This window comes from Salmo trutta, chromosome 20, assembly GCF_901001165.1.
Source record: "Salmo trutta chromosome 20, fSalTru1.1, whole genome shotgun sequence".
In the NCBI taxonomy this organism is placed as follows: domain Eukaryota; kingdom Metazoa; phylum Chordata; class Actinopteri; order Salmoniformes; family Salmonidae; genus Salmo; species Salmo trutta.
Window position 1 is genome coordinate 54,038,213 of NC_042976.1, and position 254,954 is coordinate 54,293,166.

Consider the following 254,954-nt stretch of genomic DNA (forward strand, 5'->3'; position numbering starts at 1 on the left):
AAATAATAATAATCATAGTAGTTGTCGAGGGTGCAACAAGCACGTCCGGTGAACAGGTCAGGGTTCCGTAGCCGCAGGCAGAACAGTTGAAACTGGAGCAGCAGCATGGCCAGGTGGACTGGGGACAGCAAGGAGTCATCATGCCAGGTAGTCCTGAGGCATGGTCCTAGGGCTCAGGTCCTCCAAGAGAAAGAAAGAAAGAGAGAAAGAGAGAATTAGAGAGAGCATATTTAAATTCACACAGGACACCGGATAAGACAAGAGAATACTCCAGATGTAACAGACTGACCCTAGCCCCCCGACACATAAACTACTGCAGCATAAATACTGGAGGCTGAGACAGGAGGGATCAGAAGACACTGTGGCCCCATCCGATGATACCCCCGGACAGGGCCAAACAGGCAGGCCCCTACTCTACTAGCACATATCTACAACACAGAATCCATGTGTACGCGTGCGTATGTTATTATGTGTTTGTATGCATGTGTCTGTGCCTATGTTTGTGGTGTATTTTATCTGTTTTTTTATCAGATTTTACTGCTTGCATGAGTTACTTGATGTGGAATATCAGTGGGTTTTGTGATGAATGAGCTATCTCATTCAATGAATGATGGAGCGTAATTTGCCTCTTTGCCCATCATTTAAGGCGCTCTAAAGTGTTTTACTATCATTCTTTATGTCATTTATATTTCTTTCATTATCTAGTTTCTTCTTTTTATTCAGTTTAGTCACATGATTTCTCAATTTGCAGTACGTTTGCCAATCGGTTGTACACCCAGACCTATTTGCCATTTGTTTACATCCCTGTTAGTGAGCATTTCTCCTTTGCCAAGATAATCCATCCACCTGACAAGTGTGGCATATCAAGAAGCTGATTAAACAGCATGATAATTACACAGGTGCACCTTGTGCTGGGGACAATAAAAGGCCACTCTAAAATGTGCAGTTGTCTCAAGTTGTCTCAAGTTTTGAGGGAGCATGCAAATGGCATGCTGACTGCAGGAATGTCCACCAGAGCTGTTGCAAGATAATTGAATGTTTATTTCTCTACCATAAGCCGCCTCCATGCTTATTAGTAACTGGGATAAGACATTTCATAAATGTGTCAAGTGCAGCATCTGGTTGCTCCTCATTACACACCACGGACCAACATTTATTCTTTACATCAACAACATGGGAATGAGTACAAAATGCATTGTATGACGTCTTATACCAGCCTTTGGAACTTTGGTTTTCCTAGATATGGCTACTATATTGTGATCAGAACATCCAATGGATTTGGATTCTGCTTTGAAAGAAATTTCTGCAGCATTAGCAAAGATGTGATCAATACATGCTGATGATTTCATTCCTGTGCTGTTTGTAACTACTCTGGTAGGTTGACTGATAACCTGACCAGGTTGCAGGCACTGGTTACAGTTTGAAGCTTTTTCTTGAGTGGGGAAGCTTGATGAAAGCCAGTCAATATTTAAAACACACAGAAAATATACCTCTCAATTGATAACACATACATTATCAAGCATTTCAGATATGTTATCCAGATACTGACTGTTAGCACTTGGTGGTCCATAGCAGCTTCCCCACCAGAATGGGGTTTAGGTAGGCAGATGAACCTGCAGCCATATTATTTCAATAGTACTTAACATGAGATCCTCTCTTAGCTTTACAGGAATGTGGTTCTGAATGTAAACAGCAACACCTCCACCTTTGGCATTTCTGTCTTTTATGTAGATCTTATAACCATGTATTGCTAACATGTATTGCTACCACTGTAGCATCAAAGGTATTATCTACGTGATTTTCAGAGATTGTCAGAATATGAATGTCATCTGTCACTAGCAAATGATTGATTTCATAAACCTTGTTTCTTAAGCTACATAGTATGTTAACATGGGTTATTTGTAACACCTTTCTGGGATGCTTGAATGTTTTTCTTGCTTTACTGGGAAGCTTAGCAGAGGTATACATGCTTGTGTTATATATGTTAGTGGAGGATGAGCTGCACACAGTGGACTAACAATATAACTCTGGTTCATAGGCATATGATTACTGCATACAATAGCTGTTGGATCATCAGAGAAATTCAGGGCAGGAAGAGGGACATAAATTAGGTTACTGACATTGTGTCTTCCAATGCCCCTGGTGTAATGTACATTTGCTGAAGCATTATGACAACTCAGCGACACAATGGTAGGGATTAGATGAGCTGGGCTTGGGTCATTGATAAGTTATTGTCTCAGCACAACCTTATAATGCTGTGAAAGGATCCAGGAACCCAAATGATTTGGGTGCATCCCATCCTCCTTATAATACGAGCTTTGTTTCCAGAAGGTATCAAAATTGTCAATAAATGTTACACCCACAGAGCTGCAATAGTCTCGTAGCCAGGCTAAAAGTCTGCTGAAGCGCACAATGCAGCGATTTCGGGAGGGCATAGGGCCAGTTATTATGGGCCGTTTGTGGTGTCCATTTGTGACCCAATCAGTTCTTTAAAATCCATCTTTAGCTGTTCTAAGCTGCCCTTCATAATGTCATTCGACCCCACATGAACCATGACAGTATTAGCCCCCGGTGACTGACACACAGCCTCAGGAAGCAACCTGGTGATATCCTGTACTTTTGCCTCAGGAAAACACAAAGTCTAGGTACAGACGTATGCCTCACCACTGAACTCCCTATCACAATCACCAGAATGATCTGGCCTCTGCCATCTCTCGAAGCAGATTGCGAGGCCAGAGCCACAGAACTCACCTGAGAAGAGGGCTGCTAAGACGTTGGCTGTGTGCAGGACACAACAGTCAAAGGGACAGAGGTCTGATCCAGAGAGCATGGCCCTGCGGAAGGGGGCCATGGTGGTCCAGGCTGTGCACAGGCAGATGATTGACTAAGACAGGGAGAAGTAGCTTAAGGGACATCCACAGCCATGGTGGAAAATCCCAAGCCCCGGCAGAAGACAGAAGACAGCCTGTACACGGGCTCAAAATGATTTGAAAGTCTTAAGTCCAGGCGCGCCGAGAACGATTCTTCTCCGTCTTTCTGGTTCCAACACGCATCCATTTACGGTAACCTGGAGTCAAACAATGAGCAGACATTTTCTGGTTCAAGCTAGTAGAGGGGTGCAGTGGCGGAAATTGATCATAGTCCAGGAAGGTCCCATTATGATCCTCTTGGATGTTTTGATAGGAAGCATTTAAAGATGCTGATAGTCTCAATGAATCTCTGTTTAGTTCAAGGCGCTTGGAAAAATGTAACATTTCTTTATGAAGAGTAATAATCCTTTCTTTAGCTGCATCAAGTTCAATACATTTTTCACAAATGACGGTATACATTGGACCTTTCCCCGTGACAACTACAAACATGTCGCAGATTATACACTTAATAGCACCCGAGTCCCCAGCAGACTCAAAGGAGTTTCACTGCTGAACAAACAAACATTTCCCGGTGCCGCCGGGGACTTAGATGCTCCCTCCATGGCTGCGGACGCCCCCACCAGTGCCCCACACAATTGTTTGTCTGTCTCTCATTGAATGTGAAGAAGCGCAGGGGGGTGGGTTATGGGTGGGTCGGTTGTCAGTGGCAGGTCGTTCCTTGCTACGCATCGGCTGCGTGTTAGCGTTTGGAGTAACCTCTCAGAGCTGTGTCGGGCGTGTCCCCAGTGTCTGTAGTCGTGGGGGATGCAAAACATACAGTTTCAGCATGTACTAGCCAACAATTGGAGTCACACTCATGCTGGAAATAAGGACTTTCCTTTAGTAGTTTTATAGAGAGCGTTGTATTTGTTTGTCAGGTAGCCAAGTCCCAACTAACAGCACAGCAGCACGACAATGCGGAAGTGTGACGTTTTTCAGGAGAGCGGTGGATGGGGACATACTACCTCGGCTCGAGCTTAGTGATTAGCTTGGAGGGCACTATGGTGTGTCTGAGCCGTAGTCTATGAACAGTATTCTTACCTTTTGTACAGCTGGATAGGGAAGTGTGCAGTGCCATGGTGCTTGTGTCATCCGTGGATCTGTTGGCTATCTCCATTGTCCTGAAGTGTTCACTACTTCACACAAACCTGAAAGTATTGGATTGGTGAAGAAAGGGCTAGTGGGAGTTTGCACCATGTTTTTATTACATTAATTCCTTTAAAATCAGTGAAGGTTAGTGTACAAGTGCACACCTGTGGAATGTTGTCCCACTCCTCTTCAATGGCTGTGCGTGGTCCCGTGTAGCTCAGTTGGTAGAGCATGGTGTTTGCAACGCCCGGGTTGTGGGTTCGATTCCCACGGGGGACCAGTATGGAAATTTTTTTTTAATGAAATGTATGCATTCACTACTGTAAGTCGCTCTGGATAAGAGCGTCTGCTAAATGACTCAAATGTAAATGTAAAATGTCTGTATATTGGTGGGAACTGGAACACGCTGTCAAATACATCGATACAGAGCATCCCAAACATGCTCAATGGGTGACATTCTGGTGAGTATGCAGGCCATTGAAGAACTGGGGCATTTTCATCTTCCAGCAATTGTGTACAGATCCTTGAGACATGGGGCCGTGCATTGTCATGCTGAAACATGAGGTGATGGCGGTGGATGAGTGGCACGACAATTGGTACATTCAAAATGCCATCAATAAAATGCAATTGTGTTCATTGTCCGTACTTATGCCTGCCGATACCATAAGCCCACCGCCACCATGTGCACACGCATGCTAGCACACGCACTCTACACACACATACATTGTAATATTGTTGTATGGTGGTATTATACATTTTGTATTGTAGATATGTAGTGGTGTAATAATGTTATATGATGTACTGTTTATCTTTTGTTTTATGTGTAATCTAAGTGCCTTAATGTGTTTGGACCCCAGGAAGAGTAGCTGCTGCCTTGGCAGCAATAAATTCAATACCATGTGGCACTCTGTTCACAACATTGAAATAAGCTGACCCACACGACGCCATACATGCTGCCTGCCATCTGTATAGTTGAAACCGGGATTCATCTGTGAAGAGCACACTTCTCCAGCGTGCCAGTGGCCACTGAAGTCGGTTACGAAGCCAAACTGCAGTCAGGTCAAGACCATGGTGAGGATGATGAGCACGCAGATGAGCTTCCCTGAGACAGTTTCTGACAAGTTGTGCACAAATTCTTTGTTTGTGCAAATCCATAGTTTCAATTGCTGTCCGGGTGGCTGGTCTCAGCCGAATGTAGAGGTCCTGGGCTGGTGTGGTTACACGTTGGCTGCGGTTGTGAGGCCGGTTGGACGTACTGCTAAATTCTCTGAAACAAGGTTGGAGGCGGCTTTTGGTAGAGAAATAAACATTAAATTCTCTTGCAACAGCTCTGGTGGACATGACTGCAGATTTTAGAGTGGCCTTTTATTGTCCCCAGCATAAGGTGTACCTGTGTAATGATCATGCTGTTTAATCAGCTTCTTAATATGCCACACTTGTCAGGTGGATGGATTATCTTGGCAAAGGAGAAATGCTCACTAACAAGGATGTAAACAAATTTGTCAACAACATTTGAGTTAAATAAGCTTTTTGTGCGTATGGAACATTTCTGGGATCTTTTATTTCAGCTTATGGAACTTGGGACCATAAGTCTACACAACTCTACATGTTGCATTTATATTTTTACCACACCAATTGGTTTGATTATTTATTTACTAGCTAATTAAAATGCGAAAACAGGATAACATACACACATAATACATGAGAAGAAAGGTCCCTAGTGGACTGACAAAATATGGCAGCTTATACACAACAAATGAAGAGGGGTGGGGAAGAGAGAGAGAGAGAGACAAAGGACACTTATCGTCAACACATTGTTGGACTGTCCTCACATTAATCAGATACCTTGCACACGAACCGCCGCCCGTTTGGAATCAGAAATCATGAATGTATTTATGTTAATGCTGTTTGCCGTTTCTCTGTCGGAACAAGCCCTCCTTCGGAAGAATGTTGGTTTGGACTTTCAGTGGCACGGTTGTAAGGCTCTGGTGTCCAAAAGGGGGGGTCCCCCCTTTTCCGTCTTCTTACGTCTTTCACTCTGGACGATGCTCCTAGGGTGATGGTTAGACAGCCATGTCGACGGTCCCCATCGGTGATGAGGAACTAAAGGCACATTTAAAAGTGTTCCATACAATAAGGGGATCTGCTGTACATACAGTGCAAAGTATTCAGACACCTATACTTTTTCCACATTTTGTTACATTACAACCTTATTCTGAAATTGATGAAATATTTTCCTCCTCAATCTACTGTACACACCACACCCTATAATAACAAAGCGAAAACAGGTTTTTAGAAATGAATGAAAATGTATACAAAATGAAAAACATAAATACCATATTTAAATAAGTATTCAGACCCTTTGCTACGAGACTCGAAATTGAGCTCAGTTACATCCTGTTTCCATTGATCATCCTTGAGATGTTTCTACAACTTGATTAGAGTCCACCTGTGGTAAATTCACCTGTCTATATAAGGTCCCACAGTTGACAGTGCATGTCAGAGCAAAAACCAAGCCATGAGGTTCAAGAAATTGTCCTTCGAGCTCTGAGACAGGATTGTGTTATTTTTTTAATCTTTTGTTTTATGTGTAATCTAAGTGCCTTAATGTGTTTGGACCCCAGGAAGAGTAGCTGCTGTAAATTCAGTAACATGTGGCACTCTGTTCACAACATTGAAATAAGCTGACCCACACAACGCCAGAGACGAACGTACTTTGGTGCGAAAAGTGCAAATCAATCCCAGAACAACAGCAAAGGACCTTGTGAAGATGCTCGAGGAAACAGGTACAAAAGTATCTATATCCACAGTAAAACTCTCTCCCTTCTCTGCTCCACCTTTTCTTTTCTGACCGTCCATTTCGCCGTGTGACTTGTCTAAAATGTTATCGGTAGAGAAGCAGGTAGACTGTTGCTATGTGCATCGCGGAGAAACCTGATGTCATTTTTAGCGCGCGCGGGGACACTGCATTGAGAGAGTGAAAGTCGAGCCTGATACGTGGATTGTCCGTCAACCCATTCTTGCTTGCTATATTTTCACTGTTCAAGTTGACTATTCACGGCAGGCCAAAACGACCCTCAGGCCACCGGGAAATGTCCTGGTGCTCCCGACGGCTAGTCCGCCACTGAGAATGAGTGTGAGTTTTTGTCACAACCCGACAAGGTAAAAATCTGTCATTCTACCCCTGAACAAGGCAGTTAACCCACTGTTCCCCAGTAGACTGTGAAAGTAAATAAGAATTTGTTCTTAACTGACTTGCCTAGTCCAATAAAGGTTACATTTAATTAATTATTTTTTAAACAAAGTTTGGACACTACATTTTAACTGTAGTGTCCAAAACGTCTTTCAAGTTGTTAGGCATTCCCTTGGCAGCAAGAGCCTCTTGGTGGATGCTGCAGTGGCGTCGGGGGCAACTGCTTGCACCACTCCCCTATGTCTCCTTGTCATGGCTTTTGCACCATCAGTACAGATACCAACACATCTTGACCACCAATGTCCATTTGATGTCACAAAGCTGTTCAGTACCTTAAAAATATCCTCTCATGTTGTCCTGGTTTCCATTGGTTTGCAGAAGAGGATGTCTTCCTTAATTTACCCCCCCCCCCATAAACGTAATGGACATAACGTCTGTTGACTCATCCAGCTGTAACGCATATAATTCACTGGCTTGTATGCGAAGCAGTAATTGTTTCAAAAGAGCCCAGTTCATGGTGCAGCAGGTCTTCCGGATCCATGGACTTCCTGTCTCCGATCCCGGGCCTCAGTTCTCGTCCCGGTTCTGGAAGGCAATCTGCACCCTCATTTGGTCATTGGCCAGCCTGTCATCCGGTTTTCACCCCCAGTCTAACAGCCAGTCGGAGCGAGCCAATCAGGCCCTGGAGATGGCTCTTCGTTGCCTCGTCTCCGCCAACCCCACCACCTGGAGCCGGCAACTCATGTGGGTGGAATACGCCCGCAACACCCTTCCCTGCTCAGCCACTGGTCTCCTCCGAGCAAGAGGAAGAAGTCAGCATACCGAGCAAGAGGAAGAAGTCAGCAGACGGAAGTACAGAACAGATGGATGGATAGATGGAGGTAGGGGTAGGTAGGAGGGAGGTAGAACGGAGGTAGAACAGAGGGAGGGAGGAATAGAGAGAGTGAGTGAGGGAGGGAATGACAGAGATGGAGGGAGAGAGGAAGACCAGGGTAAAAACACAAAAATTACTGATAAGGCAAAGGAAGTTGACCTGTATTGCCTGCTATCCCCAGAGGAGTCCCAGAGTCTCAGCTTTTCCCTGCTGCAGGAAGTGTCCGCGTGTGGGAATAAGTTAGGAATATCACACAAATGTGGCCCCCTTTTGTGTGTTATAGGCTCTGGCATGACATCCGTCTGTTTGTGGATTAGGCTCTGCGACACTGCATGTGAGACCATCCTATGAAAATAAAGAGTGCTCCATAGAGATCCTTTTATCTTTATTTTTCTCTATAGAGTGGGCAACCGGCGGCCATCTTTGAAACTGGTTAGTTTACCTCACATTGGGTTCCTGTGATGACTCATGACCATGGCCTGGGTTGAGTTCAGTAAAGGCATTGTAGCGAAATGTTTTACAATGGAAATGCAAACCTGTGTACTTATTGGAGACAGCAAGGTAGTACCTCCCCATTTCAGAAACTTTTCTGTCCATGTTGCCAAACCAGTGATCCTCTGATTGGAACCACACATGACCGCCATTTGAGCTATCAACAACATTTTAAGCTAGCTGTGGAGTGAGCTTACGATACGTTCTTAACTCCATCACACTCACCTCTTCTAAACTCGCTACACAGCGAGTGACCCCGGCCCGTGAGGTGCTCAACTATGCATCTGAGTCACTAGGAACCAATATTACTGACATCACGCTGCTTGCTTAGCGAGTACCGCTTCCTCCTGATTCGGCTAACACCGAGGCTAGAACCTTGCTAGAGCGTGACTGACCTGTTTGAGCTATCGAAAAATATATAATTGTGAGCTTACAGTGCATTCTTAACTCTGTGACATAGACAGTTGTGTAGGAGGACGTGGTTTGATTTGAATGAATTGAATCTGTATTTTACATTTCAAATCATATGAGAAACGGTCTTGCTCTTCTTGTGAAAGCACCTACTGTTAATAAGAATGATTGATTGAGCAGGGTTGGTCAGAAATCCATTGAAGCTGATTTTAAGACACCAGCTAACCTAGCCCATTTCCTATAATATCTAACATATACTGAATGTACAAAACATTCGGAACACTTTCCTAATATTAAGTTGCACCCCCGTTTGCCCTCAGAACAGTCTCATGGGGATGCTGGGCCATGTTGACTCCAGTGCTTCCCACAGTTGTGTCAAGTTGGCTGGATGTCCTTTGGGTAGTGGACCATTCTTGAATTCGGGAAACTGTTGAGCGGGAAAAACCCAGCAGCATTGCAGTTGAATGACTACCTCATCTCTGTACACATACAGTACAATTATGTGTCAAGCAGTGAATTTCAAACACCGATTCAATCACAAAGACCAGGGAGGTTTTCCAATGCCTTGCAAAAGAAGGGCACCAATTGGTAGATGGGTAAAACACTTTAAAAAAAGCAGATATTGAATATCCATTTGAGCATGGTGTAGTTATTAATTACACTTTGGATGGTGTATCAATACACCCAGTCACTACAAAAATACAGGCGTCCTTCCTAACTCAGTTGCCGGAGAGGAAGGAAACCGCTCAGGTATTTCACCATGAGGCCAATGGCGACTTAAAACAGTTGCAGAGTTTAATGGCTGTGATTGGAGAAAACTGAGGATGGATCGACAACATTGTAGTTACTCCACAATGCTAACCTTTAGTCAATTTTGAATTCAGGCTGTAACACAACAAAATATGAAATAATTCAAGGGGTATGAATACTTTCTGAAAGCACATTTTGTTGTGTTACAGCCTAAACTCAGAATTGATTGAATATTTTTTTTCTCATCCATCTACACACAATACCCCATAATCAAAAAGTGAAAAAAAATAATAATTTACGTTTTCAAATGTATTAATATCTAATTTACAATAAGTATTCATACCCCTGAGTCAACACATGTTAGAATCACCTTTGGCAGAGATTACAGTTGTGTCTTTATTCTCACCCATTTTTTCTCACCTACCCCTGAGCAATAATACTAGGTAGGGGTCAAAATGATTGACAACTCTAAAGATTCTTATAAAGTTTAGTATTTGGTCCCTTGTTCCTAGAATGCAATGACTACATCAAGCTTGTTGTTTGTTACTACAAACGTGTTGGATGCGTTTGCAGTTCGTTTTGGCTGTGTTCGATTATTTCGTGCCCCCCAAAAAATGTATGGTAAATAATGTATTGTGTCATTTTGGATTCACTTTTAGAATATATTTCTAAACACTTCTAAATTAATGTGGATGCTACCATGATTATGGAGAGTCCTGAATGAATCGTGAATAATGATGAGTGAGATAGGTACATAGGGTCAAAGATCATACCCCCAAGACATGCTAACCTCCCAGCATTACCATTTTAACAGGGGAGATTAACATGTCTTGGGGGTATGCTCTTTGACCCTGTGTAACGTTTTCACTCATCATTACTCAGGATTTATCCAGGGTTATCCCTAATCATGGTCCCGTGGGACTCAGTTGGTAGAGCATGGCACTTGCAAAGACAGGGTTGTGGTTTGATTCCCAAGGGTGACCAGTATGAACATGTATCAATCTGTATGCACTCACTACAGTAAGTCACTCTGGATAAGAGCATAAAAATGTTTTAAATGGTAGCATCCACATTCATGTAAAAGTGTTAATGAACACATTCTATTCTTATTTACAATAAAAGTGACTCCAAAATAACACAATGCATTACTTACCATTAATTTCTATTGGGCACAAAATAATCAAAAATAACTTCAAATGCATCCAACAAGTTTGTAGAGCCACAAGCTTGATGTAGTCATTGCGTGCTAGGAATATGGGACGAAATAATAAACTTTTAAGTCCTTTATTTATAAGAATATTAGATATTTATTTGTTAAACTGTGAAACCAAACTGTCCACTTAGGAAGCAACACTGATTGACAATAAATGTCACATGCTGTTGTGCAAATGGAATAGACAACAGGTGGAAATTATAGGCAATTAGCAAGACACCCCCATTAAAGGAGTGGTTCTGAAGGTGGGGACCACAGACCCATTCTCAGTTCCTATGCTTCCTGGCTGATGTTTTGGTCACTTTTGAATGCTGGCGGTGCTTTCACTCTAGTGGTAGCATGAGACGGAGTCTACAACCCACACAAGTGGCTCAGGTAGTGCAGCTCATCCAGGATGGCACATCAATGCGAGCTGTGGCAAGAAGGTTTGCTGTGTCTGTCAGTGTAGTGTCCAGAGCATGGTGGCGCTACCAGGAGACAGGCCAGTACATCAGGAGACGTGGAGGAGGCCGTAGGAGGGCAACAACCCAGCAGCAGGACCGCTACCTCCGCCTTTGTGCAAGGAGGAGCAGGAGAAGCAATGCCAGAGCCCTGCAAAATGACCTCCAGCAGGCCACAAATGTGCATGTGTCTGCTCAAACGGTCAGAAACAGACTCCATGAGGGTGGTATGAGGGCCCGACGTCCACAGGTGGGGGTTGTGCTTACAGCCCAACACCGTGCAGGAAGTTTGGCATTTGCCAGAGAACACCAAGATTGGCAAATTCACCACTGGCGCCCTGTGCTCTTCACAGATGAAAACAGGTTCACACTGAGCACGTGACAGACGTGACAGAGTCTTGAGACGCCGTGGAGAACGTTCTGCTGCCTGCAACATCCTCCAGCATGACCGGTTTGGCGATGGGTCAGTCATGGTGTGGGGTGGCATTTCTTTGGGGGGCCGCACAGCCCTCCATGTGCTCGCCAGAGGTAGCCTGACTGCCATTAGGTACCGAGATGAGATCCTCAGACCCCTTGTGAGACCATATGCTGGTGCGGTTGGCCCTGGGTTCCTCCTAATGCAAGACAATGCTAGACCTCATGTGGCTGGAGTGTGTCAGCAGTTCCTGCAAGAGGAAGGCATTGATGCTATGGACTGGCCCGCCCGTTCCCCAGACCTGAATCCAATTGAGCACATCTGGGACATCATGTCTCGCTCCATCCACCAACGCCACGTTGCACCACAGACTGTCCAGGAGTTGGCGGATGCTTTAGTCCAGGTCTGGGAGGAGATCCCTCAGGAGACCATCCGCCACCTCATCAGGAGCATGCCCAGGCGTTGTAGGGAGGTCATACAGGCACGTGGAGGCCACACACACTACTGAGCCTCATTTTGACTTGTTTTAAGGACATTACATCAAAGTTGGATCAGCCTGTAGCGTGGTTTTCCACTTTAATTTTGAGTGTGACTCCAAATCCAGACCTCCTTGGGTTGATAAATTGGATTTCCATTGATTATTTTTGTGTGATTTTGTTGTCAGCACATTCAACTATGTAAAGAAAAAAGTATTTAATAAGATTATTTATTTCATTCAGATCTAGGATGTGTTGTTTAAGTGTTCCCTTTATTTTTTTGAGCAATGTATTTATTTGATATGCTCATTATTGCTCATCGTGTAACGGCTGTCGTATAGTGGGGACCAAGGCGCAGCGTGTTGAGTGCTCATAACTATTTTTATTTAACCTGTCTGGGCTAGGGGGCAGTATTTTCACGGCCGGATGAAAAACGTACCCAATTTAAACAGGTTACTACTCTGACCCAGAAACTAGAATATGCATATTATTAGTTTATTTGGATAGAAAACACTCTGACGTTTCTAAAGCTGTTTGAATGGTGTCTGTGAGTATAACAGAACTCATATGGCAGGCAAAAACCTGAGAAAAAGTCAACCAGGAAGTGGAGGATCTGAGAATTGTAGTTCTTCTTTCTAGTCCCTTTCGAAACTACAGTATCTGTGGGGTTACGTTGCACTTCCTAAGGCTTCCATTGGCTGTCAAAAGCCTTCAGAAAGTTGTTTCAGCCTTCCTGTTACTGGGAAGATAATAGGAGCTCAGTTACTGAGTGGACTGCCTTGCAACAAAGGGATTGGATATGCTCAGTCCCGCGAGCGCGCCGTTCCTTATTTTTCTCCTTGAATGAATACGCTATTGTCCGGTTGGAATATTATCGCAATTTTACGTTAAAAATACAATAAAGATTGATTTTAAACAGCGTTTGACATGCTTCTAAATAATGGAACATTTAGACTTTTCGTCTCTGGTACCGCGCTCGCGCGTTATGCCTTTGGATAGTGACCTGAACGCATGAACAAAACTGAGGTATTTGGACATAAATGTGTATTATTTCGAACAAAAACAACATTTCTTGTGGAAGTAGCAGCCCTGGGAGTACATTCTGACGAAGATCAGGAAAGGTAAGAGAATATTTCTAATACTAATTCTGAGTTTAGGTGACCCCGAACTTGGCGGGTGTCTGTATAGCTCGCTGTGATGGCTGAGCTATGCACTCAGAATATTGAAAAATGTGCTTTCTCCGTAAAGCTATTTTAAAATCTGACAAAGCGATTGCATCCAGGAGTAGTCTATCTATAATTCTTTAAATAATTGTTATATATTTTGTCAACGTTTATGATGAGTATTTTTGTAAATTGATATGCACATTCACCGGACGTTTTGGTGGGAATGCATTTTCTGAACATCACGTGCCAATGTAAAATGGGGTTTTTGGATATAAATATAAACTTTATCTAACAAACCATACATGTATTGTGTAACATAATGTCCTAGGAGTGTCATCTGATGAAGATCGTCAAAGGTTAGTGTTTCATTTAGCTGTGTTTTGGGTTTTATTGACACCTGTCCTTGCTTGGAAAATGGCTGTGTGATTATTTTTTCTATGTACTCTCCTAACATAATCTAATGTTTCGCTTTCGCTGTAAAGCCTTTTTGAAATCGGACAATGTGGTTACATCAAGGAAAAGTGTATCTTTAAAATGGTGTAAAATAGTTGTATGTTTGAGAAAGTTGAATTATGACATTTTGTTGTTTTTGAATTTGCCGCCCTGATATTTCCCTGGCTGTCTCCCGCATAGAAGCCAAGTTAACTTCTATGGGCTACGTGGGACGCTAGCGTCCCACCCGTGGTACACACTATCAACAGCCAGTGAAATATCAGGGCGGCAAATTCAAAACAACAAAATCTCATAATTCAAACTTCTCAAACATAGAACTATTTTACTGTAACGCGTGTCGTGTGTGGAGGACCAAGACGCAACAGGGAAGTGTATACTCATCTTTTTTTAATATTGAAGAAGGAGAAACAAATGAAACACGTATACAATTAACGGAAACGACACTAACAGTTCTGTCAGGTGATAAGCACAAAACAGAATACAACTACCCACAATCCACAATACAAACAAACCCCTAATTATAGGACCTTCAATCAGAAGCAACTAGGAGCCGCTGCTTCCAATTAAAGGTCAAGAACAAAACTGCACATAGAAACAGAGTGACTAGAATAAACATAGAAAATGCCCTAACATAGAACATATACCAAAACTCTAGACCACTAATCAAACACCCCTTGTCTATACACATAGACTAACAATCCCCGAAACATATAAACAAAATACCCCCTGCCACGTCCTGACCATACTAAACACTAACAAATAACACCTTTACAGGTCAGAATGTGACATTTACACATTTCTTTTTTTTCTTTTTTTTACACCATTTTAAAGATACACTTCTCCTTAATCCAACCACATTGTCCGATTTCAAAAAGGATTTACGGCGAAAGCATAAAGTTAGATTATGTTAGGAGAGAGCCTAAACAAGAAAAACCACACAGCCATTTTCCAAGCAGGAGAGGCATCACAAAAACCAGAAATACAGCTAAAATTAAACACTAACCTTTGACGATCTTCATCAGATGACACTCCTAGGACTCAATGTTACACAATACATGTATGCTTTGTTCGAAAAAGTTCATATTTATATCCAAAAACCCCATTTTACATTGGCGCGTGATGTTCAGAAAATATTTTGCCTCCAAAACTTCCTGTGAATGAGCACAACAATTTACAAAAATACTCATCATAAACGTCGATAAAATATTAAACTGTTATTGAAAGAATTATAGATAAACATCTCCTTAATGCAACCGCTGTGACAGATTTCAAAAAAGCTTCACGGGGAAAGCACACTTTGCAATAATCTGAGTACAGCGCTCAGAAAACCAAACCAGCAATACAGATACCCGCCATTTTGGAGTCATCTAAAATCATAAATAGCATTGTAAATATTCATGTACCTTTGATGATCTTCATCAGAATGCACTCTCAAGAATCCCAGGTCCACAATAAATTTTGTTTTGTTCGATAATGTCCATAATTTATGTCCAAATACCTCCTTGTTGTTTGCGCGTTCAGTAAGCTACTCCAAATATAGGAAGTGCGACGAAAAGTTAAACGAAAAGTAAAGAAAAGTTATATTTACGTTCGTAGAAACATGTCAAACATTGTATAGCATCAATCTTTAGAGCCTTTTTAACATAAAACTTCAATAATATTCCAACCGAACGATTCGTGAAGGCGAACCACTGAACTCATGTCATTTTCTGAGTCACCAACTTCCCGGCCTTCTTGTTCGCTATCTGTTCACTGTAAAAGCCTGAAACAAGGTTCTAAAGACTGTTGATATCTAGTGGAAGCCTTAGGAAGTGCAAATTGAACCCTAAGTCACTGTGTGTTAGATAGGCAATGACTTGAAGACTACAAGCCTCAGATTTCCCACTTCCTGGTTGGATTTTTCTCAGGTTTTTGCCTGCCATATGAGTTCTGTTATACTCACAGACATCATTCAAACAGTTTTAGAAACTTCAGAGTGTTTTCTATCCAAATCTACTAATAATATGCAAATATTTGACTCTGGGCCCGAGTAGCAGGCAGTTTACTTTGGGCATGCTTTTCATCCAAAAGTGAAAATACTGCCCCCTATACCTTAAAAAGTTAAGCATGTTAATCCTCGCAAGGCTGTGGGCCAAGATGGCATCCCTAGCCGCGTCCTCAGAGCATGCGCAGACCAGCTGGCAGGAGTGTTTACAGACATATTCAATCTCTCCCTATCCCAGTCTGCTGTCCCCACTTGCTTCAAGATGTCCACCATTGTTCCTGTACCCAAGAAAGAAAAGGTAACTGAACTAAATGACTATCGCCCCGTAGCATTCACTTCTGTCATCATGAAGTGCTTTGAGAGGCTAGTTAAGGATCATATCACCCCTACCTTACCTGACTCCCTAAACCCACTTAAATTTGCTTCCTTCCCCAATAGATCCACAGACGATGCAATCGCCATCGCACTCCACACTACCCTATCCCATCTGGACAAGAGGAATACCTATGTAAGAATGCTGTTCATTGACTATAACTCAGCATTTCAACACCATAGTACCCTTCAAGCTCATCATTAAGCTTGGGGCCCTGGGTATGAACCCCGCCCTGTGCAACTGGGTCCTGGACTTCCTGATGGTCCGACCCAGGTCTTGAAGGTAGGAAACAACACCTCCACTTCACTGATCCTCAACACAGGGGCCCCACAAGGGTGCGTGCTCAGCTCCTGTACTCCCTGTTCACCCATGATTGTGTGGACACGCATACCTCCAACTCAATCATCAAGTTTTCAGATGACACAACAGTAGTAGGCCTGATTACCAACAATGACGTGACGGCCTACAGAGATGAGGTGAGGGCCCTGGGAGTACGGTGCCAGAAAAATAACCTCTCACTCAATGTAAACAAAACAAAGGAGCTGATCATGGACTTCATGAAACAGCAGAGGGAGCACGCCCAAACCCACTTCGACGGGACCGCAGTGGAGCAGGTATAAAGCTTCAATTTCCTTGGCGAACACATCACTGACGATCTGAAATGGTCCACCCACACAGACAGTGTGGTGAAGAAGGTGCAAGAGCATTCTTCAACCTCAGGAGGCTGAAAAAAATTGGGCTTGTCACCTAAAGCCCTCACAAATTTTTACAGATGCACAATTGAGAGCATCCTGTCGGGCTGTATCACCGCCTGGTACGGCGACTGCACCGCCCACAACCCAACGCATCACCGGGGGCAAACTACCTGCCCTCCAGGACAGAACCCGATGTCACAGGATGGCCAAAAAGATAATCAAGTACAACAACCACCTGAGCCACTGCCTGTTCACCCCGTTATCATCCAGAAGGTGAGGTCTGTACAGATGCATCAAAGCTGGGACCGAGAGACTGAAAAACAGCTTCTATCTCAAGGGCATCAGACTGTTAAATAGCCATCACTAGGCAGCTTTCACTCGGTTACGTAACCCTGCACCTTCTAGGCTGCTGCCCTCTATACATGGACTTGAAATCACCGGCCACTAAAATAATGGAACACTAGTCACTTTAATTTGGTCATTTCCTCAACCATGTCTGGGTGAAGGCCCATGAAGGTTCTCTCACCCTGATGTTTAGGTGATGTGTAGACCCATGGTGATTTCTTCAACCTGATTTTGGGTAAAGTGTAGACCATTGATTGTTCCATTACTCTGATTGGTTGGAGGCCCATGCAGGTTCTCTTCCCTGATGCTTGAGTGGGTTCTCTTGGTATACTCGCAATTCAGCCAAAGAATAACCTCCTGTCACGGTTGTCCAAAGGAGCAGACCAAAGTGCAGCGTGGTTGAAGTTCCACATTTGATTAAATCCATGAAACTTTTCAATACACAAATAACTGAAAATGACAAAACAACAAACTGTGACGCAGAGAGAAACAAACACTACTCAAAATATAATCACCCACAAAACCCAGGAAGAAAAACCCCTACTTAAATATGATCTCCAATTAGACACAACGAGCACCAGCTGCCTCCAATTGGAGATCATCCCAAACAAGCCAACATAGAAATACAAAAACTAGAACCTAAGAACATAGAAATAGAAAACATAGAAAAACACAAAACACCCCCTGTCACGCCCTGACCTGCTCTACCATAGAAAATAACATCTTACTATGGACAGGACGTGTCACCTCCACTTCCTTATAGAGAAGGACAAAGATCTTAACGCCCTGCTCCTTTAGGGATATATGCATACAGGTATGACCAAACATATAGATATCTTCCTAGACTGTACATTACATTGTCATAAATCTTTCATCCAAGATGGCGTAGCAGTTCAGACGTCCTGTCGTGTCCCGTGTATATATATATATATTTACATATTTTTTCTTCACTTATCTTTTTACATTTTTTTTTAAATTCTAAATACTCAACCTCAAAGCACTCTCCTGCAACCCGCCTCATCAATAAAAAAAAAAAAAGAAAGTATTATTTACCTCATCTGAATTCCACGACAGAAGCTAGCCAGAGGTTAGCCATTTTCACTGGCTAACGTTGAAGTTCAGCTAGCTACGGTTAGCTGTCCTCAGCTATCCATTAGCTCGAAAAGCTATCGCCAGTTTTTGTACAGCGCGACTCAGACCAGAGCATATCGGACCTATTCTCTCTTCTTTCCTCGATTTCTACCGCAGGCTCTGGACATTTACACCTGGATCTTGCAGCTAACTAGCTGCTACCTGAGTGACTATTGGCAACGTCGGTCTCGGAATTAACACACACTATTACGGAGCTAGCTAGCTAGCCAGCTGAAGAATTCCGTCAGCCACTCGTGGGCTATTCCTGAGCTAGCCAGCTGAAGTGTCTCCTGGGCTACAACTCACCTATCCTGACCCGTTTTACTGCCGATGCGGAGCCCCATTGGGTCTTCACGACTGGATCACCGACGTTATCTGCCCGAGGGAGTTGTCCAACTGGCCCCTCCGTCGCGACGTAACCTGATCGCCCATCTGCGGCCAGCTAATCGTTAGCTGTCTTTTCGGCTGCGATCTGAATAGGTCTGTCGGACACTTTTCTTGGGCCACTATAACTAACTATTTTGCCAACTTGGACAGGTCCCCCCTTCCACACGGAACCCCACTAACCCACAGACGGAAACGCACGAGGCGGCTAAAAACAGACCTCCCTCCCATCTTCCACCAGCTTGCTACCTATGGCCCGGCTAGCTCTCTGAATCTCACTGGACCCTCTGATCACTCGGCTAAGCATGCCTCTCCTTAATGTCAATATGCCTTGTCCATTGCTGTTCTGGTTAGTGTTTATTGGCTTATTTCACTGTAGAGCCTCTAGCCCTGCTCATTATACCTTATCCAACCTCTCAGTTCCTCCACCCACACATGCTATGACATCTTCTGGTTTCAATGATGTTTCTAGAGACAATATCTCTCTCATAATCACTAAATGCCTAGGTTTACCTCCTCTGTACTCACATCCCACCATACCTTTGTCTGTACATTATACCTTGAAGCTATTTTATCGCCCCCAGATACCTGCTCCTTTTTCTCTCTATTCTGGACGTCACAGACGACCAATTCTTATAGCTTTTAGCCGTACCCTCATACTTATTCTTCTCTGCTCCGCTGGGGATGTAGAGGTGAATCCAGGCCCTGCCGTGCCTGGCTCCACACCTACTCCCCAGGCGCTCTCTTTTGATGACTTCTGTAACCGTAATAGCCTTGGTTTCATGCATGTTAACATTAGAAGCCTCCTCCCTAAGTTTGTTTTATTCACTGCTTTAGCACACTCTGCCAACCCGGATGTCCTAGCTGTGTCTGAATCTTGGCTTAGGAAGTCCACCAAAAATTGTGAAATCTTCATCCCTAACTACAACGTTTTCAGACAAGATAGAACGACCAAAGGGGGCGGTGTTGCAATCTACTGCAGAGATAGCTTGCAGAGTTCTGTCCTGCTATCCAGGTCTGTACCCAAACAATTTGAACTTCTACTTTTAAAAATCCACCTCTCCAAAAACAAGTCTCTCACCGTTGCCGCCTGCTATAGACCCCCCTCGGCCCCTAGCTGTGCTCTGGACACCATATGTGAACTGATTGCCCCCCATCTATCTTCAGAGCTCGTGCTACTAGGCGACCTAAACTGGGACATGCTTAACACCCCAGCCATTCTACAATCCAAGCTTGATGCCCTCAATCTCACACAAATTATTAATGAACCCACCAGGTACAACCCCAAAGCCGCAAACACTGGCACCCTCATAGATATCATCCTAACCAATGTGCCCTCTAATTACACCTCTGCTGTTTTCAACCAAGATCTCAGCGATCACTGCCTCATTGCCTGCACCCGTAATGGGTCAGCGGTCAAACGACCTCCACTCATCACTGTCAAACGCTCCCTGAAACATTTCAACGAGCAAGCCTTTCTAATCGACCTGGCCCTGGTATCCTGGAAGGATATTGACCTCATCCCGTCAGTAGAGGATGCCTGGTTATTTTTTTTAAATGCCTTCCTCTCCATCTTAAATAAGCATGCCCCTTTCAAGAAATTTAGAACCAGGAACAGATATAGCCCTTGGTTCTCCCCAGACCTGACTGCCCTTAACCAACACAAAAATATCCTGTGGCGTTCTGCACTAGCATCGAACTGCCCCCGCGATATGCAACTTTTTAGGGAAGTTAGAAACCAATACACACAGGCAGTTAGAAACGCCAAGGCTAGCTTTTTCAAACAGAAATTTGCTTTGTGCAACTCCAACTCTAAAAAGTTCTGGGACATTGTAAAGTCCATGGAGAATAAGAACACCTCCTCCCAACTGCCCACTGCACTGAGGATAGGAAACTCTGTCACCACCGATAAGCCCACTATAATTGAGAATTTCAATAAGCATTTTTCTACGGCTGGCCATGCTTTCCACCTAACTACCCCTACTGCATTCAACAGCACTGCACCCCCCACAGCTACTCGCCCAAGCCTCCCCCATTTCTCCTTCTCCCAAATCCATTCAGCTGATGTTCTGAAAGAGCTGCAAAATCTGGACCCCTACAAATCAGCTGGGCTTGACAATCTGGACCCTTTCTTTCTAAAATTATCTGCCGAAATTATTGCAACCCCTATTACTAGCCTGTTCAACCTCTCTTTCGTGTCGTCTGAGATTCCCACAGATTGGAAAGCAGCTGCTGTCATCCCCCTCTTCAAAGGAGGTGACACTCTTGACCCAAATTGCTACAGACCTATATCCATCCTACCCTGCCTTTCTAAGGTCTTCGAAAGCCAAGTCAACAAACAGATTACCGACTATTTTGAATCCCACCGCACCCTCTCCGCTATGCAATCTGGTTTCAGAGCTGGTCATGGGTGCACCTCAGCCACGCTCAAGGTCCTAAACGACATCGTAACCGCCATCGATAAGAAACATTACTGTGCTGCCGTATTCATTGACCTGGCCAAAGCTTTTGACTCTGTTAATCACCACATCCTCATCGGCAGACTTAGTAGCCTTGGTTTCTCAAACGATTGCGTCGCCTGGTTCACCAACTACTTCTCTGACAGAGTTCAGTGTGTCAAATCGGAGGGCCTACTGTCTGGACCTCTGGCAGTCTCTATGGGGGTACCACAGGGTTCAATTCTTGGGCCAACTCTTTTCTCTGTATACATAAATGATGTCGCTCTTGCTGCTGGTGAATCTCTGATCCACCTCTACGCAGACGACACCATTCTGTATACTTCTGGCCCTTCTTTGGACACTGTGTTAACAACCCTCCAGACGAGCTTCAATGCCATTCAACTCTCCTTCCGTGGTCTCCAACTGCTCCTAAACACAAGTAAAACTAAATGCATGCTCTTCAACCGATCGCTGCCTGCACCTGCCCGCCCATCCAGCATAACTTCTCTGGACGGTTCTAACTTAGAATTTCTGGACAACTACAAATACCTAGGTGTCTGGTTAGACTGTAAACTCTCCTTCCAGACTCACATCAATCATCTCCAATCCAAAGTGAAATCTAGAATTGGCTTCCTATTTCGCAACAAAGCATCCTTCACTCATGCTGCCAAACATACCCTCGTAAAACTGACCATCCTACCAATCCTCGACTTCGGCGATGTCATTTACAAAATAGCCTCCAATACCCTACTCAACAAGCTGGATGCAGTCTATCACAGTGCCATCCGTTTTGTCACCAAAGCCCCATATACAACCCACCACTGCGACCTGTATGCTCTCGTTGGCTGGCCTTCACTTCATAATCGTCGCCAAACACATTGGCTCCAGGTCATCTACAAGACCCTGCTAGGTAAAGTCCCCCCTTATCTCCGCTCACTGGTCACCATAGCAGCACCCACCTGTAGCACGCGCTCCAGCAGGTATATCTCTCTGGTCACCCCTAAAGCCAACTCCTCCTTTGGTCGTCTCTCCTTCCAGTTCTCAGCTGCCAATGACTGGAACGAACTACAAAAATCTCTAAAACTGGAAACACTTATCTCCCTCACTAGCTTTAAGCACCAGCTGTCAGAGCAGCTCACAGATCTCTGCACCTGTACATAGCCCATCTTTAATTGAGCCCAATCTACTACCTTTTCCCCTACTGTATTTATTTATTTTATTTATTTTGCTCCTTTGCACCATATTATTTATATTTTAACTTTTAACTTTCTTCAAACTACAAATCTACCATTCCAGTGTTTTTCTTGCCATACTTTATTTACTTTGCCACCATGGCATTTTTTTGCCTTTACCTCCATTATCTCACATCATTTGCTCACATTGTATATAGTCTTATTTTTTTCTACTGCATCATTGATTGTATGTTGTTTTACTCCATGTGTAACTCTGTGTTTTTGTATGTTGTCGAACTGCTTTGCTTTATCTTGGCCAGGTCGCAATTGTAAATGAGAAGTTGTTCTCAACTTGCCTACCTGGTTAAATAAAGGTGAAATAAAAATAAAAATAAATAAATACAGTTGAAGTCGGAAGTTTACATACACTTAGGTTGGACTCATTAAAGCTAATTTTTCAAACACTCCACAAATTTCTTGTTAGCAAACTATAGTTTTGGCAAGTTGGTTTGGACATCTACTTTGTGCATGACACAAGTAATTTTTCCAACAATTGTTTACAGACAGATTATTTCACTTTTAACTCACTGTGTCACAATTCCAGTGGGTCAGAAGTTTACATACACTAAGTTGACTGGGCCTTTAAACAGCTTGGAAAATAACATAAAATGATGTCATGGCTTTAGAAGCTTCTGATAGGCTAATTGACATCATTTGAGTCAATTGGAGGTGTACCTGTGGATGTATTTCAAGGCCTACCTTCAAACTGTGCCTCTTTGCTTGACATCATGGGAAAATCTAAAGAAATCAGCCAAGACCTTAGGAAAAAAATTGTAGACCTCCACAAGTCTGCTTCATCCTTTGGAGCAATTTCCAAACACCTGAAGGTACCACATTCATCTGTACAAACAATAGTACACAAGTATAAACACCATGGGACCACGCAGCCGTCATACCGTTCAGGAAGGAGACGCGTTCTGTCTCCTAGAGATGAATGTACCTTGGTGCGAGAAGTGCAAATCAATCCCAGAACAACAGCAAAGGACCTTGTGAAAATGCTGGAGGAAACAGGTACCAAAGTATCTATATCCACAGTAAAACGAGTCCTATATATCGACATAACCTGAAAGGCCCCTCAGCAAGGAAGAAGCCACTGCTCCAAAACAGCCATAAAAAAGCCAGACTACGGTTTGCAACTGCACATGGGCACAGAGATCGTACTTTTTGGAGAAATGTCCTCTGGTCTGATGAAACAAAAATATAACTGTTTCGCCATCATGACCATCGTTGTGTTTAGAGGGAAAAGGGGGAGGCTTACAAGCCGAAGAACATCATCCCAACTGTGAAGCACGGGGGTGGCAGCATCATGTTGTGTGTATGCTTTGCTGCAGGAGGGACTGGTGCACTTCACAAAATAGATGGCATCATGAGGTAGGAAAATGATGTGGATATATTGAAGCAACATCTCAAGACATCAGTCAGGAAGTTATAGCTTGGTCGCAAATGGGTCTTCCAAATGGACAATGATCCCAAGCATACTTCCAAAGTTGTGGCAAAATGGCTTAAGGACAACAAAGTCAATGTATTGGAGTGGCCATCACAAAGCCCTTACTTCAATCCTATAGAAAACTTCTGGGAAGCTTGTGGAAGACTACCCGAAACGTTTGACCCAAGTTAAACAATTTAAAGGCAATGCTACAAAGTATTAATTGAGTGTATGTAAACTTCTGACCCACTGGGAATGTGATGAAAGAAATAAAAGGTGAAATAAATCATTCTCTCTACTATTATTCTGACATTTCACATTCTTAAAATAAAGTGGTGATCCTAACTGACCTAAAACCATAATTTTTACTAGGATTAAATGTCAGGAATTGTGAAAAACTGAGTTTGAATGTATTTGGCTAAGGTGAATGTAAACTTCCGACTTCAACTGTATTCATTAGTTTACTTAGGTATATAATTTCATGAGAATCAATCGCAATAGAGCTCACCAGCTTGTAGTCCTAATAAAGATGAAATAAATTGCCTCTGGTTCGTTCCCATTCTTATCGGGAAAATTCATGGGGAAAGAATAGGGTTTTGGGAGAAACACTGAAAATAAGGTCTGAGGTTATAAACTGATATCATTCAATTAACAATGCCTTTATGAATTATGAAGCCTTTATGTGCTTTTTTATAGCAAAAATGCCTCAAAATTCAATAAAACTGACGTTAGCTGATGCAGATTATCTCATAGAACAAAATATACTGCTCAAAAAAATAAAGGGAACACTTAAACAACACAATGTAACTCCAAGTCAATCACACTTCTGTGAAATCAAACTGTCCACTTAGGAAGTAACACTGATTGACAATACAATTCACATGCTGTTGTGCAAATTGAATAGACAACAGGTGGAAATTATAGGCAATTAGCAAGACTTCTCAGTTCCTATGCTTCCTGGCTGATGTTTTGGTCACTTTTGAATGCTGGCGGTGCTTTCACTCTAGTGGTAGCATGAGACGGAGTCTACAACCCACACAAGTGGCTCAGGTAGTGCAGCTCATCCAGGATGGCACATCAATGCGAGCTGTGGCAAGAAGGTTTGCTGTGTCTGTCAGCGTAGTGTCCAGAGCATGGAGGCGCTACCAGGAGACAGGCCAGTACATCAGGAGACGTGGAGGAGGCCGTAGGAGGGCAACAACCCAGCAGCAGGACCGCTACCTCCGCCTTTGTGCAAGGATGAGCAGGAGGAGCACTGCCAGAGCCCTGCAAAATGACCTCCAGCAGGCCACAAATGTGCATGTGTCTGCTCAAACGGTCAGAAACAGACTCCATGAGGGTGTTATGAGGCTAGCGTCCCAAGTAGCGCATAGAAGTTAAACTCTGAACACTAAAGAAAATAACAAAGAGAAAACGATCAGCTAACAGTTCTGTCAGGTACTGAAGTCTACACAGAACACAACTAAACAGAATGCAACTGCCCACAAACACACTAGAAAAAAACCCAACATAAATATGATCTCCAATTAGAGACAACGCGAACCAGCTGCCTCTAATTGGAGTTCATCCCCCTAAAAAACAACATAGAAATAGAATACTAGAACAAAACATAGAAATAGAAATCATAGACAAACCAGGGTCAGGACGTGATACATCGTTTTTCAAGACTGTCAGTAATTTGGTTCCCCACTGTATGTATGCATGTACAAAACATTAAGAACACCTGCTCTTTCCATGACAGACTGACCAGCTGAATCCAGGTGGAAGTTATGATCCCTTATTGTCACTTCAATCAGTGTACATGAGGGGAGGAGGAGTTAAAGAAGGATTTTTTTGAGACATGGATTGTGTACTGTATGTGTGCCATTCAGAGGGTGAATGGGCAATACAAAATATTTAAGTCCCTTTGAACGGGCTATGTTAGTAGGTCCCGGTTTGAATGTGTCAAGAACTGCAACGCTGCTGGGGTTTTCACGCTCAGTAGTTTCCCGGGTGTATCAAGAATGGGCCAACACCCAAAGGACATCCAGCCAATTTGACACAACTGTGGGAATCATTGGAGTCAGCATCCCTGTGAAACACTTTCGACACCTTATAGAGTCCATGCCCCAACGAATTCAGGCTGTTCTGAGGGAAAAAGGGGTTGCAACTCAATATTAGGAAAGTGTTCCTAATGTTTTAAACACTGTGTGTGTGTGTGTGTGTGTGTGTGTGTGTGTGTGTGTGTGTGTGTGTGTGTGTGTGTGTGTGTGTGTGTGTGTGTGTGTGTGTGTGTGTGTGTGTGTGTGTGTGTGTGTGTGTGCGTGTGTATATATATATATATATAACAGTTACCCACCTTGCGAGATATTTGCCAACCCATACCCATTTGGCAATGCTTTTCCCATGTCGGAGAGTAGCTCTGTGGACAGTGCTGATTAGAAAATCATTGTTTACTACTCCCCTCCAAAACAAAACCAAACATGGATTCCATGTTGTGGAATCGCTTGGCATGCACAACTGTCTGTGTTTCACACCTGTTTGTCCTAGCTAATCAGATTTGCAAATAGGCCACTGTGCTTATCCAGACAGGAAGTAGGGGGAATGTGTGTGCACACAGCGAGAACAAAACATTGGCATCCATATTAGATTTTGATTTGGGTGGGGTTGTCCAAACTGGATTTAATATTTTTTGTTCAGCGACGGAAATAGTGATTTTCCTATCAGAACCGTCTACCGCTTATGGATGCTGCTTCAGACGCGGGACACATGCTGCTAGCAGGTATAGTATTTAGACCATTAACCTGTTCATTTTATGCAGTCCCTATGGAATGCCCTTAGACCCAGTCTTAATCAAATAATGAATTAGAGGTTTAATATTAGGCTACAGCTAACCAGACTACTGAAAAGCCATGTAAACATGTGCATGAGCTCGGCAAATATGCATGTGTATTTACATCGTGTGCACATGCTTCATGTGATAGAAATCCGAACACACTATCAGGGCTTTGAAAACTTGGTTTAATAAACTTTCCTGTGGATAAATTGTCTCAGATTCCTTCCTACATAAGGACCAACCACACAGACAACCAGAAGTAAGTTCAAATGTAATTTTATTAAGCATTCCGGCTTGTAGAGAACCTAAGAGGACCATTTCCAGAATCAAACACTGAAATGTCCCAGATGGTGAATTTACAAATTCACCCATCTGGTCCCCAGGCAAGTCTTGTCCCTCTCTGGGTGCAACAAGCAACATTCTGGGAAGGGAAACAACTATCTCTAGATCTCAGAGCGGTGGACATCACATACAGTGATGCTCCTTTAAAAACTGCGAATTAACGCTGCAGGATTTAGAGGTAATTTGTGGTTTAGTACGGTACCCTGCGTCACTACTTCATTGCTCCAGAACAGCGCAAGGGGGAGTTAGAGCACTGATTATGCTTTCGGGTCCTACTGTGTCTCTAACTGACGATGAATGGGCGACATAAACCTAAATAGAAACTGATAATTGTGCACGACTTCAGTATTACTTACTAAAACTGTTGTTACACTAAGGTTTTTATTATTTTATTTTGTTAGGATTATTTTGCTCTTACTGTATGCCACTCCCAACCAGTCACATTGTACAGTGCCCGAGTGGTGCAATGGTCTAAGACACTGCGTAGCAATACAAGCTGTGTTATTACAGATGCTGGTTCAATACCCGTGCTGGCTTTGACTGGGAGACCCATGAGATGACTGTAGGTTTTTGGTTTCTCTCCCTCTAAAAACATAAATAAATAATTCTAAATAACAAAGTGGCTTTATTTACAAATTAGTAACAATGTTTCACCCCATGTTCAAGAATGGCCTTTTTCACACTCACTTTAGGTTATTTGAAAACTAAATCATATCCAAAATAAGATTTTTTTTAAATAAAGCGATTATTATTATTAATTTAGCATGATATAAAAGCCCGTTGGATATTCTCACAGATATATTATTAACCCTGGTATTAGCAGGACAATATATATGGGTCATATTGATCATGGCTCCCGAGTGGAGCACAATGGGATTGCCTTGCAGTTCTCCAGCTGTATCCACTGAAAGCGCACAAGGTTCAAGGCACGAAGGCACGAGGGCAGGGGGCCCAGAGGGTTTTTCATTTTTCATGGAATACAAACACCATAATATTAATCAAATGAATTAAGCAAGTACCAGTTAAAGGTTTGGACACACCTACTCATTCCAGGGTTTTTCTTTATTTTTACTATTTTCTACATTGCAGAATAATAGTGAAGTCATCACAACTATGAAATAACACATATGGAATCAGTTAAGAGCCAATTCTTATTTACAAGGACAGCCTACTCCTTCCTCCCCGTCGGGGAATTGAACCCCGGTCTCCCGCGTGTCCGCATTCTCTCTAGTACAGCCATTATTGAAGGCTATCAAATGCTTCTCAAAGCTGCCCTCTAGTGGTCAAACTAGCACTAACTAGCATTAATGGTATCAGTGGTTCACACTTAAATAACGTGCCATAGAATTCTGCAGCACCATGCAAGCTGCGCCGCAGTACGCTGCAACTTTAAAAGGAGGACCCACTGTAGGCTACACTAGGTTCATAGGCCTGGCTAACATGTCCATGACCTGATAGAAATATGTGCCCAAGAAGACTAAGAGTAAGCGCACAGGTGTTGTCTGTGTTACCCACCTTGAGGCAGAGGCAGCTTACCTTATCTAGTTGTTTGCAGTTGGGCGGATAGCCACAAAAGCCTAAATACAATACTCCCACATCCGGTCTTCATGTGTAGGAGCACACACATAATGGGACAATTCGGAGTACAACGCATTTCTCATCCCTGGATTGAGGTACATTTTCTGAGACATATCTCGCGTCGGCTCCTCATTATCTTAATCTACACAGGAAGAATATAACATAATTTACCAATTTTTGGGAGCATACACTATAACGCAGTATTTGAAGTCGTGGCTGAACGACAACACGGATAATATACATTTGGCTGGCTTTTCCGTGCATCGGCAGGACAGAACAGCTATGTCTGGTAAGACCAGGGGTGGGGGTGTGTGTCTATTTGTCAATAACATCTGGTGCGCGATGTCTAATATTAAAGAAGTCTCGAGGTATTGCTTGCCTGAGGTACCTCATGATAAGCTGTAGACCACACTATCTACCAAGAGAGTTTTCATCTATATTTTACCACCACAAACCGATGCTGGCACTAAGACCGCACTCAACGAACTGTAAAAGGCCATAAGCAAACAAGAAAATGCTCATCCAGAAGCAGCGCTCCTAGTGGCTGGGGACTTTAATGTAGGCAAAACTTAAATCTGTTTTACATGATTTCTACCAGCATGTCACATGTATAAACAGAGGGGAAAAACGCTCTCCCTCGCCCTCCATTTGGCAAATCTGACCATAATTCTATCCTCCTGATTCCTGCTTACAAGCAAATCCTAAAGCAGGAAGTACCGGTCACTAGCTCAATTCGGAAGTGGTCAGAAGATGCGGATGCTACACTACAGGACTGTTTTGCTAGCACAGACTGGAATACGTCCCGGGATTCATCCAATGGAATTGAGGAGTATACCACCTCAGTCACCGGCTTCATCAATAAGTGCATCGACGACGTCGTCCCTACACTGACTGTACGTACATATCCCAACTAGATGTCATGGATTACAGGCAACATCCACACTGAGCTAAAGGCTAGAGCTGCCGCTTTAAAGGAGTGGGACACTAATCCGGACACTTATAAAATATTTCTTCAGATGAACCATCAAACAGGCAACGCGTCAATACAGGACTAAGATTGAATCCTACTACACCAGTTCTGATGCTCGTCAAATGTGGTAGGGCTTGCAAACTATTACGGACTACAAAGGGAAACCCAGCCGCGAGCTGCCCGGTGACGCGAGCCTACCAGATGAACTAAATTACTTTTATGCTCGCTTCAAGGCAAGCAACACTGAAGCATGCATGAGAGCACCAGCTGTTCCAGACGACTGCACTCAGAGCATGCATGGACCAACTTGGAAGTGTCTTCACTTACATTTTCAACCTTTCCCTGACCGAGTCTGTAATACCTACGTTTCAAGCAGACCACCATAGTCCCTGTGCAAAAGAAAGCAAAGGTAACCTGCCTCAATGACTACCGCCCCCACGTAGCACTCACGTCGATAGACATGAAGTGCTTTCATGGCTGGTCATGGCTCACATCAACACCATCATCCCGGAAACCCTATACCCATTCCAACTCGCATACCGCCCCAACATATCCACAGATGACGCAATCTCAATCTCACTCAACACTGCCCTGTCCCACCTGGACAAAAGGAACATCTATGTGAGAATGCTGTTCATTGACTACAGCTCAGCGTTCAACACCATAGTGCCCACAAAGCTCATCAATAAGCTAAGGACCATGGGACTAAACACCTCCCTCTACAACTGGATCCAGGACTTCCTGACAGGCCACCCCCAAGTGTTAAGGGTAGGCAACAACACATCTGTCATGCGGATCCTCAACACGGGGGCCCTTCAGGGGTGCGTGCTTAGACCCCTCCTGTACTCCCTGCTCACCCACGACTGCGTGGCCAAGCACAACTCTATAGGGAGGTCAGAGACCTGGCAGTGTGGTGTCAGGACAACAACCTCTCCCTTAACGTGAGCAAGACAAGGAAGCTGATATTGGACTACAGGAAAAGGAGGGCCGAACACGTACCTATTCCAATCGACGGGGCTGTAGTGGAGCGGGTCAGTAGTTTCACGTTTCTTGGTGTCCACATCACCAACAAACTATCATGGTCCAAACACACCAAGACAGTTGTGAAGAGGGCACAACAACACCTTTCCCCCCTCAGGAGACTGAAAAGATTTGGCATGGGTTCCCTGATTCTCAAAAAGTTCTACAGGTGAACCATCGAGAGCATCCTGACCGGTGTCATCACATCCTGGTATGGGCAACTGCTCAGCATCCGACCGTAAGGCGCTACAAAGGGTAGTGTGTACGGCACAGTACATCACTGGGGTCAAGCTTCCTGACATCCAGGGCCTATACACTAGGAGGTGTCAGAGGAAGGCCCAAATTGTCAAAGACTCCAGTCACCCAAGTCATAGACTCTTCTCTCTGCTACCACACGGCAAGCGGTACCGGAGTGCCAAGTCTAGGTCCAAAAGGCTCCTTAACAGCATCTACCCCCAAGCCATAAGACTGCTGAACAATTAATCAAATGGCCACCTAGACTATTTACATTGACCCCCCTCTTTTGTTTTTACACTGCTGCTACTGCTGTTTATTATCTATGCATAGTCACTTTACCCCTACCTACATGTACAAATTACCTCGACTAACCTGTACCCCCGCACATTGACTCGGTACCAGTGCCCCCAGTATATAGCCTCGTTATTGTTATTTTATTGTTACTTTTTATTATTTTTTACTTTATTTAGTAAATATTATTTTTAACTCTATTAAGGGCTCGTAAGTAAGCATTTCACGGTAAGGTCAACACCTGTTGTATTCGGCGCATGTGACAAATAATATTAGATTTGATTAATGCGGATATAATATGGACATTTTCTGAAATTACAATGCAGTTAAAAAAATTATTTACAATTATTTTAAGTGAAAGAAATCACTCGAGACACAGGTGAATAGAAAAAGGCAGTGAAGGTGTGATTTATTGAAGTACACGTGACATTTTTCTTTGTGAGGCCTCATTTCAACAAAAACAGGCAATCGATATTAATTCAACACAATCGGCGTTATTCCATAGTAGTGAATGAACAATGCGATGATGTAGGCTACCTACACAGATGCAACAGTAAGATAATGAACATTGCAAACACTCAAGCCAGCCATTAGGGCTTCCCTTATATCACCCTCAATCACGGTCATAAGCTTATCTCCGATTCAGGGTAGATAAGGAAGACTGCATTCATGCTTTTATTTGGCACTTATGTGTTAACACAAGAACATGACTTTAATCTAGTTCATTCTCTGATGATCATTGATGATTGGCCAGCCTTTATTTCCAATGGAGCATCTTTGTAAGACATGAATCTCTAGATAGCAAAAGGACGGTTGTCTTTGTATGACCCAGAACTAGATCTCTTTTTAGCTTGTTTAACATGAAAACACAGTGTTGAAACACATGAAAACACAGAACATTTTGAAACAATTAAACACTGACAGTGTTGAAAAACAGCGCTGAAATAGTAACAGTGATCATTTGATTAAATAGAAGAAAAGAAACACTTGCATGAATTATAATACACTTCTGGTTACTAACCATTTAGCAACGAAAGCATTAAAACCTCTTTGGTTCCAAAGGCAGTACAGGAGAGAGTACATTAAGGCAAATAACAATGCAACCACAACCAACGCCCACCCTAAGAAAAGCACTGATATCAAAAAGAAATAAGCGTTACATAAGCAATTTCCACAACGACGACGAAGAACCGTCGCATAAGTGAAGCCAGTGTCATACAGATGTAATATCTTAATTTGGCCACTCTGTTGTCGCAAGGATTTTCCTGCACATCAGGAAATGTGAATTGTAATTGTGTTTGAGTTTTAAAAAGGTTTCTTAAATTGATTAGACTTGATTTATCCTAACTAAAAACATATCAATTTATTTACATTTTTTGTGAAATGTGGGATATGCTGCTTAATTTGAAGTAGCTATAGAAAAACATCACCATTCAGTTCTGTGTGTGTTGACTGATTGTGAAAGGGTTGTGGTAAAGCCATCACCTCGATGGTTACAGGCTAGTTGATGACGAGGGATCATGTTGGATAGGCTTCGTCAACCTTAAATGTGTGTGGATCGGCTGCAGTAGCCTAATTCAAAGTAATTCCACATGGAGTGCTGGTCGTATTCGTATCAACTCTGTGAAACATAACTGTTCCTACATTGTGCACACACAATTGACAGATTGACAATCAAAAATAAACATTGTTTCAACATTTCAGAAAGCAAATAATAGAAATCATCCATATTACAAAGACCCAAATATGCTACATGTCCACTTGGTCAACTTTCAGTAATTGTTTTTGGTTCACAATACAAAAAAGTGAACAGTGTAACACTGTTTGCAACAATATTCAACATTCAACTTAGATAAACATTTTTTTTTTCAGCTGCAGGCAGGTCAGCATTTAACAGTCGATGTCAGACTAGAGCTTATTTAATTTTTTTATTATTCTCTTTACTTGTTCTCTCTTTTCAAATCAGAATCATTGGAGAATATGACTCAGATGTGAAGGTGGGATAAAACAGTATGAAGGAAGAGAGAAAGTCCTGAAGACAGTGTGTGTGTGTGTGTGTGTGTGTGTGTGTGTGTGTGTGTGTGTGTGTGTGCGCGTACTGTCCTGGAACATAATGAAAAAGTGTCTGTCCATGATGTCAGCTGTTTGTGGTGTGTGAGCAGTGACATTCAACTCAGTCTGTTCTCCAGTCTAACAGAGACTGTGAACCTTCTTTATACTCTTCTTGTTTCCTGTGTGCGCGCACACAGACACACGCACGCAGGCACACACAGCACATTCAAAACAGACCACATTGCCATACTGTCAGTGTCTGTCTGTCGAAATGGCGACACATCACATAGGAACTACACCACCTGTCTTAAAACAACAACACATATAGACACAATTACAGGGCCTAAACATGTATGGCTAAACAGTTTCACAAATGTAAATAGTCCCAATAAAGTTTAGTTTTCAAATTCAGAAATTCTATCCATCCATCGTCAGAGTCCTTTCTCTATGTCAGTAATATCCATCTACCTGTCCATTCTCCAGAGTCTCTCCCTCACCTTTGCCTTCCACTCTTCCCCCATTAGGGCTTCTTGGCGGTGGGCTTGGCCTTGCCGTTTGGCCCCTGGGCAGGCTTGACCATGTGGGTCATCTCCACGTCAGCCAGGGCATCCGGGGGAAGGCAGGTGCGCATGCGCTCAATAGTCTTCTGGTAGGACTGGCGCTCCTGCTCCAGCGAGCGGATCATGTGCTTCATCTTGGACTCGCGTGACAGGAAGTTCTCCACAGTGGCCTCCAGGCTCTGGATCTTCTGACGTGCCGCCTTGGAGAAAGAAGAGGAGAATGGATGATTTTAGACTAACACATGGGATGGGTGCATAGAGGGTAGTGATGGGGGAATAAATAAATAGTTACATATTGCGATATTACTTTGGATTACATTATATTGATACTTTGGGCTCTATTTTAACAAACCTAACGCAATGGCAAATCTTAGAGCTAGTGCTAGCTGGCGGTAGCACAGCAACTCACTGCCTTCCTGAAGACAAACAACGTATACGCTTCAGTCTGGTTTTAGACCCCATTATAGCAGACTGCACTCGTGAAGGTGGTAAATTACCTTTTAATGGCGTCAGACCAAGGCTCTGCATCTGTCCTCGTGCTCCTAGACCTTAGTGCTGCTTTTGATACCATCGATCACCACATTCTTAAGGAGATTGGAAACCCAAACTGGTCTACACGGACAGGTTCTGGCCTGGTTTAGATCTTATCTGTCGGAAAGATATCAGTTTGTCTCTAAAACCCTGTACATTTCGGTGTTCCTCAAGGTTGCGTTTTAGGACCACTATTGTTTCACTATATATTTTACCTCTTTGTTACGTGTTACGTTTTTCTTGCTCCCCATTTTCCCATGTTAGTGTGTTTGTGTCCTAGGCATTACAGGTGTACCGAGTTGCGGCTGACGATGGTGGGCGGGGCTGTAGCTGATTGAAGAGAGGATATCTGTTTGCCGTGTGAGAAGGGGGGGGGTGAGAGAGAGGACACTTGTTTTGTTTGATGATTTGTGCTAATTTCTTTGTTTGTGTTTCAGCCTGTCCTCCTGAGGTACTCCACCCTACCTAGGTCCTGGAGAGGTGAAAAGGTAGATCTGCCCATGGGTGTACATTCCCACGTAGATAACCCATTGTTTTATACACTAGGTTAGCCGGGTGGGTGTCACCCTTGTATTTTCTTGGAACCAGGTAGGACAGTGGGCTAGGATTTAGAGTATGTTAGGAAGGATTAGGTGTGTAGAAGAGGAGGGACCTTTTGTTTATTTTCATTACTTGGACCCCGATCCCTAACATTCCCTTCTCTTACCTTCCCTGGTTGTGGTTGTTTTTTTTGTTTTCTTACTGATTCTTTATGGGTGTTTTATATTGTTTATTTAATTACTTTACTAAACACCCCCTGAGGGCTAACATTGAGTTCTGGTTGTGGTCTGGTTATTTTTGCTCATTACACCCCACATTTCTTCCCCTTTCATCTGGTTTACCTTGTGTGTTTAGGCCCAGGCATTTACGTCTCCTCCTCAGACGAGCTACACCCGAGGGGAGAACGTAATACTCTTGGTGATGTCATTTGGAAACATAATGTTAACTTTCACTGTTATGCGGACGATACACAGCTGTACCTTTCGATGAAACATGGTGAAGCCCCAAAATTGCCTTCCCTGGAAGCCTGTGTTTCAGACATAAGGAAGTGGATGGTGGCAAATGTTTTACTTTTAAACTTGGGACAAAACCGAGATGCTAGTTCTAGGTCCCAAGAAACAAAGGGATCTTCTGTTGGATCTGACAATTAATCTTGATGGTTGTACAGTCGTCTCAAATAAAACTGTGAAGGACCTCGGCGTTACTCTGGACCCTGATCTCTCTTTTGACGAACACATCAAGACTGTTTCAAGGACAGCTTTTTTCCATCTACGTAACATTGCAAAATTTTTATTTTCTGTACAAAAATGGTGCCAAAAAATTAATACATGCTTTTGTCACTTCTAGATTAGGCTACTGCAATGCTCTACTTTCCGGCTACCCGGATAAAGCACTGAATAAACTTCAGTTAGTGCTAAATACAGCTGCTAGAATCCTGACTAGAACCAAAATATTTGATCATATTACTCCAGTGCTAGCCTCTCTACACTGGCTTCCTGTTAAGGCTAGGGCTGATTTCAAGGTTTTACTGCTAACCTACAAAGCATTACATGTTCTTACCTATCTCTCTGATTTGGTCCTGCCGTACATATCTACACGTACGCTATGGTCACAAGATGCAGGCCTCCTAATTGTCCCTAGAATTTCTAAGCAAACAGCTGGAGGCAGGGCTTCTCCTATAGAGCTCCATTTTTATGGAATGGTCTGCCAATCCATGTGAGAGACGCAGACTCGGTCTCGACCTTTAAGTTTTTTTTGAACACTCATCTCTTCAGTAGGTCCTATGATTGAGTTTTTTTTATTTCACCTTTATTTAAACAGGTAAACAGTTGAGAACAAGTTCTGATTTACAACTGCATCCTGGCCAAGATAAAGCAAAGCAGTGCGACACAACAGAGTTACACATGGAATAAACAAACACACAGCCAATAACACAATGGGGAAAAAAAGTCTATAACAGTATGCAAATGAGGTAAGATAAGGGAGGTAAGGCAATTAATAGGCCATAGTGGCGAAATAATTACAATTTAGCAATTAAACACTGGAGTGATAGATGTGTAAAAAGATGAATGTGCAAGTAGAGATACTGGGTTGCAAAGGAGCAAAAAACAGTATGGGGATGAGGTAGTTGGAGGTGCTATTTACAGATGGGCAATGAACAGGTGCAGTGATCTGTGAGCTGCTCTGACAGCTGGTGCTTAAAGTTAGTGAGGGAGATATGAGTCTCCAACTTCAGTGATTTTTGCAATTCGTTCCAGTCATTGGCAGCAGAGAACTGTAAGGAGAGGCGGCCAAAGGAGGAATTGGCTTTGGGGGTGACCAGTGAAATATACCTACTGGACCGCGTGCTACGGGTGGTTGCTGCTATGGTGACCAGTGAGCTGAGATAAGGCGGGGCTTTACCTAGCAAAGACTTATAGATGACCTGGAGCCAGTGGGTTTGGCAACGAATATGAAGCGAGGGCCAGCCAACGAGAGCATACAGGTCGCAGTGGTGGGTAGTATATGGGGCTTTGGTGACAAAACGGATGGCACTGTGGTAGACTGCATCCAATTTGCTGAGTAGAGTGTTGAAGGCTATTTTGTAAATGACATTGCCAAAGTCAAGGATTGGTAGGATAGTCAGTTTTACGAGGGTATGTTTGGAAGAATGAGTGAAGGATGCTTTGTTGCGAAATAGGAAGCTGATTCAAGATTTAATTTTGGATTGGAGATGCTTAATGTGAGTCTGGAAGGAGAGTTTACAGTCTAACCAGACACCTAGGTGTTTGTAGTTGTCCACATATTCTAAGTCAGAACCGTCCAGAGTAGTGATGCTGGATGGGCGGGCAGGTGCTGGTAGCGATCGGTTGAAGAGCATACATTTAGTTTTACTTGCATTTAAGAGCAGTTGGAGGCCACGGAAGGAGAGTTGTATGGCATTGAAGCTCGTCTGGAGGTTAGTTAACACAGTGTCCAAAGAAGGGCCAGAAGTATACAGAATGGTATCGTCTGCGTAGAGGTGGATCAGAGAATCACCAGCAGAGCGACATCATTGATGTATACAGAGAAAAGAGTCGGCCCGAGAATTGAACCCTGTGGCACCAACATAGAGACTGCCAGAGGTCCGGACAACAGGCCCTCCGAGTTGACACACTGAACTCTGTCTGAGAAGTAGTTGGTGAACCAGGCGAGGCAGTCAATTGAGAAACCAAGGCTGTTCAGTCTGCCGATAAGAATGTGTTGATTGACAGAGTCGAAAGCCTTAGCCAGGTCGATGAATACGGCTGCACAGTATTGTCTCTTATTGATGGAGGTTATGATATCGAGCGTGACTGAGGTGCACCCATGACCAGCTCGGAAACCAGATTGCATAGCTGAGAAGGTACGGTGGGATTCGAAAATGGTTGGTGATCTGTTTGTTAACCTGTTATGGATAGGGGGCAGTATTTTCACGGCCGGATAAAAAACGTACCCGATTTAATCTGATTATTACTCCTGCCCAGAAACTAGAATATGCATATAATTATTAGCTTTGGATAGAAAACACTTCAAAGTTTCTAAAACTGTTTGAATGGTGTCTGAATGGTCATTAATATGGTCAAATCCGGAAACTATCATCTCGAAAACATTATTCTTTCAGTGACATACGGAACCGTTCTGTATTTTATCTAACGGGTGGCATCCATAAGTCTAAATATTCCTGTTACATCGCACAACCTACAATGTAATTTCATAGTTCCGTAAAATTCTGGCAAATTAGTTCGCAACGAGCCAGATTCTGTATACCCTGATTCTGCGTGCAACGAACGCAAGAGAACTGACACAATTTCATCTGGTTAATATTGCCTGCTAACCTGGATTTCTTTTAGCTAAATATGCAGGTTTAAAAATATATACTTCTGTGTATTGATTTTAAGAAAGGCATTGATGTTTATGGTTAGGTACAGTCGTGCAACGATTGTGCTTTTTTTCGCAAATGCGCTTTTGTTAAATCATCCCCGTTTGGCGAAGCTGGCTGTCTTTGTTAGGAAGAAATAGTCTTCACAGTTCGCAACAAGCCAGGCGGCCCAAACTGCTGCATATACCCTGACTCTGTTTGCAAGAGAAGTGACACATTTTCCCTAGTTAAAAGAAATTCATGTTAGCAGGCAATATTAACTAAATATGCAGGTTTAAAAATATATACTTGTGTATTGATTTTAAGAAAGACATTGATGTTTATGGTTAGGTACACGTCGGAGCAAAGACAGTCCTTTTTCGCGAATGCGCACCACATCGATTATATGCAAAGCAGGATAGGCTAGATAAACTAGAAATATCATCAACCATGTGTAGTTAACTAGTGTTTATGATTGATTGATTGTTTTTTTTATAAGATAAGTTTAATGCTAACTAGCAACTTACCTTGGCAACGTAAAGCAGGTGGTTAGAGCGTTGGGCTAGTTAACGTAAGGTTGCATCCCCAAGCTGACAAGGTAAAAATCTGTCGTTCTGCCCCTGAACAAGGCAGTTAACCCACCGTTCCTAGGCCGTCATTGAAAATAAGAACGTGTTCTTTAACTGACTTGCCTAGTTAAATAAAGGTTTGAAAAAAATATATATATTTTTTTTTATCGGCAAATCGGTGGCCAAAAATACTGATTACCGATTGTTATGAAAACTTGAAATCGGCCCTAATTAATCGGCCATTCCGATTAATCGGTCGACCTCTAGTTGCAACAATTTCGGCTGATAATTTTAGAAAGAGAGGGTCCAGATTGTCTAGCCCTGCTGATTTGTAGGGGTCCACATTTTGCAGCTCTTTCAGAACCTCAGCTATCTGGATTTGGGTGAAGGGGAAATGGGGGAGGCTTGGGCAAGTTGCTGTGGGGGGTGCAGGGCTGTTGACCAGGGTAGGGGTGGCCAGGTGGAAAGCATGGCCAGCCGTAGAATAATGCTTATTAAAATGCTCAATTATCTTGGATTTATTGGTGGTGACAGTGTTTCCTAGCCTCAGTGCAGTGGGCAGCTGGGAGGAGGTGCTCAAATTCTCCTTGGACTTCACGTTGTCCCAGAACCTTTTGGAGTTTGTGCTGCAGGATGCAAATTTCTGTTTGAAAACTTTTAAAGAGTAACCAGGCATCTTCTACTGACGGAATAAGGTCAATATCCTTCCAGGTTACCCGGGCCAGGTCGATTAGAAAGGCCTGCTCGCTGAAGTGTTTTAGGGAGAATTTGATAGTGATGAGGGGTGGTCGTTTGACCGCAGACCCATTATGGACGCAAACAATGAGGCAGTGATTGCTGAGATCCTGGTTGAAGACAGCATAGGTGTATTTGGAGGGCAGGTTGGTTAGGATGATATCTATAAGTGTGCCTGTGTTTACGGATATGGGGTTGTACCTGGTAGGTTCATTGATAAATTGTGTGAGATTGAGGGCATCAAGTTTAGATGGTAGGATGGCCGGGCTGTTAAGCATGTCCCAGTTAAGGTCACCTAACAGCACGAGCTCTGAAGATAGATGGGGGGGGGGGCAATCAATTCACATATGGTGTCCAGGGCACTGCTGGGGGCAGAAGGTGATCTATAGCAAGCGGCAACGGTGAGAGACTTGTTTTTGGAAAGGTGGATTTTTAAAAGTAGAAGCTGAAATTGTTTGGGCACAGACCTGGATAGTAAGACAGAACTCTGCAGGCTATCTCTGCAGTAGATTGCAACTCTGCCCCCCTTTGGCAGTTCTATCTTGTCAGAAAATGTTATAGGTAGGGATGGAAATGTCAGGTTTTTTTGGTGGCCTTCCTAAGCCAGGATTCAGACACGGCTAGGACATCCGGGTTGGCAGAGTGTGCTAAAGCAGTGAATAAAACAAACTTAGGGAGGAGGCTTCTAATGTTAACATGCATGAAACCAACAGTTTCAAATGAGAGTCAACAAATGAGAGCGCCTGGGGAATGGGAGTGGAGCAAGGCACTGCAGGGCCTGGATTAACCTCCACATCACCAGAGGAGCAGAGGTGGAGAAGGATAAGGGTACGGCTAAAGGCTATAAGAACTGGTCATCTAGTACTTTTGGATTAGAGAGTAAAAGGAACAGGTTTCTGGGTGCGGTAGAATAGATTCAATGCATAATGTACAGACAAAGGTATGGTAGGATGTGAATACAGTGGAGGTAAACCAAGACATTGAGTGACGATGAGAGCGGTATTGTCTCTAGAGACATCAATCAAACCAGGTGAGGTCACCGCATGTGGGAGGTGGGACAAAAGGGTCAGCTGAGGCATACTGAGCAGGGCTGGAGGCTCTACAGTGAAATAAGACAATAATCACTAACTAAAAGAGCAATGGGCAAGGCATATTGACATTAGGGAGAGGCAAGCGTAGCCGAGTGATCATAGGGTCCAGTGAGTAGCTGGGTGGGCTGGAGACACGGCGATTCAGACAGCTAGCGGGCCGGGGCTAGCAGAAGGGCCTTTGAGGGACGTCGCGACGGAAGAAGTCTGTTGTATCCCCCTTGTGCGGTTACGTCGGCAGACCAGTTGTGATGGATCAGCAGGGGTCCGTGTAGTAAAAGGGTCCAGGCCAATTGGCAAAATAGGTATAGTAGTCCAAGAAATTGGCTGATGGACCTCTTCAGCTAACAGCCTGGTATGCTCTAGACAGCTAGCGGGCCGCGGCTAGCAGGTGGGCATTCAGGGACGTCGCGACGGAGGAGCCTGTTGAAAAAACCCCTCGGGTGGATTACGTCGGTAGTCCAGTCATGATGGATCGGCGGGGATCCTTATCGGCAATAAAAGGGGTCCAGGACAATTGGCAAAATAGGTATTGTAGCCCAAGGAGTGACTGATGGACCTCTTCAGCTAGCCGGGAGATGGGACTAGCATAGGCTAGCTCCAGGCTAATTGGTGCTTGCTTCGGGACAGAGACGTTAGCCAGGAGAAGCCAATCGGATAGCAGCTAGATAGCTGTGATGATCCAGGTGAAGAGGTTCAGAGCTTGCGGTAGGAATCCGGGGATATGGAGAAAAAGAAGTCCAATAAGCTCTGGGTTGAATTGCGCCATGCAGACTGGCAGGAGTTGTCCGTGCTAAAGTGTAGTCTGGCCCAGGGGTGTGATGGTGAACGGAAAGGCATTGGAGCGACAAACTGCCCTTGCTGTCTCTGCCTGGCCAGTTCCCCTCTCTCCATTGGGATTCTCTGCCTCTAACCCTATTACGGGGGCTGCTTCACAGGTGCTCTTTCATGCCGTCCCTAGGAGGGGTGCATCACTTGAGTGGGTTGAGTCACTGATGTGATCTTCCTGTCCGGGTTGGCGCCCCCCTCGGGTTTGTGCCGTTGGGGAGATATTCATGGGCTATACTCGGTCTTGTCTCAGTAAGTTGGTGGTTGAAGATATCCCTCTAGTGGTGTGGGGGCTGTGCTTTGGCAAAGTGGGTGGGGTCATATCCTGGCTGTTTGGCCCTGTCCAGGGATATCGTCGGACGGTGCCACAGTGTCTCCCGACCCCTCCTTTCTCAGCCCCCCAGTATTTATGCTGCAATAGTTTGTGTCAGGGGGCTAGGGTCAGTCTGTTATATCTGGAGTATTTCTCCTGTCTTATCCAGTGTCCTGTGTGAATTTAAGTATGCTCCCTCTAATTCACTCTCTATCTTTTTATCTCTCTCTTTCTCACTTTCTCTCAGAGGACCTGAGCCCTAGGACCATGCCTCAGGACTACCTGGCCTTGATGACTATTTGCTGTCCCCAGTCCACCTGGTCGCAATGCTGGTCCAGTTTCAACTGTTCTGCCTGCGGCTATGAAACCCTGACCTGTTCACTGGATGTGCTACCTTGTCCCGGACCTGCTGTTTTAGACTCTCTCTCTACTGCACCTGCTGTCTCTAACTCTGAATGATCGGCTATGAAAAGCCAACTGACATTACTCCTGAGGTGCTGACCTATTGCACCCTCTACAACCACTATGATTATTATTATCTGACCCTGCTGGTCATCTATGAACATTTGAACATCTTGGCCATGTACAGTTGAAGTCGGAAGTTTACATACACTTCAGCCAAATACATTTAAACTCAGTTTTTCACAATTCCTGACATTTAATCCTAGTAAAAATTGTTTTAGGTCAGTTAGGATCACCACTTTATTTTAAGAACGTGAAATATCAGAATAATAGTAGCGAGAATGATTTATTTCAGCTTTTATTTCTTTCATCACATTCCCAGTGGGTCAGAAGTTTACATACACTGAATTCGTATTTGGTAGCATTGCCTTTAAATTGTTTAACTTGGGTCAAACATTTCGGGTAGACTTCCACAAGCTTCCCACAATAATTTGGGTGAACTTTTGCCCATTCCTCCTGACAGAGCTGGTGTAACTGAGTCAGGTTTGTAGGCCTCCTTGCTCGCACACGCTTTTTCAGTTCTGCCCACAACTTTTCTATAGGACTGAGGTCAGGGCTTTGTGATGGCCACTCCAATACCTTGACTTTGTTGTACTTAAGCCATTTTACCATAACTTTGGAAGTATGCTTGGGGTCATTGTCCATTTGGAAGACCCATTTGTGACCAAGCTTTAACTTCCTGACTGATGTCTTGAGATGTTGCTTCAATATATCCACATAATTTTCCATCCTCATGATGCCATCTATTTTGTGAAGTGCACCATGCCCTCCTGCAGCAAAGCACCCCCACAACATGATGCTGCCACCCCCGTGCCTCACAGTTGGGATGGTGTTCTTCGGCTTGCAAGTCTCCCCCTTTTTCCACCAAACGATGGTCATTATGGCCAAAAAGTTCCATTTTTGTTTCATCAGACCAGAGGATATTTCTCCAAAAAGTACGATATTTTTCCCCATCTGCAGTTGCAAACCGTAATCTGGCTTTGTTATGGCCGTTTTGGAGCAGTGGCTTCTTCCTTGCTGAGCGGCATTTTCAGGTTATGTCAATATAGGACTCGTTTTGTCTGTGGATATAGATACTTTTGTACCCATTTCCTCCAGCATCTTCACAAGGTCCTTTGCTATTGTTCTGGGATTAATTTGCACTTTTCACACCAAAGTACGTTCATCTCTAAGAGACAGAACGTGTCTCCTTCCTGAGCAGTATGACGGCTGCGTGGTCCCATGGTGTTTATACTTGTGTTCTATTGTTTGTACAGATGAACGTGGCACCTTCAGGCGTTTGGAAATTGCCCAAGGATGAACCAGACTTGTGGTGGTCTACTATTTTTTTCTGAGGTTTTGGCTGATTTCTTTTGATTTCCCCATGATGTCAAGCAAAGAGGCACTGAGTTTGAAGGTTGGCCTTGAAATACATCCACAGGTACACCTCCAATTGACTCAAATTTTGTCAATTAGCCTATCAGAAGCTTCTAAAGTCATGACATAATTTTCTGGAATTTTCCAAGCTGTTTAAAGGCAAAGTCAACTTAGTATATGTAAACTTCTGACTCACTGGAATTGTGATACCGTGAATTATAAGTGAAATTATCTGTCTGTAAACAATTGTTGGAAAAATTACTTGTGTCATGCACAAAGAAGTTGTCCTAACCGACTTGCCAAAACGAGAATGAGTTTTAATGACTCCAACCTAAGTGTATGTATATAACATATATAATCGTGAGAATCGCAATACATATCGTTTTGGCACCTAAGTTCCGTGATAATATTGTATTGTGAGGTCCCTGGCAATTCAAAGCCCTAATACAGGAAAACTCGGGTGAAACTCATTGCACGGAGGGCCGAGTTTCTGCATGTTTTCGCTCCTCCCTTGTACTTGATTGATGAATTAAGGTCACTGATTAGTAAGGAACTCTCCTCACCTGGCTGTCTAGGTCTTAATGAAAGTAAAAAACAAAAACCTGTAGACACTCGGCCCTCCGTGGAATGAGTTTGACATCCCTGATCTCGACCATGTTTTCAGAAGAATAACGATATGGGACAAAGTAGTAGGTAAATGATTGACTGAGTGGCTGTGTCGTGTGGGTGTGTGTGCATGCGTGTGTGTGCATCTGGCGTGTGTGTGCCTGTTTAAAAACACAGTAGAAACATTAAGACTAGTATGTTCTCTGCTTCATGTTAACATTTACTAAGGGGTTTCACTCTCCAAATCTGTGTCAAACCTTAATCCCTGCAATTCCTCAGCTGTGATCTCATCTGCAGACAGACAGACAGACTTTTAATGGTCTACAGTATGGATTAAAAAGGGAGCATTCCTTGTACAGAAAATTGAGACTCATTCCTTTTTCTTTCTTATACTGTGTTTAGGGTTGTGCTCTGGTGACATCTACTGGCAGACTGAAGCAGTGCAGCAGAAAAGATCATTGCTGACATTTGAGTGCTCCTCTTTCTTTTTCTGGGATATTCATAATGTAAAGAGTAGAATAGAATCTGGGGTAAGATGGCTTTTTGGACTATATTGTGTCTTATGTACTCCTGGACGGCAAAATGAATTGCCCTGAGGAAACAATAATGTTTGAATTAAATTGAGCCAGTTTCCCACCTGTAGTTTCTCCAGCAGATCCATGTTCTGTTTCTTCAGCTGGTTGTTGGTCTTCTCCAGTTTATCCAGGCGGTCTGAGTTGTTTGACTGGAGCACAGCATCCACCGTCTCGTCCTGCAGCACGTGGTACTCAACCTCATATGCATGTAGCTGCTTCGAGATGTCCATGTCCAACACCTGGCAACCCACATAATTACAAAGAATATATACCTGGCAACCCAGAGTTGAAAAACATCAACTTCTGTGTCAAACACCTGGCAATCCCGAAGAGAAAGTCAAACAGCTGTACAGTCAGGTAATAAGTAAAAAAAAACAAGAAAAAGAAAAATTAAATCAGTGCTGGAGTTTACTCACGACCTTTCAATAAACATTTGAACCCAGATCTGCTACTCATAAGACATAAGCACAGCCTGTGTGTATCCCATTAAAGCAAATCAAGAGCCACAAAAAGGTCTTTACAGTCCACTTGGGCAGGGTGTGTGTCATGTGCTCTGTTAAAATAGAGCAGGCCCTAGTGGCTTGCCTCTTCCACAACCTCTCTCTATATTTATGGCCAAAGTCATATAAAGCGCTTATGTCCACAAGCACTGCACTCATCATGAGCACTCATGGGTTTGAGCTACACAATACACATAGGGCTACATAATCAAATAAAATAGTGCTTTATTGTTCATTGTTGAAACGAAAATGTGTCTCTTTGCTCTGCCCAACCCCGAGACGAGACAACACGCAAACACGCACGCACGCACGCACGCACGCACGCACACACACACACACACACACACACACACACACACACACACACACACACACACACACACACACACACACACACACACACACACACACACACACACACACACACACAATCTATGGAGTTCAGGGTTAAGTGCCTTACTCAAGGGCCCCATATAATGTAAATGTAAGGGCCAGTTTCCCAGACCCAGATTAAACCTAGCGCTTTCAATGGAGAATCTCAATTTTGTGCATCCCAAGACTACACGTGTGCATCCCAAATGGCACCCTATTCACTATATACCACCAACAGTGAATGCTCACTTTTAATGTCTCCCCCCCCATCTGTACCTTTGAGATGGTTTCCTCCATCTGGGTGTGGGTGAGGTTGGGAATTGTAGTTTTCAGGTAGTCCACGATGGTCTCGAAGCTATCACACTCCACTATCTCCCCTTCGTGACTGCTCAGTAGACACAGAGCCACCTTAAAGATCACTTCACTCCCCTGGGCAAATAGGATATCTATGACATAGAACACAGAGACTGAATGGGTGTGTGTGTGTGTGAGAGAGAGAACAGAGAAGGTAGGAAAAACAGCAAACAGTTTTTCTTATTCAATGTAATTCTGATTCAATGTGAGTAAAATAGCGTGAAGATTAGAGGTCGGCTGATTATGATTTTTCGCCGCCGATACCGATAATTGGAGGAGCAAAAAAGCCGATATCGATTGATCGGACGATTATTATTATGATTTCTTTTTTATATGTGTATACACACACACACACACACACACACACACACACACACACACACACACACACACACACACAGCTCTGAAGTGACAACGATACTGAAGAGTCTGCTTAGGAGACAAATACTCTCAACTGTTTGAATAATAAAAATAGAGTTTAAGTTACCTGTGATGAATGCTGAAAACAAAAACTGTAATTTCTAAATGCAGGAAATCCTATTTTAATAATGGGCATGGTAAGAATTGACTACCAAAGTGCGAGTCATAATTCCCATGACACCTTCTAGCAAAATCTGAAAAGCGGTTCCTTCATTTATTCCATAGGATATTTTTAGATTAACTTAAAATAAGGTCTGGTTTAGGCTTACACCACCTTGCCAATTTTATAACTGTGTAGATATCCATAGGATATAACTCTGATCAATATAAGTGAAGATAGATTTTTTTTTTACCTAGTGAGATTTACACGGGTATCAAAACGCCGAGGCGGTTTAAGCACAAAACACAGACCTTATTTGAAGTAGATCAAGACATTCTCTATGGAAGACATGAACGGTAAAATAACGAAGGAACCCCTTTCAAGTTCAGCCGCAAGTTATTACAGGAATTATGACGCGTCAACTATTTCTCTCTAAACCATATACCTTTGACTATTACGAGCCTGCTGCTGCCTACCACCGCTCAGTCAGACTGCTCTATCAAATATCAAATCATAGACTTAACTATAATATAATAAACCTTAGGTCATTAATATGGTCAAATCCGGAAACTATCATCTCGAAAACATTATTCTTTCAGTGACATACGGAACCGTTCCGTATTTTATCTAACGGGTGGCATCCATAAGTCTAAATATTCCTGTTACATCGCACAACCTACAATGTAATTTCATAGTTCCGTAAAATTCTGGCAAATTAGTTCGCAACGAGCCAGATTCTGTATACCCTGATTCTGCGTGCAACGAACGCAAGAGAACTGACACAATTTCATCTGGTTAATATTGCCTGCTAACCTGGATTTCTTTTAGCTAAATATGCAGGTTTAAAAATATATACTTCTGTGTATTGATTTTAAGAAAGGCATTGATGTTTATGGTTAGGTACAGTCGTGCAACGATTGTGCTTTTTTTCGCAAATGCGCTTTTGTTAAATCATCCCCGTTTGGCGAAGTTGGCTGTCTTTGTTAGGAAGAAATAGTCTTCACAGTTCGCAACAAGCCAGGCGGCCCAAACTGCTGCATATACCCTGACTCTGTTTGCAAGAGAAGTGACACATTTTCCCTAGTTAAAAGAAATTCATGTTAGCAGGCAATATTAACTAAATATGCAGGTTTAAAAATATATACTTGTGTATTGATTTTAAGAAAGACATTGATGTTTATGGTTAGGTACACGTCGGAGCAAAGACAGTCCTTTTTCGCGAATGCGCACCACATCGATTATATGCAAAGCAGGACAGGCTAGATAAACTAGTAATATCATCAACCATGTGTAGTTAACTAGTGTTTATGATTGATTGATTGTTTTTTTTATAAGATAAGTTTAATGCTAGCTAGCAACTTACCTTGGCAACGTAAAGCAGGTGGTTAGAGCGTTGGGCTAGTTAACGTAAGGTTGCATCCCCAAGCTGACAAGGTAAAAATCTGTCGTTCTGCCCCTGAACAAGGCAGTTAACCCACCGTTCCTAGGCCGTCATTGAAAATAAGAACGTGTTCTTTAACTGACTTGCCTAGTTAAATAAAGGTTTTAAAAAATATATATATATATATTTTTAAATCGGCAAATCGGTGGCCAAAAATACATATTACCGATTATGAAAACTTGAAATCGGCCCGAATTAATCGGCCATTCCGATTAATCGGTCGACCTCTAGTGAAGATAAGGGTGTGAAATTGACTGTAAGCCACAGGTTTACACACAATTGAGGAAGTACAGTGGCATACCTAGGACTGTGGCGGTCATGAAATTTTGTCAGCCAGTGATTGTCAAGCAAATAACTGCCGGTCTCACGGTAATTGACATAAACACACTTAGCATCTCCTGGCTTCCGCACATTGCCAACAAGCCACTGATGCAGGCCTTTGGAACATCTACATTTTAAAAAGTGTAATAAAGCCATGTAATATAGCCTACAGCATCACAATAAATCCAATATTTATTTTAGACATATCTAAAGAAACATGATATGAAGAAAATGTAGTCCATCTCATAAGAACACAATAGCGTACTCTGAGTTGTCCTCATGTTAGGTCCTGATCTGGCGATACCATATGGCTGTGGGGTACTTAGCAGATTAGATTTGCTTAGAAGTCCGTGGCGTTATTTTATACTATTTTCTAGTATGAAGAATGCAATTGAACAAAGCTGAATAAAATAGAAAGGATATTTTCTCCAAACGATTTGAGGGAGTTCTGTGTTGAGTGGTTAACAAAGAAACAGCCACTCCTATATGCTTAATTTAGAGTTATTTATGCAACTTTAGTTGTGATACAAACGTTGGGCTATATGTTTTGATTTTTTATACATTCTGAGGCTGCATGATTTTAAAAAAGTCGCATGAAAGGCATAAACTCTGCTTTGTTTTTGCACAGGCTGCACACACTTCATCAGTCTCTCATTCACAGTTTGACAAGCATTTGGTAATGCCTCAAATTTCCGGGTGGCATCCCTTTGGTGGTTGTAATGCCCCCTAAAAAAAAGTATGCCTTTTGCGGCCAATGGTCGTTGTGCCCTTGGGCTGATAATATTTATAATTCCCTTCTCCCGGCTGCATGCTCTGAAGCACTTCTCACTCACATGGCTCGCTCAGATATCTCAATTCTTATTAGCCAATGCCCCTCACGTGATCGGGTCCTTCTCACAGGCTACAAGTGAAGACAGACACATCGGGTTGCAACTGTTCGCAACCTTATCGAATTGCGAGGCACATATTGAAGATGTTGGAAGAACTGTCCACATTTACTATTCGTCAGCCAACAAGATGAATAGGCCTAACGAACAGCAGAACCCCATCTGTTTAGCAAAAAATATATATATATATAGAGTACCAGACAAAAGTTTGGACACACCCACTCATTCCAGGGTTTTGTTTATTTTTACTATTTTCTACATTGTATAATAATAGTGAAAACTATGAAATAACACATATGGAATCATGTAGTAACCAAAAAAGTGTTAAAATATATTTTATATTTGAGATTCTTCAAAGTATCCACCCTTTGCTTTGATGACAGCTTTGCATGATTCCATATGTGTTATTTCATAGTTTGTTCTGACTTGATGGTCCACTTGTAGCCTAAAGCCTGTTTTAGAGAAATGTAATCATCGAATATTGTAAGAGCTTTCAATGTCTGCTTATGTGCCCCTTTATTTATCCTATGGTTCTGACTTGGTGTACAGGGAGAATAGTGTAAGAACAGCCCATGTTCTGAATTCTGTCTGAACAAATAGTTATACTGAGTACGCCCATCCTAGCTTGCTCAATGTCTTAATCAAAATTACGGATTGCCTCTCATCCGCTCGTCGTTCTCTTATGCCATAGTTTGTACATCTCAATTGTCAGTAGAAACCACATTTGTTTAAGCAAGTCAGCCATATCAGCTATATTTTTTAAATAAGCTTGAATTAACTGTTTCGCTGCCGGACAAGTCTCCGCTGATAGCCAGGTATAGCGGTGGTAAAGATTCACTCCATGTTGCTGAAAAGAAAGCTCTGCTGTTGGGACATTTTTATGTAGACCCTAACAGTTTGTTTACTGTTATAGCGCAATGAATGTATCGTTTAGTGTTGTGCTATGTAATGGCTTTGCTGGCATGCATCATTAATTCGATTTTTTTTGTTTGCCCCACCAAGATTTACATGATAAAATCACTCCTGTATCCCCCATAGTACAAAAGTTGACCTATTCTATTCTGTGCGAGATAGAAATATTCCAAAAATAATCTGGGACAGTTCTGGGATGCGATAGATCCCAAATTAATACAAACACTACTTTTTTTTTAGCAATGTGACTGACACAACAGATCAGAACGTTTAGCTTAAAATGTTGGTAAACTATTTTTTTCACAATATAAGCCCAGCAATGCGCACACTGCAGTAGGCTATAAGTGCGAATGTTCCAAAATGCAACCAATTAATCAGGAAACCACCCTTCTCGAAAGTGACCACAATTGCGATAATGCCTGTAATGCTGTTATTATAAAGGCATATTATTATGGTGAAAATAATCTTCCACAATCTTAAAACTCACACGCTGCATATGCCAGTTAGGCTCTACACCCCTTGTAAAGTGGATTTATGTGCTTAATTTTAAGAAGTTATTTAAACATTTAGGCTAGGCTACATGAGGTGTGCGACTATAATATGAAGTCCAAAAAAAAAAGGCACACGCTGTTTCTTGCCTTACTAGCTGTGCTTCATTCAGTGACAATATATAATTCACAAGTGACAGGCTAATATTGTCACCCATCAGACTATTCTTGATTTAATCTTGTCTTTACATATACTAAATAATATGTGTGTGAAATTTGTTTTGATTTAGAATGGACCATTATCATGCACCTGTCTAGAAAGTGCATTCGGAAAGTATTCAGACCCCTTGACTTTTTCCACATTTTGTTACGTTATAGCCTTATCAATCTACACACAATACCCTTTAATGACAAAACGAAAACAGGTTTTTAAAAATGTTTGCAAGTTTATTACAAATAAAAAACAGAAATACCTTAGTTATTTGAGTATTCAGACCCTTTGCTATGAGACTCAAAATTTAACTCAGGTGCATCCTGTTTCCATTGATCATCCTTGAGATGTTTGTACAACTTGATTGGAATCCACCTGTGGTAAATTCAATTGATTGGTAAGGCACACACCTGTTTATATAAGGTCCCACAGTTGACAGAGCAACCAAGCCATGAGGTCGAAGGAATTGTCCATAGAGCTTTGAGACAGGATTGTGTCAAGGCACAGATCTGGGGAAGGGTACCAACAAATTTCTGCAGCATTGAAGGTCCCCAAGAACACAGTGGCCTCCATCATTCTTAAATGGAAGAAGTTTGGAACCGCCAAGTCTCTTCCTAGAGCTAGCCGCCCAGCCGAACTGAGCAATTGGGGGAGAAGGGCCTTGGTCAGGAAGGTGTCCAAGAACCAGATAGTCACTTTGACAGAGCTCCAGAGTTCCTCTGTGGAGAAAGACAACCATCTCTGTGGCACTCAACCAATCAGGCCTTTATGGTATGGCCAGACGGAAACCACTCCTCAGTACAAGGCACATTAAGACAGCCCGCTTGAATTTGCCAAAAGGCACCTAAAGGACTCTCAGACCGTGAGAAACAAGATTTTCTGGTTTGATGAAACCATGATTGAACTCTTTGGCCTGAATGCCAAGCGTCACATCTGGAGGAAACCTGGCACCATCCCTACGGTGAAGCATGATGATGGCAGCATCATGCTATGGGGATGTTTTTCAGCTGCAGGGACTGGGAGACTAGTCAGGATTGAGGGAAAGATGAACGGAGCAAACTACAGAGAGATCCTTGATGAAAACCTGCTCCAGAGCGCTCAGACTGGGGCGAAGTTTCACCTTCCAACAGGACAACGACCCTAAGCACACAGCCAAGACAATGCAGGAGTGAATGCATGTCATTGAGTGGCCCAGCCAGAGCCCAGACTTGAACCTGATCCAAAATCTTTGGAGAGACCTGAAAATAGCTGTGCAGCGACGTTCTCCATCCAACCTGACAGAGCTTGAGAGGATCTGCAGAGAAGAATAGGAGAAACCAAGCTTGTAGAGTCATACCCAAGAAGCCTTGAGGCTGTAATCGCTGACAAAGGTGCTTCAACAAAGTACTGAGCAAAGGCTCTGAATACTTATGTAAATTTGATATTTCATAAATTTGCACAAAAAAAACTGTCACTATGGTGTATTGTGTGTAGATTGATGAAAAAAATAAGATTGAATACATTTTAGAATAAGGCTGTAACCTAACAAAATGTGGAAGAAGTCATGGGGTCTGAATACTTTCCGAATGCAATGTAAAGAGCGAATGGAGGACACTTTTCCTGTGATTCATTTTCATGCCAGCCAGGTAGGCTATACTCCTGTTGTAAATATAAGTAACGTTCTTAATATTAGGAAAGTGGAGAAATAAATATAGAAGACCTAGCCTATAGAAAGCTGATGGGATCCTCCAATTTTTAATAGAAGACATCAAAACTCTGTTTTCTCATGCAATTGCATAGCCTATAGAAATGTTGCGCAACATAAGCTCTCATTAAGTGTTTCATTAGATTTTCGAACACATTTGCATTGATGTCAGAGTGATTAGAGGGACAATAGAGTGCTGAGTACCAGGCAGTTAGCACGTTTGGTAGGCTACTAATGACCATCAGCAGCATCAGAGCTTGGAGAAGCCTAATTACCGTGACTAAGCGGTTATGTGGAATTTGAATGCCGTCATGACTCGTGACCGCCGGTGTGGCAGTAATAAGGTTACCGTAACAGCCCAAAGCACACCTGGGATATTAAAAAATATCCACATACAAATGTTCAGTGGCTATATGTGACAAAGTCTGTCGAGAAAAACATCAATGAATCCGCACATACATCCTACTGTATAATCAGTTGCTTACCAAATATCCGTGCGACGAATCCGAGTGGGAACTGGGAAGCAAAGAGTGTGAGGAACCATGGGGCTGCATAGAGGCTGGGGCAGATCTCGTGTTCCTCCAGGTGGCTGTACAGCTCCCTGTGGTAGTCGTGCAGCAGCCTGGACAACTGGTACATCTGAATCTGAAATATACACACACACAGACACACGTGCACACACAGATCAGTACATATCTGTGGTAGACATGCAGCAGATACAGCTGGAAAACAGGTACATCTGGCTATGCAGGGGCCACAATCAGATCAGACTATCAATATTGTCATTCAACCTTGATTTAACATGTAACCAAGAGAGCCAGAGGCTGTGTCCGAAATCTGTCTTGCTTACTACTTACTAAAACTACATACTGTGTACTACCGTAATTTCCGGACTATAAGCCGCAACTTTTTTCCCACGCTTTGAACCTCGCGGCTTAAACAATGACGCGGCTAATATATGGATTTTTCCCGCTTTCAATTTTTTTTTCTCAAGCAAAACACATTCTGTGACGTGCTCAGTTTCTTGGCGGCATGAAGCTTTCATTAGACCAATGAAATTGCCGAACGGGTTAAGGTCAAACAACTGTTTAGATTAAATCGAGCGCTCTCAAACTTCCCATCATTCTGATTACGGTAGTCATTTTGTCACCCTCATCATGGCAAAGACACGGAGAAATGCATATGATGCAGCTTTCAAGTTGAAGGCGATTGATCTGGCTGTTGGAAAAGGAAATAGAGCTGCTGCACGGGAGCTTGGTCTTAATGAGTCGATGATAAGACATTGGAAACAGCAGCGTGAGGAATTGACTGTGCAAAAAGACAACTAAAGCTTACTGCTAATTTTTTATTTTTTGTTACAAGCCGTATTTCGTTAAAGCCTATTTATTTTTGTTACAAGCCGTGTTTCGTTAAAGCCTATTTATTTTTGTTACAAGCCGTGTTTCGTTAAAGCCTGTGTAAAGTTAATTTGTTTCAATGTACCGGTAGGCACCTGCGGCTTATTGACATGTGCGGCTTATTTATGTTGAAAATAATAGTTTTTTTTAAATTCAGTGGGTGCGGCTTATATTCAGGTTCGCTCAATAGTCCGGAAATTACGGTAATCATACTACATACTATTTGGAACACAGAGTGTGTCCGAAATCTGTCTTGCCTACTACTTACTAAAACTACATACTGTGTACTAATCACACTACATACCGTTTAGTAAAAATGAATACAGTAAGCAACAAACATCAACGTACCAGGCTCATCCATACTGAGAAAGCACAATTACATTATTTCCTGCCACTCGTCCATTTTGGTACAGCACATCACCTTATGTGATTATTAGCTGTTGTCAAAACACACATGGGTCTAGAAAAACGATTCTTCTTCAATAGTGTGCAGAAAATACTACTAGATAAAAAGCTGAAATTAGTATGAAATCCTGGCATTTAAAGCCTGCTCAATTTCCAAAATGTCACATACTACACAACTTTATATTTTCGCACACCAAAAATGCCTACTATTTAGAATACGGGTGTTCGTACACGGCCATACTGACCAGGATTACATGCACATCAATATCCTGTTATTATTTGGGATACTCAAATATTCTGTTTGAGTTTGGGAAGAAGGTAGTCTAGCGGTTAGAGTGTTGGGCCAGTAACTGAAAGGTTGCTAGTTTGAATCCTCGTGCCCACTAGGTGAAAAATCTGTTGATAGGCACTTAACCCTAATTGCTCCAGAGTTGCCATCAATAATGGTTGATCCCTGGCTGTGACCCCGTTCTGTCTCAGGGGGAGTGGGATATGCAAAAAAACATTTCCATTTCACACCACACACTTGTGAGAAACAGGACAAATATAAGCACCCCCTATTTGACCTTTGTAAAATTAAACATCTTATCCCGTTTACAATAAGCTCGTATCCTGGTTTTGATAAACCTGAATAAAATGCTTGGGATATGCTGATCTTAGACTAGATAATATGGCACGTTAACATCATATCCCGTTTACTGTTGTTTTTTTGCAGTCTGCACAGGCTCAGATTTGCATAGTATCACCTTTGAAATTCAGATAGAACAGTAAATAGCTGGAATAGTTATTCACTCTGACTGTAGGCCTTACATCTAGCCTATTGTAATATTAACTCCTGCAGAAATAAGTGATTATTGCAGTAAAATGATAGAACAAAGGTACATTTTGTCTCTGGAAGAAGAGTGGAGAAATATGATTTATTTCTTTCATCTTGAGAATATTCATGCATAGTGACCATGTTCTATAGCCTAAACGGGCTTTTTTCCCTCCCACAACATAAAAGCTGACAGTATTTCACTTTCAACCACATAGTATTTCAGTTCATCTTAGATGCATATTCTATCAGAAACATGTTGCATCATTTTCAGAGCTTTTCAACAAAATTATGTACTGTAATTTGGAAATTTTGCACGGAAAATATCCCCGGTCCCTAAACGTCTTTGCTCCATGAGAGAAGCAGAAATGCAAGAGAAAGCTTTACTGATGTCAAGTAGATTGTTGACGATGCGGTGATTCTATTGATTTATGACATTCCGGTGAGCAAGGATTTATTTAGTATGATACAGCATCAAGTAATGACAGAAGAGAAGCTGCATGTACTGTATCTAATTATAGAGAAGTTAAAGCTGCAATAAATACGTTTTTGGGCGACCCGACCAAATTCACATAGAAATGTGAGTTATACAGTAGATCTGTCATTATAATTCAAAGCAAGTCTAAGAAGCGGTAGATCTGTTCTACGTGCGCTAATTTTAGCTTCTTCCCGTTCTTAAGTTACATTTTTGCATCTTTTATGTTTGGTTTTGAATACCAGCTTCAAACAGTTGAAAATACAATATTTTGGGTTATGGAAAAGGTATTTCACAGCGGTTTAGATGGTACATTTATTCTCTACACTGTACTTGCTTGTTTTGCCACATAAAATGACTTTAGGCGAACTATTAGAATTTTAGCAACCAGGAAATGGCAAAGCGATTTCTGCATAGTGCATCTATAACTAACAAATAGCCTACCCAATGTCGAAAATGCTAATTAGAAAAATATCTAAATTATGCTAAAATATATTTCTGCCGCCCATGGGTGAAATAGGAATATTTGGTTTATTCCAAAAATACCAACATACTAGGCTCATCCTTACTGAGAAGGCATCTTCCAATGGGCAATTGTGCTTGTTCCCCGGCATTCGTTCATTTTGCGAATTTGTACGAGATCAAGAACCAAAATGAGTATAACAACCTGGAATTTAAAGCATACTAAACATTTATATTTTCTCATTCCCAATCAGAGTACTATGAACGCAAGTACAGTTATTTGGACATGGCCAGAGTCAGACATCAGCCTTGAAACACACTTACAACACAGCACACACACATGATACACATATAGGATGCATACATGCAGGATCTGGCTAGATATTTTTACATAGTTATTACTCCTGAACATCTGACTGCATAGGCCTATAGCTGATTTGATGTTAGCTTACTCCTACTCCACACAAAACAGTCAGAAAGGGTAGCTAACAAGATAAACAGCTACCAACCACGCCATCTCCTAAAAGTAGACAGACGGTCAGATACCTTACTTTCCTCACCCTGACACGGCTCCTTAGAGAAGAGAATAACAGATGAAGACCGAAAATGACCCTAAAGTGAAGCAAGCATGCTCCAGCCCTGACAGAACAGTCCGATAGTTGAACCTAGCTAGCGCTTAAAAAGAAAAAGAATCACAAATCAAATGTTAACCCACCCAGTTACTAGCAGTGGAAGGTTTGTCAACACTGCTAGCCAATAGTGAACAAATAAAGAAACAATGACGAAAAACATTCTACCTGTGTGAACTTTGGGTTGGCCTTAGTAGAGCCCAATAAGAACACAGTTAAAGGCCTAAGAGGGCAGTGGTTGGCCATAAATCAGCCCTGAGTTGCCAGATAGATTAAACATTACCACGCCTGCTTATGTATTTACCAGTCAGAACAGGCTACATGGCTAAGCTAGTAAAGTTGTATAGCCAAGACTAACAGAACGAACAGTACAGTTGGGAAGGTTTGGATATGGGGTTGGTTATTGTTTGCTGTATGTGATAGTAGAGCGGTGGCCTGAGGGAACACACCTAATGTGCTGGGAGAAGTGTTATGAAATTAAATGTTACGTAATATTTTAAATTGTATTTAATGGCTTTAATGTTGCTGGACCCCAGAAAGAGTGGCTGGGGATCCTTAACAAAAACAAATAAATACATAATCGTCATACTTCACAGGTGAGAACCAATTGTGAGATAGTTTTATTTTCAAGGGGAATGAAACCCTACTCCTACCCACTGTTGCCCTAGCTTCTGTATTTAAAAAAGGAAAAAGAAAACTGAATAGAGCTCGCAAAAGTGGAACGAGCCCTGACATGGAGTGGCCAATGATTCATTGACACAAGCGTCACTATGTACCATTTGTGCCAGGTTGTTATTGTGTTGAATTATTTGTGGTAAAAGTGCTAGCAAGTTGTCATTGTTATCACATACAGGTAACTGCCTATATAAAGGAAACCAATCACTTAATCAAATGTATTTTATAAAGTCCTTTTTACATCAGCATTTGTCACAAAGTGCTTATACAGATACCCAGCCTAAAACCCCAAGAACAAGCAGTGCAGATGTAGAAGCAGTGGCTAGGAAAAACTCCCTAGAAAGACAGGAACCTAGGAAGAAACCTAGATAGGAACCAGGCTCCGAGGGGTGGCCAGTCCTCTTCTGGCTGTGCTGGTAGAGATTACATAGTTCTTGAAGATGTTCAAACGTTAATGGATGACCAGCAGGGTCAAATAATAATATCAGTGGTTATAGAGGGTGCAACAGGTCAGCACCTCAAGAGAAAATGCCAGTTGGCTTTTCATAGCCGAGCATTCAGAGGTCGAGACAGCAGGTACGGAAGAGAGATATAATTTTATGCCTTATTTACTAAAGTGTTTCCATTATGTTGGCAGTTACCTGTAGTTTCTTAGGTAATACCATATAAACACCAGGTGAATACTAGATTAAAGTACCAGATAATTTTTTTTTAACTGGGCTTTTAAATAAAGCATTACCGAAATGTCCTTTTAGAGGTCTAGCAAACATCTCCCTCCCTCCCTCCCTCCCTCCCATCCATTCATCCATCCCCCTACCTGTAGAGAAGTCATGTCAGGCCTGTATTGTCTGCGGAAGCCCAGGTCGTACATCAGGAACTTGAGCATGTCGAAGGCCTGGTCCTCACTCATGTGCAACAGCAGGATACCTGCCACAAAGCTGATGCCCTGGCAGTAGCCCACCTCAGTGTCTAACAGAGAGTAGGCCTTGAGCAGATTGTAGAGGGACAGCTGCCCTGCACCCAGCTGGGCTGAGAAGTACTGGTGGCTGGGGAATGTCCGACCTATTGAATTCATTCAAATAAGAAAGAAATACACCAATCAATCAATTGGTGTGTGTTTGTTTTTGTGTGTGTTTATATGCACCAGAGGAGGCTGGTGGAAGAAGCTATAGGAGGATGGTCTCATTGTAATGGCTTGAATGGAATGGATTCCATATGTTTGATACCCTTCCATTTATTCCATTCCAGCCATTACAATGAGCCTGTCCCCCTATAGCTCCTCCCACCAGCCTCCTCTAGTACATACACAAGCATGCGCACACATGGAGTATTCCTGGGCAGTGTGCTGCTTCAGCAGGTCCTGGTGGCGTGTGTGTGGATGCATGCACGTGCACATACCCAGGTCAACTAGTATGGAGTGCTGCTGGGCCGTGAGCTGCTTCAGCAGGTCTTGGTAGGGGGTGTCTGGGGCGTGGCGGCCGGGGGGCAGACGGTGTCTCAGGCGGTGCTGCTGGGAGAAGAGGAGCCACACCTCCCCACGCCTGCCCTTAGGGACACCTGGGGACAGAGATGAAGATGTTTTAGAGTACAGAGCATTGGATGTGTCGGGAGTATGGAGAAAGTGTAGGATGTGGTAGGAAGATAAACACATTACATTACACATGCAATACACAGATTAGCAAAGACAGGCAACCATACTAATACAGACATACAACGCACACACACACACACACACACACACACACACACACACACACACACACACACACACACACACAGTTTAACCCTTATCTCTCTCTCTCGCTCACCCTTAGAGATTGCATTGTGGACCTCCTCTTTGTCCAGCGGGACGACCTTGGCTCTGCCCGGAATGCTCAGCTTCCTGTCCCAGAAGGCTAGCACGTCTTTAATGCACGTACCCACGTCCTGGTAGTCCAGCTTCATCTTCCGGATGTGCAGCTCGTCTCGACTTGCTAGCGGAGAGAGGTCACACAGAGAGGTCAGAGAGAGATCAAAGCAGTGTTAATTTCGCCAACGAAAATAGTGATGAAAATGTTACATTTTTCAGTGGCAAGTGACGAGATGATAACTGGCTATATAGACCCAGAAAAAACTATATAAAAAAATAAAAAATAATTTCAGTTGACGAAAACGAGACAATTATGTGCAGAAGAGAACCTCCCCAACAGTTTTTTTCTTCTTCTCGTCAAGTAGGGGGGGGATCTAGTTTCAGGTGTTTACTTAACGCCTACTACGCTAGTTAGGTTAGCAGAATTGTAAGGCTTTCTCATTGCAATGTTGCAATGCAGTGTAAAATAAATACCATGCCCAGGTCATTCACGAGTCAACTCTCTGCCCGGCAACTGGTCACCAATTTGGTTGCAACGAATCATTGACGAAAAAGGGGCAACGTTTGGAGCCACTTTACTTAGCATGTTGATTCAAACAAGACCAAACGCAACATTTCCACAGGAGAAGACAGCATTTGCACCAACAAGTTGACAGGGAAAAATACTACAAACCTCAAGAGACATCTGAAAGTGCATCATTCCAATATACACGCTCATGTAATAACAGATTGATAATGCTAGCTAGTTAGGTTGCTTCAACCTATCAGACCACTACTTACGACAGAACTTTAGCTACAGTATGCCAAAGGGCAGGGCTCCAGACTGCTACTACTGTCACATTTTGCGTGTTTTTGTCGCTGGGGCCTGTTTTGCTGAGGCCTGCTGCTGTGGTGAGCGAGCCACATGATGTGGGCTCCGGGAGAAAGAAAAAAGGCTACTGATTGTTTAACATTTCAAAATCTAATTGTGGGAAATACATAGCTTTGGAAGCAACTACTGTTGTTCTCAGCTTTCTGTGGGTCAAATCTCTTAATTACGAGTTCAATAGGAACTATTTTACAACCAAGATATTTGAGATGGCTTTAAGATCTGAAACATGCAATTGCCAGTGCATAGGGTAGCAGGCTATAACTGCAAAAAAAAATTAGGACATTACATTTAATGTTAGATTAATACATGACTACAGTACGTGCAGTGGGCAGTGGTGAGAAAAGTACCCAATATCCATACTTGAGAAAAAGAAAATATACATTAATTGAAAATGACTCAAGAAAAAGTGAAAGTCATCCAGTAAAATACTACTTGAGTAAAAGTAAAAGTATTTGGTTTTAAATATACTTAAGTACAAATAGTTTCTCATTCCTTATATTAAACAAACCAGATGGCATGATTTTTAATTTACGGTTAGCCAGCAGCACACTCCAACACTCAGACATAATTTACAAACGAAGCATTTGTGTTTAGTGAGTCCGCCAGATCAGAGGCAGTCGGGATAACCAGTGATGTTCTCTTGAGAATTGGACCATTTTCCTGTCCTGCTAAGCATTCAAAATGTAACGAGTACTTTTGGGTGTCAGGGAAAATGTATGGAGTAAAAAGTATATTATTTTCTTTAGGAATGTAGTGGAATAAAAGTAAAAGTTGTCAAAAATATAAATCATAAAGTACAGATTCCCCAATAAGCTACTTAAGTAGTACTTTCAAGTATTTTTACTTAAGTAGGTTACACCACTGGCAGTGGGTATTATATTTAGTGTTAGCGATCTAGCTAATGTGTTTGGAGATTTCCACTTCCTCAATTGGTGAATTAGCCCCAAAATAAATGATGCCTTGATATTAGTGCACATAAAGATGTAAACACATATCTCTTTTGAACAACAAAAATTTGAAAATGCTGGAGCCCTATTTTAACAGTAAAATATAACAATAATACCCTATTGTCAACGCACAATTCATGACAATCACTGGATTAGGTTGCCTATCAAAATATCTTGAATCATGCATTCCTGCTTGGACATGTTAGAATCTAAATGAAACAACATACACTGCTCAAAAAAATAAAGGGAACACTTAAACAACACAATGTAACTCCAAGTCAATCACACTTCTGTGAAATCAAACTGTCCACTTAGGAAGCAACACTGATTGACAATACATTTCACATGCTGTTGTGCAAATGGAATAGACAACAGGTGGAAATTATAGGCAATTAGCAAGACACCCCCAATAAAGGAGTGGTTCTGCAGGTGGTGACCACAGACCCCTTCTCAGTTCCTATGCTTCCTGGCTGATGTTTTGGTCACTTTTGAATGCTGGCGGTGCTTTCACTCTAGTGGTAGCATGAGACGGAGTCTACAACCCACACAAGTGGCTCAGGTAGTGCAGCTCATCCAGGATGGCACATCAATGCGAGCTATGGCAAGAAGGTTTGCTGTGTCTGTCAGCGTAGTGTCCAGAGCATGGAGGCGCTACCAGGAGACAGGCCAGTACATCAGGAGACGTGGAGGAGGCCGTAGGAGGGCAACAACCCAGCAGCAGGACCGCTACCTCCGCCTTTGTGCAAGGAGGAGCAGGAGGAGCACTGCCAGAGCCCTGCAAAATGACCTCCAGCAGGCCACAAATGTGCATGTGTCTGCTCAAACGGTCAGAAACAGACTCCATGAGGGTGGTATGAGGGCCCGACGTCCACAGGTGGGGGTTGTGCTTACAGCCCAACACCGTGCAGGACGTTTGGCATTTGCCAGAGAACACCAAGATTTGCAAATTCGCCACTGGCGCCCTGTGCTCTTCACAGATGAAAGCAGGTTCACACTGAGCACATGTGACAGACGTGACAGAGTCTGGAGACGCCGTGGAGAACGTTCTGCTGCCTGCAACATCCTCCAGCATGACCGGTTTGGCGGTGGGTCAGTCATGGTGTGGGGTGGCATTTCTTTGGGGGGCCGCACAGCCCTCCATGTGCTCGTCAGAGGTAGCCTGACTGCCATTAGGTAACGAGATGAGATCCTCAGACCCCTTGTGAGACCATATGCTAGTGCGGTTGGCCCTGGGTCCTCCTAATGCAAGACAATGCTAGACCTCATGTGGCTGGAGTGTGTCAGCAGTTCCTGCAAGAGGAAGGCATTGATGCTATGGACTGGCCCGCCCGTTCCCCAGACCTGAATCCAATTGAGAACATCTGGGACATCATGTCTCGCTCCATCCACCAACGCCACGTTGCACCACAGACTGTCCAGGAGTTGGCGGATGCTTTAATCCAGGTCTGGGAGGAGATCCTTAAGGAGACCATCCGCCACCTCATCAGGAGCATGCCCAGGCATTGTAGGGAGGTCATACAGGCACGTGGAGGCCACACACACTACTGAGCCATTAAACTATGTAAAGCCATTAAACTATGTATGTCAGCACATTAAACTATGTAAAGAAAAAAGTATTTAATAAGATTATTTCATTCATTCAGATCTAGGATGTGTTATTTTAGTGTTTCCTTTATTTTTTTGAGCAGTGTATTTCTTAAATAGTCAACCACCTCAATAGTCGTACACAGTCTAAAGCACTGTAAATGATTTTATAGGGTGATTCGTGTTTTTTTTCTATTGCGTGGAAAAAAATAGGTGCGACCAAATCATGGGCTGGTGCCACCAACTGAAAAAGTTAAGGGGAAAATGTTAGTCTGGAGCCCTCTCAAGGGGTGGGATTTTGTATCTGCTGCCAATTTGGCTGTTGGGAAGAAAATCATGCGGACGGATGTTATGCCGAAAATGATGTTGGTAGGAGAAGGCTACATGTATGTTTGTGCTCATGGAAGTCAGTGATTTATGTTTACTATAGGTTAATAAGGCAATAAAAATGTGATGTGACTAAAATTGCACACTGTTTTAATCATTTTGACAATAACTAAACTAAATCATTTGACAGTTTTATGTGGTAATAGTGAGGTGATTGGTCAAATTTGCAAGCCTCTTGAAATGCAGGACATTGTTGATTTTGCCAAATTTTGGGCGATCGCAGAATCAAAAAATTCTTGAGGGACTGCTTCTAGCACATCAGAAGGTAATTATTTTGGATGTATATGGTATGAAGTGCCTAGGGGCCTAGCGATTGTTTTGTTTCTGGATGGTGTAAAAGTATTAATTCACAGTTAAATGTGTGTATTCTATCCAGACATTCTACAAATAGTTGTAAACAACTTGCAGACTTGTTTACGCTGCTGTGCGTTTTTGTTGCCGATCTTACTTTGCTACCTAACGGTTTTTACTTTTTCATTACCGTATATTTTTACTTTTTACTTTTTTACTTTTTACCCTCACTCAACTTTTTTCATTCAACTTTCTTACTCCGGAGGTTTTATCTGGACATGGTTCGTCAGGACTTCAAACAGCCGAAGCTAAGTAACATTAACATGATGCCTTCTAATTGCAGTCGTTGTACTTATAATATACAGGAGAACGATCGCCTTACGGCAAGGATAGCTGTGCTGCAAGCCCAGCTTCAGACGCAATCGCTAGGCAAGGGTAATTTCAGTGTAGGAAAGGATGAAACAGCGTCTGTGCCACCAGCAAATACAGATAATAACGTTAGTATAAACCCCCTCGCACGGTCCCCGCAGCCGGACAACTTTCTCATGGATTCTGGAGGGAAACGCTGTAGGAATGCTCAACCGGTGTCGCTTATTCAGCCTACAGAAACTTTCAACCGGTTCTCCCCATTAAGTGAGTCGGAGTCGGAGGCCGAGACTTCTCTGGTCTCTACTCCTCCCGCTGTGGGGTCTGAGACGCCGACGGCTCCCACCATTAGCTCTGACAAATTGAAAACCCTAGTCATTGGCGACTCCATTACCCGCAGTATTAGACTTAAAACGAATCATCCAGTGATCATACACTGTTTACCAGGGGGCAGGGCTACCGACGTTAAGGCTAATCTGAAGACGGTGCTGGCTAAAGCTAAAACTGGCGAGTGTAGAGAGTATAGAGATATTGTTATCCACGTCGGCACCAACGATGTTAGGATGAAACAGTCAGAAGTCACCAAGCGCAACATAGCTTCAGCGTGTAAATCAGCTAGAAAGATGTGTCGGCATCGAGTAATTGTCTCTGGCCCCCTCCCAGTTAGGGGGAGTGATGAGCTCTACAGTAGAGTCTCACAACTCAATCGCTGGATGAAAACTGTGTTCTGCCCCTCCCAAAAGATAGAATTTGTAGATAACTGGCCCTCTTTCTGGGACTCACCCACAAACAGGACCAAGCCTGGCCTGTTGAGGAGTGACGGACTCCATCCTAGCTGGAGGGGTGCTCTCATCTTATCTACGAACATAGACAGGGCTCTAACTCCTCTAGCTCCAGAATGAAATAGGGTGCAGGCCAGGCAGCAGGCTGTTAGCCAGCCTGCCAGCTTAGTGGAGTCTGCCATTAGCACAGTCAGCGTAGTCAGCTCAGCTTTCCCCATTGAGACCGTGTCTGTGCCTCGATCTAGGTTGGGCAAAATTAAAAATGGCGGTGTTCGCTTTAGTAATCTCACTAGTATAAAGACCTCCTCCATTCCTGCCATTATTGAAAGAGATTGTGATACTTCACATCTCAAAATTGGGTTACTTAATGTTAGATCCCTCACTTCCAAGGCAGTTATAGTCAATGAACTAATCACTGATCATAATCTTGATGTGATTGGCCTGACTGAAACATGGCTTAAGCCTGATGAATTTACTGTGTTAAATGAGGCCTCACCCCCTGGTTACACTAGTGACCATACCCCCCGTGCATCCGGCAAAGGCGGAGGTGTTGCTAACATCTACGATAGCAAATTTCAATTTACAAAAAAAAAAAAACAATGACGTTTTCGTCTTTTGAGCTTCTAGTCATGAAATCTATGCAGCCTACTCACTCACTTTTTATAGCTACTGTTTACAGGCCTCCTGGGCCATATGCAGTGTTCCTCACTGAGTTCCCTGAATTCCTATCGGATCTTGTAGTCATAGCAGATAATATTCTAATTTTTGGTGACTTTAACATTCATATGGAAAAGTCCACAGACCCACTCCAAAAGGCTTTCGGAGCCATCATCGACTCAGTGGGTTTTGTCCAACATGTCTCTGGACCTACTCACTGCCACAGTCATACTCTGGACCTAGTTTTGTCCCATGGAATAAATGTTGTGGATCTTAATGTTTTTCCTCATAATCCTGGATTATCGGACCACCATTTTATTGCGTTTACAATTGCAACAAATAATCTGCTCAGCCTTCCCTGTAGCTCAGTTGGTAGAGCATGGTGTTTGCAACACCAGGGTTGTGGGTTCGATTCCCACGGGGGGCCAGCACTGAAGAAAAAAAAAAAAAAATGTATGAAATGTATGCATTCACTACTGTAAGTCACTCTGGATAAGAGTGTCTGCTAAATGACTAAAATGTAATGTAAATGCTCAGACCCCAACCAAGGAGCATTAAAAGTCGTGCTATAAATTCTCAGACAACCCAAAGATTCCTTGATGCCCTTTCAGACTCCCTCTGCCTACCCAAGGACGTCAGAGGACAAAAATCAGTTAACCACCTAACCGAGGAACTCAATTTAACCTTGCGCAATACCCTAGATGCAGTTGCACCCCTAAAAATTAAAAACATCTGTCATAAGAAACTAGCTCCCTGGTATACAGAAAATACACGAGCTCTGAAGCAAGCTTCCAGAAAATTGGAACGGAAATGGCGCCACACCAAACTGGAAGTCTTCCGACTAGCTTGGAAAGACAGTACCGTGCAGTATCGAAGAGCCCTCACTGCTGCTCGATCATCCTATTTTTCCAACTTAATTGAGGAAAATAAGAACAATCCAAAATTTATTTTTGATACTGTCGCAAAGCTAACTAAAAAGCAGCATTCGCAAATGGAGGATGGCTTTCACTTCAGCAGTAATACATTTATGAACTTCTTTGAGGAAAAGATCATGATCATTAGAAAGCAAATTACGGACTCCTCTTTAAATCTGGGTATTCCTCCAAAGCTCCATTGTCCTGAGTCTGCACAACTCTGCCAGGACCTTGGCTCAAGGGAGATACTAAAGTGTTTTAGTACTATATCTCTTGACACAATGATGAAAATAATCATGGCCTCCAAACCCTCAAGCTGCATACTGGACCCTATTCCAACTAAACTACTGAAAGAGCTGCTTCCTGTGCTTGGCCCTCCTATGTTGAACATAATAAACGGCTCTCTATCCACCAGATGTGTACCAAGCTCACTAAAAGTGGCAGTAATAAAGCCTCTCTTGAAAAAGCCGAATCTTGACCCAGAAATTATAAAAAACTATCGGCCTATATCGAATCTTCCATTCCTCTCAAAAATTTTAGAAAAAGCTGTTGCACAGCAACTCACTGCCTTCCTGAAGACAAACAATGTATACGAAACGCTTCAGTCTGGTTTTAGACCCCATCATAGCACTGAGACTGCACTTGTGAAGGTGGTAAATGACCTTTTAATGACGTCAGACCGAGGCTCTGCATCTGTCCTCGTGCTCCTAGATCTTAGTGCCGCTTTTGATACCATCGATCACCACATTCTTTTGGAGAGATTGGAAACCCAAATTGGTCTACATGGACAAGTTCTGGCCTGGTTTAGATCTTATCTGTCGGAAAGATATCAGTTTGTCTCTGTGAATGGTTTGTCCTCTGACAAATCAATTGTAAATTTCGGTGTTCCTCAAGGTTCCGTTTTAGGACCACTATTGTTTTCACTATATATTTTACCTCTTGGGGATGTCATTCGAAAACATAATGTTAAATTTCACTGCTATGCGGATGACACACAGCTGTACATTTCAATGAAACATGGTGAAGCTCCAAAATTGCCCTCGCTTGAAGCCTGTGTTTCAGACATAAGGAAGTGGATGGCTGCAAACTTTCTACTTTTAAACTCGGACAAAACAGAGATGCTTGTTCTAGGTCCCAAGAAACAAAGAGATCTTCTGTTCAATCTGACAATTAATCTGGATGGTTGTACAGTCGTCTCAAATAAAACTGTGAAGGACCTCGGTGTTACTCTGGACCCTGATCTCTCTTTTGAAGAACATATCAAGACTGTTTCAAGGACAGCTTTTTTCCACCTACGTAACATTGCAAAAATCAGAAACTTTCTGTCCAAAAATGACGCAGAAAAATTAATCCATGCTTTTGTTACTTCTAGGCTGGACTACTGCAATGCTCTACTTTCTGGCTACCCGGATAAAGCACTAAACAAACTTCAGTTAGTGCTAAATACGGCTGCTAGAATCCTGACTAGAACCAAAAAATTTGATCATATTACTCCAGTGCTAGCCTCCCTACACTGGCTTCCTGTTAAGGCAAGGGCTGATTTCAAGGTTTTACTGCTAACCTACAAAGCATTACATGGGCTTGCTCCTACCTATCTTTCCGATTTGGTCCTGCCGTACATACCTACACGTACGCTACGGTCACAAGACGCAGGCCTCCTAATTGTCCCTAGAATTTCTAAGCAAACGGCTGGAGGTAGGGCTTTCTCCTATAGAGCTCCATTTTTATGGAATAGTCTGCCTACCCATGTGAGAGACGCAGACTCAGTCTCAACCTTTAAGTCTTTACTGAAGACTTATCTCTTCAGTAGGTCCTATGATTAAGTGTAGTCTGGTCCAGGAGTGTGAAGGTGAACGGAAAGGCTGGAGCAACGAACCGCCCTTGCTGTCTCTGCCTTGCCGGTTCCCCTCTTTCCACTGGGATTCTCTGCCTCTAACCCTATTACAGGGGCTGAGTCACTGACTTACTGGTGTTCTTCCATGCCGTCCATGGGAGGGGTGCGTCACTTGAGTGGGTTGAGTCACTGACGTGGTCTTCCTGTCTGGGTTGGCGCCCCCCCTTGGGTTGTGCCATGGCGGAGATTTTTGTGGGCTATACTCGGCCTTGTCTTCGGACGGTAAGTTGGTGGTTGTAGACATCCCTCTAGTGGTGTGGGGGCTGTGCTTTGGCAAAGTGGGTGGGGTTATATCCTGCCTGTTTGGCCGTGTCCGGGGGTATCATCGGATGGGGCCACAGTGTCTTCTGATCCCTCCTGTCTCAGCCCCCAGTATTTATGCTGCAGTAGTTTATGTGCCGGGGGGCTAGGGTCAGTCTGTTTCATCTGGAGTATTCTCTTGTCTTATCCGGTGTCCTGTGTGAATTTAAATATGCTCTCTCTAATTCTCTCTTTCTCTCTTTCTCTCGGAGGACCTGAGCCCTAGGACCATGCCTCGGGACTACCTGGCATGATGACTCCTTGCTGTCCCCAGTCCACCTGGCCATGCTGCTGCTCCAGTTTCAACTGTTCTGCCTGCGGCTACGGAACCCTGACCTGTTCACCGGACGTGCTTGTTGCACCCTCGACAACTACAATGATTATTATTATTTGACCATGCTGGTCATTTATGAACATTTTAACATCTTGACCATGTTCTGTTATAATATCCACCCGGCACAGCCAGAAGAGGACTGGCCACCCCTCATAGCCTGGTTCCTCTCTAGGTTTCTTCCTAGGTTTTTGGCCTTTCTAGGGAGTTTTTCCTAGGGAGTTTTTCCTAGCCACCGTGCCTCTTTCACATGCATTGCTTGCTGTTTGGGGTTTTAGGCTGGGTTTCTGTACAGCACTTTGAGATTTCAGCTGATATACGAAGGGCTATATAAATAAATTTGATTTGATTCCAGAATCACAAACAGAAGTGAGATGCAAGCGAGAGACGCGTGACCCTCCAAAAATGACTGATGTCTTGAGATTTTGCTTCAATATATCCACATAATTTCCCTTCCTCATAATGTCATCTATTTTGTGAAGTGCACCAGACCCTCCTGCAGGAAAGCACCCCCACAACATAATGCTGCCACCCCCGTGCTTCACGGTTGGGATGGTGTTCTACGGCTCGCCAGCGTACCCCTTTTTTCTCCAAACATAACGATGGTCATTATTTTTGAAGATAGAAACAGTTCTATTTTTGTTTCATCAGACCAGAGGACATTTCTACAAAAAGTACAATCTTTGTTGCAAACCATAGTCTGGCTTTTTTATGGCGGTTTTGGAGCAGGGGCTTCTGCCTTGCTGAGCAGCCTTTCAGGTTATGTCAATATAGGACTTGTTTTACTGTGGATATAGACACTTTTGTACTTGTTTCCTCCAGCATCTTCACAAGGTCCTTTGCTGTTGTTCTGGGATTGATTTGCACTTTTCGCACCTTAGTTCGTTCATCTCTAGGAGACAGAACGCGTCTCCTTCCTGAGCGGTATGATGGCTGCGTGGTCCCATGGTGTTTATAGCTGCGTACTATTGTTTGTACAGATGAACGTGGTACCTTCAGGCGTTTGGAAATTGCTCCCAAGGATAAACCAGACTTGTGGAGGTCTACAATTATTTTCCTGAGGTCTTGGCTGATTTCTTTTGATTTTCACATGATGTCAAGCAAAGAGGCTCTGAGTTTCAAGGTAGGCCTTGAAATACATCCACAGGTACACCTCCAATTGACTCGAATGATGTCAATTAGGCTATCAGAAGCTTCTAAAGCCATTACAACATTTTCTGGAATTTTCCAAGCTGTTTAAAGGCACAGTCAACTTAGTGTATGTAAACTTCTGACCCACTGGAATTGTAATACAGTGAATTATAAGTGAAATAATCTGTCTGTAAACAATTGTTGGAAAATGACTTGTGTCATGCACAAAGTAGATGTCCTAACCGACTTGACAAAACTATAGTTTGTTAACAATACATTTGTGGATTGGTTGAATGAGTTTTAATGACTCCAACCTAAGTGTATATAAACTTCCGACTTCAACTGTATTTCCTTTCAGATATCTAATGTAACTCTAGCTATTATCCTCTCAGATATCATACTCTGGCTTACGATAACTATGTTCTCTCATATCTAACTCTGGCTAATGCCAATGCCAACTTTTTTCATGTCCTGAAATTGTTCAAATGCTATTTTATGCTTAAAGATTAGATTTAGGGTTTGGGTTAAGGGTTAGGGAAAATAGGATTTTGAATGGGAATACATGTGTGTGTGTGTGTGTGTGTGTGTGTGTTTGTGTGTGTGTGTGTGTTTGTGACAGGGGGTTGGGTACAGGAGTAAGCTAAGAGACAAGTTTCCTTTGTCTCTGCATAATAGATGACTAAAGCTCCATTCTATTCTCACTCACCCTCCAGTCTCTGGTTCTCCTTCTCCATGCGTAGCAGCAGTATCTGCTGGTGGATCGCCGTCTTCCATAGGGCCCGGTAGTGCGCCGCCGTCCTCTTGGGCCTCTTCCCAGTGAAGGTGTCACCCGAGGTGGGCAGTAGACTGGCCAGGGGGTCCAGACTTGGGTCGAAGGAGCGGGGGGAGAGGGGCAGCAGGTCCATCACATCACAGTGGTCTGAGAGACAACACATCCAAATAACTGAGACTGCAGCCATTTTTAGGGGGTTATAAGTAGGGCTGTGGCAGTCACGAAATGTAATCAGCTGGTGATTGTCAAGCAAATAACTGTCGGTCTCACGGTAATTGACCGTTAATTAACATAAACAAATTTAGCATCTCCTGGCTTCCACACATAGCCTACAAGCCACTGATACAGACCTTTGGAACATCTACATTTTAAAAAGTCTAATAAATCCATGTAATATAGCCACTTTGTGTGGCCGTAGTGCACCATAAAAAATCCATGCCTTTTGCAGCCAGTAGCCGTTGTGCCCTTCTCCCTGAGTGCTGCCTGCTCCAAATCACATCTCAATCACGTGATTGGGTCTTTCTCACAGGCTACAAGTGAAGACAGACACATCTGAGATGCAACTGCACGCGTCCTTATTTCCGAGGTGCATATTGATGATATTGGAAGAACTGTCCACTTTTACTTTTCATCAGCAAACAAGATGAGTAGGCCTAACGAAAAGCAAAAGCACTAGCCTATGACAATCTACTATCCACATTAGTACAAAAGTCAATCTATTCTATTCTCTGCGAGAAATAAATATTCCAAACATAGTCCGGGACAGTTGTGGGATGTGATAGATCCCAAATGTATACGACCACTAGCTTCAAAAACACTTTTTTTTATGCAATGTGGCTGATGCAACAGATCAGAACGTTTAGCTTAAAATGAACTATTAGGCTATTTCTTCACATTAAAAGCACAGCGATGCATACATGGTAGTAGGCTATAAGCACATATGTTCCATTAGCAGGAAAACACTATTATCAAAAGTGACCGCAAATGTGATTATGCATGTAATGGTTTTATTATAAAAGATGCATTTTTATGGTGAAAATTATCTTACGAAATGTGAAACTCACACGCTGCTTATGTATGCCAGTTAGGTTCTACACTCCTTGTAAAGCAGATTAATTAAAGTTATTTGGCCACTTTAGTTGTGATACAAACCTATTCAAAACATATAGGCCTATGGGTTAGGCTACATGAGGTGTGCGACTATGACAAAAAAAAAGTCAGTGTTTCTTATGCTGGGCATCATTCACAAGTGATAATATATAATTCACAGGCTAATATTGTCACCCATCAGACTATTCTTGATTTAATCTTGTCTTTACATATACTAAATAATATATGTGTGAAATTTGTTTGGATTTAGAATGGAGCATTATTATGCACCTGTATTGAAACAGGGGCAAGGGAAAAAATACATGTCATCTATGCACTTAAATGGAGGATGCTTTTCCCGTGGTTCATTTTCATGCCAGCCAGGTATGCTATACTCCTGTTGTAAATATAAGCAATGTGCTTAATATTAGGAAAGTTAGGAAATACATTTAGTAGGCCTAGCCTATAGAAAGCTGATGAGATCCTCCTCTTTTTAATAGTGGCCATCACTGTTTTCTCGCGCAATTTCAAAGCCTATAGAAATGTTGCACAACATGAGCTCATGGGCTCTCATGAAGTGTTTGATTAGATTTTCGAATACATTTGCATTGATGTCAGAGTGATTTGAGTGACAAGCATCAGAGCTTGGAGAATCGCCTAATAACCGTGACTAAATGGTCACGTGGAATTTGACTGCCTTCATGACTCGTGACCACCATAGTGGCGGTAATATGGTCACCGCAACAGCCCTAGTTGTAAGTGGGTCTCTTGCAGGCATGGTGCTTAGTGTTTGAGAGGACACGAGTTCAAGGATATAGATGCTAATCATCACGTTTCATCACAAATTCATTATACATTCCAACTTTGCTGGCTATATTGTAAGCCTATTGTAATTCTGTACTAAAAGTACTGTAAGTGGGAATGCATTGTATTGGGTATTGTAATCTGATTATGCCGTTCTTAATTGCCCGATGGGAAAAATAAAGTTGGACTGAATTGAGTTTAATTGAATTGTACCAGTGTCTTACGGATGGTTTGTAATTACAAACCATCTGTGCTTGAGATGGGGAGCTACACTGGGGCTTCGGGAAAACAGTCTATTTTTACAATACACTTTTGCCAGCGTGAGCTACTTTATTAAGTGTTCTCGGGCGTGAAAATAGAATTTAACAAAGTTTTACACTGAGCAGCGCGAGCCTCTCACAGAGCCGTGCTGCTTGTGCCTAGGTTTCATTGAAATAATATAGCAGCGTCTCACACTGCAAAAATTACTTGTTCAGTGTAGCAGGCCTGTTACACACACACACACCTGGGTGCTGCATGGATGTGGGCTTGTTCAGGGGCGAGGCGACCCGCAGGAAGATCTTCTGTCTCCAGGACACTTTGCGGAGGTTGAGGGGTGCACTCACACTGTCACTGCTGCATCCAGATAGGGTCCTCTTCCTGCCCTCCCCATTACTGATGGGCAAGGGAAACGGATAAAGAGGGAGGGAGGGGGGGTTGAGAGAGAGAGGTGGGGAGAGAGAGAGCAAGAGAGGGAAAAGGAGGGAGAGGGAGCGAGAGAGTGAAAGAGAAGAGGAGTGGGCATGTCACAAATACAAAGGCACGTAAACAAACACCCACACACAGATAGTAGTATACACACGCAGTCTCACACACGCAGTCTCACACACGCAGTCTCACACACGCAGTCACACACACACACACACACACACCTAATCTCAACACTGAGACAGACAGATGCTAATCAACAGGTCTGTACTGCAGAAGGGTGTGTGATTAAACCACCAAGACAAACCAAAAAGGAACACTTCTCACAACAAACAAAACATTGATTGAAGACTGATTCACATATAAATATTGATTAATAAAGTAGAAATTAGTACAGTAGATCCATAATTAGTACATAAAACAAGAGCAAACATCAAGACACAGATGCAGCCACTGTTACATGGATGTTTGGATCATTTCCTTGGGAAAGAAGAAGTTGCGTTTTATGGGAGAGAGGAGAATAGGGAAAGGAAGCTGACTGATCTATTTCAAGACTATGATTCCGTCTGAAATGGCACCTTATTGTGCAAAAGTAGTGCAATATATAGCAAATAGGGTTCTATTTCGGACACACCCTGTTTCTCAATTGTTTCTTAAACCAAAGGTTAAAGCCACACTCTGTAACATGTGCCTACCATCAAAGAGTGGGCCACCGACAAGATAAACTGTCTTTAAATGTCAAAGAAATGTAGACATGACTTGAAAATGTCTGCAGTTAACACTAGACAATACATTTCAAAATATGTAACCTTGCGTAACCCTGGATCAGATGACAACTGATACTCAGATTAACAAGATACTGTCTAGTCATGAGGCGCTTACTTCACTGCTCCAGAGACCCGAGTAGAGAATAACAGGAAGCCACCTCATAGAGCGAGGTCAGGGCTACGGGGACACTGTTGCTGAGACGGTGGCAGTGCCCCGACATCCTATAATAGTGTTGCATAATTTTGGGAGGTGGTTCGATTTGAGATTGTAGTGCAGCTCTGGTTTCCATGTGGTCAGGAAGTGAAAAAACTCCCCATTCCTTAATGATTACAAGCATACCCATAACATGATGCAGCCAACACTATGCTTGGAAATATGAGAGTATGAGAGTGGTACTCAGTAATATGTTGTATTGGATTTGACCCGAACATAACACTTTGTATTCAGGACACATAGTTCATTTCATTGCCACCTTTTTTGCAGTATTACATTAGTGACTTCAAATCAAATTGTATTTGTCACATGTGCCGAATACAACAGGTGTAGACCTTACTGTGAAATGCTTACTTGCAAGCCCTTAACCAACAGTGCAGTTTTGAGAAGAAAAGAATAAATAATGAGTGACAATAAAATAACAATAACGAGGCTATTTACACGGGTTCCCGGTACAGAGTCAATGTGCGAGGGTACAGGTTAGTTGAGGTAATTGAGGTAATATGTACATATAGGTAGGGGTAAAGTCACTATGCATAGATAATAAACAGCGAGTAGCAGCAACGTAAAAAGGGGGTAGGTCAATGCAATTATTCTCGAGTAGCCATTTGATTAGCTGTTCAGGAGTCTTATGGCTTGGGGGTAGAAGCTGTTAAGAAGCTTTTTGGACCGGTACCGCTTTCCATGCGGTAGCAGAGAGAACATTCTATGACTAGGGTGGCTGGAATCTTTGGCAATTTTTAGGGCCTTCCTCTGACACCACCTGGTATAGAGGTCCTGGATGGTAAGAAGATTGGCCCCAGTGAGGTACTGGGTCGTACGCACTACAGGAGGAGTCTGAGCACGCACCCATGATGGGCCCCCGTGTTGAGGATCAGCATGACGGATGTGTTGTTACCTACCCTTACTACCTGGGGGCGGCCCGTCAGGGAGTCCAGGAATCAGTTGCAGAGGGAGGTGTTTAGTCCCAGGATCCTAAGCTTAGTGATGAGCTTTGAGGGCGCTATGGTGTTGAACGCTGAGCTGTAGTCAATAGCATTCTCATGTAGGTCCAGGGATTGCAATAGAGATACGTGGATCTGTTGGGGCGGTATGCAAATTGGAGTGGGTCAAGGGTTTCTGTTATGATGGTGTTGTCAGCCATGACCAGCCTTTCAAAGCATTTCATGGCTGCAGGTGTGAGTGCTACGGGTCGGTAGTTATTTAAGCAGGTTACCTTGGTGTTCTTGGGCACAGTGTCACGCCCTGGCCATAGAGAGGGTTTTGTTCTCTATTTTGGTTAGGCCAGGGTGTGACTGGGGTGGGCGTTCTATGTTCCTTTTTCTATGTTTTTGTATTTCTTTGTTTTGGGCCGAGTAGGGTTCCTAATCAGAGGCAGCTGTCTATCGTTGTCTCTGATTAGGAATCATACTTAGGCAGCCTTTTCCCACCTGTGCTTTGTGGGATCTTGTGTTTGTGTAGCTGCCTGTGAGCAGCCCAGAACGTCACGCTTCGTTTTCATTTGTATTGTTTGGTGAGTTTCATATTTATTAAACATGTGGAACTCTAAGCACGCTGCGCCTTGGTCTACTCCTTTAGACGAGCGTGACAGAAGATCCCACCAAAGAAGGACCAAGCAGCGTGCCCAGGAAGAGCAAGGATCCTGGGCCAGGGAGAGAAAGGACTGGACATGGGAGGACATCCTGGACAGCAAGGGATCCTACACTTGGGAAGAGATCCTGGTCGGAAGGGATCACCTCCCATGGGAACAGGTAGAGACACTCAGAAGAGCGGAGGCAGCAGGAAAGAAGGAACAACGGCAACGGTATGAGGGAACACGGCTGGCAAGGAAGCCCGAGAGGCAGCCCCCAACATTTTTTTGGGGGGCGCACACGGGGAGTGTGGCAGAGTCAGGTTGGAGACCTGAGCCAGCTCCCCGTGCTTACCGGAAGCAGCATGGTACTGGTCAGGCACCGGTGTTATGCTGTGAAGCGCACAGTGTCTCCAGTGCATGCACATAGCCCGGTGCGCTATAGGCCAGCCCCCCGCAAGTGCCATGCTAGAGCGGGCATTGAGCCAGGACGGGTTGTGCAGGCCGTGCGCTCCAGACCTCCAGTGCGTCTCCAGGACTCAATCTATCCTGTGCCTGCGCCCAGAGCCAGGCCTCCTGCATGTCTCCCCAGCCTGGTGAATCCTGTGCCGGCGCCCAGAGCCAGGCCTCCTGCATGTCTCCCCAGCCTGGTGAGTCCTGTGCCTGCGCCCAGAGCAAGGCCTCCTGCATGTCACCCCAGCCTGGTGAATCCTGTGCCTGCGCCCAGAGCCAATCCGGAGCCGCCAGAGCCACCCGCCAACCCGGAGCCGCCAGAGCCGCCCGACAGCCCGGAGCCGCCAGAGCCACCCGCCAGCCCAGAGCCGCCAGAGTCGCCCGCCAGCCCGGAGCCGCCAGAGTCACCCGCCAGTGTCGCTCGCCAGCCCGGAGCCGCCAGAGTAGCTCACCAGCCGGGCGCAGCCAGAGTCGCCCGCCAGCCGGGCGCAGCCAGAGTCGCCCGCCAGTCCGGGGCCCGCTGCGAGGGTCCCCAGTCCGTGGTCAGCGGCAGGAGATCACGCTCTAGGGGAGCCATCTAAGTGGGCCAAGCCGAAGGTGGAGCGGGGTCCACGTCCCGCACCAGAGCCTGTGAGCAGCCCAGAACGTCACGCTTCGTTTTCATTTGTATTGTTTGGTGAGTTTCATATTTATTAAACATGTGGAACTCTAAGCACGCTGCGCCTTGGTCTACTCCTTTAGACGAGTGTGACACACAGGGACTATGGTGTTCTGCTTGAGACATGTAGGGATTACAGATTCGGTTAGAGACAGTTGCCAGTTGGTCAGTGCATGCTTGGAGTACACATCCTGGTAATCCGTCTGAATGTTGACCTGTTTAAAGGTCTTACTCACATCAGCTAAGGAGAGCGTGATCATACAGTCTTCCGGAACAGCTGTTGCTCTCACGCATGCTTCAGATTTTCTTGCATCGAAGCGAGCATAGAAGTAATTTAGCTCTTCTGGTAGGCTCGTGTCACTCGGCAGCTCGCGGCTAGGCTTCCCTTTGGAGTCCGTAATATTTTGTAAGCCCTGCCATATTTGACGAGCGCCGGAGCCGGTGTAGTAGGACTCAATCTTAGTTCTGTATTGACACTTTGCCTGCTTGATGGTTCGTCGGGGCATAGCGGGATTTCTTATAAGCATCAGAGTTCATCCCAAAGGTGTTCGATGGGGTTGAGGTCAGGGCTCTGTGCAGGCCAGTCAAGTTCTTTCACACCGATCTCGACAAACGATTTCTATATGGACCTCGCCTTCCCCAAACTGTTGCCACAAAGTTGGAAGCACAGAATCGTCAAGAATGTCATTTTATGCTGTACCGTTAAGAATTCCCTTCACTGGAACTGAAGGGGCCTAGCCTGAACCATGAAAAACTGCCCCAGACCATTATTCCTCCTTCACCAAACTTTACAGTTGGCAATATGTATTGGGGAAGGTAGCGTTCTCCTGGCATCCGCCAAACCCAGATTCTTCCGTTGGACTGCCAGATGGTGAAGCGTGGCTAATCACTCCAGAGAACGCGTTTCCACTGCTCCAGAGTCCAATGGCGGCAAGCTTTACACCACTCCAACCAACGCTTGGCATGTGTGGCCTACCACTTCGCGGCTGAGCTGTTGTTGCTCCTAGACGTTTCCACTTCACAATAACAGCACCTACAGTTGACCGGGACAGCTCAAGCAGGCAGAAATTTGACTTGTTGGAAAGGCATCCTATGACGGTGCAACGTTGAAAGTCACTGAGCTCTTCAGTACGGGCCAGTACGAGCCATCTACTACCAATGTTTGTCAATGGAGATTGTATGGCTGTGTGCTCGACTTTATACACCTGTCAGCAACGGGTGTGGCTGAAATAGCCAAATCCACTAATTTGAAGGGGTGTCCACATACATTTGGCCATGTAATGTATTTCCAAAATGTTTTTTATCTTATGTCCAAAAATGAAAATGCTAAATAATAATAATAAATACACAGAATCCAAAGAATTATAAATATACACAATAAATGTCTTAAGGCTTAAACATCCTTTAACCTGTCTCCTCCCCCTTCATCTACACTGATTGAACTGGATTTAACAAGAGATAATGCATCATAGCTTTTCACCTGGTCAGTCTGTCATGGAAAGAGCCGGTGTTCTTAATGTTTTGTACACACTGAACAAAAATATAAATGCAACACGCAAAGTGTTGGTTTCATGAGGTGAAATTAAAGATCCCAGACAATTTCCATAAGCACAAAAAGCTTAATTCCCTTAAATTTTGAGCATACATTTGTTTGCATCCCTGTTAGTGAGCATTTCTCCTTTGCCAAGATAATCCATCCAAATGACAGGTGTGGTATATCAAGAAGCTGATTAATTAAACAGCATGATCATTACACAGGTGCACCTTGCGCTAGGGACAACACTCTAAAATGTGCAGTTTTGTCACACAACACAATGAGATAATGGATGGGCTGGACATGCCGAACATTATATTATAGTATCCACTCCTCGTAACCATGTTTGCCAGTGACAGTTTCTTCCCATTCAAATATTTTTGTTCATCAAAAGGTTCAGTAATAGACCCATTTAATTCCAGTTTATATTGCAAGGGCTGTTTCGTTTGGGGAATGCGCTGTCAGTGTGTCGGTATATTGTATGTATAATATAGGACATTCGGAAAGTATTCAGACCCCTTCACTTTTTCCACAATTTGTTACGTTACAGCCTTATTCTTAACTTGATTACATTTCAACCCCCTCTCAATCTACACACAATACCCCACAATGGCAAGGCAAAAACAGGTTTTTAGAAATGTTTTGCATATAAAAAAATAAACGGAAATATCAAATATCAAGTATTCAGACCCTTTACTCAGTACTTTCTTGAAGCACCTTTGGCAGCGATTACAGCCTTGAGAATTCTTAATTATGAAGCTACAAGCATGGCACACCTTTATGTGGGGAGTCTATCCCATTTTTCTCTGCAGATCTTCTCAAGCTCTGCCAGGTTGGATGGGGAGAGTCGCTGCACAGCTATTTTCAAATCTTTCAGAGATGTTTGATCAGGTTCAAGTCCAGGCTCTGGCTGGGCCACTCAAGGACATTCAGAGACTTGTCCCGAAGCCACTGCAGCAAAGTCTTGGCTGTGTGCTTAGGGTCGTTGTCCTGTTGGAAGGTGAACCTTCGCCCCCAGTCTGTGGTTCAAATATCCAGCGCTCTGGAGCAGGTTTTCATCAAGGCTCTCTCTGTACTTTGGTCTGTTTATCTTTCCCTCGATCGTGACTAGTCTCCTAGTCCATGCCGCTGAAAAACATCCCCACAGCATGATGCTGCCACCACCATGCTTCACCGTAGGGATGGTATTGGCCAGGTGATGAGCGGTGCCTGGTTTCCTCCAGACATGACGCTTGCAATTCAGGTCAAAGAGTTCAATCTTGGTTTCATCTGACCACACAATCTTGTTTCTCATAGTCTGAGAGTTCTTTAGGTGCCTTAGCAACTGTCATGTGCCTTTTATTGAGGAGTGGCTTCCGTCTGGCCACTACCATAAAAGCCTGATTGGTAGAGTGCTGCAGAGATGGTTGTATTCTGGAAGGTTCTCCCATCTCCCCAGACAAACTCTAGAGCTCTGTCAGAGTGACCATCGGGTTCTTAGTCACCTCCCTGACCAAGGCCCTTCTCCCCAGATCACTCAGTTTGGCCAGGCGGCCAGTTCTAGGAAGAGTCTTGGTGGTTCCAAACTTCTTCCATTTAAGAATGATGGAGGCAACTGTGTTCTTGCAGACCTTCAATGCTGCAGAAATGTAGTGAAACCCTTTCCTAGATGTTTGCCTCAACACAATCCTGTCTCAAAGCTCTAACGACAATTCCTTCGACCTCATGGCTTGGTTTTTGCTCTGTTTGCACTAAATGTTGGACCTTATATAGACAGGTGGGTGCCTTTCCAAATAATGTCCAATCAATTGAATTTACCACAGGTGGACTACAATCAAGTTGTAGAAACATCTCAAGGATGTCATGATTGTCCTGTGAGGATCAGAATGGATCAGATCAACTTGGCGGTGGATGACAGTAGCCAGGCCCTCTCTCACCCAAAGAGGGGAGGAAGGAGTTGCTGCCGAGTTGACAGCTCACACCTTGTCGTAAATTACAGCAGAACTCTTTTCCCTCCAGTATTAGGAATGACTTTGTTAACAGACAGTCTTCCCACCAAAACTCTAACAGTTTCTAAAGTGAATACTGGAACAATATTTCTAACATAAGAACGTGGGGAATGGTGAGAGATGATCTATAGAAAATGTATGTTTTGTGATCTCATTAAAAGGGGTATAAAGAAAATACAGTAACTTGAAAAATATATCCCTTTTATCTGTCAACCATAGGATAATCTATCTTCTATAAACTGTGCATAATAAGTAGCCACGCCCCAAGTGAGGTCAGAGAGTGTCAGGCTGACGGAACCGTCCCCTTCGGCCAGAGTGCATAAAATGATTGGTAACAGAAATTAACAGACCAGAAAAGCGTGCAGCGTAGCTACACGTTTGAAATGGTTGGAACTTTGAACCTCAACACGAGGTGAAGAAAATAAACTCACCTCCCAGACTAGACCAGAACATCGCCAGGCTGCAGCTGTGCGTGTAAAGTGATTCAAACTCTGACTATCAACACGAGGTGGAGAGAGGAGAAACCTCCCCTCTCGGACAATCACTGGTACGGCTGATTAGCTGTCCTAAGTCAAATATCTAGAAAAGCGAATCTAAGTGGGACCATCCTACTACTCTTCAAATCATCCTACTGTACTACTCCTCTCAAATTACCGTAGTACGCTACTCTCATCACCCAGTGGGAACCATCGACACGGCTGGCTAGCCTATCTTCCGAGGAGCATCTTCCAGAGTGAACAACAGTAGAAGACAGGAAAGGGGAGTTAGCTAGTAAATAAATAATTAAACCAATTTGTGAGGTACTGTATCATAGGTAAGGCTGGGGGTTTTACAGATCCAAGAAGGTTACAACTGTTCAGAATGATGATATGATAAGAGGTAATGATTAATACGTTGACGGTTTTATGAATGTGACAGATAAAGACCTTTAGAGTTTAATTCAGGAGATGGTAACTCTTCAAACAACTGCTCTTGTGGTGCCCGAAATTCCTTACATGATTAATTTAATTGGGTAACAATTAAACATACTTAGTTGATTCGATAAATAACAGTCATCAGATCAATGAATGTCACGACAAGGAAATTCAATGGAAACAGGATGCACCTGAGCTCAATTTCTAGTCTCATAGGAAAGGGTCTGTTTACTCATGTAATTAGGTAGGTATCCGGTTTTCGCTTTGACATTATGGGGTATTGTGTGCAGATAATTCAACACATTTTAGAATAAGGCTGTAACGTAACAAAATGTGGAAAAAGTGAAGGGGTCTGAATACTTTCCCGAATGCACTGTAAAAGTGGATCCTCATGCTTGTATTGTCCTTCCTTTTTAGACCACAAAGGCCTAATAAAATACTTCAAATGGTAGACTAACCGGTGAGTCTGGGTCCATCCCTTTCTCTCTCTCTGTGGTGACTTAAAGAAGAGTAAAGAGCCTTCACTTGGCCAAAGCACTGAAGAGTTTTGCGAACGGTGGTGTGCTATACTTAACAAATGTTCACTGGACCTGATGACTCTGATCATTGAATAACTTAAAAAGGATATTACCTCAGTTGAAAATTCACAGCAAGCTCTATGAGATGAGCTTAATGACCCTATCAAACTGGATGATCTCATTAAGAGTAACGCTGACCTTCAGACCAAGATTACGACCGAACTGAGGGAGAGGAAAATCAAGAAGCATAAATGCAATTTGGAAGAAAAGAACAACGGACTAATATACCTCTGGCGAGATCCTGAGCACAAGAAACCACAAAACCGGAAGAGACAAGCCGATGACAGACGCTGAGTTCCTCCGTCAGACCAACTATCCACAGACAGGCTAACTCTGGCTCCTCTACCAACGGTGAGCATTTCTTCTACAACAGAGGGCGAGGACACGGGGGACAACGTCATGGACAACTCCCCCAGCACGCAAGAGGGTTTGAGGCATACGTCGGGAGAAGAAGAAATTCACTACCACCCCGCGACACCTACCAATTGAGATCCAGGACCGCCCCTAGTCCAACAGGAGCTAAATGTCTTCAACTCATCAAGACAGACCCTGACATCAGCTCACCTTAGTGTTCTCAATAAGGGCTTATCATTTGTACCCACTGCATACGTGAATGACTTTGAAGTCCAGATAGATCTATTCAAGTTTTTCCGTAATCTGAGATTGCGTAAGTTCTTTGATAACAGTGAAACATGACTCCACTTGAAGTGTCATCCTCAGTGAAATGTATACATAGGTCTACCACGCTAATCAATAGACTTCCCTGTCCTACCGTGAGTCAAGGAGGAGATGGACCCATTAACCCAGCTGAGGGAGCTGAGAACTATGAGAGAACCACATTTAGAGCAAAACGTTTATTCGCACCTCCCCCCAAACGCAATGCATCCATAGAAACCTTCTGCAGGATTGTTGAAAATGATGTAGGTGACCTACTGAAAGACAAACAGAAACACAAATTCTACGATAACCTGAGTAGAGACGAGAGAATGACTCTTAAGGACTTACAGTCAGATTATGTTGATTATCATAAACAAATGTGACAAAGGAGGAGGAATTTGTATACAAAACAAATGTGACTATGTGAATGAATGTCACCGACAACTATCTAAAGGTGACTTCTATCGCAAACTGAATCATGACCCTACCTTAGAATTCCAGCATAATATCTCAACCACAGTGGAAAGCTGTTTGGAATCAGGACAAATCACCAAAAAAGAATGTGAATTTCTGTGGTTGAGATACCAACTTTTTATTCAATTGCTAAATTACACAAACAAGTGTCTCCACCCCCAGGTAGACCCATTGTAGCAGCCATTGACTCTGTGACATCCAACATTTTAAAGTTTGTGGATCACCACATTAAACCGATGGTTGAGAATCTCCCATCTTATGTCAAAGACACCAGTCACATGATCTCATTGATAGAGGGCTTATGAAGGATACCAGAGGGCACCCTGCTGGCCAATTTGATGTGGAGAGTTTGTACACTAAAATCCCACACACTGGAGGCTTGCAGGCACTGCAACACCTCCTTCAGCAGAGAGACTCTACCCTTGCTCCATCCAATGATTGCATCTTACAACTTATTATCCAATAACTACTTTGTGTTTGAGTCAGAATTTACACAGACTTATACACAAAGTCCACAATACCCTGCTATGTGCAGATAGTATGCATCCCCTTTCCCTCTAAGAATGGTCTACCATATAGCCAGTTATGCAGGGTTTAACGAATCTGTAGCCACCAGACAGATTTTCACAGCAATGCTAAAAAAAGGACAAATTCAAAACGAGACACTATAAGGACAAAACTCTTGATGCTGCAATAATGAAAATATCTCAAAAACCAAGAGAGGAATTTCTAAAAACTCAACCAAAGAAGAAAAACAATGCAACTGTCTTCTACACCAAGCACAACGTGTTCAGAGAAAATGAAAGCAATCCTGAAAAAGCACTGGCATATTCTGCAATCAGACCAAAAAAATCACACACCTCTTCATGGAACCCCCACTGGTGGTCTATAAGCGTGGTCGCAATATTGGATATATCTTGGTGAGATCTGACCTGCCCCCTGAGCCCACTCAGACACTCTTGTGGCTCATACAGGTCGAAAAATCCCTGATAGGGGTATCATCTCATGCAAGACCAAGGGAGTAATCTCTCTCATCACCTGTTCATGTGGGAAAGCCCACGTAGGACAAACAAAAATACAAATTAAACAACGCATAGCTGAACACCGCAGCTCAATCAGGTGTAAGAATATTGACTATCCAGTAGCAGCTCACTTTGTTGAAGCTAACCATCCTATCTCCTCCCTCCAATACACATGCATTGAGCATGTTGCTCTTCAAGGAGAGGAGGTAACACGGAGATCCTACTACTACAAAGGGAGGCTTACTGGATATCCTATCTAAAAACATTAACCCCTAGTGGTCTGAATATTTACTTTGATCTCAGGCCCTTCTTATGAACAAGTCTTGTAAATGGATTTATTCTTTCTACAGCTTATCAGCGTACACCTAATATATTCCCCGTATGATGATGCTCATTATGCATTATGGTTGAACCAAAAGATTACAAAATTGAATTAAATTTTTTTTTTGAAATATATATGTGAAATTGAATTAAACAATGTATGCTGATGCTAATATTATGTACAATATTCATTATGTTTCCATATGATAACAATAGCCTAATATACTCAATATGCCATAAACTATTGTTTTTTAACAGTTTCACTTAATTCATTCTAATTAACTTAATCATTATGACACACCCCTCACTATTGTCATTGGTTCAAGCGTTTATGACATTACCCTGAGGAAGGCACAGTGATGCCGAAAAGTTGGGGATTTACCCAACACATTTCTGGGAGTTAATATATAGAGTGTGCGACTCTCTTTATTATTTTTATGCCCCACCAAGATTGACATGCTAAAATCGCCACTGGTGGTGGGTCACAAATGATGATCAATAACATCAAAGGCTGCACTGAAATCTAACAATACAGAGTCAGTGCAGTACAAGTTGAGAGCCCTTTCCTATATGCATGCTGAAAGTCAGTAGTTAATAGCATTGCATTTGTTCAAACACACTTTTTCCATCAGTTTACAGGCAGAAAACTGATTGGTCGGCTGTTAGAGCCAGCAAAGGGTTCTTTACTATTTTTAGGTAGTTGAATTACTTTAGCTTCCTTCCACGCCTGTAGAAACACACACTCCTTTAGGCTTTGGTTAAAGACATGGCAATTAGGTTTGGCAATACAGTCTTATGCCATTGTCTATACCTGGTGGTTTATCATTGTTGGTCTCAATGGTGCAGGGGGTGCTGTCCTGTCAGCATGGGATGTTATAGGATGGGGGGTGCTGTCCTGTCAGCATGAGGGGTTGTGAGTGGGGGCGATTGAGTGGGGGCGAATGGATTGTTGGGTTGCAGCTGAGTTCTAGTCTCTCTGGGCAGAAAGCTGGTCTCTCTGGACGGAAAGCTGGGCTCTCTGGGCGGAGTGCCGGGCTCTCTGGGTGGAGAGCTGGGTCGTAGTGCACATTGTCTTGAGAGCTCTTCATTTATTCTAAAATAATATTGACTGGCACATTGCAACGCAGGAGAAAATATGAAATTATAATTCTTGCAGATAAGTATCTCTCTGTAGCCATAACGGCTGCTTCTGCCATAGCTGGGGCTACACATCCTCTCCTGTTCTTTATGTTGTTAGTTCCAGTGTGTATCATTGTCTTCGCTCCTATTAAAGTGTCCTCAAATTATTGTGAGGGCGCTCTGGGTTGTGGAGCACCATATTTTTCCTCACCTTCATGCCAGGTGGTAATTATCTTTCCCATAGATGTTTGCCGTTGGAATCACAGAGAATGACTCCAATCCCAGGTTGTTCTTGGAGCTAAGCTGAGAGTGGTGGTTGAGCTAGCAGAGTAGGGAGGTTATTATTCGTTGGAGAGGGATCTGAGGGAGGAGGGTTGGGGTTGGCTGCTCCATCTCTACATTAGTGCTGGTGGAGAGCTGGTCCAGGACTTGTTCTTTTAACTACACGAGTTGGGAAGGACCATGATGGAATTGGGCTCAGGTGATGTGGGCATTCCTTTGACTGTGTCCTCTCTGTCTTTGTTCATTGGGGTGGAGCTTGCTTGTGATGTTGTAATGTGATCAGGGACTGGTCATTTTTTTCCCTCTGCTTCGCAAAAAGGTGAACAATTACTGTCCAATTCAGGTATATGTTTACTGAGAGATACCAGGGGTGCGTTCAACAAGGGAAGTAGTTTGCAAAAGTTGGCTAACATATTCCATTTGTTTTGTGTTAGCAGTGATTGTTCGCTAACGTTAGCTGTTTCGGGTCTAAACTGACGCAAAAAATAATCAAGTGACCATTTAGACTTTCTACTATATTTAGTAGGAATAGCTAAGTCATTTTGAGTTTCAATATTGTCCCTAAAAAGCCACAGTAATCCTTACAAAAAGTATCCGTTTGATGTTTCAGCTTAACATTTTGGAATGTTCATTCAAATCGTTCAACTAAAATTGTTACTCTGGCAACATGTTTGCCACAAACAGAAGCATTGTTGAACTCGCCACTGATCTAATTCTTTGCTTCTGGTCCTAAAAAAAACAGTTTTTTTGTTGTTGCCAATGGACCCTTTTTGTTATGTATTTGTAGTGTTTACATAGGGCCGAGTGCTATGTTGTTGGGCAATTGGTTAAAATGGGTTAGGGTTAATTAATAAAAATAATTGCTTTGTTTAAAATGTGATGATATTTTGGAGATTTCGTTTTCATTTAACCTAGCATGAGCGAGAAAATGGCAGTTCTTGCACATGGGGTGAGACATTCTCACTAATTTGTATATAAAGCCAGTTATTTAGAATAATTTATTTCTGGAGAAACCTAAGTTGATTATTTAGCAGACATCACTTGCTTATATTCAGTCAACACTTATCTTAAGAATATCATAAAATATTTGAAAATTTTCGTTTCTCCATGCTTGTCTCAGAGCAGCGCGAAACGCTGTTGAAATAGATGGCCACAGCGGAAAGGCTATGTATTCTCTGCCCACTCGTGGTATCTCTCTTTGGTTACACATCCTTGGAATAGCAGAACAGCATAACGGTCCGGGTGGCCCTTGCTGTGCCTGGTGAGCTGTTGGTCAAGTTCTGTTGTCAGAAGAGGAATGGAAATGTCAGGGTGAACCGAAAACCTGACAAACCTGCCACGTACTGTATGTTGACTCTGCCTGTCGGAGGTGGAGTTCCAGAGCTCACAGGTGTGCCTGGCATGGATTGTGACTCCATCTCGTTCCTTTTCAACGGGTGAGTGAGTCAATGACTATTCAAGCCATTGACTCACTGATGAATGAAGATGAGGAGCGATCGGCAAAGGCAATCTGTAATCTGCGGGCATCACGGCTCGGTAAGAAATGTTTACTTTGAGAACAAAACATTTATTTGAAAACAAAACTACAATTTAATTTCGCTATCAATAACCCTCAGTTTTTGGCCATTTTTTGAGTGTCAGTTTGGTTACAACCAGCACTGGGCGTTCTTCCGTCCAATTTCTACATTCAGTGTCGGTTCATAACATTCTACTATATTACATAGATACATACATAACGTATTTGACATTCTACTATACAGTGAGGGAAAAAAAGTATCTGATCCCCTGCTGATTTTGTACGTTTGCTCACTGACAAAGAAATGATCAGTCTATAATTTTAATGGTAGGTTTATTTGAATAGTCAGAGACAGAATAACAAAATTGCATTTTAATGAGGGAAATAAGTATTTGACCCGCTCTCAATCAGAAAGATTTCTGGCTCCCAGGTGTCTTTTATACAGGTAATGAGCTCAGATTAGGAGCACAGTCTTAAAGGGAGTGCTCCTAATCTCAGCTTGTTACCTGTATAAAAGACACCTGTCCACAGAAGCAATCAATCAATCAGATTCCAAACTCTCCACCATGGCCAAGACCAAAGAGCTCTCCAAGGATGTCAGGGACAAGATTGTAGACCTACACAAGGCTGGAATGGGCTACAAGACCATCGCCAAGCATCTTGGTGAGAAGGTGACAACAGTTGGTGCGATTATTCGCATATGGAAGAAACACAAAATAACTGTCAATCTCCCTCGGCCTGGGGCTCCATGCAAGATCTCACCTCGTGGAGTTGCAATGATCATGAGAACGGTGAGGAATCAGCCCAGAACTACACGGGAGGATCTTGTCAATGATCTCAAGGCAGCTGGGACCATAGTCACTAAGAAAACAATTGGTTACACACTACGCCGTGAAGGACTGAAATCCTGCAGCACCCGCAAGGTCCCCCTGCTCAAGAAAGCACATATACATGCCTGTCTGAAGTTTGCCAATGAACATCTGAATGATTCAGAGGACAACTGGGTGAAAGTGTTGTGGTCAGATGAGACCAAAATGGAGCTCTTTGGCATCAACTCAACTCGCCATGTTTGGAGGAGGAGGAATGCTGCCTATGACCCCAAGAACACCATCTCCACCGTCAAACATGGAGGTGGAAACATTATGCTTTGGGGGTGTTTTTCTGCTAAGGGGACAGGACAACTTCACCGCATCAAAGGGACGATGGACGGGGCCATGTACCGTCAAATCTTGGGTGAGAACCTTCCCTCAGCCAGGGCATTGAAAATGGGTCGTGGATGGGTATTCCAGCATGACAATGGCCTAAAACACACGGCCAAGGCAACGAAGGAGTGGCTCAAGAAGAAGCACATTAAGGTCCTGGAGTGGCCTAGCCAGTCTCCAGACCTTAATCCCATAGAAAATCTGTGGAGGGAGCTGAAGGTTTGAGTTGCCAAACGTCAGCCTCAAAACCTTAATGACTTGGAGAAGATCTGCAAAGAGGAGTGGGACAAAATCCCTCCTGAGATGTGTGCAAACCTGGTGGCTAACTACAAGAAACGTCTGACCTCTGTGATTGCCAACAAGGGTTTTGCCACCAAGTACTAAGTCATTTTTTGCAGAGGGGGTCAAATACTTATTTCCCTCATTAAAATGCAAATCAATTTATAACATTTTTGACGATCGTTATTCTGTTTTTTGTTGTTGTTATTCTGTCTCTCACTATTCAAATAAACCTACCATTAAAATTATAGACTGATCATTTCTTTGTCAGTGGGCAAACGTACAAAATCAGCAGGGGATCAAATTCTTTTTCCCTCACTGTATCACGTACAGTTGAAGTCGGAAGTTTACATACACCTTAGCCAAATACATTTAAACTCGGTTTTTCACAATTCCTGACATTTAATCCTAGTAAAAAGTCCCTGTCTTAGGTCAGTTAGGATCACCACTTTATTTTAAGAATGTGAAATGCCAGAATAATAGTAGAGAGAATTATTTATTTCAGCTTTTATTTCTTTCATCACATTCCCAGTGGGTCAGAAGTTTACATACGCTCAATTAGTATTTGGTAGCATTGCCTTTAAATTGTTTAACTTGGGTCAAATGTTTCGGGTAGACTTCCACAAGCTTCCCACAATAAGTTGGGTGAATTTTGACCCATTCCTCCTGACAGAGCTGGTGTAACTGAGTCAGATTTGTAGGCCTCCTTGCTCGCACACGCTTTTTCAGTTCTGACCACACATTTTCAGGGCTTTGTGATGGCCATTCCAGCACCTTGACTTTTTTGTCCATAAGCCATTTTGCCACAACTTTGGAAGTATGCTTGGACTCATTGTCCGTTTGGAAGACCCATTTGCGACCAAGCTTTAACTTCCTGACTGATGTCTTGAGATATTGCTTCAATATATCCACATCATTTTCCATACTCGTGATGCCATCTATTTTGTGAAGTGCACCAGTCCCTCCTGCAGCAAAGCACCCCCACAAAATGATGCTGCCATCCCCATGCTTCACGGTTGGGATGGTGTTCTTCGGCTCGCAAGCCTCCCCCTTTTTCCTCCAAACATATGGATGGTCATTATGGCCATCGTTATGACATCATTTTCTGGAATTTTCCAAGCTGTTTAAAGTCATAGTCAACTTAGTGTATGTAAACTTCTGACCCACTGGAATTGTGATACAGTGAATAATAAATGAAATAATATGTTTGTAAACAGATTATGACTTGTGTCATGCACAAAGTAGATGTCCAAACCGACTTGCCAAAACTATAGTTTGTTAACAATACATTTGTGGAGTGGTTGAAAAACGAGTTTTAATGACCCCAACCTAAGTGTATGTAAACTTCCGACTTCAACTGTAACAATAATATATTACCAAACATAAGCTCTTTAATCCCACCCCTCAGCCACTCTCAACCCATCCCACCTACTGTATCACCATAGACCAACCTCGTTTGCTTTCCATTTGCTATATATCCTTAAATTGTTCTGTGATGTTTTACATATGTTTTGAACGTTGAATATATTTTAGATTTTAGATTCTTCAAAGTATCCACCCTGCCTTGATGACAGCTTTGCATACTCTTGTCATTCTCTCAACCAGCTTCAAGCGGTAGTCTTTAAACAATCTAAATAGAATGAGATAAATATATTTAGATTTGTTAAACACTTTTTTGGTTACTACATGATTACATATGTGTGTTATTTCATAGTTTTGATGTCTTCACTATTATTCTACAATATAGAAAATAGTAAAAATAAAGCAAAACCCTTGAATGAGTAGGAGTGTCAACTTTTGATAGGTACTGTATATGTATCAGAAATGTGATGTGTCCTCAGAAGGGGGGGGGGGGGGATGGGTTAATAAAAATAATACAAAAACACAAAACAAAATGTGGAAAAGTTTAAGGTGTGTGAATACTTTCTGAAGGCACTGTAGATATAGGCAGGGACGAAAAGCCACGTGTTAAAATATTTAGGTGGACGCAACGAATAACTGCTGCTGCCATCCCACCGACAAAACATGCCCCCCAACCAACCCCTCCTCCCATTTTCTCTGCCATCCCTGGCTGGTAATTCAGGTGTGGTCAAAGCAGGGGGGCGAGCATGCTCCCCATCTCACCTCCAGAGGGTCCTGGTGTCGGCCAAAGACCCCATGGACCCGAAGGAGCCCTGGTAAAAGCTTTTCAGGAAAGTGGGAGAGGAGAAGGAGGAGGAGAGACTGAAGTTGGACTCGCTCTCCGACACGCTGCGCGTTCTCGAGTAGGACACGGGGCTGGTGTTCAAAATAAAGAAACCAAGGTTATTGTGGAATAAATGTGGTCTGGATGCAAAATGAATGTTCTTTAAAAAAAAAGAAGAGTCATGCCATGGGCAGGAGCCTCTTAGGTGACATTATGATGTTGACTGTGTTTGTAGGGTCTGTTGGTTGTGTTCTTTTTTGTGTTGTGAGTGTGAAAAATAATGTTCATCAGCAGAAACTAGACCTGATTGACTCGTTTTAAAGGGAATCAAATCAAATCTGTTATGGTGGGAAAGCCATTCACATAATAAGAAATTGAAGAATGTAAAATAGATGACATTGTTGATGTAGAACAGATGATGGGTGCATAAATTATTTGTCAGTTAGTGACATACTCATTAGTGTGGACTTTCCATGACAGCTAGTTTTAGCGTCTTAAAGCTGAAATCCGCATAAGGAGAACAGTACCACTGTTCAACCCAGCACATTTGTTATGGTTTTATAGATGCAATGTAGGAGAGGAGCATCCAGCATCCTGTAAACATATATTTTTTTACAGTAAATACTCTGCTGTTCTATCACGTGTGCAATGAAATCCAAGGAAAAAAACTGTGTTAGTTGTTTAAAGTAACTTCCTTGCTGTTGTAAAATGAATGTGGCAGTTTCACCATTACGAATTCCAGCTTAAAAACAAAACTTTCCATCAATATTTCAATAACAGTAGCTGTCAATGTGTCATTGCTAGCATTGGCCCCTAAAGAACATATTCCACATTCAAGTACAATATGAGGTGCTATTTTATAAAAGGCCCTATGCCAATCTTATTTACATCACAAATAAAGCATGTTTCCTCATCACAAGATGCTGTATACACAACAGTTGACTAGGGCAAATCACCAGGCTAGAATGAGAGAAGCTCCAGAAGTAGATCTGCATCTACACACATAGAAATAGAACAAACAGAATAGTCATTCAATCTACACAGAATACCCCATTATGACAAAGTGAAAACATATATTTTTGGGGGGTGGGGGGGGATTTATTGAAAATGAAATACAGAAATCAGATTTACACAAGTATTCACACCCCTTTGCTGACACTCCAAATGTAGCTTAGGTGCATCCAATGTCCTTTGATCATCCTTGAGATGTCACTAAAACTTGATTTGAGTCCACCTGTGCCAATTCAATTGTTTGGATGATTTAGAAAGAAACACACCTGTCTATATAAGGTCCACAGTTGACAATGCATGTCAGAGCAGAAACTATACCATGAAGTCGGTAGATCTCCGAGATAGAATTGTGATGAGGCATATATCTGGGGAAGGGTATAAAACAATTTCTAGAGTGTTGAAAGTTTCCAAGAGCACAGTGGTCTCCATCATTGGAATATGGAACTATCCAGACTCTGCCTTGAGCTGGCCGTCCGACCAAACTTATCAACCGGGCAAGAAGGACCTTGGTGAGGGAGGTGACCAAGAACCCAACGACCACTCTGACCGAACTACAGAGTTCCTTGGCTGAGATGGGAGAACCTGCCAGAAGGACAACTGTCTCTACAGCACTTCACCAATCTGGGCTTTATGGGACAGCAGCCAGACAGAATCCACTCCTGAGAAAAAGGCACATGGCAGTTCCAACAGGACAATGACCGCAAGCATACAGCCAAAGCAAACCCGGAATGGCTTGAGAACAATGTTAAAGTCCTTGAGTGGCTGAGCCAAAGCCCAGACTTGAATCCCATTGAAAATCTGTGACTTGATGATTTCAGTTCACTGCCGCTCCCCATCTAACTTATCAGAGCTTGAGAAACTCTGCAGGGAAGTATCTAAGAAAATCTCCAATTACAGATGTACAAAGCTGATACAGACATACCGAAAACGAGTCAAAGCTGTAATCGCCGCCAAAGGTGCTTCTACAAAGTATTGACTCAGGGATGGGAATATTTATGTAAATTCGATATGTCATCTTCAATAAATGTGCAAACATTTCTAAAAACCTGTTTTCACTTTGTCATTATGGGGTATTGTGTGTAGATAGAGATGACATTTTTTGGAATCCATTTTGAATTTAGGCTGTAACACAACAAAATGTGGAATAAGTCAAGGGGTAGGAATACTTTCTGAAGGCATTGTAAATGGAACTCCCAATTACTGGAACTAAACAGAACCAAACTATTGGGGCCAGGGTCCATTTGGTCCATCTTTATCTCATTCTAGTCACGTGGGAAGGAAGTGACATAAGGATAACAGGAAGTGAAGTGTGTTGCGTTTTGTGTGTGTGTGTGTGTGGTGGTGTGCTTCGTGTCATGGCCTGTTGGGTCATGTTGTTTCTTTGTTTGTTTACCTGCTCTGCAGTAGTTCGGGGTTGACAGACTGCTGCCTACGGAGCAGGGCCTTGCTGTGGGTACTAGTGCCCCCCTGCTGGACTCCCTGGGTGGGCGCGTCGTTGAACGAGATGCGCTTCTTCACGGGCAGGTGGCTGAAGGTGTGGGCACGCCGCCGGAACTGGAGGGCATCTGGGTCGTCGTCAGGGAAACCAGGGGGCGTGCCTGGTGGGGAGTCACCGGGAGAATCGTCCGCCTGGAGGGGACAGAGTGATGAAGATGAGGATGATGAATTAATACACATCCTGACCCCATACCTTCTGTTGCATTAACCAGGTCTCAGATCTGTTTGTGCTGTATAGCCAACTCCTATTGTCTTTGGCATGCAGGAGTTGGCTATACAGCACAAACAGATCTGAGACCAGAATAGTGTTGCATGAGGTGGACTCTAGACTCTGGAGAATGCATTAAGGTGCACACAAGTTAGACCAAATGACACTCTAGGATAGAAATCAAACACAGCTAGAATACAAAACTTGCTGCTATGATACATAACAAATCCTGCAAAGAATCCAATCTGATTCCGAAAACTAAAATACTTAAGCAATTATTAGCAATACAACTTCCACACTCCATTCCAAAGCCAACAGGTCTGCACTTACCTACTACTAGCAAGTGTCCTCACTCACGCAATACGGTACGACTCCACACACTCCAACTCTCTTAGTCCTATTCCCTGCCGCCTGTGTGCCTCCCCATGCTGCTCGACTCATCTATTGTACTCTAATAAGCTGCACCCTGTGACTCACTGCATTACACTACAGGAGGGAAGGCACTGCACAGCTCCGTTCTAAACCAAACCCTCCATCCCTACCCTTACGCCGTCCCCGACTCCCTCTCACACATCTGACATGTAAGAAAAATGCAGGGCTACCTTGAAAAAGATACCTTGGCCTTAATTGGTCTCCCCTGCCTAAATAAAGGTTAAATCAATGCTGGTACAGTAACTCCACATCGCTTGTAGAGAGGTTGGGGGTGGAATTAATTCCTATGTTCCTCAAACCTAGTCAGTCCATTCAGCGCTGCCACAGACCAACAAGGGCTTTGGGATATGACTCAGAGGTACGTTTGTTTGGTTTGGGACCAGGCCCGTTTCACATTGTGAAGAGGCTAGTATAGGCCCCTCCAGTTCCAGTGTTGGAGGGCCTGTTTACAAGGAAGTGTAGAGGAAGTATTGAGGCATTGCTCAGCAGACACAGAGCTGGACACATCCCGTCTCTGTTTCCTACCCTGGCCTCTGTGTCCGGAGACCGTCCTCAGATCATAGTAGAGGCCTCACTCAGCTCAAAACACAGGTCCCGGGGGCCAGGGGGTAACACACCACACAGAGACATACACAGATAGAGACACAAAGACAGACAAAAACATAGACCCACAAAAACATGCATGTACACACATGTACACACAGACTCCCAGAGACAAACACGCACGAACACACATGCGCAAACAGTCAGCTGTGGGAAAAGGCAACCAAGGTGAATAGAATAACACATCTGACACCTTCCTTGATTTTGGAGAGATGTGCTTGCCCCATGAGCTGAGTAAGAATATTTTATTTAAAAAATTATATGACCGGATAATGAGTGAAAGACTGGTAGATCGGGGGAGGGAGGGGAGGTATTGTTGTTGAGTAATACTATATTTCGATGTTTTGGTTGTTGTGAACTGTGAGCGAAGGTGGTAACTTTGCATACTAGTTGTAGGTGCTTGTGATGTACATCTCGTGATGTTTTTACAGGAGAAAGCAAACCCACTCACACTTCTGGGGCATGTGAGGACTCATATGTTTGTGTGTGTGGTCCGACTATGATTTAAAGCAGAGATCATCAACTCGATTCTTGAGTGGATGGTCAGGGGGCCAGAACATAATTACAAATAATTTGTAGATTGCAAATTGACCGCAAGAAAGCCAAACAGATATAACATTTGACTAAAACATAATAATTTCAAACCTTGCTTAGATTTGTATACGATCACATATATCTCTTAATTATGCGTGGGAATAGTTTGTATCATATTTACAAAATTAAAATCAGCCTTTTAAGTCCGACAATTAAATATTTTTGGGGGGCAAAATAAAATCAGTTGGGGTCAGTTGGGGTACCCTGATTTAAGGTATAACATGTACCCTCCCTGCCTCTCCCCGCCCCTGCCCATCGCCAAAATGTCTGACGGGGGGGGGGAGGGGGGGGGGAGATTGGCCAGCAGAGGGTCGACATCACACCCCCGTCCCACATTTTGGTATAACATGTACCCTCCCTGTCTCTCCCCGCCCCTGCCCATCGCCAAAATGTCTGACGGACGGACGGACGGACGGGGGGGAATTGGCCAGAGGGTCGACATCACACCCCCATCCCACATTTTGCATCGTTGTGACACTAGAGTGAACAACTCCGCCATTAAACAACCGTCCAGGCTACGTTGGAAAATACATTTAGGAACAAACCTGGGAATATTCATGTCAGAAAAGATAATGGACCTATATATTTTTATAATACAATCTTTGAGAACTAACAATCACCAAAATAAAAGCTAGACAGTAAGCGAGAAAAAAAAAAATGAATTTAACAGTATTCACTTTGTTATTATGTTTGAGAAAAACAACACATTGTTAGTTCTCAAAGATTGTATTATAAAAAATATATACAGTGAGGGAAAAAAGTATTTGATCCCCTGCTGATTTTGTACGTTTTCCCACTGACAAAGAAATCATCAGTCTACAATTTTAATGGTACGTTTATTTGAACAGTGAGAGACAGAATAACAACAAAAAATCCAGAAAAACGCATGTCAAAAATGATATAAAATGATTTGCATTTTAATGAGGGAAATAATTATTTGACCCCCTCTCAATCAGAAAGATTTCTGTCTCCCAGGTGTCTTTTATACAGGTAACGAGCTGAGATTAGGAGCACAGGTAACCTGTTGAGGCCACGGGTTAGCAATGAACCCTGAGACGGGATTGCTAGCAAGGCTGGAAATTCAAAACATCAAAAATCTAATAATTTCAATTTCTCAAACAATCAACTATTTTACACCATTTAAAAGATAAACATCTCCTTAATCTAACCACATTGTTCGATTTTCAAAGAGGCTTTACGGCAAAATCATAAAGTTAGATTATGTTAGGACAGTACATAGCCACAAAAGTACAAACATCCATTTTCAATTCAAGGTCAGGCGTCACCAAAAGCAGAAACCAGCTAAAATTATGCACCAACCTTTGACAATCTCCATCAGATGACACTCCTAGGACATTATGTTATACAATACATGCATTTTTTGTTCCATCAAGTTCATATTTATATCCAAAAACCGCATTTTACAGTAGCGGTGAAATTCTGATTTTTTTCTTCTCTGAAATGCTTCCGGTGAACAACGTTACAATTTTCAAAATTACTATTCGAAAACATTGGTAAATTATAATATTGTCATTCAAATAATTATAGTTTAACATTTCGTAAATGATACTGTCTTGCCAGATTTCAAAATAACTTTACTGGGAAATCACAAGTTGCAATAAACCGGGTGCTGTGCTAAGAACAATAAGCTAGCCTAATTAGCTTAGCATCATCTTGTAACCATGTAATATCAATAATACTATTGTCAATAATCCATTACCTTTGATTATCTTCATCCATTGGCAGTTCCAGGAATTCCAGGTCCACAACAAATGTGGTTTCTTTTGACAAAGTTCATAATTGATGTCCAAATAACTCCAAGTTGTTCCATGTTGTTAGCGCTTCGGTGGCTACTAAAAAGTAGCGCGGGGGGGGGTGTGTGAAGTCACGGCAAAAAGTTAAAAAAGTTACAAAAATAATCTATTTATGTTTGTTCAAACATGTCAAACGTTGTTTAGCATCAATCTTTAGAGCCATTTTTAACGTGAAACATCAGTAATGTTTCAACCCGACCTCACCTGTGTCTAGAAAAACGTTTTTTAAAAATGTCTCGTGTCTCATGATTGCGCAGGTGCAGGCCATAATGGAAGTGACGACATCCCAGGGACGTCAACTTCAATGCATTCTAATTTGCTCCCTGTTAATCATAGAAGCTTCAAACAACTTTATAAAGATCGCTGACATCTAGTGGAAGCCGTAGGAGTTGCGAACTGAATCCTTTCTCACTATGGTATCTAATAAACAATGACACTAAATAGTACAGCCACAAAATTCTCATTTTTTTAAATCAATTTTTCTCAGGTTTTTGCCTGCAATATGAGTTTTGTTATACTTACAGACACCATTCAAACTGTTTTAGAAAATTCAGAGTGTTTTCTATCCGAATGTGTTAATAATATGCATATCCTAGCTTCTGAGTTGGTGTAGGAGGCAGTTAAAAATGGGCACATATTTTTTCAAAATTCTCAATACTGCCACCGTGGCCCGTAGAGTGCTCCTAATCTCTGCTTGTTACCTGTATAAAAGACACCTGTCCACAGAAGCAATCAATCAATCAGATTCCAAACTCTCCACCATGGCCAAGACCAAAGAGCTCTCCAAGGATGTCAGGGACAAGATTGTAGACCTACACAAGGCTGGAATGGGCTACAAGACCATCGCCAAGCATCTTGGTGAGAAGGTGACAACAGTTGGTGCAATTATTCGCAAATGGAAGAAACACAAAAGAACTGTCAATCTCCCTCGGCCTGGGGCTCCATGCAAGATCTCACCTCGTGGAATTGCAATGATCATGAGAACGGTGAGGAATCAGCCCAGAACTACACGGGAGGATCTTGTCAATGGAAATCCAATTTATCAACCCATGGAGGTCTGGATTTGGAGTCACACTCAAAATTAAAGTGGAAAACCACACTACAGGCTGATCCAACTTTGATGTAATGTCCTTAAAACAAGTCAAAATGAGGCTCAATAGTGTGTGTGGCCTCCATGTGCCTGTATGACCTCCCTACAACGCCTGGGCATGCTCCTGATGAGGTGGCGGATGGTCTCCTGAGGGATCTCCTCCCAGACCTGGACTAAAGCATCCACCAACTCCTGGTGCAACGTGGCGTTGGTGGATGGAGCGAGACATGATGTCCCAGATGTGCTCAATTGGATTCAGGTCTGGGGAACGGGCGGGCTAGTCCATTGCATCAATGCCTTCCTCTTGCAGGAACTGCTGACACACTCCAGCCACATGAGGTCTAGCATTGTCTTGCATTAGGAGGACCAAGGGCCAACCGCACCAGCATATGGTCTCACAAGGGGTCTGAGGATCTCATCTCGGTACCTAATGGCAGTCAGGCTACCTCTGGCGAGCACATGGAGGGCTGTGCGGCCCCCCAAAGAAATGCCACCCCACACCATGACTGACCCACCGCCAAACCGGTCATGCTGGAGGATGTTACAGGCAGCAGAACATTCTCCACGGCGTCTCCAGACTCTGTCACGTCTGTCACGTGCTCAGTGTGAACCTGCTTTCATCTGTGAAGAGCACAGGGCGCCAGTGGTGAATTTGCCAATCTTGGTGTTCTCTGGCAAATGCCAAACGTCCTGCACGGTGTTGGGCTGCAAGCACAACCCCCACCTGTGGACGTCGGGCCCTCATACCACCCTCATGGAGTCTGTTTCTGACCGTTTGAGCAGACACATGCACATTTGTGGCCTGCTGCAGGTCATTTTGCAGGGCTCTGGCAGTGCTTCTCCTGCTCCTCTTTGCAAAAAGGCGGAGGTAGCGGTCCTGCTGCTGGGTTGTTGCCCTCCTACGGCCTCCTCCACGTCTCCTGATGTACTGGCCTGTTTCCTGGTAGCGCCTCCATGCTCTGGACACTACACTGACAGACACAGCAAACCTTCTTGCCACAGCTCGCATTGATGTGCCATCCTGGATGAGCTGCACTACCTGAGCCACTTGTGTGGGTTGTAGACTCCGTCTCATGCTACCACTAGAGTGAAAGCACCGCCAGCATTCAAAAGTGACCAAAACATCAGCCAGGAAGCATAGGAACTGAGAAGTGGTCTGTGGTCCCCACCTGCAGAACCACTCCTTTATTGGGGGTGTCTTGCTAATTGCCTATAATTTCCACCTGTTGTCTATTCCATTTGCACAACAGCATGTGAAATGTATTGTCAATCAGTGTTGCTTCCTAAGTGGACAGTTTGATTTCACAGAAGTGTGATTGACTTGGAGTTACATTGTGTTGTTTAGGTGTTCCCTTTATTTTTTTTATTTCCCTCATTAAAATGCAAATCCTTTTATAAAATGTTTGACATGCGTTTTTTTGGATTTTTTTGTTGTTATTCTGTCTCTCACTGTTCAAATAAACCTACCATTAAAATTATAGACTGATCATTTCTTTGTCAGTGGGCAAACGTACAAAATCAGCAGGGGATCAAATACTTTTTTCCCTCACTGTAGGTCCATTATCTTTTCTGCCATGAATACTCCCAGGTTTTCCAGCATTGCATTATCCATGGCAAAATTAATAGAATTGATGGAAACGAGCTTTAAAATGGCACAATTTTCTCTCACCTCCATGGCAGAATATGTAGAATTGCAAGAAATTTGCTTTAAAACTGGAACATTTTCTCTCAGCTGCTTGGCAAAATCTGTAGTTTTGCAGAAAATTTGCTTTAAAATATTTTACATTTACATTTTTGTCATTTAACAGACGCCGTAATCCAGAGTGATTACCAGTTTGTGCATTCATCATAAAATAGCAGGTATAGTTTGTGCACTTTTCCTCAATAAAGTAACTATTAGCAAAGTTAGCACTAGAAAACAAACAAACAAAAAAAGCTCAGCTCCATGGAAAAATGGGTAGAACTGCAGGAAATTGGCTTAAAAATGCTCAGATTTCTCTACAGCGCCAACACGGGGGCCTCTAAAATGTAGCCACATGAAGAGCCGATCGCACTCATTGCCAAGCCCCCACCTAAGCCCTTTTTTGCTCTCCCACCTAACTGGCTTTTTCTTTTTCCACGGAAAGATGTGTAGCAACACGGCACATTCAGTACAGTAGTTCCTATGTGATCATTTCAATAGCACAAATTGAACAGAGAGGGAGAGGGAGGAGAGAGGGGGGGAGAAAGGGGCAGAGAAAGAGGGAGAGGGAGAGAGAGAGACTGCTACCATCGAGTGAGATGCTTTGGGAGGGGGAAAGAAAGCAAGATGGGGGAAAGAGGGGGGGGAAAGAGAGAGAGATTGAGAGAGGGGGGAAGAGCAACAGAGAGGGAAGAGAGGGAGTGAGAGGTGGGAGAGAGAGAGAGAAAATATATATAGAGAGAGAAAGAGAGAGAAGGAGAGACTGCTACCATCGAGTGCGATGCTCTGGGAATTTTCCCATTCCATATGGAATACTCACTCTCTCAAAGCTCCCCCCCATGCTTCCCATGCTTCCCAAGCGACCTCTCATCTGGTTGGCGCCCTGAGGAGACAAGAGATAAATATGGTTGATGTAAACGTGTTAACTTTTTGTGAGCCGCACGTTACATAACTGAACCTGATTTCAAACAGGTTCAATATTTTGCTGACGTGGAATATCAAAAACGTGTCCCTAAGCCTGATAGCAATTGACAAGTGAGTTCTCACATCAATTGGATAATTTCAATATTCCACCCGAGGCATCGAACCGAATTTAAGAAGATTCCGAAGAAAACCTTCTAGATAATTCAAATAATTAAACCATGTTAACCCATGATAAGATTTTGTTTAGGGTGTGGATATTCAACCGGCAGATCTAGCAGTAAAGTTATAGTGTCGGGGGTAAGAGACTAGAATAGGTTTAGGACTGGGGTTAGGTTTGGCTTTAAGCTTAAGATTAGGGGTGATGATAGGGTCAAGGTTAGGGATTTGTATTTGTATTTACTATGGATCTCCATTAGCTGCTTCCAAGGCAGCAACTACTCTTCCTGAGGTCCAGAAAAATGAAGGCGGTTATGCTATTTTAAAAACATTACAATATATTCCACAACATATTTCACAGCACATTAAGTGTGTGCCCTCACACACATTTCTACAACACAAAATGCATGTGCACGTGTGTATAGTGCGTATGGTATCATGCGTGTGTGTGCGCGCATGTGTCTGAGCCTGTGTGTGTGTGTGTCTCGTCACAGTCCCCACTGTTCCATAAGGTGCATTTTATCTGTTTTTATTTTATCTAATTTCACTGCTTGCATGAGTTACTTGATGTGGAACAGAATTCCATGTAGTCATGGCTCTATGTAGTACTGTGCACCTCCCATGGTCTGTTCTGGAATTGGGGATTGTGAAGAGACCTCTGGTGGCATGTCTTGTGGGGTGTGCATGGGTGTCCGAGCTGTGTGCCAGTAGTTTAGACAGACAGCTCGGTGCATTCAACATGTCAATACCTCTAATACCTCTCATAGTGACGGATTTGTCCCAAATACAATGCTTTCAGTTTTTGAAATATTTAGGACTAACCTATTCCTTGCCACCCATTCAGAAACTGACTGCAGCTCCTTGTTAAGTGTTGCAGTGATTTCACTCACTATAGTAGGTGACGTGTATAATCTTGAGTCATTAGCATACATAGACACACAGGCTTTACTCAGAGCCAGTGGCATGTCATTAGTACAGATTGAAAAAAGTAAGGGGCCTAGAAAGCTGCCCCGGGAAATGTCAGATCTGTATTACATTATGTTGGAGAGGCTTCCATTAAAGAACACCCTCTGTGTTCTGTTAGAGAGGTAACTCTCAATCCACAATATAGCAGGGGATGTAAAGCCATAACAATTACATTTTTCCAGCAGCAGATCATGATCCGTAATGTCAAAAGCTGCACTGAAGTCTAACAAAACAGCCCCACAATCATTTTAGTGTCAATTTCTCTCAGCCAAACATCAGTCATTTGTGTAAGTGCTGTACATGTTCAATGCCCTTCTCTATAAACATACTGAAATTATGTTGTTGATTTGTTTACTGTGAAATAGCATTATATTTGTTCAAACCATTTAAAAAAAAAGTTTACTAAGGGTTAGTAGGAGGCAGATTAGTCGGCTGTTTGAGCCAGTAAAGGGTTCTTTGCAGCTTGATGAAAGAAAGCCAGTCAACATTTAAGCCATAAAATATACAGCTCGTTACCTGTATAAAAGACACCTGGGAGCCAGAAATCTTTCTGATTGAGAGGGGGTCAAATACTTATTTCCCTCATTAAAATGCAAATCATTTTATAACATTTTTGACATGCGTTTTTCTGGATTTTTTTGTTGTTATTCTGTCTCTCACTGTTCAAATAAACCTACCATTAAAATTATAGGCTGATAATTTCTTTGTCAGTGGGCAAATGTACAAAATCAGCAAGGGATCAAATACTTTTTTCCCCTCACTGTATCTTTGGGTCAGCAGGTAGCCTAGTGGTTAGAGCAGTAACCGAAAAATTGCTGGATCGAGTCCCCGAGCTGACAAGGTAAAAATCTGTCGTTCTGCACCTGAACAAGGCAGTTAACCCACTGTTCCCCGGTAGGCTGTCATTGTAAATAAGAATTTGTTCTTAACCGACTTGCCTAGTTAAATAAAGGTTAAATAAATAAATAAAATGTGCCTTTTGGTTAACTCCAAGTGGGCTGTCATGTGCCTTTCAATGAGGAGTATCTTCCGTCTGGCCATTCTACCATAAAGGCCTTATTGGTGGAGTGCTACAGAGACCTTCTGGAAGGTTCTCTCATCTCCACAGAGAATCTCTGGAGCTCTGTCAGTGACCATCGGGTCACTGTGACAAACCATCGGCTTCTCCCCGACCAAGACCCTACTCCCCCGATTGCTCAGTTTGGCCGGGCGGCCAGCTCTAAGAAGAGTCTTGGTGGTTCCAAACTTCTTCCATTTAAGAATGATGGAGGCAGAAATGTTTTGGTACCCTTCCCCAGATCTGTGCGTCGACACAATCCTGTCTCGGAGCCCTACGGACAATTCCTTCGACATCATGGCTTGGTTTTTGCTCTGACATGCACTGTCAACTGCGGGACCTTATATAGGCAGGTGTGTGCCTTTCCAAATCATGTCCAATTAAATGAATTTCCCATAGGTGGACTCCAATGAAGTTGTACAAACATCTCAAGGATGATCAATGGAAACAGGATGCACCTGAGCTCAATTTCGAGTCTCATAGCAAAGGGTCTGAATATTTAAGGTATTTAAGTTTAAAAAAAATTGCTACACATTTTAAAAACCTCTTCTTGCTTTGTCATCATGGGGTATTGTGTGTAGATTGATGAGGAACCTTTTGTATTGAATCAATTTTAGAATAAGGCTGTAACCTAACAAAATGTGGAAAAGTCAAGGGGTCTAAATACTTTCTGAATGCACTGTATTCTTAGGATATGCATTTACAATAGTAACAGATGGCAGCAAAGGTTTCAGATTCATGGACACTCGACAAAGAAAAAGACCAAGACAAGAAACAGGGTGAAACAAGACACAGATATTTGGAACCCTTGAGAAGATATTCTCTAGGGATTTGATCAGACACAGAAAAAGACAGAAAGAGAAGGGCAGGGAAGGAGGGGAAAGAGAGAAAGAGACCGGCTGATAGACAGAGAGCGAGAAAGACAGAGACAGTGAAGGAGACAGGACAGACTTAATAGAGATAAAGAGAACAATAAATAGAGACCTATAGATTAAAAGACAGAGACAGACATAGTGGTTTTACCCGTGAGAAAATGTTCTCCAGTGAGCTGGTCAGCGAGCTCTTGGCCTTGTTCTTCAGGATGTCAAGTTTGAAGCGGCCGCCCGTCGCCGCTGTGCTGTCCGCTGGTGCTGTCGTGGTGTTGGGGGTTTTCTGGTACACACAGATAAAGGTCAAAGGTTCCGCCACTACCAAAACCACTACGACAACCTGGTTCTATTTGGGGCAACAGTGCTGTTTAAATGCAGAAACAGTCAGGTTCCAAGACTATACAGAATAGAAAAGAAGGTGTAAAAACTATTTCTTAAAAAATTTAATCATAGTCCAGACCGGTCCGATTCTGTGTATAACACTGAACTTGTGCACATAGTTACAAAGAACTTTCAGTAACACTTCATAATACTGTTCAGTATAAACCATTTATAAGGCATTCATAATGTTTCACATTAGTCCTTATAAACCATTTACTCATCACCAGTGAAGACTTTTTGCAGTCCCTAATCTAAAGTGAGGGCTATGTATACTTATAAATACTTTACACACTACCAGTCAAAACATTTAGAACACCTACTCAATCAAGGGTTTTACTTTATTTTTATGATTTTCTAAACTGTAGAATAATAGTCAAGACATCAAAACTATGAAATAACACATTATAGAATGATGTAGTAACCAAAAAGGTGTTAAATTATATTTGAGATTCTTCAAATAGCCACCCTTTGCCTTGATGACAGCTTTGCACTCTTGGCATTCTCTCAACCAGATTCACCTGGAATGCTTTTCCAACAGTTCCCACATGTGACCAGATTCAGGAAACTACAGTGGTTCCTCCTTTAAAAGTTACGAGCTTGCACCGCGGGACATAGAGGTACCCAGCATCACGGCTTCATTGTTAGAGCACTCATTATGCATTTGGGTCCCAAGGTTTTTATATGACCAATCATATTGAGTGGTTCCAATGATGAATTTGACGCGAGCCACCCGTCCCTGGTGACTTTCTTCAGCAAAGATGGCTGACAAAACATTACGGTGGAAGCAAATGTAAGTAGTTATAACGTCATAACGAGTCAAGTAAAAACTGTACAATTGAGAGGAATACGTTAATTAATGTAGAGACAAACGTTTGTGCATTTTTTTTTGTCATGAAGTTAATTTACGAAAATCGCTATTTAGCAAGTTAACTGACTAGCTAACATTATCCAGCTAGCTAGCTAGCGTTATGACATGAGTATGAATGTGTAATTCGTGTTGTTTAATGTTTTAGGGACTCTTGAGAAAACCAGCAAACCAGGCTGTCGTCTTGTGAAACAGTGGATGTAACGAATCTAGCTAGCTAAAGCATTTACTGCAAATTGAATGTATAATTGTGTTAGCTTGCCTTGCTTATATTTTCCATGCAATACAGCTGAAGTAACATAGCTAGCTAACTATTTATTTGCTAATTGTGTAGCGGAGGATAAAAATAACTGTATGACTATGGATGTGTAGCTAGCTACAGCATGTAGCCGATCTGTGTATGGACCCTAAAACGTTAGGTTCTGAACTAATATTCATACCAATCTATGAACCTCAGCTATCATAGTTGTTGTATCAACTTCAAGACTGAATGGCATTAATGAAGCCTATGGATAGAGTAGAATATAATAACTTTATTGTGCCAAGGATGCAAGTCCTATGTACACATGTACTGTAGTTATTACCACGCATGAGATCCCCCACATTGTAGCCTGTACATTGAATATATTCACTGATCATGTATTCTTCCTTGGCAAATAAAGGTGTGGTTCAGGTATGAATCTCTGAGATTCTTTTTCAATCATATCCAATACCAGGTGTATCAAACTCCATTCTTTGAATGATGCTGTGTCTACATGTACTGTATTACAATTATACACTTCAACAGTGTATTCAACAGTGTATAATTATACACTTTAACTATGCAATAGACTACAAACATGATTTAAGTAAAGGCTGATTTGTAATTCATAAATATAGAAATACACCCATGCATATCTAACTCCTTTCATCTGCATTAATCTGAGGACACAGGATAGGTATAGTATTCCAATGAGATACTTAATTTCAACCAGTGGAGAATGTGAGTCGATAGAGCGCAACCTTGCGGTAGCTTGCTACTCAATGTAATAAAGTAATGACTTTTCAAATAAGTTACCTTACACGTTATGTTAGCTGACAATTTGTTAGCTACGCAGTCCTTACGAACCACATAGCATATCATTACAGCAGTATGTACCGGCATGGTAGCTATCTACCTAACATTAGTAGTTATTCATCAAACTTTCCAGTATATTAACTATAGGCTATCTAACTACCCAACATTTATTGACTTGATTATTCCCGTCATTCTTAGCTTAGCTAAATGGTATAGTCGTTGTGCGTTCTCAATGGACATTCGGGTACTTTCGTAAATTCGCTCTGGCTATCTACTCCGATTTCAGAGCACTCTCGTCTGAGTGTACCAGAGCGCAGAATAATGAATTTATGTGCACTCAACACCCGTTGAATATGGCCGGTTTTCAGTAAACAGTGGCAAAAAGTGTAATTAAATTGTTTCCAGCAGCACAGTTACAGTCACCAATGCTCTGGTTTTCACGAAACTGCCTAACCAGCTCTGCTAGGGCGAGTAAAATGGTCAGAGTGGTCTCATTTGTGTCCTAAAGTAGCTAGGAAACTAGCCAAGGTTAGCTTGGGTGCTTGACTGTTGTTGTAAGGCCAGAACACTCAAATCAACAGTACTCCTTGGTCCGAATGTCCAGTGTATGCTCCGAGAGCGAAACGGACTGAATTTACCCAGAGGGTTTTTTGTTTTTCATGGAATAAAAACACCATAATATTAATTCAATTAATTAAGCAAGTACCAGTCAAAAGTTTGGACACACCTACTCATTCCAGGATTTTTCTATATTTTTACTATTTTCTGCATTGTAGAATAATAGTGAAGACATCACAACTATGAAATAACACATGCAATCAGTTAAGAACAAATTCCTATTTACAAGGACAGTCAACTCCTTCCTCCCCGTCGGGGAATTGAACCCCGGTCTCCCACGTGCCTGCAATATGGAAGACTATCAAATGCTTCTCAAAGATGCCCTCTGGTGGTCAAACTAGCAGTAACAGAAAATATGGCTGACAATTAGATAACATGCCACAGAATGCTGCAGCAGCCCGCAAGGTGTGCCGCAGTATGACGTAACTTTTAAAGGAGGAACCACTGTAGGCGTAAGTCACAAGTCACGACTTCACAGGAGAGCTGTTAGAACGTAAAAATGCGGTTTTGGCAGAAATCCCTTCTCAAACATGTGAACTTTCATGTGCCTTAATATCAAACATGTATCCCATCTGTAAATACAAATAAAATTGTTAAATTATGAGCCTAGTTGGTTTAGCCACAGAAAAAGCAAGCAATCTTCTCGCTAGCCATGATTGGTTGAGATAATGAGTGGGCTGGACATGCCAAGAGATGAGTTTGGATTGGTCAACCATACAGCATGCGCCTGTCTATTGGAGCTGGTCAGTATGTCTAGGTAATCGTGCCAAACACGGCTTTACATTTTTTTTATTGTGTAGTAAAACTGCATAAACCTAATGTCAAGTTAAAGTTTACTGTTAGCTAGCAAATGTTAGCTGGCTAGCTCGCTAGCTAACGTTATGTGTATGCTCTCCACTTTCTGGTGGACCGAGTTTTGAAATCAGTGGAATTTGAGTGTGATAGCTAAGGAAATGGAAAAAACACCAGTCTGGATTACATCGTGCATGGCATCAGACAGGAGACATGCCCAACCATGATGTATACTGGTAAGATAGTCTAGCTAGTAGCTACATTTTCAGATGTTACACATTTCAACTTTTGACAGAAAGTGGTTTCATTTCAAGTGTACTGTTGGCTAACTAAAGTTAGCTGGCTGGGTCGCTAGCTAACGTTATATGTATGATCTTATTCTTCGTTTCTCAGACACTTTTGCTTGACTAGTTATAGCCATAGAACCTGGTTGGTTAGCTACCTGCAGATTCATGCAGGATAGTAATGTCATGAGTTGTGATTATGGTCCATTGTTTAGCTAGCTAGCTACATGTCTTAACAAAAGACTCGACTCTAATTTTGATTTCAATTGAGTGTACTGTTAGCTAGCTAACATTAGCTGGCTAGCTAGCTAACGTTAGCTGGTTGGCTCGCTAACTAACGTTACGTCATGCGTTGGGATTCATTGTTTCCCTAGCTAGCTATCTAGCTACATTTCTTAACAAAATACTCTCGTCTTAGTGTGCCAGAGAGCAGAATAACTGATTCATTTTGGAACGCTCAACACCCGTTGAATATGTCCGGTGTCAGTAAACGTCGACAACAAAGCGTAATTCAATTGTTGCCAGCAGCACTGTTACATTCACCAACTGTCATCAAGGCAAAGGGTGGCTATTTGAGGAATCTCAAATATAAAATATATAACATTTTTTGGATACTACATGATTCCATATGTGTTATTTCATAGTGTTGATGTCTTCACTATTATTCTTCAATGTAGAAAATAGTAAAAATGAAGAAAAACCCTTGAATGAGTAGGTGTTCTAAAACCTTTGACCGGTAGTGTAAATGTTGAGTGACCACTGCCATTTATTTATTTAATTTAACCTTTACGGGATTGGTGTCCCTATACCGGGATGGTTGTTGCTAACGTGCGCTAATGTGACTAAAATGACATTGTAAGTAATATCCAATTTTCTAGGACACAGACATGTCTTATATGTGCAGAAAGCTTAAATTATTGTTCATAAAACTGCATTGTACAATTTACAGTAGCTATTAAAGTGAAAGAGGAGAGTGCACAACAACAAAAAATTTATATCACAGCACTTGGTTTGATACATTCACCTCTGAAGGTAAACAATGTACTTACATTCAGTAATCTTGCTCTGATTTGTCATCCTGAGGGTTCCAGAGATAAAATGTAGCATAGTTTTTTTTGATAAAATCCATTTTCATATTAAAATGTAGGAACTGGTTCTAAAGTTTGAACCCGTGCTGTTTCTGGCCCCACACCCAACCGCCCGGCCATCTAGACGTGTGAAGGTTAGTGTCTTTTCTGTAGGGAAGCTAATTTTCCATCATGGATGACCTTCCTGGGAGTGTGTAAACTAAAGAAAATTATTACCATATAATTTCTGTATGTTCTCTATAGTTGTGTACTTGAATATGTATCAATTGGCACATTTGGGCAGACTTGATAAAAAATATTGTGCAGTATTGCAATGCTTCACTGGATGTCTGAAACTTTGCACATACACAAAATCTAAATTGCGCCTAAACTCCATGTTATATTTTGGCCTTTCTCTTGCATTTCAAAGAAAACACATGTTTTAATGTTTTACCAGATCTAATGTGTTATATTCTCCTACATTAATTTCACATTTCCCCAAACTTCAAAGTGTTTCCTTTCAAATGGTATCAAGAATATGCATATCCTTCCTTGCTTCAAGGCCTGAGCTACAGGCAGTTAGATTTGGGTATGTCATTTTAGGCGAAAATTGAAAAAAAGGGGGGCTATCCCTAAGATTAAGGATCGCACCCTTTTTTTTAAAGGCCTAAAATGACATACCTAAATTTAACTGCCAGTCATTTCAATACATGTTATTCCCCTTGATCTTCAAGAATAGCACTTGGAAATATGGAAGTGTAAATTAGCCAAATTGTTTTTCCTGAGCATGACCCCAAAACTAAGGACTTATTAGCCAGCCCTACCCTGTTGTTTATGATTTTGTTGTCATGGAGGACTGATTGGACTCATTGATTCGAGTTGAAAAATAAATGCTTCGCTCATGGAATAGAATATTTTGAGCACTACTGAAAAGTGCTATTTACATGTGAAAAATGAATGTGCTGCAAGTGCTATAGGCCTATTATTTACCTTTTTGTTGGTGACACTTTCATATCTTGATAATACATAGCTGTTTAAAGGGCAAATCCACAGATGAAACCATAACAAAACGGTCGCCCCGCCTCTGTTTTGGTAAAAAGCTGAGGGATGGGCCTGGAGAAATGTAACCACTCTCAGATTAATAGACAGAGCTATGGAAGCAAGGATTGACCATCTATGATATCAAAATTATTGTTTTAACCATGTTAAGGCTATACAGTGTTTATTTACATTCACAATGTTTAAAAACATATATATATATCATTTATAAGTCCAAAAATGGATGTAGCAACTACAGATTAACCCTTTAAGTCTATTAAAAGTGTGCAAGTTTGAGCATGTCTCCATTAGGCCTATTGATAAAAAATGTTATCAGCATGAATTAGATTGAGCAATAAAGCCTCACTTTTATTCCATAGGCTGGGATCCACGCTATGCAGCTGTTGCAAGAACGCATCTTTCACTGGCTGTCCACTGGTTTCAAAAACACTGATTGATAAGCAGTTTCAACTTCTTGAATTCAACCATTATTGGGTTCAAATACACATTCAGATTTGTGAACAGCCATCCACAGCAAATAGCTAAATGAGAGAGCAGCAGTGTGATTCACATCAATGCGCTATGTGTATATCAATAATAAGTGAAATCCGTAACGCCGTAGACTACACCACTGCTGTCATCCATACCGCCAAGCGTTTATTCAAGTTGGATAATTTTTGGACGCTGACATCAGTCATTCCCCCTTCTGATAACCAGGTGGCGAATCGCATCTCTGCATGTCTGGCAGACATATCAGTGTGGATGACGGCTCACCGCCTCAAGCTGAACCTCGGCAAGACGGAGCTGCTCTTCCTCCTGGGGAAGGACTGCCCGTTCCATGATCTCACCATCACGGTTGACAACTCCCTTGTGTCCTCCTCCCAGAGTGCTAAGAACCTTGGCGTGACCCTGGACAACACCCTGTCGTTCTCCACTAACATCAAGGCGGTGACCCGATCCTGTAGGTTCATGCTCTACAACATTCGCAGAGTACAACCCTGCCTCACACAGGAAGCGGCGCAGGTCCTAGTCCAGGCACTTGTCATCTCCCGTCTGGATTACTGCAACTCGCTGTTGGCTGGGCTCCCTGCCTGTGCCATTAAACCCCTACAACTCATCCAGAACGCCGCAGCCCGTCTGGTGTTCAACCTTCCCAAGTTCTCTCACGTCACCCCGCTCCTCCGCTCTCTCCACTGGCTTCCAGTTGAAGCTCGCATCCGCTACAAGTCCATGGTGCTTGCCTACGGAGCTGTGAGGGGAACGGCACCTCCGTACCTTCAGGCTCTGATCAGGCCCTACACCCAAACAAGGGCACTGCGTTCATCCACCTCTGGCCTGCTCGCCTCCCTACCTCTGAGGAAGCACAGTTCCCGCTCAGCCCAGTCAAAACTGTTCGCTGCTCTGGCACCCCAATGGTGGAACAAGCTCCCTCACGACGCCAGGACAGCGGAGTCAATCACCACCTTCCGGAGACACCTGAAACCCCACCTCTTTAAGGAATACCTGGGATAGGATAAAGTAATCCTTCTAACCCCCCCCCCCCCCAAAAGATTTAGATGCACTATTGTAAAGTGGTTGTTCCACTGGATATCATAAGGTGAATGCACCGATTTGTAAGTCGCTCTGGATAAGAGCGTCTGCTAAATGACTTAAATGTAAATGTAAATCAGTCGCACCATTGGAAGGCATAGCTTGGACTGTAGCCTACAAAAGCCTATTCCTGCTCTTCTCCCGCGATCAATCAAACACATTTGGTGTGTCATCATAGTGGTCTCTGACTTGTGGTCAGACTCGTTCAGGTGGAACCAGCTTAAACTTGCGCCTTTTTTCAATGCTGATTCGAATGTCATTGAGAAAACAGCAAAGTGTCAAAGATTTTTTTCACAAACATCCTGAATTTAAGTGTAATCCCTTTTTTTCAAAAGTATCTGTAATCTTATTTTTTTTTTAATTCTGGTAATGCAATGGATTACAGTTGCAGTTTTTTTGTAATCCTTTACATGTAATGGATTACATGTAATCAGTTACTCCCCAACCCTGTGCATCAATCTACGAGACTTCAAAGAGAGCCAGCCAACTTTCTGATACAATGATGTATACAATGATGTGTATTTGTATCAGCATTTATTATGGATCCCCATTAGCTACTGCCAAAGCAGCAACATTAAGGCAGTTATACAATTCTAAAAAACATTACAATACATTCACAGGTTTCACAACACACTGGGTGCCCTCAGGCCCCTACTCCACCATATATCTACAGTACTAAATCCATGTGTACGTGTGTGTATAGTGTGTATGTTATCATTGGTGTGTATGCATGTGTCTGTGCCTGTGTTTCTTGCTTCACAGTCCCCGCTGTTCCATAAGGTGTATTTATATCAGTTTTTTTTATGTAATTTTACTGCTTGCATCAGTTACTTGAAGTGGAATAGAGTTCCATGTGGTCATGGATCTATGTAGTACTGCGCAAATAGTCCGGTTAGCCATTTGATGGTTTGGGGGTAGAAGCTGTTAAGAAGCCTTTTGGACCTAGACTTGGCACTCCAGTACCGCTTGCCCTGTACGGTAGCAGAGAGAACAGTTTATGAGTAGAGTGGCTGGAGTCTTTGGCAATTTTTAGGGCCTTCCTCTGACACCGCCTGGTATAGAGGTCCTGGATGGAGGCAGCTTGGCCCCAGTGATGTCCTGGGCCATACTCACTACCCTCTGAAGTGCCTTGCGGTTGGAGGCTGAGCAGTTGCCATACCAAGCGGTGATGCAACTGGTCAGGATGCTCTCGATGGTGCAGCTGCAGAGCTTTTGAGGATCTGAGGACCCATGCGAAATCTTTTCAGTCTCCTGAGGGGGAATAGGCATTGTCATGCCCTCTTCACCACTGTCTTAGTGTGTTTGGACCATGATAGTTTGTTAGTGATGTTGGTGACACCAACAAACTTGAAGCTCTCAACCTGCTCCACCACAGCCCCGTCGATGAGAGTGGGGGCGTGCTCGGTCCTCCTTTTCCTGTAATCCACAATCATCTCCTTTGTCTTGATCACGTTGAGGGAGAGGTTGTTATCCTGGCACCACACTGCCAGTTATCTGACCTCCTCCCTAGAGGCTGTCTCATCGTTGTCGGTGACACTGTTGTGTCGTCGGCAAACTTAATGATGGTGTTGGAGTTGTGCTTGGCCATGCAGTCATGGGTGAACAGGGAGTACAGGAGGGGACTGAGCACGCACCCCTGAGGGGCTCCCGTGCTGAGGATCAGCGTGGCAGATGTGTTGTTACCTACCCTCACCACCTGGGGGCGGCCCGTCAGGAAGTCCAGGATCCAGTTGCAGAGGGAGGTGTTTAGTCCCAGGGTCCTTGGCTTAGTGATGAGCTTCGAGGGCCAATGAATAGCATTCTCACGTAGGTGTTCCTTTTTGTCCAAGTGTGAAAGGGCAGTGTGGAGTGCAATAGAGATTGCGTCATCTGTAGATCTGTTGGGGCGGTATGCAAATTGGAGTGTTCTAGGGTTTCTGGGATAATGGTGTTGATGTGAGCCATGACCATCCTTTCAAAGCACTTCGTGCTATGGGTCGGTTGTCATTTAGACAGGTTACTTGGGCACAGGGACTATGGTGGTCTGCTTGAAACATGTTGGTATTACAGACTTGGTCAGGGAAAGGTTGAAAATGTCAGTGAAGACACTTGCCAGCTGGTCAGCGCATGCTCGGAGTACATGTTCTGGTAATCCGTCTGGCCCTGCAGCCTTGTAAATGTTGACCTGTTTAAAGGTCTTATTCACATCGGCTATGGAGAGCGTGATCGCACAGTCGCTTGGAACAGCTGGTGCTCTCATGCATATTTCAGTGATACTTGCCATAAAGCGAGCATAAAAGTAATTTAGCTCGTCGGGTAGGCTCGTGTCACTGGGCAGATTTCGGCTGTGCTTCCCTTTGTAATCTGTAATAGTTTGCAAGCTCTGCCACATCCGACGAGCGTCGGAGCCGGTGTAGTACGATTCGATCTTAGTCCTGTATTGATGCTTTTCTTGTTTGGTTCGTTCGAGGGCATAGCGGGATTTCTTATAAGCTTCTGGGTTAGAATCCCGCTCCTCGAAAGTGGCAGCTCTACCCTTTAGCTAAGTGTGGATGTTGCCTGTAATCCATGGTTTCTGGTTGGGGTATGTACGTACATTCACTGTGGGGGCGACGTCATCGATGCACTTATTGATGAAGCCAGTGACTAATGTGGTGTACTCTTAAATGCCATCGGAAGAATCCAGGAACATATTCCAGTCTGTGCTAGCAAAACAGTCCTGTAGCTTAGCAGCTGCTTCATCTGACCACTTTTTTATTGACCGATTCATTGGTGCTTCCTGCTTTAGTTTTTGCTTGTAAGCAGGAATCAGGAGGATAGAATTATGGAACCAAATTCGAGGGCGAGGGAGAGCTTTGTCCACGTCTCTGTGTGTGGAGTAAAAGTGGTCTAGAGCTTTATTCTCCTCTGGTTGCAAATTTACATGCTGGTAGAAATTAGGTAAAACTGATTTAAGTTTCCCTGCATTAAAGTCCACGGACACTAGGAGCTCCGCCTCAGGATGAGCGTTTTCCTGTTTGCTTATAGGCGTATGCAGCTCATTGAGTGCGGTCCTAGTGCCAGCATTGGTTTGTGGTGGTAAATAGACAGCTAAGAAGAATATAGATACCTCTCTTGGTAGATAGTGTGGTCTGCACCTTATCATGAGATACTCTACCTCGCGCAATCAAAACCTCGAGACTCCCTTAGATTTCGTGCACCAGCTGTTGTTTACAAATATACATAGACTGCCAACCCTTGTCTTACCAGAGGCTGCTGTTCTATCCTGCCGATACAGTGTGTAACCCGCCAGCTGTATGTTATTCATGTCGTCGTTCAGCCACGATTCTGTGAAACATAAGATATTACAGTTTTTAATGTCCTGTTGGTAGAATATAGGTGCTTGTAGTTCATCCACTTTATTATCCAGCGATTGTACGTTGGCCAATAGTACCGATGGCAAAGGCAGATTAGCCACTCATCGCCGGATCCTTACAAGGCACCCAGATCTCCTTCCGTGATATCTCTGTATTTTTCTCCTGCGAATGACAGGGATGAGGGCCTCGTCGGCTGTCTGGAATAAATCCCTCTCGTCCGACTCATTGAAGAAACATTCTTTGTCCAGTTCAAGGTGATCGTTGTTCTGATGTCCAGAAGCTCTTTTTGGTCATAAAAGAGCCATAGGCTACAAAAGCTATAGGACATTTATTTTTGTATTTTTTTTATACTAGGTCTAATAGCCGTTTCGTGGAGAGAAGCAGGCTTGCTCTTGCTAAATTTCTGAATGCAAGATCCTTGTTCTGTTCCCAACCTACAATATGTAAATGTACTGCTGTCTATTTCTATTGATGGTTGATGGTTTATGTTTAGACCTGCATTGCTCAGCAGTATAACCTTGAGCTGTTAAATATTGCTTATCTCATGATTCGATCCAGGATGGCGCTTAAAGTACGTAATACGTTTACATTGCAACTTATTCTGTTTTTGTTTATTAGATGCTAAATGAACTCTTGATTTCCGGGAGCCTCCTCAGCTCATATGTTAGTAGAAGTTCTGGGATACTGATAGGTGAACGTATATTTGGGATTTTATTTTCTCTCTCGTTCGAGGTCGTGCATTTCTGGCATTGGCCTGACAGTGTAAATTTGATTTGTAATATATTTTTACTATTTGTATATGCTTGGTAAATGTTGGGGAAAGTTGGGGGACAGGGTGGAGAGTAAGGGTCCTTGCTGGGGGTGAAGGGTCGGTTGAATACTGCTCGAGTGTGAGTGCTACATATGCTGCTCTTGATGGTTTGGTGCGCTTTCATACCTTTTTATTGAGTTGCACGTTATGCAGGCCACCATAGGAACTACAAACCAGAGGAGGGCTTACATTTACTTCCTGGAATGTCAAGGGCTTCAACGAACCAATCAAGAGAGGCAAGGTCCTAGCCCACTTGAAATTACTCTCATCTGATATTATATTTTTGCAAGAAACCCATCTGAAAAACAATTCTCATAGCAGACTTAAATGTAGGTGGGTGGGTAAAGTGTATCATTCTAGCTTATCCGCAAAAACGAGAAGCACAGCAATTCTGGTATGGAAAGGAATTCCCTTTCTACATAAAACCACTATTGCGGAAAGAGGGTCGCTATGTGATCCAAATAGAAGGGATCTATTCTACTTCTGTAACTCTACTGAATATCTATTGACCATACATTGCTAACCACACCTCAAAAGAGTCCTTGCCCTGATTGCAGATATCTCCCACACGAACCTGGTCATTGGGGGGGACCTTAACTGTGTGCTAGACCAATATTTGGATAGATCCTCTACCCGGCGAACCCCTACCTCCTATTCAAGCGAATTCTTGAATACCTACATCAAGAATTTGAACTTATTTAATATTTTAATGATCTCCAATCCTACGGGTAGAGATACTCCTTTCACTCTCATGTCCACAATGCTTATACCTGAATTGACTACTTTTTGGTTGATGCTAAATTATTCCTATACCTGTAATGTGAGGTATCATGATATTATAATCTCTGACCACAGTCCACTCACCTTTTCCCTGAAATTTGGTGGCACTGTATCAAGCGAGAGGGTCTGGAGGTTTAATCCTCAGATCCTCACAGAACCGACATTCTGTGAACATCTTAAAGACCAAATGACATTTTTCTTTGATACCAATGACAACACAAAGACTTCCCCAGCAGTATTGTGGGAAACACTGAAGGCTTATTTGAGAGGCTGTAGCATCTATTTTCAGGCTGCTGAAGGCAAAACAGAGAAACGTGTAGAATTGGAGGGACAAATTCACTTACTGGATAGGGAGAATGCTAGTCATCCATTTATAGAGAAACATAAAAAATAACTGGGGAATTACTCTCTTCCCCCAAGGACAGATTCTGTCAGTTTTACAATACGCAATATACAGTGCCCTCCACTAATATTGGCCCCCTTGGTAAATATGAGCAAACGGGCTCTTGTCACGTGTGCTCCCTCTCCGGCCTCTAGGTCACCAGGCTGCTCGTTATGGCGCACACCTGTCACCATTGTTACGTGCATTATGACACTCACCTGGACTCCATCACCTCCTTGATTACCTGCCCTTTATATGTCACTCCCTTTGGTTTCTTCCCCAGGCGTCATTGTGTCTGTTTCTGTTTCGTCTGTGCGTTGTTCATGTTTCTTGTTGTGTTCGTTTATTTATTAAATGTATTCATTCTCCTGAACTTTCTTCCCGACTCTCAGCATACATCGTAACAGCTGTGAAAAATATTTCTTTGCTGTTTATCCTGTTGGTCTTTCATTCAAAAGATTCACAAAAATCAAACCTTTAATTTAAGTAAAATGATTGAAAAAAAATAAATGTGAAATAAATGAAACAAATATTTTTTTTCGAAACATGTGTGCCACAATTATTGGCACCCCTAGAAATTATTATGAGTAAAATCTAACTGAAGTATATTCCCATTCATATTTTACGTTAAGTTCACCTGAGTGATTAGGAACACTTAAGTGGTAAGCCATGACTTCCTGTTACACAGGGGTATAAAAATGAGGTGACACACAGGCCAAGTTCCCATAGTCATCCATCACTATGGGAAAGACCCGAGAATACAGTAATGATGTGCAACAAAAGGTTGTTGAGCTGCACAATTCAGGAAATGGCTATAAGAAAAAAACTCAACAGTTGAAAATGCCCATTTCCACTATCAGGGCAATAATTAAGAAGTATAAAGCAACTGGAGATGTTAACAATTGGCCTGGAAGAGGATGTATGTCTATATTGACCCCACGTACAGTGAGGAGGATGGTTCGAGTAGCCAAAAAATCTCCAAGGATCACAGCTGGAGAATTGCAGACTTTAGTTGGGTCTTGGGGTCAGAAAGTCTCCAAAACTACGATCAGACGCCACCTACATAACCACAAGTTGTTAGGGAGGGTTGCCATAAAAAATACTTTGCTGTCATCGAACAACACACTCAAGCACCTACAGTTTGCCAAACGTTACTGGAACTTCAATGGGACCGGATTCTATGGTCAGATGAGGCATAAATAGAGCTTTTTGGAAACAAACACCAGAGGTGGGTTTGGCGTAGGCAGAAAGATAACCATGCAGAAAAGTACCTCATCCCCACTGTGAAGAATGGGAGTGGATCTTTGATGTTGTGGGGCTGTTTTTCTTCCAAAGGTCCTGGACAACTTGTTAGGATACATGGTATCATGGACTCCGAGTACCAGCAGATATTAAATCAAAACCTGAATGCCTCTGCTAGGAAGCTTAAACTGGGCCGTGGTTGGATCTTCCAGCAGGACAATGATCCAAAGCACACCTCAAAATCAACACAAAAATGGTTCACTGACCACAGAATCAAGGTTTAGCCATGCCCATCCCAGTCCCCTGACCTAAACCCCATAGAAAACATGTGGGATGAGCTGAAGAGGAGAGTCCACAAGCATGGACCTCGGAATCTGAAGGATCTGGATAGATTATGTATGGAGGAATGGTCTCAGATACCTTTTCATGTTTGTCCAACCTCATTACGCATTATAGGAGAAGACTCAGAGCTGGTATCTTGGCAAAGGGAGGTTGCACAAAGTATTGAATGAAGGGGTGCCAATAATTGTGGCATACAGATATGAGGAAAAACATATTTTTATGATAATAATGCATTTTCTCTTTCAATTATTTTACTTTAATTAAAGGTTAGATTTTTCTGAATATTTTGAATGAAAGACAAAGAGGATAAACACAGACAGTTTTTTCACAGCCAGTTTTGCTCATATTTACCAAGGGTGCCAATATTAGTGGAGGGCACTGTATATCTAAAGTAGATCCTAACCCTTTAATTATACTAAACTTTTTGGAGGACTTCCTGAACCAGAAAAATAACTTCCTGAATAAGGAAAAATCTGAGAAATTTGAGAAACAATGAAATCTCAAAAGAGTGGCAAGACCATCAACCATTTCGAATCCCACCGTACCTTCTCCGCTATGCAATCTGGTTTCCGAGCTAGTCACAGGTGCACCTCAGCCATGCTCAAGGTCCTAAACGATATCCTAACCGCCATCGATAAAAGACAGTACTGTGCAGCCGTCTTCATCGACCTGGCCAAGGCTTTCGACTCTGTCAATCACCACATTCCTATCGGCAGACTCAACAGCCTTTATTTTTTTCTAATGATTGCCTCGCCTGGTTCACTAACTACTTCTCAGATAGAGTTCAGTGTATCAAATCGGAGGGCCTGTTGTCCCGACCTCTGGCAGTCTCTATGGGGGTGCCACAGGGTCCAATTCTCGGGCCAACTTTTTCTCTGTATATATCAAGGATGTCGCACTTGCTGCGGGTGATTCTTTGATCCACCTCCACGCAGATGACAACGTTCTGTATACATCTGGCCCTTCTTTGGACAATATGTTAACAAACCTCCAAATGAGCTTCAACGCCATACAACACTCCTCCCGTGGCCTCCAACTGCTTTTAAATGCAAGTAAAACTAAGTGCAAGCTCTTCAACCGATCGCTACCAGCACCCGCCTGCCCAACTAGCATCACTACTCTGGACGGTTCTGACTAAGAATACGTGGACAACTATAAATACCTAAGTCTCTGGTTAGACTGTAAACTCTCCTTCCAGACTCACATTAAGCATCTCCAATCCAAAGTTTAATCTAGAATCGGCATCCTATTTCGCAACAAAGCCTCCTTCATTCATGCTGCCAAACTTACCCTCATAAAACTGACTATCCTACTGATCCTTGACTTTGGCAATGTCATTTACAAATTAGCCTCCAACACTCTACTCAGCAAATTGGATGTAGTCTATCACAGTGCCATCCGTTTTGTCATCAAAGCCACATATTACAACCCACCACTGCGACCTGAATGTTCTCTTTGGCTGATCCTAGCTACATATTCGTTGCAAAAACCCACTGGCTCCAGGTCATCTATAAGTCTTTGCTAGGTAAAGCTCCACCTTATCTCAGCTCACTGGTCACCATAGCAACACCCACCCGTAGCATGAACTCCAGCAGGTATATTTCACTGGTCATCCCCAAAGCCAACACCTGCTTTGGCCGCCTTTCCTTCCAGTTCTCTATTGCCAATGACTGGAACGAATTGCAAAAATCACTGAAGTTGGCGACTTATATCTCCCTCACTAACTTTAAGCGTCAGCTGTCAGAGCAGCTTACAGATCGCTGCAGCTGTACACAGCCCATCTGTAAATAGCCCATCCAACCAACTACCTACCTCATCCTCATATTTGTTTTTATTTTTCTGCTCTTTTGCACACCAGTATTTCTACTTGCACATCCTCATCTGCACATATATCACTCCAGTGTAAATTGCTAAATTGTAATTACTTCGCCACTATTGGCCTATTTATTGCCTTACCTCCTTACTTCAATTGCACACACTTTCTACAGATGTTTCTATTGTGTTATTGACTGTATGTTTGTTTATCCCATGTGTAACTACGTGTTGTTGTTTTTTTCACGCTGCTTTGCTTTATCTTGGCCAGGTTACAGTTGTAAATGAGAACTTGTTCTCAACTGGCCTACCTGGTTAAATAAAGGTGAAAAAAGCCCGGGCCCAGATGGGTTCCCTGGTGAATTCTATAAAACATTCAGCAACATTCTCTCCCCCTACCTGCACAAACTGTTTGTTCAGGACAATGAGGACGGATCTCTCCCACCTACTTTGGATGAGTTGGTTATTACAGTTATACATAAAAAGGGTAAAGATCCGGAAGAAATAGGGTTATAGAGACCAAAATCTCTCCTCAATACAGACCAAAAGATCTTAGGAAAAACTGTCTCACAGGCTTAGCACTTTAGTGGGCAAATGGTTCCATTCCAACCAGACCGGCTTTATCCCTAACAGAAACTCATTCTTCAATCTCAGGCGCCTCTTCAACATTTTGTATTCTCCGAGGTCACCCAGCGTGGAACTTGCCGTTATATCCCAAAAAGGCCTTTGACAAAGTTGAGTGGTCCTATCTACAGTTGAAGTCGGAAGTTTACATACACTTAGGTTGGAGTCATTAAAACTCGTTTTTCAACCACTCCACAAATGTCTTGTTAACAAACTATAGTTTTGGCAAGTCGTTTAGGACATCTACTTTGTGCATGACAAAAGTAATTTTTCCAACAATTGTTTACAGATAGATTATTTCACTTATAATTCACTGTATCACAATTCCAGTGGGTCAGAAGTTTACATACACTAAGTTGACTGTGCCTTTAAACAGCTTGGAAAATTCCAGAAAATGTTGTAATGGCTTTAGAAGCTTCTGATAGGCTAATTGACATCATTTGAGTCAATTGGAGGTGTACCTGTGGATGTATTTCAAGGCCTACCTTCAAACTCAGTGCCTCTTTGCTTGACATCATGGTAAAATCAAAATAAATCAGCCAAGACCTCAGAAAAACAATTGTAGACCTCCGCAAGTCTGCTTCATCCTTGGGAGCAATTTCCAAACGCCTGAAGGTACCACGTTCATCTGTACAAACAATAGTACGCAAGTATAAACACCATGGGACCACGTTGCCGTCATACCGCTTAGGAAGGAGACGCGTTCTGTCTCCTAGAGATGAACGCACTTAGTTGCGAAAAGTGCAAATCAATCCCAGAACAACAGCAAAGGACCTTGTGAAGATGCTGGAGGAAACAGGTACAAAAGTATCTATATCCACAGTAAAACAAGTCCTATATCGACATAACCTGAAAGTCCGCTCAGCAAGGAAGAAGCCACTGCTCCAAAACCGCCATAAAAAAGCCAGATTACGGTTCGCAACTGCAGATGGGGAAAAAATATCGTACTTTTTGGAGAAATATCCTCTGGTCTGATGAAACAAAAATAGAACTGTTTGGCCATAATGACCATCCTTATGTTTGGAGGGGGAGGCTTGCAAGCCAAAGAACACCATCTCAACCGTGAAGCACGGGGGTGGCAGCATCATGTTGTGGGGGTGCTTTGCTGCAGTAGGGTCTGGTGCACTTCACAAAATAGATAGCATCATGAGGAAATAAAGTTATGTGGATATATTGAAGCAATATCTCAAGACATCAGTCAGGAAGTTAAAGCTTGGTCGCAAATGGGTCTTCCAAATGGACAATGACCCCAAGCATACTTCAAAAGTTATGGTAAAATGGCTTAAGTACAACAAAGTCAAGGTATTGGAGTGGCCATCACAAAGCCCTGACCTCACACCTATAGAAAATGTGTGGGCAGAACTGAAAAAGCGTGTGCGAGCAAGGAGGCTTACAAACCTGACTCAGTTACACCAGCTCTGTCAGGAGGAATGGGCCAAAGTTCACCCAACTTAATGTGGGAAGCTTGTGGAAGGCTATCCGAAACGTTTGACCGAAGTTAAACAATTTAAAGGCAATGCTACCAAATACTAATTGAGTGTATGTAAACTTCTGACCCACTGGGAATGTGATGAAAGAAATAAAAGCTGAAATAAATCATTCTCTACTAATATTCTGACATTTCACATTCTTAAAATAAAGGTGATCCTACCTGACCTAAGACAGGGAATTTTTACTAGGATTAAAGGTCAGGAATTGTGAAAAACTGAGTTTAAATGCATTTGGCTAAGGTAACTTCTGACTTCAACTGTATTTAAGTTCCTACAGAAATGCAATATTGGAGATGGGTTAATAAAATGGATCCAGCTTTTATATAGGAACCCCTGTGCGAGAATACTCACTAACCAATCATTGTCACCCCGATTTAACCTTTATAGAGGGACAAGAGGGGGTTGTGCGTTGTCGCCTCTGCCTTTTGCTCTAGCCATTAACCTCTCGCTCAAGCAATCAGATCTCACACAACAATACACAGCTATAATACTAAAGACACTCCATATAAGATTTCTCTATACGCAGATGACATTCTCCATTATGTAATGGAACCCCAATCTAGTATTCAAGCTATTGTTGATTTGATTAACCTGTTTGGTACTCGGGATATAGAATAAATTGGAACAAGAGCGAATTAATGCCCATACGATTGCAAAGCCCTCTTGGTTAGAACTTCTTCCATTTAAGTTATCTAGGAATTGTAGGTACCAAACAATACTCCTCTCTATTTAAAGAGAATTTTCCCTCTCTGATGCAAAAACTCAAGGCAAACATAGCATTTTGGAGAATTCTCCCAATTTCCCTGCTTGGAAGAATTAATGCCATTAAAATTGTCTTCCTCCCATAACCACTTGACCTATTCCAAAACATCCTGGTATTCATACCTAAGTCCTTTCATAAACAACTGGACTCAATTATCAATCCATTCATCTTGGATTATAAAACAGACAGGATAGGTAAAAAACACCTCTTTATGTACAAGATGGAAGGAGGATTGTCATATTTTACTATTAAGCCTCTAACCTCCATGCTGTTATGTTTGGCTGGATGACGCACCTCTGTCATCCAGCTGGTTTAGTATGGAGCGTAAGGATTGCCACCCCTTCTCTATTGGCGCGGTGATTTTGTCCTGTGGCAATTCCAAGTGGCGCAGTGGTCTAAGGCACTGCATCGCAGTTGCTAGCTGTGCCACTAGAGATCCTGGTTCGAGACCAGGAGACCTACGGGGCCGCGTACAATTGGCCCAAAGTCGTTCGGGTTAGGGGAGGGTTTGGCTGGCAGGGATGTCCTTGTCCCATCGCACTCTAGTGACTCCAGGCGCATGCACACTGATACGGTCACCAGGTGTACGGTGTTTCCTCCCACACATTGGTGTGGCTGGCTTCCAGGTTAAATGGGCATTGTGTCAAGAAGCATTGCTGCTTGGTTGGGTTGTGTTTCGGGGGATGCATGGCTCTCGACCTTCGCCTTTCCGAGTCCGTACGGAAGTTGCAGCGATGAGACAAGACTGTAACTACCAATTGGGTACCACGAAATTGGGGAGAAAAAAGGGGTAAAAGTAAAAAAAAATTTAAAACAATCCTATTATACATAGCACAGTCCTTATCTGGAAGCAAATTGTGGTCCATTTTGACCTTAGACCAATATCATTCCTGCTCCCTATTGCAAGGATTCCCTCTTTTGCCCCCTCTAACCTTGAGCAATGGGAAGAGCTAGGGATCAATACCATAGGGGATCTATATATAGAAGGGACCTTTGCCTCCCATATATAGCCAACCCTATTTTCAGTCTGTCACACCTGAGGATGTTGTAATCAGCAATGTCAATGTCTTTATCCAGGATCGAGTCATTTAGCCAAGTCTTTATGAGAACCAAAATATCTGGGCTCGTGACATGCACCCAGATATCAAGAAGGTCCATCTTTGACATCAAACGTCGAACATTGATATGTAACAGCCCAAGCCTTATACATGATTTGAAAGCAGCAGAGGTATCCATATTTATTGTATTTTAAATAATACCTTCTCAATTGGGCTAACAGTAACAGAGCTAACAGTGGAATTAAACTTCATGGTCACAAGATTATTATTGACAATATCCCTGGGAATATGGTTATCTATAGCAGTACGATAATGCTGTGAAATAGTGGAAATGGGAAGAATTACCTGAGCAGGGGTTGGGCTGTTTTTGAGTTAATGCTTTATAAGAAACCCAACTTTTGCCCCTTTCATATATGACTCACCACCTGGATTCAGTCTTATGTTGCAAAATTTGAAATTGTGCTTTTGGCAGACATTTACTGACACTGGCCATATTCAACGGGTGTTGTACACACGTCATGTAACTTTAGCTTAAGACATATAGCTAGCTAGCTAGGTAAACAATGAACCTAGCTAGGTAAACAAAGTGTACGTTCACACAAGTCACGTAATGTTAGCTAACAAGCCAGCCAGCTAACGTTAGCTAGTTAAACAACAATGAACAGTGCCAACAATGCCACAGTGCTGGGAGCTAACCAACCAGGTTCAATGTTAGCTAGCTAACATTAGGCTCTAACTACAAAAGCAAATGGCTCTGGGACACGAATAATAACGTCAGCTAGGGAGCCAGCCAGCTAACGTTAGCTAGTAGTGATGCACCGATATGATATTTTTGGCCAATATCCAATATTTTCCTTGCCAAAAAAAAATACAGATAACCAATATTTAAAATTTTAGCGGCCATTTAAGCATTCTAGTACAGTTAAATAGCTAACACACACAAGGACGCAGCGGTCTAAGGCACAGCATCTCAGTGCAAGAGGCGTCACTACAGTCCCTGGTTCGAATCCAGGCTGTATCACATCCGGCCGTGATTGGGAGTCCCATAGGGTGGTGCACAATTGGCCCAGCGTCGTCCAGGCTGTTATTGTAAATAAGAATTAGTTATTAACTGACTTGCCTAGTTAAATAAAGGTAAAATAAAAAACATCCATAGATTAGGGCCTAATGAATTTTGACTGATTTCCTTATATGAACTGTAACTCAGTAAAATATTTTAAATTGTGGCATGTTGCGCTTATATTTTTGTTCAGTATAAAACAATTAAAACAAATGTTTTAAAGTATAAATGTATTAGAAATATAAAACACAGGAGCACTGTATCACCATTCAAATTTTCTACTTCCCTTTGTAGACACTCCAGCAATATTGATGCTCTTCAAGGTGCTCCTCAAGGTAAAATAATAAAGACTTATTACTGAATGTTATTATAAAATGTTATAGAACTTTCAAACTTTCAAGATTTCACATGACTGGGCAGGGGTGCAGCCATAGGTGGGCCTGGGAGGGAATATATTCACTTGGCAGCCAGTCCCATCCAATCAGAATGACTTTTTCCCCACAAAAGGGCTTTATTACAGACAGAAATACTCCTCAGATATGGAGGTCCTGGGATAGCGTGGTTAGATTGTGAAGCCGGTTGGATGTTTGGCCAAATTCTCTAAAACGACATTGGAGGCAGCTTATGGTAGAGAAATTCTAATTAAATTCTCTTGGCAACAGCTCTGGTGGACATTCCTGCAGTCAGCATGCCAATTGCACGCTCATTCAAAACTTGAGACATCTGTGGCATTATGTTGTGTGACAAACTGCACATTTTAAAGAGGTATTTTATTGTCCTCAGCACAAGGTGCCCTGTGAAATGATAATGCTGTTTAATCAGCTTCTTGATATGCCACACTTGTCAGGTGGATGGATTATCTTGGCAAAGGAGAAATGCTTATTAACAGGGATGTAAACAAATTTGTGCAAAATATTTGAGAGAAGTAAGCTTTTTGTGCATATGGAAAATGTTTGGGATTTTTTATTTCAGCTCCTGAAACATGAGACCAACACTTTACATGTTGTGTTTATATTTTTGTTCAGTGTAGTAAGCAAGCAGGGATGTAGTAGTAAAATAAAGATGGGTGAACACTGAACGCCGGTCAAATAACTTGACCGCTAGTAAACCACTGCATAAAAATGTACACTCGACTGGGGAATTTGATACTACCATCGGAGTTTACATGTGTTTATGCTCCTCTACATCCCTGTATCAGCATAGAGGAAGTAAAAGCTCTGCAAGACAAGAGGTCTGTAGCAGTTTAACTTCTAGAAGTGCTCTCCTAGAGCCCTGAGAGTGAGCTCCCTAGAAGAGGGTTTGAGGTTTCTGGTTTTGTCTCAATATACTGCCTGAACATTGAGGACTCCATTCAACTGACTGTGCTCTCCACTGCTGTTAACAAACCGGGAAAAGGCCATGGAGAGCTGGTCATAAACTTTCATGGGCCACTGTGAGTCAGAGAGTGGGTGGCTGAGTGAGTGACAGGTAAGTAAGAGAGGCAGGGAGAGAAGAGAGATCGAGCAAGACAGAACGAGAGAGAGAGAGAGAGAGAGAGTGAGTGAGACGGAAAGAGAGAGAGATGGGGTTAAATTCTGCCTGTGACATTACAGGATATGCTGTTGTCTCCCACACTATAGTTTAAACTATGGAGCTCAAATGGGACCGCTGATTGACAGACAGGTTAAACCTATAGGCAGGTCTATAGTACAAGTGAGGGAATAGTACCAGTTGGGCCTCTCCGATGTGGAGGTGGGATTTCTGCTTGGTTCCACATAGCTGGCGGAGGTGGAGAATCACCAGCTCATTCTCTTCCTGGTCCGACACAGGCTTCATCCTCTACAGGGACGAATACGTATTTCAGTAAATCCATCCATCAATCAGCCAAATGTATTTATAAGTCCCTTTTTTTACATCAGCAGTTTTTACAAAGTGATTTTACATTAACTCGGCATAGACTCTAAAGAGCAAAGCAAAAGCGAGAGAAAAAACAAAATCCCCAAGAAGCAAAAAACCAAGGGAGTAGCCTGGCTAAGAGGGGTGACCCAATCTGTTCTGGCTGGGCCACTACCCATTGCTGTCATTGGTGCCAGTCTATCTATATTTGATCTATTGGTGTCGTCGGTGTCATTGAATACAATATAAATAGATACATTTTCTAAATGGGGTTGTTAAAGCTACTAGCTGTTGGAGCCCGTAAATATATCTACTGCTCCATTTTGTCAAAGATAGTCCTCTAAAGATACAGTAGATATTAAAGATAAGATTTCTATTATCGCTGCTCTCATTTTTTACATGGAGGATCTGACTAAGAAACATAGTACTATTAATTGTCAAAACTGATTCTAAGAACAATCATTATCTTCAGTCTCACAGTCCTTACCAGACCTAGGTTCAAATACTTATTGAAATCGTTCAGATTTAGCCTGTCTGGAGTTCCAGAAGGGCAAGGTTTGCAACTATTCTAATGGTCAATTGTGCCAGACAAGCTCAATGAAGCACCTATAAAGTATTTGAAATTATTTTTAAATGGTATTTGAATCTAGGCCTGGTCCTTACCTGAACTCGCTCAAAGATGTCGACCTGTTCGTTATCAGTCAGTTGAGAGAGGTACTTCTGGATGGCCAGCTTGGCCCTGGGAGGATACAGACCTGGATTCACACACACAGGAACCAAATTAATTGCCATTAAGCCCCCCAAAAAATTTGAATAGACTGGGAAGAGGAGAATTGAACGGAGCACACAACCAACTGCGTCGACTGATGTTGAGATATGCAAAGACAGTGTTTTCAAACTCAAAATGTGGAGCTATTTTTTCTACGAAACTGAGGTAGAAAAATTATCTGACTCAAAAGTGATTCAAACTGCAAACCCTATTGATTTGACAGAGAAGCCGAGATGAAGTGTGTGTGGGAGTCTTTTTTCTCATTTGATAACATGAAGGTTGAATAAATGGTTATGCACTGCTTATGAATGGTTTATGACTGCGGCATTAAGTCCTCCTGTAGGTACCCTTCAAATAAAAATTACCTTTCCAATCTGTATTTGGAAAGATAATTGATTTAGCTTTTATTGTCTCCTTCCCCTGTCCTGTCATTTTTTTAGTTATTTTGAAAGCAAAAAAAAGCTGTCTTCAAAAAAGTGTTCACACCCCTCCACTTATTCCACATGTTGTTGTGTTACAGCCTGAGATTGTGTGTCACAAGCCTACACACAATATCCCATAATGTTAAAGTGGAATTATGTTTTTAGATTCAAATTTTTTTTCTCAAGAAATTCAAAGTTGAAATGTCAATAAGTATTCAACTCCTTTGTTATGGCAAGCATGAATCATTTCAGGAGTAACATGTGCTTAAGTCGCATTATAAGTTGCATGGACTCTCTGGGTGCAATAATAGAGTTTAACATGATTTTTGAATGACTACCTCATCTCTGTACCAACCACACACATACAATTATATGTAAGGTCTCTCAGTCAAGCAGTGCCTTGCAAAGAAGGGCACCTATTGGAAGGTGGGTAAAAACATTCTTTAAAAAAGCAGACTGTGGCAGACGGCAGGGAGAAGTGAGGGGAGTGGTTATTGAAGGGAGATATCTTGCAGCCCGCTGGCTCCACCCCCGAGGCTTATATGGACTTCCTGCCCCAACGAGGCGAGCCTGTGGATCATTAAGCCAGGGAGTACTTGGGGATAAAAGAGGAAGCGACCTGCACAAAGGGGCAGAGAACGGAGAGGGAAGTGTGTGTTGTGAAGAGTGTGAGAAGAGAGAGAAATATCTGTGAACGGATTGTGGACGGATTGTGGACTGTGAAACGGTTGGTGAATCCCTCCCTTTTCCCCAGTGTGCAAAACTCCCTAATAAACTCCACTTTTGCATTCTAGTTGTGCTCCTTGTGTGTGTTTGATTATTGAACTTGGTGACGTGGAAACCCCACACCCTTGAACCTGCTACAAGACAGTGAATACCCCTTTGAGCATGGTGTAGTTATTACACTTTGGATGGTGTATCAATACACCCAGTAACTACAAAGATACAGGCTTCCTTCCTAACTCTGATGCCGGAGACAAAGGAAACCACTCAGGGATTTCACCATGAGGCCAATGGTGACTTTAAAAGAGAGTTTAATTGCTGATAGGAGAACTACAACATTGTAGTTACTCCATAATACTAACCTAAATGAGTTAAAAAAGGAAGCCTACATGTTCCAAAACATGCATCCTGTTAGCAAGGCACTAAAGCAAAACTGTAACAAATTTGGTAAAGAAATTAATGTTAAGTCCTGAATACAATCCGGTATGTTTGGGGCAAATCAAACAACACATCATTGAGTAGTACTCCTCATATTTTCAAGCATGGTGGTGGCTGCATTATGTTATGGGTATGCTCAACATTGGCAAGGACTAGGGAGCGTTTTAGGATAAAAATAAATGGAATAGAGCTAAGAACATGCAAAATCCTGGAGGAAAACATGGTTCAATCTGCTTTCCAACAGCCACTGGGAGATAAATTCACCTTTCAGCAGGACAATAACCTACAACACAAGGCCAAATGAACACTGGAGTTGCTTACCAAAACGACATTGAATGTTTCTGAGTGGCCTAGTTATAGTTTTGACTTAAATCGTCTTGAAAATCTATGGCAAGACATGAAAATGGCTTTCAAGCAACGATCAACAACAAACTTCACAGAGCTTGAAGAATTTTTAAAAGAATAATGTGCAAATATTGTACAGTCCAGGTGTGCAAAGCTCTTAGAGACTTATCCAGAAAGACTCTGTAATCACTGCCAAAAAAACAGCTGTAATCACTGCCAAAGGTGATTCAAACATGGGGTTGAATACTTATCTAATCAAGATACAGTATATTAGTGTTTTACAATGTTAGAATTGTTCTTCCACTTTGACAGAGTATTTTGAGTAGATCGCTGACCAAAAAATACAATTTTAAATCCATTTTAATCCCTCTTTGTAACACAACAAAATGTGGAAAAAAGTCAAGGGGTGTGAATACTTTCTGAAGGCATTGTAATAGATCCGGAAGACAGCGGCGTACCCTCAATCCTCTCGCAGAGTTTGTGCAGGTCGTGCATAGGGCAGGCCTCGCACAGCTTGACCTGTGTCTTGGCGCTCTGCAGAGCTGCTGCCGTACTGAAGGCCTGCTTCAGAGTAAGCATCACCTCATCCACCTATAGGCACACATATACACACACACAGCAGTCTAACTCCACTTACAGTAAACAACTATTTGGATTCCTAGCATTCCACAGAACCAGTCCTCCAGGCTATTTCAGAAACCAATACATTATGACCAATGTTTTGTGATACTGGTAGGCCTACAGTAGATTTAGTTGTGCATTACAGCTTTAGTTAAACATTTTGACATAGCCCAGGTATATAATAGCAACAATTCAAACACATTATGTGGCCCAAGCAGGAAGCAAACTCACAACCATGCTAAAATGGTTCTCCATCTCCAGATAGTGAATGTGCAAGCTCAGCCCTTCTGTAAGACCCATGATTGAAATATTCAGCTAATCAACACCTTCTCTCTAGACCGTAATTAGCTAAATCGAGTGTGTTGCTACAGGGTTGGATCAAAACTTTACACATGGGGAACCCTGCTCTAATGCACTGAGCCATTGGAACCACAAGGAGTCAGTCAGGGACCAATTTGAATTTGTATTTATTATGGATCCCCATTAGCTGCTGCAAAGGCAGCAGCTACTCTTTCTGGGGTCCGGCAAAATTAAGGCAGTTAAACAATTTTGAAAGCATTACAATATCACAGATTTCACAACACACTAAGTGTGTGCCCTCAGGCTCCTACTCCACTACAACATATCTCCAAAGCAAAATCCATGTGTACGTGTGTATAGTGCGTATGTTATCATGTGTGAATACGCATGTGTCTCTGCCTATTTTCCTAAGTCCCTCTTTGTGGTACGTGGCCACACTATTGAACAGTAGTCCAAGTGCGACAAAACTAGAGCCTGTAGGACCTGCCTTGTCGACAGGGCTGTTAAGGCAGAGTAGAGCATATTATGGACAATGACAGTTTACAATACAGGGCTCCTCCAAGCAGTTTAGTCACCTCAACTTGCTCAATTTCCACATTATTTAATACAAGATTTAGTTGAGGTTTAGGGTTTAGTGAATGATTTGTCCCAAATACAATGCTTTTAGTTTTTGAAATATTTAGCGGTAACTTATTCATTGCCACCCATTCTAAAACTAACTGCAGCTCTTTGTTAATTGTTGCTGTCCTTTCAGTCGCTGTAGTAGCTGACGTGTATAGTGTTGAGTCATCCGCATACATAGACACACTGGCTTTATTCAAAACCAGTGGCATGTCGTTAGTAAAGATTGAAAAAAGTAAGGGGCCTAGACAGCTGCCCTGGGGAATTCCTGATTCTTTTAGACAGGTAACTCTTTATCCACAATATAGCAGGGGATGTAAAGCCATAACACATGCAGCAGACTATGATTGATAATGTCAAATGAGATGTACACAGGGAGTGTGCAGTGGGAGGAGCTAGCCAATACTCACAAGGGATTCGCTGGCACACTGGAAGACGTAGCACACATACTGTCCTGGACCAGACTCCCCTGGGTCGCGAAAGATAAACCCAAAGTGGTCCGTCTTGTTTATACCCTGAGCAAACCGCACAATACAATCAAATATCATGATACGCTACAATACAGACGATACACTACATTGGTACAGTATAAGTATAGAATTCATTGGTAGTTTATACAACACAGTATATGTTTGAGAGACTGGTTGGAGAGAGGTTTCTCAATCTTCTATAAATCAATTTAAATGTTCTATAAATCAATTGAATATCCTAATACAACATCGTTTGCAAGTGGAGAAAGACATCAGCAATGCTATGTAACGTAGCCTTTATGGACTGAGTGGCTGTCCCTGGTTTAAACAATACTTAGCTGAAATGTATTAGGCTATAAACATCAAGTACAAACAATAACACAAGAGCATTATCTTTCCCCCAAATATGGCAGATGGCGTACACTGTTATTTTATTGTTTTAAGGGACTCCCTTCAAGCAATTGTTTTACTAACCTTTGATAGGAATGGATTTCTGAACTTTAAATGTTATTAATCATTAGTTGTAATAGAGACCTGAGGGGCGCCATAGCCGAGGGGCTACACCAGAAGTTAATGGTTATCTGTAGGAGGAAAGTATATAGTGGATGCAATTAAGCTTGGAATGTACTGAGTGTAGGGAAAGCGATCACATGTGGCAGGCATTGATAAGGTGGGAGAGCCATGGATTAGTGATGAAGGGGGTCGAGGTCAGGTCGGGTCATGTTAAGGGAGAAAGAAAAGTTTATCACTTTGTATCTTTATTGCTAGGCAGGAAACTATGTTTGTACAGATGTGTAGGAGGAGACTCAGCCTAGGATAAAGGGTTAAATATCAGCGCTTGTGTGAACAGTGTCTTTGTCTAATGCAGCTGTATTGATCCTCTGGGAAGAATAAACTTGGTTAAGCTTTCATATTGTCCTTTGAGTTTTTACTCTGAGAATTAAAGCCTAACACCTTTTTCCGTGATGTGTCAAAAGACACCATTTTTTATCATATTAGTAGGACTACTAGCTAAGTAAATCCTTGACAATGAAAAGATGAAAGACTGAGCCAAAGTAATGTGCATTTGTAATAAAATACTAAGAAATTATCCTCTGACAATGCAAGCCCCCAAACAAACGCATTTATTTATTCATGAAGTAGGCATGTTCAAGAATGAGTTAAGTTTGGGGAATTTGCACCTGTGAAAAGCTCTGTAGCATTGGGTTGAGATGAGCTGGAAAAATGTGAATGTAAACACGGAACACAGTAGAGTGAAAAACAAACCCAGGTTTACCAACCTGAGAGCAGGATGAGATGTCTTTGAATCTCTTTTCCAGCACCACCGTCTTACTGTCTGGACTGATCAGGTTCACCTCGAAGCGTCCGACCTGAAAAACAAGCACACAAACACACAGACACACACACTAATAAGGAATTTGACCTTGATACATTGATCAAGTAGGCTTCTTTAGAAGAGTAGAAAGTAGGCTTGGGCGAAATACTGTATAACAGGGTATTCGGAAAAAAGCCATTGAATGGTTTTTCAATACCGTCAAAACTGTATTTGAAGTTTCTCAAAAATGAGATTATTTGTAGCTACTTTTTAAGTTAACACCTGTAGTTAACTTGTGCAATACGTTAGGAGATAAAGCAGATTGCGTTCTTCATTTCACCTGTCACATTATTTTGCATTAAGAAGCTTACTGTTGTTTCCCAAAACAGTTAAGGCAGTCACGTGTTCGTTGTAAGGAGCACAATGGGATAGTCCATAGCGCTCTATACATAAATCGGTGAGTCTCTGTTGTGCGGCGCACCTTAGGTAATGAAGTTACACTTGTATGCAATTCACTACTAAATATTTGCCATTAGATATCTTCTAATGGCTTTCTGCCATGTTTTAGAAGTCAAAGAGCTCCGTTATCAGAGTTCTGTACTACTGACATTTGTTTCCCTGTCCTTCCTACTAGCATTTTTGTTCTTGTCCGTTCTCCGTGTACACATACTGCTCTTCCTTCTGAAAAGCATGCATCAAAACTTTGTTCATTTGCACAATCTTTCTTTCACTTTCGCTTGTAAATGTCCACACTCACCTAAAATTACATTCAGTAGCTATTAACTATGCTTATAACTTTATGAGCTGGATTCGTATATCTTTGCAATTAGTTTATGTTCGTTTTCGCTCGTTAACATTTAGCTAACAGCGTTTGTGTGATTTCGCGATTACTTGTGCAAATTCTTTGTTAGCATTTTGGTAATAAATCAACTATGGGCTTTTTTTTGTGCCCCCTTGTGTGTTAGGCTGGTAATACCTTTATCCCTGGATGGCAGAAGAATTGTATGACGGTATGAAAATCTGGATCCTGCCCAAAGCCTAATAGAAAGCAAGTCCACAATGTCTTATGTTGGGTATCTCATGATAGGCCTATTCTTGCTATTTGTGGAAATTTGTCATCTTTCCCTCAGACACACACACAGTAAAAAAAAGTTTGCACAAATCATTTCCCCCAAAATGGACTGCCACAAACCACGTTTCCATCCACAGTTTTTTTATGGGTAAAGTCGCACCTTATTAAAGAAAAAGGAATGACAGCTGTGATGGAAACAGGACATTTCTGTACAATTTTATTAATGCCGACAGATAATTTGTTAAGTCGACATGGTGGGATCTATTTGTGTCTGTAAATATTGAGATAATAACCATCATATCGAAGTAAACTTGGAGTCACGTGATGATATGGTGTGTGATCCTCCCACTATAACTCGGGCAACCATGCAGTTTATTAGGCTACAGATGAAATAAGTTATGATGAACTTCACAGGGTGGTGAAAGTGCACAGTGATCTTGATGCTCCTTTCCAATAAATACAGAGGGTCTTATTCTGGTGACATGATGATCAATGCTTGACTGCCGTTTGACAAATAAAAATATGCTCGCTCTTATCCACAACATCATAATGTAGAGTAGCCCACTCGTACTGTATCTGCGAGCTGTTGGCTAGAGCGCACGTGCCAAGACCAGAATAGGGACAGTACATTTGCAATTTAATGCAACAGTTTTTGTGACAAAATTATTGGAATGCAACACATTGAACTTAAGATTTTTATTCGATACATAACTCAAGCGAAAAAAGTACAAGACCTTTTGGTGGAAACAAACCACTGGTTGTAAAATGGGAATATTTTCTTTATGCAGAATTTTATATATTTGCATGAAAATCTGGATAGCTACGGACACAGGAGTACCATATTGAGCACTATACTCCACTTTCCTAAAGTAGCTTTTATGAGGATGGCTTGGGTGTGAGGACAGGCAGCTAGCTAACTGAACAGTTTGCATGATAATCGTCAAACCAGCGTTCAAATTGTATCCATTTTCTTTCAAATACTTGAGCTGCACTTGCCTGGCGCAATGGGAACAACCGAATAGTCCCCGCACATCTGACACCCTGGACAGGCTCAATGAAATGCTCAAAGTATTAGAGTGATTTGCAAATGTACTATTTGAATCCAGGTCTGCTAATCATGGAGAAGCACATTGTTGTGTTCAAGACCAATTCAAGACCAAGACCGGAGCAAGTTGAGTCCGAGTCAAGACCGAGACCGGGAGGGGGACAATGGGTCTGAGACCATGTCCAGTTCAAGACCATGATTGTAATTTTGTCAACTCGCCATAGTAAGAGTTCAAAATGTCCAGTATTTCTGTGTTCATATTTCAGAACAACATATGGATTCTTTAGACATTCAGATAGAATAAATGCATGCTGAGGGAAAATAGAGACACTCTACAAATTATTACTAATCCAAACACAGTGTGGAACAATGGGCGTTTTACGCCTTCAGAGAAGGGCTAAGGATTTATAAAATAATCATTATAATAATATAAAAATAATGATAATTATATTATTATTTTCAATGATGTTCTGATATAATCTCTTCAGTTTTTAATGGAAAGGAAAGGGTTAACACTGAAGCCAAAAAAAATATACAATCAGGATTTTCTTTGCTGGTCTCTGGGGAGAAAAATCTAGATTGTTAAATCAGCCATTGGCTAGGCCATCAGAAGCTAGATAAAGGCATCTGGAACCTGGACTTCATGACGGGCCGCCCCCAGGTGGAAAGGGTAGGTAACAACACATCCGCCACGCTGATCCTCAACAACGGGGGCCCCTCAAGGGTGCGTGCTCAGCCCCCTCCTGTACTCCCTGTTCACTCATGACTGCATGGCCAGGCACGACTCCAACACCATCATTAAGATTGATGATGACACAACAGTGGTAGGCCTGATCACCGACAATGACGAGACAGCCTATAGGGAGGAGGTCAGAGACCTGGCCGTTTGGTGCCAGGACAACAACCTCTCCCTCAACGTGATCAAGACAAAGGAGATGATTGCGGACTACAGGAAAAGGAGGACAGAGCACGCCCCCATTCTCATCGACGGGGCTGTAGTGGAGTAGATTGAGAGCTTCAAGTTCCTTGGTGTCCACATCACCAACAAACTAACAAGGTCCAAGCACACCAAGACAGTAAAGAAATGGCCTGACAAAACCTATTCCCCCTCAGGAGACTGACAAGATTTGGCATGGGTCCTCAGATCTTCAAAAGATTCTACAGCTGCGCCATCGAAAGCAACCTGACTGGTTGCATCACTGCCTGGTATGGGAACTGCTCGGCCTCCGACCGCAAGGCAGTACAGAGGGTAGTGCGTACGGCCCAGTACATCACTGGGGCCAAGTTTCCTGCCATCCAGGACCTCTATACCAGGCGGTGTCAGAGGAAGGCCCTAAGTCTAAGATGGCTTTCATTTACAGTTTGGACATTAAGCATTCTCAGTAGACTTTTGTGAATCCACTGTAGATTTCTGAAAGTTTAGAAGACATACTCACAGATTTCTCAGTGTAACCCGCCACACTCAATCCATAGGCAAAGCCAATGATTCGTGGACAGATAATAGAATATGGGTCATACTAATCTGACTCAGCAGATAGATGATACCTCAATATTCCATGAAATTTACTGACCGGTCTAATAGTAAAGTAACACTAGTTACAGTACTATTTCCCTCATCACTCCACCCCAACACAGTGATACACTGGTAGGATGACAGTGTCAAACAGAGGTCATGTCGCACATGTTTCTCTCCTTGAAAAAAATAGTGGACCTAATGGGAACCCCGCCCAATAGTCCTGCATCCTTTCTTAACTTAAGTTCTCCCTTCAGCCACGCTGAGTACAGAACGAGCTAGAGTTAGACGACAGGTAGAATCGGATAAAAGGAGACAGTGACGACCACGACGCCGCTGCAAAAATATCCTCTACCCCTGAAATTCTCTATCCTCTCTATCCTCTTCCTCTGCTCCATGAGTGGAGTGCACTCTTACGCCCTGGGGTAATGGCTGCCCTGCCATCTCATAAGCCGCCTAAATGCCTTCGCAAAGCCAATGAGACAGCCGCTGTTTAGAAAGTGGTCTACCAAGTGTACAAGCACTGTGACACACAAACAGCTGAGGCAATGACCTAATCATCGCCAAGGTGCGCACCGTGGACAGGCGATGAAGCCTCTCCTCTCCACATGGGGAGGGGGGAGAAGGCCCACAGCTCACCAGTCTGTGACCTATATGAGCTCTTAATAACCTTCTGCATAAATGATGATAGGACGTAACACCGCTCTGCTCAAATCGCCATTGATGGCAAGGCAGTCGGGTCTCGTCGAAAGAGCACACAAATCACTGACGCGCTTGGCCATAGTCAAAGCAAGCAACAGTGCCGTCTTCAGAGACAACATCTTGAGGGGAATTTGATTCAATGGCTTGAATGGCGTCTCGCAGAGTGCCTCGAGTACCACAATCAAATCCCAGTGGGGCAGAGTGGCTCTAGGCATTGGCCTAAGCTGCCGTGTTCCCAATAGAAACTGTTTCACTAGAGGGTGGCTGAAGACGGTGTCTCTGCCAAACCCCTCATGACAAGCTGAAATCGCTGCCGCGAACACCTTAATGGTGGCGGGTGAGCGCTGCTTGTCAAACATGAACTGTAGGAATGAGAGCACGCTCTCAACCTGACAGCATACGGGGTCCACATTCTCTGTGGCACACCATTGTGAAAACACGTTCCATTTGCTGGCATACAACCTGGATGTGGAACTTGCATGTGAGCCCTGTATGGTTCTGATTACTGAATCAGATAACCCACTGCACTCCAACCTGCCCCTCTCAGGGGCCAAGCCCTCAGTGGTTGGCCGATTAGAGGCAATTGCTCTATCATGCTTCCCGCTACAAAACATTGCATCCTCTCGATGTGGAATGGGCCATGATGGCGCAACCAACATTTGAGTCATCTCTGCGTACCACGGAGCCCCTGTGTGATCGGGGGCTATCAATATGATTGACAGCCCTCCTGTTCTCATGCGGGCTAGCAGTGGGAGAATGCAGGACAGCGGTGGAAATGTGTACAGGAGAACATCTGGCCACAGTTGGTGCGCAAAAGCATCTATCCCTAGTGCCGGTTCGTCCTGGGCTCGTAGGGAGAACCATAGGAGACACTGCGCGTTCACACGTGACGCAAACAGGTCCACCTCGGCTCTCCCAAACCATTCCCATATTTGGAGAACAATGTTGGGATGCCGTTGCCACTCGTTGTCTCGGGACCCCCTCAAGACATTTATTTGTAATTTTTTATTTAACTAGGCAAGTCAGTTAAGAACAAATTGTTATTTACAAGGATGGCCTACACCGACCAAACCCGGGCGACGCTGGGCCAATTGTGCGCTGCCAAATGGGACTCCCAATCACAGCCGTTTGTGATACAGCTGGATTCGAACCAGCACTGAGATGCAGTGCCTTAGACCTCTGCGTCACTCGGGAGGTCTGCTCCGACGTTCTGATAGCCTGGAATGTGTACTGCTGTCAACGAGCGAAGGTTCTCGTGAGCCCACAGCCACAATTCCTCCACCAGTCGGTGGAGTGCAGGAGACCTGCCTCCTCCTTTGTGATTTATGTAGGCTACTGTGGTTCTGTTGTCCGACCAGACCAGCACGTCTTGACCCCGTAGGGTTGACACGAAGTGGGTCAGTGTGAGATAAATCACTGTCTGTGTCGTGTGTGCGATTGCCAGCTCCGCTGACGGGGCGAGAACCAGTAGGTTGTCTAGGTAGGCTAGTAGCCTTATCCGTTGACGACGCAACGATACCAATGCTGCCTCAACGCATTTGGAAAAGGTGCGATGTGCCAGGGCATACCCGAATGGCATACTCGCATACTTGTACGCCACCCTTTGGAAGGCAAACCGCAGAAACTTCCTGTGACGTGGATGCACTGGCACATGAAAGTATGTGTCCTTTAGGTCTATGCTTATACAAAAGTATTTGTTGTGGATACATTGCAGCAGACGTTTTGTCATAAGCACTCGAACGGGCCGTTTGGCTTCACTCTCGTTGAGAGTGCGTAAATCCAATATTGGCCTCATTCCCCCGTCTTCTTTAAGCACTAGGAAGTAGTTCCTTTGCTCTTGGGGGACTACTGTGACCGCCTCCTTCGCCAAAAGTTCCGTAAACTCTTTCACAAGAGTGGCTATTTTCTCTGGCGTCTTCATCACCGTCTTCACCACGCCCAAAAATGGGGGAGGAGTTCGGTGGAATTGGATGGCATAAGCCTTCTCCAACATGCAGCTTCGCCAGGGAGATAGAGTGCAGCTTCGCTGCCACTCCCAATAATGCTCTGAGAGCGGGAGAGTGCGAGGCTGTGTTACAGATAGTAGGAAGGACCTGTATCCCTCTATGGCCCAAGCCGCCGCTGTCCCTCGACACTGAAGTGGGACAGCCCAGGGTGGGCCCCCCTTGAAAGGGGGAGGAAATATTGGTGTGTTCTGTGAGAAACGGGGGCGTCGACACTTTGGTTACACACATAACCTTGTGGTTGCAGCCCTCCGTGAACGCAGCACGGGTCTGAGCTGCACTAACTGAGGCACCTGCCTGAGTTAGTGCGCCGTCTCCCAACAGCGATTGCATCATCGGCCCAACATGGGGCTGTGTGCACAAGCTGTTCTTTAAACCCTTAGCCACATTACTCCTAAGAGTTTATTTTTAACCTTTATTTAACTAGGCAAGTCAGTTAAGAACACATTCTTATTTTCTATGACGGCCTTGTTCAGGGGCAAAACGGCAGATTTTTACCTTTTCAGCTCGGGGATTCGATCTTGCAACCTTTCAGTTACTAGTCCAACGCTCTAACCACTAGGCTACTTGCCGCTGTGGCTACCTGCCACCGTGTGTGGTGTAGGGTTCTCATGAGGTATAGCATGAGGTATAGCATGGCGGCTCATCAAAAGTGTCCGCTTTGCTGCCCTCATGTCATTCCCACTCACAACGTGTGTGCTCAGCTACGCAGCCATGGTGGACTGTGCTACACACAGAGCGGTGAGAGGAAGAGAGAGAGAGAAGGAACTTGAATGGTCTCAGGTTTGTTATGGAAAAGAGGTTATCTTGTGACAAAGTCAGATGGAACACATTCTTTATTAACAAACGACACATTGGCTCCTCCATCCCTTTGCAGGGGTGGGGGGAACAGTGGGAGCTGTCACGCAAGGTGCTGCGCTCTCTCCCGTCCTCTCCCCGTCATGGTCGCCGTCTCTTCTGGCTGCCCCTAGGCCGCCAGGGTGACGAAATTAAGATCTCTCTCGCTGGTGGAGTGTCTGCCTTCTCTGGTGCACCGGATGCTGCCGTTTGACGGGCTCTCTCCGTCTGGCCGCAGATCCAGGACTACTGAAGACGGTGAGGCGAGGGGGCTCTTTTGAAGTTGCTCTAGACCCTCCTGCCAATGGCAGGTGTCTAGATAGCTGCTTCTTCTCCTCCTCCTCTAGCTCCCAAAACGCACCGCCGCATATTTGACAGCGGCTCCGAAGAGACCACTGTCAGAGATGGGGCATTTAGTAGGGCGGCTTTGTCAGTCAACCTTCACAGCAGTCATAGACAGTCAGAGGTGGCGCTCCGCGACCACCGAAGTGGCCGTGGACCTCCCCGCTCATACAGCCGATGCCTTTCCGGCGCTATCCTCAACGCTTCCTCTATCTCCTCTCCCGACAGCTCAGTCCTACCCATGGTGAGACGGGACAGAGAGGCTGCCAGGAGGCCAATATTATTTGCTGCTGCTACAGCCTGTACCCCTAGAGCAAAGGACTTCTCTACCAGCTGGGATGTGAGTCTGTCGTAGGTAGTGTGGGTTTCTTGGACGACGGCCAGGAGCTCAAACCTGGGATGCCCTCGAGCATAGGGATCTCCTGAAGTCGTTTGTTGTCCAGTCCGGCGAATGGGGTGTACGCCTTTGCCGGCGCTCTGGCCGTTAAAGGCGACCCCCATGCACCCTCCTTGTATTTTGCGCATCCCCTTATATAGGGACACCTGTACTCCTATTGCCTGCAGGTGTGTGCATAATTTTCTCTCAGGCTATTCGCTGCCTAGGCAGGAGCTCCCCTATGGGGCGGAGCTCCACGATATGGAACTGATAATTATGAGTTTTTTACTCAGCTAGTCTCGAGAAACATTAAGAGTCCTCACTGTCCGAAACTGAGTACAAATGTATCTGACACCGAGACAAGACCAAAACTCAATATGTGGTCTCGGGACCGGACTCAAGACCGGTCTCACGTACTAAAATGCTGCATTGAACCACAATATTGTGGTAACTACTACTCTGGCGCTGTAATTGCCCTTTTAAATGGGACATAATATAAGGCCCAGCTGGCCTGTATATTGTAACGGAGAGATACTTGACATTAAAATGATTTGCAGCACATAGAACTGGCAAGACTATATGTGGGAGAGGATTGAATGACAAACCGTCCACAGGCAGGGAGTGTTTTAATGACTATGTGTGTGAGCCAGAAAGCAGAGAGCTGCATTGCTTCATCATAAAACAGCAGCCAAATTACTGAAATGGGACAATTCAAGCAAGCCTCATAGAGCAGGAATGTTGAGTGGTCTTTCACAGCTCTTCACGCAGATTTGGAATCCTCAATTTAAAATTCAGGTCAAGAAACTGATTAGTATGGTTGCTTCTAGTAGCCTACTATCAAGGACCTAGAAGACTACACAAGGGCACAAGTTGATATCCTCCAGAATGATATTGACTGGACTGTGATATTTGTCAAGTACATTGATGTGACAGAGAAATTCCGTTACTTAAAATATTTGCGCTCAAAACTTGAAAATAAAACGATAACCCAAAACTATTACGTAGCTGAAGTTTGAACCCAGTTTGAAGAGGGCAAACTATTCAACTTCATGCTCAAGAAATTTGACCACATGATGTAACGAAGTATTCTTCCAAAGAAACTGCCATTAAGGGAATAAGAAAATAACCTAACTGAATGTTCAGAAGCATACAGTGACCAATAAGATGATTTTGCACACTACATTTTTTCCCTTGAGAAGGAAGCCGCCACAGCCTGGTTAAAGTATTTGATGATCAAATTCTTCTATTGAAATGCCATTCTCTGTAACTAGGGGTGTGAGCGTTAAAATTTAAAACCAAATTGGGATCCTTGACAATAAGAGAAATCCCTACACGGAAAACATTTTTCTTTCTTTGTTTTTTCCCACATTTTTTTTATAACAGTGCAGTTATCAAAAAAACATTTTATTTCCGATTTATTGCCTAAATATATGCTAGGCTACAAAAGGCCTGGGGAAAGTTGTGTAATTTAAATAAAACCAGAGATGAAGAGGCGAACTTGAGTCTACTTTGGAGAATTTGTGAGGTATGCAAGAAAAGACATTGCGAGACACAGATTACCAAGACATCTGCGCACCACTGTTCTTTCTGCCCCTCTCTCTCTCCCTGGCTCGCCGATTCTGTTGCGAAACATTTCAGAACGAAAGCAAACGGCACGAAACAGGGAGGGACCTACCTGAATTTGTCCAATAGAAACTTTCATTTTAGTTTGGATGAATGACTGTTTTGACTAATTACACCCCTGCTCTTTCCCTTCGCCAATGACACAAGTGTGTGTTCAGTCTTCGGTCTGTTGTGTGTAGAATATCCTAACCTATTCATTGATGATACGCCCTGCATTACTGAAGTTGCGAGACATTGAAAGCCAAGAAATTGCGAGATATAGCTTTTGATTGCCGATAGATAAGCCTGCCTGGTGGCTGACCTGCCTATACTGTCCCTTCTCCATCCCTGGCTAGCTCGTTGTGAAAGATGCGAGTGTTAGTGTTCTCAGAAGTACGGCAACAAAGTCTCCTCCGTTCCAAAAATATTGAATCTTAGGAGTCGATTCCTAGCAGAATCAAATCTTGACTCTCAGAAATGGGAGTCGACACCCTGGAATCAACGTGCAAGGACTCGAGGAATCAATTATTTTGGAATCGATTCTCCAACACTACGTCATCATCGTTAACAGTTGGAAAAATGGAAGAGAAAGGCAAGCAGGAATGTCATGTACTGTATGGCAATACTTTGAGAAGTTAAACGAGAAGCAAATGCAAACTTTGCAAGGTGGAATTGAGGTACAGTAATGGTATTACATGTGCAATATGAAAGGGATGCACCATGAGACCTGGCAGCAGCACAGCTGCACTGTGAATTCACATAGAACTTTATGAATTTTCCTTATCGTTTTAATGGAAAATAAATAAATATGGCAGTTTAACCGTTAAGACAACAGTATATTTGTCACAACCCTAACTGTAACACAGTTCCCTCCCTGATAACATGTTGCAGCACATGTTCCAGTTTGAGTGTTGTTGAGAAAGCTGCCAGACCCAAGGAGACCTCTCCCTCTCTCACTCCCTCCCCCTCTCTCCCTACATGCCATGTCCCATCTTCCTGTGAGTGACTGAATGTAGTCAGCTGGTAGTAGAGCTGTATCATGAGAGCATCAACACCTGAAGGAGCTAGCTACCTAAAAGCACAGGCTAACTCAAAGAATACAACAACTTTGACTTGAAGAGTATAAGTCAACAACTTCTCCTGGCCATAGTACTAGGGCTATAGTGTATTCCTATATACTATCACAGCTATTTGATATTCCTGTACTACAATACTGTATGTTACTACTATATATTACATGGTACTCCTCCTGAGTGTGCATATTCTTTTACTGGTTATCCTCAATGGTTTGGGATGGAAAGGGTGAGAGTTACACTACATCGCTAAAGGTATGTAGACACCTGCTCGTCAAACATCTCATTCCAAAATCATTGGCAGTAATATCGAACCGACAGTGGAAACGTCTAGGAGCAACAACGGCTCAGAAAGTACCTGCAGCAATGTTCCAACATCTAGTGGAAAGCTTTCCCAGAAGAGTGAGGGCTGTTATAGCAGCAAAGGAGGGACCAACTCCATATTCATGCCCATGATTTGGGAACGAGATGTTCGACGAGCAGGTGTCTACATACTTTTGGCCATGTAGTGTACCTACCCCACACACTTAAAAATTCTAAGACCTAGTCAAGAGCCCTACTACTGTATCCAAATATAAACCCAGCCTGCACCTGGAAGAGCATGGTGCGGTTTTTGTCGGCGTCTGAGGGCTGGACGTTGTTGGGGGCACTGGCGTGGCGGCGGCGTGCCGGGGCGGCTTTGAGCGCACCCTCTAGTGGCCTCCGCTGCAGACTGCCCGCCAGGCTGCTGCAACGCGTCCGGAACTCCTGCTGCTCCTCGAAACCAGAGTCCTCCAGGATGCACTCGGGGAAGGCCCCCCGCAGGCTGCCCAGGCTGGGACTGTTGGACATGATCTTCCCTGGGAGACATAAGAACGAGTCAATACCCTCTAGACCTTCAACCGCACACCCCCAAACACACAAACACAGGCTCCCCAGACATGCCCTTCACTACGGAGACATGTTCCAATTAGCTGGAAAATCTGTGAGACAACATCCTCAACCCCAACTTCATAACATTTGTGGAAAATGGGACATGGAATGATGTGTTTTACTACAACTTAGCCTAGAACATCAGTTTTCAACTACAAAAGGGGATTTTAAGGAAAGTTATGCTTTAAGGTCACATTTGAATTTATTTTTATCAAATGTTCTGTGTGGTACATTTCAGCAACAAGCTGCCCACATAAAGAATTGTTTGGACACTTTACTGGGAGAGGTCCTTACCTCCAGAACCTCCTCTGTTAGTGACCTCATCCACCTCCAGCCCCTCAGGTTCCTCCAGCCCCTCACTGTGGGTGGTTGAGGAGAGGGGGTCTCCGTCATCCCCCATGATGAACTCCACGGGGGCACTTTCTGTGGATCCCCGCTGGTCATTCAGAAGGCGCAGGTGCTTGCGCTCCAATTCATGCTGGCGGAACTTGTTGATGCAGTCATCAATGAGGGTGGAGGGAGCCTTCTTGTGGCCGATAGTCACCTTTGATTGATTGATTAATGGATACAATTGATTGATTGATACAATGACTGATTGATTTTATCTACTTGATCTATTACACAGACAATGTCAATTATGCATACAAATACAGCCATATCTGTTTTAGGGAGCTAAGCTCTCACATATGATTAAGATAATTCAGTCATCCCAAACACATACCTACATAAAGATACTGTATATGGCTTTGATTCATGTCAAATTATTGATGATAAACACACAGTAAGGTTGAAAATAGATCTGGTAGTTGTCCTGTACCTTGCCACAGTAGAGCACTTCAAACTTCTGGGAGTTATAGAAGGCCTCTTCAGTATCCCGCTTCGGCTTGGAGTCCTCCTTCAGGGCCGACTTTGACACCGCACGGACACTACTGATCACTTCTGGTACCTGGAGAGGAAGGGAGAGAGGGATGGAGGGAGGAGAGAGAAATATGGAGGGAGAAATGAGAAGAGGGGTGGGAGGAGTGTAGAAAGGGAAGAAAGTGTAAATGGTGAAATTAGTGAGATATAGATGTAATTATTGCAATAGTTTGTGAGTGGGAAACATACACTATAATTCAAAATTGACATGTTGAAATATAATCATTTTAAAATGCGCTAATTTCCCTAAATCAAATCAAATTTCTCACATGCGCTGAATACAACAGTGAAATGCTTACTTACATGCACTAAACCAGCAATGCAGTTCAAGAAATGAAGGAAAATATTTACTAAATTAACTAAAGTAAAAAAAATCATAAAAAGTAACACAATGAAATAACAATAACGAGGCTATATACAGTGGGTACCGGTACCGAGTCAATGTGCGGGGATACAGGTTAATCAAGGTAATTTGTACATGTAGGTAGGGGTAAAGTGACTATGCATAGATAATAAACAGCAAGTAGCAGCAATGTAAAAACAAAGAGTGTGGGGGGAGTCAATGTAAATAGTCCGCGTGGCCATTTGATTTGTATTTATTATGGATCCCCAGCAGCTACTCTTCCTGGGGTCTGTCAAAATTAAGGCACTTATATAATTTTTTACTTTTTTTATTTTACTGGGATCGGTTCCCCCCGCGGTACGGTTGAGGTAACGTAGGCTAATGTGACTAGCATGAGGTTGTAAATAACAAAAAAATGTCTGATATGGACAGAAAGCTTAAATTCGTGTTAATCTCACTGCACTATCCAATTTACAGTTGCTATTACAGTGAAAGAACACCATGCAATTGTTTGAGGAGAGTGCACAATTATGAACTTTAAAATGTACTAATAAACCAATTAGGCACATTTGGACAGTCTTGATACAACATTTTGAACAGATATGCAATGGTTCATTGGATCAGTCTAAAACATTGCACATAACCTGCTGCCATCTAGTGGCCATAATCCAAATTGCGCCTGGGCTGGAATAATACATTATAGCCTTTCTTTTGCATTTCAAAGATGGTACAAAAAAAATACAAAAAACACATGTTCTTTTCTTTGTGTTATCTTTTACCAGATCTAATGTGTTATATTCTCCTTCATTAATTTCACATTTCCACAAACTTCAAAGTGCTTCCTTTCAAATGGTATCAAGAATATGAATATCCTTGATTCAGGTCATGAGCTACAGGCTGTTAGATTCGGGTGTCATTTTAAGCGAAAATGTTTTTAAAAAAAAGGGTTGGGTCCTTAAGACTACACATTCATAACAGATCTTACAACACACTAAGTCTGTGCCCTCAGGACCCTACTCCACTACCACATATCTGCAACACAAAATCCATATGTACGTGTGTATGTTCTGTGTGTGTATGCATGTGTCTTCACCTGTGTTTGTGTTGCTTCATAGTCTCCTATGTTCCATAAGGTGTATTTGGAATAGAGCTCCATGTACTCATGGCTCTATGTAGTACTGTGTGCCTCCCATAGTCTGTTCTTGACTTGGGAACTGTGAAGAGACCTCTGGTGGCATGTCTTGTGGGATATGCATGGGTGTCTGAGCTTTGTGCTAGTCGTTTAACAACGTCTACCCCATAAGACTGCGCACACTGTCTACCTCCCATTGCATCTCTGTTTTTGTCCTGACGTCATCAGAGTGCTTTGTTAAACATAAATACCAAACTTGTTTTTGCATGGATTACACGACGCGCTTTTAACAGCTAGGACCACTGTTTCTTTCCCGGAATCCCACTTAACTGACAGGTTGAAGTCTGCTTGAAAGCTTTGACATGCAAGAAAAAGCCCATACATTGAGATAGCATTATATGTGTAATTTAGATGTTGTCCACAAGATGGCAGCAGTGTATGTGCAAAGTTTCAGACTGATCCAGTGAAGAATTACATTACTACACAATAGTTTTGTATAAGTCTGCCAGGAGTTTTCCCAAATGTGCCAAATTGGTTAATTTATACATTAGCAAGTATATAACTATAGAGAACATACAAAAATGGTATGGTGAAAACTAAAAATGTTTACACACTCCCAGGAATGTCATACATGATGGAACATTAGCTTCCCCTACAGAAAATACACTAAACTTCACACATCTAGATGGCTGGGTGATGGCTGGTGAGTGTGGAGCCAGAAACAGCTGTGGGGTCAATCTGTAGAACCCAGTTCCTACATTTGAATATATAAAATAATATTTTATCAAACAAAATTGTGCTACATTTTATCTTTGGTACCCTCAGGATGACTAATCAGAGGAAGATTTCTGAATGTAAGTACTTTATTTACCTTCAGAGGTGAATGTATCAAACTACTTGCCGTGATAAAAGTGTTTTGTTGTTGTGCACTATCCTCAAACAATAGCATGGTATTTTTTGCGGTAATAGCTACTGTAAATTGTACACTGCATTTAGATTAACAATAGTTTAAGCTTACTACCCATATAAGACATGTCTATGTCTCGGAAAGTTGGCAGTTGTTTACAACGTCATTCTAGTCAAATTATCACATATTGAGCAACAACTGTCCCGGTTTAGGGACGCCGATCCCGTAGAGGTTTTAACCTCTTATGGCTAGGGGGCAGTATTTTCACGGCTGGATAAAAAACGTACCCGATTTAATCTGATTATTAGTCCTGCCCAGAAACTAGAATATGCATATAATTATTAGCTTTGGATAGAAAACACCCCAAAGTTTCTAAAACTGTTTGAATGGTGTCTGTGAGTATAACAGAACTCATTTGGCAGGCCAAAACCTGAGAAGATTCTGTTCAGGAAGTACCCTGTCTGACCATTTCTTCCCCTTGTTGATTCTCTCTATCTATTACAAGGGATCTCTGCTGTTACGTGACACTTCCCACGTCTCCAATGGGCTCTCAAAGCCCGGGAAAAACCTGAATGACGTAATTCAAAGCCCTGGCTGAAACACACGAGTGCTTTTGCTAAGTGGTCTATCAGCAGACAAAAGACTTAGGCGCATGACCTGCCCGCCCCCGCCTTTCTGTTTATCCCTCTGTTTACAGACACGCAGATTCCCGGTCGGAATATTATCGCTTTTCTACGAGATAAATTGCATAAAATTGATTTTAAACAGCGGTTGACATGCTTCGAAGTATGGTAATGGAATATTTAGAATTTTTTTGTCACATTATGCGCCATGCGCGCGACCGTGATTTACCATTCTGATAGTGTCTAGAACTCACGAACAAAACGTCGCTGATGGAACATAACGATGGATTATTTGGGACCAAACCTACATTTGTTATTGAAGTAGAAGTCCTGGGAGTGCATTCTGACGAAGAACAGGAAAGGTAAGACCATTTTTCTTATAGGAAATATGATTTTGGTGAAGGCTAAACTGGGTGGGTGTCTAAATAGCTAGCCCGTGATGGCTGGGCTATGTACTTAGAATATTGCAAAATGTGCTTCATCCGAAAAGCTATTTTAAAATCGGACATATCGAGTGCATAGAGGAGTAATGTATCTATAATTCTTAAAATAATTGTTATGCTTTTTGTGAACGTTTATCGTGAGTAATTTAGTAAATTGTTAGTAAATTCCCCGGAAGTTTGCGGGGGGTATGCTAGTTCTGAACGTCACATGCTAATGTAAAAAGCTGTTTTTTGATATAAATATGAACTTGATTGAACAGACATGCATGTATTGTATAACATAATGTCCTATGGTTGTCATCTGATGAAGATCATCAAAGGTTAGTGCTGCATTTAGCTGTCTTCTGGGTTTTTGTGACATTATATGCTAGCTTGAAAAATGGGTGTCTGATTATTTCTGGCTGGGAATTTGTATTTCGCGCCACGCCCATCATTGGATATTGGAGCAGACATTCCGCTAGCGGAACATCTAGATGTAAGAGGTTAATTAAGGAGCCTTTTGGACCTAGACTTGGTGCTCCGGTACTGCTTGCAGTGCAGTAGCTGAGAGAACAGTCCATGACTTGGGTGACTGGAGTCTTTGAGAATTTTTTGGGCCTTCCTCTGACACCGCCTAGTATATAAGTTCTGGATGGCAGGAAGCTTGGCCCCAGTGATGTATTGGGCCGTACGCACGACCCTCCGTAGCGTCTTACAGTCGGATGCCAAGCAGTTGCCATACCAGGCGTTGATGCAACCAGTCAGGATGCTCTCAATGGTGGAGCTGTAGAACCTTGAGGACCTGGGGACCCATACCAAATCTATTCAGTCTCCTGATGGGGAAAAGGTGTTGTCTGCCCTCTTCACGACTGTCTTGGTGTGCTCGGACCATGATAATTTGTTGGTGATGTGGCCACCAAGGAACTTGAAACTCTCGACCCGCTCCACTACAGCCACGTCGATGTAAATGGGGGCCTGTTCGGCCCTCCTTTTCCTGTAGTCCACGATCTTGCAAATGTTGTTGTCCTGGCACCACACGGTCACGTCTCTGACCTCCTCCCTATAGGTTGTCTCGTCATTGTCGGTGTTAAGGCCTACCACTGTTGTTTTGTCAGTAAACTTAATAATGGTGTTGGGATTCGTGCTTGGCCACACAGTCGTGGGTGAACAGGGAGTACAGAAGGGGACAGAGCACGCACCCGAGGTGCCTCCGTGTTGAGGATCAGTGTGGCATATGTGTTGTTGCCTACCCTTACCGCCTTGGGGTGGCCCGTCAGGAAGTCCAGGATCCAGTTGCAGAGGGAGGTGTTTAGTCCCATGGTCCTTAGCTTAGTGATGAGCTTTGTGCGCACTATGGTGTTGAACACTGAGCTGTAGTCAAGGAGCAGTTCTCTCACATAGGTGTTCCTTTTGTCCAGCTGGGAAGGGGCAGTGTGGAGTGTGATTGAGATTGCATCATCTGTGGATCTGTTGGGGCGGTATGCGAATTGGAGTGGGTCTAGGGTTTCCGGGATGATGGGGTTGTTGTGAGCCATGACCAGCCTTTCAAAGCACTTCATGGCTACCGACGTAAGTGCTACGGGGCAGAAGTAATTTAATCAAATCAAATCAAAGTTTGTCAAGTGCGCTGAATACAAGAGGTGTAGACCTTACAGAGAAATGCTTACTTACAGGCTCTAACCAATAGTGCAAAAAAGGTATTAGGTGAACAATAGGTAAGTAAATAAATAAAAACAATAGTAAAAAGACAGTGAAAAATAACAGTAGCGAGGCCATATACAGTAGCGAGGCTATACAAGTAGCGAGGCTACATACAGACACCGGTTGGTCGGGCTGATTGAGGTAGTATGTACATGTAGATATGGTTAAAGTGACTATGCATATATGATGAACAGAGAGTAGCAGTAGCGTAAAATAGGGGTTGGCGGGTGGTGGATGGCGGGACCCAATGCAGATAGCCCGGTTAGCCAATGTGCGAGCACTGGTTGGTCGAGCCAATTGAGGTAGTATGTACATGAATGTATAGTTAAAGTGACTCTGCATATATGATAAACAGAGAGTAGCAGCAGCGTAAAAGAGGGGTTGGGGGGGCACACAATGCAAATAGTCTGGGTAACCATTTGATTACATGTTCAGGAGTCTTATGGCTTAGGAGTAAAAACTGTTGAGTAGCCTTTTTGTCCTAGACTTGGCACTCCGGTACCGCTTGCCATGCGGTAGTAGAGAGAACAGTCTATGACTTGGCGGCTGGGGTCTTTGACAATTTATAGGGCCTTCCTCTGACACCGCCTAGTGTAGAGGTCCTGGACGGCAGGCAGCTTAGCCCCAGTGATGTACTGGGCCGTACGCATTACCCTCTGTAGTGCCTTGCGGTCGGAGGCCAAGCAATTGCCTTACCAGGCAGTGATGCAACCAGTCAGGATGCTCTCGATGTTGCAGCTGTAGAACCTTTTGAGGATCTCAGGACCCATGCGAAATCTGTTTAGTTTCCTAAGGTGGAATAGGCTTTCTCGTGCCCTCTTCACGACTGTCTTGGTGTGTTTGGACCATTCTAGTTTGTTGGCGATGTGGACAGCAAGAAACTTGAAGCTCTCAACCTGCTCCACCACAGCCCCGTCGATGAGAATTGGGGGCGTGCTCGGTCCTCCTTTTCCTGTAGTCCACAATCATCTCCTTAGCCTTGGTCAAGTTGAGGGATAGGTTGTTATTCTGGCACACCCGGCCTGGTCTCTGACCTCCTCCCTATAGGCTGTCTCGTCGTGTTCGGTGATCAGGCTTACCACTGTTGTGTCGTTTGTAAACTTAATGATGGTGTTGGAGTCGTGCCTGCAATGCAGTCGTGGGTGAACAGGGAGTACAGGAGGGGGCTGAACACGCACCCCTGGGGGGCTCCAGCGTTGAGGATCAACGTGGCAGATGTGTTGCTACATAGCCTCACTACCTGGGGGCGGCCCATCACGAAGTCCAGGATCCAGTTGCAGAGGGAGGTATTTAGTCCCAGGATCCTTAGCTTAATGATTTGCTTTAAGGGTACTATGGTGTTGAACGCTGAGCTGTAGTCAATGAATAGCATTCTCACATAGGTGTTCCTTTTGTCCAAAGGGCAGTGTGGAGGGAAAGGGCAGTGCAATAGAGATTGCATCATCTGTGGATCTGTTTGGGCGGTATGCAAATTGGAGTGGGTCTAGGGTTTCTGGGATAATGGTGTTGATGTGAGCCCTTACCAGCCTTTCAAAGCACTTCATGGCTACGGACATGAGTGCTACGGGTCTGTAGTCATTTAGGCAGATTGCCTTCGTGTTCTTGGGAACAGGGACTATGGTGGTCTGCTTGAAACATTTAGGCAGGTTACCTTCGCTGTCTTGAAAACAGGGAGCATGGTGGTCTGCTTGAAACAGTAGGCATTACAGACTCAGTCAGGGAGAGGTTGGCAATGTCAGTTAAGATACTTGCCAGTTGGTCCGTGCATGCTCGAAGTACACGACCTGGTAGTCCTTCTGTCGCTGCGGCCTTGTGAATGTTGACCTGCTTAAAAGGTCTTTCTCACATCGGCTACGGGGAGCGTGATCACACAGTCGTCCGGAACAACTAGTGCTCTCATGCATGCTTCAGTGTTGCTTGCCTTGAAAGTCACTGGGCAGCTCACGGCTGGGTTTCCCTTTGTAGTCCGTAATAGTTTTCAAGCCATGCCACATCCAACCAGCGTCAGAGCCGGTGTAAAAGGATTCAATCTTAGCCTTGTATTGACGGTTTGCCAGCTTGATGTTTCGTCTGTGGGCATAGTGGGATTTCTTATAAGAGTCCAGATTATAATTAACAGTTTGTGTTACTACCTTACACAAACTTGCATTTTCATCTCATACAAATGATTACAACATTTTTACCTCAGATTGGTGATGTTAATATAAAAGTTTATAGTCACCAAGATGACACTAAATCGATTGCTTTAAAACAGATAACAATATCTTTGGTTTGGTACCGTTGATTTGATCATACACGCTTGTCCATTGCAGGACTGTCACTATTTAGACCTAACTGTGGGAGAGATGATTTGTTGAAATTATCCAGTCAAAAAGGTCCTATTTTCTTTTTCGTATTGGCCATCTACCATAAACACTGTCTCACAAGGAGATGAGTTGATGGACACTACATGTTGAAATCTATTGAAAGGTATACCCAAGTTCGTTGTGGTTTGTCTTTAAGAAGAGTGGAATTGGCACATACAGTTGAAGTCGGAAGTTTATATACACTTAGGTTGGAGTCAATAAAACTCGTTTTTCAACCACTCCACAAATGTATTGTTAACAAACTTCCTATTTCGCAAACAAAGCATCCTTCACTCATGCTGCCAAACATACCCTAGTAAAACTGACTATCCTACTGATCCTTGACTTCGGCGATGTCATTTCCAAAATAGCCTCCAATACTCAACTAATAGGATGCAGTCCATCAAGGTGCCATCCGTTTTGTCACCAAAGCCCCATACACTACCCACCACTGCGACCTGTATGCTCTCGTTGGCTGGCCCTCGCTTCATATCTGTCGCCCATCCCACTGGCTCCAGGTCATCTATCAGTTGTTGCTAGGTAAAACCCCGCCTTATCTCAGCTCACTGGTCACCATAGCAGCACCCACCCACCGCAGGCGCTCCAGCAGGTATATTTCACTGGTCACCCCCAAAGCCAATTCCTCCTTCGGCCACCTTTCCTTCCAGTTCTCTGCTGCCAATGACTGGAACGAACTGCAAAAATCACTGAAGCTGGAGACTCATATCTCCCTCACTAGCTTTAAGCACCAGCTGTCAGAGCAGCTCCCAGATCACTGCACCTGTACATAGCCAATCTGTAAATAGCCCATCCAACTACCTCATCACCATACTGTTATTTATTTTATTACTTTGCTAGTTTGCACCCCAGTACTGACACTTGCACACTCATCTTCTGCACATCTATCACCCCAGTGTTTAATTTGCCATACTATAATAATTTCACCACTATGGCCTATTTATTGCCTCACCCCTCTTATCTTACCTCATTTGCACACACTATATACAGACTTTCTCTATTGTATTATTGACTGTATGTTTGTTTATTCCATGTGTAACCCTGTGTTGTTGTTTGTGTCGCACTGCTTTGCTTTATCTTGGCCAGGTCGCAGTTGTAAATGAGAACTTGTTCTCAACTAGCCGACCTGGTTAAATAAAGGTGAAATAAAAAAAAATTATATACAAAAAACTATAGTTTTGGCAAGTCAGTTAGGACATCTACTTTGAGCATGACACAAGTAATTATTCCAACAATTGTTTACAGACAGATTATTTCACTTATAATTCACTCCATCACAATTCCAGTGGATCAGAAGTTTACATACGCTAAGTTGACTGTACCTTTAAACAGCTTGGAAAATTCCAGAAAATGATGTCATGGCTTTAGAAGCTTCTGATAGGCGAATTGACATCATTTGAATCAATTGGAGATGAACCTGTGGATGTATTTCAAGGCCTACCTTCAAACTCAGTGCCTCTTTGCTTGACATCATGGGAAAATTTTTATAAAATCAGCCAATACCTCCACAAGTCTAGTTCAACCTTGGGAGCAATTTCCAAACGCCCGAAGGTACCACGTTCATATGTACAAACAATAGTACGCAAGTATAAACACCATGGGACCACACATCCGTCATCCCGCTCAGGAAGGAGACACGTTCTGTCTCCTAGAGATGAACATACTTTTGTGCGAAAAGTGCAAATCAATCCCAGAACAGCAGCAAAGGACCTTCTGAATATGCTGGAGCAAACAGGTACAAAAGTATCGATATCGACAGTAAAACGAGTCCTATATCGACATAACCTGAAAGGTCGCTCAGCAAGGAAGAAGCCACTGCTCCAAAACCGCCATAGAAAAAGCCAGAATACAGTTTGCAATTGCACATGGGGACAGAGAATGTACTTTTTGGAGAAATATCCTCTGGTCTGATGAAACAAAAATAGAACTTTTTGGCCATAATGACCATCCTTATGTTTGGAGGAAAAAGGGGGAGGCTTGCAAGCCAAAGAACACCATCCCAACCGTGAAGCACGGGGGTGGCAGCATCATGTTGTGGGGGTGCTTTGCTGCAGGAGGGACTGGAGCACTTCACAAAATAGATGGCATCATGAGGCAGGAAAATTATGTGGATATATTGAAGCAACATCTCAAGACATCAGTCAGGAAGTTAAAGCTTGGTCGCAAATGGGTCTTCCAAATGGACAATGACCCCAAGCATACTTCCAAGTTGTGGCAAAATGGCTTAAGGACAACAAAGTCAAGGTTTTGGAGTGGCCATCACAAAGCCCTGACCTCAATCCTTTAGAACATTTGTGGGCAGAACTGAAAAAGGGTGTGCAAGCAAGGAGGCCTACAAACCTGACTCAGTTACACCAGCTTTATCAGGAGGATTGGGACTAAATTCACCCAACTTATTGTGGGAAGCTTGTGGAGGGCTACCCGAGACCCAAGTTAAACAATTTAAAGGCAATGCTACCAAATACTAATTGAGCGTATGTAAACTTCTGACTCACTGGGAATGTGATGAAAGACATAAAAGCTGAAATAAATAATTCTTTCTACTATTATTCATTTCACATTCTTAAAAAAAAGTGGTGATCCTAACTGACCTAAGACAGGGAATTTTTACTCTGATTAAATGTCAGGAATTGTGAAAAACTGTGTTTAAATGTATTTGGCTAAGGTGTATGTACATTTCTGACTTCAACTGTAACTACTAACCACAACAACAGACCACAACCACACAACTACTGACCACAAGTATCGACCAAAACTACTCTCCACAACTGAACCTACTGACCTAAACCACACAACTACTGACCTCAACCACACAACTACTGACCACAACTATCGACCAAAACTACTCTCCACAACTGAACCTACTGACCTCAACCACACAACTACTGACCTCAATCACACAACTGCTGACCACAACTATCGACCAAAACCACTCTCCACAACTGAACCTACTGACCTCAACCACACAACTACTGACCTCAATCACACAACTGCTGACCACAACTATCGACCAAAACCACTCTCCACAACTGAACCTTCTGACCTCAACCACACAACTACTGACCACAACTATCGACCAAAACTACTCTCCACAACTGAACCTACTGACCTCAATCACACAACTACTGATCAAAACTACTCACCACAACTGAACCTACTGACCTCAATCACACAACTACTGACCACAACCACACAACTACTGACCTCAACCACACAACTACTGACCTCAACCACACAACTACTGACCTCAACTACTGACCACAACCACACAACTACTGAACCAAACTACTGACCACTATCATTGATATGAAAGTAAAGTTTCAAACAACGTGTGAGCAGCATTATGTGAAAATGGATGACAAATACTCCTCCTAGACTGATGGAAAGATTCACTAATACATTTATAGCTATTCATACTCCTTTACTTACTGCACATTTTGTTGTGTTACAGCCTGAATTCCAAATGAATTAAAATGATATTTTTTCTCACCCATCTACACACAATACCCCATAATGACAAAGTGTAAACAGTTTTTTATTGTATTTTTTTGCAAACGTATAGAAAATTAAATACCGAAATATCTCATTTGCATAAGTATTCACACTACATGTTAGAATCACGTTTGGCAGCGATTACAACTGTGAGTCTTTCTGGGTAAGTCTCTAAGAGCTTCGCACCCCTGAACTGTACAATATTTATTACAAAGATTATTCAGGCTCTGTCAAGTTGGTTGCTAAACAGACTTTTTCAAGTCCTGCCATACATTTTCAAGCCGATTTAAATCAAAACTATAACTAGGCCACTCAGGAACATTCAATGTGGTCTTGAGGAGTGGTACGCAGTGATGTGCTGTGTTGGATTGCCCCAAACATAAGCCTTTGTATTCAGGACATAAAGTACATTTCTTTGCCAAATGTTTTGCAATTTTACTTTATTGCCTTATTACAAAAAGGATGCAATTTTTTGAATATTTGTATTCTGTACAGGCTTCCTTCTTTTCACTCTGTCATTTAGGTTAGTATTGTGGAGTAACTATAATGATGTTGATCCATTCTCAGTTTTCTCCAATCACAGCCATAAAACTGTTTTACTTCCTCTTTGGCAACTGAGTTAGGAAGGACGCCTGTATCTTTGTAGTGACTGGGTGTATTGATACACCATCCAAAGTGTAATTAATAACTTCACCATGCTCAAAGGGATTTTCAAAGATAATTGTATGTGTGGGGTACATTTAAAAGTAAATTTTGTATTTTTATTGAATTTGAAAACATACAACATACTTGCAGTAAAGCCTCTCAACATTTACATTACATTCAGTCATCTAGCAGACATCCATCCGAGCGACCCACAGGAGCAACCACGGTCAAGCACCCCACCCAAGGGCACATCGCCAGATCTCTCACCAAGTCAAATTGGGGACCGAACCAGCGACCTCTTGGCCACCGGCCCAAGCTCCCAACCAACCACCAACTATTCAAGATCCCCCCACAGTTCTCCCGAGGGCAGCCCCTCAACCATCCGAGACAAAAACTCCCCCTCCACCCCATCTCACCTACAGTGCATTCGGAAAGTATTCAGACCCCTTGACCTTTTCCAAATTTTGTTACGTTACAGCCTTATTCTAAAATTATTAGATATATTTTTTCCCTCATCAATCTACACACCATACCCCATAATGACAAAGCAAAAGCAGGTTTTTAGAAATGTGTGTGAATTTAAATGTATTTTTAAATGGAAATATTACATTTACATAACTTTTCAGACCCTTTACTTAGTCCGTTGTTGAAGCACCTTTGGCAGTGATTACAGCCTCGAGTCTTCTTACTGTAGGTATGATGCTACAAGCTTGGCATACCTATATTTGGGGTGTTTCTCCCATTCTTCTCTGCAGATCCTCTCAAGCTCTGTCAGGTTGGATGGGGAGTGTTTTCAGGTCCCTCCAGAGATATCCAATTGGGTTCCGGGCTCTGGTTGGGCCACTCAAGGACATTCAGAGACTTGTCCCAAAGCCACTCCTGCATTGTCTTGGCTATGTCCTTAGGGTCGTTGTCCTGTTTTGAGGTGAACCTTCACCCCAGTCTGAGGTCCTGAGCGCTCTGGAGCAGGTATTCATCAAGGATCTCTGTACTTTGCTCTGTTTATCTTTTCCTCGATCCTGACTAGTTTCCCAGTCCCTGCTGCTGAAAAACATCCCCACAGCATGATGCTGTCACCGCCATGCTTCACCGTGGGTAAGGTGCGTGGTTTCCTCCAGACGTGACGCTTGGCATTCAAGTCAAAGAGTTCAAGTTTGGTTTAATCAGATCATAGAATCTTGTTTCTCATGTTCTGAGAGTCTTTCAGGTGCCTTTTGGCAAAATCCAAATCGGGCTGTCATGTGCCTTTTACTGAGGAGTGACTTCTGTCTGGCCACTATACCATCTAGGCCTGATTGGTGGAGTGCTGCAGACATGGTTATCCTTCTGGAAGGTTCTCCCATCTTCACAGAGGACCTCTGGAGCTCTGTCAGAGTGACCATCGGGTTCTTGGTCACCTCCCTGACCAAGGCCCTTTTCCCAGATTGCTCAGTTTGGCCGGGCGGCGAGCTCTAGGAAGAGTCTTGGTGGTTCCAAACTTCTTCCATTTAAGAATGATGGAGGCCACTGTGTTCTTGGGGATCTTCAATGCTGCAGAAATGTTTTGGTACCCTTCTCCAGATCTGTGCCTTGACACAATCCTGTCTCAGAGCTCTACAGACAGTTCCTTTGACCTCATGGCTTGGTTTTTGCTCTGACATGCACTGTCAACTGTGGACCTTATATAGACAGGTGTGTGCCTTTCCAAATCATGTCCAATAAATGGAATTTACCACAGGTGCACTCCAGTCAAGTTGTAGAAACATCAAGGATGATCAATGGAAACAGGATGCACCTGAGCTCAATTTCAAGTCTCATAGCAAAGGGTCTGAATACTTATGGAAATAAGGTATTTTTATTTAGTATTTTTAATAAATTAGCAAAAATTCTACAAACCTGTTTTTGCTTTGTCATTATAGGGTATTGTGTGTAGATTGATGAGGAAAAACATGTATTTAATCAATTTTAGAATAAGGCTGTAACATAACAAAATGTGGAAAAGTAAAGGGATCTGAAATCTTTCCGAATGCACTGTATGTTTTCAAAACGCATACTGCCTCCAGCTCACATTGTGAATTGATGGGTGACACGCAGATAGCCTGTTGCCGGCACTTGAATGGGAGGCGAGTTTCAATTACCAGTTGATAATTTTTTTTAAAAGAGACGCACAGGCCATTTGAATTCCACTTAATTATGCAAATTAAGCTATAGACCAATAAGCATGATGGTAAAATGTATTTACACCGACTGGTATTTCCATCAATGAATAAAAAGCATTATTTTGCAATGGGATTTCTTTTTTCTCCCGGTCGCCTGGCTCTGGACCAATGCATCAGCTGTTGCCCGTATCTCTGCCCTAATAGAATGCCTCTCTTTCTGCTGGTCTGCCTTCAATGACTCGATCTCGGTCTTCAAAACTTTGAATCTGATCCATGTGCACCTTCATCAGATGAGCAGAATGGTACCGCCCTGAGCCCCCATCGATTAGTGGCCTATATTAGAAACAATAGATAAATTAACTCAAACTTTAGAATTACAAGTGATACTTCCACACAAATGCTGCATAGAGAAACACATTTTAAGAATATAGCAAAACTCATACACTCACACGACTGATGCCCATCGCCCTGCCATTGCTATGGAACAAATCAGAATGTTTGTAAACAAAGCCTTTCTGGTCGTCCCGGGTTGCAAGTGTCGGAAAGCTGGACTCGAGGACGCATAGGAATGCTATCTGTAATTACAATCTTGGATAGATAGCTAATCTGTACCATTTATGAAAATAGCTACAATTTTCTCACTGTATTTTAACTTATCCAATCTTCACACACCGCCACTCTGCAGCATGCATGCAGACGTACGTTAGCTAGCCCATCTGTAGCACCCAACAGAAACCAATGGCAAAGTTACTATTGAAGCTATTTCATTTATTTGCTGAGACTTGGCCTATTTAGAAGGCTATTTTTGTCAGCATAAAACTGAGTGACGCACTCCTTCGTGGCTTTCGTTCAAAATAAGTTATACTATAATACAAGGTTAAAAGACACATTCTTTCTGATCATCTTTTGCATATGCAGTCTCTCTCGCGTTAGGGCAAATTAGGTCTGTGATATTGAGTTCGAAATGTGAAACTTTAGAGAACTTAAGCCTCAAATACATTGCAAGTTTTCCCATTTTGGCCATTAGGCTACCATTTACAATAGGACTCAACTCTATTGGTAGCATAAACTGTGGCACAAATTAGAGGATTTTTCACACCTAGCCAAGCTATTAAGACTATTCTTTAGTAAATTAATGGAGGTGTGAATGCTTCTGTCCGAGTCGCTCTCCTCTAGCACTAGTCCTGTGTCGGCAAAAATATCAGCTGGTAGGTGGTCCCGAGGTTGAGAGAGAACTTAGGTAATTAAAATAGTGCAATTACACTTAAGATGTGGACTGACGAATTTTCAAAAAATGGGATACTTGTGCCTTACAGACCATTACATAAACAAAAAGTGGGTGCTCGAGGAGAGGGTGCTATCCACCATGGAATGGGACAGTTCCCAGCTCAAAACAGCAGAAAACATAAGGCGGCCAGCTATTGTGAAAGAATACCTGTGGATCTTGTTGATTTCCACTATCACTTCAAAAGAAGCCACACTAGCCTTGGTGGCAAGCAAACAGCCTACTCTTCACCTGGTAATTGAATAAAGCGTCACCGTTTTAGTAGCTTTTTTTGTTGCCCAATTCAGGCTTTCATTCATAGACCATACGCAGGCCATTTGGTAAAAGTCTGAGTAGGCATACACTAAATACAGCTATATTCGATTCTGGGAATTGTTTATTTACATTTCAATTCAACTACAGTGGCAAGAAAAAGTATGTGAACCCTTTGGAATTACCTGAACTTCTGCATAAATTGGTCATACAATTTGAGCTGATATTCAAGTTACAACAGACAAAAACAGTCTGCTTAAACTAATTACACACAAACAATTATACGTTTTCATGTCTTTATTGAACACACTGTGTAAACATTCACAGTGCAGGGAGGGGAAATGATGTGAACCCTTGGATTTAATAACGGTTTGACCCTCCTTTGGCAGCAATAACCTCAACCAAATGTTTTCTGTAGTTGCGGATCAGACCTGTACAACGGTCAGGAGGAATTTTGGACCATTCCTCTTTACAGAACTGTTTCAGTTCAGCAATATTCTTGGGATGTCTGGTGTGAACTGCTCTCTTGAGGTCATGCCAGAGCATCTCAATCGGGTTGAGGTCAGGACTCTGACTGGGCCACTCCAGAAGGCGTATTTTCTTCTGTTGAACCCATTCTGTTGTTGATTTACTTCTGTGTTTTGGGTCGTTGTCCTGTTGCGTCACTAAACTTCTGTTGAACTTCAATTGGCAGACAGATAGCCTAACATTCTGCTGCAAAATGTCTTGATAAACTTGGGAATTCATTTTTCCGTCGATGATAGCAAGCTGTCCAGGGCCTGAGGCAGCAAATCATCTCCAAACCATGATGCTCCCTTCACGATACATTACAGTTGGGATGAGGTTATGATGTTGGTGTGCTGTGCCTTTTTTTTCCTCCACACATAGTGTTGTGTGTTCCTTCCTAACATCTCAACTTTAGTTTCATCAATCCACAGAATATTTTGCCAGTGGCGCAGTGGAACATCCAGATGCTCTTTTGCTAACTTCAGACATGCAGCAATGTTTTTTTTGGACAGCACTGGCTTCTTCCGTGGTGTCCTCCAATGAACACCATTCTTGTACAGTGTTTTACGTATCGTAGACTCATCAGATGCTAGCATGTTCCAGATTTCTGTTAGTCTTTAGCTGACTCTCTAGGATTCTTCTTAACCTCATTGAGCATTCTGCGCTGTACTCTTGCAGTCATCTTTGCAGGATGGCCACTCCTAGGGAGAGAACCAACAGTGTAGAACATTTATAGACAATTTGTCTTACCGTGGACTGATGAACATCAAGGCTTTTAGAGATACTTTTGTAAACCTTTCCAGCTTTATGCAAGTCGACAATTGTTAATCTTAGGTCTTCTGAGATCTTTTTTTTCATTTACATTTAAGTCATTTAGCAGACGCTCTTATCCAGAGCGACTTACAAATTGGTGCATTCACCTTATGATATCCAGTGGAACAACCACTTTACAATAGTGCATCTAAATATTTTTAGTGGGGGGGGGGGGGGGTTAGAAGGATTACTTTATCCTATCCCAGGTATTCCTTAAAGAGGTGGGGTTTCAGGTGTTTCCGGAAGGTGGTGATTGACTCCGCTGTCCTGGCGTCGTGAGAGAGATTGTTCCACCATAGGGGTGCCAGAGCAGCGAACAGTTTTGACTGGGCTGAGCGGGAACTGTGCTTCCTCAGAGGTAGGGGGGCGAGCAGGCCAGAGGTGGATGAGCACAGTGCCCTCGTTTGGGTGTAGGGACTGATCAGAGCCTGAATGTACGGAGGTGCCGTTCCCCTCACGGCTCCGTAGGCAAGCACCATGGTCTTGTAGCGGATGCGAGCTTCAACTGGAAGCCAGTGGAGAGAGCGGAGGAGTGGGGTGACGTGAGAGAACTTGGGAAGGTTGAACACCAGACGGGCTGCAGCGTTCTGGATGAGTTGTAGGGGTTTAATGGCACAGGCAGGGAGCCCAGCCAACAGCGAGTTGCAATAATCCAGACGGGAATTGACAAGTGCCTGGATTAGGACCTGCGCCGCTTCCTGTGTGAGGCAGGGTCGTACTCTGCAAATGTTGTAGAGCATGAACCTACAGGATCGGGTCACCGCCTTGATGTTAGTGGAGAACGACAGGGTGTTGTCCAGGGTCACGCCAAGGTTCTTAGCACTCTGGGAAGAGGACACAATGGAGTTGTCAACCGTGATGGCGAGATCATGGAACGGGCAGTCCTTCCCCGGGAGGAAAAGCAGCTCCGTCTTGCCGAGGTTCAGCTTGAGGTGGTGATCCGTCATCCACACTGATATGTCTGCCAGACATGCAGAGATGCGATTCGCCACCTGGTTATCAGAAGGGGGAAAGGAGAAGATTAATTGAGTGTCGTCTGCATAGCAATGATAGGAGAGACCATGTGAGGATATGACAGAGCCAAGTGACTTGGTGTATAGCGAGAATAGGAGAGGGCCTAGAACAGAGCCCTGGGGGACACCAGTGGTGAGAGCACGTGGTACGGAGACAGATTCTCGCCACGCCACCTGGTAGGAGCGACCTGTCAGGTAGGACGCAATCCAAGCGTGGGCCGCGCCGGAGATGCCCAACTCGGAGAGGGTGGAGAGGAGGATCTGGTGGTTCACAGTATCAAAGGCAGCAGATAGGTCTAGAAGGATGAGAGCAGAGGAGAGAGAGTTAGCTTTAGCAGTGCGGAGAGCCTCCGTGACACAGAGAAGAGCAGTCTCAGTTGAATGACCAGTCTTGAAACCTGACTGATTTGGATCAAGAAGGTCATTCTGAGAGAGATAGCACGAGAGCTGGCCAAGGACGGCACGTTCAAGAGTTTTGGAGAGAAAAGAAAGAAGGGATACAGGTCTGTAGTTGTTGACATCGGAGGGATCGAGTGTAGGTTTTTTCAGAAGGGGTGCAACTCTCGCTCTCTTGAACACGGAAGGAACGTAGCCAGCGGTCAAGGATGAGTTGATGAGCGAGGTGAGGTAAGGGAGAAGGTCTCCAGAAATGGTCTGGAGAAGAGAGGAGGGGATAGGGTCAAGCGGGCAGGTTGTTGGGCGGCCGGCCGTCACAAGACGCGAGATTTCATCTGGAGAGAGGGGGGAGAAAGAGGTCAAAGCACAGGGTAGGGCAGTGTGAGCAGGACCAGCGGTGTCGTTTGACTTAACAAACGAGGATCGGATGTCGTCGACCTTCTTTTCAAAATGGTTGATGAAGTCATTCGCAGAGAGGGAGGGGGGGGGAGGAGGATTCAGGAGGGAGGAGAAGATGGCAAAGAGCTTCCTAGGGTTAGAGGCAGATGCTTGGAATTTAGAGTGGTAAAAAGTGGCTTTAGCAGCAGAAACAGAAGAGGAAAATGTAGAGAGGAGGGAGTGAAGGGATGCCAGGTCCGCAGGGAGGCGAGTTTTCCTCCATTTCCGCTCGGCTGCCCGGAGCCCTGTTCTGTGAGCTCACATTGAGTCGTCGAGCCACGGAGCAGGAGAGAGGACCGAGCCGGCCTGGAGGATAGGGGGCATAGAGAGTCAAAGGATGCAGAAAGCGAGGAGAGGAGGGTTGAGGAGGCAGAATCAGGAGATAGGTTGGAGAAGGTTTGAGCAGAGGGAAGAGATGATAGGATGGAAGAGGAGAGAGTAGCGGGAGAGAGAGAGCGAAGGTTGCGACGGCGCAATACCATCCGAGTAGGGGCAGAGTGAGAAGTGTTGGAGGAGAGCGAGAGGGAAAAGGATACAAGGTAGTGGTCGGAGACTTGGAGGGGAGTTGCAATGAGATTAGTGGAAGAACAGAATCTAGTAAAGATGAGGTCAAGCGTATTGCCTGCCTTGTGAGTAGGGGGGAAGGTGAGAGGGTGAGGTCAAAAGAGGAGAGGAGTGGAAAGAAGGAGGCAGAGAGGAATGAGTCAAAGGTAGACGTGGGGAGGTTAAAGTCACCCAGAACTGTGAGAGGTGAGCCATCCTCAGGAAAGGAACTTATCAAGGCGTCAAGCTCATTGATGAACTCTCCAAGGGAACCTGGAGGGCGATAAATGATAAGGATGTTAAGCTTGAAAGGGCTTTTAACTGTGACAGCATGGAATTCAAAGGAGGCGATAGACAGATGGGTCAGGGGAGAAAGAGAGAATGTCCACTTGGGAGAGATGAGGATTCCAGTGCCACCACCCTGCTGGCCAGATGCTCTCGGGGTATGCGAGAACACGTGGCAGACGAGGAGAGAGCAGTAGGAGTAGCAGTGTTATCTGTGGTAATCCATGTTTCCGTCAGCGCCAAGAAGTCGAGGGACTGGAGGGTAGCATAGGCTGAGATGAACTCTGCCTTGTTGGCCGCAGACCGGCAGTTCCAGAGGCTGCCGGAGACCTGGAACTCCACGTGGGTCGTGCGCGCTGGGACCACCAGGTTAGAGTGGCAGCGGCCACGCGGTGTGAAGCGTTTGTATGGCCTGTGCAGAGGGGAGAGAACAGGGATAGACAGACACATAGTTGACAGGCTACAGAAGAGGCTACGCTAAATGCAAAGGAGATTGGAATGACAAGTGGACTACACGTCTCGAATGTTCAGAAAGTTAAGCTTACGTTGCAAAAATCTTATTGACTAAAATGACTAAAATGATACAGTACTGCTGGCTGGTGAAGTAGGCTAGCTAGCAGTGGCTGCGTTGTTGACTTTGTTTGAAAGTGTAGCTGGCTAGGTAACCTCGATACTTTCAGTACTACACCTTATCATGATACAAAGGCAACTATGTAGCTAGCTAACATAGCACTAATCAAGACATTCCTTTGTAATGTATTTAGTTTCTACAATGCTGCTCGTCGGTAATAGTTGGCTAGGTTTGGAAAAATGGCGTCGTGGGGGACGAAAATAGCTGGCTAGCTAACCTCGATAATTACTCTAAACTACACAATTATCCAACTATGACAAAGACAACTATGTAGCTAGCTAACACTGCACTAGTCAAATGGTTCCGTTGTAATGTATTAGTTTCTACAGTGCTGCTAGTCGGTAAAGGTTGGCTAGATAGCAGTGGGTTTGATGATGACTAGGTGTGTTGACTAAGTCTGGAGTCTGGAGAACGGCGTAGCGTCGCGGCGCGGCTGGCTAGCTAACCTCGATAATTACTCTAAACTACACAATTATCTTAGATACAAAGACAGCAAAGACAACTATGTAGCTAGCTAACACTACACTAATCAAGTCGTTCCGTTGTAATGTAATAGTTTCTACAGTGCTGCTAGTCGGTAGAAGTTGGCTAGCTAGCAGTGTTGACTAAGTTAGGAGAACGCGTCGCGGAGGACGAAAATAGCTGGCTAGCTAACCTCGATAATTACTCTAAACTACACAATTATCTTTGATACAAAGCCGGCTATATAGCTAGCTAAAAAAAATTGCTCAGATCAAACAAATCAAACTGTTGTAATGTCATGAAATGTAATATTACCTGCGGAGTGCGACTACTCGCTAGTAGTTGTTCGAGGCATGGTTCACATCAGGCAATGCATCTTTTGAAAAGCAAACCCACATTTTTGTGAGTGTTTTTTATAGGGCAGGGCAGCTCTAACCAACATCTCCAATCTCGTCTCAATGATTGCACTCCAGGTTAACTGGCTACTGACTCTAATTAGCTTTTGGAGAAGTCATTAGCCTAGGGGTTCACATACTTTTCCCAACCTACAATGTGAATGTTTAAGGCTCTTCCCTGTAGCTCAGTTGGTAGAGCATGGTGTGTGCAACACCAGGGTTGTGGGTTCGATTCTCACGGGGGCCAATACAAAAAAAAAATGCATGAAATGAAATGTATGCATTCACTACTGTAAGTCGCTCTGGATAAGAGCGTCTGCTAAATTACTAAAATGTAAACGTTTAAGTGATGTATTCAATATAGACCTGAAAAATACAATAATTTGTGTTTTTAGTTTAAGCAGACTGTTTCTGTTGTAGTGACATAGATGAAGATGAGATCAAAGGGTTATATACCGTTTCTTCCACTGCAAATATTAGAAGGCTCTTTCAAAGCAATTTGAGTTGTTAATGTGCCGCATTGCGAAAATAAAATGTTATCGTTCTTAATTCATGATTTATTTTTATCCAAATGTTGAGTAGACATGCAGACAAATTATTTCATACAGGAGATAAAAATAATAGCCTAATGTCTGGAGTCAAAAACAATTAGGCTAAATAAATGGATGTTATTGTAAGAGGTGCCTTATTACTTCAATATAATAATTCATTCATTCAGAAGGTTAAAGCCATAGGTCTTAGGCCCACAGTAAATTAAATTAGATACATCAACATTGGTGATGAAACACGAAAGCTATAGGCTAATAGGTGTTTTGGAAAAATGATAAGCTCGCAGCACACATCTGATTATTCATTATTCATTTACTTTACATTCTTCGTTCTAACCACAATGTGACAAATAATTCAACACACACCATGAGCAGATTAACTTGGTCAAACAAAGTATTTATTGAAGATGATCTTTAAGAATGTGTAGGTGATTATTTATTACTCAGCTTTATGCTGCAAAATAGCCAACTAAATAGGCCCAGCCTAAACAAATAAATTAAATAGCTAGTAAATGTTATAAATAAACAAATAAATTAAATAGCTCAGGTCTTGAAAATATGGGCAACCTGTTTTACCTCCGTATCATCGCTGCAATCTCTTTCATTCACTTTCTTTTGCACATCATTAAAGGATTCAATGTTTCAGAAACTATCAACCATTCACGTCATTCATCAAATCAAATTTTATTGGTCACATACACGATTAGCAGACGTTATTGCGGGTGTAGCGAAATGCTTGTGCTTCTAGCTCTGACAGTGCAGTAATATCTAACAAGTAATATCTAACACATTACACAACATATTCCCAATACACAGAAATCTAATTAGGAATGAATTAAGACTAAATCCATATGGACGAGCGATGTCAGAGCGGAACGGACTAAGATACAGTAGAATAGTATAGAAAAGAGTAAATCCATATGGACGACCGATGTCAGAGCGGAACGGACTAAGATACAGTAGAATAGTATAGAAAACAGTAAATCCATATGGACGACCGATGTCAGAGCGGAACGGACTAAGATGCAGTAGAATAGTATAGAAAACAGTAAATCCATATTCAGTGAGGACAGAGCGGAACAGACTAAGATACGGTAGAATAGTATAGAAAACAGTAAATCCATATTCAGTGAGGACAGAGACACATTAGCGCCTTTGTACCAATGCGTTACACCAAACCCAAAAGCATTATCAGCGTTTTAACTTCTCCTTGCGGTGACAAAATGTACCATCGTATACCACAATCTACCTCCATACTCAAAACTTGAGAAACAACAGTAGTCATTCAAGAAACATGTTAAACTATTACTGAAAACAGAGTGAATCCATACAACTTACTGTATTATCTGACTTGTTAAGCAAATGTTTACTCCTGAACTTACGTAGGCTTGCTCTACCTAAGGAGTTGAATACTTATTGACTAAAGACATTTCACTTTTTCATTAATTAGTTTCACTGACATTATGGGGTATTGTTTGTAGGCCAATGACACAATCTCAATTTAAATCAAATTTAAATTCAGGCTGTAACACAACAAATGTGGAAAACGTCAATTAGTGAAATCGTGAAAATTAGTTTGTCCTGGCTACTATTAAAAACGATTCATTAAACTACATGACATAAATTAAGTTGTGTTGCCTCGTGCTGATGTAGGCTAAATGTCAGAAATCATGACATTATAAACCAGCTGAATGATTTCTAAGTATGTACTGTATACAAATCTTGTTATTGTTCATATTTTTATATTCTGTTTGTACAGCCTCATGCTTTATCAGTGTGCAAGGAAAAGGTCTTGCCTTTTTTAAATTTCCAAACCTTCTCTGGAAGACTTGTGCTTACACATTTTCAAACAGGCCCCATCATTCATTTTCTTGTCATGTTGTTCCAAGAGTTTTAAGACTTAAGAAAAAGTATGGTTAAAAAACACTAAGCAATTGAAAGGATCCTGTACACGAAGGTGGCCAAATGTAGGCCTAGTGTTTCTCAAGTGAACTTTATCTGCACACCCCGAAAAAGCATGAGGCTGTACAAACAGAATATAAAAAGATGAACAATAACAAGATGTATCATTGTGGGACAAACCAGAATTAGGCCGTGAGCCAGGAAACAGCTCTCACATAGATGCAACCTGAACAGGACAACCATACAAGGCTATATACACAAGGCTCGAGACCTGGAAAAATACAACAGACTTTGGAACAAATGAGAGACTGAAGTCAACGGTCTTCTTCCTCTATTGTGTTACACAAAGGTGGAGGCAAAATAAGCAGAGGCATCATGCCAAAAAACATTGGAAAATGCAGTGCAAGGGCTCAGGGAAATCAAACAAAAAAGTGTTTTATCACATGCTTCGTAAACAACAGGTGTAGACGAACAGTGAAATGCTGACTTGGGCCCTTCCAAACAATGCAGAGAAAAAGAAAATAGAGAAATAATAATAAAAGTAATAATAAATACACAATTAGTAACAATAACTTGGTTATATACACTGGGAGAGAGGGAGAGAGAGAGAGACTAAACCAAACTACACAATGCAGAGGCATACAAGTCAATGCTGTCTATCCTTTTGCCAATTCTAGGGAAATGTGAATGCATTCCATCTGGCAGCGTAGAAAAAATGGAATGGTGTGAACAAAATAACTCTCAATCAATAACAATTCCGCCTTAAATCTGCCAGACACAGGAGTAATGGCGACTGAATGGCCAGCTCTTAAAAAAGCTTCTGCTTTTCAGAAACACAACCCAAGGTCAAACAAATTAGCCTACTTATTTAAGGTGGCAATGAATGAACGCTAAACCAAACTAAACCTCCCTGTATCAACAGTGCTGCACACACCCTACCGCTCTAACTCCGATAAGAGGGGCAGTTGGTCTGTTGCACATACCGACGGTATGATTTTCAATACCTCTTCGCGGGGGTGCGTACTACGCCACTGCTTTTAAGTTAAAGGGATACTTCGGGATTTTTGGCAGAGAGGCCCTTTATCTACTTCCCAAGAGTCAGATGGACTCATGGATAACATTTGAATTTCTCTGCATCCAGTATGAAGAAAGTTCGAGGTAGTTTCATGTATCAATGCTAACTAGCGTTAGCGCAATAACTGGAAGTATATGGTATCTTGTAGCATGCTAGTGTAAAGGACGTCACACTGGCGCGAACTCGGGACCTCTGCCTTACAAACACATGTAACCTCCCCTCTCAAGTGTCTCAGCCGGTCGCGCCACCTCAAAAGTTATCTAATGAGGCAACTCAAGCAGGACACAAGGTTGAGGAGTAAGTTTCACACATCCCCATGTGCTACACTAACAGTTACCATAGACTTCCAGTCATTGCACTAATGCTAGTTAGAAACTGCGCTAACGCTAGTTCATTTGACTCTGGGGGAAGTATATAAAGGGCTTCTCATTGCCAAAATCATTTATAGTCATGTTTAAACATGGACACTATCATGAACCATTATGACTATACTGTGTCACTTTACTTCGACTAAGAAAATACACTTTAAGACACTGTCAAGAAGCATGAAGACCATCAGAATCACATAAGCCAGATGTGCCTATCAGGTACATGCCCTTATGTCAGTCATCAATAGGGCAGTGGCGGTCATGAAATTTCGTCAGCCGGTGATTGTCAAGCAAATAACTGCCGGTCCCACGGTAATTGACCGGTAATTAACACATTTAGCATCTCCTGGCTTCCACACACAGCCTACAAGCCACTGAAGCAGACCTTTGGAACATCTACATTTTAAAAAGTGTAATAAAGCCATGTAATATAGCTTACGGCATCACAACAAATCCACTATTTATTTTAGACATATCTAAAGAAACATGATATGAAGAAAATGTAGTCCATTTCATAAGAACACAATAGCGTACACTGAGTTGTCCTCGTGTTAGGTCCTGATCTGGCGATACCATATGGCTGTGGGGTACTTAGCAGATTAGATTTGCTTAGAATTCCGTGGCATTATTTTAAACTATTTTCTAGTATGAAGAACAATTCAACAAAGCTGAATAAAATAGAAAGGATATTTTCTCCAAACAATTTGAGGGAGTGCACACATGCAGCTATTCTGTGTTGAGCGGTTAACAAAGAAACAGCCACTCCTATATGCTTAATTTAGAGTTATTTATGCAACTTTAGTTGTGATACAAATGTTGGGCTAGATGTTTTGATTTTTAATACATTGTAAGGCTGCATGACGCGACTATAATGATTATTTGAAAAAAGTCGTCACATGAAAGGCATGAGCTCTGCTTTGTTTTTGCACAGGCTGTAAACACTTCGTCTCTCATTCACAATTTCCCGGTGGCATCCCTGTAATGCCTACTTTAAAAAAAAAAAAAAATGCCTTTTACGGCCAGTGCCCTTGGGCTAAATATAATAATTCACTTCACCCTGAGTGCTGCGTGCTCCGTAGCACCTCTCACTCACATCCTCTCTCATCACGTGATCGGGTCCTTCTCACAGGCTACAAGTGAAGACAGACACATCGGGGATGCAACTGAGCACGTCGTTATCCAATTGCAAGGTGCATATTGAAGACATTGGAAGAACTGTCCACATTTACTTTTCGTCAGCCAACAAGACGAGTAGGCCTAACAAAACAGCAAAAGCACTAGCGTATATCAATCTATAGTACAAAAGTTGACCTATTCTATGCGAGAAAAAAATATTCCAAACATAGTCTGGGACAGTTGTGGGATGCAATTAATCACTAATTAATACAACCACTAGCATCAAAAAAAACTTTGAAACGCAATGTTGATAAACTATTAGGATATTTCTTCACAGTATAAAGCGCAGCAATGCGCCCACGGCATTAGGCTATAAGCGTGAATGTTCCATTAGCGGGGAAACACCATTATCACATTTGCGGTCACTTTTGATTATGCATGTAATGCTTTAATTATAAAGGTGTGTTTTTAATGGTGAAATTATCTTCCCCCAAATTGAAATTCACGCGCTGCTTATGTATGCCAGTTAGGCTCTACACCATTTGTAAAGCGGATTATACAAATCTTATCAAAACATATAGGCCTATGAGCTAGACTACATGAGTTTTTTTTTTTTTAAAGGCATTGTTTCTTGCCTTATGCTGGGCATCATTCACAGGTGATGATATATAATTCACAAGTGATAGACTAATATTGTCACCCATCAGACTATTCTTGATTTAATATGTCTTTACATATACTAAATAAATGTGTGAAATTTATTTGTATTTATAATAGAGAATTATCATGCGCCTGTCTCAAAATGATGGGCAAGGGGAAAAAATCCATGGAATCTATGCACTTAAATAGCGAATGGAGGAGAAGCAATGTGCTTATAGTATGCCTAGCCTATAGAAAGCTGATGGGCTCTTCTTTTTATAGAGGTCATCGCTCTGTTGTCCAACATGAACTCACATGAAGTGTTTAATTAGATTTGAGGGATAATAGTGCTGAATACCAGGCAGTTAGCAAGTTTGGTAGGCTACTAATGACCATCAGCATCATCAGAGCTTGGAGAAGCCTAATTACCGTGACTAAGCGGTTATGTGGAATTTGACTGCCTTAATGACTCGTGTGGCCGTCCTTGGCCAGCTCTCCTGCTATCTCTCTCAGAACGACCTTCTTGATCCTAATCAGTCAGGTTTCAAGACTGGGCATTCAACTGAGACTGCTCCTCTGTGTCACGGAGGCTCTCCGCACTGCTAAAGCTAACTCTCTCTCCTCTGCTCTCATCTTTCTAGACCTATCTGCTGCCTTTGATACTGTGAACCATCAGATCCTCCTCTCCACCCTCTCCGAGCTGGGCATCTCCGGCGCGGCCCACGCTTGGATTGCGTCCTACCTGACAGGTCGCTCCTACCAGGTGGCGTGGCGAGAATCTGTCTCCGCACCACGTGCTCTCACCACTGGTGTCCCCCAGGGCTCTGTTCTAGGCCCTCTCCTATTCTCGCTATACACCAAGTCATTTGGCTCTGTCATATCCTCACACGGTCTCTCCTATCATTGCTATGCAGACGACACACAATTAATCTTCTCCTTTCCCCCTTCTGACAACCAGGTGGCGAATCGCATCTCTGCATGTCTGGCAGACATATCAGTGTGGATGACGGATCACCACCTCAAGCTGAACCTCGGCAAGACGGAGCTGCTCTTCCTCCCGGGGAAGGACTGCCCGTTCCATGATCTCGCCATCACGGTTGACAACTCCCTTGTGTCCTCCTCCCAGAGTGCTAAGAACCTTGGCGTGATCCTGGACAACACCCTGTCGTTCTCCACTAACATCAAGGCGGTGACCCGATCCTGTAGGTTCATGCTCTACAACATTCGCAGAGTACGACCCTGCCTCACACAGGAAGCGGCGCAGGTCCTAATCCAGGCACTTGTCATCTCCCGTCTGGATTACTGCAACTCGCTGTTGGCTGGGCTCCCTGCCTGTGCCATCAAACCCCTACAACTCATCCAGAACGCCGCAGCCCGTCTGGTGTTCAACCTTCCCAAGTTCTCTCACGTCACCCCGCTCCTCCACTCTCTCCACTGGCTTCCAGTTGAAGCTCGCATCCGCTACAAGACCATGGTGCTTGCCTACGGAGCTGTGAGGGGAACGGCGCCTCCGTACCTTCAGGCTCTGATCAGGCCCTACACCCAAACAAGGGCACTGCGTTCATCCACCTCTGGCCTGCTTGCCTCCCTACCTCTGAGGAAGCACAGTTCCCGCTCAGCCCAGTCAAAACTGTTCGCCACTCTGGCACCCCAATGGTGGAACAAGCTCCCTCACGATGCCAGGACAGCGGAGTCAATCACCACCTTCCGGAAACACCTGAAACCCCACCTCTTTAAGGAATACCTGGGATAGGATAAAGTAATCCTTCTAACCCCCCCCCCTTTAAAAGATTTAGATGCACTATTGTAAAGTGGTTGTTCGACTGGATATTATAGGTGAATGCACCAATTTGTAAGTCGCTCTGGATAAGAGCGTCTGCTAAATGACTTAAATGTAATGTAATGTAAATGTAATACGGTCACCATAACAGCCCTAGTCATCAGTCAAAAAGAGGGTGTGTTGTCCTGCTCCTGAAATCTGCTGCTGCATTCATCCCAGTCATCAGCAACAGAGAATTGGGGTAGGTACATGTCTGACATCAATGTCTGCGCAATTACTATGATAATTCAATAATGTCATTTATATGGCAATGTATATAACATAAAAATACTGTTGACAAGTAGGGTATGGTGTAATGGAATGTTTTGCCTTGTGTGGTAGGTTTTGTGGGTTTGACACTTATGTAGGTGTCATAACCAGCCATAAAATAAGGCAATATATTTCACAGGTCTAAATAACTTGTCATAATATGTATATGTCAGCTGTTATGACATGGTTATGACCGCATCATAATGTGTTATGACATTAGGTGTCAAGTAAAGTGTTAACAAAAATAAAATAAAATGTGAAGCTTGCATTCAATTGCCCCTCCATGTTGCATACAAGAAGCTTCCATTCCCCCTGGGGAGTTATGGCTGATTTACGATGAAATCATCAACCCTCTTACGGTCAAACCTGTTACTTTATTTGGCAATTAAAAGGCACTTAATATAGTCATTTTTATTTAACCTCTTGAGATGGAAAACATGTTTTTTAGTAAGTTGAACATGTGCTCATCATGACAATGTTAAAATTAGGTGTAATAAAAAAACATTTTTGAACAAGTTACACTACCCAAAAGGGACTCATTTTGTGTAAAGACCAAGTTTTCAGTTTCTCTTATCTTTTTACTGCAAAAATAAATAATGTTAATGCATATTTAGGATTGTATGAAGTGAATAACAAGCAACAACCACATGAATATAAATAATACCCCAAATGGCGGCCCCTGGGTTTAATTTGGCCCCCCAGGTTTTCAGAGCAAAAAATAATACATATATTTATTTTTAATTGTTGGACAAAAAAGACATAAGACTAAAAACACCAACAAGTAACTTTAATTTTTTTAATCTGTTCCAAGGTATTATCATGCATAATAGAGAGATATACAGTGCCTTCAGAAAGGATTCACACCCAATTACTTTTTCCACATTTTGTGTTATAGCCTGAATTTAAAATGGATTACATTTAGATTTGTCACTGGCCTACAATAATGTCTTTCCAAATTTTTACAAACTAATTAAAAAGGAAAAGCTGTTTTGAGTCAATAAGTATGCATCCCCTTTGTTATGGCAAGCCTAAATAAGTTCAGGAGTAACAAGTCACATAAGTTGCATTGACTCAATAGTGTTTAACATTCTTTTTTTTACCACTATCTCATCTCTGTACCCCACACATCTTTAAGGTCTAAGGTCCCTCAGTCGAGCAGTGAATTTCAAACCGATTCAACCACAAAGACCAGGGAGTTTTTCCCCAATGCCTCTCAAAGAAGGGCACCTATTGGTAGTATGGATGTGACAAATTGACAATTTTGCTTAAAGTTTAAACTGCCATTTTTGTATCGGTTTTCCAAATTTGTAAAAATAAAATTCCATGTCAATTTACAATGCAAAATAATGGTCCTAGTACATATGGACCGCTAGGGCCGGGCAACCCTTTACAGACATAGAACACAGCTACGGTAACATGTCCATCGCAACAACTGGTAACTTTCCCACAATTAAAAAAAAAAAGTTTTACAGAATTCTGCTCCTGCATAAAATGTTCTGTATTTTTTCCCTAACAACAACAAATGTCACTGATTGATGTGCTGCAGTGTTTTTTTTATGCTGTTTTTTATTAAATGGTAGCTAGATGTGCTTTATTTCTACTAAATGTCTTGGTAAGTCACGGTATTTAAACTTCAAAGTACTTATTTTTAGGAGAGATCAGTCAGCAGCTCAAGATTATTTGATTGACAGTTCTGGTCACCCCAATGGATGTTAGTCCTGCTTCAGAAGCCACATTCCTTTACAGACAAGTAAAATGCCCGTTCATATCTCCAGAGAAGGTTTTGTGTTGGCATTTAAAAATCTATAGTGTACCCTACCAACAACAGACAGACAAACATAGCCGAGGCGCTTTCAAGGGGCCACATTACATTATGTCTGAGAAGCAGAATCAATAAAGGCTACAGGTAGCCTAGTGTAATTTCATATTATGAGACAAAAATGAGGAGTAGGCTACACCGTGCTCGCAAAACTAGCCCAAAGATACTGGACCTCTGTATCCCAGCAACATCGATGCCATGAACAGGCTAGGTTATTCTACATGCAACAGACCAGAGACTGAACACACCCTTACAGTATGTTACCATCCACTCAAGACTAAAAATCGTCCCACAGCTTAATCTATGATCACTGGTCTAGGAAATCCCAGACCTAGGGCAACAGCACTAGGTCTGGGAATCATTTTGGATTGTGTCTTGGCTAATTTGGTCAGGGTGCTCTTCAGACAGACAACTCTTCCAACAAATCACAAGTTTGGGTAGGCAGGGTTTAAAAATTGGAAACAGGCAGACAATGCCCACACAGATGGCTCTGCAAATTTTTTCCACAGCCAGTCAGTGGTTGTAAGCTTGTAATGCTAATGTCATGGCGCATGCAAACTACTCACTTGCAAAACACACTCACTGAAAATATCCTCCACGAGCTCCATTTAGCTAGCTACCAGGAATGTTTAGAAATAACATGAACAGATGGGCTCTGGACGGACTTCCGGCACAGGTCCTAGCTCTGCCCTTTGCTCTCTGCCAAAGTAACGTTGGTCTAAGTACAGACATGTACGCTGAAACATTGGTACATTGTGGGAGGCAACCCGTCTGTCTAGAGAGACTGTGGAATATTCTCTATGTTGTCTGGTGTCTAGTTTCACAACCCTTCCTCTATTAAACATGTTCAAAGACCTTCAAAACCAAAGACCTTCAAAATCATCCAGTCAAAAAGATGCAGAGACAGCTAAGTTCATGTCACAAAAGCAGACAGCCTTGTCTTGCTGAAAAGCCAGGGCAATTCTGAGCCCAAAATAGCTCTGAGGGAGGGGGGTGGAATCACTGCTAGCCTATATGGCCTTGGTAAGCCATGATTTGTCTAGCACCTCTAGGCCAATAATAGAAAACATGATACAGGATGTCTGTTTAACAATTTAACAGTCCATTTGTTATTCATAGGTAAAGTAACCCTGTGCCACCATTTAATTAAATTAATTATTTGCAGTGAACCCAATCCCCAGGCAGTGGAGGCACTGGTTCCCTAGGTTTAGTCTAGTCTGCAGCAGTAGGCTGTAGCGCCAAGGGAAGAGAGAAGGGATTGGAAACAATCTTTAATCCTTAAGAGTCTATTGATTCACCAGTGCGTAAATCTAAGTAACATAATAAAAAAAATCCCCATCAAAATCCATCAGTTTAAGCAAGAGATATGTTGTTGTATTTTTACAAGGGCTGTGTGTCAATCCACCACATATATCGGCCTTCCGCATCTGCGGTGGAAGGTGGCCGAGCTACAGTGGTGTTTGTCAGACCATGAGACATTAAGAAAATCTTTCTAACGAAAACGTCTGTTGCGTCCAAACGGTTTGGCCTACACTCTGGAAAGATGAGACTCACTGGACTCGTCTGACGGTAACCCATACAAATGAATGGAAGTATGGAGGTAGTTTAGTGGAAACAAAAATAAGGGGTTAAATGTGTCCAAAAGGGGGGGCGATAGTGAGCACCACATGGAGTAGATCTTTCTCCGACTATGAGAAACACGGCCAAGGGGAGACTAATTAATCCAAAAACAACCAGGCAAGAAAGACGGCAAAGTCCCATAGTGCCTAAACCCCCGGAGCCTTCAATGACAGTGAAATTAGCAGCTATCAAGAAAATGGAAGAGGACATGAACGCTCGATTTAATCATCTGGACTTATCAGTGCAAACCTCCCTGGCTGACCACACAACCCACATTATTGACCTGGAAGGAAACACAGGTGACCACGAGACACGCATCACCACCATCAAGAGACCGTATGAAGAGCATCTAACAGCAAACAAAGCTATTAAACAAGCTAATTGACCGAGGGACGTTCCAGGTGTTCTAATATCAAAATCGCAGGGTTGGAATAAAAAAAATTGAGAAGGGCAGAACAACACAGTTTGTGGCAGAACTCATACCAAAACTGTTAGGGATTGAACATTTTTGTGTTTTTCATTTGTCCTTCTCTCTTTGAGTGTTGCGCCAGCCCTACTGCTACAATTTTAATGTATTTGAGGACAAAATAAAAAATTCTTAAGGCTTCTGGTATTGAGTTTATTGAGTTTATTTTATTTTTACAGGGACAGTGCACATTAATCAACGTTTCAGTAAAAGTGCCGGTTTTAGCCAGCCGGCTAATTTTCAACCGCAGTCCCTGGGCAGGTTATTAAAAACAATTACAATATAGACAATCATAGAACAGTGAGCACACGCAGAGTAACATAGGACAAGCAAGACATAGCATACAGACAGAGCAACATAGGACAAGCAAGATGTAGCATACAGACAGAGCAACATAGAACAAAAAGCAACAAGACAAAATCCATAAAAACAACCAAGTGTTTCCACACCTCACAAGCTACAGACAACAGACAACATGGAAAGTGGCAATACACAGCTAGGGATTATGAATGTGTCCTGCCATTCACATTAGTTCTCGCAGCTAGCTGCGTTCTTCGTTCTTGGTAACTCGACCACTTTGCCACAGTGTGGCGACATTTCCCTACTTTCGTGGAATGTACAAGGATTGGGTAGGTTACTTCCTAAATGTAAACTGTTTACCTCTCCAAAAATGTAATCTGTAACATAACTTTTGGATTACCCAAACTCGGTAACATAATCTGATTACATTCAGTTACTTTTAGATTACTTTCCCTTTAAGAGGCATTAGAAGAAGCAAAAAATGTACGTTACCAATTGAACAACATCTACTGCAGGACAAATCAATGTTAAGTTTACATAACTGGCCATATGTGGATGTTAACATTTTTACTTTATGGGTTGGTTATGTAGGCTTCTTCTAACCCATCGCTTTCTACTACATACAGTTGAAGTCGGAAGTTTACATACACCTTAACCAAATACATTTGAACTCAGTTTCACAATTCCTGACATTTAATCCTAGTAAAAATTCCCTGTCTTAAGTCAGTTAGGATCACCACTGTATTTTAAGAATGTGAAATGTCAGAACAATAGTAGAGAACGATTTATTTCAGCTTTTATTTCTTTCATCTCATTCCCAGTGGGTGAGAAGTTTACATACACTCAATTAGTATTTGGTAGCATTGCCTTTAAAATTGTTTAACTTGGGTCAAACATTTCGGGTAGCCTTCCACAAGCTTCCAACAATAAGTTGGGTGAATTTTGGCTCATTCCTCCTGACAGAGCTGGTGTAACTGAGTCAGGTTTGTAGGCCTCCTGGCTCGCACACGCTTTCTCATTTCTGCCAACAAATGTTCAATAGGATTGAGGGCAGGAATTTGTGATGGCCACTATAAAACCTTGACTTTGTTGTCCATAAGCCATTTTGCCACAACTTTGGAAGTATGCTTTGGCCACTGCGACCTGTACGCTCTCGTTGGCTGGCCCTCGCTTCATACCCGTCGCCAAACCCACTGGCTCCAGGTCATCTACAAGACCCTGCTAGGTAAAGTTCCCCCTTAGCTCGCTGGTCACCATAGCAGCACCCACCTGTAGCACGCGCTCCAGCAGGTATATCTCTCTGGTCACCCCCAAAGCCAATTCCTCCTTCGGCCGCCTCTCTTTCCAGTTCTCTGCTGCCAATGACTGGAACGAACTAGAAAAATCTCTGAAACTGGAAACACTTATCTCCCTCACTAGCTTTAAGCACCAGCTGTCAGAGCAGCTCACAGATCACTGCACCTGTACATAGCCCATCTATAATTTAGCCCAAACAACTACCTCTTCCCCTACTGTATTTACTTTGCTCCTTTGCACCATCTTCCACTGCAAATCTACCATTCCAGTGTTTTACTTGCTATATTGTATTTACTTCGCCACCATGGACTTTTTTGCCTTTACCTCCCTTATCGCACCTCATTTGCTCACTTTGTATATAGACTTATTTTTCTACTATATTATTGACTATGTTTGTTTTACTCCATGTGTAACTGTTGTTGTATGTGTCAAACTGCTTGCTTTATCTTGGCCAGGTCGCAATTGTAAATGAGAACTTGTTCTCAACTTGCCTACCTGGTTAAATAAAGGTGAAATAAATAAATACAATTAAAATAAATTGTCCATTTGGAAGACCCATTTGCAACCAAGCTTTAACTTCCTGACTGATGTCTTGAGATGTTGCTTCAATATAGCCACATCATTTTCCTCCTCATGATGCGACCTATTTTGTTAAGTGCACCAGTCCCTCCTGCAGCAAAGCACCCCCACAACATGATGCTGCCACTCCCGTGCTTCACGGTTGGGATGGTGTTCTCCCCCTTTTTCCTCCAAAGATAACGATGGTCATTCTGGCCAAACAGTTCTATTTCTGTTTCATCAGACTAGAGGGAATTTCTCCAAAAAGTACGATCTTTGTCCCCAGTGCAGTTGCAAACGGTAGTCTAGCTTTTTTATGGCGGTTTTGGAGCAGTGGCTTATTCCTTGCTGAGCGGCCTTTCAGGTTATGTCGATATAGGACTCGTTTTACTGTGGATATAGATACTTTTGTACTTGTTTCCTCCAGCATCTTCACAGGGTCCCTTGCTGTTGTTCTGGAATTGATTTGCACTTTTCGCACCAAAGTACGTTCATCTCTAGGAGACAGAACGTGTCTCCTTCCTGAGCGATATGACGGCTGTGTGGTCCCATGGTGTTTATACTTGCGTACTATTGTTTGTACAGATGAACATGGTACCTTCAGGCGTTTGGAAATTGCTGCCAAGGATGAACCAGACTTGTGGAGGTCTACAATTTTTTTTCTGAGGTCTTGGCTGATTTATTTTGATTTTCCCATGATGTCAAGCAAAGAGGCACTGAGTTTGAAGGAGGCCTTGAAATACATCCACAGGTACACCTCCAATTGACTCAAATTATGTCAATTAGCCTATCAGAAGCTTCTAAAGCCATGACATTTTCTGGAATTTTCAAAGCTGTTTAAAGACACAGTCAACTTAGTGCATGTAAACTTCTGACCCACTGGAATTGTGATAGAGAATTACAAGTGATATAACCTGTCTGCAAACAATGGAAAAATGACTTGTGTCATGCACAAAGTAGACGTCCTAAACGACTTGCCAAAACTATAGTTTGTTAACAAGAAATTTGTGGAGTGGATGAAAAACAAGTTTTAATGACTCCAACCTAAGTGTATGTAAACTTCTGACTTCAACTGTATATATGTATAACTTTAGGAGCGGGACTGCCGTCTTTGCAATTTGTTAATTTTCAAATTGCGCTCATTAACATATTCAGCAAGCAGCCTCCATTTGAAATTCACTATTACTTGTGCTAATTTTAGTAGCATTCTGGTAATAGATTCCCAATGGGCTTTGCGTTTTTTGGGCGACCCCTTGTTTACTAAGCCGGTAATAACGTAAATCCCAGTGTGAGTGAAGGACGATATGACTATCTAGATATCGCCCAACCCTAGTTACAACAGAATTGACAGCGAGAATGAATGGTTCTTTATCCTGGAAATCTCCCCAGTCCATAACGGTTACAAGCATGCCCATAACATGATGCAGCCACCACTATGCTTGAAAATATGGAGAATGGTACTCAGTAATATGTTGTTTTGGATTTGCCCCAAACATAACACTTTGTATTCAGGACAAAAAGTAAATTGCTTTGCCAATTGTTTTTGCAACATTACTTTAGTGCCTTGCTAAAAACAGGATGCATTTTTTTATATACTATACAGGATTCCTTTTCATTTTGGTTATTATTGTGGAGTAGCTACAATGTGATCCATCCTCAATGTTCTACCATCACAACCATTAAATTCTGTAACTGTTTTAAAAAGTCACCATTGGCCTCATAGTGAAATCCCTGAGTGGTTTTCCTTCTCTTTGGCAACCGAGTTAGGAAGGACGCCTGTATCTTGGTCGTGACTGGGTGTACTGATACACTATCCAAAGTATAATTAATAACTTCACCATGCTCAAACGGATATTCAAGGTCTGCTTTTTTCTTTACAAGGCATTGGAAAAACTTCCTGGTCTTTGTGGTTGAATCTGTGTTTGAAATTCACTGCTCAACTGAGGGACCTTACAGATAATTGTTTTTGTGGGGTACAGAGATGAGGTAGTCATTCAAAATCATGTTAAAACACTATTATTGCACACATTATGAGCCCATGCAATTTATTGTGACTTGTTAAAGCAACTCCTGAACTTATTTAGGCTTGCCATAACAAAGGGGTTGAATACTTGACTCAAGACATTTCAGCATTCCATTTTTAATTAGTTTGTAAACATTTCTAATATCATAACTCCTCTGACATTATGGGGTGTTACATTAAGGCCAGTGACCAAAAACTAATTACATTCCGAAGGCACTATATACAGTCGTGGCCAAAGGTTTTCAGAATGACACAAATAATAATTTTCACAAAGTCTGCTGCCTCAGTTTGTATGATGGCAATTTGCATATACTGAACTGAATCCCCCCAAAAAACATTTCCACTGCATTTCAGCTCTGCCACAAAAGGACCAGCTGACATGTCAGTGATTCTCTCGTTAACACAGGTGTGAGTGTCGACGAGGACAAGGCTGGAGATCACTCTGTCATGCTGATTGAGTTCAAATAACAGATTGGAAGCTTCAAAAGGAGGGTTGTGCTTGGAATCATTGTTCTTCCTCTGTCAACTATGGTTACCTGCAAGGAAACACGTGACGTCATCATTGCTTTGTACAAAAAGGGCTTCACAGGCAAGGATATTGCTGCCAGAAAGATTGCACCTAAATCAACCATTTATCGGATCATCAAGAACTACAAGGAGAGCGGTTCAAGTGTTGTGAAGACTTCACGGCGCCCAAGAAAGTCCAGCAAGCGCCAGGACCGTCTCCTAAAGTTGATTCAGCTGCGGGATCGGGGCACCACCAGTACAGAGCTTGCTCAGGAATGGCAGCAGGCAGGTGTGAGTGCATCTGCACACACAGTGAGGCAAAGACTTTTGGAGGATGGCCTGGTGTCAAGAAGAGCAGCAAAGAAGCCACTTTTCTCCAGGAAAAACATCAGGGACAGACTGATATTCTGCAAAAGGTACAGGGATTGGACTGCTGAGGACTGGGGTAAAGTCATTTTCTCTGATGAATACCCTTTCCAATTGTTTGGGGCATCTGGAAAAAAGCTTGTCCGGAGAAGACAAGGTGAGCGCTGCCATCAGTCCTGTGTCACGCCAACAGTAAAGCATCCTGAGACCATTCATGTGTGGGGTTGCTTCTCAGGCAAAATTGTGAGTGAGCCCACTCCCTTGGTTAAGAACACAGCCATGAATAAAGAATGGTACCAACACATCCTCCGAGAGTAACTTCTCCCAACCATCCAGGAACAGTTTTGTGACGAACAATGACTTTTCCAGCATGATGGAGCACCTTGCCATAAGGCAAAAGTGATAACTAAGTGGCTCGGGGAACAAAACATTGATATTTTGGGTCCATGGCCAGGAAACTCCCCAGACCTTAATCCCATTGAGAACTTGTGGTCAATCCTCAAGAGGCGGGTGGACAAACAAAAACCCACAAATTCTGACAAACTCCAAGCATTGATTATGCAAGAATGGGCTGCCATCAGTCAGAATGTGGCCCAGAAGTTAATTGACAGCATGCCAGGGCGGATTGCAGAGGTCTTGAAAAAGAAGAGCCAACACTGCAAATATTGACTCTTAGCATCAACTTCATGTAATTGTAAATAAAAGCCTTTGACACTTATGAAATGCTTGTAATTATACTTCAGTATTCCATAACATCTGACAAAAATATCTAAAAGACACTGAAGCAGCAAACTTTGTAAATTAATATTTGTGTCATTCTCAAATCTTTGGTTACAACTGTACAGCTCTGGAAAAAATTACGAGACCACTGCAAAATTATCAGTTTCTCTGGTTTTAGTATGTATAGGTATGCGTTTGGGTAAAATGAACTTTTTTTTTTATTCTACAAACTACTGACAACATTTCTCCCAAAATGTAATTTAGAGCACTGGTTCTCAATCCTGGTCCCGGGGAACCAAAGGGTGCACATTTTTGTTTTTGCCCAAAAGGCGTTGATGATTTGAATCAGTTGTGACGTGCTAGGGCAAAAACAAAAACGTACACCCTTTGGTTCCCCGGGACCAGGATTGAGAACCACTGATTTAGACCATTTATTTGCAGAAAATGACAACTGGTCAAAATAACAAAAAAGATGCAGCGTTGTCAGACCTCAAATAATGCAAAGAAAATAAGTTCATATTCATTTTTAAACAACACAATACTAATGTTTTAACTGAGGAAGTGTTGAGAAATCAATATTTGGTGGAATAACCCTGATTTTCAATCACAGCTTTTGGCATGCTCTCCACCAGTCTTTCACATTGATGTTGGGTGACTTTATGCCACTCCTGGCGCAAAAATTCAAGCAGCTCGGCTTTGATGGCTAGTGACCATCCAGCTTCCTCTTGATCACATTCCATAGGTTTTCAATGGTGTTCAGGTCTGGAGATTGGGCTGGCCATGACAGGGTCTTGATGTGGTGGTCCTCCATCCACACCTTGATTGACCTGGCTGTGTGGCATGGAGCATTGTCCTGCTGGAAAAACCAATCCTCAGAGTTGGAGAACATTGTCAGAGCAGAAGGAAGCAAGTTCTTCCAGGACAACCTTGTACGTGGCTCGATTCATGTGATTCAAATACAAATCTGCCCCATTCCATCCTTGCTGAAGCACCCCCAAGATCATCACAGATCCTCCACCAAATGTCAGTGGGTGCAAGACACTGTGGCTTATAGGACTCTCCAGGTCTCGCTCCCACTGTGAAATTTGGTGGAGGATCTCAACGTCAACAGTGAAGAGGCGACTACGGGATGCTGGCCTTCTAGGCAGAGTTGCAAAGAAAAAGCCATATCTCAGACTGGCCAATAAAAAGAAAAGATTAAGATGGGGGGAAAAAAACAGACACCGGACAGAAGAACAACATACCGGAGTATCATCCTTCACTGTTGACGTTGAGACTGGTGTTTTGCGGGTACTATTTAATGAAGCTGCCAGTTGAGGACTTGTGAGGCGTCTATTTCTCAAACTAGACACTCTACTGTAATTGTCCCCTTGCTCAGTTGTGCACCGGGGCCTCCCACTCTTTCTATTCTGGTTAGAGACAGTTTGCTGTTCTGTGAAGGGAGTAGTACACAGCGTTGTACGAGATCTTACGTTTCTTGGCAATTTCTCGCATGGAATAGCCTTCATTTCTCAGAACAAGAACAGACTGATGAGTTTAGAAGAAAGGTCTTTGTTTCTGGCCATTTTGAGGAAGGCCAATTTAAATCAGCACAACAGTTTTCAGCTGTGCTAACAATTGCAAAAGGGTTTTCTAATGATCAATTAGCCTTTTAAAATGATAAACTTGGATTAGCTAACACAACGTGCCATTGGAACACAGGAGTGATGGTTGCTAATAATGGGCCTCTGTACGCCTATGTAGACATTCCATAAAGAATCTGCCGTTTCCAGCTACAATAGTCATTAATAACATAAACAATGTCTACACTGTATTTCTGATCAATTTGATGTTATTTTAAAATGAACAAAATGTGCTTTTCTTTCAAAAATAAGGACATTTCTAAGTGACCCCAAACTTTTGAACGGTAGTGTGTATATATAACCAAAACATACATTAAACAAATCAAAATATATTTGATATTCTTCAAAAGTAGCCACCCTTTGCCTTGATGACAGCTTTGCACTCTTGGCATTCTCTCAACCAGCTTCATGAGGTAGTCACCTGGAATGCAATTAAATTAAACAGGTGTCTCTTGTCAAAAGTTAAATTGTGGAAGTTCTGTCCTTAATGCATTTTAGCTAATCAGTTGTGTTGTGACAAGGGTGGTATACAGAAGATGGTCCTATTTGGTAAAACAGCTCAAATAAACCAAGAGAAACAACAGTCCATCGTTAGTTTAAGACATGAATGTCAGTCAATCAAGAAAATCAAATGTATTTGTCACATACACATGGTTAGCAAGTGTTAATGCAAGTGTAGCGAAATGCTTGTGCTTCTAGTTCTGACCATGCAGTAATATCTAACAAGTAATATAACCTAACAATTTCACGACAACTACCTTATACACACACACAAGTGTAAAGGAATGAATACGAATATGTACATAAAAAAATATAAATGAGTAATGGCCGAACGGCATAGGCACGATGCAGTAGATGATATAGAGTACAGTATATACATATGAGATGAGTAATGTAGGGTATGAGAACATTATATACTGCTCAAAAAAATAAAGGGAACACTTAAACAACACATTCTAGATCTGAAAGAAAGAAATAATCGTATTAAATACTTTTTTCTTTACATAGTTGAATGTGCTGACAACAAAATCACACAAAAATAATCAATGGAAATCCAATTTATCAACCCATGGAGGTCTGGATTTGGAGTCACACTCAAAATTAAAGTGGAAAACCACACTACAGGCTGATCCAACTTTGATGTAATGTCCTTAAAACAAGTCAAAATGAGGCTCAGTAGTGTGTGTGGCCTCCACGTGCCTGTATGACAACCCTACAACGCCTAGCAATGCTCCTGATGAGGTGGCGGATGGTCTCCTGAGGGATCTCCTCCCAGACTGGACTAAAGCATCCGCCAACTCCTGGACAGTCTGTGGTGCAACGTGGATGGAGCGAGACATGATGTCCCAGATGTGCTCAATTGGATTCAGGTCTGGGGAACGGGCAGCCAGTCCATAGCATCAATGCCTTCCTCTTGCAGGAACTGCTGACACACTCCAGCCACATGAGGTCTAGCATTGTCTTGTATTAGGAGGAACCCAGGGCCAACCGCACCAGTATATAGTCTCACAAGGGGTCTGAGGATCTCATCTCGGTACCTAATGGCAGTCAGGCTACCTCTGGCGAGCACATGGAGGGCTGTGCGGCCCCCCAAAGAAATGCCACCCACACCATGACTGACCCACCGCCAAACCGGTCATGCTGGAGGATGTTGCAGGCAGCAGAACGTTCTCCACGGCGTCTCCAGACTCTGTCACGTGCTCAGTGTGAACCTGCTTTCATCTGTGAAGAGCACAGGGCGCCAGTGGCGAATTTGCCAATCTTGGTGTTCTCTGGCAAATGCCAAACGCCCTGCACGATGTTGGGCTGTAAGCACAACCCCCACCTGTGGACGTCGGGCCCTCATACCACCCTCATGGAGTCTGTTTCTGACCGTTTGAGTAGACACATGCACATTTGTGGCCTGCTGGAGGTCATTTTGCAGGGCTCTGGCAGTGCTCCACCTGCTCCTCCTTGCACAAAGGCGGAGGTAGCGGCCCTGCTGCTGTGTTGTTGCCCTCCTACGTCCTCCTCCACGTCTCCTGATGTACTGGCCTGTCTCCTGGTAACGCCTCCATGTTCTGGACACTACGCTGACAGACACAGCAAACCTTCTTGCCACAGCTCCATTGATGTGCCATCCTGGATGAGCTGCACTACCTGAGCCACTTGTGTGGGTTGTAGACTCCGTCTCATGCTACCACTAGAGTGAAAGCACCGCCAGCATTCAAAAAGTGACCAAAACATCAGCCAGGAAGCATAGGAACTGAGAAGTGGTCTGTGGTCCCCACCTGCAGAACCACTCCTTTATTGGGGGTGTCTTGCTAATTGCCTATAATTTCCACCTGTTGTCTATTCCATTTGCACAACAGCATGTGAAATTTATCGTCAATCAGCGTTGCTTCCTAAGTGGACAGTTTGATTTCACAGAAGTGTGATTGACTTGGAGTTACAGTGTTGTTTAAGTGTTCCCTTTATTTTTTGAGTAGTGTATAAAAGTGGCATTGTTTAAAGTGGCCAGTGATACATTTAATTACATCAGATGGCAAGATGCAGTAGATTGTATAGCGTACAGTATATACATAAGATGAGTAACATAGGGTAAGTAAACTTTATATAATATAAAAGTGGCTAGTGATAAATTACATCAATCTTTTCCATTATTAAAGTGGGTGGAGTTGAGTCAGTATGTTGGCAGCAGCCACTCAATGTTAGTGATGGCTGTTTAACAGTCTGATGGCCTTGAGATAGAAGCTGTTTTTCAGTCTCTTGGTCCCTGCTTTGATGCACCTGTACTGACCTCGCCTTCTGGATGATAGCGGGGTGAACAGGCAGTGGCTCGGGTGGTTGTTGTCCTTGGTGATCTTTTTGGCCTTCCTGTGACATCGGGTGGTGTAGGTGTCCTGGAGGGCAGGTAGTTTGCACCCGGTGATGCGTTGTGCAGACCTCACTACCCTCTGGAGAGACTTGCGGTTATGGGCGGAGCAGCTGCCGTAGCAGGCGGTGATACAGCCCGACAGGATGCTCTCGATTGTGCATTTGTAAAAGTTAGTGAGTGTTTTTGGTGACAAGCTGAATTTCTTCAGCCTCCTGAGGTTGAAGAGGCGCTGCTGCGCCTTCTTCACCACGCCGTCTGTGTGGGTGGACCATTTCAGTTTGTCCGTGATGTGTACGCCGAGGAACTTAAAACTCTCCACCTTCTCCACTACTGTCCCGTCAATGTAGATAGGGGGCTGCTCCCTCTGCTGTTTCCTGAAGTCCAAGATCATCTCCTTGGTATTGTTAACATTGAGTGTGAGGTTATTTTCCTGACACCACACTCCGAGGGCCCTCACCTCCTCCCTGTAGGCCGTCTCGTTGTCGTTGGTAATCAAGCCACTGTAGTGTCGTCTGCAAACTTGATGATTGAGTTGGAGGCGTGCATGGCCACGCAGTCATGGGTGAACAGGGAGTACAGTAGAGGGCTGAGAACGCACCCTTGAGGGGACCCAATGTTGAAGATCAGCAGGGTGGAGATGTTACCTACCCTCACCACCTGGGGGCGGCCCGTCAGGAAGTCCAGGACCCAGTTGCACAGGGCGGGGTCGAGACCCAGGGTCTCGAGCTTAATGACGAGTTTGGAGTGTACTATGGTGTTAAATTCTGAGCTGTAATCAATGAACAGCATTCTTACAAAGGTATTCCTCTTGTCCAGATGGGATTAGGGCAGTGTGATGGCGATTGCGTCGTCTGTGGACCTATTGTGGCGGTAAGCAATTTGGAGTGGGTCTAGGGTGTCAGGTAGGGTGGAGGTGATATGGTCCTTGACTAGTCTCTCAATGCACTTCATGATGACGGAAGTGAGTGCTAAAGGGCAGTAGTCATTTAGCTCAGTTACCTTAGCGGGGACAGCAGACTGGGATAAGGATTGATTGAATATGTCTGTACACACACCAGCCAGCTGGTCTGCGCATGCTCTGAGGACGCGGCCGGGGATGCCGTCTGGGCCTGCAGCCTTGCGAGGGTTAACACGTTTAAATGTTTTACTCACGTTGGCTACAGTGAAGAAGAGCCCACAGGTTTAAGTAGCGGGCCGTGTCAGTGGCACTGTATTGTCCTCAAAGCGAGCAAAAAATTGTTTAGTCTGTCTGGGAGCAAGGCATCGTGATCCGCGACGGGGCTGGTTTTTCCTTTTGTAGTCCGTGATTGACTGTAGACCCTGCCACATACCTCTCGTGTCTGAGCCGTTGAATTGTGACTCCACTTTGTCTCTGTACTGACGCTTAGCTTGTTTGATTGCCTTGCGGAGGGAATAGCTACACTGTTTGTATTCGGTCATGATTCCGGTCACCTTGCCCTGATTAAAAGCAGTGGTTCGCGCGTTCAGTTTTGCGCGAATGCTGCCATCAATCCACGGTTTCTGGTTGGGGAATGTTTTAATTGACGCTGTGGGTACAACATCACCGATGCACTTGTTAATGAACTCACACACCGAATCAGCGTATTCGTCAATGTTGTTGTTCGCCGCAATGCGGAACATATCCCAGTCCACGTGATCGAAGCAATCTTGAAGCGTGGAATTCGATTGGTCGGACCAGCGTTGGACAGACCTGAGGGCGGGAGCTTCCCGTTTTAGTTTCTGTCTGTAGGCTGGGAGCAACAAAATGGAGTCATGGTCAGCTTTTCAGAAGGGAGGGCGGGGGAGGGCCTTATATGCATCGTGGAAGTTAGAATAACAGTGGTCTAGGGTTTTGCTACCCCTGGTAGCACAATCGATATGCTGATAGTATTTGGGGAGCCTTGTTTTCAGATTAGCCTTGTTAAAATCCCCGGCTAATGAAGTAATAAAATCCCCGAGTCCAATGAAGTTCTATCAGGGCCGTCGATGTGTCTGCTTGGGGGGGATATACACGACTGTGATTATGATCGAAGAGAATTCTCTTGGTAGATAATGGGGTCGGCATTTGATAGTGAGGAATTCTAAGTCAGGTGAACAAAAGGACTTGAGTTCCTGTATGTTGTTATGATCACACCACATCTCGTTAATCATAAGGCATACACCCCCGCCCTTCTTCTTACCAGAGAGATGCTTGTTTCTGTCGGCGCAATGCGTGAAGAAACCAGGTGGCTGTACCGACTCAGATAGCGTGTCTCAAGTGAGCCATGTTTCCGTGAAACAAAGAACATTAAAGTCTCGGATGTCTCTCTGGAATGCTACCCTTGCTCGGATTCCGTCTATCTTGTTGTCAAGAGACTGGACATTGGTGAGTAGTATGCTCGGGAGCGGTGCGCGATGTGCCCGTCTACGGAGCCTGACCAGAAGACCGCTCCGTCTGCCCCTTCTTCTACGGCGTCGTTGTTTTGGGTCGCCGGCTGGGATCCGATCCATTGTCCTGGGTGGTAGGCCAAACAGAGGATCCGCTTCGGGAAAGTCGTATTTCTGGTCGTAATGTTGGTGAGTTGACATGGCTCTTATATCCAATAGTTCCTCCCGACTGTATGTAATAAAACCTCAGATTCCCTGGGGTAACAATGTAAGAAATAACACATAAAAAAACAAAATACTGCATAGTTTCCTAGGAACGCGAAGCGAGGCGGCCACCTGTAAGAATTTTGAACGTTTGTTCAAGAGCAGTCGCAAAAACCATCAAGCGCTATGATGAAACTGGCTCTCATGAGGACCACCACAGGAAAAGATCCAGAGTAACTTCTGCTGCAGAGGGTCAGTTCATTAGGAGTTACCAGCCTCAGAAATTGAAGCGCAAATAAATGCTTCAGAGTTCAAGTAACAGACATCTTAACTTCTTTGGGCTAGGGGGCAGTATTTTCACATCCGGATAAAAAACGTACCCAATTTAATCTGGTTATGACTCCTGCCCAGTAACTAGAATATGCATATAATTATTGGCTTTGGATAGAAAACACCCTAAAGTTTCTAAAACTGTTTGAATGGTGTCTGTGAGCATAACAGAACTCCTATGGCAGGCAAAAACCTGAGAAGATTTCATGCAGGAAGTGGCCTGTCTGACAAGGTGTTGTTGTTCTTGCTTAGCTGTAACGTGACACTTCCTACGGCTCCAATAGGCTCTCAGAGCCCGGGAAAAACCTGAACGATGACGAGGCAGCCTCAGGCTGAAACACATAATCGCCTTTGCCAAGTGGTCTATCAGAGGACAATGGAATTAGGCGCGTGCCCGATTCGACCCCGTGCAGTATTTTCTTTTGGCTGTTTACCTAATTGCAGATTCCCGGTCGGAATATTATCGCTTTTTTACGAGAATAAAGGCATAAAAATTGATTTTAAGCAGCGGTTGACATGCTTCGAAGTACGGTAATGAAATATTTAGAAATCTTTTGTCACGAAATGCACCGTGCGCATGACCGTTATTTACCATTGGGATAGTGTCTAGAACGCACAAACAAAACGTCGCTGTTGGAACATAACTATGGATTATTTTGGACTAAACATACATTTGTTATTGAAGTAGAAGTCCTGGGAGTGCATTCTGACGAAGAACAGGAAAGGTAATCAAACTTTTCTAATAGTAAATGTGATTTTGGTGAAGGCTAAACTTGGTGGGTGTCTAAATAGCTAGCCCTGTGATGCCGGGCTATGTACTTAGAATATTGCAAAATGTGCTTCATCCGAAAAGCTATTTTAAAATCGGACATATCGAGTGCATAGAGGAGTTCTGTATCTATAATTCTTAAAATAATTGTTATGCTTTTTGTGAACGTTTATCGTGAGTAATTTAGTAAATTGTTAGTAAATTCCCCGGAAGTTTGCGGGGGGTATGCTAGTTCTGAACGTCACATGCTAATGTAAAAAGCTGTTTTTTGATATAAATATGAACTTGATTGAACAAAACATGCATGTATTGTATAACATAATGTCCTAGGTGTGTCATCTGATGAAGATCATCAAAGGTTAGTGCTGCATTTAGCTGTCTTCTGGGTTTTTGTGACATTATATGCAAGCTTGAAAAATGGGTGTCTGATTATTTCTGGCTGGGTACTCTGCTGACATAATCTAATGTTTTGCTTTCGTTGTAAAGCCTTTTTGAAATCGGACAGTGTGGTTAGATTAACGAGAGTCTTGTCTTTAAATAGCTGTAAAATAGTCATATGTTTGAGAAATTGAAGTAATAGCATTTCAAAGGTTTTGAAAATCGCGCCACAGGATTCAACTGGCTGTTACGTAGGTGGGACGAATTCGTCCCGCCGGTCCTAGACAGATTAACATACACTGTTCAGAGGACACTGTGAATCAGGCCTTCATGGTCGAATTGCTGCAAAGAAACCACTACTAAAGGACACCAATAAGAAGAAGAGACTTGCTTGGGCCAAGAAACACGAGCAATGGACATTACACCGGTGGAAATCTGTCCTTTGGTCTGATGAGTCCAAATTTGACATTTTTGGTTCCAACTACTGTGTCTTTGTGAGATGCAGAGCAGGTGAACGGATGATCTCTGCATGTGTAGTTCCCACCGTGAAGCATGGAGGAGGAGGTGTGATGGTGCTTTGCTGGTGACACTGTACTGATCTATTTAGAATTCAGGGCACACTTAATGAGCATGGCTACCACAGCATTCTGCAGGGACATGCCATCCCATTTGGTTTGAGCTTAGTGGGACTATCATTTGTTTTTCAACAGGACAATGACCCAACACACCTCCAGGCTGTGTAAGGGCTATTTAACCAAGAAGGAGAGTGATGGAATGCTGCATCAGATGACCTGGCCTCCACAATCACCCGACTTCAAACCAATTGAGATGGTTTGGGATGAGTTGGACTGCAGAGACAGAAGCTGTCATCAAGGCACTTTCAAGGTGGCTACTTTGAAGAATCTCAAATAGATTGATTTGTTTAACACTTTTTTGATTACTACATGATTATTCTACAATGTAGAAAATAGTAAAAATAAAGAAAAACCCTTGAATGTCGGTGTGTCAACTTTTGACTGGTACTGTATGCATTCATGCATGCATAGTGTCTTCGGAAAGTATTCAGACCCATGGACTTTTCCCACTTTGTTACATTACAGCCATATTATAAAATGGGTTAAATAAAATTCCTCAGCAATCTACTTTGACTAGCAAAGAGATGCGTCTTACTTGACTAGCAATCTACACACAATACCCTATATTGTGTGTAGATCCATTTAGTCACATTATGATGACCTCAGCCATTCTGGGTCAGTGGTTTTAGCACCAACCTAGTCACGCTCCTCACATTTGACTTGGCTTGGGGGACTAAACCAGGCAGCCCAGGTGTCACCGGGACCTTGAGTTGACTGGCTCAGAAAAAGAATAGGACAGACCCGGGGACACAGCAGACGGTGGATTCCATGCTAAGGGTCACCCAGCGGTCCAAGAATGAACAAGAGATGTGTGCACTTCCCTGATTAACACACTGTTGCTGCCGGGCCAATAATAGATCTATGTTGAGTAAAGAAACAGAGAGCCTGTTATTTGGTACATGCCGCTCCAGCATGCTTTAATTAGCTTTAAAGGGATACTTCTGGATTTTGGCAATGAAGCCTTTTATCTACTTCCCCAGAGTCAGATGAACTCGTTGATACCATTTTTAGGTCGCCTCTGCATCCAGAATGAAGTCGTTTTGCGAGCCAATGCTAACTAGCATCAGCGCAATGCCTGTAAGTGTATGGTATCTACTAGCATCTACTAGCATGCTAGCAGTTACCATAGCCCTAATGCTAGTTAGCAATTGAGCTAACACTAGTTAACTTCCTTCAAACTGCATGCAGTGACATAAAAAAACGGTATCCAAGAGTTTCTGGCTCTCAATGCCAAAATACTGGAGTATTCCTTTAATGAGCCTACACATAATTTGACTACGCTTGGGGGGAATATACCATTTAGGGGTCATTCTATGAAAATGGTGGCTTTCCTGTCCCCCTACTTAAACATCAAGAAAATAAATTTAAAAAATGTCAGATAAGGACACAAAAAAAATTGTTTTAATTTACATTTTTTTATTGTTAATAAAACATATGTAGGACAGTTATATTGCTAAAAATTTACCATGAAAATGGCTTGTCCCTCGGGTCATGAGTAGTAGCTTAGTGACATGTTGAGTAAAAAAAAAAAGAATATTCTCCCACTTTAAAATGTCAGAATACAAAGAAGTTTTATAGTTATTTCGTGGATTACTTTAAAAAAAAAAGTTAAATATCAACTAAATATTATAAATCATTTACAGGGAATAGCTGTCCCTCAATTTCAAGTCACTAGTGTTCCACTATTGTAAAAAACAAATGCAACATCCTTGCCAACTTCTTACTGGGTCAAAGGTTCATGGAGGCGGGGCTGTTTTGAAAAGCACATAGGAAGAAAGAGTGCAGACTCTTTTTTTTTTTTTTTAAATGAAGAAAAAAAAACAGTAAAATAACAATACATGGCTGCTCGCACCGCTACCCGCCCTGAGACGCCAGCAAGGCACCACCCCAGGCCCAAAGGTATTTCCAAGGGCGGGAAAAACCAAGTCACCATGGAAGTGAGCGCACCCATAACTACCAGCATGAAACCAAACCACAAGACATAAAAAGAGAAACACAAAATATATATCACTCATTCCCACTCCTGATTGGAGGACCTCAAACATTTATACTGTACATTTGTGTATATAATTATTCCAACACTTATCAATTCCACCCTTCAGAAAGCCACCCATCTTTCCGAATAAAATATAATTCTGACATTTCCTCTAGCAAAACATCCCTCCATTCTCCGATGGTGTCTCACTAGGGACTCAAACCTCCCCGTCTGCAACATTTCTTCCCAAATTGCCACAAAAAATTAACATTTTTCCCAAGAGCACAATGATATTTCTTATTGACTGACTGTGGTCCTTCACATCCCCCAGTAATACAGTTTGCAGGTCCAACTGCAACCTGATATTATGGCATAACAACCATTCCTGGACCTGACTCCAAAAACAAGCCACCAATGGACAGTACCAAAAGAGATGCTCTATTGATTCTGTTTCCACACGACAGTCTGCACCGGTCTGACAATTGAATACCCTATACACTGAGCATTATTTTTGTAGCAAGGATTTTATATAATAGCTTAAATTGATGCATCAATTGTTGTTTTCTATATCAGTTCATAAACCATGGTAGTGGGACATCGGAAATCTGTTCCCAACTATCTCGAATTTTATGTGGCATAGTTGCAAACCCTCTTGACCGTAAGTCAAAAATGTATAGTCATTAAGCCATTTATGATTTTTAATTGGTGGCAGACAAACAAATTAATTCCTAATTGCCATTTCGTGGTTATAATTTTGTATTGTGCATACACCTGGATTAATTGGTTGTATGACAATTCTACTGTCGTTGTTCACGTCATTCATAATTCTACCGTCGTTGTTTACAATGTCATTCATAAACATGATACCTTTCTTATACATTCTCTCCACAAAAATTGGTTTATCCTCTATCAGTACATTGGCTTTCAGCCATTTTATTTGCTGTAATATAGATTCTGCCTCTACTGGAGGATAAAATTGGAATTGTAACCAACTCTGTATAGTTTCATTTAAAAATAAGGACACTTTAAACAGGGTTCCATTGTCACTGGAAATGCATAGTTTTAAACCTGTATAAGAGCAATGACCCCCACTTTAAAACAGTGGATGTGCCCCTCTTATTAGCCTACTAGAAAACCAGTTTGGATTTAGATATCATTTCGGTATAATATACATTTTAACAGAGGGCCATTGCCTTGATATAAGTTTTATCCCTCCAAACTCATTTATTAAATAAATATTCCCGTTTAACTTTTTTTTAATTTTTTTATTATTATTATTATTTATTTATTTTTATTTTTTTTTAAATCGGGTTTTCCATTCCAAATAAAATGTAATATTTTTTGTTCCTATAACTTAAAAAAAAATTATCCTGGAGTCAGTAGAGCCACGAATAGATACGTAAACTGTGGTATGACTAGAGAATTAATCAGTGTAATTCCCCCATAGATAGAAAACTTTGTAAAATAGATAGGATGTCCATCAAAATGGTGCAAAATCATTCAACTTTTCAGGAACGTGTACACCAAGCACATCACTGCACCATCTGACCATATCAATTGGGAGACCATATAGCAATTTAAAGTGTCTTTTAGAGACCGAATCCCTACGAACGCAAGTGTTAAGTAGGTTTTTTGTTTGATCTTACTTACTGTAATTTTGTGTTGCAACTTTTGTATTTGGGTTTTAATCAAGATAAACTGGAGAAATGATCCAGGTCCTAATAAGACCGTTCAGAGTTGAACATTGTGAGAGAACTTGAATCATCGGCATACATTGATACCTTTGTTTCTAATCCATTAATTTCTAATGCCTTAAATATTCAATTTGACAATATTTTTGCATTTCAACATTGAAGGGTGAGAGGCCTCCAATCTTTTAGAGAGACTGGGTGGTTATACTGTCCCCCCGGCTCCTGCTTCAGTAGGAGAGTAATAAACCCTTATTTGTGTGACAGTTGACCATTTATATGTGAATAATTAAAACATGCTAGTAGTGGATCTTTCAATACTTTATAAAACGTTTGGTATTTCTATTGCAATGCCATCAAGGCCAGGGGTTTTCCCAGTCGAAAAGGAGTAAATTGCCAACCGTAGTTTGTCCTTTGTAAGTTTGTGTTGCAGCTAGTTTAACTCGATGTTTAAGTAAAATGATATCACAGCACCCTTCATCAAGTGAAGTTGGAGGAACTTCAAAGGATTTTATTTAAACAAATATTAGTCCCGGTTTACCCACAACTGTGGGGCCACGCACAACTCCAACACCATAATCAAGTTTCCTGACGACACAATGGGGGTAGGCATGATCACCGGCAATGATGAGTCAGCCTACAGGGAGGAGGTCAGTAACCTGGCATTGTGGTGCCGGAGCAACAACCTCTCCCTCAACGTCAGCAAGACCAAGGAGCTGATCGTGGACTATAGGAAACAGGGTGGCGAGCCCACCCCCATCCACATCAAAGGGGTGACAGTGGAGCAGGTAGACAGCTTCAATTTCCTTGGTGTCCAAATCACTGAAGACTTAAAATGGTCCAAACACACGCACAGTCGTGAAGAAAGCACGACAGTGCCTCTTCCCACTCAGGAGGTTGAAAAAGTTTGAGAAGGTTCTACAGCTGTACCATTTAGAGCATGGCTGCGTCACTTCTTGGTATTGCAATAGCACAGCCCTCAAACTAATTGCACTACAGAGGGTTGTGCAGACAGCCCAGTACATCACTGGGGCCGAGCTCCCCGTCATCCAGGACCTAATCAGGACCTAATCAGGCAGTGAGAAAATAAGGCCCGGAAAATCAAAGACCCCAACCGCCCAAGCCATGTACTATTTTCTCTGCTGCAAGAGGTACCGGTGCATCAAGTCTGACACCAAAATTCTATCCCAAAGCAATAAAACTGATAAATATCTAACAAAATAGCTACATGGACCGAGTTTACCTTGTATGTCAATATTTGCACTGTCTCTATGCACACTGACAGGGCCCCACAAACTCACACATACTGTCTCTCCAACACCCACACATATGTACTGTTTCAACACACCCACTGACATGCAAGCTGCTGCTACTCTGTTTATTTTATACCCTGTTGCCTAGTCCCTTTAACCCTATACATATCTACCTCTATCACTGCAGTATCCCTGCACATATACAGTGCATTCAGAAAGTATTCAGACCACTTGACTTTTTCCATATTTTGTTACAGCTTCATTCTAAAATGGAATAAATATTTTTTTCTTCTGATCAATCTACATATAATACCCCATGACAAAGCAACATTTTTTGCAAATGTATTTTTTTTTTTTTTTATATATATTTTTAAATATCACATTTACATAAGAATTCAGACCCTTCACTAAGTACTTTGTTGAAGCACCTTTAGCAGTGATTACAGCCGAGTCTTCTTGGGTATGACGCTACACACTTGGCACACCTGTATTTGGGGAGTTTCTCCCATCCTTCTCTGCAAATCCTCTCAAGCCCTGTCAGGTTGGATGGGGAGCGTCACTGCACAGCTATTTCCAGGTCTCTCCAGAGATGTTCGTTTGGGTTCAAGTCCGGGCTCTGGCTGGGCCACTCAAGGACATTGAGACTTATCCCGAAGCCACTCCTGCGTTGTCTTGGCTGTGTGCTTAGGGTTGTTGTCCTGTTGGAAGGTGAACCTTTGCCCCAGTCTGAGGTCCTGAGCACTCTGGAACCAGTTTTCATTTAGGACCTCTGAAATTTGCTCCGTTGATCTTACCCTTGATCCCAGTCCCTGAAAAACATCCCTTACAGCATGATGCTACCGTAGGGATGGTGTCAGGTTTCTTCCAGATGTGGCGCTTGGCATTCAGGCCAAAGAGTTCAATCTTTGTTTTATCAATCTTGTTTCTCATGGTTTGAGAGTATTTAGGTGCCTTTCGGCAAACTCCAAGCTGGCTGTCATGTGCCATTTACTGAGGAGTGGCTTCCATCTGGCCACTTTACCATAAAGGCCTGATTGGTTGAGTGCTGCAGAGATGGTTGTCCTTCTGGAAGGTTCTCCCATCTCCACAGAGGAACTCTGGAGCTCTGTCAGAGTGACCAACGGGTTCTTGGTCACCTCCCTGACCAAAGGGTCTTCTCCCCTGATTGCTCAGTTTTGTCCGGGAAACTTCTTCCATTCTTCCACTGTGTACCTTTCCCTAGATCTGTGCCTCGACACAATCCTGTCTCGGAGCTCTACGAACAATTGCGTCGACATCATGGCTTGGTTTTTGTTCTGACATGCACTGTCAACTGCGGGACCTTATATAGACAGGTGTGTGCCTTTTCAAATAATGTCAAAAATCTATGGAATTTACCACAGGTAGACTCCAGTCAAGTTGTAGAAACATCAAGGATGATCAATGGAAACAGGATGCACCTGAGCTCAATATCGAGTGTCATAGCAAAGGATCTGAATACTTAAGGTATCCGTTTTTTATTTTTAATAAATTTGCTAAAGTTTCTAGAAACCCGTTTCACTTTGTCATTATTGGGTATTGTGTGTAGAGTGATGGATTAAATGTTGGGTTTTTTTCCATTTTAGAATAAGGCTGTAACGTAACAAAATGTGGAATATTTTCCAAATGCATTGTAAATAAGGTACTGGAACTAACTTAAATATTTCCTGTATATAGTATAATTACTTAATTGTGTATTTCATATTTCTTATTGCTCTTGTATTTTTTTGTAGCAATACATTGTTATTATTGCATTGTTGGGTTTTGAGTTTGCAAGAAAGGCATCTCACTATACTTGTGCATGTGACATTAAAACTTAATTTCTCGCTTGACCAAATCTGTTTTTGGGATGAACATTTAATTGAATGGCCTATTAAAAACACACTTAAAAAGGCCTCCTATACTGTAAGTGGACACCCTGAACCTGTATTACACAAGAAAAAAAAAAAATGTTACTCCTTAGCTTTCATTAATTTACTGTCCGTTAATAAACCGATCACATTTCCAATATCCCCGCCCTCGTGGAAAGTCTGTCATAGTTACATGGAGGGCTATAAGCTGATGGTCTGATCGCATTCAATACGTACTTGTTTCACTTTTGGCACCATAGAAAAAGGATACCAGAAAGTAATCAATCCGACTAGCTTGATTTAGCCTCTTTCAAGTATACCTTATAACGTCCGTGTTTTTAAGCCTCCATATATCCACCAGTTCCAACGTGTCCATAATATTTGTAATCTATTTGAGCGCCAAAGGGTGATAATTGGTAGTATGATTGTCTTTACGGTCTATTGATATAATATGTTAGCAAAGAGACCCCAAACTTTTGAACGGTAGTGTAGTGAAAAAAGGAACAAGGTTTTTTTTTTATGTAGTAAAAATATCTAAATACATTAAGCTGTCATTTATGTTGATTTACATTGTTAATGGGTTAACTATAATCTGACAAAAAAAAGGAGTAAAAAAAATAAAAAAAATAGGAATTATACATTTTTGAAATTGTCAAAAAGCCACCATTTTTGTAGAATGATCGATATAACGTGTACCGGGATATTTAGTCATACCGACGGTATGATTTTCAATACAGCTTTGCCGGGGCTGCATACTACGCCACTGCTTATAACTATAAGGGATACTTCGGGATTTTGGCAATGGGGTCCTTTATCTACTTATCCAGAGTCAGATGAAGTTGTGAATACCATTTTTATGTCTCTGCATGCAGTTTGAAGGAAGTTGCTAACTAGCATTAGCGCAAATGACAAAAGGTCTATGGGTAGCTAGTTATCATTGGCTCAATTACCTCTAACTTCCTTCATACTGGGTACAGACACACAGAAATGGTACCCACAAGTTAATCTGACTCTGGAGAAAATCCAAAAGAATCCCTTTAACTATATAAGATGTGCCATATAAATTGTATCCAGCCCAGGGCTACAGCTATGCATTTGCTTTACCTATAGGTGGTGGTGCAGAAGGTTAACTACAGCACATGGGGTCACCATACACTGTTTGCAGGCATTCTTTATTTATTCACCCAGTGACCAAAATAAAATTCCTCAGACACAGGTTGGCATGAGAGAGGGGTGTGTCAGTGCCAATCTGCCGGCTGCGAGAACTCGACTGGACTCCTAGCCAGGTTAAGGGTCATAGCAACTATAAGTCATGCATATTGTATTGTTGTGCTATTTGTGATGCTGTGGTATACAGTGTTGTCTATAAGTAAATAAATTATTACTTTGTCATTTTATGAACTTTTTCTGACTGATCTAAGACACTGAATGCACATAAGCACTAACTCTGAATTCAATCTGTGCTGTCAGATGAGATTGTGAGCATTGAGAGTAAGACACTAATTTAGCTAGCATTCAATTAGGCTACCAAATCAAAACTGCTCTAAAGCCATCTAACGTGATCAAGCTAACACATTACACAATTAGAGAATAGATGCACCATATTAGAGAGAACGCAACAACCAGAGAAAATGCACCATAGGCCTGCCCACATTTATGCATATTCGCTCTGCGCTATTGTTCATGATGAACCATCCTTGTCAGGGAGCGCTTTCTTCTGAAACGTACCATGACAAGTTGAACATCCCCTTAGCCAAGTTAAGTCTGATAGATACAGAAGAATGTTAACCCAAGTCCTCAAGCTTGGCAAAATCTGTCTACAAGCAATTTCTAAGACAAGCACATTCTCAGAATATCTATTGGAGCTTCTGTGTGTCTCCTAGTCCTGCAAAAGAGCAGTTAAATTCAGTGTCCTAAAATAACTCCACTTTTTTTCCTAAGGTAACTGTGGACTGGGCACGTCTACTCCTATGCAGTGAGCAGCATGCCATGCATAGGCCTAGCCGTTCCAGGTGTAGAGTACAACGTGTCAAAACAAAGCACTTCAGAAACACAGTGATCAATCATTCCTACAAAGGAAAATAAAAGTTGTGTGTGGGGTAACGGCAATCCGATAAGTGCAGAGAGGTAGCTAGCCAGGGGAACACAGCCCAGTCGTTGTGGGGGAAGGTGCGTTCCTCATGGTCCATCTGGCACATTTCTACCCAGCCAGTTTAACCTGCATAACATCAACGCTAGCAAGCTAAACTGGGGAATGCTGATCATGTTGCCTTGCCTAGTGCTGCAAGTTGTTTTCTTTGGGTGCTGCAATCCGTAGTTCGTAAAAATAACAGTTTACGCGACCACCGCCAAGGGAGATGTCAGCAACTCCGTCATTGTATGCACAATTTGACAGAGGTCACATAGAATGAAGTTACTAAAAAAAATGGATTTGCTAGCCTCGCAAAGCCGCCTGATCCCACAAGCTAACATTAAACGCTGCACGGTTTTCCGAGGCTAACGGATTGCAGCACACAAAGAAAATAATGCAACTACGCAGGACAAACATTGATACAAGTTATGCATGAAATAGACATTTTTACAAGTATCGACTGATACCGACTCGATGAAGTGGGAGGTAGGCTGCACTCTGCCAAAACTCATAGCCTCGCACCATCGGGTATCTTGGAGTTCAGAATTCTTGGCCGGCTACCCCATACCACGTGACTCAAGTATAAACATGAAGCACAAGCCAGGACATGGGAGGCGCGCACGCACACGTCAATACATAATATTGTCAAACACAGTCTGACAAATGTTTGATCCCCTGAATCATACGGATACAGCCCTGATCTGGATTATTTTAGCCTATATTTAAATCCAGGTTGCCTATTCTATCCTAGCCCTTGATCATGACTCTCAGTTCCATTACATTACACATAAGAGTGATTGGAGGAAGGCGTCTTCTGTACTGGGGAGTGCTGTTAAAAGCACCGACGCTCGGTCTGAACATTAACACACAATGCTTGTGGTACGGTTTTGGAAGCATAAGGACATTATTTTTCATATCAGCAAGAAATACATTTTCAAAAAACAAAAAGGTTAAATTGATGCACACCTTTTACAGCTACAGTTCCCCCACACCCATATTTCCATGTTACACTGCTTGTTTACAGAAAACAGAAAGACAGAGTGGACAACCTATGCTAATTAGCTATCGGTGTCTCCGAATACCTGTGTAAACAGAAGACTGCAACTCTGATAAAACAATACATGTGTATTTTGCATTGTGAAATAATTTTGATATATGAAAGTAGAGGGGTTGTTACTAGAAGCGTATAGCAGTTGATAATCTATTCACATTTAAATTGAGTATTTGGCTCTTTTAGCTTCGAGACACTTTGCCTTTAAACAGAGCATGTAAGGTCCTTGGACTATAAGGAGTTAGGCTCCTTTAGTCCATTACTGGGCAAATTCTGTCCCAACACCACAATGTACTAAATACTTAATACCAACTGCAAAATCACGTTTTTATTTACCAATCAATATAGGCCTGTCTTTATTAGGCTATCCGGTGATTCTAAAGAGTGTGTTTGAGGAACCTTTCCAAATACCAGATACCCTTAACACAGCATTTTATCATCACTAGGCCTACTACATAGAGGATCACTGTGGTAAAGTTCAGAGTTCTCCAAAGGTTGACCATTGTTTTATGGCTTAAGCTTGCCAGTAGCTGGTGCAACAATGTGGCAGCTGTACTTGACCCATTTATAAAGGTCGCTGAATTTGGCGAATATGGGACCATACCTCCACATTCTTGCAAAGTAAAGAATAGGTCGTCATTGAGGCACAATTGGCGTTAGTCAAAACTTCAGTGTACCTGTAAAGCCAGCATGAACATGTTTGGATGTACTGTAGTTCTGACAGTGACATCTGTGCCTAAATTATATAAGAACATAGCCCCGGGAAGACGTTTAAGGGTTATTTATCAGGGGGTTCTGCAGCACCCCTACTTCCCTCCGCTATGTATAACAGCCTACCTGGTTAGGGTCGTATGCCCTGAAGACATGGCATGCCATCTCAGACTCCGGGTTGTCGGGCTGGCTCCGGATAAGGTAGGCGAAATATGTGAGGTCATTACTGTTGTGGATAAAACGTGAGATGAACTGCGCTTTATGCTCGAAGATGAAGACGGACGAGTTGGCGACATTGTTGGCGGGCACACATCGAATAAACGGCGGTGTGAGCACCAGTTGAACTTCCCTGGCTTGGACGGAACAAGTCTCGCGTCCCGATTCGTTCTTCTCACTTTTCTTCCGGATCTCCGCCACCAACCACGGCAGCATGGGCAGGGTAGTACGCTTATCCAAGGAGGACCAGCCGATGTACCAGAGAGCAAACTTCTGAATATCTGGCTTCGAGAGATTACTCTCTTTATTCCCTTTGTCATCCCGACCCTCCATCTCCGCTTAATTATAGGACAATGGAGAGACTAAACTATTCAAACGCCTAATTGCTGATTTCAATTCTAGCAATTGATGCAGCCCTTAATCGATTAATAACATCGATAATCGATCAACTTTGTTTTGTGCCCAATTCAGCTGATTGGCTAGATACACGCTTGAATATTTGTAAGCAGTTAATAATCCATCGTTCACGACGAAGTCCTGTTGAGAGGTAAGAAAGTTAATGCAAAAAAGTAACATAAGCAGGCGTTCCTCGTGTAGCTCGAAACTGCAGCACTCGCTACACAGACCAGATCCTCACAAGGTGGTTACTGTCGTAACCTAGAAATGACAGCTCCGTTCGTGCTTTACTGGTGTTGCCAGGTCACATTTGTACGAGGAGGACCGAGCAGTTCCCAAACGGTGTTGAAGTTTGTGAAGTGTGCTAGAACGTTGCGTCTGGAGCACGGTGTAAACTGTGAAAGGCCAGAAGAAAACACCTTTTAAAATGCTGGGTGATTCTCCAAAACCGCAGTTCCAACGAGAGCAGATAGTTCCCTTTGCAAAGACAAGCCTGTCTGTGTGTCATTTATCACAGGGGAAAACTATATTTGGCTGTTTATTTATCGTTCCCTTCGGTGCCATGAGCTTGAGATACCGCTGTAAAACACGCAAGAATAACTAAGAACTTCCGGGTCACGGATTTTTTGGAATCCTTCAGAATAAGATTCCCGTCATGTATACTTTGTAAATTAATAAATACGGCGAAAATTACATATGGTATACTTGTTATCATACAAAGAATCATTTAAAGTATTTCTATGAGATATGTGATTTTTTTTGTTTGTTAATGTTTTGAAGCCTAAATGTGGAGTCTGAGGGGGCAGACGGCTCATAATAACGGCTGGAACAGAGCAACTGGAATGGCATCAAACACATGGAAACCATGTCAGATTATTGCAAAGTGTGCTTTCCTCGTGAAGCTTTTTTGAAATCTGTCACAGCTTTAGCATAAAGGAGATGTTCATCTATAATTCTTTGAATAACAGTTTAATATTTTATCAACATTTATGGTGAGTATTTTTGTAAATCGTTGTGCTGATTCACCGGCAGTATTGGAGGCAAAATATTTTCTGAACATCACGCGCCAATGTAAAAATGGGGTTTATAGATATAAATATGAACTTGATCGAACAAAAAAATGCATGTATTGTGTAACATGATGTCCTAGGAGTGTCATCTAATGAAGATCGTCAAAGGTTAGTGCATCATTTTAGCTGGTTTTCTGTTTTTTGTGACGCCTGTCCTTGCTAGGAAAATGGCTGTGTGCTTTTTCTTGTGTTGGAACTGTCCTAACATAATCTAACTTTATGCTTTCACCATAAAGCCTTTTTGAAATCGGACAATGTGGTTACATTAAGGAGACGTGTACCTTTAAAATGGTGTAGAATAGTCCTTTGTTTGAGAACTTTGAATTATGACATTTTGTGGTTTTGAATGTGGCGCTCTGATTTTTCACTGGCTGTTGAATAGTGTGAACCGTGGGTGAGCGTCCCACCTGCCCAAGAGAGGTTAATTGCTAGGCTACCTGCCACCCTAGAGATCATTACTTGATAGTAATGACTACTAGATGGTTATTATGGCAACAACAGTAATACAAATAACATAACATTATTTATAATGCTACTGTTAATAATATTATATATATATATATATATATTTTAAATTGGTTGATGTGCCCTTGAGCAAGGCACTTTTTTGCTCCTGAATGTCGCTCTGAGTAAGAGTCTGCCAAATGACAAAATGTAAATGTAAAATTACTTTTAATGCTGTTAACTATATGGCCAATGCTATAAAATTATTTGCGCTACTAAGCCTATTCCCTTTTTCATTTTTGATATTGTCAAACAAAATTCTGTCTGCTAACATTTCCTAGTAAAATGTTAAGAATTTCATTTAAAAATATATATTTTTCCAAAATTTAAATATTCCTTTGCCAACTTTTATTTTGAAGGGAAATCACTGAGGTCACGGCCTTATTCTTGCTGGCTTCTCAGTTCTCTGTGAAACCAAGGGGGTCTGGTCTAGAGCATGGTTTGGACTGCACTTACAGTTTTGCTTTGGTACTGCAGTTTAACTGATGCCCGGCCCAGGAAGACAATTCCCAAACACAGCCATATAGAGAAGTCATATTTGAAAATTCCTAATAAGACACTTTAGTCATCACCTTTGTTCACAAAACATCCACTGAATAATTGAAATAATTGTTGCTGAGGCAGATTTTGTTTTCAACACTCACAGCCAAAGATATTAAAATGGTATATTCATCCAATGTCTGCCATGTTTTTGGATGACGTCGTCGCTGCTCCCTGTGAGCACTGAGTGCTAATGTACATGTGATGTTGGTCCGTATGAACAGGATCCACCCAGATATAGATGGTCCATGAATCGGCGTATGCAAACGTTAGTAGATTACCTTGAAAACAACGGGCAGAAATCTTGGACGCAGTCTCCAGTTCTTATTATACCTCAGTAAACTAGTCCTCCTTCGTGTGTTTTAGTGTGGACTACACCGGAAACAGTTTTGCCGCCAACTAATGGATGCATGACGTAAAAAAAGGTGAAATCCAAAATGGAAAAGGGAAATAAACGACAACTTTTAAACCACTCAAACAACAAAAAACTAAATTCAAAGTAAAAAAAATCTACTCCCAGCCACTCAGATCCGGTGACCTGAGGACTGAACTGCTTCTCCAGTCAGTACACCATGCAGCTCCTTACCCGTTACATCCTTCATTCCTGATAAGTGTTCAGCTACAGATACGATGATATCAAGTTCTTATCCACTCCTGCAGTGCAGTCTATCACTAAAATCCTGTTACTAAAACTGAATAAAAGAAGAAACTATAGTATGAAACAAAGAGAAATTATATAAAGAATGATAGTAAAAATCTTTGGAGCACCTTAAATTCTGGCCAAAAAGGAAAACTCAGCTCCATAATTAATTGAAATCAGATGGATCATTCATCACAAAACCCACTGATGTTGCCAATTACTTTAATACGTTTTTCATTGGCAAGATTAGCAAATGTAGTTTTAGTAGCATGACATGCCAGCAACAAACCGACACTACACATCCAAGTATAACTGATAAAGTTATGATAGACAAGCACTGTAATTTTTAATTCCGTAAAGTGAGTGTGGAAGTGGGGAAAACATTATTGTTGTCTATCAACAATGACAAGCCACCAGGGTCTGACAACTTGGATGGAAAATTACTGAGGATAATAGTTGACGATATTGCCACTCCAATTTGCCATTTCTTCAATTTAAGCATACCTGAAAGTGTGTAACGTCAGGCCTGGAGGGAAGCAAAAGTCATTCCGCTACCCAAGAAAAGTAAAGCCCCCTTTACTGTCTGAAATAGCTGACCAATCAGCCTGTTACCAAGCCTTAGTAAACTTTTGGAAAAATGGTGTTTGACCAGATACAATGCTATTTTACTGCAAAAAAAAACAAAACTCTACATGTTTGTAGGCAAGGACATTCAACAAGCATGGCACTTACACAAATCACTAACGATTGGCTGAAAGAAATTGATAAAAAGATTGTGAGAGCTGTTTTATTTAACAGCAATGCAGCTTTTGAGATTATCGATCATAGTCTGCTGATGGAAAAACGTATGTGTTATGGTTGTACACCCTGTGCTATATTGTGGACAAAGAAGGGTGTTCTTTAATGGAGCATAATCCACCTAGAATCAGGATTTTTCCAGAGCAGCTCTCTAGGCCCCTTACTTTTTTCAATCTTTACTGGGTAATGCCAGTGTGTCTATGTATGCGGATGACTCAACACTATACCCGTCAGCTAGTACAGCAAGTGAAAACACTGCAAAGCTTAACAGACTTCCGGCGCTGACAGAGATGGCCGCCTCGCTTTGCATTCTTAGGAAACTATGCAGTATTTCGTTTTTTAAGTATTATTTCTTACACTGTTACCCCAGGAAATCTTAAGTCTAATTACATACAGCCGGGAGGAACTATTGGATATAAGAGCAACGTCAACTTACCAACATTATGACCAGGAATAAGACTTTCCCGAAGCGGATCCTCTGTTTAGTCCACCACCCAGGACAATGGATCGGATCCCAGAAGGCGACCCAAAACAACAGCGCCGCAGAAGGGGCAGACGGAGCAGTCTTCTGGTCAGGCTCCGTAGACGGGGACATCGCCCACCGCTCTCGAGTATACTACTCGCCAATGTCCAGTCTCTTGACAACAAGGTAGACAAAATCCGAGCAAGGGTTGCCTTCCAGAGAGACAGAGATTGTAACATTCTCTGTTTCACGGAAACATGGCTCACTCGGGATATGTTGTCAGAGTCAGCACAGCCACCTGGTTTCTTCACACATCGCGCCGACAGAAACAAACATCTCTCTGGTAAGAAGAAGGGCGGGGGTGTACGCCTTATGATTAACGAGTCGTGGTGTGATCATAACAGCATAGAGGAACTCAAGTCCTTTTGTTCACCTAACCTACAATTCCTTACAATCAAATGCCGACCGCATTATCTACCAACAGAATATCTTCGATTATCATCACAGTCGTGTATATCCCCCCCAAGCAGACACCTCGACGGCCCTGAAAGAACTTCATTGGACTCTATGTAAACTGGAAATCACATATCCTGAGGCTGCATTTATTGTAGCTGGGGATTTTAACAAGGCTAATCTGAAAACAAGGCTCCCAAAATGTTATCAGCATATCGAATGCGCGACCTGGGCTGGCAAAATTCTGGATCATTGTTACTCTAACTTCCGCGACGCATACAAAACCCTCCCTCGCCCTCCTTTCGGGCAAATCTGACCATGACTCCATTTTCTTGCTCCCAGCCTATAGACAGAAACTAAAACAGGAAACGCCCGTGCTCAGGTCTGTTCAACGCTGGTCCGACCAATCTGGTTCCACGCTTCAAGATTATTGCGTCGATCACGTGGACTGGGATATATTCCGGATAGCGTCGAACTACAACAATGATGTATACACTGATTCGGTGAGCGAGTTTATTAGCAAGTGCATCGGTGATGTTGTACCCACAGCAACTATTAAAACCTTCCCCAACCAGAAACCGTGGATTGATGGCAGCATTCGCGCAAAACTGAAAGCGCAAACCACTGCTTTTAAATCAGGACAAGGCAACCGGAAACATGACCGAATACAACAGTGTAGCTATTCCCTCCGCAAGGCAATCAAACAAGCTAAGATTTTTTTTACATTTTTAGTCATTTAGCAGACACTCTTATCCAGAGTGACTTACAGTAGTGAATGCATACATTTCATACAATTTCAGACATTTTTTTTTTTCTGTGCTGGCCCCCCGTGGGAATCGAACCCACAACCCTGGTGTTGCAAACACCATGCTCTACCAACTGAGCTACAGGGAAGGCTAAGCATCAGAATAGAGACAAAGTAGAGTCACGATTCAACGGCTCAGACACGAGAGTTATGTGGCAGGGTCTACAGTCAATCACGGACTACAAAAAGAAAACCAGCCCCGTCGCGGACCCTGATGTCTTGCTCACAGACAAACTAAACAACTTCTTTGCTCGCTTTGAGGACAATACAGTGCCACCGACACGGCCCGCTACCAAAACCTGCGGGCTCTCCTTCACCGCAGCCAACATGAGTAAAACATTTCAACGTGTTAACCCTCGCAAGGCTGCCAGCTCAGACGGCATCCCTAGCCGCGTCCTCAGAGCATGCGCAGACCAGCTGGCTGGTGTGTTTACGGACATATTCAATCAATCCCTATCCCAGTCTGCTGTTCCCACATGCTTCAAGAGGGTCACCATTGTTCCTGTTCCCAAGAAAGCGAAGGTAACTGAGCTAAACGACTATCGCCCCGTAGCACTCACTTCCGTCATCATGAAGTGCTTTGAGAGACGAGTCAAGGATCATATCACCTCCACCCTACCTGACACCCTACACCCACTTCAATTTGCTTACCGCCCCAATAGGTCCACAGACGACGGAATCACACAGCCCTAACCCATCTGGACAAGAGGAATACCCATGTAAGAATGCTGTTCATCAACTACAACTCAGCATTTAACACCATAGTACCCTCCAAACTCGTCATTAAGCTCGAGACCCTGGGTCTCGACCCCGCCCTGTGCAACCGGGTCCTGGACTTCCTGACGGGCCACCCCCAGGTGGTGAGGGTAGGTAACAACATCTCCACCCCGCTGATCCTCAACACTGGGGCCCCACAAGGGTGCATTCTCAGCCCTATCCTGTACTCCCTGTTCACCCATGACTGTGTGGACATGCACGCCTCCAACTCAATCATCAAGTTTGCAGACGACCCTACAGTGGTAGGCTTGATTACCAACAACAACGAGACTGCCTGCAGGGAGGAGGTGAGGGCCCTCGGAGTGTGGTGTCAGGAAAATAACCTCACACTCAATGTCAACAAAACAAAGGAGCTGATCGTGGACTTCAGGAAACAGCAGAGGAAGCATCCCCTTATCCACATCGACAGGACAGTAGTGGAGAAGGTGGAAAGTTCCTCGGCGTACACATCACGGACAAACTGAAATGGTCCACCCACACAGACAGCGTGGTGGCGCAGCAGCGCCTCTTCAACCTCAGGAGGCTGAAGAAATTTGGCTTGTCACCAAAAACACTCACTAACTTTTACAGATGCACAATTGAGAGCATCCTGTTGGGCTGTATCACCGCCTGGTACAGCAACTGCAGTGTGCAGTGAATAAAGTCAGACAATCTGCTGTCTTGGCCACTGCCTGTCACCAAGGGAGTACCCCAAGGCTCAATCCTAGGCCCCACGCTCTTCTCAATTTACATAAACAACATAGCTCAGGCAATAGGAAGCTCTCTCATCCATTTATATGCAGATGATAGAGTCTTATACTCAGCTTGCCCCTCCCTGGATTTTGTGTTAAATGCTCTACAACAAAGCTTCCTTAGTGTCCAACAAGCTGTCTCTACCTTTAACCTGGTTCTGAACACCTCCAAAACAAAGGTCATGTGGTTTGGTAAGAAGAATGCCCCTCTTCCGACAGGTGTTATTACTACCTCTGAGGGTTTAGAGCTTGAGGTAGTCACCTCATACAAGTACTTGAGAGTATGGCTAGATGGTGCACTGTTCTTTGCTCAGCACATATCAAAGCTGCAGGCTAAAGTTAAATCTAGACTTGTTTCCTCTATCGTAATCGCTCCTCTTTCACCCCAGCTGTCAACTAACCCAAACTAAAGGGCCCCAAAGCACACACATCCCTGGGTCGCTCCTCTTTTCAGTTTGCTGGAGCTAGCGACTGGAACGAGCTGCAACAAACACTCAAACTGGACAGTTTTATCTCAATCTCTTCATTCAAAGACTCAATCATGGACACTTACTGACAGTTGTGGCTGCTTTGTATGATGTTTTGTTGTCTCTACCTTCTTGACCTTTGTGTTTCATAGAAACATGGCTCACTCGGGATACGTTAGAGTCGGTACAGCCACCAGGCTCTCCAGAGGGTAGTGAGGTCTGCACAACGCATCACCGGGGGAAAACTACCTGCCCTCCAGGACACCTACACCACCCGATGTCACAGGAAGGCCAAAAAGATCATCAAGGACAACAACCACCCGAGCCACTGCCTGTTCACCCCGCTATCATCCAGAAGGCGAGGTCAGTACAGGTGCACCAAAGCTGAGACAGAAGCTGTTTTTCAGTTTCTCGATCAAGGCCATCAGACTGTTAAACAGCCATCACTAACATTGAGTGGCTGCTGCCAACATACTGACTCAAATCTCTAGCCACTTTAATAATAAAAAATTTGATGTAATAAATGTATCACTAGTCACTTTAAACAATGCCACTTTATATACATTACTCATCCCAGATTACTCATCTCATTTGTATTTCCTGTACTCTATACCATCTACTGCATCTTGCCTATGCCGTTCGGCCATCGCTCATCCATATGTTTATATGTACATATTCTTATTTATTCATTTACACTTGTGTGTAAAAGGTAGTTGTGAATTTGTTAGATATACTTGTTAGATATTACTGCATGGTCGGAACTAGAAGCACAAGCATTTCACTACACTTGCATTAACTTCTGCTAACCATGTGTATGTGACCAATAAAATTTGATTTGAAGCGTAACAAAGAGCTGCAGTTAGTTTCAGAACAGGTGGCAAGGAATAAATTGGTCCTAAATATTTCAAAAACTAAAAGCATTGTATTTGGGACAAATAATTCACTAAACCCTAAACCTCAACTAAATCTTGTAATAAATAATGTGGAAATTGAGCAGGTTGAGGTGACTAAACTGCTTGGAGTAACCCTGGATTGTAAACTGTCATAGTCAAAACATGTTGATACAACAGTAGCTAAGATGGGCAGAAGTCTGTCCACAATACAGTGCTGATCTGACAGTAGTTGTGTTGTTTTGGTCAATAGTTGTATGGTTGTGGTCAGTAGTTGTGTTCCGTAGTGGTCAATAGTAGGTGTGTCGTTCAGTAGTTGTGGTCAGTCATTGTGTGGTTGTGGTCAGTAGATGTGTGGTTGTGGTCAGAGGTTGTGTTCCATAGTGGTCAATAGTAGGTGTGTCGTTCAGTAGTTGTAGTCAGCAGTTGTGTGGTCAGAGGTTGTGTGGTTGTGGTCAGTAGTTGTCTGGTTCAGTAGTTGTGTGGTTGTGGTCAGTACATGTGTGGTTGTGGTCAGAAGTTGTTGTCAGTAGTTGTGTGGTTGTGGTCAGTAGTTGTCTGGTTCAGTAGTTGTGTGGTTGTGGTCAGTAGTTGTGGTCAGAGGTTGTGTGATTGTGGTCAGTTGTGTGGTCAGAGGTTGTGTGGTTGTGGTCAGTAGATGTGTGGTTGTGGTCAGTAGTTGTGTGGTTGTGGTCAGAGGTTGTGTGGTTGTGGTCAGTAGGTGTGTGGTTGTGGTCAGAGGTTGTGGTCAGTAGTTGTCTGGTTCAGTAGTTGTGTGGTTGTGGTCAGTAGTTGTGGTCAGAGGTTGTGTGGTTGTGGTCAGTAGATGTGTGGTTGTGGTCAGAGGTTGTGTGGTTGTGGTCAGTAGATGTGTGGTTGTGGTCAGAGGTTGTGTGGTTGTGGTCAGTAGGTGTGTGGTTGTGGTCAGTAGTTGTCTGGTTCAGTAGTTGTGTGGTTGTGGTCAGTAGTTGTGGTCAGTAGATGTGTGGTTGTGGTCAGAGGTTGTGGTCAGTAGTTGTGGTCAGTAGATGTGTGGTTGTGGTCAGAGGTTGTGGTCAGTAGTTGTGGTCAGTAGATGTGTGGTTGTGGTCAGAGGTTGTGGTCAGTAGTTGTCTGGTTCAGTAGTTGTGTGTTTGTGGTCAGTAGATGTGTGGTTGTGGTCAGTAGTTGTGGTCAGTAGTTGTGTGGTTGTGGTCAGAGGTTGTGGTCAGTAGTTGTGTGGTTGTGGTCAGTAGTTGTGGTCAGTAGATGTATGGTAGTTGTCAGAGGTTGTGGTCAGTAGTTGTGTGGTCAGTAGTTGTGTGGTTGTGGTCAGTAGATGTGTGGTTGTGGTCAGAGGTTGTGGTCAGTAGTTGTCTGGTTCAGTAGTTGTGTGGTTGCGTTGCTCAACCAGTTCACAAAATTGAATGACCGCAACAGCCCTATCTGAAGGGAATCCGTGATGTCCTCTGCCTCGCCTCCCCTTGCTTGTGGAGCCCCACTTATGCGATGTCATGCCATACTGTACCTGGACCAGCTGTTGATGTGCCTTTAGTGAAGTAAATCAGGTTTTAAATGATAACATTAAAATGTCCAAAACATTAAGAACACTTTCCTAAGTGGACACCAAACTGGAAAGCTTTGGACACCTAACTGTTCTGAATATAATTGAGTATATTCAGAACAGCCTCAATGCGTCAGGGCATGGACTCTACATATGGTGTCCAAAGCTTTCCACAGGGATGCTGGCCCATGTTGACTCCAATGCTTCCCACAGTTGTGTGAAGTTGGCTGGATGTTCTTTGGGTGGTGGACCACTAAGTACACATGGGAAATGGTTGAGCGTGAAAAACCCAGCAGCGTTGCATTTCTTGACACACTCAAACCAGTGCGCCTGGCACCTACTACCATACTCTGTTTAAAGGCACATCTTTGGTCCTGCCCATTTACCCTCTGAATGGCACACAAACCATCCATGTCTCAATTGTGTCAAGGTTTAAAAATCCTTCTTTAACCTGTCTCCATCCCTTCATCTACACTGATTGAAGTGGATTTAACAAGTGTCATCAATAAGGGATCATAGATTTCACCTGGTCAGTCTCATGGAAAGAGCAGACATTCCTAATGTTTTGTACACTCAGTGGATAAGCAAGCAAAAAAGCAAGAACATAAACATTCTTCCTTAAAAAAGGTCCTCACACAGACATCTGAACTGCCTCAGAGGCACCAATCATCCAATTTCAACAAACTCTGTAGATCATTCCACAAGTAAGGTGCAAAATAGCTAAAGGCAGATTTACCTAACTCTGTAGATCATTCCACAAGCAAGGTGCAAAATAGATAAAAGGCAGATTTACTCTGTGGAGATGGAAGGGATCTCCAGTTAGCCATCCCTGAGACCGTGTCTGATTGCTTGTATTTCTGTAGGTTAACAAAGAAGTGAGATATGATGGTGGCTTATGCAAGAGGGCTTTATAAACAAATAAATCAAATTCAAATCAAATTTATTTATATAGCCCTTCGTATATCAGCTGAAATCTCAAAGTGCTGTACAGAAACCCAGCCTAAAACCCCAAACAGCAAGCAATGCATGTGAAAGAAGCACGGTGGCTAGGAAAAACTCCCTAGAAAGGCCAAAAACCTAGGAAGAAACCTAGAGAGGAACCAGGCTATGAGGGGTGGCCAGTCCTCTTCTGGCTGTGCCGGGTGGATATTATAACAGAACATGGTCAAGATGTTAAAATGTTCATAAATGACCAGCATGGTCAAATAATAATAATCAGAGTAGTTGTCGAGGGTGCAACAAGCACGTCCGGTGAACAGGTCAGGGTTCCATAGCCGCAGGCAGAACAGTTGAAACTGGAGCAGCAGCATGGCCAGGTGGACTGGGGACAGCAAGGAGTCATCATGCCAGGTAGTCCCGAGGCATGGTCCTAGGGCTTAGGTCCTCCGAGAGAAAGAAAGAGAGAATTAGAGAGAGCATATTTAAATTCACACAGGACACCGGATAAGACAAGAGAATACTCCAGATGTAACAGACTGACCCTAGCCCCCCGACACAAACTACTGCAGCATAAATACTGGAGGCTGAGACAGGAGGGATCAGAAGACACTGTGGCCCCATCCGATGATACCCCCGGACAGGGCCAAACAGGCAGGATATAGTGTGCAATGCATCGATCTTCAAGACTTCAGAGGGCCAGCCTACTTTCTGATACAGAGTGCAGTAGTGTGCTGAAACTATTTCCTGTAATAAATCATAATGCACTATGATAAACTGCGTCCTGTGGCTTCAATAGAGTGGCAGATGCATTCGTATATATACCAGTGTTACTCACTATTTTTTGTAAGGGGGCCACTTTGGGTTGAGACAATCATTCAGAGGGCTGCACAGATATTTAATTTCTCGTGCTTTTTCTTCCAATATTATCAATTGAGGGAAATTCAGAGCAATAGAGCACATGCAATTGATTTGATGTACAGCACATTACAAATATATACATACAGACATCAAATAGGCTACGCCACATGTATAAGACCCATATTAAAGTGTTACCTCAGTAGTTGGATGAGCGAAAATGTCCCTTCTGCTCCTTGACCGAATTAATTCTAAATGTATAGTCTGTTGTTGCCATCCTTGTGAGGCAATCCAGGATCCAGCATTGGTCAGTCTGTTTCTCTGTTGTTTCACAATGTTCATTGTTGAAAATGTTGTTTCACACTAATAAATGCTGACAAAAAAGAAGTCACCTTTTGCACACACTGCTTCAGAAGTGGATACACGGTGTCTGACAAGGCTCCGGAAATGGGTAACAATGTGCAATGTGTCAATTGCAGCTCTACTATCTCTATTCCAGCATGGTCAGGACAGAGGGCTGTGATGACTGGGGTCAGAGATAACACTGGCATATGAAAGGGGTTCTCAATGAAATTGAAAAACTTCATGATATCCTTGAATTTTGACTCATCCAACACACGTACAAATGCATCATAGCTAAAATGTTGCAATATGTCTGGGTTGGATGTGGTGACTGCTCTGCGTTTTGGGAAATGAACAACTGTCTGTCAGGTGTGAACAGTGTGGTGACTATTTTGAAATGCTGTGACCACACGCAGCATTTTGCCCAGCGTTTTAGCTTTCCCTTGGAGCTGGAGATTCACAGTGTTCAGGTGGTAGGTGATGTCAGTTTTAAAAAATCCAGCTTTAATATCCACTGTGGATCATCCAGCTCTGGCTCCTCTCCCTTTGCTTGCAACAAATTCACGGATTTGAGGGAGAGAGAAATCTTTCCAGAACTGCCACGAGACAGGCATCTCACCTCATTGTGAAATATATCAAGTCGTTCCAAAACTCTGCCACGAGACAGCCATCTCACCTCATTGTGAAATATCAAGTCGCCGTATTCTGTCTGGTATTCCTCCAGCAACTCGCAGAATTGCCGGTGATTAAGTGCACTCGCAATAACAATGTTCACCACGTGCACGATTTGCTGCATCACATTCTGTAAGTCAGTCTTTGAAGCTCAAAATAGCCTGGTCAGCCGTGGGCGCAATAGCATACACAGACGCCATCTGCATACAGGTGAACTTTAACTTGTGCCTTGTGTTAAATGTAAGACGCTGAGCATCTAAAAAGAGCTTTCCCCATTTCTCATCCTCAAAAATGAGACTACGGTCATCATGCCACTTCATGCAAGCCTCTATACAGATGACCAAATGTTTTAGTTCCTTTGTTAAACCAAGAAAATGTAATACCATCTCTCAGGGCTTTGGGTAAGATGGGGTTATTATAGAAAGGTGTTTGTTCATATATAGATATGCCCTTCTGTTTGTTTACAGGCTTCAATCAATATAAACACAGAAAAAAAAGAAACGGCCCTTTTTCAGGACCCTGTCTTTCAAAGAATTTGTAAAAATCCAAATAACTTCACAGATCTTTATTGTAAAGGGGTTAAACACGGTTTCCCATGCTTGTTTGATGAACCATAAACTATTAATGTATAAAACATGCACCTGTGGAACAGTCGTTAAGACACGAACAGCTTACAGGTAGGCAATTAAGGTCACAGTTATGAAAACTTAGGACACTAAAGAGGCCTTTCTACTGACTCTGTAAAACACCAAAAGAAAGATTCCCAGGGTCCCCATCTGCAAGAACCTACCTTAGGCATGCTGCAAGGAGGCATGAGGACTGCAGATGTGGCCAGGGCAATAAATTGCAATGTCCGTACTGTGAGACACCCAAGACAGCGCTACAGGGAGACAGGATGGACAGCTGATCGTCCTCGCAGTGGCAGACCACGTGTAACAACACCTGCACAGGATCGGTACCTCCGAACATCACACCTGTGGGACAGGTACAGGATGGCAACAACAACTGCACGAGTTACACCAGGAACGCACAATCCCTCCATCAGTGCTCAGACTGTCCACAATAGGCTGAGAGAGGCTGGACTGAGGGCTTGTAGGCCTGTTGTAAGGCAGGTCCTCACCAGACATCACCGGCAACAACGTTGCCTATGGGCACAAACCCACCATCGCTGGACCAGACAGGAATGGCAAAAAGTGCTTTTCTGAAGAGTCGCGGTTTTGTCTCACCAGGGGTGATGGTCGGATTCGCGATTATTATCGAAGGAATGAGTGTTACACCGAGGCCTGTACTCTGGAGCGGGATCGATTGAGGTGGAGGGTCCGTCATGGTCTGGGGCGGTGTGTCACAGCATCATCGGACTGAGCTTGTGGTCATCGCAGGCAATAACCTCCAGCATGACAATGCCACCAGCCCTGCTGCTCGTTCTGTGCGTGATTTCCTACTAGACAGGAATGTCAGTGTTCTGCCATGGCCAGCGAAGAGCCAGGATCTCAATACCATTGAGCACGTCTGGGACCTGTTGGTCGGAGGGTGAGGGCCATTCTCCCCAGAAATGCCCGGGAACTTGCAGTTGCCTTGGTGGAAGAGTGGGGTAACATCTCACAGCAAGAACGGGCAAATCTGGTGCAGTCCATGAGAAGGAGATGCACTGCAGTACTTAATGCAGCTGATGGCCACACCAGATACTGACTGTTACTTTTGATTTTGACCCCCCATTTGTTCAGGGACACATTATTCCATTTCTGTTAGTCACATGTCTGTGGAACTTGTTCAGTTTATGTCTCAGTTGTTGAATCTTATGTTCATACAAATATTTACACATATTTAGTTTGCTGAAAATAAACAGTTGACAGAGAGAAGACGTTTATTTTTTGCTGAGTTTATTTAAAGTGTTTTTAATTAAAAGGGTTGTTTATGAAACCTATGAAGGCTTTAGGTGGGATAATATAAGGTATATATGCCAATTAAACAGGGTAAAATACACTCTTCATCTGTCTCCAAGAGGGTGAACTTGTTGTATTTTGCCATACCCACACAGCCTTTAACTGAGATAGATACCCAGTAATACAACTGGAAGTCAGGTAGAGTAAGTCCTCCTTCTGAGTATGGTTTGCATGAAGTTGTGAGTTTCACTCTGGGGGCATTCCCTTTCCACAGAAATGAAGAAACCTTCCTATTAAGTTGGTTAAAAAATAGGATAGGAAAGAGCAAGGTTTTAAAAAGGTACAAGAATTTTGGTAATATAATCATCTTTACACAATTGACCCACCCAATAAGAAAAATTGGTAAATCCCGCAATTTATCCAATTCTTCCCCAACCTTTTTGAGAAGTGGAGTATAGTTCAGTTGATATGTCTTAATCATTTCAGAAGGAATTTGCAATCCAAGATATGTCATTTTCTGAGGTCTCCAAGAAAACGGCTGGTCTAAGATTAGGTTCTGTATAGCTTCCCTGTTTAAAGGCATGATTATACTCTTCGTTAGGTTTATTTTATATCCTGATGAGGTCCCATATTTCTTTCAACATGTCAATTAATGCTCAGAGAAATTTCTGGTTTAGTGAGGTAAAGCAAAATGTCATCAGCATATAACGAGACCAGATGTTCGCGCCCACCTATACAAACACCGTGGATGGACGAGATCTAAAAGCTACTGCCAGTGGCTCAAAATCCAAAGAAAAAAAGGAGAGGACTATCGGGACAACCCTGTCTTGCGCCACGTGAAAGGTAGAACTGGGAGGAAACATTTTCATTAGTCAGGATCTGAGCTACTGGACATTTGTACAGTAATCTAATCAGACCTACATACATAGGTCCAATATTCATCCTCTGTAAAACTTCAAACAGGTAGTTCCATTCTATGCGGTCAAAAGCTTTTTCCGCCTCTAATGAAGCCGCCACTACAGGTTCTTGGTCATTCTCTACATAATATTAAATAATCTTCTGATATTATCAGATTAGCGGTTTCTTACAAAGCCTATTTGGTCCATATCAACCAAGTCAGGAAGAACCTTATCTAGTCTAAGAGCTATGAGTTTTGCAAGAATCTTATATGAAGTGTTCAATAGATATTGGTCTATACAACCCACAAAGCAGAGGATCTTTCCCAGGTTAACAAAACTGTGATAAGTGCTTGTTCAAGTGTCTGTGGAGCTTTTCTCTCTATGGCATAACTAAACATATTGCAAAGGGTAAAAAGGATCTATAAAATTCAATAAGGAATCTGTATAACCCTGGTGATTTTTCCCTAGCAGTGTTGAAAATGGATTCCCCAATTTCCTCAGATGTAATCTTTCTCCAAGTACTCGAGAGGCCCGGAGCAGATACAAACAACGAACAGTTTCAATGCCCTGGAGCCTGCACCTTTTTCGCTGGGGGTACCTGTGGCTGCTGTGCCTACTCCTTCCCCTACGATTTCGAAGTCGACAACCTTCCGTCCCTGCTCTGGATCGAGCGGGGCTTCTCAATCTGTCGGAGGCCTGCACCATCCTGTGAAGCGTGGGAGTGGGCGGATTTCCTCGTCCTTCTCGCCAGCCGTGATTTTGGGCAGCTGCATAGTAAGAAATGTGACTGTTCCTGGTGCAAAACAATATCCTATCCCAGAGCGAGTAAATTACATTACTAAGCTGCTCTCAAATGCACTACGCCAGGACATGGATATCGATTATTTTGACATTATGAAGGGCAGCTCTGAACAGTTGAAACTGGATTTCAAAGAGCTGATTCACTCTCTGCAAGACACTAATAAAAAGACCCATCATATCTGGCCCTGTGCCCTCTGAGTCGTGGCATTGAACGCTTTATAGCAGGATTTTCTCTCTTCACAACTGGCTACGTGATCATTATAACTTTTCTTAACAATTTCGATTCCTTTTGGAAACAAAACACGTATTATGAGGAGGATGGGATCAACCCAAATCATTTGGGTTCCTGGATCCTTTCACAGCATTATAAGGCTGCGTTGAGACAATGACTTATCAATGACCCAAGCCCAGCTCAGTTAATCCCTACCGTTGTGGCGCTGAATCATCATAACAAATGTACATTATACCAGGGGCATTGGAAGACACAATTTAAGTACCCTAATGTATGTCCCCTCTAACTGCCCTGAATGCATCTGCTGATGCTACAGCTATTGTATGCAGCAATCAATGTGCCTATGAACCAGATTTCTACAGTTAGCACTGAGGCAGTGTGCCTAGTAGGAAGTCCAGTGTGCAGCTCACCCTGCACTAACATAAAGAACATGAGAATATCTACTTCTGCTAAGATTCCCAGTAAAGCAATGAAAACAAGCAAGCATCCCATAAAAGTGCTCAAAATAGCCCACGTTAACATTTGTAGCTTAAGAAACAAGGTTCATGAAATTCATAACTTGCTTGTAACAGATGACATTCATATTCTGAAACTCACATAGACAATACCTTTGATACAGTGGTAGCAATACAAGGTTATAACATTTACAGAAAATACATAAATGCCAGTGGTGGAGCTGCTGTTTATATTCAGAACCACATTCCTATAAAGCTTAGAGAGGATCTCATGTTAAATACTGTTGAAGTAATATGGCTACAGGTTCATCTGCCTCACCTAAAGCCCATTCTGGTGGGAAGCTGCTATAGACCACCAAGTGCAGTCAGTATCTGGATAACGTGTGAAATGCTTGATAATGTATGTGATTTCAACAGAGGTATATTTTCTGGGTGATTTAAATATTGACTGGTTTTCATCAAGCTGCCCACTCAAGAAAAAGCTTCAAAAACAAACCAGTGGCTACAATCTGGTTCAGGTTATCAGTCAACCTACCAGGGTAGTTACAAACAGCACAGGAATTAAATCATCAACATGTATTGATCACATCTTTACTAATTCTGCAGAAATGTGTTTGAAAGCAGAATCCAGATCCATAGGATGTAGAGATCACAATATAATAGCCATATCTAATGAAAACCAAAGTTCCAAAGGCTGGGCCTAATATAGTGTGATAAGAGGTCATTTAATAAGTTTTGTAGTGATTCATATGTTATTGATATGGAGCAAACAAACGCTGCACTTGACACATTTATGAAATTGCTTATCCCAGCTTCTAATAAACATACACCCATTAAATCCCTGTGGATTGATGAGGAATTGAAAAATTGTATGATTGAGAGGTATGAGGCAAAAGTAATGGCAAATAAGTCTGTCTGCACAACCAATTGGCAAACGTACTGTAAATTGAGAAATCATGTGACTAAACTTAATAAAAAGAAGAAACTACACTATGAAACAAAGAAATTACAAATAACGATAGTAAAAAGCTTTGGAGCACCTTCAATAATGTCTGGGAAAAAAGGTAAACTCAGCGCCATCATTCATAGAATCAGATGGCTCATTCATTAAACTGACTGATATTGCCAACTACTTTAATGATTAGCAAATTTAGGCATGACATGCCAGCAACAAACGCTGACACTACACATCCAAATATATCTGGCCAAATACTGAAAGACAAGAATTGTAATTTTGAATTCCGTAAAGTGAGTGTGGAAGAGAAAATGACTGGGGATAATAGCAGATGATATTGCCACTCCTATTTGCCATCTCTTCAATGTAAGCCTAATAGAAAGGGTGTGTCCTCGGGCCTGGAGGGAAGCAAAAGTCATTCCGCTACCTAAGAAAAGTAAAGCCCCCTTCACTGGCTCAAATAGCCAACCAATCAGCCTGTTACCAACCTTTAGTAAACTTTTGGAAAAAATTGTGTTTGACCAGATACAATGCTATATTTTACAGTAAACAAATTGAGACTTTCAGCATGCTTATATGGAAGGACATTCAACAACCACAGCACAAATGATCCTATTTTGTTGCCTTACAACCTGGAATTAAAAAGTATTTTTGGGGGGTTTCTATCATTTGATTTACACAACATGCCTACCACTTTGAAGATGCAAAATATTTTTGGGGTGAAACAAACATGACAAAAAAAATGAAATATGAACTTGATCGTGCAATACTATTCACCCCCCAAAGTCAATAGTGGTGTGGGGGCTGTGCTTTGGCAAAGTGGGTGGGGTTATATCCTGCCTGTTTGGCCCTGTCCGGGGGTATCATCGGATGGGGCCACAGTGTCTTCTGATCCCTCCTGTCTCAGCCTCCAGTATTTATGCTGCAGTAGTTTATGTGTCGGGGGGCTAGGGTCAGTCTGTTACATCTGGAGTATTTCTCTTGTCTTATCCGGTGTCCTGTGTGAATTTAAATATGCTCTCTCTAATTCTCTCTTTCTGTCTTTCTCTCGGAGGACCTGAGCCCTAGGACCATGCCTCAGGACTACCTGGCATGATGACTCCTTGCTGTCCCCAGTCCACCTGGCCGTGCTGCTGCTCCAGTTTCAACTGTTCTGCCTGCGGCTATGGAACCCTGACCTGTTCACCGGACGTGCTTGTTGCACCCTCGACAACTACTATGATTATTATTATTTGACCATGCTGGTCATTTATGAACATTTTAACATCTTGACCATGTTCTGTTATAATATCCACCCTGCACAGCCAGAAGAGGACTGGCCACCCCTCATAGCCTGGTTCCTCTCTAGGTTTCTTCCTAGGTTTTTGCCTTTCTAGGGAGTTTTTCCTTGCCACCGTGCTTCTTTCACCTGCATTGCTTGCTGTTTGGGGTTTTAGGCTGGGTTTCTGTACAGCACTTTGAGATATCAGCTGATGTACGAAGGGCTATATAAATACATTTGATTTGATTTTGATTTGAATACTTTGTAGAGCCAACTTTTGCAGCAATTACAGCCGCAAGTGTCTTAGGGTATGTCTCTATAAGCTTGGCACATCTAGCTACTGGGATTTCTGGCCATTCTTCAAGGCAAAACTGCTCCAGCTCCTTCAAGTTGGATGTGTTCTGCTGGTGTACAGTGATCTTTAAGTCATACCACAGATTCTCAATTGGATTGAGGTCTGGGCTTTGACTAGGCCATTCCAAGACATTTAAATGTTTCCCCTTAAATCCCTCGAGTGTTGCTTTAGCAGAATGCTTAGGGTCATTGTCCGTCCCAGTCTCAAATCTCTGGAAGATTGAAATAGGTTTCCCTCAATAATTTCCCTGTATTTAGCGCCATTCATCATTCCTTCAATTCTGACCAGTTTCCCAGTCCCTGCCGATGAAAATCATCCCCACAGCATGATGCTGCCACCACCATGCTTCACTGTGGGAATGGTGTTCTCGGGGTGATGAGAGTGTTGAGTTTGCGTCAGACATAGCGTTTTCCTTGATGGCTAAAAAGCTAAATTTGTCTCATCTGACCAGACTACCTTCTTCCATATGTTTTGGGTGTCCCCAACATGCCTTTTGGTGAACACCAAATGTGTTCGCTTATTTTTTTTCTATAAGCAATGGCTTTTTTCTGGCAACTCTTCCATAAAGCCCAGCTCTGTGGCGTGTATGGCTTAAAGTGGTCCTATGGACAGATACTCCAATCTCCGCTGTGGGGCTTTGCAGCTCTTCAGGGTTATCTTTTTTGCCTCTGATTCAACGCCCTCCTTGCCTGGTCTGTGAGTTTTGGTGGGGGGCCTTCTCTTGGCAGGTTTGTGGTGGTGCCATATTCTTTACATTTTTTAATAATGGATTTAATGGTGCTCCATGGGATGTTCAAAGTTGAACTTTTTTTTTTATAACGCAACCCCATTTCTCCACAACTTTGTCCCTGACCTGTTTGGGAATCTCCTTGGTCTTCATGGTGCCGCTTGGTGGTGGTGCCCCTTGCTTACTGGTGTTGCAGATTCTGGGGCCTTTCAGAACAGGTGTATACAGTGAGGGAAAAAAGTATTTGATCCCCTGCAGATTTTGTACGTTTGCCCACTGACAAAGAAATGATCAGTCTATAATTTTAATGGTAGGTTTATTTGAACAGTGAGAGACAGAATAAAACGCATGTCTAAAATGTAAGAAATTGATTTGCATTTTAATGAGGGAAATAAGTATTTGATCCCCTCTCAATCAGAAAGATTTCTGGCTCTCAGGTGTCTTTTATACAGGTAACGAGCTGAGATTAGGAGCACACACTTAAAGGGAGTGTTCCTAATCTCAGTTTACATTTACATTTTTACATTACATTTAAGTCATTTAGCAGACGCTCTTATCCAGAGCGACTTAAGCTTGTTACCTGTATAAAAGAGACCTGTCCACAGAAGCAATCAATCAATCAGATTCCAAACTCTCCTCCATGGCCAAGACCAAAGAGCTCTCCAAGGATGTCAGGGACAAGATTGTTTACCTACACAAGGCTGGAATGGACTACAAGACCATCGCCAAGCAGCTTGGTGAGAAGGTGACAACAGTTGGTGTGATTATTCGCAAATGGAAGAAACACAAAAGAACTGTCAATCTCCCTCAGCCTGGGGCTCCATGCAAGATCTCACCTCGTGGAGTTGCAATGATCATGAGAACGGTGAGGAATCAGCCCAGAACTACACGGGAGGATCTTGTCAATGATCTCAAGGCAGCTGGGACCATAGTCACCAAGAAAACAATTGGTAACACACTACGCCGTGAAGGACTGAAATCCTGCAACACCCGCAAGGTCCCCCTGCTCAAGAAAGCACATATACATGCCGTCTGAAGTTTGCCAATGAACATCTGAATGATTCAGAGGACAACTGGGTTAAAGTGTTGTGGTCAGATGAGACCAAAATGGAGCTCTTTGGCATCAACTCAACTCGCCATGTTTGGAGGAGGAGGAATGCTGCCTATGACCCCAAGAACATCATCCCCACCGTCAAACATGGAGGTGGAAACATTATGCTTTTGAGGTGTTTTTCCTGCTAAGGGGACAGGACAACTTCACCGCATCAAAGGGACGATGGACGGGGCCATGTACCGTCAAATCTTGGGTGAGAACCTCCTTCCCTTAGCCAGGGCATTGAAAATGTGTCGTGGATGGGTATTCCAGTATGACAATGACCCAAAACACACGGCCAAGGCAACAAAGGAGTGGCTCAAGAAGAAGCACATTAAGGTCCTGGAGTGGCCTAGCCAGTCTCCAGACCTTAATCCCAAAGATAATCTGTGGAGGGAGCTGAAAGTTCGAGTTGCCAAACGTCAGCCTCGAAACCTTAATGACTTGGAGAAGATCTGCAAAGAGGAGTGGGACAAAATCCCTCCTGAGATGTGTGCAAACCTGGTGGCCAACTACAAGAAACGTCTGACCTCTGTATGCCAACAAGGGTTTTGCCACCAAGTACTAAGTTATGTTTTGCAGAGGGGTCAAATACTTATTTCCCTCATTAAAATGGAAATCAATTTATAACATTTTTGACATGCGTTTTTCTGGATTTTTTTGTAGTTATTCTGTCTCTCACTGTTCAAATAAACCTACCATTCAAATTATAGACTGATCATTTCTTTGTCAGTGGGCAAACGTACAAAATCAGCAGGGGATCAAATACTTTTTTCCCCTCACTGTATATACTGCGATCATGGGTCAGATCATGTGACACTTAAATAAAGTCCACCTGTGTGCAATCTAACAAACTATGTGACTTCTGAAAATAATTTATTGCACCAGATCTTATTTAAGGCCTTCATAGCATTTTTTTTAAACAAGCTATGTTTTTCATTTCACTTCACCAATTTGGACTATTTTGTTTATGTCCATTACATGAAATCCAAATAAAAACCTTTAAATTACAGGTTGTAATGTAACAAAATAGGAAAAAAAAAATGCCAAGGGGGATGAATACTTTTGCAAGGCACTGTATGCAGATGACACAACACAATACACGTCAGCTACTACAGCGACTGAAATGACTGCTGCAGTTAGTTTCAGACTGGGTGGTAAGGAATAAGTTAGTCCTAAATATTTTAAAAACTAAAAACATTGTATTTGGGACAAATCATTCACTAAACCTCAACTAAATCTTGTAATAAATAATGTGCTTGGAGTAACCCTGGATACCATTCTGTATACATCTGGCCCTTCTTTGGACACTTAACAAACCTCCAAACGAGCTTCAATGCCATACAACACTCCTTCCGTGGCCTCCAACTGCTCTTAAAATGCTAGTAAAACTAAATGCATGCTTTTCAACCGTTCGCTGCCCGCCCAGCATCACTATTCTGGCCGGTTCTGACTTAGAATATGTGGACAACCAGAAATACATAGGTGTCTGGCTAGACTAAACTCTCCTTCCAGTCTCATATTAAACATCTCCAATCCAAAATTAAATCTAGATATCGGCTTCCTATTTCGCAACAAAGCCTCCTTCGCTCACGCCTCCAAACATACCCTCGTAAAACTGACTATCCTACCGATCCTCGACTTTGGCGATGTCATCTACTACAAAATAGCCTCCAACACTCTACTCTGTAAACTGGATGCAGTCTATCACAGTGCCATCCGTTTTGTCACCACAGCCCCATACACCACCCACCACTGCGACCTGTATGCTCTCGTCGGCTGGCCCACGCTACACATAAGTCTTTGCTAGGTGAAGCTCCACCTTATCTCAGCTCACAATAACAACACCAACCCGTAGCACACGCTCCAGCAGGTATATCTCACTGGTCATCCCCAAAGCCAACATCTCCTTTGGCCACCTCTCCTTCCAGTTCTCTGCTGCCAATGACTGGAACGAATAGCAAATAATAAAAATAAATAAAATCGCTGAAGTTGGAGACATATCTCCCTCACTAACTTTAAACATCAGCTACCTGAGCAGCTAACCGATCGCTGCAGCTGTAAATAGCCCATCCAATCTACCTACCTCATCCCCATATTGTTTATATTTACTTTTCTGCTCTTTTGCACACCAGCATCACTACTTGGACATCATCATCTGCTAATCTATCACTCGTGTAAATCCGCTCAATTTTAATTACTTCACTACTATGGCCTATTTATTGCCTTACCTCTCATGCCATTTGCACACACTGTATATAGACTTTCTTTTTATCTATTGTGTTACTGACTGTAGGCTTGTTTATTCCATGTGTAACTCTGTGTTGTTTGTGTCGCACTGCTTCGCTTTATCTTGGCCAGGTCGCAGTTATAAATGAGAACTTGTCCTCAACTAGCTTACCTGGTTAAATAAAGGTGAAATAAAATTTAAAAAAATTGTAAACTGTCATGGTCAAAACATATTGATACAATAGTAGCGAAGATGAGAAGTATGTCCATAATAAAGAGCTGCTCTACCTTCTTAACAACACTATCAACAAGGCAGGTCCTACAGACCCTAGTTTTGTCATACCTGGACTACTGTTCAGTCGTGTGGTCAGGTGCCACAAAAAAGGACTTGGATGTACACAAAGAACTAATATTAATAATATGCATGCCAATATTTCCTGGCTCAAAGTAGAGGAATGGACTTCATCATTACTTGTATTTGTGAGAGGTATTGACATTTTGAAAGCACCGAGATGTCTATTTAAACAACTAGCACAAAGCTCAAACACCCATGCATACCCCACAAGACATGCCACCAGTGGTCTCTTCACAGTCCAAGTCCAGAACAGACTATGGGAGGCTCACATTACTACATAGAGCCATGACTACATGGAACTCTATTCCACATCAGGTAACTGATGCAAGCAATAGAATCTGATTTAAAAAGCAGGTAAAAATACATCTTATGGAACTGCAGGGACTGTGAAGCAACAGAAACATAGGCGCAGACATGCATACACACACGATAACAGATGCACTATACACGCACACGTACTGTGGCAGACCAGGGGTTTGATCTAGACGTTTACACAAGATCAGACAAGTGTGATACATCAGTTAAGGGTGTTTATTTAACAGAAAAAGGTCTCCCCCAGGAGCCTTTCACTACCTCCACCCCTCCTGTGTGCTGCCCTCCTGGCAGCTTTCTACTGGAACCATTAAAATAAATAAAACTCTATCCCAGGGTTAGGTATTCAGTAGACTGAGGCAGGTTTTACTCCATTTCTTTTTTTTTTAACAAACAAAGCATTTGTGTTTAGTGAGTCTGCCAGATCAGAGGCAGTAAGGATGACTAGGGATGTTCTCTTGATAAGTGTGCGAATTGGACCATTTTCTGTCCTGCTAAGCATTCAAAATGTAATGAGTACTTTTGGGTGTTAGGGAACAATGTATAGGGTAAAAAGTACATACTTTTCTTTGGGAATGTAGTGAAGTAAAAATATAAATAGTAAAGTACAGATACTTTAAAGTATTTTTACACCACTGGAATTCAGCATTCGTGGACACAAAATGCTTTGAGCGTAAACATTACCAATAATGTAAATAAGGGCATGGCATTCTCATCAAGGATGGGTTTCTGGGCCACAGAACATCATACTGTTTCCAAAACAGCTGCCATCTCCTTGAATTGCCTGTAGAAGTTCTGCAAAGAGAGTAGGAAAAGTCTGTCAGTAAATAGAATAGATCGTAATTTTTTTTCTCATGCAATGTTTCCCTCTCACTCACACACACATTTTTACATTTTAGTCATTTAGCAGACGCTCTTATCCAGAGCGACTTACAGTAGTGAATGCATACATTTCAAATCATCTCAAACATCACTCAGCCATTACTTTTAGATGAAGAATAAACTGACCTGGAATTGTGCAATGGTCATTTCAAAGGACCGTTGGGAAATCTGTCCAGAGGTGTCTGCGATCTTCAACAGGAGGGAGACGTGGGGGGAGTTGAGAGAGCGACAGGTGTCCGAGCTCACCGCCATGCCCAGCTTCCACTGCATGTCCACCAGCTAGACAGGCACACCAAGGGTTAAATCAACAGCTCACTTGCAACTACAGATGGCAAAGCATTTACAGTATATTTGGAAAGTATTCAGACCCCCTCTCACACTGGAGTCCTACAGTCAGCTGGCAGGTGGTCCCAGAGTTTATCAATTTAATAAAAGCTACATTTCTAACAGTATAAACAGCACAACAAATACAATAATAATCAATCTCAGTCAGTTCTAACAAAAAAAGGTCTGAAAGTTTCTAGTACAGCCAAATACATTCATGAATTCAACCACTTTAGTTGACATGGGATCCCATGTGACTCGGTTGATAGAGCATGGTGCTTGCAACGCCAGGATTGTGGGTGCGATTCCCACGGGGGGACGAGTACGGGAAAAAGTACAAAAATGTATCACCTCACGACTGTAAGTTGCTCTGGATAAGAGTGTCTGCTAAATGACTACAATGTAAATGTTGGTTTATTCACTGTTTAATTAATCAAGGCTCCCTTTGTTAATTCATTTTATAACTAAAGTACTTTACTGTATTTAAAGACATGGATGACTTAACAAAATATTGATTGATATACTGTTTTATGAAGTAGGCCAATAAGTTAGGGTTCCCGAGTGGCGCAGCGATCTAAGGCACTGCATCTCAGTGCTAGAGGCGTCACTACAGACACCCTGGTTCGAATCCAGGCTGTATCAAAACCGGCCGTGATTTGGAGTCCCATAGGACAGTGCAAAATTGGCCCAGTGTCATCCGGATTTGGCCGGTGTAGGCCGTCATTGTAAATAAGAGTTTGTTCTTAACTGACTTGCCTAGTTATTTATACATACATATATATGTTTTACACCTACAGTAAACAGGACTGTTGGAGCTATAGGCCTATGTCATTTCAATAAAAACCTTGAACCCACCTGTCCCTGACTTCTGTAAATATGTGTATTTTACACTCCAGCAGTAGGCTCACATTAAGATAAATATCATAAAAGACAAACTTTTAGCATTTCTTCCTCAAAGCGCCATGAAGGTCTGCTGCACCATATGCATTTTAACAGTAGAATAGCCGGGACTCGAGTAGCCTACCAATAACCGGCAGTCTAATAAATCAATGGAATAGACACAATCACAAAGAAATCCATTAACATTTTGTTGAGTTCATAAACAACATGGTACTAAGACAATTTATTTCAAAATAACAGAACAGCATGTTTTGTTAATTTAGCAGACATCACATGCTTATATTCCCCAGACTTTTACAACAATGAATGACGGAATATAACAGAATCCAATAAAATGATCATTAGCAAATATCGATTTGGGGACTATCATCAGCTATGGTTATTCTAGGAAAACATATTTTGAAAGGGAGACCATCTGTAAAATTGTGTTGCTTGGCATAACAAGGTCCATTAAAAACCTTGGAATATGCTCTTTCGGCTATGGTATAGCAATCAAAACGTTTGGCCAGCATGGACCTCTGTAGGATTATGTGGAAAAGTAAGCAAGCGCCAACAAGCTTGATAAGACGCCAACAAAAATTCCTGCTGGTGGTCAAACTAATGGCAACAATGGTATGATGCAACTTTTAAATAAGGACACACTGTAGATAACACGGCATTCAATCATTGATCAATTTGTGCAATGTGACTGCTCTGCAGACACTGGAAAGTGGCTTCAGTCTTGTGGAAGACTATGAATGGTTGATAAGCTGAATTAGGTGTATTATACTGTAGCTTTGTCTGGGGCAAAAGCCAACACTCACACTTGCCCTTTGTGGGTACAATTCCCCATCCTTAATTAGGAGAATCCAATACCCAATTCCAAAACTTCTGGGCACTTCAAGTGCTGCATACTTCCTTGCTATACCTTGCCCTCTATAATATCAAAACCATATCAAATATACACAAGTACCTATGGAGTAGGAGCAAGCCTGGTGGTCCATAGGACTTGGCTATACAGCAAAGATAGATATGGGACCAGGCTAAGAAGGAGCAAGGAGTTGACCTGGAATTAGGCAAGAAAATAATCCATTTGTTTTGGTGGGCTCCAGTAGCCGGGTGTAGGCCTACCTGTCCGATGCTAAGCATGGCTTGGGACTCTTGGTGCGTGCTGACTAGGGTACCCTGATCACTCCATAGCCGGTGGAGCACCTGAAGGGCAGCTTTGGACCACTTACTGCTGCCCTCTCCCAGCCTAGCTACCAGTTCATCAGCAGAGAAGTTGTTCTTTTCAGTTGACCTGTAAAAAAACATAACAAATGTGTTAAATTAACACAGACGTCTGAACCCAGTCGACATATACAGTGCAATTGGACCCCTTCTCCTTTTCCACATTGTTACGTTACAGCCTTATTCTAAAATTCTCAGGAATCTACACACGATACCCCATAATGACAAAGCAAAAACAGGTTTATAGACATTTTTGCACATTTAGCATTTTTTTTACTGAAATATCACATTAACATGAGTATTCAGAACCTTTCAGTACTTTGTTGAAGCACCTTTGGCAGCAATTATAACCTTCAGTCTTCTTGGGTATGACTACACGCTTGGCACACCTGTATTTGGGGAGCTTCTCCCATTCTTCTCAAGCTTTGTCAGGTTGGATGGGGAGCGTCGCTGCACAGCTATTTGCAAGTCTCTCCAGAGATGTTCGATCGGGTTCAAGTCTGGGCTCTGCCTAGGCCACAAGGACATTTAGAGAATTGTCCCAAAGCCACTCCTGTGTTGTCTTGGCTGTGTGCTTAGGGTTATTGTCCTGTTGGAAGGTGAACGTTCGCCCCAGTCTGAAGTCCTGAGCTCTCTGGAACAGGTTTTCATCAAGGATCTCTGTACTGTGCTACGTTCAGCTTTCCCTTGATCTTGACTAATCTCCCAGTCCCTGAAAAACAACCCCACAGCATGATGCTCCCACCACCATGCATCACAGTAGGGATGGTGCCAGGTTTCCTCCAGACGTGACACTTGGCATTCTGGCCAAAGAGCTCAATCTTGGTTTCATCAGACCAGAGAATCTTGTTTCTCACGGTCTGAGAGTCCTTTTGGCAAACTCCAAGCGGGCTGTCATGTGCCTTTTACTGAGGAGTGGCTTCCGTCTGGCCACTCTACCATAAAGGCCTGATTGGGTAGAGTGCTGCAGAGATGGTTGAACTCTGGAGATGTGTCAGAGTGACCATCGGGTTCTAGGTCACCTCCCTGACCAAGGCCCTTCTACCCTGATTGCTCAGTTTGGCTGGGAGGCCAGCTCTAAGAAGAGTCTTGGTGGTTCCAAACTTCTACCATTAAGAATGATGTAGGCCACTGTGTTCTTAGGGACCTTCAATGCTGCAGAAATGTTTTGGTGCCCTTCCCCAGATCTGTGCCTCAACACAATCCTGTCTCGGAGCTCTACAGACAATTCCTTCGACCTCATGGCTTGCTCTGACATGCCCTGTCAACCATGGGCCCTTATATAGACAGGTGTGTGCATTTCCAAATCATGTCCAATCAACTGAATTTACCACAAGTGGACTCCAATCAAGTTGTAGAAACATCAAGGATGATCAATGGAAACAGGATGCACCGGATCTCATTTCAAGTCTCATAGCAAAGGGTCTGAATACTTATGTAAATGTTTATTTTATTATTATTAAATACATTTGCAAAAGAATGATAAAAACCTGTTCCCGCTTTGTCATTAAGGGAAATTGTGTGTACACAGATTAAAAATTACATTTCCTCATTTCCCTCAATTTTAAATATAGCTGTAACGTAACAAAAATGTGTAAAAGTCAAGGTCTCTCTATACTTTCCGAATGCATTCAAACCAACAACTCACCCACAATGGAATATCCTTATAACTCTCCAAATAAATAAAATTACATTCTTTAGTAACAAATCATAGCCATGGCCCTGAAGCCACTACCCACCACTGGTTCCTGACCTATCAAAGCAGGAGCAAACAAAATCGATGTGCTGAACGCTGCATGGATGGATTTTTTTTTTTTGCAACTTGCCGATGAGTGTAGAAGTTGGTTGCTACAATACCTGAACGTTAAGAAGAGGAATTGGACAACCTCCTGTAGAGCCTCTTGGTCAAGTCGGATCCCAGCTCTTTGAAACTTCTGTACAGAAAAATAAGGAAAACATGTTACAAAATCAGATCATGTAAATATGGTTTAGGGAGAGAAAGGAAGGCAGAGTGGAAATGTGTTGACTTACATCAGAGATTTCAGCAGAATCCACTCCCCTGACCTGTCCTTGGAGATGACTCAGAATCTGCTGACACTGCATGAGAAGATTATCAGAACCACATCCTCAATAACAACAGCTCCTGAAATGGTGACTGATGACTGCTGCATCGATGCACTCTCTAATATAAAAGCATTGTATTTCAATAATCTGACTGGTCGGTCGCTGTATCAATGCACTCTAATACATATGACTATAGTCTACCGACTAATTGGGATATTTGGTCCAAATGTTTTTATTTGTTTCTGTCAATAGTGATGCAGCTGAACAAGTGTAGTCGGTGCCAGTATAGATGTATGGACCAAACCTGTCATCATTTGAAATAAATGAATGCATGCACATATAAATAGATAAAAGCACACATGAATTGATGAATGAATGCCAGGGCTTGTCCTCTTGTCCGGGACAAGTGAAAATAAAAAATCATAATCATGTAATAACACCAACACAAAAAAAAAACGATTCAAAATATTTTATATTTCAGATTCTTCAAATAGCCACCCTTGATGACAGCTTTGCACACTCTTGGCATTATATCAACCAGCTTCATGAGGTAGTCATCTGGAATGTGTTTCAACTAACAGGTGTGCCTTCTTAAAAGTTGTGTTGTAGAATTTCCTTTCCTTCTAAATGCGTTTCAGCCAATCAGTTGTGTTGTGACAAGGTAGCAGAGGTATATAGAAGATAGCCCTATTTGGTAAAAGACCAAGTCCATATTATGGCAAGAACAACTCAAATAAATAAAGAGAAACGACAGTCCATCATTACTTTAAGACATGAAGGCCAGTCAATACGGAAAATGTCAAGAACTTTGAAAGTTTCTTCAAGTACAGTTGCAAAAACCATCAAGCGCTATGATGAAACTGTCTCTCATGAGGACCACCACAGGAATGGAAGACCCAGAGTTAACTATGCTGCAGAGGATAAGTTCATTGCAGCCCAAATAAAAGCTTCACAGAGTTCAAGTAACAGACACATCTCAAAATCAACTGTTCAGAGGAGGATGTGTGAATCAGGCCTTCATGGTTGAATTGCTGCAAAGAAATCACTACTAATGGACACCAATAAGAAAAAGACTTGCTTGGGCCAAGAAACACAATCAATGGACATTAAACAGGTGGAAATTTGCCCTTTGGTCTGGAGTCCAAATTGGAGATATTTGGTTGCAACCGCCGTGTCTTTGTCAGACGCGGTGTGAGTTAACGGATGATCTCCCCATGTGTGGTGGCCACTGTAAAGCATGGAAGAGGTGGTGTTATGGTGTGGGGGTGCTTTGCTGGTGACAGTCTGATTTATTTAGAATTCAAGGCCCACTTAACCAGCCTGGCCACCACAGCATTCTGCAGTGAGACACCATCCCATCTGGTTTGGGCTTAGTGGGACTCCAGGCTTTGTAAGGGCTATTTGACCAAGAAGGAGAGTGATAGAGAGCTGCATCAGATCACCTGGCCTCCACAATCCGCCAACCTCAACCAAATTGCGATGGTTTGGGATGCGTCGGACCGCAGAGTAAAGGAAAAGCAGCCAACAAGTGCTCAGCATATGGGAACTCCTTCAAGACTGTTGTAAAAGCATTCCAGTTGAAGCTGGTTGACAGAATGCCAAGAGTGTGCAAAGCTGTCATCAAGGCACAGGGTGGCTACTTTGAAGAATCTCAAATATATTTTACATTTGTTTAACATTTTTTGGTTACTACATGATTCCATACATGTTAGATGTGTCGAAACATTTGACCGGTACTGTATGTATGTATACCACCATTCAAAAGTTTGGGGTCACTTAGAAAATGTCCTTGTTTCTGAAAGAAAAGTACATTTTTTGTGCATTAAAATAACATCAAATTGATCAGAAATACAGTGTCCTCAACTGGCAGCTTCATTAAATAGTACCCGCAAAATACCAGTCTCAACGTCAACAGTGAAGAGGCAACTCCGGGATGCTGGCCTTCTAGGCAGAGTTCCTCTGTCCAGTGTCTTTTCTTTTGTCCATTTGAATCTTTTTATTGGCCAGTCTGAGATATGTATTTTTCGTTGCAACTGCCTAGAAGGCCAGCATCCCGGAGTCGACGGAGACTGGTGTTTTGTGGGTACTATTTAATGAAGCTGCCAGTTGAGAACTTGCGAGGTGTCTGTTTCACAAACTAGACACTATAATGTACTTGTCCTCTTGCTCAGTTGTGCACAGGGGCCTCCTGTTTCTATTCTGGTGAAAGCCAGTTTGCGCTGTTCTATATAGGGAGTAGTACACAGCGTTGTATGAGATCTTCAGTTTCTTGGCAATTTCTCGTATGGAATAGCCTTCATTTCTCAGAACAAGAATAGACTGACGAGTTTCAAAAGAAAGCTCTTTGTTACTGGCCATTTTGAGCCTGTAAATCGAACCCACAAATGCTGATGCTCCAGATACTCAACTAGTCAAACGAAGGCCAGTTTAATTGCTTTTTTAAAATCAGAACAACCGTTTTCAGCAGTGCTAACATAATTGCAAAAGGGTTTTCTAACGATCAACAAGCCTTTTAAAATGATAAACTTGGATTAGCTAACAACGTACCACTGGAACACAGGAGTGATGGTTGCTGACAATGGGCATCTGTACGCATATGTAGATATTCTATTAAAAATCTGCCGTTTCCAGCTACAATAGTCATTAACAGCATTAACAATGTCTACACTATTTCTGATTAATTTGATGTTATTTTAAAATAGACAAATAAAAAAATAAAATGGTATTTTCTTTCAAAAACAAGAACAGTTCTAAGTGACCCCAAACTTTTCAACCAAAGTGTATGATATATATATATATATATATACACACACACAGTTGAAGTTGGAAGATTACATACACCTTAGCCAAATACATTTAAACTCAGTTTCACAATTCCTGACATTTAATCCTAATAAAAATTCCCTGTCTTAGGTCAGTTAGGATCACCACCATATTTTAAGAATGTGAAATAATAGTAGAGAATGATTTATTTCAGCTGTTAGTTCTTTCATCACATTCCCAGTGGGTCGTAAGTTTACATACACTCAATTAGTATTTGGTAGCATTGTCTTTACATTGTGAGTCATGCCGATGCGGTTGAACATTCTGAGTGACAATTTCTCCTCCATAGCCATTGCTAAGTGATAATTAATCCTTCTGCGTTGTTCTGTTTCTTTTCTTCAACCTATGAAGAATTCCAGTGACACCAATAAAAACGTCTTAAATTCACTGCTCTGTTTTGCTTGTATACAGCGGGTCATTTCATAGAAGGGATCCAGTTTGTCAAATTTACATCAGATTTGACTTTTCGTAGCAGGTTAGGAGTTAGGTAAAGGTTTGTCCTCTAGGGGCTAGGGGGCAGTATTTTCACGGCCGGATGAAAAACGTACCCAATTTAAACAATTTACTACTCTGGCCCAGAAAATAGAATATGCATATTATTAGTAGATTTGAATAGAAACACCCTGAAGTTTCTAAAACTGTTTGAATGGTGTCTGTGAGTATAACAGAACTCATGGCAGGCAAAAAAACCTGACAAAAATTGAATCAGGAAGTGGGAGAAATTAGAAATGTAGTTTTTGTTTTGAATCCCTTGAAAAACTACAGTGACATAGGATTTACGTTACACCTCCTAACTCTTCCATTGGCTGTCAACAATCTTTAGGAACTGGTTTCAACCGTCAGCTGTTACCGGGCAGATTATTTTGGCTCAGTCAATCATTGGCCAGTCTGAGGAGAGGTGTCTTATGATGCGCATGCACGTGACGTTATCGTTTTTATATTTTTCTTCTGGGATGAATGCCCGGTTGTAAAATTATCGCAATTTTACGTTAAAAAAATACCCTAAAGGATTGATTGTAAACATCATTTGACGTGTTTCTACAAACGGTAATGGAACTTTGAAAATTGTCTATGGATTTGCATCCACGCCACATTGCATTCTAAAGTGTTCTGGATGGGTCAACAAAACAGACGGATTTGGACTTTGCAGAACAAATGAACATTTCTTGTGGAAGTGGGTGCCCATCCGAGTGCATTCCGCCGAAGATCAGCAAAGTTAAGTAAATATTTCGAACATATTGTTAGAGATTTGTCGACGCCGTGGTTGTAGGCTAACTGTATAGCTTAGCATTGAAGGCTAAGTTCTGTACTCAGAATATTGAACAATGTGCTTTTTCCGTAACGTTATTTTGAAATCTGACAAAGTGGTTGCATAAAGGAGTAGATTATCTCAAATTTTTAAAATAATTGTTATAAATTGTCGTCAACGTTTATGAGTTCTACTGTAAATTAAATGTGCCTATTCACCGGGAGTTATGGGGAGAAAACATTTTCTGAACGTCACGCGCCAATGTAAAAATTGGGTTTTTGGATATAAACTTGATCGAACAAAAAATGCATGTATTGTCTAACATGATGTCCTAGGAGTGTCATCTGATGAAGATTGTCAAAGGTTAGTGCTTAATTTTAGCTGTATATCTGGTTTTGTGATGGCTATCGTGCTTGGAAAATTGCCTTTTTTTTTGCTGAGGTGCTATGCTAAAATAATGTAATGTGTTGCTTTCAACGTTAAGCCTTTTTAAATTGGACAATGTGATTGGATTAACAAGTATCTTTAAAATGACGTATAATACTTGAATTTTAATTTTGAGATTATTTTGTTTTGAATATAGCGCCGTGCTCTCTCACTGGTTGTTGTCCAACCAATCCCTGTATCCTCAAGAGGTTTTAAAGGTTTAGCTAAAATACAAGAAAATATAAACTTTTGATGTTAATTTGACAAAAGCTGGATCCCTTCTAGCCATGAACCTGTCAGAGTTGCTCTCGTGTTATTACGTCGCCAACATTTCGAGAATTAAGTTCTATATGGGCGCTAACATGGCGGCCGTTCTAAAACCTGGCCTAACTGAGTATACAAAACATTAAGAACACCACCACTTTCCATTACAGACTGACCAGGTGAAAGCTATGATCCCATATTAATGTCACTTATTAATTCCCCTTCAAATCAGTGTAGATGAAAGGGAGGAGACAGGTTAAAGAAGGATTTTTAAGCCTTGAGACATGGATTGTGAAAGTTGCCCATTCACCCTCTGAATGGCTAAGGCAAAAAAATATAAGTTCCTTTGAACAGGGTATGATAGTAGGTTCCAGCTGCATCAGTTTGTGTCAAGAACTGCAATGCTGCTGAGTTTCTGTGTATCAAGAATGATCCACCACTCAAAGAACTTCCAGCCAACTAGACAACTGTGGGAAGCATTGGAATCACAGGCCAGCATCCGTGTGGAACACTTTTGACAACTGGTGGAGTCCATGACCCGAAGAATTGAGGCTGTTCTGAGGGCAACTCAATATCAGGAAGGTGTTTTAAAAGGTTTGGTATACTCAGTGTATATGGCTCTGGATTGGCCTATCACTCCAATCAGTACTGCTGAAAAAGACGTGGTACTATTTCAAGCGTCTCATCTTTCCCAATTAATGTCAAGAGAAATTACAGATACAGGATGTCCTTACTGTTTCTGCCAATAAATCTGGTGGGAGTCTTCCAATGTTTTCCACTGTTTTGTCAACGCCTAAAAACCACAGAAGTTGATTAGTAAGTATAAAAAATAAAAAAAATAAAAAACGGCAAGCCCATATGCTGCTTAGCAAAGTCAGTGAGTATGTAGCGAACTACCGTTACCTAGCTATTGGGTATCTTCCCATTTTGCATTTATTCATTAGTTAGATCCTTCACATATACCTACAGTCATTGGCAGAATCGCAATGAAATTATGTATACACATAAGTTAGAAAAGTGTTAACTATGCAAATCTTCACATCAGCTACAAAAAGAGTAGCTAGCTATTGCGCGTCTTCCTATTTGCACGTATTCCTTAGTTGGATCTCAATTCGATTATTTATGCACATCGCAAAGTTAGTTAACAATGTTTCCTATGGAAAGTCTTCATATCAACTACAAAAATAGTAACGTTAACTATCTGGTTAGTAGTTGACAACAGATAAACGGGTAAACCTTTGGCTTGCCTGTGTTTAACGTCGTTACAAGTTTCAGTGCTCGCGTAGCTATTAGCTAACCGTTCGCTTGTTGTTAGTTAGCTAGCTAGCTAGCTATGTTAACGTCTCATTATGTTGAAATACTGCACCCACTAGGCGATGAATCCAACCCCGGCATCTCTGATCGCAAGCAGGGCTGGAAAACGGAGGATCAGAGTAGATAAGCAACGAAGAGGTCACCACAGTAAATCACAGACAGACCAATGAGCCACACATTTCACCGGATGTGTAAATGTGAAGCATCCGGTTGGCGGTTCCACTCACAACCAAAGAAGCATCCTGTTGGCGGTTCCACTCACAACCAAATGTGGTTATTAGAGGAAGCCCATTGGCCGGCAGTGGGAGAAGATGGGTTTTGGCCGACATTTTGTACATTTCTCTCATCGATTAAACATTTAATGTCATACAAAATTACACTTTGGAAACATAAATGTAACTGAGTGGACTGCGTTTTGTATACTTTAACCTTTGCCAAAGTTTCTAACAACGATGTTGTTTAGAAGGTTTGAAAGCATGAATTTAGTTATTGCACTCGCGAACTTTATGTAGTGAGCGTTCTTTTCTTCTATGGTATAACGGTGTTCGCAACAATTAAAAATGTGCTTTCTGACACCTACTGTTCGGGGGGATAATACGGATCCCAAAAATAGAGAAATGAGGTAGTCCAAAAAAAACTGCTCTGAAGATCAATACATCTTGGAGTCCTAAAAAACTTCTCTGCTGCTGATATGATATCCAGCTTCTTTGACTGAGACACTTGTGCTGTACAATTAATCACTGTGGCTTTAAATCCACCTGAATGTATCCAGATCACCCGATTGACTTAACACCATCAACTGGTTGCAATGCATCCACCGCCATATCTTCAACACTTCCGTCTTTCCCTTTCGACTCTTCACCGCCTCCACATAAGAGATCCACTGCGCAGCCCTGATTTTTTACACCTCAACCTCCTTCACCCTAATAGGACACTCAAGGAAGTCCGGAGTATGAACCCCACCACAGTTGCAACATTTTCCATTCACAGATTCTTCAATATTGTTACTTCTCCCGTCTGGAAACATTTGACCCTTGACCATATCCTTTAAAATTTCCACACTGTAATGGTTTGGACATAAAAGCTCTCACTGCATACCTAACATATCCACGCTTCCCATATTCAGGTGGTCTCCTCAAACAATAGACAGGCTTTTCTCCCTCCTTCCAATTACAATATAGGTCAGGTGACGGGCACTGACCACTCATGGGATTTTCTGACTAAGGTACTCATCACCTACAGTACCAGTCAAAAGTCTGGACACATTCATTCATTCAAGGGTTTCTTTATATTTACTGTTTTCTACATTGTAGAATAATAGTGAAGACATCAAAATTATGAAACATATGGAATCATGTAGTAACCAAAAAAGGTGTTAAACTAATCCAAATATATGTTAGATTCTTCAAAGTAGTCACCCTTTACCTTGATTACAGCTTTGCACACTTCACATTCTCTCAACCAGCTTCATGAGAAATGTTTTTCCAACAGTCTTGAAGGAGTTCCCAGATACTCAGCACTTATTGGCTGCTTTCTGTCACTCTGCGGTCCAACTCATCCCAAACCATCTCAGTTGGGTTGAGGTCAGGTGATTGTGGAAGCCAGGTCATCTGATGCAGCTCTCCATCACTCTCCTTCTTGGTCAAACAGCCCTTGCACAGCCTGGTAGTGTGTTGGGTCATTGTCCTGTTGAAAAACAAACGCTAGTGGGACTAAGCGCAAACCAGATGGGATGGTGTATCGCTGCAGAATGCTGTGGTAGCCATGCTGGTTAAGTCTGCCTTGAATTCTAAATAAATCACAGATAATGTCACCAGCAAAGCACCCGAACATTTCCTCCTCCATGCTTCAAGGGGGGAACCATACATGCGAAGATCCGTTCACCTACTCTGCGTCTCACAAAGACCAAAAATGGAACCAGAAATCTCAAATTTGGACTCATCAGACCAAATGGCAGATTTCCACTGGTCTAATGTCCATTACTCGTGTTTCTTGGCCCAAGCAAGTCTTCTTATTGGTGTCCTTTAGTAGTGGTTTCTTTGCAGCAATTCGACCATGAAGGCCTGATTCACACAGTCTCCTCTGAACAGTTGACGTTGAAATGTGTCTGTTACTTTAACTCTGTGAAGCATTTATTTGGGCTGCAATTTCTGAGGCTGGTAACTCCTAATGAACTTATCCTCTGCAGCAGAGGTAACTCTGGGTCTTCCTTTCCTGTGGCGGTCCTCATGAGAGCCAGTTTCAACATAGCGCTTGATGGTTTTTGCGACTGCACTTGAAGAAACTTTCAAAGTTCTTGACATTTTCCATATAGACTCGCCTTCATGTCTTAAAGTAATGACAAACTGTCTTTGCTTATTTGAGCTGTTCTTGCCATAATATGGACTTGGTCTTTTACCAAATAAGGCCATCTTCTGTATACCACCCCTAACTTGTTACAACACAACTGATTGGCTCAAATGCATGAAGGAAAGAAATTCCACAAGTTAACTTTTAACAAGGCACACCTGTTAATTGAAATGCATTCCAGGTGACTACCTTATGAAGCTGGTTGAGAGAATGCCAAGAGTGTGAAAAGCTGCCATCAAGGCAAAGGGTGGCTACTTTGAAGAATCTCAACCAAATTTAGATTTGTTTAACACTTTATTGGTTACTACATGATTCCATATGTGTTATTTCATAGTTTCGATGTCTTCACTATTATTCGACAATGTAGAAAATAGTAAAAAAATAAAGAAAAACCCTTAAAAGAGTAGGTTTGTCCAAACTTTTGACTGGTACTGTATATCCAGCGAGACTCCAGCTTTACCTCCTTTGGCAGGCACACTGCTCCGAAGATCAATACATGTTACTTCTGTAATGGACCATTTTTCCATATCCAGTGCATGCTTCTTCTGTTCTTCATCAACACAATTAACCAAAACAATGCCGCTTCTAGACACCTTGATTGAATCCACCTTTCCCACTGCTTTCTTCACAGTCCTCAATATTACAAATGGATTTCCCAAATTAATGTCCTTGTCAAAAAAAATGCAGCCCAATAAGAAATGCATTATTGGACCGGTTCTTGTCTTCCACAACTTTTGCTTGTTTTGTTCCATTCTTTGATTTCACGATTTTCCATTCATTATCACACACCTCACTTACCACATTTTCGGATTCAAGCACAGTCACCATTGCCTCCGACCGATCTTCAGCCACAGATCAACCACGACCGTAAGCGTTCTCTAACGAAAATATGCAAATAAATGCTAGAACGGGCCAATAGGATCTCACTAGCTCGTGCTTATGCCCACCTCCTTACTTGTTCTGCCCACTATGATTAATTTGCTCCCATTGGTAACGACAGTCTCTGGTCTATCTTGGCTTAGTTATAAAAAACCTTTGGTAGATCATCTTCTGCTTCTATGATGTAATGGCGGCCTGCAAACCAACGTTAAAGGTACATGTCGTCACCTACTGCGTTGGAGTGTGTGGTTAATCAAGGTTTACAACATTAGCTTCACATTTCTAAATCCTCCTACCTAACTCAGTACTTCTGAGAAAATAAGCCTTCTAAGACCCCATCCCCGTCCAACCACCGTGACCCTACATGTCACTCTTTCCTCCTCTTCAACATACTTACAACAATATAACAGCTCCACCGTTTCATCAACCATACACTCTAGACACAAACCATTCACATACTTGCCAGATGTACTGAGAGTTCAATGTACAATGCAATAGTCACAATCAAGCAAAAACCACCTCTTCCTTCCTTATCTGACCTTTTGAATCTCGGTCCACCTTTCTTTGGAGGGCATATAAATGCTGGCCCTTGGGTTCAGTCCCATCTCTTCTGCCACACAGCTATCAAAATGGCTCTGATCTTAAATTTGGCCTCACCTCTACCCAATTGAACATGAATATCAATAATGAACAAAAATGTAATAACGCAACATGTAAAGTGTTGGTCCCTTATATCATGAGCTGAAATAAAAGATCCCAGAAATGTTCCATATACACAAAAAGCTTATTTCTCTCAAATGTTGTGCACAAATGTGTTTACATCCCCGTTAGTGAGCATTTAACTTTGCCAAGATAATCCATCTACCTGACAGGTGTCGCATATCAAGAAGCTGATTAAACAGTATGATCATTACACAGTTGTACCTTGTCTTGGTGACAGTAAAATGGCACTCTAAAATGTGCAGTTTTGTCACAACACAATCTCACAGATGTCTCAAGTTGTGGGAGCGTGCAATTGGCATGTTGACTGCAGGAATGTCCACCAGAGCTGTTGCCAGAGAATGTTCATTTCTCTACCATAAGCCGCCTCCCAATGTCATTTTAAAGAATTTGGCAGTACGTCCAACCGGCCTCACAACCGCAGAACACGTGTAACCACGCCAGCCCAGGACCTCCACATCCGGCTTCTTCACCTGCTGGATCGTCTGAAACCAGCCACCCAGACAGCTGTTGAAACTGAGGAGTATTTCTGTCTGTAATAAAGCCTTTTTGTGTGGAAAAAAACATTCTTATTGGCTGGGCCTGGCTCCCCATTGGGTGGGACTATGCCCTCCCAGGCCCACCCATGGCTGCAACCCTGCACAGTCATGAGAAATCCGTAGATTAGGGCCTAATGAATTTATTTTCATTGACTTTACTATATGAACTGTAACTCAGTAAAATCATTGAAATTGTAGCATGTTGCGTTTACATTTTTGTTCAGTATAGTTTTAAAAGTCCTTTTGGCTATCTGGTCTACAATTTAATTCCCTTCCACACTCGAATGGGCAGGGATGCAGCAGAATCTCACTATGACACCCAGTCTCTCGATTCTCCATAATAACAGTAAATCCTCCAAACTCAGTAGATTCCCGAGTATTACCTTGATGAAACTTGGAACAAGAGGCAATGTGGCGCCCCCGCGTGGCCATTGTCAGACAATGCAGTCAGCCACTGTGCTGTTTTCATGATATTGCAGATTGTTTTTATATACACTGCTCAAAAAAATAAAGGGAACACTTAAACAACACAATGTAATACCAAGTCAATCACACTTCTGTGAAATCAAACTGTCCACTTAGGAAGCAACACTGATTGACAATACATTTCACATGCTGTTGTGAAAATGGAATAGACAACAGGTGGAAATTATAGGCAATTAGCAAGACACCCCCAATAAAGGAGTGGTTCTACAGGTGGTGACCACAGACCATTTCTCAGTTCCTATGCTTCCTGGCTGATGTTTTGGTCACTTTTGAATGCTGGTGTTGCTTTCACTCTAGTGGTAGCATGAGACGAAGTCTACAACCCACACAAGTGGCTCAGGTAGTGCAGCTCATCCAGGATGGAACATCAATGCGAGCTGTGGCAAGAAGGTTTGCTGTGTCTGTCAGCGTAGTGTCCAGAGCATGGAGGCGCTACCAGGAGACAGGCCAGTACATCAGGAGATGTGGAGGAGGCCGTAGGAGAGCAACAACCCAGCAGCAGGACCGCTACCTCCGCCTTTGTGCAAGGAGGAGCAGGAGGAGCACTGCCAGAGCCCTGCAAAATGACCTCCAGCAGGCCACAAATGTGCATGTGTCTGCTCAAACGATCAGAAACAGACTCCATGAGGGTGGTATGAGGGCCCGATGTCCACAGGTGGGGGTTGTGCTTACATTTGGCATTTGCCAGAGAACACCAAGATTGGCAAATTCGCCACTGGCACCCTGTGCTCTTCACAGATGAAAGCAGGTTCACACTGAGCACATGTGACAGACGTGACAGAGTCTGGAGACGCCGTGGAGAATGTTCTGCTGCTTGCAACATCCTCCAGCATGACCGGTTTGGCTGTGGGTCAGTCATGGTGTGGGGTGGCATTTCTTTGGGGGGCCGCACAGCCCTCCATGTGCTCGCCAGAGGTAGCCTGACTGCCATTAGGTACCGAGATGAGATCCTCAGACCCCTTGTGAGACCATATGCTAGTGCGGTTGACCCTGGGTTCCTCCTAATGCAAGACAATGCTAGACCTCATGTGGCTGGAGTGTGTCAGCAGTTCCTGCAAGAGGAAGGCATTGATGCTATGGACTGGCCCGCCCGTTCCCCAGACCTGAATCCAATTGAGCACATCTGGGACATCATGTCTCGCTCCATCCACCAACGCCACGTTGCACCACAGACTGTCCAGGAGTTGGCGGATGCTTTGGTCCAGGTCTGGGAGGAGATCCCTCAGGAGACCATCCGCCACCTCATCAGGAGCATGCCCAGGCATTGTAGGGAGGTCATACAGGCACGTGGAGGCCACACACACTACTGAGCCTCATTTTGACTTGTTTTAAGGACATTACATCAAAGTTGGATCAGCCTGTAGTGTGGTTTTCCACTTTAATTTTGTGTGTGACTCCAGATCCAGACCTCCATGGGTTGATAAATTGGATTTCCATTGATTATTTTTGTGTGATTTTGTTGTCAGCACATTCAACTATGTAAAGAAAAAAGTATTTAATAAGATGATTTAATTCATTCAGATCTAGGATGTGTTATTTTAGTGTTCCCTTTATTTTTTTGAGCTGTGTATTTTTTTTTACATGATACATGTCTTACTTTATTTGATTAAAATGAGTCAGTTAAATATGTATATTTATAAAGCACCATATTAGAGCCGAAATTTGCATGGCTGTTGAACACTTTTTTGGGCTCCTGAGTGGCGCAGCAGTCGAAGGCACTGCATCTCAGTGCTTATTTAAAATTATTATTTAACTTTTATTTTTTAACTAGGCAAGTCAGTTAAGTACAAATTCTTATTAACCCTAACCCTGGTTCGATCCTGGTCTGCATCAAAACCGGCCGTGATCGGGAGTCCCATAGGGTGGCGTCCCATAGGGCGAGTTTGTCTGGGGTAGGCTGTCATTGTAAAATAAGAATTTGATCTTAACTGTTATTTAACTAGGCAAGTCAGTTAACACACAGATAACACTCAGTTAACACACCCCTGACCTGTGTTATCTTTTCTCTCCACTGGCTTTCTGGTAAACAGGCTTCACTCTAGGCAGTCTCTTCTGCTGATGTGTGTGGGTCTGGTAGTGGTACTCTCTGTATTCTACTCTTTTCCTTTCGGCATGGTTAATACCTGCCTGGCGCCCCAACAAAATCTTTATCTTTACCCCTCTCTAATAAATACCACTACAAGGGTATGGGTTTTTGTGCTACAGGAACCAGTTTTTGTGTTTAAGCAATCGAGAGAAAATGTATTGACCAATTGACTATGACTTTTCAAGTCACCCAGTATTGCTATCTGCAGTGTTAACTCTAGGTAAATGTTGCAATTCTTCAGACATTGCTGGATCTGTGACCAAAAATTATCTACATATGGATAGTACCAAAATAAATGATCTAATGACTCTGCCTCCTCGCAGCAAAATCTGCAGAGCTGGGAAGATTGTATCTCCTATATAAACAGTTGAAGTCGGAAGTTTTCATACACTTAGGTTGGAGTCATTAAAACTTGTTTTTCTACCACTACACAAGTTTCTTGTTAACAAACTATAGTTTTGGCAAGTCGGTTAGGACATCTACTTTGAGCATGACACAAGTCATTTTTCCAACAATTGTTTACAGACAGATTATTTCACTTATAATTCACTGTATCACAATTCCAGTGGGTCAGAAGTTTACATACACTAAGTTGACTGTCCCTTTAAACAGCTTGGAAAATCCCAGAAAAGGATACCATGGCTTTAGAAGCTTCTGATAGGCTAATTGATATAATTTGAGTCAATTGGAGGTTTACCTGTGGATGTATTTCAAGGCCTACCTTCAAACTCAGTGCCTCTTTGCTTGACATCATGGGGAAATCAAAAGAAATCAGCCAAGACCTCAGTAAAAAAATTGTAGACCTCCAAAAGTCTGGTTCATCCTTGGGAGTAATTTCCAAACACCTGAAGGTACCACGTTCATATGTACAAACAATAGTACGCAAGTATAAACACCATGGGACCACGCAGCCGTCATACTGCTCAGGAAGGAGACACGTTCTGTCTCCTAGAGATGAACGTACTTTGCTGTGAAAAGTGCAAATCAATCAATTATGATAACATAGCTACAATAGTTCAATCAATCAATTATGATAACATTGCTACAGTATTTCACTTTAAAGTTTGTTTAGTATTGCTTACTAGGTGTGTCCAATCAATTTTGTAACCACTCCCTCTTCAAATTAGGGCTAATTGGAAAAGCTGTTAAAAAGAGAACATTGTATTATTTCTTTGTACTCCCTGATGAAGGCCATGCAGCCGAAACGCGTCGGTTTTCTTAAACATTGTTTCTATTGAACATGCCATACTAATAAAGGCATTTTAATCAATTATATGAAGAGTACCTTGGTCCTCCTTTCTCTTTAAAATATATGGAGGATTGGAAATGATAGACAATTACGTTACATTCAAAATACATTTCTCAGATAAAAAGAGAGCAGTGTTGTACATTTACCAAGGATTCAAGAATCTTAGCTAGACAAGGAAGCCTTGAATTGGGGTGATACATTTTAAGCCCAAGCATCATCTCTTTTATGAATGACTTCTGATAATTCCGGAGTGTATCACACATTCGATCTACACTACATGACCAAAAGTATGCGGACACCTGCTCGTTGAACATCTCATGCCAAAATAATGGGTATTAATATAGAGTTGGTGTCACAACGTGGACTGAAGGTGGCGTCTCTCCTCGTTCGGGCGGCACTCGGCGGTCGTCGTCGCAGGCCTACTAGCTGCCACCGATCCTCTTTTCATTTTCTTTTGGTGTGGTCTGGTTTATGTGTGCACCTGTATTGTGTTAGATCGTTAGTGGGGGGGGGTTATTTAGTCTGTCTGTTTAGGTTTGGGGATTGTGCGGGATTGTTTTTGTCTGGTTAGGTTGGGGTTTAGGCATTCCTTCTGCATCAAACCAAATGCCCCACTTGTGCTGCCACTGGACACTGAAAAACAAGTAAGTTAACCTTTATTTATTGTGATTTAAATTAGTTTGTAGTAGTTAAGTGTTGAGTTAGATTACATACTGTAGTTACCTCAATCATTATTTCAAACAATTTGGGTGACTTCACAGCAATTGGTAGATAGCCGAAATTTAGCTAACTAAATACAAAATCCCCCTAGAATCAGCCATGCCTCAGTCACGTCATGAGATTTGTAAATTAAAGAAGAATTTAATAATACGAACTGAATGGTGTTTACCCATCTTCACATTTAGAGTTTCTGGCGCAGCACAGAAATGCCCTTATCCAAATGGTGTGATAAAGGCATTTCCTAACAGACCTGCTAACTTTTTTGTTATTTTTAAGTTTGGAACCAATATGCAGTACCTCCAGCAGGGTGAGAAGCAAGAACCATTCTTCTGCCAGCTCATGGACAAGTTACACTATTCACAGCCCTGTCTGTAATTGTATTGCTGGACATTTTGAAACTTCAAACTTTGTTTGTATTGTTAAACATTTTTACAAATAAAAAGAAATATGGTTTAATATGCCTTTAATGTTTATTTGTTTTAGCTGTTAGTGATAAGTGTTACTACATTTGTATGTACATCACTAAGCATTTATGTATGTTATAAATGACCAAGTGGGCCTGACTATTAACCTCTTAAAAGTCATGGCAAAATGTAGATTTCCGCCTAAACTCAAGTGACTAGGTAATGAGAATCGGGCAAATTACTTTCACGGTGGCAACTGCCTTGCATAGAACAGCTATAAGTCATCAGAGCTCCACGTATGTTTGTTGTTGAACACTGTCGAACGCCGAAACCTGAACTAAAGACCTCGGTTTAAAAGCTGACGGTGTTTTTATATACTTTTATTTTAATTTGAATTCTGCTTCTCTGTTGGGCTAAATTGCTGTGAGCGCCGCTATCTGTCCCGGGATCCTGACAGATTCTGTTTTGGGGGAGAGACGCGAAAGCTTGCCTAGCTGGCTCGGCGGTCTATTGAACGTTTCCAGCGTTGCACGAGGTATGTTTACTTTGCTTTGTTCCAGGGCTATGTGGACCGCGCTGACTTTCAATGTAGCAACTACTTGCTTGCAGAGGACTACTCTTAGCAAGCAAGTAGCAAACCTACATAAGCTACTGGGGAACCCACGCCCACCTACTTTTTCTTCCACCCCAGTAGCCGGACGTCTGGTGGAAGTTTCACTGCTGTGTCGGCTCTCCACAACCGACTGGCCGGTGGTAGGCAGGTTTCCATCCCCGAAGGGGTCTCCCCCTTCCCTGGAGAATGGAGCTGATCTCGACCCAACCGACCAGCCATGGGGGTATGTCACTTGCCGTAGAAGTCGAAGAAGGCATCCTCTGGTAACGGGGATGTCCATGGAGATGTTGAGCCCGGAACTGACACAGACCAGAAACAGCTTTGCCACCCTAGATCCAGAGGTTCCGGAGCCTTCGTCCGTGGTGGCTTCCCAATCAAGATCAGAACCGTCTTCATCCTCAGTTCTGTCTCCCTCTCCGGTGGCTTCTAGCACGGGTTCAGATCTTTGGAGCTCCGAGCCTCACCGGACCATGAGGCTGCCTGAGAGACCGGCCCATTCAGCATCAGCTGTCATCATAGGCAGCTCTATGGTGAGAAACATCTCGGTCCCCAAGGCAGGAGTACAGGACACGAGTACAGGACATAACAAGGCTGCTTCTGACTGTTCTACCACAGATTCCGGGAGCTGACACTGTCGTAGTCCATGTGGGATCAAACAACATCAGGAGGGCTAGCTCGGAACCTTTGAAAATTGAACTTAACTGATTTTAGCACTAAAAGACTACAAAACAGCCAATAATTTCATGTCAAGTACCATCGTTGGGCCGTGGTTGTGAAAGATTCAGCAGACTGTTGGCATTACACATTTGGATAAAAGACTACTGCTGGAGTCACTTTTATTGAAAACTTGGACACCTTCTGGAAACAGATACTCTACAGGAATGACAGAGTCCATCTAAATCATCTTGGCTGCTGGACTCTGTCCACGCATTTCAAGGCTGCGTTGAAACATTGACTGGTAAATGATCCAAGTCCAGCTCAGTTAATCCCTACCATTGTGATAATGAGTCTTCATAATGCTGCATCAAATGTACATGATCTTTAGGGCATTGGCAAACACAATGTAAGTCATTTAATTTATGTACCCCTAATTGCACCGAATACATCTGTTTATCCTGCAGCTATTGTAAGCAGTAATCATGAGCCTATAAACCAGAGTTACACTGTTAGCACTGAGGCGGTGTGCAATAGTAGGAAGACCACTTTATGCAGCTCACCCTGCACTATCAGCTCCAATGTAAATAACATGACTAAATCTACCTGTCACGTTCGTCGTAAAGATGGGACCAAGACGCAGCGGGAATGTGAATACTCATCTTCTTTATTTTGAAGAAAACCAAAATATACACTTAAACAAACCACCGAAGAACCAGTCCTGTGAGGCACACAGCTACACATGGAACAACTACCCACAAATCCCATAGACAAAACACCCCTATTAAATAGGACCTTCAATTAGAGGCAAGGAGACACAGCTGCCTCCAATTGAAGGTCAAACCAATAAACTACGCATAGAAATAGACTAACTGGAACGAACATAGAAATACACTAACATAGAACATGAACCAAAAAACCCCGAAACACTCTAAACAAACACCCCCTGCCACGCCCTGATCAAACTACAATAACAAACAACCCCTTTACTGGTCAGGACGTGACACTACCTCTGATAAGCTTCCCAGTAAAGCATTAAAAACAATCAAGCAACCCAGAAAAGTGCTAAAAATAGCCCATATTAACATAGCCCAAGAAACAAGGTCCATGAAGTCAATAACTTTCTTGTAACATATGACACTCTACCTCTGAAACTCACTTAGATAATACCTTTGATACAGTGGTAGCAATACATGGTTATAACATCTACCGAAAATACAGAAATGCCAATGGAGGCAGTGTTGTGGTCTATATTCAGAACCACATTACTGTAAAGAATAGAGAGGTTCTCATGTTAAATACTGTTGAAGTAATATGGCTACAGATTCATCTGCCTAACCTAAAGCCCATTCTTGTGGGAAGCTGCTATAGACCACCAAGTGCTAACAGTCAGTATCTGGATAATGTGCGAAATGCTTGATGTATGTGATATCAACAGAGAGGTATATTTTCTGTGTGATTTAAATATTGTCTGGCTTTCATCAAGCTGCCCACTCAGGAAAAAAACAAACTGTAACCAGTGTCTGCAACCTGGTTGAGGTTGTCAGTCAATCTACCAGGGTAGTTACAAACAGTACAGGAATGAATTCATCAACACCTATTGATCACACCTTTACTAACGCTGCAGAAATTTGCTTTAAAGCAGTATCCAAATCCATAGGATGTAGTGATCACAATATAATAGCCGTACAGTGGGGGGAAAAAAGTATTTGATCCCCTGCTGATTTTGTACGTTTGCCCACTGACAAAGAAATTATCAGTCTATAATTTTAATGGTAAGTTTATTTGAACAGTGAGAGACAGAATAACAACAACAAAAATCCTGAAAAACGCATGTCAAAAATGTTATAAATTGATTTGCATTTTAATGACGGAAATAAATATTTGACCCCCTCTCAATCAGAAAGATTTCTGGCTCCCAGGTGTCTTTTATACAGGTAACGAGCTGAGATTAGGAGCACACTCTTAAAGGGAGAGCTCCTAATCTCAGTTTGTTACCTGTATAAAAGAGACCTGTCCACAGAAGCAATCAATCAATCAGATTCCAAACTCTCCAACATGGCCAAGACCAAGTGTGATTAGGGGATGTAAACCAGGTGTGCGGGGAACAAGACAAAACAAATGGAACAATGAAAAAAGGAGCGGCGATGGCTAGAAGGCCGGTGACGTCGACCGCCGAACGCCGCCCGAGCAAGGAGGGGAGCCGACTTCGGCGGAAGTCGTGACAGGGTAGCGGTTTTGCTTTTTTCCATTTTTACTAACGACATGCTTTGACTAAAGCCAGAGTGTCTATGTATGCAGATGACTCAACACTATACACATCAGCTACTACAGCAACTGAAATGACTGCAACACTCAACAAAGAACTGCCGTTAGTTTCAGAGTGGGTGGCAAGGAATAAGTTAGCCCTAAATATTTTAAAAACTAAAAGCATTGTATTTGGAACAAAACACTCACTAAACCCTAAACCTCAACTAAATCTTGTAATAAATATTGTGGAAATTGAGCAAGTTGAGATGACTAAACTGCTTGGAGTAACCCTAGATTGTAAACTGTCATGGTCAAAACATATTGATGCAGTAGTAGCTAAGATGAAGAGAAGTCTGTCAATAATAAAGCGATGCTCTGCCTTCCTAACAACATTATCAACAAGGCAGGTCCTACAGACCCTAGTTTTGTCGCACCTTGACTACTGTTCAGTCGTGTGGTCAGGTGCCACAGAAAAGGATTTAGGAAAATTGCAATTGGCTCAGAACAGGGCAGCACGACTGGCACTTGGATGTACACAGAGAGCTAATATTAATAATATGCATGTCAATCTCTTCTGGCTAGAAGTGAAGGAGAGATTGACTTCATCACTACTTTTATTTATGAGAGGTATTGACATGTTGAATGCACCGAGCTGTCTGTTTAAACTACTGGCACACAGCTCGGACACCCATGCATACCCCACAAGACATGCCACCAGAGGTCTCTTCACAGTCCCCAAATCCAGAACAGACTATGGGAGGCGCACAGTACTACATAGAGCCATGACTACATGGAACTCTATTTCACATCAAAATTAGATTTAAATTTTAAAAACAGATTAAAAAAATACCTTATGGAACAGCGGGGACTGTGAAGCAACACAAACATCGGCACAGACACGCGCACAGACATGCGCACAGACACACACACACACATGGATTTAGTACTGTAGATATGTGGTAGTGGTGGAGTAGGGGCCTGAGGGCACACTGTGTTGTGAAATCTGTGCATGTATTGTAATGTTTTTAAAATAGTATAAGCTGCTTTAATTTTTCTGGATCCCATGAAGAGTAGCTGCTGCTTTGACAGCAGCTAATAGGGATCCATAATAAATACAAATACAAATAGACATACCCAAAAGTAACTGCTATTCATGTGTAATTACATGATTCTGATATGCACATTTCTGACAATTTGCCTCGGAACCTTGAAAATGCATGGACCTACGTGACCGAGGACACTCAACTAAGGCACAAGGAACCCTAAAAGCGTCCCAAATAAAGAAACACACCAAGCCATCTAAGACCAGAGAGGGTACATCCAACTCCACCATATTGAAGGCTCTGAATCAACAACAAACTTCAATGCAGGCAATTTTCAAACAAGCTGTTAGGAAATCCCCGGAGGAACTACTTTTTGGGCTAAATTAAATCTTTAATCACTTAAGGATATGGTGGAAGTCTCCAACACGTCTATCTTTAAACTCTCAAACAATATTGCCAGCCAATCTGTCACATGCAAGTCTCTGGAGCGTGTTGAGATGCAGGTTAGTGCCAGGGCTGCTACAGATGACATAGCCACCTGCCGAGATGCGGTGAAGCAACCGCGGGAGAAAATGACGTCGCTATAACGAAACAGGAGTAGACCCAGATGCAGACACAGGACGCAGATGGTTCGAGTCTCAGAGATGTAATATATACTGTACAAGGAGTAGGCAAATGGCAGGTCCAGGACATGCAGAGATCAGAAATCCTAATAAGAGTCAGGCAGGCGAAGAACGGCAGGCATGCTCAGGATCAGGAACGCCAACAGCGGCGGACGAACATCTGGTCCGAGGGTATGCTGACTTCTTCCGCTTCCTCAGGGAAGGAACACTCGAAGGGCGAGAGACCGGTGGCCGAGCAGGGAAGGGTGTTGCGGGGGTACTCCACCCACACAAGTTGCTGGCTCCAGGTGGTGGGGTTTGTAGAGACGAGGCAATGAAGAGTCGTCCGCAGGTCCTGATTGGTTCACTCCGACTGGTTGTTAGATTGGGGATGAAACCCGGAGAACAGGCTGGCCGATGACACAATCAGGGTGCAGAATGCCTTCCAGAACCTGGACGTGAACTGAGGACCACGATCGGAGACCTTGTCGACCGGAATTCCATGGATCCGGAAGTCGTGATGCACCATAAGATGGGCCGTCTCCTTGGCTGAGGGCAACTTGGGAAGGGGAATGAGATGTGTGGCTTTGGAAAACCTTTCCACAACCGTAAGGATGGTGGTGTTGCCATCTGACAGAGGGAGACCAGTGACGAAGTCCAGAGACATATGGGACCAGGGGCGATGAGGAACAGGGAGTGGTTGAAGGAGGCCAGCCGGAGCTTGCTGCTGAGTCTTGTTCTGTGCGCAAACAGTGCAGGAGGTGACAAATACGGAGATAAGAAACGATGGCAGAAACATTATGTACAAAATAAGTTACAAATAACGCAAAAAAACACACACAATAGCATAATGTGATAGGAAAGCATCCAACAGGAAAGTGTGATTATTGCCAGGAAACAGAGACTGTGGAGCATGTATTGCTACAGTGTGGGCAGTATCAGAGGGAAAGAGAGGGGCTGAGATCTAGTATG

The 254,954-nt window shown here is 42.7% G+C and overlaps 2 protein-coding genes and 1 long non-coding RNA gene across 3 annotated transcripts; all 3 read right to left on the minus strand.

Annotated features, from left to right (window-relative positions):
* Positions 1-31,522: 31,522 nt before the first annotated feature.
* On the minus strand, positions 31,523-204,493 carry tbc1d4 (TBC1 domain family, member 4). Its single transcript, XM_029703680.1, has 21 exons — positions 203,402-204,493; positions 145,138-145,266; positions 144,615-144,864; positions 144,000-144,247; positions 132,809-132,898; positions 131,469-131,573; positions 129,975-130,107; positions 127,483-127,574; positions 126,652-126,762; positions 103,708-103,836; positions 100,402-100,464; positions 93,056-93,291; positions 72,737-72,885; positions 70,273-70,485; positions 59,071-59,235; positions 58,661-58,819; positions 58,080-58,324; positions 52,891-53,050; positions 45,864-46,033; positions 44,778-44,954; positions 31,523-33,954 (listed from the first exon to the last, which is right to left on the minus strand). Exons 1-21 carry the CDS (start codon positions 203,822-203,824, stop codon positions 33,715-33,717), a joined length of 3,687 nt encoding a protein of 1,228 aa, XP_029559540.1. The 5' UTR covers positions 203,825-204,493; the 3' UTR covers positions 31,523-33,714.
* Positions 142,086-143,999, minus strand: LOC115156243 (uncharacterized). Its single transcript, XR_003868214.1, has 2 exons — positions 143,923-143,999; positions 142,086-143,675 (listed from the first exon to the last, which is right to left on the minus strand). It is a non-coding gene; the product is annotated as an uncharacterized LOC115156243 (long non-coding RNA).
* Positions 204,494-228,134: 23,641 nt separating the features above from the next.
* Positions 228,135-239,601, minus strand: commd6 (COMM domain containing 6). The gene is made up of 7 exons (XM_029703682.1): positions 239,445-239,601; positions 238,809-238,867; positions 233,280-233,345; positions 233,106-233,182; positions 231,150-231,318; positions 228,942-229,094; positions 228,135-228,728 (listed from the first exon to the last, which is right to left on the minus strand). The coding sequence occupies exons 1-7, from the start codon at positions 239,467-239,469 to the stop codon at positions 228,678-228,680; spliced, it is 600 nt and encodes a 199-aa protein (XP_029559542.1). The 5' UTR covers positions 239,470-239,601; the 3' UTR covers positions 228,135-228,677.
* Between the last annotated feature and the right edge of the window lie 15,353 nt (positions 239,602-254,954).

Excerpts from the sequence above, each read along its gene's own strand:
- tbc1d4 (XM_029703680.1), bottom strand. The coding sequence starts at position 203,824 with ATGGAGGGTCGGGATGACAAAGGGAATAAAGAGAGTAATCTCTCGAAG. Across the intron at positions 130,108-131,468 it reads AGTGTGCCAGCGAATCCCTT|GTGGATGAGGTGATGCTTAC; the intron begins GTGAGTATTGGC and ends GTGTGCCTATAG. Across the intron at positions 33,955-44,777 it reads ATCTGCTGGAGAAACTACAG|GCGGCACGTCAGAAGATCCA; the intron begins GTGGGAAACTGG and ends TCTTTCTCCAAG.
- commd6 (XM_029703682.1), bottom strand. The coding sequence starts at position 239,469 with ATGCCGGGGTTGGATTCATCGCCTA. Across the intron at positions 233,183-233,279 it reads ATTCTGCTGAAATCTCTGAT|AAGTTTCAAAGAGCTGGGAT; the intron begins GTAAGTCAACAC and ends TTTTCTGTACAG. Across the intron at positions 231,319-233,105 it reads TTCCTCTTCTTAACGTTCAG|GTCAACTGAAAAGAACAACT; the intron begins GTATTGTAGCAA and ends GTTTTTTTACAG.